This window comes from Anser cygnoides, chromosome 4, assembly GCF_040182565.1.
Source record: "Anser cygnoides isolate HZ-2024a breed goose chromosome 4, Taihu_goose_T2T_genome, whole genome shotgun sequence".
Taxonomy (NCBI): domain Eukaryota; kingdom Metazoa; phylum Chordata; class Aves; order Anseriformes; family Anatidae; genus Anser; species Anser cygnoides.
This window is the reverse complement of record NC_089876.1, coordinates 72,491,220-72,779,577: the sequence shown is the minus strand read 5'-3', so window position 1 is coordinate 72,779,577 and position 288,358 is coordinate 72,491,220. Positions and strand designations below refer to the sequence as shown.

General features: G+C 37.7%; 1 long non-coding RNA gene across 1 annotated transcript; it reads left to right on the top strand.

Annotated features, from left to right (window-relative positions):
* Nucleotides 1-66,014: 66,014 nt before the first annotated feature.
* LOC136790755 (uncharacterized) lies at nt 66,015-170,040 on the top strand. The gene is made up of 3 exons (XR_010831279.1): nt 66,015-66,357; nt 156,960-157,096; nt 169,431-170,040. It is a non-coding gene; the product is annotated as an uncharacterized lncRNA (long non-coding RNA).
* The last annotated feature ends 118,318 nt before the right edge of the window (nt 170,041-288,358 follow it).

Genomic DNA, 288,358 nt, shown 5'->3' with positions numbered 1-288,358 from the left:
AAAATCTATTTGAAAAATAAATATTGTATGTCATAGATTAAGGAAAGGTTGGATGTGGTGCTTAGGGACATGGTTTAGTGGGTGACATTGGTGGTAGGGTGGTGTTTGGACCAGATATCTTGGAGGTCTTTTCCAACCTTAATGATTCTATGATTCTTTGTATTTTCAGAATACGGAGATGTCTTTTTTCATATCAAATATAATCTTATGATTTTTTTTCCACTGCGTATGTTTCTTTAATCATTCTTGCAATCAGATGTAGTTATGTCATGTGATGGAGTCTTCATAGTATTCGTGTGCAATGACTGTATTTTCACGGTGAATAGTGAACGTGGAAAGAAAACAATGTGATTACACGATTACCAAGTTAAAGCAGAACAAAAATCAGAACAAAAAGGCAAGGAAAAGGCATAAATATTGTCCCACTTCTGGGTAAGTTTAAGTAACTATTGAGATCTACTATGAAATATGTAGCTTTCTCTGGTACAAGAGTAAAGGTGATTCACATGTTCAATATTTCAAATGTTCAACAGTGTCCTTGATTGAATTTATTATATTGTTTCTTTCATTCTTAGTTCTTTTTTAGTAATAAATGGTGTATGTTTTCCAATAATAACAGTGATAACCTCAGTGTTGAGGGGTGTGGGAATTTTTATCATCAGCTATTAAGAGAAATAAAAATACTTGCACTCAGCATGAGCTACTGTAACTGCACAGTTGTCGAGGAGTGGGGATACATTTTCCTGAAATGCTTATTTTAAGTGAGAATACTTAGGGCAAAGGAATAAATTTCTTCTCTAATTTTATGCCCTTAAGGCTTTGTGTTTGATACAGAGTTTGGAATTTGGTCCTTGAATCAAAAAAAAACCAAACAACAACAACAAAAAAACACACCACCAGAACCCCCTTGTAAATCTAGAGTTTTCACTGGGATCTTATTACTTGCATAATTTCTTTCTCTTTCATATGCTCTCATAGAACCAAAGTCTCCTTGCGACAATGGAAATACATGCTTTGATGCATGATATGAAACTACTTACAAATATTGTTCAGCCAATTACAATATAAGCCAGATGAAATGCTTTGAACGCTATTCAGCAAATTACAGTTTTTTTTATTAAATTTATGTATTTAATTTTTTTTTTTTTTGAGATGGTCCCCATGTGTGGATGGTTCCTCCATGCCAGAGTTGTGGATGGAAAGTGTACCATTTCCTGGAAGTATTGAAGTCCAGGCTGCGTGGGGCTTTGGGCAGCCTGGTCTAGTGGGAGATGTCCTTGCCCATGACAGGGAGGTTGGAATTAGATGGTCTTTAAGGTCCCTTCCAACTCAAACGATTCTGTGATTCCTTGATTCTATATTTAAATTTCCCGTGTACAGTAGATCGTTTTTCACAGATACTTTATAGAGGTAAATCACAGTGGGATGACATTTTACACACAGAACAGGGCTGCTTGGTAATAAAATTTCAGTTTTGTGTAGAAAGTTTACCTCACGTAAGGTATTTGCTATTGTGTAATTTATTTTTCATGTGAGTACATAGTACTGTTTTTTAGTACTTGTCCAAGTTACCAGTACACTGGAAAATTTTGTTAATCTAGTATTAAACTGCATAAAGTAGTGGCAACAGAGAAGTAGAGAAAGGTGGCACAAACACAAGAGAACTAAGGAAAGGAAGAACCAAATATCATGCAATATGGTTTAATTGAGCAATCTTGCATGAACAACAGCATGACTTTGAGAAAGGAGAAGCATAAATGGTAAATGCAAGGAGCTGAAACTAAGGAGGAGGATGGTAATGCTGCCAATAGTAATGTTATTGGAAGTTCTGATTGTTCGTTGCCTTTTATAAAAGGGTATTGATGAAACCAGTTGATTTCACTAAGTCATGGATTTCATTTAAAAAAAAAGAAAAAGAAATATTAGGAACTTTCTAAAGATGTGATTGTAGACATTTCTTTCTAATCTGATAAAGCAGAGAGCAGCCGTCTACTGATGGTGAATTCAAGAGAAATAAGATTATGAAACTTACAGAGAGTTGCATTACAGGAGAAGTGAAAGCTTAAGCACATGTGGAGTAGTAGCAATGTACAATGCAAACGAGTGGTGTTGGTGGATGGCACCACCACAGCACCTGAATCAAGGTTCAGGTTTCTGGACTAAGCGAACTAATTGAAACACTTTAATACTTCGAAAAAATGTGTCTTATTGCTTGAATTTGAGATATTTCCTTGTGCCTTAGACTGTTAGTCTGTTAAAGAATAATATTTAATGACTAAGCTGTTTATATTAATAAATGTGCATTGATTTAGAAATGAAGACTTTATATGAAGTATTATTCAGTATAACAATAGAGCATTCTGTCTGAAAGGATCTTTTGGCTAGGTATATGTCAGAATATAACTGCTTAATCTTCCTGTAACCACAAATTTAAATCTTCTCAGGGCCCAGCTGAGCACTCACTGGTGGAGCAATAAATTTGCTGATTTCTTCATTTTTTAATAAGCAGTGAAAGTTATTGGAAATAGAAAGTCTGAAGGGCATCCAGTGAACAAATCAATGGAAGCTTTTTCTTCTGTTATGACAGTAGGAATATTTCAATATTCTTTCTGTCTTGGTAAACCCAAATAAAGAGATGCCAAGGATTTTGTTTTAGACCTAATTTTCTAGTGTGTGCTAGTCATATGTTATTGTTTATTTCATTTATTATTCCTTTATTTAGCAGGAGGATTACTAAAACTGTAGAGCATTGGACTGTAGTGGTACCTCTCTTGGGTCTAATTTATTGCATCTTCAATATTAATAAGCAATTGATTTTGAATTTAATTCTTGATATTGATGGATACTGCACTGATTTCCTGATCAGATTTACTGAGTGTTTGTTATCAGAAGGAACTGTTGTTTCATTCCAGATGCAGAGCAGCATAAATCAACCTAGACATATGTCATTAAAGCCTCATAACTATGAGCAAATCATCTGAGTCTACAGAGACTGTTGCTGTGCACTGCAAGAGTTTGCCACCTGACACTTAACATTTTCCATCACAAATCATTTGAAAACCAGCTTTAATCAGTACATCAATATGTTTCTGGCCACCCCATTTCTTTTCATACTACATTCAGGTCAGGCTATAGGTCTGCGAAGAACAGCTTTAGTCCTGTTTCTACATCCAAATAAAAATAACATTAATTTTGTAATAAAAATGTCTTTGAAACACTGCAGATAAAGATTCGCTCTAAATCAAATGTTTATATAACACAGTTTCAAGGAATACTTCATAATTCATTTCTCTTTTTATGTGGGTACCATTTAATTTGATTAGAATATTCTCTTTTGTTATATACTTATAAATGACTAAGATATAGGTGTTTATGACTTTTTCAGGTGTGAGGGAGTTAAATTCAGATGTTCTGTGTTTTGATAAGTTCTTGAGAAAGCAGTGGCAATGCTTGAAACTTTTCTTCCCTTCTGAGGTGTATTGGGTGTTTGCTTCCAGTAGGTATGACATCTGTGAGAAGAGGCTGGGGGATGCCCACAGCCAGTTGCAGCTGGCTCTGCAATGCTCTGCACTGCAGGACACAGATCATCTAATAATCAGATCTTAAAATATTGTAATATGACTTTTTCCAGAGTCTCCTTTATGTTATCTGAAAGGCCTGCATAGATCAGTTAAAGTTGGAGTATTTTTTCCTAGTCAGTGAAGTAGTCCTTAGTTCACCCATTGTGAAACATTGAAAGAAACCTCACTATAAAATATATACTATATCAAGTTGCATATTTTCCCTTAATAATTTCTAAATGCCTAGGAGCTGAATCTGTGAATAGCTGTAACTCTGTATGGCCTGAAGTTCTGTTTCAAAATCTGTTGAAATCAATGGAAGTCATTGTATTGATCTGGACCAGATTTAGGTCAGGGTTTGAGATATTTAATTGGGGTTGTTGCATAAGAAATTTTCATAACTTCTTTATTTTTTGCTATGGCTCTCTAAATAATTTTGGTTCGACATTGTTGTACAGTTTTGTTTAACCTATGAAGTTTTATTGTAGTCTTCTTGAGTTTTTACAGAAATTTATACTCTTCATTGGAAATTGAGATTTTTAAGGTTTTTGAAAATTCTGAAATTGAGAATTTAAGGCTTTTCATATCTCAAGCCTGCTGATGTATATCTGTAAATTTTTCAATAAAAGATCAAACTCGCCATTTGTATTTTTAAAATAGTTGGGTTTCCTTTTAGATGAAATTATATCTAGATCCTGATTTTTGGCTGAATACCAAATCATCTTATACTTGTTCTTGACCTTATACTTGTTCTTGAATAAGAAATAGGAGGGGCAGAGTGTAATACTATGATATACTCTTCACTTCAGAAGTCTTTCTTAGCAAGAGAGAAATTTTTCCAGTTCTACTATTTAGTTTGTTGCAAGAGAGAGGAATACCTTGGGAGTTAACACTATGTATTACGAGCACAAGAAAAATATAATGAAGATGATGTTTGCACTTAATTTAACTAAAAAAGGGAATACATTAGTTTAAAAAAATGTTTGGAATAATTTTCTTTGAAATGAGCTAATATATTTGAGTCAAGTATTAGTTTTTCAAGGAAGTTGTAACATTTGACTAAAAGTGCGTGCTGTGCTGAAAACATGCTGAAGAATTGCTTTTGTAGGACCATAAAAAGAAAAATAATAAACTAAGCTTTTGTTATTTACTTGTGTGGGAAAGATCAAGTTGTTTGTATTTAGTTTTGGCTTTTGCATTTTCATGGTGTATGTTATGACGGGAAGAAAATATTCTAAAATAGCTTCCTGTTGAGTACATTTTTTCACCACAGTTTGTGTTTCGTACAGCAGAAGAGAAAATTAAGAGCACTGAAAAGAGCATTTTATTTCTTTGTATCAGTTCAATGTGTTTTGAGGAGTAAAGCTTACAAAAGCTCTATGATAGTTGAAGCACATCTACCTGTCCCCACCCACGTACTGTTGATGATTCCTTCGGAAAATAGAGGTACAAAATCTCTATGTAATGGCCTACAATATTGAGCAAGTTGAGAACCTTTTCCAATCTTAAAAAAATATTCATTTCCTCTTAGGGATGTTCCTACAGCATTGCAATATAGTACAATACATAAATGGTGAAGTGTATATGTCTCTGAACGGTGTGATATTTGACAATACCAAATGGGATACCTCCAGGAGGAGTTAAGGCAGGTGCATATTTTGATGGTATATGGCTTACATTGAGTATTTGTTTAAATGACTAGCATCTGTTATTTAGTAAATTAAAAGATCCAAGCGGTACTGAAAACTTTCACGTTTCTTAAATGTGCATGTATCAGCTGCTTACCCATGTGTACAAATACTTAAATCTGTATACACGGCATTCACAGTTCTATTAAATTATGCTATGGTTTTTTAACTTAGGTAGGATTTGAGGCACTGAGATGTAACATTGTCTTGCACCTTTACAATATTGAAAGATTACTTTTATGGATTTTGAAAATAATTAACCATTGTTCGATGGAATCTGAATGGTTGATGGAACTGGAAATATTTGTACTTTATACTTGCATGTCTTGAATACTATAGCCAGATTTTTTCTATTTCATTTTGATGTGTTAAGCTATAGATTCACAATGACTATGATAAAGACATTAAAAAATTATGCAATAAATAATGCAGAAGACAATTTAGCTTAATCCTGCAAAATACATGGGAAAAGTCAGAAGTAACTTTTTACTATGACAGTTCCTCAGTAATATTAATGAATGATACAGTCATTTGGAAGGCGCCTCATCTTTTTATGTCTAGTATAGATATTAGTAAAATTGCATTATATTCTGAATCAAAATGAGTTACAATTACATGACAGTCCTTATGCATTTAGATATTTGAAATTGATTTGAAAACTACAAGAGAATATGATTATATATTTTTAAAGAGCCTTCCACTGAAGAATTTCTGTTCCTTAATGAGTATTGCATATCCTAAATGTTCCAGTCAACCTACTGTTTTGCCTAGTAGAAATAGACAACCAAGTTAAAATATACTAGGCATCTAGGAACCATCAGCCACACAAAATGTGATCGTGAAGTCATTTTTTGATTATACAAACAATGAAAATGTGAGGTCATTGGTATTCAGATAAATCTAATAGATGCCACCATCTTTGTTAGCTTCCAACTCTATATATAAAGAAAAACAAACAAACAACAAACGAATAAAATGTAGAAACATATGGACCTGAGATAAAGAGGAAAAGCTTAAAAAAAAAAAAAAAAAGAGAAGGACCTTTTAAGTGATCCTTTTTTGTGTTGGTCTTCCTGGCATGTGGTGTGTTTACAGATGGTTCAAAAAGGTATACAAAGGCAGGGTGAACAGACTAAGGTTACTGCATCTTTTATTTGTGCTACAGTCACTCAGAAGCTTGTCGGATCATCTGTGTGGGCTATGTAGAGAGTACACAGTAGGCAGTACTCCATGTTGACTGTCAAAAATCATTACAGTGATCTTACTCATCAAGCTGTAGACAAATGGTGTTACGTTAGCGTTTAACCTTTATCTAAGGACTTGAAAACTTGCAAAAATGCCAGACTGAGGACATTGTGATCCTGAAGTTTTAAGACTTAATATAGAAAGTAGTAAACTCATGGCCTAATTTTGCAAAGTGTTGTTTAGCCAAATACAGGATTGGTAAATGCACCTATAAACCTTTCCTACATAATACATTAAAGTTGTCTTAGCTTCTGTAATCTCAGTCCAAGTTCCACTATAGTGAAACAAACCTATTGCTTTAAATGAAGTAGGATTTCATATGTATTTATTTATCACCTGTTTATATTATTTTATATTGGGCTTGATGTTATATTCATTTATATAACATTATATTCATTTATATATATTTCATGTTATATATAATTTTAAGAAGTTTCAAAGTTAATTCTTTTCACAAGAAATAGTGGTGGTGTGTTTTTTTTTTAAATGTGAAGTAGTCAAGTCTATTTCTGGGACGAGGGATTGTAGCCTATGTGTCCTTGTCTCCAGAGTTGGTGCTGTAACTACCAGGCTCGATTCTCTATGTGTTGCTGTGTAGGCTTTTCTGTGAGGGTTAGGAAGAATGAGGGAGAGATTGGCACAGCTGGTGTGTAGTTAATGAAGAGTAGAAGCCAATGAACCAGAAAGTACCTGCACAAACTGAGCATACCCTCCCCAAAGCTATAAATAGGCAGAGGCCAGGACAAGCAGCAGGTTTTGTCCAAGTTGAAGCTGCAAGACACTGCAGGTGGACAGTGAAGGCTGTATGTGTTATATATCTTTGTTTTCTTTCTGTTTTGTTAAAAATGTTTGAAGAAAACAAAACAAAAAACCACTACGTTAGAAAAAACACATTCCTGGCAGCATCAGTCTGGTACAGATTCTCCCATACTTTCTGTATGTGACCTCGGAAGAGCAGGAATTGCTGGGTTGCTTCTTTTGGAACACAAGATGCCTGCCTGAATGCTGTATTTGGATCGAAGACTGATTTGCACTGATAGAAAAACCAAAGCAACCATTCTGAAATTGGTGAAATGATTTGAAAAGATGGTTTCGTAATGTTCTCTGTCGGTTATTAGATGTTTGTCATGAATAAGGGAAACATTAGGATATGCTGCTTCTTTCCCTGAAGTACTTTAGGCAGAAGTATTTCTACTTGAAGTAAAACATACTGATTGATTTGCTGTGGCAGATATGTTAACCTTTTGATGCTCCTTGATAATTAGCACATAAGCAGAATTTCAAAGACCTTTTTTCTAAAAAACCAAAACACAACAAAGTCCGATGCTTTATGAGGAGTGGATGAGGGAGCAGGGTAAGTTTAGTTTTGAGAAAAGGAGGCTGAGGGGAGGCTTCATCACTTCCTACAACTACCTGAAAGCAGGTTGTAGTGAGGAGGGTGTCAGTCTTTTTGCTCAGGTGACAAGCAATAGGGTACAAGGAAATAGCTTCAAGATGTGCCAGGGTGGCTTAGATTGGATATCAGGAAAAAATTCTTCATGGAAAGGGTGGTGTTGGGCATTGGAACCGGCTGCCCAGGGAGGTGCTGGATACTGGCTGGAGACTTGAAATTTATTTATTATTATTTTATTATTATTTATAAATTATTATTTTTTTTATTATTTTATTACTTATTATGCCAAGTTTCCAAGTGTTTGCTAATAGCTGTCTGTCACGTGAAGTGGAATGCCTGATTTATCTAAATCCTTTTATTTTGATTCTCCTCAGAGAAGAAACTTCCTGCTCATCTCTGTTGTAAGGTGGATAGAGTTGGTGAAGAGTAAATTTGGTATGTCAGTTGCAGTTGATTATGGTCTTTCTTCGGAGTGATTATTTTTTGTTTCATTGGTAGCTACGTACATTAAGAAAGAGAAGCATTATTCAGGCTGTTTTTGCTGTCCAGTATGCCCGTTAGCCAAGACGCATTTTCCCTCAAATGATAAACAATTTGGAGTAACAATGGTAAAACAAACAAACGTTATAGCCTTTTAACAGCCCTTCTGTGGTCTAAGATAAGACTGAAATTACCTTGTCCAGTATTCATGATGTTCCTCCAAAAAGGAAGCATTGTAATAAGATGATGTACAAAAATAAGAAGTCAAATCTTAATGTCAGTGTTGGTCATTTAAGGGACTTGAAGTAACTATTCTGTTTTAGTAGTGAACCTTTTTCAAGTTATTTTAAAAAATCAGATAGGAATTTTGCAGTCCTGGGGAAAAAAGTCCAAAGTTGAATGCCATTATGTGAATTATTGATGGAACACTTCTTGTCTATTTCCTCAGTATTTTAGAAAGATAATTTCATGAATTTCCCCAAACTAGTTAAAAGCTTGTTTTTATTTATTTATTTTCCTGTTAAGTAAATGAAATATTACTTGTATGATAGAAATTCTGACTCTGTAAGGGAGCCAGAAAAGTGAAGACTTTTGGACACTTAAAATATGACTTTGCAGATGAGGTGGTGAATAAAGCTTTCTTCGATTCTGCTAGTTGTACTTTGATAGCTACTGCATTCATTTTGACCCAGCACAATATCTAATTAAAAGTTTTTTCAAACGACAAGTGAAGAAAAGGAAGCTTAAAAAGATGTGAATATATGAGTAAGTGTCTGACATGACACAGGATCCTTTCAGGGTTGTCTTCTGTGGAGAAGTGAGAAAGTAAATGTGAGTCTAGCAGCTTTCGTAATTAGGCCATTGTCCATCACCATGAGGATGTCCTGACAAAGGGGTGATTTCATCTCCTTTCTGACAAATGTCACTCATGTATGTGGCTCAAAAATGAAAATTAATGTATACTGTATTCAGGACCAGTGTTATTGCTTTGTTAACAAAACAAAAATTGTTGTTCTGAGACAATCAAAAAATTGTTCTGGGATAATATTAAAAAAAAAGGGAAAGAAATCCAGAATAAACAAAGCTTTCTCCAGGGTTTGTGCGTAACTCACCTGTTCACCTAGACTAAAGTGCTGGACATTAGTCCTAGGCACAGTATTGAGTCCCCATCCTTTAGTTTGGGTGGCTAATATATCACAAGCCTTTCAAAATTTTTTTCTTCTAGAACTTTAGTGAAACATGAATAGTTTTGAATTGCTAAGAATTTGAAGCCAATAACTTCCAATATGCCAGTAAAGTAATGGTAATTCTTGGCTTTATTTGTATAACAGACAGTTTCACTTAGCACAAATGAGACTGTAACTTAAGGACTTGTCTGGTTGGTAATGTGGATATGAATTATTCTTCCAGCAAATGAGAGGAGAAATTGAGAAGGCTGAAAGAGCTTTAAAGGGCTGAGTAACCCATTTTTTTCTTAGCATTTTATGTTATGTGTAACTGTGAAATTTAAGGAAGAGTCTTCTGAAACCAGTGTACCAGTGTGTCTGAGGATAGGCAAACCAACTAAAAAAAAAAAAGATTGAGAAATAAAAGCACAGGATTATTTTTTAAAATCCCTCAAACTGTTCCTCTTTGTTATACTTACTCTTTTTTTGTGTGTGATGTTTGTTTTTCACCCTGTTTTGTTGATTTCATGCTTAAAAATGCAGTCTCTGGATAACTTCCAAATGTAAGATGCACGTCAGATACTGTGCTTGACTTGCAAGACAAAAATTACTCTCCATGAAAAGTGAACTTGACTTTGCAATATATAGAATATATAACATTTGCTGGTTGCCCTTCATGTTTTTCTTTTTTTTTTAATGTAGTATTGATTAATATATTTTAAAACTTCTGTATTGTGCTTAGAGCATTTTGAGAAATATGAATTGTTGCAAACAATATAATATTTCAGGAAAAAAGAAAAAGCCATTTCAGCTGAATGCTGAATTGTTGTGCTGGAGTGCATTAAGTTTCTTATGTTCAATTGGCATTTTCTGTATTTTAATTTATGGACGTTGCCTCTTGTCTTATCTCTGGATACCAAGAAGAAAAGTCTGGCACTGTCTTTTTTACTTCCCTATATCAGATATTTATATACAATAAGATCCCTGTGAGTCTTCTCAAGAATGGGAAATGCAAGGCTCCTGTCAGCACTTTTCTCCAGCTTGTCCAGGTCCCACTGAATATGGCTGTTGGGTGTACTCTTCCTGATTTTTTTTTGTTGTCTGCAACGTTGCTGAAGGTGTGCTCTGCCCGATCTTGCATGTCATTAACAGAAGATGTTTAACAGAATTAGCCCCATATTCACCCTGTGGAAACCCATGAGTGACTGGCCTCCAGCCGGACGTTGTGACACTGGTTGCAACTGTTTGAGACTGGCTGTTCAGCCAGTTTTCAGTCTTCAGTGGCCAATCTATTCATAGATATGAAAGCATTACTTACTCTTGTGGTTTAATCCTGGCAGGCAGCTGAGCACCCACCAGCTTCTTGCTCTGTCACTTCACAGGGAATTGTGTGTGTGGTGGGGAGAGGTGCTGGGAGGGGAGGGGAAGGTGAAAGTGCAAGAACTCATGGGTTGAGATAAAGATGGTTTACTAGCTAAAGCAAAAGCTGCATGTACAAGCAAAACAAAACAAGAAATTCATTCACTATTTTCCATCAGCAGGCAGAAGTTCAGCCACTTCCAGGAAAGCAGGGCTCGTTATGCATAACAGTGTTTTTGGGAAGACAATGTCATAGCTGCAAATATCTCCTCTTCCTCCTTCCTTCTCCCCAGCTTTTATTGCTGAGTATGATGTCACGTAGTGTGGGATATCCTTTTGGCCAGTTTGGGTCAGCTGTCCTGGCTGTGTCCCCTCCCAGCTCCTTGTGGAGCTTCCTCCCAGCTTCCTTGCTGGCAGGGCACCATGAGAAGCAGAAAAGTCCTTTGCCATGCGTAAACACTGCTCTGCCACAACTAAAACAGCAGTGTGTTGTTACCACTGTTTTCATCACAAATCCAAAGCATGGCACCATGCAAGCCTCTATGAAGAAAATTAACTCTATCCCCGCCAAAACCAGGACAATGTCTTCATAACATAGAAAACGAAGTCTGCCAAGATACAGGTTCAGAAAAATCATTTAGCCAGTCCCTTACTGGAATTCATTTACTGTGAACCATCATACAGGTTTCGTGTGAAAATATTGATTCAGAAAACATAAGCTCTCACAAAGGATATATGTAGAAAATTATTGTACATGCAGAGTATTTTTTTTCCTGTAGATTTAGTAAAAATATGTAGCTTTGTGGTTGTATAATTAAAGGTAGTGCTGGCTGATAGCTGCATCATAGCATGGTGACATTATGCAGTTAGAGAAGACAGCTTTTTTTCCTTGAAGTTATAAAGAGCTTTTGTAGCTGAAGAGTCCAGGTTAAACTTATTTAAGGTGTTTGCTCCTGCCCTTTGTCCCTCACTTGAAATTGTTATTTTCTGGATCGTAGCAGCGGTTACTGTGGAAGCTGTAACATCATAAACATGGAATTAGGCCTTCATGGAGAGTAAGAGCCAATATAAATCTAAAAGGAAATACATTTGCTCATACACATTTTTTTTTTGTTATGACACAAGTACAACAGAAGGAAATAAAAAGCAAAGGCAAAAAAAAAAAGTTGTATTTAAATGGAAGTTTTAATGTCCACAGGGAACTCTGAACTGTTAGAGCTTGGTGTACAAAACTTCAAATATCAGTCCAGCTTTATTAACATTTTTACTTATAGTTATGTTGCTTTGATGTTGATTAAATTATTAATACCAGAACATAGTGCTAAAATTTTAAAAATGATGAAAGGGTAAATGCTTTATCTTTACTGAAATAATTAAATATGAAATAAGGAAGTTCATCTCATAAAATAAATGTAGCAAGAACAATTAGAATGAAATGAGGTATTCAGTTAGAAGCTATGGAATAAATAGACAAACTATATTTACCTCCATTTTGAGTAGAAGTTATACATCTTTTAAAAACAGCCAACTTACTCCAAGAAGAAAGGATGTTCCTACTGCCGGTCATTCACAGCACGCCTGTGCAGGCTAGAACAGGTGAAAGAGAGTTGGGTCCTTGTGGCTTGCCAAGACATTCCTTGAAGAATATCTTTGCAAATGGTGTGTGCATGTGTACCTTCCTGCCCTTATATACAGGTGTGTTTCAGAAAGCGTGTGAGTTGCTTCTCCATATTTGATGATTAGCACCGAGAATGAACAGACTGATACTTGTAAAAATCCTGCTAGCGATAGCCCTAAGATCTGGCATGGTTTTTAATAGACACTACTTGCAAAGTAGGAAGCTCTTGCTTCCTACCAGTATTAGCAGGTTGTTTTGACACTAGGTAAAAACATTACTGAGTCCTTGATCCTGTCATTTGCCTGTTTTTTTTTTTTTAAGCAGTATTGTTATTAGTTGTTGTTATTATTTGAGCAGTGTATATCAAAGCATAAACTAGTACTAGTGTATATGTGCAGGTTTCAGTGTGTTGGTTCATTCTAGATCCCAAGGAACATACCTTATTAGGCACAGGGGGAAGAGAGAGAGAGACCCTGACTGGTGAGGTCTGTGGATCTTCATCTCATCTGTCATGCCTTATTGTCTTCTAGGCCAGTGAGAAATGTATTTTCTGCCATTGGCTAGTTTCTAGATATAGTTCAAGATGCATCAACACCTACCCAACATTTTGTTGCTGGAGATTAACCTATGGCTGTAATTGATAATTTGTACTCTGCCTCAAGAGAGGCATTCATGAGATTCTCTCATCTCCTAGTGCTGCAGTCTGCTTCGCCACATGCCTAAAATAACTAAGAATAGAGAACCGCTCATACAAAGCCTCTAAATAATCTCCATTACCCATTCAAATCACTTCAGTGGCATCCTCCCTTAATGAGTTGTTCGTTGGCTCTCTAGAGTCATCCTTGTCTTGAAAATGGTCCTCCATGCTTTTCTTCTCAGTCTAGCCAGTTAGGTATTTGCTCAGGAGGTGGGGATTTTAGAGCAGCTCAGGGGTAAAAAGAAAACAAAGGATGGCTTAGAATTTTTAGTATTAAGAGGCAGTGAATTTTGGTTATTTGTGAATTTGGTTATATTGTGAATTTGGTTATTTTGGTTATTCGTGTATGATTTTGGTTATACTTCTTCTTTATATATATATATTTATATATATTTTTCCCTGCTTGCCAAGCTTTCCCACGAGTAAAGGGAAAAGCACCATTAGGTAATGTCCGTGCTTCCCTAGCAGCTGAAAATGTGTGGATGTACAACTGTTACAGCATTGTGTTATAACTTGGTGTTTAAGAATATATTGAGTAAATTCTGTGTTGTTTCAGATAATAATCAGATAATACTGATATAGGGATTTCCACCACCATATCTTTGAAGTCAAAAAATTGTATGAAAAAACACGTTCAGTATAGGCCTCCTCATACCATGCTGTCTAAAAGAAAGCAATCCTCTTTTCTTAGTACGACGTTTAGAGACAACTTACTTCTGAATGGCAAAAACACACCAGGTGAGTCTTTTTATTTTTATTTTGTATTTTTGTCCATATTATTTTATTTTATGACAACTGGTTTGCAGTGATGGTGGACTCATTTAGACATTGGTTTTTAGGTGGGGCTATTTCAAATTCTAGGTTTTCTGTCTTTTGATTCTGGGTTTTACTTTCTTTAATTATAGACTTAGTTTCCTGCTTATGATTGGATTGGATTTTATAGTCAAGCTTTCTGATTCATTTTTAGTGCTAATCTAGGTCTCAATTTGGTTAACAAATATAATTCAAATGCAACATTTTTTTTTCAATGAGATAAATGACTTGGAATTGCTTTTAGAATCTGGAAGCTTCGGATAAATAACAATTCTAAACCATGTCTTAGAAAAAAGTGCAAATCTGCTTACGAAAGCACTACTGATGTTTGTATCAGTTTTATGGTTAATATTTCATTACTTAATGTATTGTACTGAAATGTAACGCTTTTACTCACAAGTGTGTTGTGTGAGAAAATGTATTGTTTTAAGAAGCATCTTTGTTACGTAGGATAGTTTGAGGTGGTAAATTGATTTAATAACATTGCAACATAGAGTTAATACTGCAAAAGTATTTCAGGATATCCTAGAAGTATATCATCAAAAATGATCAGAAAAGATTTTTTTCTATAATTGCAAAATGAATCTCAAACACAACATTTCCTAAGTGTTGTATTCCTTGAATTTAGGGTGGGTCAGCCTGATTTTGGAACTTACCTCTTTTTTCTTTTCTTTTCTTTTTTTTTTTTGGATTAATTTTTAGGACATTGCAGGTTGCAACATTTTGCAGGAAATGTTGAAATAAAGCAAGTTAAATAAAAATTCCACTATGAAATCATACTTGTGATAGAGTCGGTAATGAAATAACAGAAACTTGTAAATGAATCAAAATATAAATCTAGATGGTTGTAAAAACTGTCCTTGGTTGTTCCTTTGCGCGAAGCTAACTAGACGCTTTCCATGTATGTTTTCCAAATAAGAGGATATGTCACAAATTCCTCCCTGCACTTGCTATAAATTTTTTTTTCTGTGGTTTCTCTTGAGGGGCCAAATGTTGCAGGGACATAATTGTTATGAGAAATAGTTCCTCAGAAGCAATCTGATGTATCTTGTTATACTTTTCAAACAAAGATTTTTCTGAGTGTCAGAATGTTTTATGCCTACTCAGGCCTGTTTTTAAATGAAAAGAATCAAAATGAAATAGGAAAATTTAATTCTAAAACATCAGTTAAAATACCCAAAGTTACTAACTGGCAGAGTGCATAGGTACTCAGCTTAATATTCAAAAGTTGTTGTGACAAGTGACAATGAACCAAACTTTGATTTGGTGTTTAAGATCTATGATTTGGAAATGTCTAGTAAAAAAAACCAAATATGGTTACTGAATGTGAGGTTTGACTTCTACCATTTTTGGTTCCACAGTACGTAGAAGATTGCAACATATTCTTTATTGACAGGTCTTCCCCTGTCAGTTTCTTGATACTAGCTAGAGTAAATTTAGACCAGGACAATGTGCATTTTACTTTTTATCTGCTTCTATGGGGGTATTTTATTTGGTATATTTTTTTCAGTAATTGTTTAGAAAACAGGAGCAGGCATCCTGTAGATTTCATCATGAAAAGCACTGTCTAGTAAAGAATTTTCATTTACTGTACTGAGTTTTCATTCAGAGCTTTGCAAAAGATTTTAGAGGGGGATGTTTCTTAAAAATATAAAAATTAAAAAACAAAGCAAAACCACAGAAAATCAATGTAAATTTCCAATGAATTTCCAAATGTTTATTCTGTAGTAACTATTAATAGAATGTGGCTATTTGTTAATGGGCTTATTAAAGTGTTTTTTTTTGAGGAAAAAAGTCAGCTGAAAAATAATTGTATTAATAAACCTCATATTAGGCTAGATTTATTTTCATATGTATTTTATCTTCTGTTCCATATGTGTTTTATACAGTACTGAGTACAGGGCAGATACTGAGTAGGGCTGACAGAAAATGAAGTACTGTGCTACATCAAAGTCTGTCTTTTTCACAGAGAAAAATAGTGAATCTTAATCAAAATATCATTGTTTTTCTAGGCACAGTCCTAAAATAAATTACTTTAGGTAACAAACAGAACTTACTTTTAAAACTAACTGAACATATCACATGCAGGTAGTTCTGTCCACTTTTTTTCAATGACTACAAGCAATACCTTTGATATTAAAGTCAGTGTTGTGTGAAAACTAATTATTTCTTCTCTATGCTTGTTGGATTGTAATAGTGTGCATTCAGAAACACTTGAGTTTTTAAAACTGTTCAGTTCTTTGACTGTTCCATTGTGTGTATCCTGAAGTTTTTACTAGGATTTTTGTTATGTTAATTGGTCTTTTCTTAGGGAAAACTTCTTTTGTACTAAATTATAGTCTTTTTTTAAATCACACTGGTTTCCCTCTGTTGAGTATTCTGTATTTACTCTACCAGAAAGAAAAACATTGATCTGTTCAATTTGACTCAGTGTGTTTAAAACAGATTTGAAAATACTTCCATTATTCAAATCAAGATTCACAGAATTAAATAGTATAATAGAACAAAATTAGTTTGATTCCTCTGCAAGCTTGATTCTTCCATTGTTTGTACACTAGTACAATTTGTAGAGAAAGATCTTTATCTGACATATTATTTTTTAATCCATGAATTAAAGTATTCTTGTTTATAATAGTGCTTATATATTAGGACACTTTTGTATACAACTATGAAGTTCTCTTTAACTAAAACCCACTTATAATGTTTACTGTTAGACCTTTGTATTTTTGTAGGTTTTGTGCCAGAAAAGAGAAACCAGTGAAAAATTAAGCAGTACTGAAATATTTAACAATTAGTTACTCCATAAAAACCAGTTCTAAGTGCAAAATTTTTATTAAGGGAGAATCAGTCATATACAAAAGCAGAAAGAGTAGATTATTTTATAACTCAGATTCTGACAGTTTGCGTTTTTTGACAAGAAATGAAAGTCTGTAAAAAGCTATACTGTCAATTGCAAAAAAAAAAAAAAAAGGCCCGCAGGTGTTAACAAAAGTTTTACATCTGTAATTTACACTTAACTTTAAAACTGCTAGAAATAGTGATACCCTTGCTAGTAAAATATATAAATATATATATACATATAAATTTAGCATAGTTTACAGGCTTTGGCTATGCTTGTGTGTTTGTTCTCTGCCAATGTGCTTCCTCTCCCGCTACTTTCTCCATGTTTTGAACCAGTTGGACAATTTTGTTCCAATTAAACACAAGAAAAAGTGGTAGTATAAAAACTACATTTCTATTGTGATCATGAGTGTTGGTAGCCAGGTAGAAGAGAGAGAATCCTAGTCCCTTGCTGCAGTAGAGGATACAGTGAGAGTTTACACATTAGTAAAGGAATCTGCAAGGCAGAGAGATTTTGTGAATTCTCAGCTATATGAATAGCTTCAAGAGTTTGTTTATTAGACATCAAATAATTCAACCATGTAACGTGAAGCTATAGGAAACCAAGTATCATTAATTCTGTTGCTTATGGAACAATTAATCTTTATAATGTATTGAAATAATTTGTTCATGAACTACTAAAATATGAAATTGAAGAATATAAATTATGAGAAGTGGAAGGGAAAGCTGAAGAGGAGGAAAGTTATTCAAAATCCTACTCAAATATAGAGCATATATGTAAAAATTGTTTACCTTCAAAATGTATTTATTTTTTAATTACTACTTATTCACAACTTTTTGTATAAAAAATCTTTGTTGAAAATGGATCCCAGGTTATTGGCCTGTTCTTCAAAAGCAGGAAGTCATAAATATTAAATCCCAAATTTGTGTATTTAAATACTCTCAGCATTTCCTTTTGATATCTGGTGATGGTATGCTTCAGTTTTCAGTAACACTGCACCTACTGAACAGCCCAAGCACTTATTGTTGCACTGTAGTTTAGAGTATTTCAAAACCATACTGTTTTGAGGTGAATCTCCTGATATTCCCTTGTTTCTTCACAGTAACTGTTTGGAGCACAGTATGTTATCAGAGTGCTTGAACACTTTGCATAATTTTTGGGAAAAAAAAAAAAAGAGCTGCTAGTATTCTTCATCTAATAATGGGCAATTTGTCCACAGGACTGCATTAGAACTAATTCAGAGTAAAATACCTGACGTGTATAGAGTGGATGTTGACTTCTCAGCATCAACTGTTGTGATTTGTGAATCTTTTTCTTTAGGATTGCTCTACCTGTAACTACAGACATAGCTGGGGTAGCTGATTGTCTGAGGACAAGTCAAAATCAATTAGGGCCTGAATTCTAAAGGTATTATTTACTTTCTGAGAGTACTTCTCAATGATAATGTCCCTGGTGTTGCTTATTTTTACCTACTTTTCTTTTATATTTTGAATGTTGCAAACAGAGACCCAAAATTTGTATCAAGGTATTTTTGCCTTTTAGTAGATGTGAAAACATAGAATACAAGTTTCTTTTGAGTTTATTTATGCAGTTCTCTACTTATGCAGTCCCAAAGAACCAATACTACTCTGAAACCAGTTGTGATCCTCAACTAATCTTCAAGAACAATTCAAAGCATCATTTTGGTGAATGAAAAAACATGGATATAACTCCATGTTGTTCCTCTAAAATTGGCAACATCTTATGTGTCTTTAAGCTATGCTTGGTTTGTTTAGCTTTTGAAGGACACCATATGACTAAGATGTATAAGGGAGCTCACGGAACTCATAGTTACCTCCTTGAATCTGCTCTGTTAGCTCCAGCACTATTTCTGCCCTAATGTCTCTGACCTCCTTCCTCAGTGCAATATCAGCAGACTGCTTACAGAACCAAGATCTTAAAATTTCTTTACTCTTCTTGGGGGACCTTTTGAAATAGCTGGTGTACTGTGTGGCTGTTGCTTTGTTTAATATATAAAGCTAAAACTTGAAAACAGCTGTTAAGCATTTACTTATTTCCAGATGTTACATGCACTTCACTGACTTAATTTTAAATATTTTACAGTAGCAGTACAGTTGCACCTTCTAAAAAAGAAAGTGAACATGTCTTTTTCTTGCTGTCATGCCTGAGAGCACAGGTGTTTTGTGATTGTCTTTAAGTAGTAGCTGAGCTAGCCGAAGATAGGGACAAATAGAATGTATGTGTTTGCAGTTTGCAGTTACTGGAAGCATTGAATTTGCTAAAACTGCTTTTTCTACTTATGAGCATTTTTTTTTTTCCCTTCTGCAGAAAGTAGAAAGATTTAGAGTATTTTAGAGGCTCATAGGTTTGCGGAGGACCATAAACTGATAAGTCAGTACTATCAGTCTTTGTGCGTACCTTTGATGAGTCTTAAAAGGCAGGTACTTGTTTGTGTCAGTGTAGCAACTTCTGTACATAATAAAAATCTCTGAAACATTTCTGCATCTGTAAGTAAGCATCTAGATGGGCCTGCCATTTTATCAATCATTAGGGAGTTGAGAAAGAAAATGTAGAGCACTTTTTTCTTGGAGGCTGTAAAAGTAATGGAGGATACATTTTATTGATCCACCTTCCAACAGAAGACAAAGGAAAGATAGTTTAATGGTTTTCCCAGCAGTGGATTGAAATGAGAGGAAGAAATGGCAGGTGGACAGAGGGATCAGCAGTTTTAGTTCTTGCAAGAATATTATAGGCTTCTTCTGTGACTTTGCGGACAGGCTCCATGTCTTGTTGCTTTTAACAAGCCTGGCTTTTTAGTCATAACTGTCGTAGACTTATACATAATACTATCAGAGCTGTCACTTCAGATGCTTGTTTGTTGGAAATTCTTCACTTGAATTTTGACTCAGTCCTTCCCTATTTAGTTGATAAAGTCTAATTAGGTCACAGTGTGCAATGATTACAGCTGTAGTGTGTTCGATTCTTTGTTTGTATTTTGTTTAAACTTCAGTTAAGTAGCAAATTAAGAATAAAAAGGAAAAATATCTTTACATTTGGGAAGATACTTTACTAGACCCACTTTCCCATTTCCTACGCATGAGGAAGCTTTTCTCTACCTTTTACAAATTTTGAGATTTTTGGAGCCTGTAGAGTTAAGTTTAAAAAAAAAAATAAAATAGTAGTTAAGGACTGCAATGCTAATCTTGTAAGAGTAGGCTTGAGTTGTCACCAAGGCAATATAAAAGCTATCAGTTGATGATAAAACATTTTGAAATAATGAGGCTTTTGAATATAATCATGTAATCGTGAATTCTAAGAGTCGCTGACTGATAGAGCAAAGTGCCAGCAATGTATTACAGAATGAACTAATCCAATAGGACAAATAAAGCTGAAGATTCATAATGGGATTATTACTGTAGTGTATTGTCTAACATTTATGAAGATAGTTCAGTATTCACTTAAGCTCTTTGAAGTGCATTAGAACTTCTAAAATAGCTGGAGTGACAACAATCTGCTTAAAATCTTGAATTTTCCAATATTATGGAAATGGAAAGGCAGTGTTATTTACTTATTATGTATATCTAGCACATTTCAAGCTGTGAAAGCATTGTGTTTTGTCTCTCTGGTATTTTGGAAATCAGCCCATTTTTCAGATCACAATTGTTTACTTGACTTTTAGAAAATGTTTTTGGCTAGATTCTGGGTTTTTCTTCAACTGCTTTCACTGGTTATCAGCTCAAAGAACAAAACATGTGGCTGAATCTCTTCTGAGGGAAACTGAGCAGTACTGAGAAAGGGCTACACTTGACTGTCAGTGTTGGCAGAAATTTAATTGAGCAGAGTTTCACTTACAGTGCTCCAATGTACTTCAGCTGCCATCTTCTTCCTTTTGTGTTATAGTATTGCTGAGAAGAATTTTGAGATTATTTCAAGGCAAGAACAAATATGCAAAGAAGGAAAAAAGATCCTGCACAAAACATTGTAGAAATAATAAAATCCACTTTTTTCATCATTTGGAAAATTTTAATGTCTTAGAAATATTTAGGTTGGAAGGGACCTCCTAGGATCGTCTATTCTTACCTCTGACCCAAAGCAGTTAGATCCAGTTGCACAGAGCCCTGTCAGATTCTGAAAATCTGTCCTTCTTCTGATGCAGCTGAATATACAGTTAGCCTTCAGTGCTATAAGAGTACACTCTTGATTAAAAAATACTTCAGTTTCTGGCTACCTTGCAAAATCCACTGCTGGGGAGATAGTCTTTGGTCTTAGTGAGTCATACATATGGCGTACATACTGTTATTCTTCTCTTAGGCTGGTCTTGAGTGCTATCATCCCTGGTTGACAAATGCCACAGCTGCTCTTGGAAAAATGGGAGAATGTCCTCTTGGACATTATTTGGAAGACAAAGAAAAGGGTAACGTATCAAGAAGGCTACTTCCTCTACTAACTCAGCATAGTTCTTTTTCAACACTCCTGCTCAGTGTTCATGCTACTGCTGCTTCTGCCTCTGCTCCCACCAGCAAGCAAGTCATCTCTAGACAGCTCGGTTATTTCTGGGTTGGATCACACTTAGGTCTGTCGGGTGAGATTTGCATTCGTTATACAGGACACACCTCGCTCTGTGGCCATGTCCTTAAGGGACCCCTATGCCACGTAGCATTTACTTTTAAGACTGTAAGCAACTGACACTTTCTGCTTATGTCCCAAGTCCGTAAGACAGTTGCCTCTTTAAGAGTGCAGAAAGCCTCTGCCTTATTTGTATATAGCTTCCATTTTATTAAGGATCAAATATGTGCATTTGTTGAACTATTCAAGCAAATATCTTAAATCTTACATGAAGATAGTTTCACTAAGAACTCTCACATTAATTTTAAATACTACTTGATAAACAGGATATGCTGATATAAGAAAGGACTGTAGGGAGAAATTGCAAAGAGAATGTGACAGGAGATGGAAGGAAACTAAGTGGATGCGTGTTTGCACAGGAAAATATTGCAGCAGAGGTTATAATAGGAAATGGAATGTGCATATATATGTACTTGTAACTCTTGTAAAGGAATGCAAGTGCTATAGGAAGCCATGAGGGTATATTGAGCGTATGCTTGCATAATAAAGACATTACAATTTTAAGACTTATTTAAACGGGAAATCAGACTTAAATGTCTGTTGCAATCTTGAAGTAGAATGTGAGAAAGGGGTAATATTGCAAACTCAAGAAATTCAGAATTGGCATTTTATTTAAACTAAATCGCAGACCATGTCGAGGAGGAGCTCACAGACAAGACTCAACTGTGCTCTTGGAAACTTGCAGGATATACTTCTTGCAGAAACAGGATTCAGCGAAGTTCAGACAAGCGTATCATGAAAACTAGGTTCATGTCTGCAGCAGCTATCGCATGTCTGCACAGATCATAGCTAGCTCCTAGTAGTCCTGCCATTACTCCACACTGGAAGGAGTAACTCAGTTATACAGTGGTATTATTGCAGGACTCAACAGTAGTAAAACCGGTCGAGAAGCCTTTAGTCGCAGCATGCCTGAACAGCTCTAAGACTGTATTTGTTAAATACAAAATATGACTTAAATCGAACAGGTCTGTGAGGGACCAGGTGTCGCGTAACGGCGGCGGCGCAAGGGAGGAGAAGTCGCATAATGGCAGCCACATGAGTGAGGAGGTGTCGCGTGATGGTGGCTGTGTGAGGGAGGAGGTGTCGCGTAATGGCAGCTGCCTGAAGGACTAGGTATCACGTAATTGCGGCTGTGCCGTGCCATCTCCACGCTGAAGTGAGGCTCTCGCCTTTCTGCTCCGTGCCCTCTGTCGTAGCGGCCTCCCCTCGCCCTTCTCTGCCTCTTTCATTCACTGCCTTCCCTGTGCTCCCAGGGCGGGCTAGGAGGTGTGACCTGCACAGGAGAGCTGCCATGAGGGCGAAGCCCTCTTCTCCAAAGGTAATTGGGTGACATTGGCAGTAGGGTGATGATTGGACCAGATGATCTTGAAGGTCTCTTCCAACCTTAATGATTCTGTGATTCCATGTCCTCCTTGTGATGGGGGCCCCAGAGCTGAACTCAGCACTCCAGGTGGGGTCTCATGAAAGCAGAGTAGAGGGGGAGAATCACCTCCCTTGCCCTGCTGGCCACATTTCTTTGGATGCAGCCTAGGATACGGTTGGCTTTCTGGGCTGCAAGTACACATTGCTGGCTCAAGTTGAGTTTCTTATCAACCAGTATCCCCAGGTCCTTCTCTGCAGCACTACTGTCAATCTGCTCATCGCCCAAACTTTTTTTTTTTTTATGTTCTGACTCAGGTGCATGACCTTGCACTGGGTCTTTTTGAACTTCATTGAGGTTTGCTCACACCTCTGCTAAAACTCTTAGAAATTCAGATTTTTTACCTATTCTCCTTGTCCTCAGGTATTTTTCTTTCAATATTTTCTTTTCAAAAAGTACTCTCATGTCTCTTCTGGCAGGATGGGGAAGCAACTAGTTCAGAAGATGCCTCTTGTAGTTTTCAGCTGTGGAGAACTCCCCAATTTGAGCACTTCTTATTTGGACAGTATTGAAATACTGACACCATTGAAACCAATGGCTTTTTTTTTTTTTTTTTGTAGTGGAAGCTTTAATTTCCCTATGAAGGTCTTTGCACTATCTGGTTTATGTTCGTCATTTAATAACACCTCTGTTAAGCTAAAAATGCTCTGATTATGCTTAGAATTCAGATGACGTTGGCATTTACACATCCATAGGATTCTCCTTACATTTATTCTTGTATCAGCAATTTTTTTGGAAGTTTGGTGAAGGGCTACTTGAAATTAATACTACTTGAAATTAATACTAGAACAACAGTTCTTTTCCACCAGTTTTTTTTTTTTCAGATACCTTGAATCCATTGATAAATTTGAAGGATATCGCAATTTTAAAAATTCAAACTTGCAATAACTGTTGTATTTAAATCAATAAATCAATAATAAAATAATAAAAAAAATAATAAAATAAAATAAAAAATAATAAATCAATATAAAATTAACACTGAAGAGTCAAAGCTGTATGATACAAATTTGGGAAGTAAGGTACATCTCTCTGTCTACTTAATTTTGTACAAGTAATATCTGTAGAGATAAACAGCGAAGACAACATTGATCAGTTGTTATTTATTGATGCTTTAAAATGTATTCCAGGACTATAAGCATTAAAAAGGAGGGAATTGGAAGTCGCAGTTGTTTTCCTAGTTCCTGAGCCATTTTTAATGTATCCTTATGTCTGTAATGGAAGGAATCATTTAATTTCATATTATGAATCCTGAACTGCAGAATACTTCCTACATTTGTAAATCATAGCCCTGCTTCTTATAAAAGCAGACTGCTTGTATATAAAAAGAATTATATTGTGTATTGTAGCAATCTGTACCAATTCAAGTTCAGATGGGAATACATTTACTTGTGAAAATAGTTTCCCCATGTTGTGTTTCAGTTAGTTGGGGTTAGTTTTCTTCTGCTCTGCTGTGCGTATGCAATGTTTCGGAGATGTCACAATATAGATTTAACTACATTGTGGGATTGTGATTGTGCGTGTGATTACGTGATTGTTATTTCATGCAAAATAGTCATTTTTTTGTAATAAGTAACATTGGGAATATCTTTGTTTTCAGCAGAGAAGGAAAGCTTAAAAAAAAAAAAAAGCACTTCACTGGAGAATGAAAGGAAACATTTGTGCTACTCAAATTTATTTTATAAAGCCTGGTCCCCCTTACCATTCCCCCACATCTCCCAGGACCTAAATTTAATGTCTAGTTTGATCCCAGCTGGGAGTTTTGAAAATAGCTGAGTGACTTAAAAAATGTTAGTCCTTGTTTCAAGAGTAGTAAAAATGCTGGGAATACACCTGAACTCTTAACTGCCAAAGTTCAAGTCTTGAATGTGTGCCTCAGTTCTTAAATCACTTCAACTTTTAAAAAACTTATCTGTGACAGAAGGGCATGCTTATACCCTCCAAAAAAAAAAAAAAGCCTTAAGAGAGACAATTATGAAATAACTCATTATTACAACATCCTGCAATACTGTGTCTAAGCATGGTGTGATCAGAGAGGCGACCTTGAATGTGCAGTCAAATCTTACACCTGTGCACAGCCCTGCTGAGATCAGTAGGGCCTTTTCTGGGACAGAGTTGTTCCCTGATTGGCAGCCAGAGGAACCATCTAATCCTCTTCCTCCATTTTACAAGTATTGGTTTGTACGTTGAATGTTAGCTCTTTAATTGCACTGTTTTATTTGTAATACAATTCTAACAAAAGACTGCAATTTATTTTTTTTATTCAAATTAAAAGTAATGGCGCAAAACAGCCATTAAAAGACATTATCTAGCTCCAGTGGCTTAAAAAATTAGTTTTTCTCCAATATATTGCAAGGTGATTGTGAAATATAGGTATGCAGCTTCCCATATTAACAATGGACATATGCATATGCTTACTTTTAATTTGTTTTTCTAATTCTTTTTTTCTAAACAAAGGAGAAATGCAAAACGTGTGCGTTATTAACAACTTGCCAATCAGTGTAGTTACGGTGTTTTCAGTTAAGTTAAACAGGATGTATTTGTGTCCAAAGACCGTAAAAGTCTTGCTTATATGGAAGCAATTTTACATGATTATGGTGAAGTGTTTTTTTATGTTTCCATCTCAACACTGCTTATTCAATATAATTTCCAAACGTTGGGTTTTCTGGCACCTGCATTAGAGCTATCATATTAAAAATGAATTTTCATATTCTCTCTCTCTCTCTCAATATTATATATTTTAAAGCAAATTTTAAGAAATGCTATAGAAGAGGAGATGCTCCAGTTTGTTATATTGGAGCATAAGCTTTACATATATTGTTTATCAACAGTATTTAGTATTTAATTTTTAAATCCAGAACAGTGCTTCTTTTCTAACTTTTTTGATTGTTGATTCTGATCCTTTAGAATTTTGGTGTTTTCTGAAAATACTCAAGTCCTAAAAAAATAAGTTTTAAAATATAGATCTGTAATTGCTGCAGACAGTGGCAGTTACTGTTTTATAAAAACAGAATGTGTTCAGAGAATTAAGCTATTTGACCAACACCTGAATAAGAATTAACTTTTTTTTTGTTTTTGAATGTACCATCGTAATTTATAGTATTTATGACTATGCAATTTGAAAACAGAAAAAGGGGGTGCACAGATCAAAGAGTCAGAATATGTAAGTAAAGGGATTAGGGTGACTATTGGCATCTACCTGTTAATATAGCATTATAATGTATTTTCATCCTTATTTTACATTGAAAAATACTAATCTTTCAAATAAAATAATCACTGTCTTTCATTAAGTTTTTTTCCATTTGCTTTCCCAATACTTTCCTAAAGTATTTCCATTGTTAGAAAGCACAGGACAATGATTGGTAGTGCAGAAATTGTTTTCATCCAACTCCCTTCTAATTTGTGTTAGTTGGTTATAATAGATGTAAATATAGTGAGCATTGTTGGAGGTTAGTTTATTCTAGTTTATTCTGTTGAAAATAGTCTTAGAAATCTTTATTTGTTTAGCAGCGTTATAATTGCAAGATATTGCTTATGATGTAAAGTTTGCTCTGTGCAATGTCAGCGGTGCTGTTGATCAGCAGAGTTGATCTTAATTCAGATACACCTGGATGCTTTCTCTTCAAATCCTGCTCTCATTTCATGAAAGCAAGTGCTGAATAATCAGTTGTAGGAAATCAAAACAATAAAATTAGTATGAATAAAAACTTGCAATGCTTTTTCATGGTTTCATAATTATTGAACAGATCAATTCTCAAACTCATTTAATCAGTTTGTATATGTGAAAAACAACTAACTTCTAAGTAGGATGCTGTTCAAGGGTATTTATACGTTAATAAAGGGCCACACAAACTCACTGAATATTCCCTCTATTTATAGTGACTGCTTTTATATTACTTCAGAATAAAAGCAGACAAATATTTTGACACATAAATGCAAAATGAAGTTTTAAATCAGTTGAAATAAAATCAGACTAGGTAATTGCAAAATGAGATGCCCTGCTCTTGTGTTTTCCTAAAATTTAAGAATAAATTAGGTATAAAAGAACTCTAAACAAATGGTTTAAACTGTACAATTTCAAAGGAACAAGCTTGTGGAAATTTAATGTTGAACAGTATCAGCTGTAAAAAAAAAAAAAAAGGACATACAAAATCTCAGGGAAAAAAAAAAAAGCACGCATCTTGTAAACAGCATTATTTTTAGTTCTTGGGAACCCCATGTAAAGGGTGAACTGCTTCTGTTGCTTTTGATGCCTTTCTAAATGACCGGAAGATTTGATGATTCTCAACTGGCATTGAAAATTTGATCCAGATTTCTAGCTGGCAATATGTGGTATCTGGTGAATGAACCAGACACCTTACTGACTTTAATGATCTTTGGAATGAATCCTCAGATTATAGATTAAGTGCTTTTGTTTTGTATTGGTTTGTTTGTTTTTCTTTTTTTTCCTCCCAACTCCTCTTTTCTTTCCTTCTTGTAAGTAGATGCTGGGAAGGAAGACTGAAAATAACCAGAAACACATTCACGCTTTTTATATATATTCCTTAACTATGTAAAGTCTGACAATAAGAGAAAGTAGTTTAGCTAAATGTAGTAAAGTACATATGCCAGCCTCACTAGCTAGACACCTACGTTCTTTCTATTCAAAGCATTTATTTGCACCCTTATGGGTGTATCTATACACAGCATTATTAACTGAAGAATATTTCCCAATACATGTCAAAATCTCTCTTTCTGTGCAAGCATTTATGATCTTAGTGGAGATCCTTTAGACAGTTTGCTGTAATCTGTTATTCTACGTGTTTAGTCATTTCAAAACACCTTCTGATACAGAAACAGCCAAACCAATTACTTGAACCAGAGTTTATTTTCTGTGTTATGGTGCAGATTCTCTTTTTGGTAGTTGTTTATCTTCTAGGATAACACGTACGTTGATGCTATGGCGTGAATTAGAGATAAATATGGAATACCTCAAGTCATGTAAGTGCTATGGTTGGATAACATCTTAAAGGTAGAAAACTAGCTGTCTGAACTCATTCTTCTTTGCCCTTTCCCAAAGACTTGCCCTTGTTTTAAGGAATTTGGGGAAAAATGAATCTATTGCTTATAACAATATTAAAACAGGGGAGCTAATTAATGTGGTTTCTCCTCCCTCTCAGAAGGTACCTTTGTTAGTTCATCCTAGTACTCTTTAACGAATTCATTAATTAATTGATGTCCATGTCCATTTATTGTCTTAGTTCTATTTACTGTTTGAGCTAAGACAAAACTTGATGAATGATTCAAAGTGAGATAAATCTTTCCAGATTGTCTTTGTCTAGATCTATTCTAGCAGCTACTATGTGAAGTATTGATCGTTCACATCAGAAGACTGACTAGGGACTGCTCCTACTTTCTTCCACTTTGCACTCCTCTCTCACTGTCCCTTGAAAACCAGTGAAGTGGTTGATTGTGTGTGCCTAAAACACTTCCCAGGACTGAACTAAGACACTTGCAGGATAACACAGTAACTGACAATCACTTCCAGGTCCTGCCTTTTATGCATAGACTTCGCTTTCTATCCTCTCTAACATTACTTTACCAGACCACTTGCAACCTTTTCCATTCTGAGACTACCCTGTAGTTTCTACAAATTAGGAGGGTCCTTTCATCCTCAGACTATTGTGATCTTGGGAAGGTATCTGTGTATATGATGAAGATAACATTTTCCATACTCTTGTGAAAAACTGTTACATCATTGCAGATTCTTATTGATAGAGAGGATTTTATCTGCTACTGCTAGACTAAATTGCAATTTTCCTTTATTGTAATGGCAGAACCATCAATCTTCTGCCAAGCAAGTAATTAGAGACACTTGTAAAACTTTCCTCCATTTATCAATGCAATTGTATTAACTCTGTACTGTGTTAAAATTGTTCCCTGTATAACTTTGAAACAGTGATCCACTCCATATGTTACTTTGGAAACCCTGCTTTGCTTGCTCTCTTTCTCAATGCTTGAACTACAACCACATGGATGGCAATCTTCACTAGGCTCATTACCTCCATGTGTTTCATCAGTGCATGCACAGTTTATTTTTCCATCTCTTTAAGGATGCTTTCAGGCTTATGAGAAGTCCTAATAGTATATTCCTAATTTCATGGGAAAATCAAAGCATCAGTAGTCATAATTCTTCAACTATTTCTCTTTTTAAACTCAGGAAAAAACTATCAGTTTTGTCTGAGTGGCTGCCATTCAAATGTAAAGTTGAAGTGATATGAGTGTTATAAACTATGTTTGGACATGTTTTGTCCTGGTGCTTCTAATGAAGGGCTGTCATCTGTAGTCATTCCAATAAATGGTCCAATTGGAGTTATTTATGGTGGAAGTTGTTCCAAATTATGATTAAAGTTGGAAGCTTGTGACCCTGCATAATCTTTTTTCCTAATTCTATTTCCGAGTCCCTGGTTTTAATCATCTGTTATTCAGCATCTGAATGTACGTTTAAAGCTGTACCACATTCAGTTACTCAAAAATAAGTTATTTACATTTTTTTAATTCCCTTAAGGACATATGCATGTAAAATATTACTGAATTTATATTAGACAATAATTCTCTTATGTCTGTGTCTGTGGTAGACGCATCCCCATATTTCTCCATCATATGTTATTTGTGAGTACAGGATTGGTCCATGGGGATCTCTACAGTGCGTTTGACATTTTGAAAGAAGCTCTCAATGTCAACATTTCATTTCTCTCCAGGCTTCTGGGATTTAGTGGTCTCCAGACACTTGTTATCACGTACTCCTGTGTTGAAATCCATTTACACTGATGCATGGGTAGACTAGTGTTTTGGAACTCTGTTAGTGTTTAGTTTGTTATTTTTCGGACTTCTGACAGAAAAGCATGGGAATCCACATTAAATTTTAAGTACTGAAATAGTGACAGATAAATTCATCCTTACATTATCAGATTATGTCTGGAGTTTTTTTGCATGAGAGGTTAATGAAGGATCATCTTTCCAGACTGGTTTGGACTAGCCTCATATTTGGGCCTTGTTAGGTTGTGCAATCCATTGACCAGTGCTGGGAAAAAAGGAAGAGCAGATGAGGAAAGGAAAACAAACAAACAAACAAACAAAACCAACCAACCACCACCGACAACACCCACACCAACCAAAAAAAAAAAAAAGAAAAAACAAAACAAAAAACAAAAAACCACCAACAGCAAACAACCCCATCTCTCTTCCCAGCTATAGCATCTATTTTTGTTTGTATGTTTGTTTGTAGGGATGTACTGAATTGCACTTACGTAAATTTTAGATTACTTCTTTCTAGCACTGAAAAAAATCTGTTAGAGTTATTGAGAGAGTCAAGAAGTACTTCAGCCACAGTATGTGGCTCTCAGAGTATGTCTGCAGTTTACAACTAAGCCTGTTTTATTATTCTCAGAAATTGGTTTCTCTACATACGCCATTTCCCATTCTTAAATTCTGAAAGGAACATTATCAACTCAAAGCTTGCTGGGAGTTACCGATGAGAACTAGTAGAGGGTTTGGTCTTTGAGGAAGAAATCTCAGAGATGGATTTTGAAGTACAGCTTGTTTAGATAAAAATTCCTTGATTTGCTTAAGCAAGGAGCAAAGTTTTCAACACAATGTCAATTAAAAGTAGGTGGAGATTCTGGAAAGCCATATATCTGTTCATTAGATCTCACAGGACATCCTGTGGCATAGAGCTGCCCCTGTATTTTGCCAGGTGATTATGCTTCACAACCTTTATCCAAGGGCCAAGATCTGGCCAAATTTTTGGGTTACTTTTGGATATAGTAATAAATTTGGAGGTAATCGTTAATGGGAATTTATCCTCTAGTTAAATAAACTCCTGGGAGCAGGCAATTGTTGATCTTTCTTGGTCACATACATGATTCGAGAAGTGTGTATTAGTTGTTGTTGTCCATTATTTTGGAATCTTTCTTTGTTTGCTTCACAGTAAGATGAACATTGCCCATTGCCCCTACAAAAGAAGGCAGACAAATTCAAAACTTGGGTATATTTAATAGCATGTAAAATATTTGTCAAGGGATTATATGCGTTTCAAGTCAATCTAAATCATTTTTGACAACTCTAAAATTGTATTCACTACAAGGAGAGAAAATGGTACTATAAACTCATACCATCACAGTAGAGTATGAGAAGAGATTATAGTTGTATGGTAAGTCATTTTATTTCTTTGTAAATGAAATTCACTGTACAGTATCATTTTCTGAACTGTGTTTTCCACTCAAGTTATTTTGTAAGGATTAAATTAAATTCATTCCAGGGTACATGCTTTCACAGATTGTAACAGTTCCTATTTGTTTGAAATATACCATGACTTTTTTAACAGTGTAAGAAAAAGTTCAAAAGACAGTTTTCTACCTCATTGCTTCTTTTCATAACAGTTCTCATACTTCAACGAAAGGATTTTATTGAATACAAATTGAAGTGAACCTATGTCAGAAGGGAAATATCAAAATCATATAGAGGTGCTGTGCTTTGCTCTTTGCAAGTAGGGGTAAATGTTGCACCACTGTGATTATTTAGAACTCAGGCAGAAAGTTTGTGATGTTTGAGTAATTGTTGTATTTAAAGTACTGTGAAGGTATAGTGATTTCTCTCCATAAATCTTTTCCAGTGTATGACTTTTACTTGCTTCTGAAACAGCAGACTCGAATGTGACAATCTGCTTAACCTTTCATGGGAAAACGTAGAGCTTTTGGAGGTGAAAATGTCTGACTCTCCATTCCTAGAGGTGACCAAGCCAGCATATTTGCTCTGTGTCATCACTAAAAGAAGTAAAATTAAAATATGCAGTTGTAGCCATGCAGTGATACTTATATGGCAGGTTTATGCTTCCTTCTGTTATGCAATGTATAGTTTCCAGAGATTAGCAGTACCTTTTAAATTAAAATTCAGTTTTATTTTTTTGACCTGTGAGCTAGCTTGCATTTCCAGACGGCTTAGAATGCCAATATTGTAACAACTGGTTGGTTGAAGGCACAGGTCTTGCAATGCCTGCAGAATTTTTTTCGGCAGTTTGAAGCCATCTGTTCTTGTGTAGAATACAAGGAATTTCTGAGTGAATCGTCAGTCATTCCCACACCTATCTTTCTTATCTGGAAGCTCAGAGCAGAGCTCAGAAAGTGTTTGATAAAGTACTAAAATTCACTGAAAAGCACTTTAATCTTAGTCTTTCTGGAAATATCATGATGTTTTAGAAAAAAGAATGCTTTCACAAAGCTTTTATGAAGCCAAGTAAACAGTATTTTGTATGAAAAGACAAAAGGATCCGGAAGAGTTTGTTTTATTTTCCAATGTTGTGTACTTTCAAGCAGTTTGCAAACAAGGAATAATATTGCCCTTTCTTCTGCTTTTACTTGTTGGGTACCAGGAGCACCAAACAAGTGTTGGTGCTGGGGCTGGGTTCAGTCATCGTGGAAAAGGCAGGCACATGTGCCCAGCGAGGTGGTGGCTGGTGGCTCCGGCCTTTTCCTGGGGTGGTTTAACAGTGTTAGAGTGGTGCAGCAAGTAAAACTTCTTGAGGGTCTCAGCTGTGCTGTACAGAGTTGGGCAAGCTAAATCCCAGTCATTATTATTAGCTGCTGTACTTTTCTAATATCACTATGTTTCTGTGACTGGATTCTGCTCTCCAGTGCTTTCCTTTTTGCATTACGTGCTGGGTGCATATACATTGGCTACATTTATCAGCTATTAGGTCATGGTTCTTAGCTCTGACAAATGTTTTTAAATTATGGCAGTTTTTCCATTTGCTTTTAATGTAGACTTTTTTTTTCTACTTGTCTTCTAATCCCTGCAAGATTTAGGAGAGATTAGTTTCGGGAGGAATTGTGTCACAGTCTTAAATATTTTGTTGCCATGAGTACTTTTATAATTTTATTTTTAAAAAAATGTATTGAAATCTCTGCATTTGTATGCACATGTTTTTATTCTGAATCATAGCTCTAATAGAACTAGATGTACAATGGGGAGAGATTAGAGAAAAATGTTTTTGCATCATAGAACCCAAATTCCTGTTAGAAATAAGCTTTGCCTCAGGACGGTCCCAGAAAAACTCATGTTTTAACCTGGATTGTCTTACATATAAACACCATAATATTAATGCAATGTTGACATTTCTTTAACCTTTCTTCTCCACATAATATGTATTGTAGCTTTGGTAATTGATGGAAATAATAATGGATTTTATTTAATTTTTGAGCTCTGTCCTTTCTGACTGTGTGATTTTAGTTCATTCTGAAGAATACTTTCCAGAAAATTGATGTGATTCTTTTCAGAAGAAATAGCCTAATGTTATCCAGCTTTTTGGAAGAAGTAGTTGAATTGGCTTGGATGATCACAGGCTTTCTTCATCTTTGATTCTTTGAGGATTTCTTTGCTCCTGTGAAGACTGACTTTCATCTGACAAACAACTTCCAATAAACTTCTGTAATCAATTTCACTCTTCCTACAATAGATAAATTGTAGGAAATATTACCAGGGAGTCAGCAGAGGTAGATTTTTATTATTATTATTTTTTCTTAAAGATCGCTCATTATGCAAACTTAAAGTCTTGCAGACTCTAAAATAGTGTCTGGGCAGAGCAGTGAACCGTAAAACTCACTGAGTACACAGTTTCCTCTTTTTTTTAATTTTTTTTTTTTTACAGCACTTGCCACCTGGTTTGAGAGCACATTGGTACTGCTGTAGCAGTTGTGTTTCTTCCCTTTCTCCCTTCTTCTTTTCCTTTTCCCCCTTTCCCTGTAAATATATTGAAATTTAGAACAAAAAAATCTGATTTGCACGTATATAATATTTGCAAAGTAGTTACTTCCAAACAGGTGCTCCGTGAGAGCTACAGTGTTTATCTCAGTCTGTTTTTCTTGCATCTCTTGCCCTGTATTAGATATGTTGAAAAAGCTGTTGCATCTGTGTCTTGTGAAGATTGTAGTTTCAGAATTAACTTGTTTTTCTCATATATAATTTATTTTTAAATTGATTACCTCCACTCACAAACTCCCATCTAACAGACAACTACACCAATCTCATTATTCAAGTTTTGATTTTCTGGGGCAAGTATAGTTTATCATATATAATAGATTTTCAGTCTGTTTTGACTATAGGCAAGCAACAGTTGCTGGAAACAAGCCAGCAACTTCAGTTCCAGGTCAGACTGTTGCCTCAAATTCCCTTGCCATTGGAACTCAGTATTAGTGATTTCTTTTCTCTCCATGGAATGTTTCCTTGGTCTCCTTCCGCAGTCAACCATATGTGAACCATTTGTGTTGCAATTTCGCTAGAGAATTCAAACACATTTTATAATTTTAACTGTCAAGCACTAGATATCTGTTACTTAATATATTTTGTAGTTAGTTCATGTCTTGTTTTATTTCATGTGAGTAACCAAGGAGTGCTAACTACCTGCTGCTATAAAACAGAAAGCATCTAAAAAAGAGAAGACATCTTAAAGCCCATGATGAGACCTCTTCTTTTGGACTTTTCAAGTCTATATGTGAAACTTCCTCTAATGTTTTTACCTGAGTAGTATTGTGTTTACCCACAGATTACCAGCCTTTGCTATTCACCCACGTTCTATATTTTTACTTGGAGTTTCTTGTGATTGAATTTAGTTAGAGAAATTGCACAACCTTTTGTGTCGCTACAAAATATCAGTATTGCTCTTCAGTAATTACCCAAATGATTATAATATTAATTTATCTTTAATATCTCTCTATTATTCTCTTTAAACCATACTACACATTTTTTACTTCTCTGGAAAAAAAGATGCTTTTTCAGTTATAACTTTGTTTATTTTTTTCTTTAGACAAACTTTTATTACATACTGCTGTAACTTTGTAATGCTCATCTATTTCTTCAGAAAAACATCTTTTCATCTAACATCAGGAAGCTCAGAACAGCCTCTGAGCTTTTGAAAAGCATGACTTTATATTTACAAAGGCATATTTTGAAGAAGCTTTTTCTTTGTGAAGGGAACAAAAGGCAAAATGAATTAGGAAAAATATTCTCTAAATTTACAAATGTTACGCATGGAAGACTTTTGATATATTTTCCTTTTTGTTGGTTAGCAACGCTATTTACAACAATAAGAAATAAAAAGACTATTCATCAAAAAGGTTATTTTTGCTTCTTTGCTGGAGTACTCATAACTGATTTTGTGAAATGGCAGAAAAAAAAGCACAATTTCCCTTCCATATAGAGCTCTGTTCTTTTTCTTTAACAAGATTGATGACAGATATGCTATCAGTTAAGTAATTAAAGTTTCTTTCAGAAGGGTATAGAAGCAAAATAAAGCTATGAGCATCTTAGAAAGATAATTCCATATTTAATTTGGAAATAAATTTACATCAGTGAATGGCTTCCAATCAGACAGCAATGAAATACCCCAAGAGAACTGAGCTGTTGACATACTTTTCTGAAGTATATTTTTACTGATTTTTCTTACTAAATTGGGCTAATCAAGTGGAAGGAAACTGTACGCTTAATGTAAGCGCAAGACAATGCGCTGTGTGTGTACTACTTCTAAGAAACATAGAATAAGACTTGTTGAATGTAACATATACACTTCAGTCATGAACACTGTGTTCTGCATGAAATTTGTTTGATAACTGTGCTTTTCAGATACTTAAGCTGACATTTTATTTTTGTGAAGTTATTGATTACCTTCAGAAGATGCTTGTTCCCACTTTTCTCAAAGGGAAATAAAAAAATATATCTGTGGAACATCCTATTTTCATTTGATAGAAGTAGCTTGTGATCAGCTTCTACGACATTGACCTTGACTGGGTTTGTCTACTTTTCCAAATATTTCTTTTGAAAATATTAGTAGTTTAGTGTGTATATATATTTTTTTAGAAGATGGTGATATCAGGAAATTAGTGTATATTGGGATCTAAGAACTTGTGTAAGGAATGTTTTTTTTTCTTCTCTCCAAGTCTGTTTTTATGTGTAGTAGATTTCATTTTGAAGGCCTGAGTATGAAATGCTGAGAAATACCTTTATGTTGATGGTCATTGTCAAGTCCTGATACCAGCCAGGATGTCGTTGGCCTTCTTGGCCACCTGGGCACACTGCTGGTTCATGTTCCGGCGAGCATTGACCAGCATTGACCAACACCCCCAGATTCTTTTCCTCTGCACAGCTTTAGAGCCACTCTGCCCCAAGCCTGTAGTGTTGCATGGGGAAGTGTATGTAGGATTAGTCTGTCATTTCTATGGTGTAGTTAAAATAATAATTATGCTATGATGAACACAGACTGAAGAATGCATAGGAAGAAAAAAAAAATAATACTCAGTGGGACTGCACTTCATAGGTTGAAGTAATTATCTTAAGAAAAAGTAATGTATAGAAGCAAGAATCCACATGTAAAAAACAGTGGACAGGAAGACAATTCTGTGTATGTCTTCTAGACTGTATAGTTACTTTGATCTCTAGTAAAAATATTTTATAGTTTTTACGCTTACAAAATTTGTGGGAGAGGATAGGCTTGAGTGGTGGAAGGAGAAATTAAAAGCCTTTTTGATTGTCTTGGAGTAATGAGTAACTTTCCTTAGGAGTAAGTCTGGAAACATTTGTTTCGAAACTCCAACATACATACCACTTTTTCATATTCTAAGTTCCCCATGCAAGAGATGAAACCAATGATCATTTAGATACACAAATGTGTACCTTGGGATGGAATGCGTTGTCACTCGTTATTTTCCGTAATCAGCTTCTGACCAGGAAATCTGAGTAGACCCTCATGGTTTTCTGGCTTTATTGTCATCCCATGTAATTCACTAATTCCAGAATTCTACCTGCATAAGAAACCTTAATACCTTCAATGCACTCATGTTAGAAAATTGATGTATATGTTACTGTTGTGGTTTAACCCGGCTGGCAGCTAAACACCACACAGCCGTTCGCTCACCCTCCCCCCTCCCTCTCTGGGATGGGGGAGAGAAACGGGAAAGTGAAGCCGGTGAGTTGAGATAAAGACAGTTTATTAAGACAGGAATATAAGGAATATAATAATAACAATAATAATAATAATAGTGATAATGATAATAGTATTAACAATAATAATGTGTAAGAAAACAAGTGATGCACAATGCAATTGCTCACCACCCGCTGACCGATGCCCAGCCTATTCCCGAGCAGCCGGCCCCCCCACCCCGGCCAGCCACCCCTATATATTGTTTAGCATGACGCCAGATGGTATGGAATACCCCTTTGGCCAGTTTGGGTCAGCTGTCCTGGGTCTGTCCCCTCCCAGCTCCTGCTGCACCCCCAGCCTGCTCGCTGGCAGGACAGAGCGAGAAGCCGAAAAGTCCTTGGCCTGGTGTAAACACTGCTCTGCAACAATTAAAACATCAGCATGTTATCAGCGCTCTTCTCATCCTAATCCAAAACATAGCACCCTACCAGCTACTACGAGGGAAAATTAACTCTGTCCTAACTGGAACCAGGACACAGTGATTCATTGGAAACTATTTCTAGAGCTGTCAACTGGAATTTAGACTATATTTCAGGATTTCTAACCTGTGCCACTAATTTACCATTATTAACTGTATAATATTATCATGCTTTGTATTACTTGCCTATCAAATGGGCATCTTCTGTTTTCTTTACCTCATTTTGGAGTAATCTTAGTTTTAGTTGTTTTACTATGAAGTTCTTTGTGATTCGCAAAAGAAAATGTCTCGGCAGCATTGTAAAAGGCTGCGGAGGTATATATCAATCACATCAAAATGACCACGATGAGACATTTCTTCTGTACCCTGTTATTGTTCAGGACAATTTATTGTGCTAATCTTAAATGATTTTGAATTAAGGAAGTACGCAAGTTCTGCTGTACGTATAGTTTGCAATAAGAGCAGTAGCTTTTTTTTCTTTTTTTAAGAGGAAGTTCTTTTTGGGAAAATATGTAAGGTAAAGTATTATGAATAAGCTATTCTCCAGCAGAAAGATTCAGAAAATTTAACTTGTTTAGAATTCATCTCTTAAAAAAGAAAAATAGTTTTTTTTCTGTGTGTTATGTAGCACGATACATAAATGAGATGACAGAATCACAAAATGGTTTGTGTTGGAAGGGGCCCTTAAGGATCATCCAGTTCCAACCCCGTGCCATGAGCAGGGACACCTCCCACAAGACCACTTTGCCCAAAGCCCCGTCCAACCTGGCCTTAAACAATTCCATTGATGGGGCATCCACAGCTTCTCTGGGCCACCTATTGGACTGCCTCACCACCCTCAGAGTAAAGAATTTCTTCCTAACATCTAATCTAAATCTCCCTCTTTTAGCTTAAAACCATTCCTCTTGTTCTATCACTCCACTCCCTGACAAAGAGTCCCTCCCCAGCTTTCCTGGAGACCCCCTTTAGGTACTGCAAGGCTGCTATCAGGTCTCCCTGGAGCCTTCTCTTCTCCAGGCTGAACAACCCCAACTCCCTCAGCCTTTCTTCACAGGAGAGGTGCTCCAGCCTTCTGATCATCCTCTTGGCCCTTCTCTGGAATCGCTCTAATAGCTATAATAGACATAAATTGTTATTTTTTTTAACTTTATTTAAGAAAAGAAAAAAAAAGGACTAGATTTTTGTTTTTCCATTAACCATTCACTCTAAGCAGAACTGGCATGCGGACAGCATCTTTGGACTCAGTGATTGAAACTAAGACATTTCAGGTTCAGTTAAAAGTAAATGTATATGTGGATTACTTCTTACTCCTGAAGCAAACTTGCTCTCTCTGCATATGTTTATCATCACCTGTCGTGTTATTTGTCTCCTACCACATATTGCATTGAAATGAGATATTTTTTTCCTCTTTGTCTGTAGAAACAAACCGTTCTGGAAGCAAGAATATGAGGACAATTCTTTGGGAAAGAAACATAAACCCAGTTTTTTTGTACTGAAGTCATGTTTAGTTAACTTGCATAAATAGTAGGCTTTGACTAAGTCATTTGCACAGACAAAGATTTTCACTGTAAAATGTTTGAAAGCATTTCTGTTGTGGACATTACTGATTCAACTAAAACCAGGACTTGGCTCTGCTTTGCCTTCACATAAATAATTCTGTAAGAGTTCTTAATAATATATTTTTTATTTTTATATTATTATTTTTTTTGCCTGCTCACTTGTTTCATGGTAGGTGGAGGCACGAAGTGGGTGTGGATATCAGGGCAAGAATATTAACATATGAACATTTTTTTACTCTGTTATACTCCGTGTCTCCGATTCTATGAGAATGAAGGGAAACTCCAGCATGAAGCATATTAAGTTTAGGAAAGTGTGCACTTGTTTCAAAAATTACTAGCTGAGCTGTCTCCACCTGCAAGTGTGGGCCTGGTGCTGCTCACGTTTCTGCCACAGAGCCCCTCAGAGAAGACGCAGGCTTCATCTTCTCTACTCCCTCCCAGCAGGCAGCTGCAGGCAGCTGTCAGGTCCACCCCTGAGCCTTCTCTCCTTCGTGCTGACCAAAGGAGGTCCCTCAGCCTGCCCTTGTATGCCGTGTGCCCCGGCCCTTCACTCCCTCATGTGCCCTGGGCTGGGCCCACTCCACACCCATCAGTATCTTTCCTGTCTGGGGGAGACCAGAGGGGGATCCCGGAGCCCAAGTGCAGCCGCAAAAATGACGCCAAATCAGAGAAGAAAGTGGTTTTACTGGTTGTTGTTTATTATTGTTGTTGTTGTTGTTGCAATGTATTTATTTGATTATTCTATCATTTTATTGCCCCGTCCTGGGAAGAGCTGGTAACCAAGCATCTTGAAGGGACTTTATGCTGCCCTGTACAACCTGTTACGTGGCGGTAACAGGTTGGGGGTAATGGAGGACTGCTGCCCCTCCCAAAACGTAGTTGCCACCATCTTGTGGCACAGGGATGCTAGGCATGGGTTGAGGAGGGGGATGGAGGCCAGAGCACAGGAGGGGAGGCAGAGGGCAGTCACAGTGCCCAAGGGGCAGCCTGTCTCTCTGGGAAGCAAAATGGCCCGGGAGAGACACCCCCAGGAAAGGGGCCCCCAGCCCCCCTGACCATCCTCCTCCTTCCACACGAGGGCCTCTTTCAGGCCGCAGAAGCCCCCTCCCAACACGGCCATGTTGGGCCTGGGGCGTGGCGCGCCATTACAGAGGCTTCCTGATGTCACCAGGTCCCAGAAGCCCCCTCCCAACACGGCCATGTTGGGCCTGGGGCGTGGCGCGCCATCATGGCGGCCATCACAGAACTCTCCCGATGTCACAGGGCATCTGCCCGCCCCCCTTTGTTCTGGGGCCTATAAAAGCCCCTGCGCCTGGCACACCACTAGCTGGAATCCTAGCATCTCTAGCGACATCCAACCATGGTTGGATTTAAGAGAGCATGGATTGAAAGGTGCCCACCCTTTCGTGGGACCAAAGTGAATTGGGTCACCGCACCCAAGAAGTGCAGGCGGAGGAGCGCCACCGGAGATGGAGCGGCCGTGGCGGTTGGTGTGGAGCCCATGGAGGTGGATCCACCTGCAGATGACGAAGAGCCGATGGAGGTGGATCCACCTCCAACCCATCTGATGTGGCACAACGTCATCGTGCCAGGGCTCCCACCAGCGAGACAACAACATCGTCATCGCAGAGCCGCCCGGACCGCTCCATACTCCCGGCCCTGCCTCCGCCTCCACAAATAGGGGGAAGAGGCCATCGCTTAACCAACTGGCAGGACTGCCTGCACGATGGCCTCTTCTCCCACCCCCTGTCCCCGTCTCCCCGTCCCCCCTCCCCACCTCTCCTGGAGAGGTGTCACCCCTTCTGCACAGAGTCCCGAGCGCTGGGCAAGAGCGCACTCGGCTTCCTCTGGGCTGCTGCACCGGGCGACAGGAGAAGCCCTCCGAAGGCCACGCCTGGCATGGGGTGTCTCGGTCTCAGGACGAGAAGGCTGCCAAGAGGTGCTTGAAGACGAACCTGCGCCCTGCATGACGGTGCACAGAGAACAGCAGCAGATCCCTCGAAACGGGCTCGCAGACAGCTGTTCCTCTGCAGAAGCAGAAGCCTTCAGGTCTGCCAGGAAGCAGCGCAGGAGTGCAGCGTAAAGACCCTTCAAGATGCTTGGTTTCCAGTTCTTCCCAGGACGGGGCAATAAAATGATAGAATAATCATAATAAATAAATAAATACATTGCAACAACAATAATAATAAACAACAACCAGTAAAACCACTTTCCTCTCTGATTTGGTGTCGTTTTTGCGACTGCACTTGGGCTCCAGGATCCCCCTCTGGTCTCCCCCAGACAGGGAAGATACTGATGGGTGTGGAGTGGGCCCAGCCCAGGGCACATGAGGGAGTGAAGCCGAAAAGTCCTTGGCCTGGTGTAAACACTGCTCTGCAACAATTAAAACATCAGCATGTTATCAGCGCTCTTCTCATCCTAATCCAAAACATAGCACCCTACCAGCTACTATGAGCTACTTAACTCTGTCCTAACTTGAACCAGGACAGATATCCACCCCTTATTCCATACCATTTATGTCATGCTCAGGTTACACTCTTTCCAATACATTCTAATTAATCACCATTTTCATCTATGATATATAGCAATCATGGTAGTGATGACATACAGTATTATATAATAATTAACATACTACAATTCAACTCATGGGCTATTCTCACCCAGTATCAAATCCCCTTGAGGTACACACCGGACCTCCCCATTCTTTTGCATTACCCACCAAGTGCATCCAGGTCCCTGAGCAAAAGCAATTCCACGAATGGGTTTGCCTTTTCCTGAGGCAGGAGTAGCCCAGACTGTTTTACCCAGCATGTTTCTTACGTGCACTACAGGAACTTTATCCCCTTCTACAGTGCGTAACAGGTTTGATTGGGCAGGTCCAGCTCGGTTGGCAGATCCCCTAGTATTGACTAACCAGGTGGCCTTTGCCAAATGTGTATCCCAATTTTTGAATGTCCCAGCAGCCATTGCTTTCAGTGTAGTCTTCAACAGTCCATTGTATCGTTCAACTTTTCCAGAGGCTGGTGCATGATAGGGGATGTGATACACCCACTCAATACCATGTTCTTTGGCCCAAGTGTCTATAAGGTTGTTTCGGAAATGAGTCCCGTTGTCTGACTCAATTCTCTCTGGGGTGCCATGTCGCCATAAGACTTGCTTTTCAAGGCCCAGGATAGTGTTCCGGGCGGTGGCATGGGGCACAGGATATGTTTCCAGCCATCCGGTGGTTGCTTCCACCATTGTAAGTACGTGGCGCTTGCCGTTGCGGGTTTGAGGGAGTGTGATGTAATCAATCTGCCAGGCCTCTCCATATTTATATTTCAGCCATCGTCCTCCATACCAAAGAGGTTTTGACCGTTTGGCTTGCTTGATTGCAGCACATGTTTCACAGTCATGAATAACCTGTGCTATAGTGTCCACCAGCTAAAAGAGAATGCTTTGGAGAAACTTTCTGAAAAGATCCACCAACTTGAAGAAAGATTATCTTCCCCTTCACCTGAACGAACCAGTGTCCACCAGCTAAAAGAGAATACTTTGGAGAAACTTTCTGAAAAGATCCACCAACTTGAAGAGAGATTATTTTCCTCCCCACCTGTACAAACCAGTGTCTCAGCTATTAGGGGTAAACGTTCATCTATGCAAGGAAGACAATATGGTGGGCACACACACCGCGCCACCCTGTGGTTTTACCTACGTGACCATGGAGAGGACATGAGAAAATGGGATGGAAAATCTACTGCGACCCTAGAGGCACGGGTACGTGAATTGCAAAGGAAAACAATTGGGAAAAAGGAGTTCTCTGAAAGGTTTGCTGCTCCAACTTCCAGCAGGCAGTCCTTTAAACACAGAAATGAAGATTCTGACCAGGACTAGAGGTCCTTTCTTTCAAATGTGTAGTTTTGTCCTACGAGATCTCTCAACCTCCTAGCTTTCTAAAATCCAGCTTTTTATTACTATTTTTAAACATACAAGATACATGGTCTTATACAGATTCAAAATCAAACCTTTTCTGGCATTTGTACTCTTCCTATTGTCCAAATTGTTTTTGACCTTGTATTTCCACATTGTTACCATTGTTTCTGTATTATTCTTTGCACCTTCTATCATACAGAATAAGCTTTCTCTCCATCTTATTCTTCACTTCTTCATAAATTTTATCAAAATTGCTTTTTTTTCCCCTCTTTTTCTTATTTTATTCCACTATCGTTATTTATTTAATTTTGTATCATATAAAATAACTCTGGTAAAATTTGCAAAGTTAAAAATATATTTATTTAGAGTCCTATGCTAATCAGCATGTTTTCCAAGGAAGCTGCTTTTGCCTTGAAAATTCTGTACTGCTACAGGTAGATAAGATGGTGTCTGTGAGTATCAAGCTTTTACCATGCTGTCTTCCATCCTTGCTTATACTAATAGTGATATCATTTCAAAGTCAGCACTAACAATAACATAGAAACACATTTGCATTTTCAGATCAAATAAGGACATGATTAAATGTATAGCGCTTCTTCCTATAATTCAATGACTGCTGCAGCAAGGCTCAATACTGTCTGTGGCCTGAGAAAAGCAAGATGACACTATTTCTCAGAGGAATTTAAATGTGAGATCAAAGCTAAGAAACAAAGAACAAAGGATGCATACAAGTGATTTTTATTTTCTTTTGATAGAAATAGCATTGAAGATATTGAATGCATTTAAAAGAAAAGCAAGAGTTACCAACATATGTTCTTATATTATATTGAAAGGATGAGAGCTATTGAATGAAGTAGAAAAATGTTTACATCACTTAAGATCAGAGAGATGTTTATGTGGCATTAAAAGAAGTCTGAGAAGCTTTAATTTCATAAAATGAAGAAATTAAAAAAAAAGTTCTTAAGGATACTTTTTCAGGCTTTTAAGCTTTTTTCTTTACGTAATCAATATCATATTGTGATTTCACTTAATACAAACGTAAACTGTATACACATATTTCTTCTAATTGGTAAAGAATATTTAGAATCCAGTGGGAAACATGACTCGTTTGAAAAGGTAAGATTGGCTCTTTTTGATTTCAAAGTTACCAGATAAATTCACAGATTATATTCATCAGTATTGCAAAACATGTAGTATAAACGTAAGAGTCTTATTGTTTTATTCATGTAGTCTTTAGTATGATCAATAGAAGAAAGATTTTACCAACTCCACAAAATCATTACCACCTTTGTTTCCCTAAGTGTGATTGATTTCAGGACTGGAAGGGGCCATGTGACAGTGTCACAGTCAACAGAGTTTCCATTTCAGATCCCAGCAGCTATGTTAATGTAGATCATCATCTTAAGGAAAAATTCCAGTCTGTTGATGAAGAATTTCAAGTGATTTATCTTGATTTCAACACATTATTTCAGGGTTCATTTATATTTACTGTTAAAATAATCTTATATTTAGCCCAAATGTATCTTTCTTTAATGTTCCCCCCCCCCCCCCCCCTTACTGTACTTGTATCTTTGCTTGCTAAAGTACAGTAACCCCTACTGACTTCCCCATTGAAGTAAGATACCAGAGTTAGTTCATAGTCTGTGATCATGTCATACCTTAACTCTATTTTTCATAGGTAACTTCCTTTAAGTTTGGGAATAAGACTTGTTTTTTAGGTTTTCTTTCATTTTTTCTTCTGGCTCTCCCCTGAATCTTCTGTTGAAACAATCCCTGAATTCTGGTCTTCAGAATATGACAGTGTATAGCTAGGGAATATTCCAGTGCCCAGCATTAATTAAACAGGACCTGTACCCCTTCTTCATATCTAGTGATCTTTAACCCCCAGGTTATCAAATACGACTTTTATGGGGATGTTATTTTGAGGAGGTAACCCTCATGATTATAAACACAATTCAGTTATAAGACTTTTATGAATGTCTGCAACAAAGATCTAGTTATTGTCTTGTGCCCATTTGGTCCAGACGCTTGCTGTTTGACATGAGATAAAAGTCTATCGAAGACAACAAAGGGTAATCTTTTCATTCTTTCTCAAGTCACTGTTTAAAATTTATGCTGAAAAAACAGTTCATTCTATCTCCTTCTGTTTATTATCTAACCTCTTACCATTGTTTTATAGGAAAAAATGAGGTGTGTCTTTGTTTCCTGCCAATTTTGGCCTGTTTATTTTGAAATCAAAGTGGCAGCTTAATTGTTGCCCGTTCCTATCCTCCATTTTTATTATTAATTCAATGTTCTTCCCAACCTAGGCTGAAAAGAGTAATTTTCTCTGGTAGACTTAGAATGGCAATTTCCTACTTTAAATGTTATGAAAAATAATCTTCTTTATAATATACAGATTATGGCATCTAAAAAAGCCTCTGAGAGAAGCAAAGATTCTAGAGTATTCTGAGTCTTTGAAGTTGTTACAGCAAAAACTCCTAATAGTTCTGCTGGTGTGCATGCCAGTGCATGATGTTGTTCTCCTGTCCCTCTGTAGAGAAACGGAAATTTTACAGAACATTTTTAAAAAAAAACAAAAACACAAAAACTGTTCTGTCTTTCTATGAATTCTTAAAGTTGTTTTGTAAATACTGACAGGTACGCTCTTTGTTGGGTTAAAAACTGGCTGGATGGCCGGGCCCAGAGAGTGGTGGTGAATGGAGTGAAATCCAGCTGTCAACCGGTCACCAGTGGTGTTCCCCAATGGTTGGTGTTGGGGTCCATCCTCTTTAATATCTTTTTTTTGATGACTTGGATGAGGGAATTGAGTGCACCCTCAGTAAGTTTGCAGATGACACCAAGTTAGGAGGTAATGTTGATCTGCTGGAGGTTAAGGAGGCCCTGCAGAGGGACCTGGACAGGTTGGGTTGATGGGCAGAGGCCAATAGGATGAGGTACAACATGGCTAACTGCTGGGTCCTGCCCTTTGGCCACAATAACAAATAAAAAAAATAAAAATTTAAGATTAAAACTGCACTGAATTCACCATTTTTTGTCCTAATCTTTCTTTCAACCTCTTTGTTTCTGGAAAGTTTGATATAAACCCAAAATAAGGTTTCTATGCACTTTAAGTGAGCTTTGAATGAGGTTCTGTCAGTGGTCCCATAGATACTGTACTAATTAAACTGGTGTTTCCCAGCATCCTTGCAGTTGCTTAGTTTGCAACTAGCTATGCGTCATTTAAATCTGATTCTCCACCTCCAAAGTTCAGTTTCAGATAGTCTTATAGGCCTCTGCTGTGTCTCTGTGTGTCGGTATGTGAGAATGTTCACCCTGCTGCTCTTCTCTCTGACAGTCAGCTCTCAAAATGTCATCCTCAAACGACTTTATCTACAGGCAGCTAATATGTGGCATTGTTACCTCTTTGATTTATTTTCTTTAAATTGCTCAGAGAGGTACTTGAAACGCTGCCCAGATAAACTGTTTTGTGTGTTGACATTTTTTTCTTCAGCTTCTAAAATATTTGCTCCTTTTATGTAGTCTGTCTGCTAAGGTATATCAATATAACTTTGTCAAGCTGACAGTAACGAAGACATCTTGTTAACTTGAGCAAAAGGTGCCTCATCTGGACAGGTGTTTCACATTGTAGTCAAGTTATGAAGAAAGAATTTGCAAGACTTAAGGTTTGGAACTGAGAAATAGAAAGAAATGAACATCAAAGAAATCAGTTAGTTTATTCCTCTTAGGGAGAGGTAAGATGGTGATATTTTCTTTGTTACTGGAAGAAGTGCCATAGACTAAAATGTAGGTTTCATGAGTCTTTATGAAATGATGAAAGTTAACAGTAAGAATTTATTAGAGACAGACCAAACTTTAGTTTTCATAGGAAGATATTTGCCTGGTGTAGAGAAGCAGTTTCATGATTTACGGGGCTAGACATGGAAATTGATTTTGCATTAATCGATAATAATGCCTGGAGCTAAGGTGTAAGAGAAAGACAAGAGGGAGAACAATCATGAAGTCCTGTGGAGAAAGCGGTAGAGTAAGGTGTTATTCTGAAGTCCTTTTGCAAAATTAGATCATTTTAACTCTTTTGCAAATATGACAGAGAGCCCTGAGATGCTGACTTTAATTTCATTAAAGACTATTATCGTAATCATAGTTTATTTCTCCTGAAGAATGCCTCCAAAAGCATTTGTCTTCTGTGTAATTATTTTGCAGTGCTGAATACAAGCTAGTATGTTATTTTTCCATTTTAAGGATCTATCTGATACTTCCCTTTCTATTTCTTAGAGAAAATATGGCTTTGTACTTTGAATATGGTAACGGATGGGATTATGGAGATCACACTGTAGTGTAAGATTTGCCCTTGCAGATCATTTAGCTTAGCGATGAAACTGAGCATACTGCACTATTGCTTGAAGCCTGTGGTTCAGTTCTTTTCCATCTTTTATAGCCAGTGGGTCCAGAGTTGCCTCTGTGCCCTTGAATTTAGACTTAACTTCTGTTCGTTATTAAGATACTCTTTATTTCTTTATCTTTATGAACGTGAAGTCACTGCTGTTAGGCTACCAAAGTGCTAAACAATGTCTGAGGAATGAATGTCTTCATAGTTATTTTCATCTGCTCTTTCCCACATGCCCAGTTATGAAGTTTCCCCAACATATTACTGTTTTACATGAAGCTGTCTGTCATCAAGTGGCTCTGCAGATTTATAGAATAGTTAATCTGAGAAGAAACACAGTGGGTGTGCTGTAGTGCCCTGCTTTTCATGAACAATTTAAGGGGGTTAGAGATGAATGGATAGTGCCCTGTGTTGCATAAGCTACTAAGAACTAACAAAAGGGTTGGGGAGGGGGGGCGGGGAGTGATTAAAATCTGAAATTTGCTTTTGAAATAAACTCTGAAATTTGCTTTTGAAACAAAGGTGATTATTTGACATAACCAGAATCACATGTTTAATATGGTGGCAGTCCAGAGGCTTTATATTCTGTCCCTGTAATTTCCACTCATTTTTCACAGTAGCTTTTTGTATTTCATAACCTTTGTTTAGCAAGTTTTAAGCCTACTCCCCTGTGTGGTAGGTAAATAACATATTTTATAGAAGAAAATCAGATGAGTCTTGTCAAGACAGAGCACTTCTGTGCTCCATTTACCTCCTGTTCCAAAATGGTCTTGGATAGACTTGGAAGAGTACATGATAAAATAGTCCAGCAATTAATGGAAATTGCAGTAGTTGTTTACTTTCATCGAAGTAGACAAAACTGACTTGATGCCTTTTGGTTTATGTCTAACCTACTGAGTTGCTGTACTTAGAATTGCTTAATATCTGTACTTGGTGAGTCAGCCTTCAGTAAAATTCATTGTGGCTTTATGGGATAATTTTGGGATGGGAGACTTACCCATGGGATGGGCTGGAGATGTCACATCTGCTTATGACACACAACTGCAATATAGCTATTTCTTACTTCATATAATATTGCATAGCACTTCTACATGTACAAATATGCCTTAGGAAAAAGGCTTGAGAGGATTGTTGGTCTCAGTGGAGAAGAGGCTCACAGTGTCTGTGAAAATGGATTGGACTTGTTAGACACTTGACCTTTTTTTTCCCCTCGTGAATTTTGGATTAATGTACATAATTCTCCTGCATGCATGTGCATCAGATTTGAGGATATTAACACAGTATTCACTTACCTGAATCTGAAAGTTTAAGGTGGAGTTAAATGTGTTTTTTTTTTTTTTTTAAATGGTCCTAGAAGTGATTCATTATCATTTGATTCTTGGAAACAGAAGAAATACAGAACACTGTTAGAGTAATAGTGCTTTTTTACTGTTTCCTAAATCTGCTGCTGCATTTCAGATTTCAAAGACAAAATGCTCTTTATGTAAGTATATAAAAAAGAAAAAAAAAATACAATACCTGTTGCAGAAGGATTATTTAACGTTTTTTTTTTGTTTCCTGTGTGTGTAGAGTGAATAATCGTTTTAGAAGGAAAACTAAAGAAAATGCTTGAAAACACTTGGTAAAACAGGAATGATGCATTTGGCTTGAACGTGGATTCAGACACTGAATTAATGCTAAAAAGAAACACTGTGATATACTTAAGGATAAACTATTAATGCTCTGACCTGAAGATGTTTGTTTATTTCTGCTGGTAACTTTTTTTCCTGCATAGTTGTCTTATTAGTACGTCTGGAGTGACATTAGCCTTTTGAAGAAGTTAGTAGAGGGGACACTATGGTTTCATTCTTTAATATAGTAACCTTTATTTTTTTTCTAAGGTGCTGTTCTTTAATCAACACACTAACAAGACATCTCAGTTGCCCTGTAGCAAAAGCTCTGTCACTGTTCCTTAACTAGTATTAAGTTTCATATTAGGAATTATACATGTTTAAGTGCTTGTATTTACTTTGTAAATATAGCAACAGTTTTCCATATACACGTAATAATTTACTTATTTGAAGATTTTTTTTTCTCCAGTGGATTTTATTGCTACTGCTTTTATAGCTATAATTCTTCCTCTTTGCCTGCAAGCTTTCCTTTGCTGTACTTCTGGACCTCTGTGTCCTGGGTGAATGACAACCAGGGAGAAGATCGCTGTAATGACTCTACTGAAAGGCAGATCAACTTTGCAGTGGTGTTGCTGCACGATAACAGAAAAATGGTTTGTGCAAGAACAATTTGGGAGGCATACATGTTAAAAGATGCTATTAAATGGCTTTGTCTGAAAGAATGAAGACAAATCAGCTGAACACTTTTAGTAGCAGCGATTTGGATGAAGCTGTGAAATGACAAAACCACACCGAAATTGACCCAGGTTGATACTAAATGTATATCAAGTCACTGTATGTATTTGTACGATCTTTATCTACAAATTACCAACTGGTTTAAAAAAAGAAAGTTTTTTTTAAGAGACAAATTCAAAAATAAACTATGAAATTTGGGTTAAATGCCCATGCTTTTAACAAAAACAATGACAAGAATTGCAGATAACATGAGACATTATTCTTTCTATGGGAGATAAGCAAATGTATTACTTTGCTTCATTCATCAAAGCTCAAGTAAAGGAGCTTTATTAATTAATAGGCTGCCTTTCAACTGTAACATGGAAAAAATATTGAATGTAGAAACGACAATAATCTGGATGAAAATGTGTTGGTATCAGTAGCAAGAAGGATGTTTTCAGTCAGCCTGTGTGATTGGATCTAACATGCCAATATCAAAGATGTCATCAAAGAAAGGTAATTGCATAATGGAATGGAGAAGGTCATTATTTGAAGAGATCTGGCAGGAGTACTATAATTTGAGAAAGAAATAATAGCTGTATAAGAATAATGTTTGGCCTAAGGGACTGTGTAAATACACAGAGTGAACACATGGAATAACTTTTTCTGAAGTGTTTGAGTAGACTGTCCACAAATGAAATAAATTCACAAATGTGATATGCATGCTAAACTGAAGCTTCAAAGGAAAGGAAATTGCCAGGAGCCTATCTTAGTCTTCAACTATGACTACCAATTAAAGGCACATGATGTAAGCTATACACCGCTCAGTATCAGTACATGTATCACATCAGTGCTGTCTGTGATGTAGTGACTAGGGATGCTTTTTAATTTTAAGTGAAATGATTCTATAATTCTGTTCTATAATTTAAAAAGAACATATTCAGTAGTTCTAAGTTCCATGTTATAATCATGCAGAAAACCTTCATTATTATTCTTTTGGTCTGCCTATCTAATGCTACAGATAATCTGAGTAAACACAGTCAAGGACATTTTGTAATTTTCAAAGGGATGAAGGTTTTCTGGAGTATGGATTATACACACGAAACATATTTCTATCGTTCTGGACATGCTGTGAATGTAGTTTTATGAAGGTTGTTAGTATTTTGGGTTAGTTTTTAAAAAAGATGTAGTGTTTATTTTTTTCTATCACTGCATGTTTTTTAATAGTAGAGACCCGTGGAGTGTCAATTACCTACTCGTTATGCACAGAAGTGAAGTCTTAGTTGTTTATTTTCTCTCATAAAGCAGAGTTGTCTTTCACAATTTTTAATGTTCTTCTGTTTTCATCTAGCAGACTCATTAAAATCATAGCAGTGTGACCAGATATTTTACCCTAAGGTAAAAAAAAAAAGTATTTTTACTCCTTTTCCACTACCAAAAATATGTAGAGCTTGAAAATAAAACAATCCTGTCAAAAACAAGCAAGTAAAAACAAACTGAGAAGTATTTTCATGTTCGAAGACTGTGCTTCTAGTCTGGGCTCAAATTTGAGAAAATCTGTAAGTGAGATTGAGAAAAATTGAATATGTCAGGAAGTTACTCAGTATTACTATGTTAAAGGAAACTATATAAGGGAAGGTTTTGCAGACTTGAAAATCGGCCCAGTCTGTAAATAGAACAGAAAATGTTTTATCAAAAACTTTAAAACTGAATGTGATGGTGATCATCTGTTTGCCATACCGCTCATTATTCTAAGAATACAGCAGTTTTATTTCCCTGAAAATAATGAGTTCTCACTTTCATGGGCAAAATGATCACACACGTGAGAGAACACCATACAGCAAAACTGTATCAAGCCCTGGCCTCTTTACAGAATAACAGTTAAAGATTACTTCTGTTTTTTTCATATTGCTTAAAAGTAATTGGCTATGGAATAAACTGAACTTGTTGAAATGATATTTGTTTTTCTCCTAACCCCAGTTACACATTGTACAAGTAGTTGTAGTCACTTTTGTTTCCTACCATGTTGAGACCTGTTCAGACCATTCTGACAGTGGTTTCCGATTTGTATGAAAGGACAGGGATCTGCAGCATTCCTTCCAACAAACCTCTTCAGTCTCTCACAGCTGTCCCATGTTGTACTTCTCCTTTCATTTCTCTCTTTCTTCCATTTTAATCTGTTTCACCTAACCTGAAGCTTGAAGTCTTAAATCAGAGGTGTAATAAGCTTTGTTTTAAGTTGATGGATATTTTGTGGTTCTCACAGGTACTTGCAAGTGTAAGAGACTGATTGTAGAAGAAAAAGTAGGAAGCTTGGTGGCACACAGGCCCTTCTTCAGGTCTGAGACAGGCAAGCAAATTTCAAAGCAGATTACAATGTGCAAACAATTGCTTTGGATGCAATTTTCTATGCTTCAAATCCTCTCAAATGAAAGGCAGCTGTTACCCATGGAGGGGAGAGAATGTTAATGAGAAAAAAGGATAGAAGGGATATGATGGTTATTTACTGGGGAAAAAGGAGACAGAACATGAAATTAACGTAGAAGAGAAAGATTGAGTAACATCATAAAAGCAGTCCCTGTATTGAGTCTGATATTTTGCATCCAATAGAGTTATAATTTTCAGCTTTTAGCTTCATTTTTGGAAGAAATCCTAAACTCTTGAGGATTAGGACCAAGAGATAAAAAGTAATTGGTCTATAAAAATACATGCCCATGTGCTACTGGATGTTTTTCTTTTATTGATTACCTGAGTTAGTTTATTCATGTTTGTGCAATGTGTTTTCTTAGTTACTGGATTAAGTATACTACATTTCAGGAAATGCAAGACTGAAATCCTGGAAACCTGTCTGTTCTGTTTTGGGGAGTGTTTATCATGACTTTTTCCTTTCTTGGAGTTCATGGGGAAGTGATTTAACTGTCATTGTGAAGTTAAATAATTATGTATGTCTTTCTCTTTTGTGGCTGAATGACTGATACTGAGTAATTCTGATGTTGGTTATGTTGTAGAGTTTCCACAAAGCTGGGTTTGCTCTCTGTTAATTTTGTTGAAGTAAGCATATAATTGGTTGTAAAATGGTTGTTAAATTTAGGCTGAATCTGTATCTTATAAACCCTGTTTCGGAAAAGAAGGTATATAAATAGTGTATCATACTTTTATATAACTGTGGCTTCTTAAAAATCTTTCTTAAGAAAATAATACTCATACACATGTTGGTGTATGTTTATCATATGCTTTTAGTTTGAGATCTACATTTTATCTAAGAAACAGAGCTTATGAAGTGTATTTTTAGTCCCCTGAGGTTCTTAATGAATCCCCTTCTATTAACAGCAGTGGTTCTGGGTCATCCAGTAATTTATTTATTTATTTTGTTTTGAAAAACAAACAAAAAATTGATATTTCTTTAAAATGCCAATTTATGTCACATGCTAAAATATGTAAGAGTAGTCCCAATGTATACCAATGTGATTCACAAGTAAGAGTCACCCTCCCTTCCTAGAAGGACTGACATATTCAGAACTGATTTTTTTTTTCTTCATCTTATATCCAGAGCTTAATCTTAATGTTGAAAAAGTATTTGGTATTGAGCAGCTTGTAGGTTTTAAGCAACTGGGAGGCATGACATTAGTTCCAGGCATCAACAGACCCTTTCCTTTGAAAAATACACCTTTTTAGTAGTGTTATGAATACTGTTGTTGGCAGATTTCAACAGCAGCAATAGCTGTTAAATAGCTATGGCCTTTCTAATGGTGTCACTGTATTCAAAAGGTTTTGAGGGAATATGGGATAATTTGATCAATGAAAAGGTCAAAGAAGAGGTGCATTGGGGGAAACTTTTTTTTTTTGGTATCACTTGAAAGGAAATTAACACATAATTTTAGAGATTGACTTGAGTGGTATGAGTGGTATGAAGTAAAATATGCTGTAATTGCTTTTTACTGATGTGATTTTGATTTATTAGACCATTAAGGAAATTTGCTTGTTCTCTTGTTCTTTTATTCTTTTAGTATCAGAGATACAGAAGAATCAGAGGTAGGGATAGTTCAAAATTTGACTGAAAGCAATATTGGCAAATGCCTCACTTTTGAGGTGTTACTATGAATCCATAAATTACAGGATTTGACAGTGAAACCATGTTTCTTAAAGTCCTCCTTAATCTACAGCAGCTACTGTGTTGGCTGTTCTTTGCTAGAGCTAATCTGTAATTCAGGATAAGTTGTCTGGAATTGCTAATACAGCAAGATCCAGAAGCAGCACAGTGTCAATAAAATAAATTTGTTAGAAATTCAATTTTATTTAAGAAGTGAAGGATTAAAATAATGAGAAAAAATATATGCTTAAGTAACATGATGACGTTGCTAAGTGAAGGTTTTCTTGTGGTGTTGCTTACATCAAAAACTTTTTCTAGTTTCACAGAAATAACATTGACGTTCAGATCTTCTAAGTTACAGTGTAATTAGTAATTTCAGACTAGTTTTGTAGATATCATTTCCCATAGATGAGTGGCCTGTTGCAGCTGAACAAGTGCATAGTTAGGGACTGCTGCAGTGGAAATGTTCGGATAAACCAGAGCACCACTTTTCTGGGCTGATGTTCATTAGTAATACACTTTGTGCTAATGGCTAGCTCTGACTCATTATCAATCGTTGTCACTAAGTAATCAAACAGATGGTCCTTAAAGATCATATCCCACATTAGCTGTGCGTGTACAGTCCCACAGAGCAGATGCCATGTCATCAGCACTGGAAGCTGTGGTCTGCACGGGTCTCAGTTGCTGAGGCTGAGGGGACCAGCCTCCAGCCTCTTTGATGAGGGAAGCTGAAGCCATAGGGTAACCTTTTTCTTCTCGATTTGTAATGCTCGTCCTTGTTTCATGCTCCTCCTCATGCATGAAAAATGAGAGGATTTCATCTGCTCCTGGTAGTTCATCTTATTTTTTTTTTGGATGGGGACCTTCTTCTGACTTCTCCACAAATGTTCCCTTCATGTTTGAAATCCTATATTCAGGATTTTACTCCTTGCACATGTTTTCCTATTCTCTTTTTTCCAACTACACCTTGAGTCTTCATTTGACTGTGTGCAATTACATGTTGTTTATGTGTATATTTGGTCGTATGAGAAAGTGCTCTAAAGGTTATGCTGGTTACTTGTTAGCAGTGTTACAGATTACTTACATGCTGCCACTAGTTGTTTTAGTCAGCTTAAATTGAGATTCAAGTCAAGCAAGCAACATCCTCTTCAGTTTATTTCTGTCTCTTAGGTGCAGCAAGCCTCTGCATTGGCTACAGCACACTGAGGTACTTTTGTCTTGGAATTAGGGCTCAGATGCTAGGGGGGAGAATTTTCTGCTGGATTAGGTTCCTAATTCAACTCAATAGAATTCCACAGAAACAGGATTTTATTAAAATGATGTATTTAGAGAAGGGGGTTCTGGGTAGATGATTGATAATCTGGAATAAAATAGATATTTTCATTTGTTTTTTCCAAAGATATCATAGTACAGTGTCAAACTTTCTGTGCTTATCTCCACTTAAATGTAGTTTACATGGGAACATCTTCTGGGAGGGAAAACAGTCATGGGCTGTGAGGACTAAGAAGAGCTGGTAGTTAGGATTTTGACATCTGAGCTGGCCATCAACTATTCAAAGTTCCGAATGTAGGTTTTGGGCATTAAATGATTTCCTGCTTTACTTTGTGGAATTCACTGTATATTTCAGTGGAGTTATCTAACTTTTTTATTTCAGTGAAACAAATTTTAGGCTACTGACATCTTATAGGCAGGAAAGCAGGAAGTGGTAACTTTCTTTCTTTTTCTCTCTTTTTTTTTTTAAAGGCACTGGATCCATTTTTATTTTCAGCCATGAAACAAAAAACAATTTTTCTCAGTGTTTGTCCTATTTTTTGAAGAATTTTTTTCTTAGAATAAAGAGTACAATCTTGAGTTTTTCCCAAATTCTTATGTTCATTATTTAACAAAAAATGGAATAATTTAAAATTGCTGGTAGGAATATGAGCATAAAAATTCATTATAGCATGATAATACACTTCCTTTATAAGGAAACAGTATATTTACAATTAGCAAGTTGCTCTTAAGGAAGGATAAATGCATTTTATATAACAAATAAGCATGGGAAATAATGTAGTATCATTTTTCATCTAAGTGCAGAACTCACCAATTCCCTTCTAGGCTTGAACAAATATTACATGAGTGAGGGCTCTTGTAAAATGTTATGTTTTGAAATAGATTTCATTAAGGGTTTCTAGTGATAATTTATTTCTTCCTTTATGCCTATGTTTTTTCTCATACTAATAATGGATAGCTTATTTGCATATAAATAGATTTCAGTATTTGCTGAAGCAGAGACCTAATGTGTTTCTCTTTTTTCCATGGACATTGTTAAATAAGATAGAATATTGCAGTGATCAGCAGTCATGAATTGTAATAATTTTCTTGGTCAAAACTCTTTAGAGTGCATCAACTGTGACACTTTTGTAAATACTTCAGAGTTTAGATATTAGTTATAATATCAAAAACATGAAAAATAGTTTGTTTCTACAAAGATGTTTTTCATACTATTTTGTGAATATTTACTGAGAGAAATAAAAACTGGTTGTTCCTATTCTTAATTAATATTTTGGTGTGCTTTCTTTTCATTTCTAGTCTAGTAGTTTGTGAATGTTTTTATAATGCAAACGCAACTCTGCAAATGAATATGATTTAGTTGTCTTCTGTTCCTCTGGATTATAAGGATCTCATGGTTCTAATTGCTTTTCTTTAAATCAGAGGTGAGCATTTAATAGAAGAGTTTCATGCCATCATTCTGACATACTGTAAAATAAATAAATTTGATTTATACTCCATTAAGGATATGTAAAACCAGAGGTTTCTCTTAACACAGATTTATATTAACTACGAACAATGTTTAAATAAGATTTTTTAGTTATTTGATCAGTTTGTGATCTCCAAAAAAAACCCTCACAGAACATGCAAGGCTGCGTTCCAGATTCAGATGTCTTCCAGAAAGAAGAGTGGAATAAGCTGTTTTGTACCACTTTATTACCCCAAATCCATATGTAAAAGAAATTTCTAGGCTTATAGTTCACATGCCACTAGTTATTCATTAGCTTATTCAAATACACTGCCTCCAAACTAAGTTCTAGCTGCACAGTTCTTTAAAGGACTCAAGGAGAAAGATAAACTTGGTGCGTCAACACATAAATATAGTGTTGCTTCAACACTGTCTGAGCATGCAAACGCCATAATTACATGTATATATCTACCTGATATAAGGAAAAATGAGTGTGAATGTGCTTCTGTATGTGTATGTACATGACTTAATGGTAAATGTGTGTTTAGTGGAATTTTAACATGTCTATAAGTTATTTTTACCAGCAGAGGTCACTCAGTGTAAAGTGAACAAAGGCATCATCTTCTAAGGAAGACACAAACTTCATCATGTGCTGTGAGACACGTGCTGAAAATCATTTGTCTTCAGAAGCACACAGACAGTTTAAACTTGCTTTTTTTTTTTTCATATCTTTGCTGCTGCATAAGTTGCAACATTTATGGACAATAAAATGTCAAACATTAAAACAAAACAAAACTTGTAGCCTCACTGCTGCATTGTAGCTTCACACTACTACACAAAGTAGTCGGTAAAATGTTGGACTGTAAGGTTACTTATTTTTTACTGCAGTTTATAAACCAACACAATAAATTTGTAATGTTTGTTTTATATATTACTTTACCACAAAGAGATAGCTTTCTATGGGTTTACCTACTTTCCTGAACAAAGTCTTATGCATCAGTCTCAGTTATTACTATTTTTTTAAAAGGCCTGTAAAAACTAATAGTTACCTGGAATTTATGATATTATGTACTACTTTCTCCTCTATATGATGACCCTGTAAGTGGTGTTCTCTTAACGGATTTTCTTAGTATGCATATTTAATTATATCTAACACTTTTAGTTACAAAATGTATTTTTAAAACATTTTGTTCCTACTATCAATGCTGATTTAAAGCGACTTTTGGTATGAAAAAGGATATATTCCCATGTAATTTCAATACAGTGAGTTGTGCAAGTGTAACAGAATGTGATGTGGCTTGTGGAATCTTTTTTTTTTATATATGACAATGATGACAAAAGAGAAAATGTCCATCATGCTGTCAAAGCTCAGAGACTGATAAATATCTTTGAACTGAACAGAAGTAGTTGAAAGGTGATAAAAGTAGAAGCTGATATTATAGTTACACTCGCTTTTCTAGAAAGAATTTCCTTTAAAACCACTATCAAAATCAAAATAAGAATGAAGAATCAAAGTTATAATACATTACAGTTGTCAGAAAGGAAACTTGTTAAATATGACATGTCTGTACTGGTTAATGAATGGAAAAGATGGTTCCAGTTGTCAGTCCACCCACAGAAGCTCAGCTATCATATATCTGAAGAAAATACGTAGAGATTTAGGCAACTTTGTGACTGGTTAGAGGACTGTATAAGTCATTTTGGAAGGGTTTGTCAAACTACTTGATATCAGAGTATTCTACACTACCTAGGCCAAATGAGAAAATAAATTATTTCAGTATTATTAATGCTATTTATTTTTCATTTTCTTTTATATTTGAATCCTTATGCCTGTAGTTTGGGGTCTATGTGCTTGCTTTGGGACATTCATAGAATCATAGAATGGTTTGGGTTGGAAGGGACCTTAAAGATGTGAGAAAAATCTCAATAATTTTCTTCAGACAGGACCTTCTGTGATGCTATTTTATTTGTGATTGCAATGGTGGGCATCCTGCCAATTAGGAGCGCATTATAGTAAACATATCATAACCTTTTATTCCCTACTACCCGACACCTGATCACCTCCCCTGTTTCCTCATTGTCTGAGTACTATAGGTTTACAAGCTACTCGACGTTCCTCTATACCATATATGTACATTTTTTTTTGATCAACCCTTTAATTTCTCCCTTTCCTTTTTTTTTTCTCTCTTATGTTTTGAGAACTTGTGAGAACAGTAAAACAAACATCCCACTGCTCATCCTGTTTTCTTTTTTTTTTTCCAAGCTTCTACCTTATTTTGGAACAGTGAGGCCTTCTACTGTCCACTTATCTACTTAGCATTTCTCTTTGTTATGACTTAACAACTACCTTTGAATACAGTGTTCCTAACACTACACAGAACACAGAGTCCCTCTCCAGCTTTCCTGTAGGCCCCAATTCTCCACCCTGTCTGTATTTGTACTTGGGATTGCCCTGACTCAGATGCAGGACTTGCACTTGGCCTTGTTGAAACTTCTGAGGTTCTCACAGGCATACCTTTCAAGCCTGGCCAGGTCACGCTGGATGGCATCCCATCCCTCCAGAGTGTCAACTGTGCCACACAGCTTAGTGCTCCCTCAGCAAGTTTGACAATGACACCCAATGTCACTGTTTGTGTCACTGACAAAGATATTGACAAGCACTGACCTCAATATTGACTGCTGAGGAATGCCACTCATTACTGATCCCCACCTGGATGTAGACCCGTTGATCACAACCCTTTGAGAGTGACCATCCAGCATATTCCTTACCTGCAGAGTGGCCATCCATCAACTCCGTGTCTCTCCAATTCACAGAAGTCCGCAGAATTTAACATCGCACACAACTGAGATGAAATGAATAAATAAGGTGGAGTTAAGGAATAAACCTAATAAGCTTTTATCTGTATGTATGTCTTGTGGTTTTCTACGGCTTGCATCTTTACCCAGTGTAAAGCAACTTAAGAAAGCCAAAAGAATCATCTGACCTTACAGGTACCTCCTATTTAATTTAAGCCTTTAGATTAAGTCATAAAATAGCTGAGAAAGGTTTTATTACTGGCAAGATTACTTACTTTCCCTTTTATTTGTCCTGTTACATTTTTTTGCTTGCAATTCTTGGTCACAGTTCAAAATTGCTGAAGTTGCAAGCAATCGTAAAGAATAAAATTTTAAGAATCACGTAAGTAGATACTTGTACTCCTCTGTATCTGATGAATGTATCTGATTCCAAGAAGCAAGCAGTGTAGTTCTCAAGTAATTCAGTGTGAAATTTTAGGTATCAGCCCTTTTTGAAACCAGGCAAATACAAATGTATGCATGTACATTATATAATACTTGACAGTTCAGGCACTCTAGAGAAAGGGGAAGGATAATATTCTAAGAAAACTATGGTCTAGAGACATATTCATACAGATATGATACTGCAATTACTGGTAAACTTGCATCTTTTGCCTTTTTCAGTAGATAATGCTAAGACTTCTTACATTCGTACTATAGAAACTACTCATTGAATAGTATGATAATTTCTTCATTTCTGCTCTGCGTTGGTACAACCTAACCTCGAGTACTGTGTGCATTTTGAGTACCACAACATAAGAATCACAGAATGGTTGAGGTTGGAAGGGTATTGAATATCTCCAGAGAAGGAGACTCCACAGCGTCTCTGGGCAATGTGTTCCAGTGCTCTGTCACCCTCATAGTAAAGGAGTTCCCTTTTCTTATTCAGATGGAACTTTCTGTGCTTCAGAAGGACATAAAACTACTCGAGAGCATCCAAGAGATGATGAAGGGTCTGGAGGGGAAGGCATATGAGGAGTGGCTGAGGGGCCCTTGGCCTGTTCACGCCTGAGCAGAGCAGGCCGAGGGGAGGCCTCATGGCGGCCTGCAGCTCCCTCACGGGGGGAGCGGAGGGGCAGGCGCTGAGCTCTGCTCTCTGGGGACAGCGACAGGACCCGAGGGAACGGCATGGAGCTGGGACAGGGGAGGGTCAGGCTGGGGGTTAGGGAAAGGTTCTGCACCCAGAGGGTGGTTGGGCACTGGGACAGGCTCCCCGGGACAGTGGTCATGGCACCGAGCCTCTCAGAGTTCAAGAAGCATTTGGACAACTCCCTCAGATGTACAGTCTGAGTTTTGGGTAGACCTGTGTGGATCCAGGAGTTGGACTCAGTGATCTTTTGTGGGTCCCTTTCAACTCGGGATATTCAGTGGTTCTATGACTCTATTCTACTCTACTAAATTCCTTTCTCAAGTACATTTGTTGTTGATGAGCTAATATTTATGAATCAGAAACATGCAAATATTTTATATTAAAAGTAAAAAATCCTAATTGTCCTTAATCAAATTAGCCCCATAAAATTCTTTTAATTCATATGTATGTGCTGATTAATTGTATCCAACTACAAGTTTTGAATTCCATAAACTGAAAAGTAGTGTTACATAATGCATTTACACGTTCCAGGCACTAACATTAAAACGGAAAAGTGTTTTATTTTCTTTAAAGTGTTTCCCAGAGGAGATTCAAGATCCTCTTGTGTTCTTAAGCCTCTGCCTTTGATTCCCCTACCCTTTCTCTGTCTGAACTCAGATCCATTATAATGGCACCCCAACGTGTGTTTCAGTGGTTAAGAAATCAATGAGTTTCACTGGTTTACAAAGACGGTACTGTAGTTTGGTGGATATTGCCTTTCAACTTCTGGAATCTTTCTTCCGCTGCTTGCAAAATTGTGCCATGTGGGAAGCTGATCTTGCTGCTATGTTTACAGAAAACAGGGTATGAAATCTCCTGGCTACTGCTGTTTAGAAGCCCACACCATGAAAATGTATTTTTACATCTACATTTCCCCACTATTCGTATCTGTGTACATTTAGAGCTTAATGTGCCTCTCCTATGTATTAATAGTTACAACATAACTGGAGTAACTGCAGCCCATAATATATCCACTTTCACAACCTGAAGAGAGAATAGTAAAAGATGAGCTTTGCAGCCTGGTTAGAGGATTGACAAGTCCAGGCTTCAGAAAAACACTGTTCTTTCAGCAGCTTGTACTTATTATGCCTCAGATCTTAACCTTAGGGTATTATGTCATAATCTACAAAAAGATCCATTAGATAAACTTATTAAACTTTAACCTTGAATTAAGAAAGCTTACTGGTATATTCACAAATTACAGAATTCTCATCTGTAGAACATAAAAGCTCTTTTACTGCCTTCAGCTTCATCAATAGTAGAAAATCTTATAAAAATTTAATCTTAAAGTGTGAAAAACGTAAATAATTGTTGTAAAGCCCATGTAGAAATGGAAAGATAAAACATAAACATCCATTTTCTCAGGAAAGGGGAGAGAAATACTTTCCCTACTGACTTCTTTTGCTCAGGCATTTCATAATGTCACAGAACCCGAGATTAGGACAGGGGTAGGGTCCCTCTTGTCTGTTGCATTGGCCCTGTGTCCAAGGCTTATTTTAAGAGGGACTTAGGCTGCTTTGCATATTGCTGCTCCACTGATAGGAAAGAGGGAAGGAGAGGCTGGAATAGAAGGCAACATTGGTTATTTTAAAGATAAAAAAAGATAAAAAAATTATCACACCTAATGCAGCAGGGAACTTTCTTACTGAATTACACATTGTAAAAGATATAGACCATATGTGCAGATGTAGGAACTAAGGCAACTAGTGAGGAGAGAGGCTGCTTGAGTGGAGACATTGCCACACAATATCCACCTATCTATCAATCTATCTATATATTTTTTTTTGATGGAGAAAGAGCTTTAAATGAAACAGAGCCTTCACCATCATTGCTGTATTGTATTTTTCTCCTTGTAACTACTGTGAACTCTGACTCTTTTGGTTGCTTGACTTAATCACACACAGCTGAGACAAATTAAAAACTCTTGTAGATGTAAAAGCTGCTCTGTTACAGTGACAATTTTCTTGAATGAGGAGAACATGGGTAACAGTTAACAGTCTTTTCTCTAATAGGGTGGTAGTTAAAGTAATCTTTAAATTCCCAAAGTGGATGTTTTTTCTACAACTGAGCAGCATTTGTTCAGCTATGTAGGCTCTCGTTTGAAAGGTGGGGAAAAAAAACTACGGTCAGTTGGTTTGGTGAGGAGGGTGACCTGGGAACATGAATCATAATAATTCTATTTACAGGTCCAAACTGAACTAGGAACCTGCTGTGTTATTTTCTGAACTGTTGTTCAAGGGATTCATTTCATTATTGTCCACTGATGTTTTGTTTTGAAAAAATAATCTAATAATCTATGTAGATGAAGAGATTAATATAGCCCAACTGCACCCTAACAAAATAATTTGGGTTTAAGTATTTAAAATTATTTGTCTGCCCCCCCCCCCCCCCCCCCCCCCTTTTTTTATGTCAAATTGTGGAGGAGTCTCTCTCTCTCTCATTTTTTTTTGGTAAAGATTTTGGAGTTGTTTCATATTCAACTTGCTTGAAATCTCCAGCAATTTTTCCTCTAACACTGATTTTTAATAGCTCTGGAACAATTAATGTGATTTTCTTATTATAAACAAAGGTCAGATCACACAAATCCAGCAAAGTCTGATACAAAATCTTGTGTACATGCTCCTATGCAATATTTTTCTTTGCATATTTCATGTTTTATTGAAGTGTAGATTAGTTAGTAATAAGTCATTGTTATTTTGTGTTCTTCTGTTTTTATCCAACTCCTCTCTGACAGAATTATTGGAAGAATAATAAACCTCCTGCTTCTTAGATGGAATATATTATTTCCATTATACGTACATTTTCCCATTTCTTGTTGCTACATCAGAGTTCAGGGAAAAGAAGATCAGAATATATCAGAAACTTTACAAAACTCCTATATGAAATTCCATTTTCCTCTCTATTATGTGTCCTCTAGTAAACTTTTTTATGCCTCAGCATTCATTCACGGTAGTTTTTTCTAGGTTTTATAAACTATCGCAAAAGCAACAGTAAAGTAGAGGAACAAGTGAATAATTTGTGGATGAAAAATTCTTTCCTCATTGCAAAGACAAATCTATGCTTCTAATCTAGGTTGGATTTAAAATCTTTTATTTGCAAAGAGCAATTCTCCAGACCTCTTCTAATGTGGTAGAATGCTCAGACGGAGAAGCCAGAAGCAGATTTTCATTTTAAATTACCCATTCCTCATGTTCTCTGCTGTTTTTGCCCTGTAGCATTGGTTGACATTTCATGGAGAGTGAGCTACCATATGGCTGGAAAATATAGAATTATAAGAATCACCTGCTTTTGATTTTTCCCATTATATACCAATCTGGATGCAGACATACCTTTCATAGGTATTTGATTTCTAATGAGAAGTTTTTATTCTTCATTGACCTGTGATTAAAGTGTGGCATTTCAGTAAATAAACGGAAGATACTTTCTACATAATTCAACTCGGAAGTTATGCCTGAGAGGCTATGCAGGTCTTTGACCTGTATCTTGTGAGTGGCAGCATACATAATAGAGAATATATTCTTAAACAAAAACTGCAGAGTACAGAAACATTTTAATGCTTAATGTTTTAAAGCAACTATAATGTAGGAAGACAGAAAGATAACGTCAAGCAGCTTGTCAAATGATATCTTTTTTATCACCCAATACAGACAGAGTTATCTAAAATATAATAAAGTTAAATCCAGAAAATAATTCTTTATATACATGAATATACATGCTTTGAGAAAGGTTTTTTTAATAGTAAGCTCATGACAAATGCTAAGAGCAGAAAACCTGTTAGGTATCAAACTACAGCTAAATTATTTTTGCAAGTGATTCACTACAAAATGAGTATTCATGTTCTATGAACTTAAGTAGATCTTGATCACAAGATGATGTGTATTTGTCTTTCCATTCAGATTAACCTTGGTCTAGACACAGTTCCTAGATAAATATGATTCTGATCCTGTTCTGATAGACTTAGTTGTTTGATTGAGCCCTGCATCCAGTCATTTCTTGGCCACTGTCTAGGAAAAATACACTATTTTCTATTTTTTTAAATTTTATTATTTTTTAATCACAGCATTGCCTGGGAGCAGTGATCAAGGCTCTGTTGTGCTAGTTGCTGTACAAATACACAAGATCACTGAGAACACAAATGTGATACATCTGGGCTTGGGTAAAGATAAGAGAATAAAAGGGAAAATACATTCACACTGAAAGTCCAGAGAGATACTGCAAAGTGAAAATTAGAAAAGGATGATTTCCCATCTAGTGTTCCTTATGTAGCGATCTTCCAGTTTTATGGTTAAAATTAAATTAATCGTGAAGCTGCTGTCTTCCATTAACTGCTGTGTCACTGTAAGAAAATCTACTCATGCCACAGTAAAGGCAGAAACAGTTATAAAGAAATATAGCATGAACTGTCTAGCATTTATGCTAGGCAACATAGTATTAGAGTAGGAAAGGGAGCGTATGACTCAGCTTCTATCCAGATGTACTCGTAAACAGATTGAATATTTCTCAGAAGCTGGAAGGCAACAGAGTGCATGCACTAAACCAAGTATGAGAATAGACTAGAGTAGTTCTGTTGGAAGGTACCTACAAAGATCAAGTCCAACTGCCCGACCACTTCAGGGCTAACTAAAAGTTAAAGCATATTAATGAGGGCATTGTCCAAGTGCCTCTTGATCACCAGCAGGCATGGTGGCAACAGCCACCTCTCTAGGAAGCCTGTTCCAGTGTTTGACCACCCTCTCAGTAAATAAGTTTTTCCTAATGTCCAGCCTGAACCTCCAGTGTGGTTCAGCTTTGTGTTCCTGCATGTCCTGTAATCGGTTATCAGGGAGAAGAGACCAGCACCTGCCTCACTGTTTCCTCTTCTCAGGAAGTTGCAGGGAGCAATGAGGTTGCCTCTCGGCCTCCTTTTCTCCAGACTGGATAACCCAAGTGTCCTCAGCCTTCCCTGAGGAAGAAAGACTTCCTGTGAAAATGGGTGTTGTTTAGCTTCCAGATAAGAAGAAGCTAAGGTGGTGGTGATATGCATTTTTCTTTATTTTTTTAAAGGAAAGATGAATCTATATGCAGAATCAGAAGTTTTCCCTAATGATATGATAATAATAGAAACATTTTCTTAGGTATTCAAAGCATTTTGGACAAAATAGCAATAAAATCACAAATACAAAGTAAGGAAATGTTCCTACTCCCAGCAGTGGTGCTTTCCAAAGTCACTGTAGGCACATACAGATGCTGTGCTTATTTTCATATATTCATTTTATCATACTTTCTGAGGCCTTATGTAACCTAATAAACCAGTATGATTAAGCAGGGAGAAATCTGATGAGGGTAAAATGGCAGAAATTCTCCTAGACAAGACTTGGAGGCTTCACTGATCTAAGAAAGATTAGGTGCTGTTAAAACAGTCTGTTTTTCTCAGATGTGCAATGCTGGATTATTCTATAAGGATGGAGCTGCATTTGTATTGATTACCTTTTTGTAAGTGAAGAGAAACCAGAAAGAAAAAAAAGTATTAGTTTCCAGTGTGATTCTCCAAACTCATCATGCCTGATGCCCTGTCTAGATATTGCCTGGTTGCTACTGTTTTATTATAGTCAAATTTGGTCCCGTATATGGTAGCTGATTTGTTGCTAGAAATGCAAAAGCCCCTGTGGAATGGAGACTGGGTGAGCACTTCCCACCTCATAATTCTTCTAAAACAGAGCTAAGCCATTTTGCCAAGATGGTGGAAATATGTTGGTGCTACGTCATAGTAGCCTCTTCTAGAAGATCTAAATGCATGATCTTTTGGTACTATTGCAAACATTTTTAAAAGTTCAAATATCCTACTAACTCATTTTCCCCCCAAAATATAGTAAGAAGTGTGTCTGCATACAGAATTAGATGAAGAAATGATTCAGTCTTTTTTAAAAAAAGGGTATTCATTTAATAATTTCATTCTTCCTCCTCTCTAATTTTGTAGGTCCTGGAGCATACAATTCCGTGATGAAGTCAGATTCCCACATATCTGCATTTGACTCCAAAGTGGAGTGTTTTAACGAACCAGAAGAGACCATCCCTGGCCCTGGAGCATACCAGGTATGTCAGTACTGTCATTATTAGGAATGTGTTAGGTCAGACCTTATCTGAACACAACTAGACTGATAGTTCCATCCTCCGAATTTTCCTGATACAAATGTAAGCCAACACTATGGGCTCAGTCAATATGTAGATGCAATAGCATCATACCAAGGAGTTTGTTATAAGTAATGGTTTATATAATGATGCATCCTGAAAAAAGCACATAGGATGTTATGATCTGTAGAAACCTAGGTCTTCAGTGACCTTTAAAAAAAACACCTCTGTAGCTGCAGACATTTGAAACACTTCAGAATATAAGGTTGTCTGCAGTTCTATGAAATGCTTTTAAAACATACATCTTCAGAAATATTTTATAGGTATGAAAAATACAAAATTTCTTTCAGCTAGAGATAATGGATTTTAGGATTTTTTATTTTATTTTGCAAACTTATTTATAAAATAAAATCACTTAACTTGCCTGTGCTCTATTGGAGACTTTAATTTAAAGTGTAATTAAAAATAATGAGCAGATAGGCATTTGCTTCATTTTAAATGCTGCTTCTTTTTAACCAGGCAGTATGGGAGTGAGACTTTCAGTCCCTTTGTTAGCAGATCTGTGTGAAATTTGTTTATGTTCCAGATGGCAATTTTGTTCATTTTCTTGAATGTGGAACAATTCTAGCCTTCAGTAGGGGCAGCACTAATCTGATCTTAGTTTTGTCATCTGATTTTGCTGAAGTGGTAGAATTTGGAGATGTTTAACAAACATGGAAACCAGTGTGATAAGCTGCATGTATTCGAGCAAGACTATGATATAAAATACTTTTATTTTTCTTATAAATATTATTGCGATGTATAATATATTTATAGACACAGTCAGAACTGCTGGGTCCCCATTGTGAGACGATTAGAAATACACTTCTTTCTAGCCTTTCTGACTAATGTAGTAGCTTTCACATGTGAAAATTAGACTTATATTAGGCAAATGTTCCAAGTAAATTGGTATAGTGTTTGCAGTTAATTTGAGAGTAAAAGAGGAAGCCTACTTCTTTGGGAAATTTTACTGAGTGATTTGCAAACCTAAAAACAAATGTGTAAGAACTGTTCTGGCCTTTCCATTTATTAAGTGTGTCTTCTTTTCATGTGAGATGATATAAGTGACAGAAATTTTTGGATGAGTTAATCTCAGTTGAGTTGAAATTATACCTTAATCTTAAATTTCATATAGTTTTACGTCCTATGTTCACCAGAGTATAGTAAGATTGATTCTGGTTAATACAAGATTGCAGATAATACAAAAGTCATTTATACCTTGTGTCACAGAAAGCAACATGGTTCATAAAACTCAGTATCATAATTACTATTGCTAGATCTAAATGGTGCAACATCAAACTTCTTGGAGTCCTATTTCCTTTTCAAGTATAATCATAGAATGAATCATAGAATGTCCTGAGTTGGAAGGGACCCTTAAGGATCATCAAGTCCAATGGCAATGGTCACTTATTATACTAATTTTTTTTTTTACTTGTACAGTTTATAAATTACATTTGTGGGTAAGTTTATTTTTTTAACAATAATTTACATATTAAATTGTATTTGTAGGCAAGATGATAGGTAGCACTTACATCATCTCCGTGTTGTTCTAACTCCTATTTGCTTTAACTAAGAACACTGCTATATTTGGTAGTAGAGCCTCGGAGAAAGGCTAGATGTCTTTAGGAAACTTGCTGTTTACTGTACAAGGTTACACTCAGCTTGCAAGACCTGAGAAACTTCACTGATGCACAAGAAAAATGTATGAACAAAGAATCTCTCAGGTCATACAGTGTGTATACATTTCTCAAAAAGTCCATAGGGAGTAAGAAAGAGTAAGATAACCCTTTGGGAGATATAGTTAAACTTCAGTAAGTGGAGATAAATCTAGCATTCTTTTCATCCAAATACTAAATATGAAAATTAAATGTTTATGGTAGTTTACCTTAGTGTAAACATCATCCAGAAGATGTCCGAGCAGTTTGTCCTTACAGGAGAAAGGAACAGTATGTTACCTGTTAACGTTGCTCACATTGTCCTTGCAATTCAGGCATAACTTCTCCTTTGCTGGGTTAAACCAGCAGATGATCTGAGATTCCAGTAGGCATGCCTGGCTGTCAGAGTGGGTCCAATACGTACTTTTGTATATGTCACCAATCCCCCTTGAGCTTGAAAGTCATGCTTACCTTTGTACTCTTCTCCTTTCCTGGCTCGTAAGTTGCATTGTCCTGTGTATCTGTATACTTATGATCTTGCTCAGGTATTTATTGTACAGGTGGCAGGAACAGCTGTTTAAGAAAGACGGACAGTCACAACTGTCAGAGTAAGAGCTCTCTAAGTGAGGGCATTTGTGAAGGGAAACTGGCATAACTGACTAGGAGAGACTGAGTGTTTCAGATTACTAAAAGGAAAAAACAAAAGAAAACAAAAAAACAACCACCACATTTGTTTACATGTTGCCTTAATAAGCTTCTAAGGGATGAATTGCAGGCTGAATGACTATTTGTTTCAATGGATTCCTGGCAAAACAAGCTTTTTGTCTGTTCCAGGGCTTTCTTAGTTCACAATGAATAAATGTTATTTTTCAGCTGCTTCGGAGGCTTTCTGCTAACAGAAAAACACTTTTTACTTATTTTAAAGAATAGTGGATGTGAATTGAGAATTTAATGAGAAGCTTTTTAACTCAAATCAATACTGTAGCACTGTTGACTTCAGCAAAGCTATCTTGTTTTAGGCTAACTGGATGCTTGATGTTATATTTCTGTTTTAAACTTTTCTGAGGTTATCTACACATTTGTTCTGTCATTATTTTTCTATCTAAGTGCTCATCCCCTTGCCATGTCAAAAAATTAGTGACATATACAGAATACACACAGATTCTTTGGCAAGTCTTTCATCCTAATTTGTAAATATTTTTACATTTCATTAAAAAAAAGCCTTCAAAACTCCTCATGGCAATTTAAATGAAATAGTTTGTTTCCTCCATCTAAATTACCCAGTAATTAACCTTAGTACCTTCATCTAGATTGCAAGTCTGCTGGAGTTCATCAAGATCTTCTGATCGATTTCTCTGCATTGATTGGTTAGGATCACTGACTTCAAGGATATGTAATGACATGTAATGCTGTAAACCAGACGTATTCAACATGTATGCTCTGTTCATCATTTGTTTTCTATAGTACAGACAGTTAAAAATAGCAATAACTGTAGTAATTGTAATGCAGAATTACACATATTGTAGAGTACAATATGACAGCAGAACGAAATTGTTTGTGGAGTTGCTAGCCATTACTTAGTTTTAAGTATACAGAGCCTCTTATTCAAAACTCTGCTAGAATTTAATGTACTCTAAAAGATTCATTGGTCATATAATTCTTTGAGATAACTCTGTTGGGAGAAAAAGCGTTAGAAAGAGAGAAAAACCTCATGCAAGCCACTTCTTAGTTCTGTGGCTGAAGAAGGCAAATGGAGCCTGTCATATGTGTGTAGAGCTCAGTGTAAATCTGTATCTGTCATTGCGTGGGAATATCATGGATGCGACATTGCTCATGATTAAGGTGTAAGAGGACATCAAGAATGAAACAGAATTGAAATTCCTATGTAACTTAATTTAATAATTTCCTATTCTTTCCTCTTGTAATCTTCAAACCTTACATGTAATAACTTGAAGCAGAAGAACATGTTATGTACTATGCATAAAGAAGGATATTTTTTTTTAGTTTTATCAATAACTTTAACAGTGACCTTTTCACAAGTAGAGGGTACTCTTTGACAAAGTAAGCAAATAAAGTAGATGTTCCTATCTTTGAGAAAGAGAGAGAGAAAAAGAAGGGGGGGAGGTACATGTTCAGTTGCTCATTGGAAATTTGGGAAGCATTTTTTGTTGACCCGAGGGAAGCATACCTGTAGCTTTATTATGTGCTGCATATACCATTAATATTCTTTGTGCAAATCAGAGAACTCTTAAACTTTTACAGCGGCATCCATTATGTTTACAGAGCTAACCAGCAGCAGGAATACAATCACTCTGCATATGCTCATTTTTTCAGAACAAAGAGTGCCCTCCTTTTGTTTAAATGAAAGAAATCAATGTGAGTTTTCCCCACTTTAAGGGGAGAATCGCATTGAGTAAGTTTTCAAAGACCTATGCAGGGTTGGGGAGGTGTTCTTTTATGTTCTGTTTTAATGGAAGTTCCATAGTAATTCCCTTTAATTTGATAGTGTACACAAGACTTTTATCCTCCTCTAAGAAATCCAACTATTTGTATCTTGTCCTTAATTAATGTTTGCATTTAAGTGCCACTTCTGAAAAAAAAGTGTATTTACTTAAGTGCCCATGTTTAGATTTATCAAATTGTATTTATGCACAATTTAAACAAGGCAAATGCAAAAACCCCAAACAACAAAGCAGAAGTATACTACAAATTCTCTATCCTTTATTAACTATTTTACATAATGATTGTAAAGAACGTAATTGAATATGCTTGACAAACCTGATATTAATTATTCTACTGATTACCATTGGGATAACCTTTGGCTCATAAAAATACTTCTAGAGAAGCAATAGTTGTCTTTATGAATGCATAAAATTTGATTACATGTAAGCAATTTCTAGTAATATTCAGAGGAATGGATACACTGAAATAATTGATGAGGATTTCCTTTTTGTGTTTGTTTGTTGATATGTATTGCAAAAAAAGTACAAGCATAAACATTACAGTACTCAAAATTAAGATTGGCTCATTGAAATTCTAGGATAACAGGAGAATTAATAGGGAAAGCAAACAATCAAGACACGGGTCTTTGGGGAAAAAAAAGGCATGTACCACATTGAAAATATATTTAATAATTTGAACATAGGGGGAGGAGTAAAACGTATATAATATGAAGGAAAAAATTGTTTTTTAAACAAGTATGACTCTAGGAGGAAAGCAGATTTGCAGATTTAAAAATTATATATGATGAGTCAAATGTTTGGAAGCTTTTATTTTATTTTATTTTATTTATTTTATTTTATTTTATTTATTTTTTACCTTGGTGAAGATTAGTGCCATTACACATAGCATGTTTTCAAGAAACCATCTGTGAGTGGGGTCTGGAGAAAGAGAGAAGTGGGAAACAGAGATATCTGTTGTTATAGACTTACGGTTTTAGCTGAACACATTTGAATTGATCAGTTCATGTAGGAATGAGGTAGAGACAGAGAAAAGTGAGGACTGATGGAGAACCTACCTTGGAGAGCTGAGAGGAAAGAACATCTTGCTAACTGCTGTGAAGGAGCACAGCAAAGATGCAAAGTACCTGATTGTTTGTTTCACTATAGAGAGTCTAGGAGACTGCAACCCAAATTGATACAAAAATAGTTTCTAAAACTAACTTTTTTTTGAGTTTCTATTAATTTAAAATTTACAAATAGTTTCTTTTAGAAAACTATCTGTTTCTAAAAGAAACTATTTGCAAATCGTCTATATACAATATCTATATCTAGTTTGAAACCTCTTTAATGTTTCTGTATTGAATATCCATATGAGTATAAAGTATTATCTGTTTTATGGTAGATAAATGATTCTTGAAATCATTAAAAGAAACAGAAATTTTTGAAAAGTACATACAGCCATCTTATTCTTGTGACCATGATGGGGCTTGTATCAGGAATAGTGTGGCCAGCAGGACCAGGGAGGTGATCGTCCCCCTGCACTCTGCTCTGGTGAGGCCGCACCTCGAGCGCTGTGTTCAGCTTTGGGCCCCTCGCTACAAGAAGGACATCGAGGCCCTGGAGCATGTCCAGAGCAGGGCTACGAAGCTGGTGCAGGGCCTGGAGCACAAGTCCTGTGAGGAGCGGCTGAGGGAGCTGGGGTTGTTTAGTCTGGAGAAGAGGAGGCTCAGGGGAGACCACATTGCTCTCTGCAACTGCCTGAAAGGAAGGTGTGGGGAGCTGGGGGTCAGCCTCTTCTCACAGGTAACTAGCAATAGGACAAGAGGAAACGGCCTCAAGTTGTGCCAGGGGAGGTTTAGGTTGGAAATGAGGAGAAATTTCTTCTCAGAAAGTGTGGTTATGCATTGGGTCAGGTTGCCAAGGGAGGTGGTGGAATCACTGTCCCTGGGGGTGTTTAAGAAAAGGTTGGACGTGGTATTTAGGGACAGGGTTTAGTGAGTAACATTGGTGGTTGTGGGATGGATGGAACAGATGATCTTGAAGATTTCTTCCAACCTTAATGATTCTATGATATATGTATTTCATCTATACCTGTTAAAAACACCACCACCACCAAGCCAACAAAACCCACCAAAGCCCCTAAAGATTGAGAAGTTTCAGGATGGAAGAATCTCTACATCTTGCTTGTTAAGTGGTTAATAAAATACAGGCTAGGTGGAAGCAAGTGGGTTGTGCCAACAAAATGTGGATAATGTTTCAGCCAGTAGGGATAAATGGCCATACTGGTTCAGACCAGTGGTCCATGCTGCTGAGTACCCTTTCTCTGGCAAGGATAAAATACAAAGATATCTTTGACTTAGCTTTAAAGGCATGGGGTGAGCTCCTTAGCTTTCTCTCTCTGTAACTCTGATTTGGTGTCAGAAATGGAAGTGACCTGGGAAGGGGGGAACAATGGTCTGAGGAGAATCAAGGGAAGCACTGGATAGACAGGGAAAGAAACTATATGGCATGAAAGACCCGGTTGCATAGTTATAGCATGGAGCCTGAAAGAGAGTGTCCTTACAGAACTGGAACTGCACGCTTGAAAAATATTCATATATATTATATGGGTATCAGAGTTAACTTTAGTTTTAAAAAGTGCAGGTCTCCCATGTGTTATTTTAGTATTAGTTGATCCATGTAAAAATACTTATCTGTGATATTATTTATAGTTGAATATTACTTTAAATGCTGCAGTGCTTTTAAAAAAGACTCTTTAAATAAGAATACTTAGAGGCTTTTACTCTGTTGTCTTTAGTTTCCTTGGTAACTGGACATTTTTAGTTATTTACATGTTTCTCCTGTTACTTAAGCAGGCTTTTGTATTTTTACTTTTGTATTGCAGAATAGCAAAAAAATAAGGCAATCAGCAAAAGCATCACATTAGCATTATTTTTCATTAGAAAAGAACCTTTACTTTTTTTTTGACATAATACAATAGACTTTCAGGCTGTATTTAAAACAAAACCACAAAATAAGATCTTACATAAATAAAAACTTGTTCATTTATGCAGAAGATTTTTAAATGCTTTAAATATACTTTGAGAATAAAAGGATTTTGTTTATTGCACATCATCCAACACTGAAGTACTGTTGTTTCTTTTGCACAGAACATGTATGCCTTTAACAAATACATTAGAAGTGGTATACATTAACTATGTGGTATAGAACAATAAAACACATTAAATAAATGTGGTTTATTCACTGCAACTGCAAGGATAATTCAGAGGAAATATATTGCTGGCTGTTTAACATGGAATTTATTTGGGATATCAGGGTGCAAATCATAGCTCTTACTCAAGAGACAATCTTTTTTTGTAGTCTAACAGTATAAGAAATATATCTCAAGCTACCACTGGAATATTAATACATATTGTTGGGTACCTGATTTTGCTTTTTATTTGACTTCCAATATGGCATAGTAAATCTGATCCTAGTGCTTTACTGTTCATCTTGTTGGAACCAAAAGCTATGTGGTGTATCTCTCAGTACTGTGCTGTAGATCTGCTTTAGGCTGATTCAGAAAGAGAAAAGGAAATTGATATGAAATATTTCTTCCTGCAGCACTTGGCTGAAAGTGCCAGTCTTCAGCTAAAGCTTGTATTCCTGCAGAATTACATTACAAAGTTGGTAGCTGCAGATATAAAGAAGCATAGTCTTAAAAGTTTTATTTTCTGCTCTCTTTGGTATGAAACTGTTAAAATTATACAGTATTGGAAAATGCATGCCTTCACATTAGAGCATGGCTCCTGTGATGCTGTATTGTGTACTTATTGTCACCTGCAAAGGGCAGGCTGTGAGGTCAGATTGTGCTGGAACTAATGATTATGGAGGAGTTGCACTTTGTGGACTTTAAAAAATGGCCAGCAAGTTTTAATGGCATTCAGTGCATAATCTCTACATTTTAAATAAATTCAAAATAGCATTTCCAGTCCATCATTATGCTTAATTAGATTCACAACAGACGGTTTTCCACAGCAGATAAACTCCATAATCTGGTGACATTTTAGCTTTTGTACTGTTGGGAGATTAGATTGCTCCAGTGAAGGGCTGTGATTTCCTCAATAGAAATTATATAATCAATTGATTTTGGCCTCAAATTACTTTGAATAAGGACTACAACAATGACTATATTGTGCTGTATTGAGATTTTAAAGATGTGGGGTAGTTGCGGAGACTCAGGAGAATAAGACAACTGGCAAATTACCTGCACCAGCTGAAAGTCCGTGTGTCGTGCCAGTGAGTAATATGTAATGTGATTCACTGTTATACTGGATATGCCGCGGAGGGAATAAATGAATAGACATGGTGATTGGTGCTGCCTTGTGTTATTCATGGAGCTAAAACTGCAACAATGCTTTGCTAATGTCTGCACTCCTGTTTCCCCTGTAGGAATGGATGTACTGGGTTAGATCAAAGGTTTGTAGCCCAGAATCCCTTCTCCAGTAGTTGTTAAATGCAGGTAATCTAAGGAAATGTGTAAACTTGTGACAAGTAAAGAGCAGCACTGGTATAAATGGCTCTCCTGGCATCCAATCATTTGCATCTCAAGGAGATTGGAAGTCTATTTCTATGCATTTCTTGAAGTAAAACTGAAATGAGTTTCTCTTACATGAGGTTGTCTAACCTTGCTTTAAACCTGTGTGAACTTCTTGCAACTATGACATCTAACAGCAGGGAGTTCTGCAGGTTAACAATGTTGTGTGAACAGTTTTCTTTTTTAGTCCCTTTGAAATTTGTTAGCTTTTTTTTGCCGCTATTTTTTTTTAAAGAAAAAATCCTTTATTATTAAAAAAAAATAATTGCCGCTCCCTACCTAGTCTCTGCATGCCTCTCATAATTTATAGACCTCTGTTACAGCACTGCCCCTCATATACGTATATATGTTTTTCTTTATGTAGATGAGTCCTACCACCCTACCACACTTAACTATGCTTGTTACATGCCTTTGGTCACCTTTGCTGCACTTCTGAAATTCTTCCAGTTCTGTGTCTCAGTAATTCTGAAATACAATGGACCGAAGTCTGTCCTGCTGCAGAGCGTGCTCATAAATTTAATTTAATCTTCTAGGCCATGTGGTATTGCAGTTGGCAGGATGTGCTTGGGAAGCTTTGTGGACATCTGTCTCTGTAGCACTAACCTGTTTCAGTACTAGCTTCAGAGCTGCACATGATTTTCAGAGCTGGGACTCTATCATAGCAAAACTTTCATGGATCTGCCGTCACAAAAGAAGTGGGATGACTGCTTTGCAAATCTGAGGTCTTTCCATGAGTTTGGAATGGGACATAGTGCAGTTACTGTTGATAATGTGACAAGAAAACCTTAACACCAAATTCACCTGGTTTCTAATCCACAATACAAAAGAGAAATCAGTGGGCTGGAGAAATATTTACAGAATACACTTCTTTTTTTTTTTTTTGAGATACTGAATTACCATATTTCTCACCATCTTTTCTATGGCAAAAGCACTGCTTATAACAATACACTGTTGGAATTATACTGTAACTTATAAATGGGACAAAATTAACCATAGTGTTATTATACTCCAGTCATCATTTGTTGTTTTTCATGATTAAATTGGTCTCATAACTATAACTTGTTCTGCATCATCTACTAAGAAAGCAGTAGAGTTATTAAAAAGCAATAAAAGCCCTGGTACTTTGTCCAATAGTTTAACACATTTAGTATTTTAGGTTTTAAACTATCTTAGGAGGAATTCTCAATCTTCAGTTAAAAAAAAAAAAAAAGAAAAAGAAAGAAATATTCAGTGATTAGTGATTTATGCAACATACCTAATCAAAATTTAAAACATTCCTTTGGAGAATAGGCAACTCATTTTAGATTTTTCCTGAGGTCATGATGCTTTATATAGTACATAATAAATATACCATTTTTATCATCACATAGTGTACATTTAATTTTTCCTCTTAAGTTGTAGTAAATCCTTGCTTATGTGGGGCTCTGTATTCTAAATGGAAATGATCAGTGTGCTGCATAAAAAAATTACCAGATACTGTTATATTAGTTAGTAATTACTGTAGACTTAGACATTCCTCTGTTGTGTATTGTTAAGACTACTGCTATGAACCACTGGCTCATTGTGTCTAGTCTTAATACCTCACTGTATTGAACATAAGCACTAACAGCTATTGTTGTGTGACATTTTGATAAATTTTGATAAAAAATTTTTGATTGTTGCATGAAATTAATGTTAACAATTTGGAATATTTATTGGCAGTATGTATGGGTTTTATCCAGTCTTTAGTCCATGATAACGCTTTACTTACCCATGTGTTCTGTTTTTCCTTGATAATCTCATAAAAATGATGGTGTTAAAAGCTTTTTAAAGATGCAGATAAATTGTGTCTATCGATTCTCCTTAATACATGTTTTGGTTTGGTATCCTCAGAACAGTCTAGTAGAACAAATAAAAAACCCCACACTGTCCGATTACAGAACTCATGTTGCATTGTTGCATTTTATTTTTTTTTTTGGTTAACTTGCAATTTCTGTTTTAACTCTTCTGAACCAATAAACCTAATATTTAAGTTGGATTTTACAGTCTCTAATTCTCAGGCTAATCTTATTGCCTTAAAAAAAAAAAAAAAAAAGAATGAAGAAAAAGTGGCCCATCCATTCCTCCAGTAGAACTAGAGACAGGAAGCAAAAATCTTTTATTTTCTGAATAATTTTAATACTTGCAGCCTAGTTCGATATTTCTTCTGTGACAATATTTCCTACCTATTAAAGTGAGGGCAGGAAAATAAGCAAATGAAAAGATCTTGAGAGAAAGCATTTACCTATCACTAAATCTATGCTCAAGCATAGTATAACATATGTTTGTTTAACTGAATTGATATTGCCAACTTTCTAGTGGTCTATATGGTCTTAAAAGGGTATGAAAACATGCACAGGTAAACAGACCTAGAAAAGGGCATAGGGGAATATCAGTATCAGTGGAAAGGATGCATCTGACTCTTGCTCAGGTCAATATCAAAGTTCCTATTGATTTCCAAGTGAATAATGTATTACTGTTTCCTTGGCAGGATGACTCTTCTCTTAATGGAAGTGTAAGGTCAGAGTCAGCAACCAGAGCCTCAGCAGCTGTTGCAACTCCCAAGGTTGTGTGTCTTGTCTTGTGTATAAGTAAACCTGTCCTGGAGAGAATGCTTCTTGGGCTTGCAGGGCTTTGTCAGTTGTGTTTAGTGACTGCTTTAGTGACTCTTAGGCTTCATTCTGTAAGAATCCACTGATGCTCTTTGGTTTCCAACGACAGTCAAACCTACACCTTAAACTTACGTTTTGGCATCTGATCCAATCTGATTTGACCTTTTAGGCTTTGTACAAGTCGGCTGAGTTGCAGAAGTACCTAAGAGGCCAATCTATCTGAAATGTGATTTTATTTTAGCTGGGATGGGGCATCCATTGCAGTGGGAAAAGTGTCTCTGTTGCCTGCAGAGCCAGCGTAGGTGATTGGTTTGGACTAGACATCTGATTTATTTTTGCATAGGTAAGATTAGATGAGATAATTACACTCAGCATACCTGAGTAATTCCTGAAAAGTATTATTTTCAATTTTATAAAAATTGTAAGGTACTCTTATTTTCATAAGCTGTGTGATCTCTGATATAATTAAAATTAAAATATGCATAGGCATTTATGGTACTTGCATATTAAAACACCCTAAATGTAGGGGCTGACAAATATGCTTGCCAAAACGGTAAGTTTATGGGTTTTGTATGGAATGTGTGGGTTTTGCTGGAATATGGGAAGTGCTTGCATAAAATTTTACAGTGAATAAAGCTCAGGTCACTTCAGCAGAGGTTTCCCTGAGTACAAATTCAGGACCTAAACCTAAATTCTGTACATCTGTAATCACTGTCCTTTTTTAAATGTGAAAGCTGAACAACCAGTAGCTATGTCCTTACACAGGTAAAAGGTGACCAACAGAGTCAGCAGTTTTTAAATTGCTGTCATTGATGGAAGTGCAAAGATAGAGATTCAGCATAAGCTTGAGTGAGCAGGCTGGACAGGAGAAATGTCATATCAGTTTTGAGGGTGCCCTCAGTGCTGGTGAGCTCTGTGACAGAACACTGGCCATGGCAGACTAAAATTCAGGATTTTCCTTCAAAAGCTAAACCTCTTATTTTTGAGGTAAGTGCTTAACTTTCAAGCAGTTAAATCCAGTAGGCTTGCTCTTTGTTGTTGGATACAGCCAATATTACAGCTGAAGGCTGCAAGGACTGTGAGAAATATTATGGCATTAAATTTTAGATAAAGAGCTCCAATGGATCTGAAAAAAAACGTATCTGCTTCAAAATATATTTTTACATAATACATAAGGCTCTACTGAAATAATTTCCTTGTTTAAATGGAAACATAACAACACGCTACTTGTTTACATCTTACCTTGGATATTTGACTCTTGGCAGATTAAAGCAGCTTCTAGGGTACGAACAGGGTGAACAGTGAACCTCTGGCCTTCCAGAAATGTTTAGTTTAATTGGCTGGAAGGTCCACATTCAGGTGTGACATTAACTTCCTCAATTCCAGGTCACTTCCTACGTGATGTAGTAGTTCCATACCCTATATAGAAAACTGGAATTTTAAATGATCCCTGCAGGGATTAAAATACATACAAATGCAACTACAAGACTTAATTAAAATCCTTCTTCAACTACTCATAAACACTGTTAAATTAGATTTAGACAGATGGGAGAAATTATTATTATCATTATGGGGAAAAGACACTATCATGAAAATTAACATTCTCCCTTGTCTCATCTCCATTTGTAAAACCCCATGCCAATAGAAATCCCCAAGCAAAACTTCTCTGTAATAAATAACTTGTCAGTGAGATTTTATGGGATTGCAACAACACAACAAAAATCTATTACTTAAAAATATGCACAAAGGAGAATTAAATTTCCTAAATCTTAACAAAACTTTTCATATAATTCACGTTACAATGATCACTAGAAAGGCATTCAAAAATTATGGGAAAACTTAGCAATTGAATTAATTGAAAAAGAGTATATGTGGAAGTGTTGCTCCTTTCTTAATAAAAAAAATACTAGGATCAATTATTTTGGCACAGATTTCACAGCTGACAGTGATTCTTTTCAGTGTTGGTAGCGCAAGGCAGATCTGGTTGTTGTTTTGCTTTTCTAGATTGCGAACTTCTGGTAGAATAGAAAATCTTTGTGATTGCCCTACATTTTAGACATGGACAAAGTGAAAATGGGCATAATCCTGAAAATCGGTTTACAGTCTCTGACAGCAATCAGGTGTAAAGACCCTTAAACTGAAGCAGTCACAACCTTAGAAAGAATACTGGAAAATCAAAAGGTGGGGTGGAACCTCCATTTTTACCACACTAATTTCTGTCTGTGTTGTTTCGAGGGTTGTTTGCAACAAGAGCTGTCCTGCTACTACGTGTTACTACAAGGGGAATGAGGTTGCAAAGATTTACAGATTGATTAGGGCAGTGCAAATATATTTGAAACACACACACACGCATCTACATACTTGACTAAAGTGAGTTTTAAGATGCTTTATCTTTTACTTAGAGCTTTGGATGTATTCAGTGCTTCACTGTGAATTCTGTATCATAACAAAGAAACCTGTACATGTGTGGAGAGAGGAGGTAGTAGCTTGCTGTTGTTTAGTCATTAGCTGTAGTCAAGGTGCCTTTCATGAAGAAGGGATGACAGATAGGTAACGTCCCCACTATCAGATCCACTGTCAGGGGATGTACTTGTCAGGGACAGCAGGAGACAAAGTGCATGGGGATACAGGTGCACCTTTCCTAGCACAGGAGTAAGATAAATGCACCTATTGTCACCGCTCCCCTGCCTTTCCATAGCCATTAGTATGACAATGCTATAATTGATTACCTGACATAAGACCTGCTTTGAAATTTTTCTCTTTTTGAAGCTGTCCTTTCAGCTTTTCAACAGTGTATGGCTATCTGCTGTGTCAATACATGGGTCTTTCTAGTTCAAGCCATGCTATCCTTGTAGTGGCAGAAAATTATAGGTACGTGTAACAAAAGGAGGAAATATTTATGTTTGGTAGCCATGTTAGCAGCTGTGCTTGGCAATGGTCTGTTACGGAATAATAGCGAAGGTTAGGAAGGTATTTTTCAGGGTAAGGAGAATTGTCAATATAATTTAACTCACCAATTTACTGTAGCAACATACTTTGCATGCTAAAGCTCTTTATTTTGCTTATGTGTTTTCCTCTGGATGCACTATCCAAATTGAAAAAGAAAGAGTTCTGCTTGTTCTGCTCGAGACGATTCTGCATATCATAGGTAATCACTATGCATTAACTAAATTAAGTGCACTGGACTTGAGACCAATCCATAGCAGGATGTGCACATTATGAAAAGCTCATTTTGCTTCCATTCTGATAACTTCCTGAAAAGTACTGAATCCTACAGAATTTAATTATGTTTTTAGGATTTACTTTGTAATTACTCATCAGCTTATCAGTAAAACACATCGGGGAAAATACCAAGAGAAAAACTGTAAAACATGTTGGCAGTGCCGGCAAAATATTGCCATATTTCCAATACAAACTCTTTTTGTCATTCCACAGAGTATTCTCCTACTTTGACAAGTCTTACTGGAAGCTGCATGAAAATACGTATGGCTTTTGATTTGAGACTCATTTTATTTATAGCTCTTTTTAATATGATGTTTCCATTTTAGGACAAACTGGAAAGTAAATGTTTTCTTACCTCACTTTGATAGCCACCTGTTTTATATGGAAAGATGACCATTTAAACCATGTTGAGACTTGTTTAGAGGCTTGCACTCAGCAAACCAGTATCTGAATGTATTAAGGAATTTTGTGTATTTACATTCCTGGGACATTCTCCAGCTGATATAAAGGTGGACACTGTAGATTTAGCTTTAAGACTTTTTGCTTCTGGTTTAAACTGGCTAAACAAATGAAAAAATCCTACATACAGGTAGAAGGCAGCTTTTAAAATGATTGCATACTGTATAGGCTCTAGATTCTTATCTTTTAAATCTATATTTATGATTTCATGAAAATGTTCACATGCTAAAATTACTCAAGGTTTTCAATTCTTTTCTATCCCTTCAATAATACAGAGAGGAACATATCTTTAAGAAATAGATAAATCTTTGCTGGCACAAAAACCCAGAAATAATCAATATGAGAAACAGAATGATGTAATGTTTAAATGAACTTTTACCACAACTATAATAACACTATGATAATTTCCTATTTTCAGAAATAACAAAAATCAGCTAAAGAGTTGTTATGTTAAGTCTTTTACGTTGTCTGTATTCCCAAGCATGATAGTTGATGAAATTTTCAGAGGAAGACAAAGTTCTTAATTGTGCTCTTAATGAAATTCCTAACATTGGTAATGATACTGTCTTTTTATATTTTTCCAAAGAGCTGCATGAACCCTGGTCATGGATAGCTTTGATTTATGAAAATGGTCATATTTATAGTGCTTGTTAGTCATTCAGAATTGTTTGTTTGGGCAAACTGTTAATGTCAAACTAGTATAATTTTATTGATGTAATTATTTCTTTCATTATAGCAGTGCCTGCAAGCATTGCTATAGAGTTATATTAGCATTCTGTTCTAAAACCCTTATTTCCAGGATTTATAAATTAGCAGTAAAAGTTTGCTCCAAGCTAAATCTTGATATATAAAGTGTGAAGCATGTGTACAGTTTTGGAAAAGTTTCATAGGATGCACTAAAACTCTTATTTTTAATTCTATTGTTTCTGAGAGGTGGACAGAAAGCCTGGGAGAAAGATACCAGCTCAAGTAGGTTTGTATATATAGAATAAAGAAAATGGTTTTCAATTTTGCAAGAAAGGAATATTATCTTGATAGGAATCCCTAATTTAGGCCTTTATAATATTTGTTTTTACTTGTGCGTTGAAGCAGATCATGCTAGCTGATGAGTTTACTCCTGATGGTGGTAACTCAAAAAGGTTCATGGTAGGCTTAGGGTTGTTTTCATCCATGCACTGCCATCTGAAAAGGTGGCTGTAAAGACATGAAGGTGTCCTTTCATTCAAAAGATTCAGTGTCTGCATAAAACTGCTATTGATGACTGTGGGAAGAAATACGTGTGGATAAACTCTAATGGAATGCCACGTTCTGCTGCCCTAATACACATTCTTGAGTTTCCTACAGTAAAGTAAGGAGAAAATACCCCATTGAGTTAAGTTTTGCATTTTTTTTAAAGTTAAATCCTGTTTCTGAAGCATATAACATACCTCAGGTGACATTAGTTCAGGAAACACAGTAAATGCATTTACACATTTCATTTATATGTGTAATTTTGTCGCTCATCAGATTTACACTTGATAGTATCTTTTTCCATACTGTACATTTTATTAGGAGGAAATCAATATGTTGGGGATTGCTTTGCAAAATGAAGAATTCTGCCTCATTTCTGTGTTCAGGATCCTGCTTCTGTGGCTACAACACCTGTGACGTTTCTTTTTGATCTCTCTGTGTTACTTGTGTTACTTTACTGCTCTCTGTTGATTTGGCTCATTCTGAAAAGTGATTGACAACAGCACCCTATGGCCTATATCATTGTTTCTCCATGATTTCCATAGTGAATATGCCGCACAGTATAAAAATAGGTTGGTTGCTTTTTACTTTGCTATCCCTTCAAATTATCTCCAGCATGAGAGACAAGTTGTCTTCTTTCCATCTCTGGTGCTCTTGTCAGCAATGGAAGTTCTGCAGGCCAGATTTCGCATCTGCTTTATCTCTTCTGTACTGTGGGTGAGGCACAGTACTGTCACTCATTGTCACTTGCAGCCTGACATTTTGTTCTTAACATCAGCCAAGAGCTGTGCTGACGTGGCACAGTGTGTCCAGTAACTCTGGTGGTAAATATGGTCAGCAAAGTCCAGTGTCATTCCTAATTTTGCTTCCAGTGTGATCCAACCCTTCCAATGTCTTCCAGGCATATGAGCTTGTTTGCAGGCTCATACATTTTGCTGTAAATCTTTTTAAGTTTTTGCACGACTGTGTCACAATTCCCATTATTGCCTTGTGTTATTCCCTTGTTTCTTTTGGCTTTGAACGGTGTCGAAGTGTTATAAAAAGTAAGGTTTGGGCTGCTCTGGGAAAACTCTGTAGCAGTTATCATTGTGATGCTGAGAATGGCACATGAGGTAACTGCTGATTTTTGCTTAAAAGGATAATTTTGTGTGGGTGATTCAAAATAACTGTCCTGTGACGTTTTCCTCTGCAATACTCAATTTATAAATGTCCATGGAGACTGCTAGCTGACGTATCCTAATGTTATGATGAACCTCATCTTCCCTAATAGCTTTCTGGGGATACAAGAAAGTACCAAGATCATGGTGGGTATGTGGTTGGAAACAAAAGTGGTTTAAAACTGTTTTTCCACTGCCACAGGGACTTGTTCCTGCAGTCTTCGTATTTACTGACTACTTCTGTCAGAGCTGAGGCTGGACCAGAAACACCGGTATTCCTGCTGGAACTTAAGACAATAGCGTTAATATGCATAGCAGATTGGTTAAATGGTTGCTTTGATTCCTTGCTAAAAAGGCAATAGCAACTCCTGGGAAAAAAAGATATGCATCATGTTGAGAAAGTTTCTTTTCTGTTTTGTTATTGTCTATTCTGCCTGCTGTTTGGAATGTGTAAAATGATTCTGACAAGCTTGATATGTGCCAAAACCCAGCATGCCCACTGGTGGGAAGATTATCATCACCCAGATATAATAAAAAGCTTCTAGAAAAGTGCCTCTAATGATGGGATGCCTTTCTGGCACTGACAGGGATTTCTATTTATTTTAGCAGCAGCCGCTAGCACCGCTGTAGCTAAAGGCCTGTTAGCATTTTCGTTAGAAATTCATTTCAGGACTTTATAACTCAGCTGGAAAATTTGCTTTGAACTTGAGAGCAGCGCAGAAGACTTTCATAGAGACTTTCTTATGTTTTTGGTTTGAGCAAAAGTAAGATATTTAGTCAATAATAAGCAGATGGGGAAAATGAAAACATGTTAACTACTAAGAATTCCACTCAGGCAAACATGGGAGTGTTTGATATCACCATCTCTAAACAAGAACTTGCTGAATCTGGGATGAGTGCTGCAGTGTCTTACTCCATGGAAATTATCTTCCTTAGGAGCAGCAAAAATGCACTATGAGGCACAAATATATGGCATTTGCCTACTTTTCCAGCTTTTCCACCTCAAAAGTATGACTGTGAGTTTAGCACTTAACACTTCTGATTTTTCTGTTCATAAGTAATGAACACATATTATTTGAGATCATTACCAACTACTTTGTTCTCATTGATCAAACATTTTCTCAAGTGTTTTGATTATTTTTTTCATCCTTGTACTCACTGGGAAGTAATAAACACTTGCTTTTGGAAGTCTTAATATCGCATATATAATTACTGTTATACTTTTATAAAATAATTTTTTTAAAAAATAATATTCAGATACATTTTATTATTGAAAGGAATTTAATATTTTGTTAGGAATTTAAAGTTTTCTTAATACTAAAGAAAAAAATTGTATGTGATTACTGTAATATATAGTTTATATCTGTTTGGGTATGCAAAGTAAACTCAGATATCTTAAATAATAAATACAAAACATTTGTATGTTCCAGAGAAAAATTAATTTAGATTTAATATAGGGATAAAGTCAGCAAAAATATATTCCTATGGAAGGCCTTTCTATACATAAATAGAACCCTGGCACTCTATTAAAAACAAATAAACAGAAAAGCCCAGCATCAACAACAACAATAAAAAAAACAAACAAAAGCAAACAAAAACATATATGCAATATGATGATATTTTCAGATTATGTCTAACTTGCTTCGTGAACAAATATATACAGCCTCTAACTAATATTTTAAGTTTCTTAAGCATACAAACATTTTAATATTTTTTTTCCACCAGAATATCTTGTTGTGGACTTTGGTTCACAGTATTATTGATTATTATGACAAGAATCTGTGGAATGCTTGCAGTATTTATATGATACCTACAGTGAAAACAGCCATATCAAAGTCTGGTTAGAATGGGTGAAGACCAAATATATTTATTGCTGTTGTTGATGATGTTGATAAAGGCAATTCACACGATAATGTTTAAAAAACTGTTTGTTTTTACATATACCAGATGCAATCACCTTGGTTTTATGGTGGAGATACTGAAAAGACTTCTTCATTCAGGTGTAATCAGGGTGCAGCTGGAGCTTTCTGCTGTGTTTAGCTAAGCAGCAATACTGTATGCATTTTATTCATGTCCATGGAAGAATTTCTTGATTTCTGCCAAAACTGAGTCTGGCATTCCAAACAGGTGCAAGCACGTGGCATTATCACCATGTAGAAGAGTACGTTTAAGCACTATGTGTCTTAACGTGACTCTCTACTCTCTTTTTGGGCCAGTAAGAGAATGCTCACGAATGAGTTTTTGCTTTTGTAGAAGGATAGACTGGAAATAAAATCAATAGCAGTCATTAAAAGAAAATAACCCCCCCAGCTACTTCTCAAGATGGTATTTGCTGATGCATTATCCAGGTTATTCAGTCAGTGAAAATGACAGTTACATAAAGAGGATTTTAGTAAATACCTTTCCATACGTGTTTACTGCATTAAGTGGGATTTATTTTGTGTGTGCTATTGAAAGTTGTAATAACACCAATAGCTCAAAAACCTTGTATTTAAGTAGTGCCTCTTGACAGCTTCTTGAAATGTTATCCATTAAAACCTTTTAACTGAAGGAAAAAATATTGCTATCATGTTGCCACCATCTAAGCATAGCACAAGTAATACTAAAGAAAAGGTCATTAGAAGAAGTAAAAGAACTTATGAACAATTTAAGAGAGTGTGACTCTTTAAAGTGCTGAAATTTTTTAATGTTTAAATGAACATGTTCCTCAAATTAGACAGAGGACAAGGTTAAGAAAAGGTAGATTGGTAAGTGTTTTTTCTCCCAGTTTTTAACTCTGTTCTACAGCCTATACTGAAATGCTTGGGCATTGATGGGTCCCACTGTGCCGCAAAACTCCTAAGTGAGAACACCTTTTTAAAGCGATTGGGATGTATGTCACATACATGTTGTTTCCATTAGATTTTGGAAAATGGCTACCAATTTCGACGTGTTTTTTCTGTGGAGGTATTGTGCTTTCTTACAAAAGAAAGAAATGAAGACAATATTTGGAAGAAGACACTGGAGAGTAGATTCTCTTATATGGGCATGACATGGGAATGAAAAATCCTCGTATGGATCCAGAGCTGGGAGAGTTTGCTAATGACTTTGCTGAGAGTGAGCAGGGCTCTTCTTGAATTCTTACCTTCCCCACCACTGGTCTTCAAGGAGTATATAAGTTTCATGCTTTCTGAGGAATGAGGACACTTCATGTGTTTCCGTAACAGAGCTCTCAAGGCATATTCCTGGAAGGCACACTATTCAGCTTTAATTAAAGCGTGGAGAGATTAATCAGTTTCAGGAGGAGCCAATATAACGGCGTCCATTGACCTCTTCTATAACCCAGGCCACAGAGCTTTGCAATAATTCTCATTTCCTGCTATTACTTTCTGGCTGAGGAAAATGTACATCTCAATTTGAAGTCTGTTGGTGATGAACAGTTCACGTAGATCTTCAGATGAACTGTTCTAGTTGGTCATTTTTGTCACAGTTAATTAATTTCCCATCTCATCTGTTTGGTTTATTTCTGGCCTTTAGACCTTACCATGTCTTCACCTACTCATACCAGAAATTTGGTTCCTGATAAAATACTTGCAGGCCTTGATGAAATCAGCTCTAAGACTCTTCACTTTGAAGAATGAAATTGAATTTACTAAGTTTCTGATTGAGAGATATATACTTAGTGGATTTTATTTTATTCATTTTTTTTGTGTGTGTGTGTGGTTTGCACAAAACCAAATTCAGATTCTTCATATAACCTAAAAATTTCATTTGGAATTTGAGAAATCAACAAATCCTAATGTTTGTATATTGTAAATATAATTTGTTTTCCGGACTGTCAATTACATTTTCTCTGGAGGTGTTTGTGTGTGAGGAGGAAAACAGATATAACAAAATGGTATCTGTTTTATTATTATTTTTTAAAGTTAGTCCCATCTCTTCTTTGAAACTTAGGACCTTTTAATATCATAAATGAAGACTGCAAAATGCCTTCAGACAGAAGGTGAAGAAAGACATGGAGCTCAGCTCTGAGGTGCTAAAGATGACCGGGAAGCTGGCTGTATGATCACAGCTTGATTTTTAAAGCACTTCTCAGATTAAACAAAACAAAACAGAAATCCTACCCCCCCCCAAAAAAAAAACCACACAAAAAAACAACCCAACCAACAAGCACCTCCCCCCCCCCCAAAAAAAAAAAAAAAAACACACCAAGAAACAAATTATCAAAAAAAAAGCTTGAAATTATTTGCTTCGGAATATCTATTTTCATGTTCTTTCCTCCCATTTCACTCTGATCAGACCTAATGTGGAAACTGAGACCTAGGAAAGCTTTCAAATGCAGCACATTTGTCAAAAATGTTCTGAGCAGTCCTAGTGGATGGGACACAAATACTTGAACATAAAATTAACCATACACAGCGGCTAACATCTGATAAATGCTTCTGGGAACTATAATAATCCAAAATGAATGCAATGTTTCTGTCCCTACAATAACTTCTCTCCCAGCACGTAAACTCATTTAAAAGATGGGTCCAACAGTAATTTACATTGCCTTCTTTTGAATTAGAAACATTTCTTTAGTCAGAAGGATTTTGACTGTCATTTTAAACATTGTAGAAATCCACCTTATAGCAACTTATAAATTTGACATACTGTAGGATGAAAGCCTTGGTTTGGCACTGTCTGCAGTAGTTTCTGGTCCTGAGCCTTAAAATTTTATTTGTGTCCCAGGAGATGGGTGTCTTTCTCCATGAATTCAGTAAATAAAAATTTAATTTGAAATCACAGAGATCAAACATGGTTAAATGAAATTGGCTTAGTTTTATGAAAATAACCTTCTTTTATGTTCTTACTGTGACACTTTTTTTAATTAAAAAATTGAAAAATATTTCTTCTAAAAAGCAATCAGAATTTCTATTAGCTCTTAAATTAAAAGACAAGGGTTGTTTTTACGGATAATTCCTAATGTTTTGAATAATTCAAATTTTAAAAGTACTCACAACAGTTTAACTGTAACGTCCTTTGTCAGTTTTCATAGCCACAGACATCCTACTGAAATAGTTGTGTGTATAATGGAGCAGTCAATATTCTGTACATATTTACATGTGCCATTTTATTTATCATACATATAAAAAAAATCCTCTGCTTTCCCTGTTATTACCTCCTTGACTTGTCTTCAAAGCAATTCATGCAAATAAAAAGTCTATCAAAATTTCACTTACAAAGACAAAAGCTGTTTCTTAATATGTATGTTTTAATGTGATACATTTCATTCATATGCCATCCATACATGCTAGAAGCTACTGAACTGAAGAAGCACGGTTTCAAACTCAAAAATCTGGCATGTTACAAAATACAAATAGGTGATGCATGAAAAGGAGAAAACAGAAGGCAAGAAACAGACTACTAATAATCCTGGTTGAATAACTCTGAAGGTAGCATAACTTCTAGGTATTCTTAAGGAGGAAATAACAGATTCTTTTCATATAAGACATTAGTCTTCTCCCTTAGCACAGAGTCCTTCTCTTTCCCTTTGAGCAGAATACTTGGACCTAAGAAAAGGTTTCTATGACAAAAAGTTTCTACCATATTGAATATCACAGTTAAATGAATTCAGAGAAACTTGCAACTTCAGCCCAGAACTCGAGGTAAATTGTATATTTCTTCTTTAAAACCTGCAGAGTAAGGTTTGCAAGAATTTTGTCCCTGGTAATGGCAAACAATTTTGTTGATGCTCAGAATGATAGAGTGCAATTTGTTCAGTCCTAATTTTGTTGATATGCAGGTCTAGCACTGATAAAGAGAGTGGCTTAATTTTGTCAATAGAGGAAGCACATATAAGCTTTAATAAACAAACAGACAACATCTTTTGACATGAAGAAAGGCACAATGATTATGCAGCCCTTTTTGCAGTGGAAAGGCAGTTTGGTGTTGTCTGTAATTAAGCTCAAAGTACTGGTATACCTACAGATTTCTGCTCAATCATCTTTCTGAACAGAGCTGTCATGTGAAATAGAGAGATACATGCTAGGCCTCCCTGGAATTTGAAGTTTTTTTTTTTTTTTTTCTTTTTTCCCTCTTTCCCTCACTCACTGCAGCAGAATCCGAAATAACTGATGTGAAGAGCTTTCATTATTTTACTGTTTTTGCCTTAATGGTAATTGGAGTACAGCTGTTTTGCACATGCTATGGCATTTGAATAACAAATTAACCACTTTATTGTCTCACATTCTGAGATGCTTTTTTTCAACCTTCTTTTCCTTCAACCTTCAATATTATTTCAGCTTTTTAAGGAATATAAATCATTATAAAGCTATTATCAGTTGAAAAGCATTCGTCATGAACCTACAGTACCATGTGCCATTGTATCCTATTGTGTGGTTATTTATAATATAATATAGAATTAGAATAGAATTCATCTTGGAATATATTTAATTTCATGATAGGTAATTCATAGGATTCAGAAGGTTAGTCCTTATAAATGTCAATGCTTTTTGCAGTGACAAATATCTTTGATGCTTCATTTTTCAGTGTAATATAATTGAAAATATTCACTTGGTCCACAGGATTTTCCAAATATAAAAAAAATTAAATGCTGCTAACAAAATCTGAAGAGTAACTCCAGGAAAATTTTCCCTGTTTAGTTCATCTTTGGTGTTACACGTAAGTTGTATTATGTTCTTTATACAGATGCATAAACTTCAAATCCAAATAAAGTGATCTGCTGACAATTATGTAAATGTTTAATGAAAGATTTAAGCACAAAAATCATTTTTCAGCTCTGATCAGAAATGACTTTTTTTTTTTCTCTGTAAATGAGGCCATTTCGTAGCATGTCCTCCAGTTCTTTTGAGCTGGAATTTTAAATTCTGTAGAAACTTACTGTGTGAATGTTTTAGAATGTAATGAAATTGTGCATTGTTAACCCTACCTACCATCTTTGTAGCTTTTGCTTTGTTGCATACGTTCAATCCTATTCATCTCTATGTTAATCTGTTAGTCCAGTTATGCTGGACTATTTTTTTTTTTTTTAAATAATGCAGGCTATTTGTGTTCTATTTGGTTCCTATTCTTGGTTCCTATTCTTAAAACAGAGGTATAGCATGAAAGGGTCCTTAATAGTAAATGCTCTCTTACTAAATTTCTGGTATCCATTCATCACTGATTTCTAGGACTGCTTAGTTGCTTTAAGCCTCACGGTTCTTTCCCGGTAAAAGAAAATATCTTAATGAAGCCCTTCACTTACAAAAAATAAAATAAAATTAATTATATGAGCTTGTACTTACCATTAAGCGCCAGTTGTTTCAATGTCTTTTTGGCACAGCTGTAAACAGATGCTCTCCAATGAGCTCTCTAGCTCTGCTTATGCCTTGGCTAGTTCAGTTGCCATCTGAACCTGCTGCCAGCTTAGCCCCCAGAAGATGTAGTAATACCCTATAGCAATTGCTAGCAACTGGCTGTAGGCTTTGCACTGAGGTTGCAAGGTCTAAGGACTGAGGCTTGTCAGACTTTCTCTCTCTGAACTTTTCTCGACCTCCTCACAGCTTTGCTGTCCTTGGCTTAGCTGCTGCAGCAATTTCTCTGATAGACCTGACTAATTTGTTCTAGTTTTTCAAAAATCTATGTACATTGCAACAATAGTTTCTTACAGATAGGTGCAACAAGCAATTGTTCTATGTAGAATAAGATATTTGTTATCTAACATGATGTAGTGTTGAGAAATACCGACCTGGTATCGTAGCAGAGGCCTGGAAAATGATTCACTGTAAAGGAGTGCAGGATGGGTTGTAGAGGAGTACAGGTGTGGGATAATAAGAGCTCTGAATGAGTCATTCATGGTGAATCAAAGACCTAGAACTTAGCAAAAGTGGTTTTAGGAGTAACAAAGAGAACAAATGGTATCTCACATATGTAAAAGCTAACATATATGTAAATTCAGACGTAATGTGGAACTGCAGCTCAGTGAAGAGGAAAACAGGATGTAAAACCATGTAGCAAGTATATAAAAATAACCCCAAATAGGTTCTAGACAGAGGAAGAAGCCATCAACAGGTGATGACAAGACATTGTAGCACACTTATCACTAACATCAGAATGACACCACTTGCTGTAGGCCCCCTAGGAAGGGTATGCATACTATCAGGAAAAGTAATCAAGAATTCAGAGTGTAATAATTTAAACTGTACTATTAATATTGTTATTATTATTATTACTTTGCATAGAAGCATTTTTTTCTCTTTCCCTAATAATAATTACATCTGTAGTAATAACAATGCTTTAATCAGACTCTCAAAATTTAAATACTATTGATAGATTAGATTATTATACTAATGATAAAATTCTGGTTTTATATATGACACATCCCTATAAAGAAGATTTTGAACATAATGCTCTACAGTAGTCAACATCCATTTGTATCTCAGACCTTGACTGCCTCCAGAAACCCTTAGCTTCAAAGTCTGGAGAGGCAAAACTCCACAGTGTATATCTGGCTTACAGAAGAGGTTTGATCAAAGTGAATAAATAGTCAATTCTTAGAGGAGCTTTTAAGGAGGAAAAGTTCAGCAAATATGCTTCATTATTTATTCTTCTTAGACTGTAGTCATTAACCTCCTGATGTTATTTTTGAATTTTCTTGATTATGTCAACTTGTTTGGTTTCCTTAAAGGGAACAAAAGATTTTAACAGTCCATGCTACTCACATACTTAAATTTGAATTTTACAAGCAACCACTCTGAGTGTGTTTGTTTTTCCACTAGCAGCAAGCTGTCTGCTTGAAGACAAACAGTCCTATTCTTACATTTAGATAGTAGCTTGGTCACTTAGTGAGTAAAATTTTAACATAGTTTGGTTTGTTCTTAAGTAATATTATGAAGCTGTTGGATCAGCTTGTATCTGATGTTTGTTTAAAAATGATTTATATGGAGCTTCAGCAGGTGCCTGATCATATCTTCTTACTTTGGACAGGATGGCTACTCCCAAAAGATGATTTTATTTATTTATTTTTTTTTTTTTTTTAATGTACAAGTGGATTGTAGCTGAGGCCAATGCAGTCCCTTTGTGGAAGAATCATCACTGAGTTTGCACAACTGAAGCGTACTTCTAAGTATTCCTTTTGTGGGAATGGGTTCCAGGCTTCCATTTAGAGTGTATTGATCTGTGTCAGTATGAAAGACCAAGGTTTACGAATGTGAAATCTACGGTTAGCTGAGATGATACTTAGCACCAGACAAGTGGTCTGAATTTCTCCATCTGTTTTTGCTTGAAAACTCATATTAACTATGATAAGAGCTCCTTGACCATTAAAGTTGTGGTTCGAGTAGTATACAGACTTTCCATCTAGAGACACATATTCAATCTTTTTTCTTTCTTTTTTTTTTTTAATGAAGAAAATGACTATTTTGTTAACTTTGTTCCATATTTATAGTTGGTTGGGTTTGTTGGCGCTTCTGGTATCTATGGGATAGATAGTCTGAACTTACTAGAAACTGAAATAAATAACTGTAAAAGCCACCTAGGAAAATGCATGATAGTTTGCTCTTAACATCTGTGATTCTGTTGGAGTACGATAATGAAAGCAGATACAGTATTTTCGTATGCATGCAGATCCTCACTTCTTTATATTTTCCTTCTTTTCCTGAAATTGTGACTTGAAAATAATTGAGAATTCTACAATCTAGAAAAACTTGATAGATAAGGAGATAGATTTTTTTTCCTTGTAATACTTTTCAAGAAGTTATTCTATTCTTTTGTAAATAATAACCTGTGCCTTAAAAGTGGATGACAAATGGTGCAAGTCCATGTTGTTTTGTACTAGAAGATAAAACCAAGTCACTTGCAGTACTTATCATTTTTAATTTTTGAGGTTGGAAGAAGTGGACACATTCCATTGGTTATATCTGACCAAAGCCAGAGAAGAATCAATGAGTGAAGGAGAGGTTTGTGTATCATCTGGTGAACTTAATTTCTGTTAAAGAAGAGTCTGTAACTTCTCAGTAGCATGTCAGCTTCCACATTTTGATGAAAGTGAACCATGAAATAAAAGGATAAATGAGAGGAGCATTCAATATCCGTGACATTCCCTGACAAATATTTTTTCCACCCCTATTAAAATATAGGAGAAAATGTAGAAGAAAAAAGGCAATTGACTGGCAGATTGAAAGACTTGAAAGACACAGACTCTTACCTCTTTGACACAACACTGCATTATGTACAAAGCATTCAGGAAAATATCTTTTGCTTTTGTTTTTCATTTTAGGATGCCTGGTTGAAGGCTATGTAATCTTTTGAAAGCTGACTTTCATTTGTTTGCAATGTTACTCTGCTGACTTTTCCCATGATCAGTTATATCCCAAAATATAAAAGGTCATGTAGTCAAAGGGATAATGAAATGGAAAATAACAAGAATGCCTTAAACTCTTTCCTTAGAAGGGAAATGTAAGGCACATGTTGGGTAAAAATCATGCCTGTAAGGAGGAAAACAGAGTGAGTGATAGCATTTATACAGTGTTTTCCCTTTATGTTTACTGTTTGTGGGTGAATATTAAACAATAAGATACAGATGGAACACGGATCTCAGTGTTAGTTTGTAGAAAAGTGTTGTCATGTGGAATACTTTAAATGCATTGAATTTGCAGATAGCTCTAGTTCCAGTTCATGGTAATAGGACCTTTTCAAAAAGTTCATGAGATGTATCAGCTCTTTCACTTAAGTCTGTGCCAGTGTCCTCATCCTATTTTTGTATTGTTCCATATTTCATTCATCTTTATTACAAAGCATATTCGCATGAAAATGTTTTGCAGTTTATGCTGCTTAGCCCCTCTCTGAAGAGACATGTCTGTATATCATAACAATTTCCACACCAGTAATTTGAAACATCCATAGAAAAGATATTAGATTAATTTGAGAGAGAAATCATTACAGACATATTCCTAAGAAGGTACTGTTGAATTTCTTCTCCTCCACACTTCTGCTCAAAAAAAATACTTTTCAAATTCCTGCATTTTCTACCAGAAAGTCAATGATCTGATGCTAAAACAAATTTAAAATCATGATTTGACCCAGAAAATGACTCTTCCACTTCTCAAGCTTCTAGTGAAAAAAGATTTTTTTATTTTGCCATGCTCTCTTTTCATAGATCATTTTAAGTCATAAGTCTTCCTGTTCCTTCTGCATAGTCCATGTGACGTAGTTTTTTTTTTTCTGTTAACAGTGATAATTCTACAAGCGGTTGCCCATGAAGTCTTTGCCGGTCTTACTGCTCTGTGTGTAGTAGTATAGTAGTGCTCTAAATTATGTTTCTGAAGTAAGAAAGCGAATGTGGCTTTTGTTTCAGATGGTTTGTGGCTTTTCTGCAGTTGAAAGGGATATAAGCTTCTTTTGCCAATCCAAGAACATTTCTAAAATAAAAAATAAAAAAATCTCATTTTCATAGAGATGAAAGCAAAAAAACCAAATGATATAATGTACAAAACAAGCGCCCTAACTACTGCCTTTAGAGAGACATTGAGGCCGGAAAATAAGTGCTATCTATCTGCTGAAATTCTCAATTAAAAAGAAAACATCTTTCTTGTTAATATCTGATGGTTGCTTGTGAAAAAGTCAACTATGTTGTATTTTACAAAAAGAAATTGGGGATGTTCTTACTCATGTCTGGTAATTTCTCTCAGGATTAATCATGCATTAATTTAACTACTATTTTTAATTCTTGGGTTTAAAAAAAGGCTGTCATTTTAATACAGTCTCACTTTCAGTTTTGCATAATTTTTTAGGCAGCCAGTTTCTAGACAAGGTAACGTAGTTCATCTTATAACTAAGTCTAGATGAGCTCTTTTGTTCTGTTCTGTCTGTCAGGATTAGTCTTGGAAAAAGTCATCTTTACAGTCAACATGGATTTTTGCATGGTGCTCACCTGGGAAAAGGATCCATCTCTTTTTTGGGGGTTGAAATACAACTCAAGTATTCATTACCTTAACGCGTAGATAATATGTGATTCCTGAAATATAATATTCTGGATGTTTCCATCACACACAAAAAAAGCAGGAAATATAGAATGTTCTGCCTATGGGAAAGAAAATACCTAGCCACTGTTGGGGTATATTTTATGGACAATTTTTGTTGTTGTTGTTGTTTGTTTGTTTGCTTCCTCTAAGAATCCATTTAGAGAAAGGGAAGATATTTCAAAATATCTGTGAAATAGGATATTTTGTAGGCTGGATTAGGGTTCAGAAATTTCTTAGTCACAGCTCCTTTCCTTTAATTTTTAGATCTTTCTGCTGTAAAAGATATTTCAGTATCAAAACTGTGCAAAAGTAGTACTAACGTTAAATGAAAGAAGTCTGATTACATGCATTTCAGTGCCAAACAGCCTCAAGATTTACTCCACAAGAGCTATGACAGTTTTGAAGGTGTGAGGTTGAATTAATGATTTCGGTAAAGCACTTTGAGTGCTTTATGCTGTTACACATTAGTATTTTTGAGACACAGAATGTAGTCACAGACTCATACACTTAGGGACAGCAGTTTTGCTGTGAAAATCTTGATTGCTTGCTAGAGTGACGTTCTGTCTTTAGTATGTTTATTTTCACACATTCATGCTTTTCACTGTCCTTCAGTGTAATGTGTGGATTTTCATTCAAGTATTTGCCCATATGCCCATTGCATTGCTGATGTGCATGTGCAGCTGTCTACGTGAGCTCAGACTCTCTGCCCAGCAAACTTGTGCTGAGAGATTATTAGTGCTTTCATGGGCAAAATACTTAGCTTGGTCTTGACTATCTGTTGCCTCAAAATGTAGTTTCTTACTGTCTGAATTTAGGAAACTTGCTCTTTGGAGTTTTAGTAAATGATCACTAAATACTGTTGCCATGTTGAAGTCTCTTGCCTTTCAAAACTGCCTCATGGCTTAGAGGTACCAGTGCAACTGCTTGTGTCTTGCAACCAAAGCATCCTGAACAGCTCTTAATGCCTAGATAAATCCCATATTCCTGGGTTTGCTGTATACTCATCTCCAAGAAGAAGCTCAGTTTCAAGTTTATCTCTAGGGTATGTTTATGGGGGGAAGGTTGATGTCAAAAGTCCCAGGATTATTTAAGTGGTCTTCAAAACTTCCGAGTGTACAAACACAACAGTTTTCAGAACACCAGCTTTGTACTCCAAACGTAGCTACCCACTCCTGCTTGGACAAGGTAGAGGGCAGGGCAAATTCCCCTTCCACGCTGGTGGTACTGATATCAATGACACAAGAGCCTCTCCCCTTCTCTCAGGTCTCCATTCCATGAGCCCTTATGGAGGTCTTCTGAGCTCTTGACTTGTGCTTCAGCTGGATGATGTGGCCTTCATGAAAGTTGTGTTATCCATCTGATTGATGAAAATATAGCCTTGCTGGGATAAATAGAAAATGTCAATCTTACATTCTGAAGTTGTGCTGGACACACAGCAGTTTTTGACCCTCTGTTCCTCCACAGATGTTGTAGTCCTCCCAGCTCCCAGCAAATCAATCTGTTTGAGAGTGACCAGAGAACCCAAGTTTTTCAAAGGGTTAGTAGTTCAAATAATGAGTTTACCCACCCTCTATCACTATAAAATGTCACTCCAACAAATGTTACACCACCAAACATTTTCAATCTTCGGATTTCTCTGTTCACTGAACTGAGGTGACTTGGTTTGCTACCTTACATCCCAGTACCTCAAATCACTGTAACTGAGCCACTGAATCCTTAGATTTCCCTTTCATGAGATATTATTTATGGTAGAACATTTTTTTTTGCTATTTTATTGCTAGCAGCAATAATAATATTCCATGGGTTTAGAATTTTCAAGGAGTTTGAGAGAATATAATGCAGTATTACCAGCTATGAGCTATGCTTTTGGCTCTTTTGAAAATTGTTAGTCTTACTGGACTTAGTTGTATTGGAAGTCAAAATGGGAATAAATGGATAATGTAAATTCCTAACTGCAGTCATTTTCTGCTGATACAGAAGGTGCTTATTCTCAGGATAGGATTTTTTAGGGAGGTTAGGGGAGATGTCACAAACTCTGATGTTTTTGCCATCATGCATTAAATGCCATCATGCATTAAAGATGGAAAAGCTGATAAGATTATTAACAAGAATTGAAGAACACTTGACCTGTGTTCATCCTAATGGAACTGGATCCAGGATCTACCACTGATGATAGCAGTGATGGTGTTTATTGTGTAACTACAATAGATCTTTTTATTTCTATGAAGTCTACTCAAAAAAATCAGTAAAAATTTGTAATCCTTATAGATACTGCAGCCTTCAGTGCTTTGTCCCATGTAAAGGTGCATGAAAAGAAATTTAAAGATCTTGCCTTTGTTAGATGAAGTAATGAAATAAAGCAAATGTTTCCAAAAATTTAAAAGAAAAAAATAAAAATCATTCTTAAATACATAGAAACCTGTGCCAATTTTGTATTTACCATAAGACATTCACCCATACCTCAAAGGATACCTAGATAAACAAGAACAGTTCAGTTCTCTTTCATTGGAAAAACACTACTGTTAAATAAAACTTTGAATTCACTAGAATGCTGAAAGAGGTTTCTAATCATCAGCCATCTAAAATGTTTTTCACAATGTATTCCCTTGCTTTTTAGTGTGTTTTAACTTGTAAAATAGGAACACATTGCTTTTACAGTATAGGAATTAGGTTGAATTGTTTCAAATTAAGTTTTTTTTTTTTTAATTTTATGTAAGACATTATTTATTCTTAAGGAAGAACTGTTGCAATGTATAATGCTAAAAATGAAACCTAAAATTGCTAATATAATGATTGACTATGTTGTCTTAAGTATAGTGATTGTCATTTTATAATGATTCATTCCTTTTTCTCTTTCTAGTTACTTAAAGGTAGCTTGACAGAAGTGTAAATCAAATTGTCAGTATGGAGGTTATAATTTGTTGTTCCTAAAATGTCAAGATTTATGAAAAATTATTATGGTGGTCTAACTTCAAATACGATGTATTACGTTTACTTTGTGTATTTTTAACTTTTGTATCCTATAGTGGAGTATTTCTGTAGAGTTAAAGCATAGCTCTCTTCATTTGAATTCTTATGTTTTTGAGGGGTGCAGAAAGAAGGTTTTTTGTCATTTTCTTCTTACGTTACACCATTCTACCTTTTTTCTTAGTTCTATTACTAACTGAGGGGGAAGAAGTCAAAAGATACATATTCTGCTTTTCTCACAGTGCATAGCCTTGCACTGTCAAAAATGTCACAGGTTAATGGTACAACTGAGCTCCATTTATCTTATTCTGACAGCTTGCCCAACCTCGTACATCTAGCAACATCATCCTTCCTAAAGTAGTGACATTTTTAGCCTTTGTTCTCTTCAGATGGGCCCGTTAAAAGGATTTACAGTAATTCTACAGAGAGTTTATAATACATTGTTTCTCATACGGAATTACAATGGAGAAATTTTAGGTTAATTTAGTTCTATAGAATAATTAACACAGTATTGAAAATCAAAGTCTCACATTAGAAATATAAAATTATTGGAATGGTACGGTGCCAGGGATTTTGTGAAAAATGATGGTATGTATTTTTAATTTTACAACCTTTCTATTACATTTGCTTAATTATTTATGTAAGCTAAAAAGACCAGCATGTGGTAGTGAGCAACTAATTTTATCCTCAAAAGAAGTATGATTCCTAATCAGTAGTTACTACATGACTTATAAAATGTATCCTAATATTTTTGCTGGAGTGAGTTCCATAAAACCAGGTCTGACTAAAATCTTAATATTTCATGTTTAAAAATCTGAGGTTGTTTCATTAAATGTTAAAACTGACCTATTTTGTCTTTACAGGCAATAAGCATATGAAAGCAAACTGAAAACCCTCCCAAACTTTTAATGTTTTCAGACATGCTTGATTAAATTTAATAGACTTTGGTATCATTGTTCATTTTGGATGGCAGAAGAAATTTTACTCTTGACTTAGAAGTAGCAGTAGTTGAAATCATGTAGTGTTTCAAATGCTTTTTTCTTAGTTTGGATAAGTTTGCTGTTTGATACAGCAGGATAGTTGTTTTTTATGATCTGGGTACAGTGCAGCTTTTTTGAATCCCATGGAAGACCGGTCTTTTGAGTATGCATGGGTAAGAGTTCTAGATACCTCTTTGTTTTGTGCAAGTCCATTCCCCCTTTTCTAAATTAAATTCGTCATTCATAGGTTTGAAATAGGATTAATTTCCTTCATGAAAGATCTGAAATCTCGTTAAAAGCATGTCTGATTATAATATATATATATATATATATATTTACTCTCCCCATATTTAAATAAAGCAGAATGCATAATTTTCTTTCCGGAGGAAGCAATCTTTGCAAAACTGTACTATGACAAAGTTGACAAATATAAGGATATTCCTCTCTTCATATTTACAATACCTGGACCAAGCTCTCTACAATGTCTTTCAAGTCAATCTCTTTTTATTTGAAAGTATATATCATTAGCTCATATTGGAAAGTATAACTGGTAGGTTAAGTGTTTCTCAGCCTTTCAGATAAAGGCCCCAGAATACTAAAGACTACAACTTAAGTTTATTTTTTTTCCTAGCATATAACCAATGAAGTTTTTGAAAAGATTACCAGATGACAGTACTTGGGGACTTGAAAATCATAATAGTTACCTTTTAAGAAGACATGATTTCTCTGCTAAACTGGAGGGTGGGAAAAAAAAAGAATGTGGTATACACATCAGAAGTAAGGAGACGATAGCTTCTGGCTTTCCTAGCATCTGCAAATACATCTTCTGACAAGAAAATGTTAAAATTCATAGCAGCAACATAAATATAAGCATAAATAAAACCAGTAGCATTGCTTGGCTACAGTTTATTCCCTAAAATTAACAGTGACAGATGAAGGAAGATAACACTAGTCTTCAAGGTGGTGTCATCTTTTCAATGTATTTTAAAATAATTCATGTTGTTTGATAAAAATTGAGCTACTTTTTCTTCAGTCAATTCTTGCTAATAGATTTCTAATGTAATGGAACTTATATGACAATGAGTCAAGTTGCTGCAGGTATAATGTAGCAGATTGACATATAGTAATAATCACCCAAATTATTTCATTTCAGCATTAATAGTAACTCTAAGAGATTAATAAATCAAATGAAATAGGATCTTCAGGTTGTTGCATTTTACAGAAGGGTATGTTACAAATCGTACTTCTGTACCATCCATATATTTCATAGGAAGTTATGGTGAAGATATTTTGCATATACTGAAACTCATGCTCTAAAATTTTCTTCATTCATGATTTAAATTTTTATTTTAGTATATAAAAATAATTATTTTGTATTAATTTCTGTGGATGATGAGGTCCTGTCAACTGTAGTTAATACATGGATAATCTGAGTACAGTTCATGTTCACCATGTAAGTATTAGCAGAGCACTTTTTTATAAAGTAACTAGATAAACTCAATATAAACCTTAATTTTATTAAGCAATATATGTATTTTTTTCAGTAGCTCTGGAGGATATTTTTTCCCCTTCTCAAAAGTTTTTTCTTGTTTATCCTTATCACACAGCCATCTGTCAACATAATTTTGTGAACATTTCTTTATTTTGTTTTTCTTTTAATTGCTTGAATGACATCACCTGCAACTGGCTGTCAAATTGAGTGAGTAGATTACTTCCGGACTGGGTATTTATACTCTGTCAGTGTCAAGCTGCCCTAGGTAGACTCTTATCATTTAGAATCAGAAGGAGCTTAACTATACTGCTATGCAAGTTTAACTGGCATGTAGAGTACTATAAATATTATTGATTATTTTAATGATAGATTTTCAGTCAGAAGTTGATTTAATATATGTTTAATATCTGACACAATATAAAATAACCGTGAAAATAACATTTGAGGCAATCGCATTTAAAAAGCATTTATCAGACAATGGTTAAAACTATGCAAGTATAAATATTTCCATTGTGTTGTAGATAATGATTGCAATAGTTTACTGCTTATTTTTAAAATAAAAACCTCTTTGTAATTTTAGATGATTTTGACCTCTTCGTCATTTGATGCTGGGGATGCTCTGGGGGTAAGTGCTGTGTCGAGTTCTGGGCTCCCTAGGACAAGAGAGACATGGACATATTGTAGAGAGTCCATTAATAGGCCATGATGATGATGAAGGGACTGGAGCATCTCTCCTATAAGGAGAGGCCGAGTGAGCTGGGACTGCTCAGCCTAGAGAAGAGAAGGCTCAGGGAGAATTTTACACGCAAATATCTGAAGAGAGAGTGCAAAGAGGACAGAGTCAGGCTGTTTTGACAGGTGTCCAGTGACAGGACAGTAGGTAATGGGCAGAAACTGAAACACAGGATGCTTCATTTGAACATCACAAAACACTTTTTAACTGTGTGGGTGATGGGGCACTGGCACAAGTTGCCATGAGCGGCTGTGGAGTCTCCCTCTGTGGAGATCTTCAATAGCTGCCTGGACGTGGTGCTGAGCAGCCCGCTGTAGGTGCCCCCGCTTAGCAGGGGATTGGACCAGGTGACCTCCAGAGGTCCCCTCTGACCCCAACCGTTCTGTGGTTCTAAGATTTCTTAGAGATGGAAGATGGGCTGTTTAAAATGCTGAATATGAAACCACTGGATCTGATTTTATCCTGAAACAAATAAATCTACAATAGTGAGCTATTCTAGGTTTACTTCAGTGTAACTGAGACTGGAGTGACTTGCCCACATTTGCCAAGCCAGTGGCACAGCTAAAATAAAATCAAGGTCTTCATAGCTTCCCTTGTTTTGTTTTTAAAATAAATAAATAAAATCAATAAAGGAAGTGCATGAAATACACTGTTTTCATTCTTTAACAACCTAAGTTTTCTCCAGAATGATAATAAGATTTGAATGCGAATGATTCTTTCTTATTCCCTGGAAACTTATATGTTTGGATTTCTTTTTTTTTTTTTTTTCCTATATAGCTTGAAGTCATCCCTATTTCTTCCCTTAGCTTACATTATTGTGGATTTATTCTGCCACAGAAAAGTAGTTTGAAGGGCAGAGTATCTTGGAGAAGGAATGAAGGACAGTGGGTTTGAGGTAGATCGATGGACCTTTCAGAAATGCTGCATTGACTAATTGCTCTTTGTAACAATTTTACAGAATCTAATTATTTTCTCTACATAATACATATAGTAGATAAAGAAGATTTGCAGGTAGCAAGATGCTGGCATTTCTCACTCAGTGGTAGGACCGACTATCTTAGTCATTAGAGAAGCATTACAGAAGACTGCCAAAGCTGTAGATGAGAACATCGCCATTACCGAATGCTGGAATTTAGCCAAGAAACTTGAATAAACAGTGCTATTCCTGGAAGAAAATTGATATCCAATTACTCAGAAAAATCAGATTTACTTCTCCTTCAGAACACTTCAAGTTGTTTACTTCTTTTTAGCATAGTAGACCAAGCATGTGAACACTGTATATAGAATGATCGGTTTGGTACCAACTGAGGAAGAAGATTTCTGAAATGAAGTGCCAATGAATATTATAGTTTATACTAATCTCTCATGGCTACACAAGGTCAAATTTTCAATTTTTTTTTTCTTTTTTTTTTTTCAAATAGAATTGGGTGAGTTTGTTTGCATGTGCACTAAGTCATTTGTTACAGTACTCTGCTTTTCCCTTTCTCATTTTCCTGCAGAACATACTTCTATTATTACAGAGCATAAATCTCCACAGAAATTTCCCATGTATTTTTATTTTGCAGAGTTGGGCTTTTGCTATGGTATCATGTTTTGATCATGTAAATGTAGCATTTTTACTAGTGTTTTAGCTCTCTATTAAAAGCACAGTAGTGTGCTACTTTTTACTTCATTTTATCCTGAGAAGCAGAGGGATCATATTGCACTGTGAAAGCAAAGGACACTAAATGTTTGAGCTCCATGTTTTGTTTGATATTGTGCCATTTTTAAAGTATTCCTTGAAGATATATTTCACAGGTCAATCCACCCAGACCCCTGACCATTCAAAGTGATTGATATTGTTATTGTGTCTGATCTTAATCGCCAGTAATCTGTAGTGACATAGTAATAGAAATCCCTTGTAGATATTTATACCAAAATAGTTTCTTAATGTATGCAAGTATAAATTCATATAAAGCGTAGGTGATTGGGGGAACTAATTTAACTACTGCATCTTCAAGGAAGGGTGGGAGAGAGGAGGGAAGTCGGACTGTTTTCATGGGCATGTTTGAGGAAAGTAGGTTTGCATAGAGGGAGGCTGAATCCTATCAGGACTTCTGGAGAATCCTTCCTAAACGGTATAAAATCTTGTTCAGTAGATCAGGAAGGGGTTTCCTCTGTGGAATGAATAGTAAGAATGGGAGGTGTATGACATGCAGGAGGACACAGTTATGGGTTGCAGGGAAAAAAAAAAAAGAACAAACAACTGAATCAGGCAGAGATTTCTTGGTGCAAATAAACTAACCCTGATTTTTCATTTGCTTCTTCACTTACTTCTTTTATAAAGCATTTTTAACTATGCAGTCTATTTTGGATATTGAAAGTAAATATTTTTACTTTCATCTAGTTTTATATTATGTAATTTCAGTGTACACCTCTGTCATTGGTGTATTCCTCAGACAATGAAATTAAACATTGGGCTAGTGCAATGCTGTAAGAAGGACCCAGCTCCTCAACCCATTACTCACAGGCACCTGGAAGATAAGAGAGCATGCCTAATGTTTCACAGGTCAGTTTGATTGCAGGTACTGTAGGGATTAAGTAAGGAAAAGCTAATGTTGAAGCATAAGTAGCCTGAGGAAGTGTTTGACAACTCCTGAAAGCAGTTTCAAGAAAGACAAACTCTGACAATAGTGTTGATTTTCAAAAGCTGTGTGCAGTTGCTGAACACGCTGAACATCACTACAGAGTGACTGAGCTGAGAAATTCTGGTTTGGGAAATGTGTAAGAGGTAAGTGACCTTGTCACTATTCAACATCGAGTTTCACTGTTTTTCACATCACAGTTTTTCTAAGTACTTCATCAGAAAACTTACCCAAGCTCATCTTGGGCAAGCTATAGCGTCTTAAAACAACGTTGCTGGGAACCATCACAGCATCACATTAGAGGACAGTAACACTGGCAGGAAAGGAAAGAAAAAGTGCTTTTTAGGAAAAATGGGCTGAGATTTGGGGCTGATGTAGGCATGCATGTGCTGAGAGGATAGCTAATTTGCAGCTGTCTTCTTTCTGTGGCTTTTCATTCCTCTTGGTGTGACAAGTGCATCCAGGGCTGTTAAAAGTGAACATTCACTTTGTGGGAAACAGCTGTGGCTTATGCTTAATGAGGTTGGTTTTGGTTTCCAACTCTGTATGACAGTACTAGGAATAATAACAGTTTTGTCCACTATTGTTTGCCAGTGGAATAGCCTAGCAAAACATATTTAAATTGCTATCGGCTCAATTTGCTCACTCTTCCTCTGTTTATTTGGCATAGGTGAGCAAGGAAAATAATGCTGTTGTCTTTTTAACTGATTAAGAAAATCCCTCCATGTAGGCATCTGGAGGTGGAATAGAAGTTTCTACCTAAGCATGAGCATCCAGGGGGCTGTGCACAGTCTTGCTGTGGTCATCTTTTGTGTGGGAGTGTAATGCTTAGAGAGGGCACTCACTCAGAAGCAAGTACCCACATTTCCTAGTGCCCAGGGGAGGCAAGAAGGGGATAAGGAGATGGCAGACTTCCTTAAAGCAAGGCACTGTACTGAGAGGACTGCCAGACTAACAGGATATAGATTAAGTAGGAGGGCAGGACAATGCTCCTTTTTTTTTTTTTTTTTTTTTTTTCCAGGTACCATAAAAAAATATAAGCCCATTTGAGACAGGGACAAGAATACCACTTCCTGGGCAATTTCTTTATTTCAGTGCTTTTGTATAATTTTGATCATGCCCACTACTGCTTGCCAGCACCTCTTTCTCCTCTCATCACTGTAGGCTTTTCACTGCAAAGGCATGCCTGAGGCATGTAAATGCAGGAAAAAAAGTTAGGTCTTAGTTGCGGTCTTGTCTGTGTACCTAATTTGTGTTTTTACCTTCCTATCAGTTGACTCAATGCCTTCTTCCCTTCCAATGCCCTGTGCTGATGAAGGTGAATCACATTTTTAAATGTCCACCTTCTCTTACTCATTGCACTGACAGTGCAATTGTTGAGCCTGCGTTTATGCACCTTATTCTGGACCTTCTTCTGGTCCTAAAAGTGAACCTAAGAGTGGTGGCACTTAGTGTAAATTGAATGTGATAGGAACATTAACATCAGGCAAGTTCATGTCTTTCTAACGTTGCTTGAGAGGCCATTACTGTTATTGATTATGATCAAATGTCCCTCTGCCAATGCTGAAAAATTGTTGTAATTTGCAGCTGCTGAATATATATGAGGTAAAAAATGTTGGTGGTTATTTGGTTATTCACTTAGAAAGATAGTACAGTGATTGAATGATAAGTGTTTTTTTTTTTTTTTCCTATACAAAAGTACTGAAACATAATTTCAGTTAGTGGAATCAAAGTCAGAAGTTATGATTTGTCAAGCGAATGAAGCGTAGATATAAACAAACAAGAAATTCTGTAGTAATGCCACTAGTTGAAGAGGTTTCCTGTTCTATTTGAGGTCTTTATACAGCTGTGGAAAAATCTAATTCTTCTCTAGGAATTGCGTCTTTCCATTTTTTTTTTTTTTTTAAGCATATTCCCATACTGTTGAGGTATTTTTGGAAGAAAGAAATTAAAATTTCATTCAGACTTGAAAGAGCTGATGTAATTTTAAAATCTGAAAAAGTGTCTCCTTTAGAAATATAGGTTATATAAGGACATTTTTTAGAAAGTAAAATAAATTTGGAAATCATCTAACTCACAGTGAGACAGATGGATTTTTTCATCATTTGTCTTATATACAAATAATGATTTTTATATGTGTAGGCTACAATCTCTCATGACTGAGGAATAGTTGTCACAAATTTTGATGTTCTTATTATATTGGAAATAAAACCAGCTGCTGAATGATTCAGAAGTATATTATCTTTTATTATGTGGCTCTTTCAGTATCCTCAATAAAACGAGGTAACCGTTGAGGCGGTGTATTACTACTTGAAGTCTGACCCACAGTTTTGTTTCCCCGATGATAAATATTGGTACATTCATTACAAACCTAGAAGAAACTGTTTCTTGTTAGGTTATGTGAGCATGAACAAATAAGAGAAAGTGCTTAGTGTAGTGGCTTTGGGACGGCTACGAAATGTCTCCTACACAATCTTGATTATTCTCAGATTCTAAGTTAATGAAGCTAAACATGCAGTAATTGCTTTCATAATGTGATTAATCATGGCATAGTTGGGCAATTGGTCTGTGACCCAGCAAAACTCCTAAGCACATGCTTAACTTCAAACATGTGAGTAGTTTTGAGGAAATAAATAGTAGTTTCTCTGCTAGGCACCATTTTTGCCTTGGAGCGCTTTGCTGTGTCTGGCTTCTGATAATTAAAGAAGTTAAATTCTTGAAAATGCTCTAGTCTTAATTACAAAATATGTTTTAGTCATGCATTTGACAAGTTTAATTAAAGTGGTTTTATATAAATTACATAACATTTGATTTATGTACCCAATATGCATTTATGGGCCTAGAATTTATCACAATGTCTTTTCAGAATATAAAAGTTATTGTATTTATGTTCTGTAAAAGCAATGAAGTGATAATATCCTATAATAACATTTCATTTTGCTATTAAGAGTTTGGTGAAAAGGACAGTGAAGTATTCAGGGGTTTTGGTGAAATACAGCACATCTGGAAAATAGATCAATATTTTCTGTGTATGTGATGAAAATCTAGGTATTTGGCTTGGGTTAATATCACACAGAATTAGTTCATCATTCTGCTGTAGATGTAAATGAATACTAAATCACTATTGGGAATGCAAGAGGAATCAATGTAGAGAAACTGAGTTAGCACTAAACTGTTCTGAACCAGAAAGCACTTCTTCATACCTTGTTTTTTGCCCCAACTTGAAAAATATATGTAATCGCTTTCTGTAAGAATTTATAATTATTTATAATTATTATTTTTTTTCTCCTCTCTTCTCTGGAACAGGAGTATCTCATTTGTGTGCAATCCAACAAAAAATGCAAACACAAAGATGCTGCTGTTTTAGTCTGTGAAAATACATCATGAATTTGATCTTGAGCGGTTGTTTTGTGTTTATTTGACTCCTGAAAGAAAGGTTTTTTAAGAGCCAGGACTGTAGACACAGGTAGCTGCCGTTCTGTTACCATGGAATGTGTTGGGCATCAGAGAAGTCCTTTGGAAATGCAAATCTCTGGCTCAGCAGTAACAATTATTTAAGGAGAATAATTTTCATAATGCTCAGATTTTTGGGTGGGAATTAGGATCACCATTTCTGCTCTGATATTTACTTGGATGCATAATGGACCATGACAAATTGTTCAGATTCATTCACAAAAGTAATGGCTGTGTATTTAAATTCTGATGTACCGTATAACACAGTTTAACATTTTATATATATACGCTATTTTCCTCTATCACTTAAAGGATAATAATTACTTGTTTAGTAACTGAGAAGGTTACAGAAATAGCACTAAATGAAAGAATTTACGACAATTAAGAGCTCATCTGTTCTGCTGAGGTTCAGGCCAAAGTCAGGCAGCTACTTTGTGGAGAGCAGCAGAGGTTTGTCTCATCTGGCCCTTCCAGGACTGGTAATATGCTTGGAGAATATTACCAGAATTATCACTAACTCTCCTGGGAAGATGCTGCATGCCCTTTCCAGGCAGCAATGTTGGCCTGAGAAACTGAGACACTTCCTTCACCCTGTCCTTTCAAGGCTCTTTTCCTGAGTAAATACAGAGTGGAAATCGCAGCTTGAGGAAAGCATAGCAGGGTTTCACAAAATCATGTTAAAAATCAGACTAGGGAGAGCATGTGGATTTCCTGAGCTCTCAATTGTAATCTTCGTATGATGCCATTCAGCACAAGAGGGACCAGACAGAAAGCCTGGCATACTGAGGGAGGAAGTAATGATAACAAAGTTATAGAAAAAAATTACTTGTTGAATTTAAAAATTAAGTATTAACTGAGGTAGGCAGAGATGAGGTAAAATTTTTGTATTTCAACAATTCTTTCCCCACAGCTCCTATTTGTTCTTATGCCTCAGCTGTATTTGGGCTATCATTGGAACTTGCAAGTTCTCCATCTTCTTAACCTCCAGCTGCTTATCTTATCATCACACTGCTACAACCATTCTTCATACACCAAACAATTTACTTGTTAAATATGGCAATATTATGCCTTACTGCACGTTAAATAGAACCTTCTCCCAGCTGGCTAACCTTAATTTTCTGTTATTCTCTTTGATTGTCTCCAAAATACCATTGAAAATGGAATTTTTCTATGCCTGTCATTACAACTTTGGCTCTTGCTCTTTATCACATATATACTCACCTGAGCCTTCATGGATGTGGTGCTCACCCTCACTCATTAAATCCTACCTCCTTATCTTAAAATGCCAGACCCTCAATGAGCTCTATTGGATATTCTGCTCTTGAATCTGTGTTTATTCATACAAAATAACAGAAGCAAAAACAACAGAAAATTAGAAATTAAAATGTATGTAGTGCTGTACAGTTGTAACCCATAAAGTAGGCATGAAGAAAAAAATATTCTTTCTTCTTGTTTTGCTCTCAACAATGATGTGACATTCAGAGTCCATATGCTATAAACCTGACTTTATGGCTTGTCCTCAGACTTGCAGCAGCTTAATTTATATGGAGAGAAGGACAAAGACAAAAACCAGACCTAGATAAGCAGTTAAAAACAAGGGTGGAAAGATAGCAACTCAATGAGACAAAATGGAGGAAATTTACTGAGGGGCATATTTTAATTAATTTCTGTAATGGATGAGGAGCTGACAGACATGCTTAAGTATTTGGTTGGTGTGCTTGCACTTTTTTGTACATGGAAGATGTAGACTGTAGCCTTCAGCAGATGCTGGATGTTGATGTTGGTATTTGAAGAGCCTATACAGAAAAGAACTAAAGCAAAGTAAACGTGGGACATATTCACCAGAAAGGACAAGAGTACACAATAAAGTTTTGTTGGTCTTTTGAACAAGAATATTCATGTGGTGGTTTAAGATCTGTATCATCAAAGATAATTATTTAAATCAAACAATTTCAAAAGAAAAATAACATATGAGTGTATTTATAGATCACACTGATCACATATACTTGCAATTTCATAGAAAGGATTTATCATTTCACATGTTGCTTTAATTCCAGACATGATTCTAGATAGGATCTGATACTTTCGCTATGGCTCTAATACATTTTATCTGGGATGTTTTTAGAACCAGTATAACATAAGCAGCTTTTCCATATATATCTTCTTGTATTTGGGTGGTTTATTTTCTTTGTGACTTGGACACAGTTATCATGTTTTCTACCTGGCTGAAATTATACAAAAAGTTTTTGCTACTGTTATATTACAATTATTTATATACTGTTATATTACTGTTATATTACAATCCTGCTTGTATATGGTACACAAATTTATATGCAGTTAGTGGCGGTCCTAGTTAGTTGCTATTTCTATGGACTGTATTTTGCTCCCAGACATCCCAAAAGTATGATAGCTTCACCTGAGAAATTCTCTTCTGAATTCAGTGAGAATGTATGAGTGCAAAAATATTTAATGAGTATCTATTATCATTGCTTGATCAGATAAAATCAACAATGGACACCTAATTTTCTTCTAGTGCTAGTAGGTTACGAACTAAAATCCCATAATAGATGAGTGTTTCATATATTGCAAAAGCTTTGGAAACCTGTTTGTTACATGCTGGAAGGCATTTCTTCTGTTAAGCTAAAAATGGTGATGGTTTCAATTATTTTCGCTCTTCAGTAAGGTTCAATTTAGCTATATTTGATGTTTCGATTGGAATTGAAGCTGTTTGCATACTGTGCAGAAGATGCTTCCTTTTGCACAGGAAAAATCATTGAATGCACTTTCTAGAATGATGCTATTTGTGTTACGTTTATTGTAGCTCAGTACACTGGCCTTCAGACTCCTTATTCTGTTTCAAATAGAGATGCACTTCAGTTTGCTGCTTAATTTCTGGAAAGTTAGAGGAAAAATGCAGCAAAAAATAAACATTTTTTGTCATTAACTGGATATTCCTACAGGACATTTCTAGATATAGAAGGAACACAGTTCAACATACATTTGTTTAAACTGCATGAATTTATATTAATGCTGCACATGAAAAACAGTTTTAAATATCATAGCTGGTTTCATTTGATATAGACATGACACAATGAAGAGCTGACTAAAAATGAAATTATAATAATGTGGCTTGAACTACAGAAAACCTGTTCATTTCTTAATAAAATCTACCTGTAACACAGTGAAAGAGTTTAGTTTAAACATTCAGATAAAGAGGTAATTCAGATCATACAGGCATATTTTCAGGTTAGATATCATTAGAGGAATAAGATTGTTTAAAGTACTGTATTTGGACACAGGTACTAGTAGTAGGGGAGGTACCTACTGTTGGTACAGCTTTGTAGTTTAGATACCACATAGCCAACCTCTCAAAAATTTTCAGAAGGTTCTATATATGCTTCTATAGCATTAACAGAGATGCCCTACTTAAGAATTTGACAGTACACATTTACTGTATGCCATTGGTATATAAATGTCAACACAGTAAAGCTCATATTTATCATGGAAAATCATAGAATATCCCGAGTTGGAAGGGACCCATAAGGATCATCAAAAGATACGGAAGTGTAGCTGTCTCCATTAACGTTATAATAGTCAGAATCTACCATTTGGTCTCATATTTGACAGCAGTCTTTGTGGACAGATCTTCCATTAGTATGCTCCTCTGCAGTAGTAATGATTAAAAAAGTAGGTTCTCCTTAGATTTTGACGCCCAGAACCTCTGACTGTGATTTTTAAAAGTTGGTACTGTTTTTTGCAAAAATAAGTTGTAAGTCTTCCCATGACTTTAGATTGAATACTGCCCTCCTCCAATGCATGTTATTTTTTATTATTTCATTTTTATTTTTTTGTAAACCAGTGAGATTTGAACACTGATGATGAATTTATTTCCCTGGATCTGTGCAACATGATTCTGCACTGCACTTCTATAAAGATGCTTTCTCTTCTGTGCAAAGGTCGAATGAGTGCCAATTCTGGTATCGTACTTGTCTTCTTTTTCTTCAGAAGAGTTATTTAGCCCATGTAGTTCACAAGATGTCCTAGCTTTCCCTTGCTCAACACAAATATCTGTGCCTGAGGTTTTCCAGACTGTGGTCTGAGAACTCTATCAACGGAATTTGTTAAGAGTTTTGAACCAGGGCAACCTTCTGAGAACAACATAGGAAAGGAATTTATGACACAGCAAACTTCTTAATTGAGACATCCGTCATCTTTTAGAGTCCTATTGGTTGCTTTTTACTGCAGCCATACCATTTTACACTTGGGCATGCAGTAGATGCCAGATTTTTTAATATATATTTTATATGTACCCCAAATTTCACGTATCTGCAAAGTCTGACCCTCAGGCATCTTAAAGCATTGAGACTCATAGATGGAATAGAGTGTACATGTGGGAAATATTATTTTTTTTATTAGCCATAATTACTACTTTAGTATCTTGTTAATTCTCTTTTAAAAATTGAAGTGATAAATGCGGCAATTTCTAAATGTTTAAAACCGAAGTTAAAGTGTTTAAATACATACTTTGTTAGAATTTTAAAAAGATCAGTACAAAAGCTAAGGGCCAAATTAAAAATAAAACCTCTCAGGAAAAACACAGAACATTTGCATGGTAAATTTTATCTCGAGGCTTTTTGAATAGCTTGCAGTTTTTACCTTAATTTTACTGAGCTGCTTTCCTTGCTACTTTATTTTTAAATGTGTTGGTCTGATACAATTTGTTCCAATATTCATACACAGCACTGACAATTAAAAAAAAATAATTTAGCATTTGACTCTTTTTAAGCACTACAGTTTTGAAGTTTTAATTTAATCAGAAGTTGAGTATCAGATGTATTGGACCTCTTGGATAAAACCTTTTATGATTGCCATTTTATTTCCACCTTCAGTACTTATGAGTTTAAGACAGGGAGGACCAATTAAGTACTTTGATTTTTTTCTTGTACAGTGAATATTTCATAGAAAGTTTTTAATGGGTTGCTATTGATATTACTAAGTGATGTACTCCTATGAAATTTTACCAAATGCTATTTTTCTTGTTTCTGTTCTGTATATCTATGAATGTTACCTATGATAATTTAGGATGCTGTCTGTGGTTTTCTGTTCATTGCATTTTGACATAAATCCCACGTATAGTCCCAGGTGACTTTGGTGCTTGTTTGCCACTGTTATCAGACTGCTAGAGTGCTTGTCATGTGCAATCAGTGATGTGCGTGTTATAGTTGCATACTTATGGAACTTATGTTTTTATTCCACAACTGTCTACAAGTTCTCCAAATCCCCAGATAGATTTAGCAGTTTTATAGGAGTCAAATCCCATAAAAGAGAGGAAATCTAACTGAGGAACTGTTAATCTGTCTATCCAGGAAAAAGCTGAAGTCTGCAGTATTTCTTTGTTATCTTTGTTGCCCAATGAAGCATGATTTAATAACCGTTTTTCTCTCAGTAGGTCTTGTTTTAGGAAAAAAAGAAGTTCAGTGGCCTCTATTTTCTCTTGACCTGATACACTGAATTCTGTTAGGCAATTTTGTCTTATTCTTTTCTGTACCACCCTTCCTAGAGAGTTCTGTAAATCCGTGAACTAGCAGATCCTTTTTCTTTAGCTGAGATACAGCTACATTGGTGTTTTTCAATCTTTTGACAGCCTAAAGGTCTCGAAGACTTTTATGTGGCATGGGAGAAGAAAAATAGTCATTGCTGTGTAAGTGAAAGCCATATGAATATCTGTAACCCAGTTGAAGTTTATAGTCTGAGATATCAATTAGCAATTTGTCTCCACTGCATTTGATCAATGATGACTGTTGTCATATAAAAATTACAAACACACAATTTCATAGATTCGCTTTCTGGGACTTCTACAATTAATTTATTATTTTAGTAACCAAAATCTGGTGACTGTAATGGATTGTTGTCAGCATGGTAGCCTACTACAACACATTGATTTGACCGTAATTACTGTTGGTGTATAGAGTGGACTCTGATTAAGCATTTATTTGAAGTTTTATATTTTAACATAGGTTAAACCTGACCACCATCTAATTTAACACTGCTAATGAATGAAAGCCCAGTAATTTTATGTTACAAAAGCAATAAAAAATACAAGGAAAGAGGAAAAAAACAATAATATCATAAAATGTCTAAAGCAAGAAAGTACAAGAAAGCTGTTCATTTCGGTATGTCTGTAATTTTTAAGTTCCTGAAGATATCATTTGCTGCTTGGTGATTATTGCAGCAATCGAACAGAAAACCTTTCTGGGCCTTAAGGAATGAACAGAATATTATAGTGAAGTTGACAGTCTGTATCTTAGATACAGACTGTCATTATGATTTATGTCAAAGTATAAATTATATGCACTCTGAATATCTCATATCTTGGCCTTAAAAAGTTTTGTTTTTAGTATTTTAAATAAAGAATTCTTGGCTAGTGTAAGAATAGCTACTGCAAGTGAGTTTTATAGTAATAAATTAATTTTTTAAAATTAAATGATTATTGGTCTACAGAATGAAAAGCTCTAGTACTAAAAGCTATTTTAGTATATCTCCAAAGATTGCCTTCTGGGAAAAAAAAAAAAAAGGCTTTATATATTTTGAAGCTTTTACACTTCTTATTACTGCATTTGCTGCTTTCTGAAAAGAATTATGTAAAATTATTAATTGCAAATTTTGGAACTGATTTTCCAGAAAATGAAAACATATATAATTTTTTTTTGCAGTTCAAAATATATATTAATCATTTCTCAGGAAGAATTTCTGCTTTTTAATTCTGAAAGTGTTTGATTACATACCAAATCTATTTATTGTATTGAGAATTTTGAATCCTCAGTGCTCATCAACTTTTATTTTGTTAAGTGTGTTTTTAAAGTACATTTTTGTTGAACAGCTACTGAATAAGAGGAGAGAATCCTTGGGAAACTTTCTAACTCCATAATTTTCCATGGAATAGGCCTGTAAATTAACCAGTGCTTCTGTATTTCAACCTTTTTTTTTTTTTACGAACTCGGTTTTCAATTTTTTTTTAAATATTTTTTTCCTTTTTTTTTTTTTGGCTCAATCTCATTGGCATTTTGTGTAAACATCAGACAAGTAACAAAAATGATAGTGAAATCTCCTGGTGTTGGTCTAAATGCATGTTCTAAATTTGGAAAATTTAGGCCTTGTTTCGGCACTGCTGTCTTCCGTTTGTTTTGGAAATAAACCTATGCAAAGTGAGAAGTGAGTTCCCTGGCTCGGAAGTCAAAGTGTGAGAAAAGACCACACGCAGTGTATTGTTCATGCAGATTCAGAGGAACTTAACATATTTTTCTGCTTAATTCACAGAGTATTATTTCTAGTTCTCCGGTTTATTAAGGCCTTTAACTTTTGTGAGAGCAGCATGATAATGTGCAGATTGTGTGAATTCAGGTGTAGAGTGTTTTCAATAGCCTACAAATCATGCAATGTAATTTTCTTTTTTAATTCCCAGTTCGTAATACTAAATGGTTTAGAAAATTGTATTAGGTAATTTTCTCTAGTGCATTTGATGTAAATTGCACTAATATTGTGAAGTGCTTTTGTTTAACATATTCTTTGTAAGTTAGATAAATGAAGGTTTCTGAAGGATGGAATTAGATGAAACTTGTTCATCATAACAAGATCACATTAAGTATGGTTAATTCTTTGTATTAGTGGTGCCAACCCAAGTAACTTCGCCATTCCCTGTAAGATTGTTTTTGCTTATCTATACATTGAACAAAATCTCTTCAGCCACCCAGGCATCAGCTAACGTATTCTTTTCTTGATGCTCACAAAACTGCTATCATCGGTCAGTGATGGTTTTACCATGAGCGTAATGATGGTCTTGCCCATTTTGTGGTTTTGAAAAATAGGAGGAGAACAGAGAACAAGACCATAAAGGAAAACATCTACGGGCTTTGTGAATTCTGCATTTATGATCACTGTCCACAGGCACTAGAATGGTCATGTGCTCTAAAACACAGATTGTGTCTACATTTGCCAACTATAAGTTGGGAAGAAAAAGTACTTTTCAATTTGCCAGTACCTCTTGGTACCAGGAGGACAATTAATTTGTGGCCTAAACTGGGTGCAGGCATTACCTTAATTCTTATGCTAAGCACATGTGAAAGCACAGAAGGGAAAGAAAAAATGTCTTCAAGTTAATTTAGTATCCTCTCTGGTTCCTTAACTACTCTGAGGTAATTCAGTAGAAGTTAAGCACATTGGGATCATGCATAGAAACTGAAGATACTGGTAATAATTTTGCTTTTATAACGAACTTAAAATTTGGGATTCCTGCTGTTACCAAAGCAGTGGTTCATTACAAAAAATTCTGTTATTCTTTTTGTGTGATCCTTCCAATAAAGGATTGTTGAAATTTAATGGGACTATGGAAGTGTTAGAACAAGGCAGATCGTATCATTTACAGCACTTGAAAACTCTGAAGTCCAGCACTACTTAAATTGGCAACTGCAATGACAATAACAAACAGTAAGTTTCTGATAATTTTTTTTAATCTTTCTGTAAGTAGAAGATCCAGAAAGAATGGAAGAAAAAAAAAAAAGAGAGAGAGAGAAATGAAAGCATTTTTTATAGAGCTGGTTTTGAGAAGATTAATACAAAAAATCTTTTCTAGGATTCTGTGGGGGCACATGCAGTGATGACAATTGCATTGTATGGGCTGATGTTTCAATATAATTTCAAACGTATACTTTTGCCACAGAATTATGAACTTGAGGGTAGGACCAAATAAAAGGAAATTGCTAACTTTTCTTATCATGGATCTTGTATTTTTCGTATACTGTTACCCAACAGATATATGAGCCCCACTGGATCCTACTTGCTGAAGAATATGCATTTCTTTGCTCTTAAGAATGAATCCTACTTTCTTTAGAGAAGGAGCTGCACTTTCTACTGAGAGAAGGATCTGTTTGAAAAACAGATCGGTTTTCCTGCCTTACTTCATGGTATATTGAAAAACCACATGTTTAGTCTATCTGATAATGTCACCTCAAAATTCAGCCATCCACAACTGCTACCTTCCCATGCAGCAGGGCAGTATACCAAGCTGGGAGGCATTATTCACCAGACACAGTAGGCCTGAAGAGGCCCATGGCCTCCTTCCATGAGCTTGTTGAGCAACTGAATGGCACCAATAACATAATGCTAGATCAACTGATTGACAGTTGTAATAGAGGAAATGCTCTTAAGCGGTCAGGGTAGGTATCTGAGGAAGGATGACCAACGTTTAGTGCATGGCATAGCATTTAGACTTCTGTCACTCAGCTAACCAGAGTTCTTCTTGATCCAGCCCTTGGCCACTGAAGCCGAAGTAGCTACCTGTATTCAAAATGAACATGTAACATAACCGAAAAATTCATTATTACATTTGAACAAATAAATAAAATGAACAATTAATTCAATAAATTGCCATATTTAACATTTTTTGCCCTTTTACCTAAAGATATTTTTGCATATTCTAATAAAAATGCAAATGTTTTGATTGTACAGAATAATAAACCTTGAAGAAAATGGGTCATACCAGTTATGAAACTTCACACTTTTTAATTTTGAAAATGAATGTAGTCTCCAAGCCAAGAGTTCAGAAAAACTAAACCAGAACATTATTTATTAGAAAGCAGTAGGATGTGTTGCTCATCTTAAGAGTTTTGATTTGGGTCTGCTCGTCTTCGTATTTTCAATTCATTTTAGTGCTGTAATGATAAATCATTCTTTAAGTGACTATTTTTTTTTTTGTATGACAGTGTCAGACGCACTCTCATAACAGCTAGTTGTTTTCATAACAAATAAATATATTGGCATTAAATAGGATCTAAAATAGACCTCATCTGTATTAGCTTACAGGCTGTAAGTAAGGGTCTACAACCAAATCGAGAAAGACAAGTGACTGATTAGCCTACAGAGTCTGTGAAGAATGTCCCCAAATCAGACGTGAGTCTGTTAATACACGTCAGAACATGGCTAGGTGGTGGCAACTGTGAAAGGTTCAGAGCAGCTTTTAGGGCCAGGCCTCAGGGTGTGAGGGGCAGGGAGGGGACAGCATGTGCCCTTTATCATGCCAATCCTTGCAGAAGTTTAAGTGTCACCATCTTGAAACATGTTTCTGCTGAATCGTACTATTCTGTTACTGTTTGTCCCTTTGACCTGATAGACTGGCTTCTGAGTCACGTATTGTATATTTTGGTAATGTTTTGTGTCTTTGACTTTGCTCTGAGTTAACTTTCTATCACTATAATCCTGCAGTTTATCCTTCCTCTGGCTTCTGCCACTGGAATACAGTAATTAAATCAGATCTTGTGTGTTTGTGGTAATCTTCATGTTTAGTCATTTCCTCCAAGATGATTTTTATTGTGATTCATTAACTGTATGTTAGTTCATAAATTATTCCCTCTTTATTTTGTAAAGTAAGGATGGATATATTCATAAGGGACTACAATAAAAAGAGGAGTAGTTGGATTACTGACACAGAAATAAAGAATATTCATGAGCAAGCAGAAAGTAGTCGCAGTCTTCATGAACAAGCAATTCATGTGGTGCTGCAGCACAGTCAGTAATTCATTCTGTTTCTAAATTATGGCAAGAGGTTTTCATAAACAGGCTTACAAAATATATCAATACAGATCAGTCGATTGAAGTTGAATACCAAGGAGTGGTAGGCAGTACACTTCTTTTCTGCCCGAAATATAGTTTTGACACAATCTGAAATTTGTAGAGAAGATAATTGCACAATTGAATGCACTTTTTTTTTTTTTTGAGTGGTTTGAAATTGGTTTGCATATGCCCTTTTAAAATACTATTGACGTAAAGTCCGTTCTGAGTTCCCAAAGCATTTATTGGAAGCAGCTGATGACTTATGCATGTTCTGTTTGCTTCATTAAGCTTTATTTATGTATGTTTCTGGAGACAGAATACAGGACTAGAGAGGCCATTGATGTGCTGTCTTAAGGCAATTACATTCTCCATTTTCCTTCCCATGTACTGCTTTTTAGACACACTTTCCATTTATTCAAAAGATACCTATCCTTTTGACACAAGTTATTAAGTTAATTAATTAATTTTTTTTACTGGTTTACAAACTTACACTCTTTGTTACAGCAGAACAATTTATTTATTTTTTATTTATTTTCTGGAAAATATGATTAAATTCTGAAAAGAGACTCTAATAGATCTTGACTTTCTGTGTTTAGTATCTGTAGATGATATTCAATATGAAATTTAGCCAGGTTAGTAACAAGTCTGTAACTTGTTAGTAACTTGTTAGTAACTTGTAACTTGTTAGTAACAACTCTTCTCTAACATGGGGCACCTGCTGGATTTCAGAGGTCACCCCTACAGCCCCCCCCCCCCCCCGATAATAGATATCTATGTAGATATCTACGTATCTATTTATGTATTTATTTTCTGTCCTATTAAACTGTCTTTATCTCAACCCACAAGCTTTTACTTTTTTCTCCAATTCTCTCCCCCATCCCACTGCGAGGGGCAAGGGGGAGGGTGAGCAAATGGCTGTGTGGTGCTTAGCTGCCTGCTGGGTTAAACCACAACATCTTAAATTGAAAGTGCTTTTTTTTTTTTTTTTTTTTTTTTGGTTGCCTCCCTCCCCCCCAACATTGATTATAAGCACATCTTTAGTAAGAATATTACTGTAAAAATGAATGTAGGGCATTTTCACGCAATCTATTGAATAGGTAGTTGAGGAAGCTTCAACTTGGTTACGTCCAAAGGTATCTTCTCACATCTGGAATTTCTTAATTTCACATTTAGAGATCTCATTAGTCATATCATCTACTTTGTTCATAAAGGACTACCTCCTGCATTTTTTACTTAGACAAAATTACCATTAAATTAAAGATATTTTTATCTCAGTATACGTAACAATTTTTGGCCCTAACATTTTTAGCTTAAACTAAAGTATATTTTGCTTACAAATGCAAAACCCTCTCTCTTATAAACATACAGGAGAGAACTTTACTAGTAGGTACAACAACAAACTAAAAAATGATGTGTAACAGAGAGAATGATATTTTGCTTATATTCAGGGCATTAAATTGCAACTTTGATCTTGTATTTCCATTAGTGGAAATTTGGTGGAAAATATTCTCAAGAATACTTGGGTCTCATGAAATACTACAGAATGAAAATAGTTATGATTACATGCCTTTCATACAAAGTTTTAAACTATTGCTAGTGGAAATAATGATTTTAAATGTGGCATTTTTAAAAAGCATATTTACATGAAAATTTAGAGTGGGTGAAATTTACTCTTACGAAAGAACTAACTGAAGTGTTTCAAATCACTTAAAGCTCCATTAAACGCTGTTATAGAAGTCTGAGTGGAATTATATATGAATTTTACTCACTACTATTTTACACTGGTTGATTAAGTATTGAAATACTCTGTCTAATTGTCATGTCCAATATTGAAAAAAAAAATCCTGAAGAAGATGCCTAAAAGTAATGATGACTTGACTTCCTTATTCTCTTTCTCTTAATCACAGGTAGGATAATCATAACAGACAGTGCATATGACTGTAAGAGATAGGACCACTAAAAGATTGGGTTGTTTAAAGATGGCTTGGCTGAAGTGAAAACAACTGATCTCAAAATTGCAGTCCATCATAGACTTGTTGCTTCTCCATGCCGATCTCCAGAAGGATGCAGATATATGCATACAATATTTATGTCTTTTACTCCATTTATAACAGGAGTCTTATCCTTATGTACATGCACATTAAATCTGTGATCTAATGAAATTTTGACATTTGAACAGAGTCCTAGAAAATCATCATGTCTTTAGGGGCTATTGATAAGGATTATCTATGTGGCAATCAACATATGTTAGATCTATAAAACTTCAGGTAATATTAATTTCATTTATAACTCTTAGAGATCAGTGTCTTCCAAGAGAAAGAAAACATTGTATTTCTGTCCTGAAAAAAAAAAAAAAAAAGGTAGAAAAATAATTAGTTGGGAAGATCATTTAAGTGGCTATTGTTTCCATGTGATTTTGAGGATTTCTTGAAATTACGTGAATATTTCATATTTCCCACATCTCCAATAAATTATTAACTGATATTTTTTCTATGCTTAATTATATAAAAACAATTTTTGTGACCTAGCAGACAGGGTGACATTTTGGTAACGAAAATGTAATTTACATCTGTATTGTGTTTTAGTTAGCCTTATGTTTTCTGGCTAGTGACATCAATTAATGTCTGTGCAAACAGTTGTACTTGTGTGCATGAGAAAACATGTGTGTGTATGTCTTTAGCTGCTGCAAGTTTGTTCAAGATTTTGGGTTTCATTTATATACACAGATTTTTTATTTTTTATTTTTTTATAGTAATTATCAGATTCACATGCTGTTATTTCATATTTGAAATCATGAAATCATGAATGTCTTCACTTGCACATGCTATTGCATGCTGCTTCTTAGCTTACAGGTGAACTACAAGTTATAACTAGTCCATACATCTAGATGGTCCATACATCCTTGCAACTGACTTCAAGCTGCTACTCTGTTATGTGAAATGTCAGGATTCTTAGAAGGCAGGGCTAAGTTTCTTTGGCAGTCATGTGCATGGGCATATGTAAAGCCAAAAAAGTGGATAGTCGTCAGTTTATAAGCAAGATTATTTAGTAAGCAGACTGCCAAGCCTGAATTGTTTCAGTGGTTGCCTTTACTGCAGTTTCACTGTAACTGGCCAAACAGTTCTTGGCTCCCATGACATCAGTTCAGGAGAGGATATGTCTTAGGACTGTGTAGCTTGCATTCACTGTTTTTATCCATTTGTAAAAGTTTTTGTGTACGTAGTATGATCTGAAACCTGGAAGATACATTTTTGCCAACTGTAAATAAAATTGATTTTTCTAAATGTATAGGTAGTCAATTTATTCAACTGATTCTAGAGATAATATGGTAAATCTTTAGTACCCACCTCAAGTTTGTAACTTCTCCTTCCTATATTTTTTTTTAGTATGAAAAAAAATAAATCCATTACTGTAGTTATTGTTTTAATCATAAAATTTGCATAGGACCAACAATGAATCAAATACAAGAATTAAAATAGATGCCATTGCTTTCCTTCCAGATATATAGTTAATTAAAAAAAAGGTGGGAGTATGGCAGAAAGTGTGTATATATATAACTAAGATCTCTACCATCACAAAAGATTTTATTTTTGCCAGAAAACTGAGGCACATACTCCCTTATTCTGGGGTGCTGTTGTGTTGTATTTCAGTACAATATCAGAAAGAAAGGTGTAAAGAAACACAGTTTTTTTTCACTATACCTTTAATTTGTACCAAGCACAAACTGGACCTACTGTTATGAACCTTTCTAAAGTTATTCTCATTGCTTCTTGGTGCCCCAAACTGTTTTTTGGTTGCAAAGATGCTAGCAGTGTCCTGATATGTGTCAGCTGAGAAAGGGGAAGCCTTGGAAACCCTTGCAGTCATTCTGTATCACAGCAAAGCCCATATGCACAAAGAGAACGCTGGAGAAGACTGGGATCCTCTTGTTCTTCCTGTATACTTCCAGAGTGAAAAGATGGTCTAGGAGAGTGGGAGGAAATTTCCAGTCTCTGGTGTGGATTGTTCACCTGAAGCACAGCATTATTTAATTTTCTGTTATGAATGATCTCTTGTTCATTATTACAACTGCAGTAACTGATCTGTCCTCATTACCATTTTTGCATATGAAATGAGCTCTATTTACTGGGTTTCCCTAGGCTGTTGCTTCAGTCATTCTATGTGTTTTGTTACGTACTTATGAAATCTTTATGAAAGAGGAATGAGTACTTCAGGTGTTATATGTTCATCTTGCTTCAGCAAAGAAGCTTTCCAGGGAAACTGCTTATCAGTCAAGTTTTCCGCGTTTACTTTATATACCCCCAAAATGCTGCAATATGCCCTTTCCTTCCTCTTTTTTCTTCTGGGGATTCTTTTGCTAGTAGCTCTAGGTATTCCCCATAGTCAGTACTGATTTGAAATTTATTCTTGTGAAATAAAATGTTGCTAGAAAATGAATGAAACGTCCCAAGCCAATATATAAACATTCTTTCTATTGCCCTGGCTCCAGTTTTAGATTAGCTGATGGATGGATTTGTATGTCAAAGGTTTATGTTCTGTGATGTCAGAATATATAATCTGAAAATTAAAGAACATGTTTATCTGCGTGCAGTTCATATGTCTTAGCCTTCAGAAATTGAATAGTCTAGAGCTTGACCCACATCCTGGTTGCTGTGAAGATTTATGATGTGCTATGGAAAAGAGAGGTTTATGATATAACCTTTAAAGTTACGTTAAAAAGATATTGCTATTGTTGAAAGCGAGAAGTCTAAACGTAGGTGATTGTAATAGCTCCAGAAGTGGTGCAGCTAAATCCTTCTTAAATGTGTCAAGTTAGAATTCTCTTTTTTAGTCATGCAGGGCAATTCGTCTATGAACGCTTTTTACACTAGTTTTCCTAAAGTTGATTTTAAGAACATCTGTCTCTAAGCAATATTGTTTGTTACTTTTAAATGTACGTGAAAAAGCCCACTACAGTGGCAAAGTAACTGGGGTCATCTCTTCCCTAACATTGTTTCCTTTGATCATAATCTGCAGGATGAAATGGATATGTAAATCTTTAATCTATGTTTCTGTACTTGTTTATTCTTAACTGGCATGCAGGCATTGCTTTCTGTGTTTCTAATTGAGCACTTAAGGTTTGTATGCTTCTAGTTGAGCAGTGCTTCTGCTCATTTTGATGTATTTCAGCGTTGTATAATTCAAAGGCTTATCTTTCATTTTGGCTTTGCAAAAGGAAAATAATTCAACTGAACTTTGATACAACCTAGATACTTCCAATATATTTTCTTTTCTTCTTTCTTAGTTTTAAAGCAAAACATATTAGCACAATATTTCATGGCGATATTACGTCATAGTAAATTAATATGTTTTAACATAAATCTTCCCATTAAAGGGGTCTATGTTAAGAAAGCAGTTAATTCTTCTGAGGTGTTATACTTGGCTATACATAACTTTCATTTTATATCTTAGATTTCATATCTAAAGGAAGCTATTGAGTTTTGTAAATAGTCTGATGTGATTGAGTATCATTAAGACCTCACTCAATTGTGCCTCTTAAGAAGGAAATTTAATTTTGGGTGTCCAACTTTTTTCTTGTTTTGGCCAGTTGAATGACATTTGTTCTGAAAATACATTTTCTTCCCAGAGGAGCTTTGATTTGATTTCAAAACAAAAGAGCACACGCTTTTGAATCATAGAATCATTTGGCTTGGAAAAGACCTTTAAGATCATCAAGTCCAACCATCCACCTAATACTACAAGTCCACCACTAATCTATGTCCCTAAGCACCAGATCCACACATTTCCTAAATAACTCCAGGGATGGCGACTCTGCCACCTCCCTGGTCATCCTGTTCCAATGCCACACAACCCTTCCATTGAAGGGGCCCAGAATGGAACACAGTATTCAAGGTGTAGTCATGGCAAATGATGTATAGAAATATTATTTCTATCTGTGTATTTTGTAAGTGTTTGTCATTACAACTCGATGTCATCAGAAGATTGTTTTTGGAGTATAAAAATAATTGTGAAGTTGAAAAGAGTGCTTTGCTGTTTTAGTTCTGGAGATTGGTAGGCCCAAAATTGGAATGTGTTTATGGCATTCGAATATTAATTATTTCTTGAAAGCAGCTTTGTTTATGGGACTTGTGATGGGGTTACAGGTTGGTCGTTCCACAAAAGCTGAGTGCTGAGTACAGCTCCCACCTGCAGCCGCAAGTGAGGAACAGTAATCAATACTGTATTGCTATAGTGCATTACGTTCAAGTCTCCATATTATCAGAGAGCTGAGTATACTGGGTATAGCTAGAAAGTGTTTAATTAGTAGCCAAATATCACCACATATCTTCTACTCCAAATACCTAGTTATTTAAAAGCACCCAGTTCGGGTGGGAGAAGATGCCTATCCCTCCCCCTTTATTTATATAATATGTATTTATGTGTTGATATATAGTGTTTGAATATTCTCTTGTACCTTATCTTATATGTATCATTGGTTAATTTGGCTAAACTGGCTGTTTATTCCTAACAGATTAGTATTTGTTTATGGGGTTCATTTACATTTAAACCTAAAATTTCTAGGTGTCAGAGAGGGAAGGGAAAACATTATTTTGTTTGATTATTATTTTTTTGTGTGTGTGTGTGAAAGGGCATCTAGGATTTTTATTTATTTATTTACTTATTTAACAGTATACTATTTATTAAAGCAATCTTTTCTTAGTTGCTTTTCTTCCAAATCAATGTTCAAATATTCTGGCCTTGGCAGGATAGAAGTAAATATTGCTACCACTTTGTCCTTATGACAACAATGAAAAACATGAGGCATATGAAGAAACATATATCAAGCTGACAAGCTGGAAGCTAAAACTTCTTAATAGTAACAACAGAAATACAGCTCTAGCATGCTTCTGAAATACATTAGTACCTTTTATATAATAAATCATACAAAGGCACTTCCTAGTTTTAAAATTTTTCTGTGCTATTTTAACTGTTTTTCTAGAAGAATGATAATTGTGCTATTTTACTGAAAATAACCTGTCACTAAATTCAGTATTTATGAAAAACAGATTGCAGAAAGATGTGATTGAAAATCAGCAGACTTTTAAATATTTATGAATCAGTTAAAATATCACCCATATTCTAGCTGTTCATTTCAGATTATAAAACAAACTGCAGTGATTTAAAATATCTTTGGCTAAATATAGAAATAGTTTATGGCTGTAAACAATTAACAGCCATTTTGATGTCCTTAATCAACTCTTGTTCTTTCAAAACACCAACTTATCTTTAGGTATGGTGATTTGAACATTTATGTTTTCCTAAAAGAGTTAACTATTTACCTGCTGAAAATGGTGATACTGCAAGTATCAAATATGAGTTTACGGAATGCCATTTCTTGGCCCTGCTTTTGTGGATTGTGGTGTGAAAGAAACAGTTGACTGTTACAGGTGGGTCTTAGGCAGGAAGGGAGGTGTTCAGGAGATGTTTCAACTGCATAAACCTTATGAAGAGCTTGAGACTCTTTTCAACCTTGTTACTTATAAGCAAGCAAGCAAAAAAAAAAAATCCTTCCCCTACCTTCAAATTTAGTAGTTTTTAGCAGATTTTTTAAAAAACACTATCACGTGGTTGTATACTTCTTTTTATATGTATACCAAGAGTGAGCAATCTACATTTTTTTTTGTCTGAAACTGCAATATTCCTAAGAATTGTGATTTCATTATCTTAAACATCATGTTTAAATCTTTGAAAGCTATCAGAATCCCATGGATACCTGTTTGGAGCCTTGAACCAGGAGCATACCATACTTGCTCGCTCACAGTAATCCCAGCCATCTCACAACATCACAAAGGTGTTGTCCAAGGGGTTGCTCCTGCAAAGTAATTCAGTCAACAGATAGTGAGACAATGTTATGTCAGGATACTGACGGATCCTAGCTCCAAGTAAAGGAGTTTGAAATTAAGGTGCTTGGTCTATTGAGCTAGTTTATTAAGTCATACACATGGGGGAAGAAAGAGTGTTTTTAGATGAGAAGATGAAGTTCAGCATACTTAATTTGTAATTCAGAGTAGTACTTATCTGAAGAAAAATAAACCTGATTGAGGAAAAAATAAAGTACAATGATTTGTAATGGCAAAGATCTGTTTTCCAGATAACATTCTGTGCTCTCACTAATTTACTTTAGGAGACATCTGTGATAATTTAAGAAATCTAGAAATGCATTTTTTCCTGAGTTTCACAGGTTCTAAACACAGGCTCAGGATTTATTACTACCATCTGCTGCCTTCTAAATAGCTTTGAAAATGTGCATCCTTTTCGCTAAACATTAATGAAGTTGTAACTTTTTTTTTGTGTGTGTGTAAAAGAACTGAACTGAGCAAACCTAGTACTTTTACCTTGATTCTCTTAGCTTCTTCTTACTTAAGCAGAATTGTTTGATAGTATCAGCTTTCATTTTCACATAATTTCTTTTCTCATTCATGCTTGTTTTCTTTGACAGTATACATAGCAGACATAGCAGACAATCTTTGTCTCAATGTTTTGTAGTTTCTTAATTATGCACTGTCAATGTTGAATGAATGTTTTAAGAGTGTCGGAGTATCTACACACTCTTTTGTCACCTTTCTTAACTTTGCATGTCATATTGAAGACTCCTAGTAATTACTGTAATAGTACTTCAGAGAAGTTATGTCAGCATGCACATACCATTAATGCATTAATGTGTCAAAACAGCAGTGAATGACACAGCTCTAGGCACTCTTAAAAGCTACTAATGGTAGCCCAGCTCTGAGGAATTGATTTGTAAGCAACACTAAAGCTGTAAAACTTTCGTCCTGATATATGGCTTTACAAAATCTTTTTCTATCATCCACCTTATTTTTAGTGCATGAGTAACAGCTGTTTGAGTACGGTAACAATCTGGGAGGACAAAATGCTTCGTGCTATCTATGCCAGGGTATTAGTGCCAGCAGAAAGGTAACAGAATGACAGAAAAGGGAAAAAATTCTGTTCTTAACATTGAAAACTAAAATTCCAAGTACAGCTCTGTTTCACCAGCAGGGATCCAGAGTAACTCAAAAAATGAGAGTAGTTCATCTTGATTTAAATTTTAATGAATGTGATTAGACTCTGAAGTGAACCGTATTTACATTAAGCACTTCTAACCAAAGGCCTTTAGTGAATACCATGATAAATAAGTGATAGTTAATGATGAAACAGTGAAGAAATAACAACAAAAAATACCTAGGGCAGTAGCGGGGGTGGTAGTGTTACAGACAGAGGGAAAATAGTTTTCAAATGTCTCTGGAGTTACGACATTTCTGTATAACGCCCCCTTCAGCAGCTTGGAAACCATGCCACAGCTGCCTGTTTACCACACTTTGTGTCATTCCCAGAGACTCTCCTATTGCCTAGGTTTAAGTTTCTTCCAGCCTAGCTGCTGGGCTGATTGGGCTAACTCTCTGGGAAATGTGATTTGTATGGGTAAAGGGATAGTAATTGCACAAGATTTTTAAATGCACTCTCATTTTTATTAACATAAACAATAAAAAAAAATCTCCTGAAGGAAAAGGTTCTTTTATGCCATAGATGACTCTCATATTCAGACAGAAGGATTAGCCCTGTAAATCATCCAGGTATATGGAGCTCTTGAAAAAGCTGGACCAACCTTAATTTGCCATTCTGAAAAATTTTGCTCTTTATATGATTCCCTTTTAGCCTGTGTTGTCTTAATTCAGAATTTGGTATTTTACCATCATTTAAAACTGAAGTCTCTGAAGTCAAGTGTATTCTAAGTGGTTTGCCCAGACAGGCTTTAAGATAAAATGACCCTTGTTGTTGCTGGGAGAGACAGCAGACATTTGATCCATAGAGGAAATAGATGTTGACAGGGAGACTTATTGGTAGAACAGTTTTTAACATAAGTGCACTACAATTTTACAATTTGACCCTTAATGTATACGAATGTAAGCCATCCATATATCACAGGCATCCTAAAGCAGTTAGCCCAATGATGCCACCACAGACAGGAATTTTCTAAACCTAAAATATCCACCACTTAAATCTTCAGGTCTTATTCAGGAAATTTTAAATGGGCACATTTAATAGTGGTTAAAATGTATTTTATATTAATTTATTCTTGTTACTTTATAATTATAAGTTAAGTACATTAATATTACAGAAAAAAACAAAGAACAAGACAAACGGAATGGGATTAAGTTATACTGACTTTTATGGCAGCAGTTCTCCTTCAGGGTGAGGGAGTAAGGGGTGGATCTGATTATGGACTGCAGATGTTTTTATTAGCCAGAAGACAATTAATTGACTTTAGAGGTGACAGCATCTCAGCTCCTTCAAAGCAAATGAGTAAATGCTTATACTGCACTAATAACAGCTTCGTCTTTCTTGTCCATTCTGGGAAAAAAAAATAAATAAAAAACGAGGAATTAGGGATGGTTTGCCGTTACCTGACTGGACACAGGGAAGGGGAGAGCAAGTGAGAGAGGTGGTCCCAGAGAAGGACAAAAGAACTTGCAACTGCAAAAAAGTTGAGGTATGTTATTCCTAAAAGCTAATGCATTCAGATATGGACCTTGTGATTCCTACATCTACATTTAATGTGTGTATATGAGACCATTTTTGCCTTCCTGAATACTGTGTGAGTTAAATTTTCCTGAGTTTATTTTTATCAAAAATCCATGTGCATTTATCACAAACAAGTGGGAAAATTATTTGAAGGTTTCATGTCAAATGCCAGTGCACAACTAAAATGCTGGCTGTGTTGATGTCAGTAGGAGCTGTGTTATCAACTTGAATGAAACCAGAATTTCACTTTATATATGCACACATATCTTATCTCCTTGAAGTGAGGGCTGGAAGGAAGGAAGATGAATTGCTAGAGATGAAAAATAAACAAAAAGCAGCATAAGGCAGGTGATGAGAGAGCAGGTTAGTTAAAATGGAATAAGAGGCAAAGAAATAAGAAAAAAGAAATAAGATTAGACAAAGGAAGGCTGAGAGGAGAAGAAGGAATAAAAAAGAGAATTAGAAGAGTTTTCTAATATTCATTATAGGAAGTAGAAAAGTTTAGAATCTTCAATAAAGATGGTAGCAGGTTCTTTCCTTTCAGCATTAGGATAACAGCAAAACATTGTTAGACACAGCCATTAACATGAAATTACTCTGAGGGCTCTTCCATTTAACAAAATATGCAATTTGAACTGAAATTGGGGGGATCTAGGGGAGCATTCTGAGCAGCCATCTCTTTGTGACTCCAGTAATGTTCTTCACCATGTGTTAGAGCTGGGAAATCAGGTTAGGAAGCCAAAAGTACTTCCTATTACTTTTGAGAAAAACAAAGTGCTGAGTGAAAATTGTTTAATACTTTTAAATCAGTCAAAATAAGGAGAAAGAACTAGTTTCAGAAAGCTGGAAAAGAAAATCTTTGGCCTTTGTTTTTCTTTCATTCCTCATCTGGTATTTTTATAGTAGTTGTAGTTGCCTGAGGACATAGGCAGAGAAAGATTTATAGGCCCCTTTTATTAGACTGATTAGTGTTGTTGGAAGAAAAAGAGAAACTTCTGAGGATTTTTTTTTTTTAATTAAAAAAAAGAGAGGGTAAGAACTCTTCTTAGCCTGGAAACGAGAAAAAACCTGGAGAGAGTAAGATTTTTCCCTGGTTGAAGAGGATTGGGTTAGAGGTTGATCAAGCAAGCTAAACAACCAAAAATCTATGGGCCCTATGGAATGCACCCGAGGGCGCTGAGGGAACTGGTGAGCATTATTGCTAAGCCTCTCTCTGTCATGTTCGAAAGGTCTTGGAGAACAGGAGAGGTGCCTGAGGACTGGAAGAAATCCAACATTACTCTAGTCTTCAAGAAGGTCAGGAAGGAAGACCCAGGAAAATACAGCCCAGTCAGCCTCACTTCCATCGCTGGAAAGGTGATGGAGCAGCTCGTCCTCGAGGCCATCTCTAAGCATGTGGACGAAAAGAAGGTGATTAGAAGCAGTGAACAAGGGTTCATCAAGAGGAAGTCATGTTTAACCAACCTGATAGCCTTCTACGATGAGGTGACTGGCTGGATGGTTGAGGGGAGGGCAGTGGATGTTGTCTACTTTAACTTCAGCAAGGCTTTTGACACTGTCTCCCATAACATCCTCCTGGGCAAGCTTCAGAAGTGTGGGATCCATGAGTGGACAGTGGGATGGATCGAGAACTGTCTGGATGGCAGAGCTCAGAGGGTTGTGCTCAACGGTGCCGAGTCTAGTCAGAGGCCTGTGAGTAGGGGTGTCCCCCAGGGGTCAGTACTGGGTCCAGTGCTATTCAACTTATTCATCAATGACCTAAATGAAGGGACAGAGTGCACCCTCAGCAAGATTGCGGACGACACAAAGCTTAGCAGAGTGGCTGACACATCAGAGGCCTGTGCGGCCGTTCAGAGGGACCTGGACAGGCTGGAGAGTTGGGCGGAGAGGAACCTCATGAAGTTCAATGAGGGCAAGTGCAGGGTCCTGCACCTGGGGAGGAACAACCCCAGGCACCAGTACAGGTTGGGGGCTGACCTGGGAGAGCAGCTCTGAGGAGAGGGATCTGGCAGTCATGGTGGACAACAAGTTAACCATGAGCCAGCAGTGTGCCCTTGTGTCCAAGAAGGCCAATGGGATCCCAGCCTGCATCACGAGGAGTGTGGACAGCAGGCTGAGAGAGGTGATCCTCCCCCTCTACTCAGCTCTGGTAAGGCCACACCTGGAATATTGTGTGCAGTGCTGGGCTCCCCAGTACAGGAGGAATGTAGAAATTCTAGAGAGGGTCCAGTGTAAAGCCATGAAGATGAGTAAAGGATAGCAGCATCTGTCCTTTGAAGAAAGACTAAGAGAGCTGGGCCTGTTTAGCCTAGAGAAGAGGAGATTGAGAGGAGATCTTATCAACCTCTATAAATACCTGAGGGGACAATTAAAGTGGATGGTGCCAAAACCTTCTCAGTGGTGGCTAGTGATAGGACAAGGGGTAATGGGTGTAAATTGAGCACAGGAGGTTTCGTTGCCATATGAGGAAGAACTTTACAGTTTGGGTGACAGAGCACTGGAACAGGCTGCCCAGAAAGGTTGTGGAGTCTTCTTTGGAGATATTCAAAATCTGCCTGGATGTGATCCTGTGTAACATGCTCTTGGTGACCCTGATTGAGCAGGGGAGTTGGACTAGATGATCTCTGGAGGTCCCTTCCAACCTCAACCATTCTGTGATTCTGTATCCAGAAGTTTGTCTACTTTTTTTTCTTCTTCTTCTTTTTTTTCTTTTGATCTTAAAAGCATCCATTCTGTGTTTGGAAACTTGATATCCTCTCCCACTTACCTGCTTCTTTGGTGATGTTATAATGAAAAAAACATTATTTTTAAAAAAGCTAGACATTTAATCTTTCTTACCTGTGTGATTAATCACTCTCATTTTCTGGCATCAGAACTGATTTCCATCTCAACAAAGGCTCACAATGACCAACAAAGTCCACAAACTATTTTAATGCCAAGTGGGATATTTTTGTTATTATTTCTAAGGTATTCCATAAAGGAAAGGTTGGGTACAAGTTTTGGTAATACCTGGACTTTTAAAGTAAGAATGGGCCATGAAAAGTTTGTGGAAAATAAGCTATAAGCATACTTGATTTAAAGGTGTATTGCAAAGCATAAGCTACTTTGGTAATCATCCACGCTATGTATAGCATATTACTTCAAAGGGTAAACACTGAACAACAAAACCAGAACTGTTTGTAATTCACAAGTTTAAGTGTGAGCTTTCCCGTAGGTTACATCCACCCCGTAGATTATGAATATTTCAATTATTTAATACAGCATAATAGTGTTAAGTGTTATGCCTCTCTAATGACTAATTTCACCTTTGAATCTAGGCTGCTTTTAGTTAAAATCTTAAATTTTGGAAAAAAAAACAAAAACAAAACCAAAAAAAACGTTGTGTGTTACTCTTCTAAGCATCATGGGCAAATCTTCAGTCTAAGATCTCACAAACGTTTTTTCAGTGTACCAAGACCAATATTTTTTTTTTCTTATTTATTTTTCATGCCATAAAACTTTCTCACACAGAGAAATGTCATTTCATAGAATTCACTTAAAAAATGCACCGAATGCTGTGCTAGAGCAGGAATCCACAATGGACATGTTTTAAAATGACAGAAAGAAACCTTAAATAATCTTTTGGATTTGCAAGAATGAAGTGACTGGAGTGTTCTCCTGAGAGGATTATTAGGTAATGCTAAGTGTCTTAACAGAAATGTCTCTCTTTTTTCTTGGGTCTGGAGCATTAATGATTGTCGTGTCATTAATATGGATTATCTCCTGAGATGGATGCTATAATTATCAGTATTTAGGAACTTAACACATAACATGAATCAAGCTCATTATATGAATCAAGAACATTTTGCCATCTAGAAACAATCGTTGCATATTGTAGTGCTGTGTGGTAGCTGTCCCAAAGATATTGATTACTCATAGTACTGCACTGCACTGCCTTAAATCAATGTTTATTTACTTATTTATGTGCTTTTAGCCATAATTCCTTTTTCAGCAAAAGTTAACCTATTATTACTATTCTGTCCTAGGTACAACTGATAATATTTACTGTCATAACAGGCAGATTGGTCAAATGAATGCATTTAGATATGTATAGAAGTGCATTCCTTCACAGTGGGAAATATATTTTGTTCAATACCTCTTGATACCAGAAATGGTGTAGACATTAATATGGGGATAACTACCTAGATTTTTTTTTTATACCTCATGTCATGACACAGCATAATCTGAAATGGATTTGATTTTAAACAGAAAATGGTTTAATTAATTGACACAATTGAAAAACCTCAAGCTGATTGATCCTGATTGTTATTGAAGGTCGTTTCTGTAGGACAGATTTGAGAAAGACATCAGAGTTCAAGAATCTAGATGTAAACTTTACAACCAGCTTGAAATATTGGTAATGTGATATGATTTAGAGAATTTCTCAAAATGATTAATTGATCCAAAATATGTCCCAGGACACTTCTAGCTCTTAAAGTAATTCCTGTACCTCTGACAGCGTACATTTGCCTGGTGTGAAAAGTGCACTCACATCAGCTGTCCCCAGTTCCAGGGAGCAGCATGTTACTCCTGCAATATGGTTAGCTCCGAATTCCTAGTCAGCAGCTGTCTTGGACAGGTTCCACCTGCGGGGTGCTTCCTATAAGCCAGTCAAGTTTACCATTGCTTTTTGTTGCCTTTAAGTCACCTTTATGTTGTGACTTCGCTTAGCTAATGAGTATTTTCATCTAAAGATCCGTATTGAGATGCCATTCCTTCAAATATCCTGAGCAAAGGTTTCATTGCTTATTGCCATTAGAACCAAAAGCGAATGGCAAGAAGGTACTTTGGGAAGTGCAAATCCAAGATTTGAAACTTTTATTACATTTATGCAAATTTGCTTCTGAACCATTTAAAGATTACCTTGCAAGGTTAGAGAGACCTAGAGACAGCAAATTATTTTAAATAGCTTATAATTCATGTAGATGAGGTAGGCTTTTTGCCAGAAACTTATTCTTTTTTTCTTCATCTTCCTTTTTTTTCATTCCTTTTTTCTCCTTTTTCTCTCTCTCTCTCTTTTTTTTTTTTTTTTTAACACCCTTAGGAAAATGTGCTTCTAACTTCAATCTGTTGAAGTGTGTCATTGCATAGATGCTGAATTATTAAGACAATATTATAAAAGTGCAAAAGTTGATGTAGAAAATAAACATAAACTGAGAAGACTATAAAATCTTTAATAGAGCTACTGTCGCAATCATACTTAATGGTTCTTAAATAATAGCACAAACATTACAGCACCTCTGAGTCTTCAAAAATATGCATTTCATTAAATAGGCTTTTGTAATCAGTTAGGACATAATGATTTATTCTATGCAGTTCTTATTATGAATAAAATGAATTGTAGCATGTTACTTTAGTCTTCCTTTTTCAGAAAGGCAGGTGAGGTACCAGCTACACATGATATGTAAAGAACAAATCTTTCCATTTGTTTAAATTCCATCTTAAATTTTGCTTTTTGCATCTTTGCTTAAATTCCATCCATGTACAATATATGTCACTCAGAGAAGTACTGCAACATTGTAGAAATACTGCAGTATCATAAAAGTTGTAATACAACATGAACAAGTGCTTTAAAGAAATTCAGTAACTTTAAAGCACAATCTGAGAGAATGAAGAATGAGTAGTTTAACTGTTGTGTTAAGATGCTTTAACTCATCACCCAAAATGCTTTCATACTTGTGAGAATTTTTAAGCATCTAGAATGATGACACGCCAATCTATCTTTTTAAAATCACATTTGCTATATGGCTGCTTTCTGGATTTTTTGGGAGGTAAGAAATGCTGTGTATAAAATGTAATATGATGTGCCTAATACAGAAACTAACCATCTGTTTTGTTTACTTCATATTTCTCTTACCTTCTTTTTCATACTGAGGAATGCACATTCCTCATCTGTAACTGTGTGTGTCCTTTTGCTTTCTTACAAGTGTAGAGGTGCCATGATTACCTAAAGTGCAAAGAGAATCTAAGGGGCTGTGGACAGTGGTCAAACACTGGGTTCGCCTACTTGATAGCAGCCTTGTCCTGAGTATAGAAGAAATGCTCTTGCCATAAAAGAGCTAGTATCTGAAATGTACTTGGCTTCACTGGCCAGACATTGTCTGAAAGACAGTTCATCTCTAGAGGATGCAGGATGATCCTCCTCTGGTGTATGGAATATGCTGAGCTGATCATTCTTGGTATTCATCCAGCATCTTACCTTTGCAGAAGTTTTGCCTGATCTCTGGGCATATCAGTTGGTGGAAACTCAGCACTCATGAATGTGTTCATCACATCTTTCTGACTAAAATTTCTTTGAACTGTTTTCTAAGAAAGGTATTTTCATCTTCTCAGACTTCTACTTTGGCTGACCATCACCTTTCTCTCATCCGTGGATCTTCTGCTCAATACGTATAATCACGACAAAGATTACTCTGTATTTGCAATGATAACTCTGTTTAGATTTTTGCCCATGACACTGGCTTGCCTTAGTTTTTCTATTATGCATGTTAATGAAAGGCATTTTAGAGAGAGATTTGGTGCTTTATGCTGAAGTACAGGTTGCATACTGACCTCTGTTTTGAAGAGCCCTTATAGAATATGCCTAAGTGATCCCTATTGCCCTATAATTCTTCACTGGAAAGATGGTTGTGAAAAACAATATACAAATGTGTATAAAACTGTTTAGCTATAATGAACTTCTGATACTTTTTCACATATTCTCAGATATTAGAAGACACAGCAATGACAGAATTGCCAAACCAATTTATAGAATTTGTCTCTGAAAATTTTGCCACCATTGTTTTGTTTATCAACTGGGGAGAAAATGCCTGTATTTCCAGTTAGAACACTAGATTTTCAAGTTTCCATTGAACAGAAGCACTTTATGGGAGACATTTCAGAGTTTATTATTATTTCTTTGCATTTTAGAAATCCTTAAAATTCATAGAATTTTATACAGCATAACTTCATTGGGCTTCTTTCTAAATCAAGCAATCGGTAGCACTTGATTGTTAAAGTCTGTTCCGTTTTTCTTATAATCACTCTTCTCCAAATATGAGAAAACATATCAGAGAATGAAAAAAACTTTTCCTTTTGGAATAGCCATATCTTATACCTACAAATTCTGGCAGACTGCAATGAGAAAAATAGCCATTTTTAATGAAGAGTCCTGCATTAGGACTAAAAACCACTCTACTGCATTTTGCCTTGGCTCATATTTTGCATTAATCTTTTGTACTAGTTATTTCATATTTTAAATAAAAAAGCAGGAGAATGTAAAAAGAGAGAACATAAAATGTAGTCAAGCATGGTTGAGAAAAACAGTAAAGGACTGATATGCCTAACAATTCTGGGAAATGGCATAAGGAATTTGAGATATGGAGGAGAAGAATAAGTTGAACTGCCTAACGTGCACAGGAGTGTCTGCGAACATCATTTAGAGAGGATACAATAATTTTAGCAAAGCATTTGTCTCTCTGCCCTGGACAGAATCCATACCTGAAGACTGAATAGAAGCTGTGTTAAATATTATAGATGTTTTCTATGACTGTGTGTATACAAATACAAGAAAAAATACTTAGATGTTACTATACCAAATGCAAAAGATAATTCTTTATTGACATACCCCACAAAAATCATGTTGATTTCCATATCAAATTGTAGACTCCCAGTCATGAGAGTGATCATGCGTAGATTGTTCCCTCATAAAATATCATTCCTTCTTATTTTTCCTCTTAGTAACAATTTTCTGATGGCTACATTCCTAGGCATTGGGCAAAAAACTGTCTGTATGCTCTTTTGGATACTCAATCATATAAATTCTTATTGCTGAGGACATGGCTTGCTGTTCTGAGTATTCCTTTTCATAGCTGTGACTCTAAGCTTCAGGGTAATAGAAATTATGATATCGCACCTGTGCCATTCAGTGGTTTTTTGGCTGATGGTTATGTAATCACACTTCTAAAATCTATCCCTGCTTAGGTAGTCATGACATAAAGGAATCTGTGGGCCAAATCATGTCATGTACAGCACATACGTTATCATATACTACAGGAGAGGAGAGTTTTCAGGATCCCTCAGAAATTGGTTCTTTCAGCCACCTGATTACAAAAGTAGACATCGCTTTCCATTTTCTTTTCAAGAAATCCCTCTCTACCCTTGTGAAGAAAATCTTTGAAGAAAATTTGAAGAAAATCTTGGTGAGGGATCGATTCACAGTTCTAGGTTTTAAAATAGCTGTAAGTTCTTCTGTTACATCGGAGGCACTGACATTGTTACAAGTTGCTGCTAACAGCATGCAGTTACAGGGACTGTAATTAATGTATGTTTTCTGTCAGGTGTTCAAATATGCATAGTTTGTCTTGAGAAAAACACACGTTCTCCATCTTGAAAAAGAAAGAGAGAGAGAGAGTTGCTTTGCCAGTGAAATGATATCTGAAAAACATGCTTGGTAGATATGTTACAAGCTGTTGAACCATACTCGGTGCACTGCAGGTCAGTCAGGTCACTACTACGATGTTTATGAGATGCTCAGTTAAACTTTACAGATATGTAAAATGTGTAAGTGGAAAAAAAAATATCCAACTTTATATATATAAAAGAAATTCCAAACGGAAAGGTCATTTTTCTTCTTAGGCCAGCTTCCTTTGGTGGCTCCCTGAGCCTACCATACATTTTACCTTGTAACCATGGCACTGTAATAATTCTCAAGTTGAACCTTTTCAGGGAACACAGCTTAAGTTTCAGCAGCAGCAGGAAGCATCTGACTGAAAGGCAAATCATGATCTTCTAGAGATGGGGATGCATGCTGTGTAATTCTGAGTTCAGTGTGGGTCTGGAGGGGGACAAGTGTAATAAATTCCTTCCCACAGGCAGCTTTATTTCTGTTGCCTGGAGTTACAATAGGCATTTTGTTCAACTGCTCAACTTCATTCTTTCAAATATGCACAGAACTTAATTGTTAAAATCAAATAAAAATGCTTATAATTTTTCTACTGCCCTCCTGGTAGCCCACAATGATTTTAAAACTTTGCATCATTGTCATCAAAAAAGAGATGCTACCTGATTATTATCACTGATGTTTAAAAACTGTAAAAGTGAAATACAAACAGAAAATTAAGGTGCTAATGAGCAAAAGAGGAAGGATATATTTAAAACACATCCTGATGAGTTGTAGATCCATATCTCTGCAGCTCACTCAGCCCTTAAATTGACTGTCATGCTGTGTGCCTCATGTACTGTCTGTTCAGTAAAAATTGTAAAAGGTTGACATGATGATGCTTGTGAGTTGTATTATTCTATGCACCCTGAATCTATTAATTTTGCCTATTCAAAATTTATAATATCGTAGTGTTTTTCTTTTTTTACTTTTTTAATAATACTTCAACTAGTCTTGTTCCAGAGCACTGAAAGTCAGTACAAGCATACAGAGAACCATTTGTGTACAAGAGGCAATTATTCTTTTTTACTGGGACTGTTTCAATATTGTGAGTTACAGAGCTGTGCAGACATCAGCTGCTCTTCCATGAAAATAACTCTTATATAAAATGCTGCAGGAGTGACTGACCTGAAAACATATTTCACTCTTTTGTTCTGCATGTATTAGGCTTTGATACAGCTTACATATAAATTGAAATGGTTGTTTTCAAGTAATTTATTTATGATCATATTTGTGTGCCTAACTGACAATAACACTTTGCTTGCTTGGCAGTAACAGTAACTTGCTTAAGCTCACTCCCTGTCCGGGGAGAAAAAAAGTTCTTACTAGACTTGATTTATCCATGAGCAGGGATATTGTCCTGAACTAAGGGGTCTATGCCTGGCTCATATATTGAGGTATGCTAATATTAACCATATATTAATGCTCTGAGCAATGACTTTTTGGAATCTTTTACAGCACTATGGGAGGATGTCCATGACTGTCATTTAGCCCTGTGTGACTAAGCATTTCCTAATACTGTAACTTTGAGAATATAGCCTTATTTTTTTTCTTTTTTTTTTCCTTTTTTTTTTCCATGCACACATTAGTAGTTTTTGCATGCATTAGAGTAATATTCTGTAGCACAGACATGAGAGATGTTGATAGCAAAAAGCTTGTTTCTCCAAGGGAACTGCAAAATGCTTTTGTGGTGAGTGTTTCAGTTTGCAATGAATGTTTGCAGTAAAGTGGTGTGAACTTTATTGCAGGTACAACAATAAATTTCATGTCTTTTTTTAATGTAGTATACAAAATACAGGTTTTAAAAGAGTTCATTTATTACCAAATTATCACATGAAAAAGTTTGACTTCATAATTACTGATGAGAAAGCTATTTCTGTTGTTTCTTTGTTTGTGCTGTTACTTTAATCTGTTTAGTGAGTTAAAACATTAAAATTAATAGTTTGGCATCAGTTGGAAAAACAGTGCAAGTTTCTAAAAAATAGTATCAGCACAGAAATGGATTCCTAATATTGCTTGTTGCTCTAAAGGGCAAAATAAATTTTAAAATTTTGTGGGCTTATAAGAAAACATTAGTGAGGATTCACTTCCTAGCTTTTTACTATGGTGTTAGTGTTAGTGTTTTACATAGTTTTTACTATGGTGTTAGTATGGTGTTAGACCATCAGCTATGGTCAGCAATTACTGCATGAAAAAGTTCAGTGATTTGCAAATTGTGTAGAAAACCAAGTTCTGTCCAAAGAACATGTTCGTTTATACTCTTTACATCCTATTTACACTAAAATAATGTTTATTTATGTCCAATCTGAGAGTCTGAGGTCTCCTGAATGCTAGCATATTTTTTCATGAATGTAAGCATTTTGAGATTAAGTATGGGCTGACAAAAGTCTGTGCTGAAATTTATAGGAATGAAAGGTATTTCTTTTTCAAACTGGAACATTTGCTACGACTCCATGTTGTTCTTCGGGCAGATCCCTGTGGTAGGATGTTGCCTTAAAGCACCATGTTTTCACTAGTTAAGAATTTTTTAAATGTTGTCCTTAATATGCACAGTGAGCATTTCCTGGAATGTAACCACATCATTTAAAAGCCTTATGACTTTAATTGCTTTTCCTATTTAATAATAGCTTGTTCATTTCTTTGTTTATGTAGGAAGAAAGGCAAGATGTAGACAGTATGATTTAACTGCACCACAGCAGAATTAACTTATCTGGGAATGCTGCTGGGAAATGAATTTTGCAGTGTGCGTCGTTGTTCTTTCATTGATTACTTGTGTTTATTCAGGAATTATGATGCCAGTCTTCCTTCTACTAACTTTAATCCAAGTGTTTCTGAGATCCTACAGTACCAGGGTTGTCACAGGTGAAAGGAGATTGCCTTCCTCTTGTAATAAATAGTGAAGGTCTCCATCTCTTCTTCTCAGCTTCCTTGTTACTCAAAATCCATTTCCAACTTTGGTTTATGAAAGAACTCAACTCTCATATGAAATGAAAAATTGTCATTTACCAAGATGCAAAAATTTTAATCTTGCCTTCTTTGCATTCTTATCTTGCAAACAGATTACAATCAGTTGTGAAAAGAATATTTCCACTCTGATGGTTTTGAAGTCCCAAGGGAAACTAACACAGTGCTCAGACCAAGTACAGCCCTACCATCACCAATAGATGTAGGGTAAGAGATGCTGACTTGTCGGGAAGATTATGTACAATCAAAAGGACATCTGCAATGAACTGTAGTGAGGCTCCTACCTACATTGTATGGCTTCCATGTGAGTTTAGAAAATGTCCCAGTCTCCTCTCCTGTCATTTTAAAAAAAGTGAATCTTTGAATGAGACAAAAGCATTTTCTTTTGTCAATGAGGCAAAAACATCTTCATTCGTGTAGTGTTAATTCTTTCATGGTACTTGCTGTAGAGGGTCCTGCTATTCTTTAAGTGATGATATGGTATTGTCTAAAACTTTTCATGATATGCAGTGATGTCAAAGACTGTTTTGTAATCCAGTGTATTTCAGAAGTAGCATTTAGTCATTTTATAGATGTGCAACCTGAATATCATTAAGGTTGTTCTGGATGGGGGAAATAAAGGCTCTCAGTATTTTTTGTGAAAATGTGGCACAGCTGGAATGCCAGATGAAACAATTTCAGAAACATCCTGTATGACCATTGTATCAGAGAGCTTCTTGTAGGGCATTAAATTAGAAGTATAATACTGCATGCACCACTCTTATTATTTCTCTAGTGAATCAAACAGTGTGATTTTTTTAAATTACAGTTCTGCATGTGTCTATTAGAGAAAACAAATTTAAGATGCATAACCAGACAGCTTTTGAATCAGAAACTTGTGAGCTTTATAATGCTTTTTCATTCCTGTGCAAATTTTTTTCAAAGTTTTGGTTTTGGACCATAGAATCATAGAATATCTCGGGTTGGAAGGGACCCATAAGGATCATCGAGTCCAACTCCTGGCACCACACAGGTCTACCCAAAAATTCAGACCATGTGACTAAGTGCACAGTCCAAACACTTCTTGAACTCCGACAGGCTTGGTGCCGTGACTACATCCATTGGGAGCCTGTTCCAGTGCGCGACAACCCTCTCGGTGAAGAACCTCTTCCTGATATCCAGCCTGAACCTCCCCTGTCGCAGCTTGACTCCATTCCTGCGGGTCCTATCGCTTGTCACTAAAGAGAATAGATCAGCGCCTGCCCCTCCACTCCCCCTCGTGAGGAAGCTGTAGGCCGTGATGAGGTCTCCCCTCAGCCTCCTCTTTTCCAGGCTGAACAGGCCAAGTGACCTCAGCCGCTCCTCGTACGTCTTTCCCTCTAAGCCCTTCCCCATCTTTGTAGCCCTCCTCTGGACACTCTCCAACAGTTTCATGTCCTTTTTGTACTGAGGTGCCCAGAACTGCACTCGAGGTGAGGCCGCACCAGCGCAGAGCAGAGGGACAATCACTTCCCTAGGCCGACTAGCAGTGCCATGCTTGATGCACCCAAGGGTACGGTTATCCCTCCTGGCTGCCAGGGCACACTGCTGGCTCATGTTCAGCTTGCAAATAAGATAAACCAGATAAGCGCTCTCTCTCTCTCTCTTTTTATTTTTATTTATTTATTTATTTATTTTTTCTGGATGACTTTTGCTTTGGTGAAAATGTCACTCTGAGCTTTAAGAACTATGCTTTTGGTCATAGTGTGCCTCATGTAGATTTAGGTAGTCTTTCTGATATGCAGAACCGAGGCTCTGTTTGAATTTAAAAACCAAAAATATATTACAAGGTGTGGTATTTGAAGGGTCTTAAAGAACTAGAGTCTTCATCTGTAGATATGTCACATTACCGAAGGTTCAAAGTTCTGTCTAATGGAGACTTTTAGCTAACTTGCTAACTTAACATAAGGTGAAATGCTATTCATGATTGTTGTTGTGTGAAGGCTTACTAGCCGTGAAAAATTCAGCACTCTTACCAGGGATCCCTAGCTAGCTAGCTACAGTTGTGGGTCTTCTTATAGGGTTAGATCTTTGAAAGTGCAAGGCCCAGTCTTTTGGGAACTGGCCCTGGTGGCGATTTTTGTTCTGAAGAGAGCCATCAAAGTCTCTGTACGAATTTATAACACATATGTTTCTGTCTGACTTCTTGTTTAGAAACTAGAAATCCATGACTTCCAAAACTGTAAGGTGTCTGCTGGAAAGATACTCAGTATCTCAGAAGTGTTGTTTTTTTTTTTGAAAGTAAAACTGGCAGAGTTTTGCTCTAGGGAATGCTGCTATTAGGAGATGGGGATCCCCTTCCAACCTACATGCATGTTAGGATTATGTTGCTATTTCCAAAGTCATTCTTCCGTTCTAACTGTTCCTCTGAGATGCTGGGTTTTCAGGTGGTTTTGGGTAGCTGTTTTGCACTTGGAATTTGTCCGAGTTGGGAAATGCATCTGCCTGTGGCGTGCTCTATAGGATAAGCCCGCTAGCAAAATGGCAGATGGGAGCTCATGTGAGCTTCCAGCACATGTGCAGAGGAGCAAAGCTGCTGCCTACACAGCAGGTCTCCCAAATAATAATATGATGTATCATTAATTGAAAAAGACAGGTTTCTCACTTACTGTGAGAGAAATGGATGGCTGAAATGGGTTGAGAAGCAATTTATTCTCTTGTTTATACAGGAGAAAAGGCAAGATGTGAATGAGGGTGGGAAACAGCTTTCCAAGATACTTTCCTGTGAAATCTGGTAGACTTATGAGTGAATTTCAGTTTACACTCTTTCAGGACATAATAGTATTGTTTCAGGAGAGCAGGGTATCTGTTTATTTAATTAACGCTTTTCAGTTTCTTCTTTTGATAGTCTTCTCAGGAGAATGTGCTAAGCTTGTACCTTGAAGGGGAGAATAAGGTTATTTTTTGGTTCTTGTTCTTTGAATGTGTTGTTTTTGCAGAGTCCTTCTGGTTATTTGTACCTTGAATTTTTATAATTATGCTTCCGATCCTTCCTGTCTTCTATGATATTAAAAGACAAGCTTGTCTACACATAATTTCAGAAAGTTATAACTGAGAAGCCCATTTCAATACCCTCATGGCTTCCAGCAGTGCAGCACTATGTGGTCAGTGAAGCGAGAGTGAATCTGCAAATAAAGAAACAACAGTTGTGATATAAACATCATTTATTTCCTCACATAGTTACAAAAACACAAATTTGCAGTAAAATTGCAATATGAGTGGTCAATATTGAATAGGTATTTTTGTCTTGTTTAAATGACATGCTATGTGAAAATTCAAAAGGATTAGTGCATAGGGAAGAAATTTTCCTGAAGCGATGTGTCCATTTACAAGATAAAGTGTATTGTCTAAAATAATCCAGTGGTATTTATAGGTGTCCATCTATTGAACAGAAGTGGAAAGCAGTTAGAAAAAAAATTACCTTAGCTGAGTTTGAAAACACATTGGCCTAAATTTAACTTTCCATCTGTATAAAGAGAGGCTAATGAGGAATGCACTCACCTGTACCTGTAGGTCAGATTCAGACTGCTTCTAACAGAAAAGGCAACTGCAAAGATAATAAATATTAATGTAATGCAGCCTTTGCGTGAATTGTTAAAAATTCCACTGAGGAAAATGTTTACCACAATTTAAATGTCAAACACCAAAACATATATATATATATATACACTTGTATCTGCAAAGATTGCAGACCCTAGGGCTTAAATTCAGAGAGGTTAGGGGCTGCATATTTCTTAGTTGTCAGTGGCTGTTTCTTCATTAGAGTCACTCTAAAAAGAATGTAGAATGTAAACTTGGAGGTCCAAAGAAGGGCCTTACTGTAGAGTAAAAGTTCACTGACAGTTCTAAACATTAATGTACTCAGCTTATGCTGGTTCAGGTCAGTCCAGGTCAGACAAAAGACTTCCTTGGGTATTGTCTCTTAAGAGTTGAAAGATTCATTAAAATACTGGCAATAATATTAAAACTTGAATAAAGTGCTCTTGGCGCTGTATTAGTAGTTTCATCTCTAAATTGTTTTTCATTGTTTCTCACGTTGGACTTGCAATAGATTAATGTTTAGGACTAAGTCCCCAAATTGGGGATATCATCCCAAGTGGACATCATCCACTCTGAATGTCTCATCCAATACACTTCACGTAAAGCTTCATTCAGAGACAACAAGTATGACTGCTTGTCCATGTAAACCTTTCCTACTTCCCTAAGAGTTTGTCCCAGGTTTCTCAATTATACGCAGTGTAAATACAATTTGTTGTCATTATTTTTTCTTCTAAACTCATTTCATGCAGGCAGCAACAGAGCATAATAGTTCTGCCTTACTAATACAGTTACCTCACTTGTGCCATCTGCAAAATTAATGTAGGGATACTTGCCCAGCTACCTGGAGATTACTGATTGCAAGATGCAGTATGATTTTGGATTATATTGGCTAATTTTTAAATTATTCTCAGCCATCCCATTCTCATTTTATTGCTTGCTACAATGACAGATGTAAAATAAAGCATCTAATGATGTTTTTGTTTACTAGCCTCTTTACAGTATTAGTGACCTATTATTTATTTATTTATTTATTTGCATATGCTGAATATAAGTAGATAATCACATTAAAATGGGTCCTCCACTTCTTATTTTCTATTTAGCCCAATCATAAAATCTGAAATCTTTGACTTGAGCAGTGACAGCATGCTACAGAATTCACATTTATCTTTCTGTAAATAGGATGCATTTTTGTGTTCATGTCCAATGCTAATAAACTCTACTGTATACCAAGTAGCACACAGGAGAAGGCATATAAAATTATCTTTAAATATCCCCAAACACTTGATAATCTAACCAAAAGCAGAGTTTAGCTCTTTAGTGTCATATAAAGAATTAGTCTACTTAAGTCAGAGAAAAATTGTTAGTTTTAAAGTCTATGAAGAGACTAAAATTTTGTTAAACCAAATTCACCTATAAATAGAACTTCGAATTTAGTATAAGACTAAATGTTTATTTCCAGGCTATTTTCTCTACAAGGAGAGTTAATAAAGAACGTATTTCAAAGGCTGCAGTGATACATGTAAGTCTCAGAAGCAAAAAATATGTGTTTGTGTGTGTACACAGTAACTGTATATACTGGCAATATAGTATAAGAAGTAAAGATAAAGTAATATCAAGAAGTAAGTGAGATCTGTTTCAAGATATGCTCAATGCATAAGAAATGCAGTTTGAATAAAGAAGAATTTGATTTGCACATAAATACCAGTTAACCTGTATTTTCATTTAAGTTCTAGAGAATATTCAAAATAACACCTCCATGAACTTCCATTGTGCTACGTTTTGCCTCTGAAGTTTTAAGTGAAATGTAATATGTGCTAAGCCATGGTTCTCCACAGAAGCATTGCCATTTCTAATTATTTCATATTCACAAACCCTATACTTTCTACATGGTTCCTATGCAAATCAACCAAAAAATCTCATATTAAACACAATTGCAGCTGATGAGTGATCAGCATGGACTAACACAGCCCACCCCATATTTAGCACTGTGACCAATAATGATGGTGTAAAAAGTTGCTGATAGAGCAGTTTAAAACTTACAGTCTTCCCACTGAACAAAACCCAGTCATTTGGTTCAACGTCTATACAGTATCTTACAGTACCATTCTGATTTCCTCTTGTTCAATTAATATTCCCAAATGACAACATGACTGGTTTTTGTCTGGAGATCTTTCCCAAGAAGATATCACTTTTTTTTTTTTTTTTTCTCCTTTCTTCTCCCTTTTCTCTTTCTATTATCCCTATTAGTTTTTCTGGTTTTGTTTTCCTTCTTTTGGATGACCATTCCTTCATGGCCATCAAAGTGCCGTCTTTTTGGATATAACCACTTACTTTCCCTCCTTTATTATTCTTTTATTCTAAGCCTCGTGTTTTTTCATACAGCTTTTCAGGCTCCTTCCTGAGAACAAGTAACTGTCCATGCAGACTTTTGCTGCTTTAAGATTTTTCTTTTCTGCTTGCTTACTTTCCTTCCTTTTTATGGTTCTTTCGTTAACTGTGATTATTTTTCATTCTACTTTCTGATCTCGCTTTGTGCCTCTTCCTGCCTACCTTTTTAATGGCATAATCAACGTCCTCAGAAATACACAGTGTCATCCCCTAGCTGTATTATGATTTCCGATGCTTCTCCAGGATGAGGTGCACCTCGTGACCTGGTGACAATATTTTTTTTTTTTCTTTCTCTCTCCTTTACTTCATTGTCTATATAGGGAACAGACAGTGGCCTATAAATGTGCATTAGGAGCGCAATCATTGAATAATGAACACCAAATGTCTGAAGTCATCAGTATAAAGAAACATTTGCAAATGACATTGATGCAGAAATGTGTTTTCATAAACTATTAATAGGACAATTACAAATAACAATTAGTCACAGCCTGGTGATTCACTGACAGAAAGAAGGCCTGCAGATGTTAATCATTCTTCACAAATACATTCTGCAGACCGTATTTCTGACTTGTGATTTGCAATGTTATTTTAGCTTTCTCCCAAACATGATCAATTGAAAATAAACTGGAAAGATGTCTATCTCTATCTTAGTTTAAAATCCGTATGTAATGTTATGAAAAGTTTGCAAAGTGCTTTCTTCTGCCAAAACAGTGTAAAGTGGTTTAAGAGTTAAAAAAAGAGGTCAAGAGCAAGAGTCTAAAAGTAAAAAAGAATGTAACACTTTTTTCCTCACCCTCTGAATATCTTGCATGTATAATGTGGTAGCGCCATTTGATTTACTTCATGTATTTTCCCTTTTTTTTTTTTTTTTTATCCACTTCTTTTACCTGGCCATTGAACTGCCATATTATCAAGTACTACTCTGCCCCCATGGTCTCCTGAATGTCCTGCTGTACCTCCTCAAGCTCACTCCTACCAATCCTTTTTCCATTCAAACAATTCCTCTAGTATTTAAAAAGAAGATGACAACTCAGAAGATCTATTTAATCTATTTTAAGTCTAGTTGTTCTCCTTTTCCTCTTTCCTTGAAGTCTAATTTTGAAGCTATATTTTCTGTTTAGTCCATCATAATTCAATCCAATATACGATGCCTTTGTGATGAAAAATATGTATAATACCTGAGGAGCAGAGGTAGATACTTGAAACGCTTATACACATTATAAGTCAACTTTGCAAGCCTGAGAACTCCTAACGTACATGTGTATTGGCACATATAATTCTTATATACCTTGTTTGTTGAAGCACTTGTGGGAATAAATAATACACTTAGAAGTAACATTCTGCAAAACTGAGCCCTTATTACTTTCATACATGATAAATACATCATTAACTCTGTATTATTTTAATGTCTATAATCCTGTTATAGTACACAGTCAGGAAATAATCTCAGTAGTTAATGAAGATCTTAGTTAAGTAGTTGATTACAGGATGTGAAACTTACAAACATGGAAGAATTTACACACAGCTCAGAGACATATTAAAATAAACTATATTGTGAGACTAGTAACGTTTGCAAAGTCCATAGGTATAGTGTTTTATAGTAAAAATGCATGTTGAGTGATGGAGGCAAACGATATCTGCTAACAGGGATAAAAGAGCTGTGTGGAATTACAAACAATATTTATTTCTATTAATATGCAGAAAAAAGATGTAAATATATAGTAAGTTTGTATGGTACCCTGAATTATATTTTTGCATTAAAAATTTGCTAATTCAGTGGCTGTATTCTTTGCAATATCGTCTTTTCCTGTTTTTTCTGTGTTTCTTTCAATTCAATGAGATAATCAAAATCTCCACCCAGTCTTTTGTCAAAGGGACAGTATAAAATGTTGGAGGATCATCAGTATCTCGTCAGGGGCTACAGAGAAAGAGAACAGGGAGTGTCAAGGGCAGTTGTCAGTACTATCAGCAGTATTACTTTGCTGTCAGTAATGGGTAGAAGAACAGCCGTGTTTTTTGTTGTATTTTGTAATAAAAATGAAAGTGCATAAAGATGAAATTGTGATTACAGGCAGCCACTTGAAAGTAAAGAAATAAAAGCAGTAAAGCTGCTTGCTAGTAACAAGGCTTGAAAATGGCAAAATGGTGATAGTTAAAGCAGGGAGTTGTCTTTAAAGGAAAGATTATTAAGGAAGGTACCTTAAATAAATTCAAAGAACTCAGAGATTGCTGTATGTTTATGTATCTGAGAAATACTAGGAAAATGCCGTTGTCATCTGTCCAGAAAAAAAATAATGTTTTTAACAGGAGTCTGAGAAACTTTATCTTTTCCTCATATTCCTGAGATCTTTTTCCTCTCTTATCTGTGGAGATTTGAAAGATATATATATATATATTTTCATTTAATGCAAACATTCTGCTTTATTATGAATTCACTTTATCACAAGCATTTTGCCTGCAAAATAATTTTTATATAGCAGTAAATAACAAATTCTTTCAATGCATTATTGTGCAACTGGGTTTAATTTCTTCAGATAATTATTACTTTTAATAAAATCAGTGATGGTGGCTAAGGAGCACAACCTGACACAAATGCATGGTGATTTACCATTGAATGCTGTTTGGTTTTGTGTGTCTGTAGTAGCTGATCCTCTGTAAAATGTAAGAATGGAGCTAGATGTTCAAAAGATGGGATAGATCAGAGGACTGGTAATGTAATCCCCATCTTTTCACCTGCAGGTCACTGGTTCATATTTGTCTCAGGCTGGTAGTGACTAAAATTCAATACCGTCTAATGGCTGGTCAGTGGTCTATGTAAAATGAGTTGCTGAGCTTAGTCGAGGTACTACTGGGAAGGTGTTCATATCACAAAAACACCATAACTGGCACTTTTTCTGATTGATAACCCTTGTAATGGGGCCAAGCACCCAATTGTCACAGGGATGAGGCTTTGTTCCTAGCATGCTCTGAAGGTTCATTGCTTCTTTTTAATAGCAGAAGTACTTCCATTTTCAAGCAAATAAGAAGTCCCTGTATGTAATGGTTTAGTATTGTGTGTATGGCTTCTATTGTTTATGCCAACTTCTTCAAATCTTTTCGCACATCTTGTAGCTCACGCTGGTATAGGTTTTGGGTAGTTACTGTTGTTTTTGTGATATCTTCATCCTTCTGTTACTCTGATGGCCCGGCCTCATCTTCTCCATACCTAGTCTTAACAGGAGTTTCTCTGCATTATAAACGATCTGACTCTCTAAACCATTTTTTTCATCTTGCTTATGGGTGCAACTGACACTGGTACAGTTTGTTTCCCTGGCAGCCAAAGTGTTCCTCTAGACCTGGAAGTTTGAAGATGGTTACAGTCACCAAGCTCAGATACAACCACACATTAGTCTGGTGCAACTGATTTTTGTGTTCCTTGCACTAGCTGTTCCTTCACCTCTCCTCTTCAGATACAAGGACATGCATCTCTTTCACGCTCCTTCATTAGTAAACAAACCAGGATAGATTAAAGCCTCTTTCTTCAAGTCAGTAAGATACCTTCCTTTGGCTTCAGTGAAAATTCAGACCCTAACAACTGAAGTTTCTTCTGTATGGTGTTTCTTCTGTATAGGATAATTTCACTTCCCTTTTGAAGACTTACAAGGATGTAGTAACCAAAGCAAAGGCATAAAACAGTACCTGAGGCTTAGGCTACTTTTGAGCCTGCAGCAGACTATAGGTATGATATCATCATTTCAGACAAATATGATCTACGTAATGTGAAGTGTTCCGTCATGCTTACCAAAGGCCAGAAAAGGGGACCTTCATTTTAAGACTGTATGGAAAAGAAAGCAACAACAACAACAACAACAAAAAGTAAGAGAAGGAAATTTTCCTTCACCTAAATTTTATTATTTTGCAATTCCGTTAGGTGTACACAAGGAATTATGCACCCCCCCCCCCCCAAAAAAAAAAAAAAAGACATTGTGGCATAGAGGTATAATTTCAGTTCACACCAGAAGACATTCTTCTCACTGAAGTACAGTTAAACCCCACAAAATAAAAAAAAAATGCCAAAAAGTAATGTACTTACAATTTAGTTTTACATATTGGCATTATTTACTTGTCTGGTCTTGAATTCAGGGCTTGATCTATCTGGGGGGGAACATGTAATGCCATGCAAGGTTGCTTGGTGGTATGACTGACAAAATAACTTTAAAATTTTGAACTGTTTGTATAGAAGCAAAATACAGAAGAGTACACTATCCCCAAGGGAAACGTAGAAACTACCTGTTGCTTCTCAGGTTTAAAGTTTTCCCTTAAAAGGTGTAAACATCTGTTAAGGTGTAAGAAAAGATGTAATCAGCTGTCTGAGTACAATTCTCATGTATGCATGAACACTTTCCTCTCCAATTTCCAACTTGGAGTGCAAAATTTTTCATCACACTCTTAGATCAGGGTTCTGATTCTAGCAATGGTTCCTGGTGCAAATTTCCAGAGAAGAGAGAAGCAAACCAGTCCTGTCTGCTTTGAATGAGACGGAGATAGCAAACAAATGTAAATGAAGAAAATAAACCTGTAAGAATGTTTTCGAATAATTGTAATTGTCCAAAAGCTTTAAGTTGGTTGAATCCTTGAAAGTTAATTAACGTAAACGCAGGTTGCGTCACTGAATTTGAAGTAGTAAGATAGACTTGCACCATTGCAGAGCCTCAGTCACAGTTTAAATTGGCACTGCCTCTAACTTCACAAGAATGAAAGAGAAAAGCATATCTTTCTACCGTGTCAGCTACTGGCAGACTTAGAAAAAAAAAAAAAAGTTGTTAAAATTAAAAAGTAATGTTTTTTTAGGACTATTCACCAAATATGTAATATTTAGTAGTAACCAGACTACAAATGAAAGGGAAGATGAAACAGTAGAAGGTACTTGCATGGCCTTAATGTACATGGTAATTGACAACAACCACAATCTGCAATGATTTATAAGTGCCTTACACCATTCACCCTTGAGACAGAAAAATGGGATTCTCATATTATTTAAGGGGAGTGCAATCCCTCTCAACATATGAGAGTCTGAGGTACACTACTGAGTACTGAAAATCTTAAGACTAGGCAGCACCGAACTCTGAGAAGGGAGGATGAGTCTCTTTGGATCTTCACGTAACAGAAAGGAAACTCAGATTTTAGCCCTAAGTAACTATTTTTAGAGACAGGCCAGGAAATGGTTCTTTTTAACCCAAGGTCCATTTCAGCATCTTCAAAGCTAAAGAAATGGTTGCCTGCTCTGTTGAATCGTGTTCCAGGCAGAAAAACTCATGTTCCTATTAACATAAAGAGCTTAATGTCTTGCTTCTGTCCTAAAGATGAGTTTTGGATTCAAACGTACCCCCTCCAAGATGAACAACTACCTTTACTTTGTGGGGCTCATATTCTGCATAAGAGATTTGTAACTTCAAACTTCATCATGTCTCCTCTCAATGAAGGGAGGAGGTTGCAGATGTATAAAAGGGCAAGAAAACTTCCAAAAATACATTACATTGCCATAAAACTACCGTATTCCTGCCAGTGCAAAAACTCCTTTGCAAACCACCACAGATTAGACATTAGGGCTAAAAAGCGTGGAGAGCATTGTTTAACATTTGTCTGCATGCTTCCAACTTTATGAGCCAGTCAAGCTGAGATGACAGCTTGAGATCCCAGCTGTGGGTTAGGATATGCTGTGCACCATAGGACTTCCTCCCCATAAGACGTCTTGTTTAGGAATTACGTCCTCTGTGGCGACCTGACTTTTAAAGTTCCTTCAAAATATTCCTAGCGTTATGTGTTAAATCACACGGCCTTAATCCAGAACTTTTTCAGCCACTGTTGTTGACTAGAAATTCTTTTTAACCATAAATAGTCAAGCCAAAGATCTGGGACAGATCTGGGACCCATCTGTTATTATTTTGAATACTTCAATATGAGAGAGAAATACAAACAAAATACAGTACTCACAGCATGTAGCCTTTAAGGAAATTCATTAGGGAGACAGGGAGGATGCCTAGGGCCTAATCCTGCAGTACTTTGCCACTCCATATTTTCCAGGTCCTCAGGTCCTTTGTGCTCCTATACAGTCCTGCAATGACTAAGTCAGGGCTTTCTGTATTTTTTTTTTTAAACCTGCAATTTTCTGACAAAATATACAGTAACCTTCTCTCCCGTTTTGTCAGGTTTTCTCCTGTTTTCTTCAGAAACATTTACCATTTTGAGTGTTCTCCTAAAGCTTCTTCTGTGGGAGCTCTCTACTATTGCCTCCCCTTCACAACTGTAAAAGTGGTACTGTACGTACACGCAGAGGCATACCCACGGTAGGGGAAGAGCTGACAAGCTATATGGTGACAGCAAGGCAGCATGCTGGCGTGCTCTCAGATCTCACCTCAGTACACAGGTGCATCTGGATATTGTAGGACCACATGAGGCTTTAAGGATACTGCAAAAGCCACAGGTTGTCTTTTGACATGGAAATTCCGCGCTGCTTTTCTCTTATCTATGTAGGATATCGCTGGCTATATTTTGCTTTCTCTTCTCATGGGGAAAGTTGCCATGAGAACAGCACCTATCTAGAAGGTGGGATACAGGGTTTGTGAGTCACATTTTTGGTTAAGTGAATGAACGTTCACCCAATTATCTGCTAAGGAAAGGTCTTGTCTGTCAGTCTGAAGTATTGGCAGTTTCCAGAATGCTTTAACGTTATATTCTAACCTAAATAGCATGGTCGCTTTAAAGTTGTTGCTTTTCACATGCTCTCTATTTTTTTTTCTTATGTGAATGATCATAGCAATAAGTAAATATGAGGAATTAAAAAATTTAACAAAATATGAACCATAAATGCAATGTTATTTTTTCATTTGAAAGTACTATTTCATGAAATGCTACATTTTCTTTTCTTTTTTTTTTCCCCCTCTAACTTCCCTTTTTTTAAAAAAATTGTCATTCTTCCCTATCACACATTCTAATTTCTAGGTGTTCCTATCTGCCTGGAAGTTTCCCAAGGAACTACAAAATCAAGATTATTGTAGATTTTTGTATTGTTTATCCCAACTTCTGATCGAGCTGCTGTGTTCATAACATGGTACTTTTATGTTTGTACATCCACAGCTAAGCCCATTGCTTAAGGACGCTGTCTTCAAGAGAACATTTAATATTGGTTTACAGAATCCTACTGTCTCTCAGATGAAGAGTACTTTTGCAAAAATGAGGCAATTTGTCATGATCCCCTCTGTGTCTATTTAGGAGATATATGATGGCAGGTATTACTAGATTGCTAAAGCCTTAAACATTTTAAAAATGTATTATTGTATTTTCTAGCATATTCCCCCAAGTAGAAATTTACTGATTTTTTTTGTCTGACTTAGCAGTGAGTGCCTTTATTCTGCATGGTGGAGAAACCAGTAATGTACTCATGACTTTCCACCTGTGCATTTATATCTGCACTCAGAAGGAATGATACTTGTTTAAATACATTTTAAAATTAATTTCAGACCAGAATCCTTCTCACTTAGCTAAATCAAATAATATATATATATATATTTTTTCTGTGCATGTATGTTGGAGGAACTGAAAAGTTCCATACAAATGAAATGTAGATGGCAGGCTTCTCCAAAGGCTTTTTTTTTATTATTATTTTTTCTTTCTTTTTTTTTTTTCTCTCAGAAACAGGGCAATGAACTCTTGGTGTTGTGTTCCGTTACTGTGGAAACAATTATGATTATGAAGTCTATGTTCTGAATTTATTAGAAAAGCAGACAAAAGCTGAAATTCAAGAAGCATTTAATTTAAACAGGCTAAAATAACATTAAAGAATGTTTAGAAAACTGGCTTAACCACTGAAACCTCATTATTTACCTCCAACCACAACAACCAGTACTGCAGAGATAATTAATTTTTGTCTCAGGTTCCTGTTAGAAAATGTTGACTTTAACACTTGCTCCCCAGGTAATGAACTTTTTTCCTAATAGAAGCTGTTGAGCAGCATACCATTAGGTCTCTTAAACTGCAGTAGACTGAAATATATCTTACTTCTGCCCTATTAGAATTCTGTGAGAAGGAAGTTTCAACTCCATTTTCCCTTCCCTTCCCTTCCCTTCCCTTCCCTTCCCTTCCCTTCCCTTCCCTTCCCTTCCCTTCCCTTCCCTTCCCTTCCCTTCCCTTCATGAAAGTACAAAATTCTGATCACGTACCGAAGAATCACAAGGAAATACAGTGAGCACCTGAGTTTTGTGAAAGGCTATAAATGGGGTGTGAATAGGAAAAGGCAAATATGAGTTTAACATTGTGAATAAATCCATAGTGATTGATTAGCTTTTAATCTTTAAAGCTACACCAAAGACTGCATTTTAAATCTCTTCTCTGAATAATCGTATCAAAGTTCCTTTGGCCATGGTAGTTCTGAGAACTGCTCACTGCAGAACATACCACTCAGGTTAACCTCTTTGCCTTGGGGGCCACCGTATGCATTCTGCTAATTTTAGGCTGGCTAGTAATTGCAAGTGTATGCCAAGCATAATACACGTAGATTTTGATATGGTTCATTAGTTACCTACAGTAGCTAGATAAATCTCTTGGATGTAATTTGACCCCAAAGAATTTTCTTTATAATGAGCTAGAGAGGATTTGAAAACACTTCCTTAATTCGGGTTAAGAAAAGTTACATTTGATGAAACATATTTTTCTTTTTCTACTTCATATAGGATTTATCCAGCATTAGTACATAACTGACAGAGAAAAGCTGAAAACTCCTTCCAAAGGAGAAATTCCTTTCATGGTTATCTTCCCCAGCTGCTCACAATAACTGTTCTTATAGCCTCCTGATAAAGGAAAACTGCTCTTGCAAGAGTTTTACTGTGCTCTATGCTTTTTTGTTTTTATTAGATGTCCGTTCTTATTACTGGTATAGTACTCCTCTATTTTCACAGCATAAGCAAATACAAGTTTTAGAATGTTCCCTAATTCTTTTCTAATTAACCCGGAAATGTTGTGACTTTGTAAGAGCCAACAGAACTGAAAAGAGGCAAAACTGCCTGTTTACCTTGAAAATACACAAAAGATGGGAAAACCAGTATCATTCCTGGGTGATCCCCAGCACTCACAGATTCCCTGGAGGGGAGTCACATCTTGGAGAGCAGGCTGAGGTACCAACTTCTCCATATCTGGTTCTTTTCTGAGATTTGTTCAGCCACTGACCTGCCCACCTTACACTGGAACTATGCTGATAAAAATATTAATGAGTAGATTTTACTCTACAGAATGATGGGATCCACCATTACTTCAGTGAACCAAGAGAACCATGTGTTCTGCTTCCCCACTTTCCCAAGGAGAGCCCCCAGCCAACCAAGGGAGCCCTGTTGTAGGAAGCAGAAGCTAATTATCATGGTGGAAGGTGGTCCTTGCCATTAAAAATGGATTAATCCCAGATAACAAATATAATCAAGGGGAAGGGAATGGTATCTCCAGAAGAGAATTGAGGTTGCGATCCTCCTAAGCTGGGCAAGCAGAATAAGCCCAGACAAAGGGAAGAATAGTGGACTCATTAGTTATTGTTTATTTCTTTGTATTTCTTAAAGAGAGTAGGAAGTAGAAATAGTAGAAGATGACGGATTGTGATGGTGGGTAATGACATGAACAGCCCTTAGTATTGTCACATGGCAAGTAATGGCCTGCTATTTTTTCCAGCTTTACTGCCAGTGTAGTTTTCCTTGTGTTTTATAAAATACTAAGTTTAAAATATGTCATTGTGTACCATATAAAAATGGAATGAGGCTTCAGATGGCTTTTCATTTGTACAATCCTCCAGATATAGTGGCTGCTCAAATATTGAAATTTAAATAATTAAAAACCAAGCAAACAAACAAAATAAACCATAGCAATTTGGAAATCCATGCAATCTCTTTTCAGGATTTGTTATCTCACAAATTTTTGTCCTGGAAACAATTCAAAATGGTATCAGTGGAATAAGAAAATTCTCAGACTGCCAAACCTATATGACATTTATCTCTAAATCTGAAGTTTTGTACAATATAATGTCTTTAAAGTATCACTGGCCCTGAGTCAAGCCATCCTTTCTCATGTTGCCTTTTGGCATTAAAGCAAGCTCCAGATGTCATGTGTGAAGAATTTTCTTTGAATATTTTATGCAGAAAATACTAAAAGCTGTACCTCTGAACGCTACTTTTTTCCTCCCATATTGTAAGAACATGGAAGTAAACATAGCAAATATTTAGACCAAAACCACTATCCAATAATTCAGACCCTCTACTGTACTTTTCTTTTAAATGGGTAACAACTGGAAAAAGTAATTGAGAATATTTTTCATGAAATACACTGAGAGGATGACCTAGATAATGTAGCTTAACAAGTTTTCTCCATCTTTATAGTCACTGGTAACATTCCTCAGAGGTGCTGGAGGCATTAGGATAACATCTGAAAGCAAGAGAAAAAAAAACCAACTAACCATCTAACCATGAAAAGAGCACAGAGTCTTCTGGAATGAGACACACCCACAAGATAGATGGTAAGTGCTTAAATATAATACATAAATGATTGCTCACTGTCTTTTATATTGATATTTGATCAGTGGGATAGAGCAAAGTGAAACATGAAACCTTTAATAAATAAGAAATTTTGAAAATAGAAAATATGTTTGTTAATTCTGAGTAATAATGTTGAGTGAAGATGTAAAACTGATTTTATGTGGGTGCTGAAGAGATGTAAATTGCTGGTCTTAGCAAAACATCAAAAGCTAACTACCAATTAAAAAGCATTCTGCAATATATCATTGCAGTGCTCAGCAATAAAGTGTCTTAAGTTCACTGTAGTCATTGATAACTCCTTTTTAATCACAACCTAATAAAGTCAGTGCTTAGCTATGAGAGCTCTTCCTATCACAGAGCCATTCTCAGCAATCATAGCTCTGCAAAATTCATAGTGCAGAATGATTCAAGAACCCCTTGCCTTTAACCAGGATACTCAAAATGGGGACAAATCTCTGCAGTCATGGAAACATGTTTTGAAACCTTTTTGAAAGTGGAGCATTGATGAAAAACATTTTTCTTTTGTCTCTAGAAAAAAAAAAAATCCATAAAATCAGTGCTCTGTTTGAAAGATAGATAAATAACACCCAGCATAGCACAGTCATCATAGTCTATTGGTTATCTGTAGGGTGAAAAATGTTCTAATCAGGCAGTGGTTTAGAATAACTTATTTTGTGTTTGTCCTGCTTCTCTTATCTGGAACATGTTTCTTTGAAGTGCTGAGTATACCTTACACTAGTATAACGAAGCCAACCAAAAAGGTAACGACACACAAGTTTCTTAGGAGAGCAGCTTATGTTGGTGTTAATGATAGGATCTAGTGTTGTGATGATGGAAGAGAAAACATTTTTGTCCTAAAATCTGTACTGAGACTTAAGGGACTGGTATGATCTCCACATTTATTTTAATAACAGTTGGTATCATTATATAAAATATTGGAAAAATGAACTGTCATGTGCAAATAATAACTAATTGTAAAATTTAAATATCTCAGCTATATTTTTCCTTTTTTATTTCCAGACAAGTATGCAAACTAGCAATACTCAAAACAAACTGTTGGTATATTTCTTATCAGTAAGATTTTCCCTTTGCCATGGGGACTTATTTGAAAATTCAAATTGGAACAGTGCAGGAGCTATGTTCCAACGGAACAGGTCAAAACCCCCAAACTTTACATATGCAATTGCCCATTTGATTGCACATTTGTCTTGTGGCTGAAGTGATAAAGAGGATGTGTGAGCATTGGTGGTATATGTTGGTGGTAGTAAAAGAAGACAACAGTCTTGAGATGTTTTCATATGTGCATGACAGAGGCAGCCAAACTATCCCTAGAAATTACAGTATTCAATAGCCAACAACAATCTCACCATTCCCCGGTTACAGAACTGAGTATGTACTTCCCAATTTAAGGCGATATTTAGGGTGGACTGGTCTTTACCCATTATCCTAGAGAGTTGTCACAGAGCAAGACATACAACAAAGCGCTCAGCAGCTAAGTGACCTTACAGCCCTTCTCATGGTAAATCAAGGTTTGATTTTCTTTGCTGAATGGGCATGTGGTGTCTCTGTGCCTTCTCCCCGCAGTTTTAAGTTTGTGGGGGGAGGTATCTGCAAGTCACAGTTGTACATAGGAACAAGACAGTGCATACAAAGCATATTATAAGCAAAGCTTTGAATTTAACGTGTAGGTTGAGAGCTGGAACCCATGGTGCCTCAGCAGATGCAGCTCTTTCCAATTAAGTTTTATAAGGAAGTGCAACTTCTTACATCATTAAAAGATTCTAAAGCATTTCTCATTCCGTGGTGGTTCACTGGATTCTGTGTTTTGAACGGTTGCTATCCTTTCAGTTCCTCAATTCCTCTGTGGTTGCCTTTTTTTTTTTTCCTCACTCCCTCTTCGGTGCTTCAAGTACACAGTTGGGTTTCTACAACAAATGTGAAAAATTCTAAACTTCTTTCTATTAAATCACAGCTACCAAATAATTAATCTTAGGATTTTTCAGGTAGTCCAAGAGAAGAAGAGGGATTCTTGTTCATTTTGTATTTTTCTTTGTCTGGTCTTAACAGAGTAGAATCTTTTTTTTTTTTTTTTAAAAAAAAAAGTTTTAAAATTAAGATCAAGTACAAGCTAAGGATAATGTGCACTAATATCACAGAAAAATTGCAAGAGTATAATACGATAATAATTATTCTTATTAACTAATAATCTTATGATAATCATTAAAATCATGGTCTGTGGAATCTGGAGAGATCTATATTCTCCTGTATTTGGAAGGCACTGAAGAGAGTGGTGTGCGGCACTGCTTTTATGGCCCTTGATAGGCATTGGCACAGTGTGGAGAAGTTAAAATATTTTAGGGAAACCAGCTCTGACTAGTACATGTGATGATGCTATGGTCATAATTGTACCCACCTGTAGCTCTTACAAATTCCTTTAAAAAAACACATTAGTCATTGTTACAAATTTGAAAGATTCATCTTCTGGAGGGACAAAAACCGGTCAGACCATTTCTGAGAGGTTTTCAGTCTGACCAGGACAAAGCCTGCCCTTCAGGCTTTTTTTGTACCACGGTGGCCCCGTAAATTTGGGGCAGTGACTCGATCTGTGGGTAATGGGGACTCAAGAGCCCAAAGCACAATGCCGTGCAGTCCTGAAGGTGGTGCACCCCTGAGGCCTGGGCAGGTCTCACCAGCTGCGATGAGTACGTGGCTGCTCTCAGAGGTTCATTCCCCAACGCGCCGTGCAGGTACAGGCTAACCCCATGTTGTACCTGCATGGCAGTGACCGTCAGGACTGGAGGTGTTGGTGTTGGATTTGGATTTCACTTTTAACTTGTTAAAAAAAAAAAAAGAAAGAAAAAGAAAAAGACAAAAGGTTGGAGTGAACAGTTGCAGTAGACATCCTAACTTTCCAGCAGCCACAGCACTTGGGTTGAACCTCAGTGCTCAAAGATTTTCAAGGGCGTTTTCTGAACCTTCGATTGTTAAAACTTGGCCAGTCCACAGAAGCAAGCATTACAGCTCAGATTTTTGTTCCGACTTTTCTGCTCTTAGTGACAAAAGAGCTGGGGGACTGTTTTAAAGGTAATCCCTGAGCACTTATCATTGGCCTTCAGACAGCACAGACTGTTGCTGAGCAAGCAGCCAGCTACAATGTGTAAAACATATTCATTAGAAGTACTGACAGGCTGCAGTTTAGCTCTGACCTCGTGATTAACAGTAGAAAGGAAGGGGTTTGTGTGTGGGGTGAATTTTTAATCTCCACCCAGAAGCTGAGTGAGTAAATCCTGTTAGAAAGAAAAGGATCTGAACACGTGTTTCACACCACATTTCACACCAAATTGTGTCTAGAGATTTTGTTTTAAGTTTGAAATGCCTTAGATAGCACTTTGGAAGGATCTAGGTTTATTGGGAATTAATAATTCAAATCCTTCCCTCCTATATTTAACTTCCCTTACCACTGAATTTCAAAAAGATCATAGTGAAATGCCATGTCACCAGTTGTGGGCGCAAAGGCAGTCTCTACAGGTGCCGTATATTTCGAACCTAATAAAGGAGGTGTTTTCTTCTGAGATATTTTTTATTTTCAGTGGAGAAAAGTGAAGACAAAGCAGAAAACTTCTGCCATTGGAAAGTCAATAAAAAATCTGAGCAATTCAGGATGCCGATGTCTTTGTCCCAAGTTGTGACTTTCAGTTTGTTCAAGAGTGTTTTAATTCTGTAGCTAGGACCAAAAGGCTGAATCCCAACACACATTAAGCTGAGAGATAAAGATACAGATTTTTCATCGAAAGAGCATCTTTATTGTCTGTAATCCATCAAAGAAATAATTTAGAGATTGTTTAAGGTCCTCTGAAAATCTGGAATTTAGCAGGAAATACAAGGAGCCTTTGGAAAGTTTCTTTGCTGAAATTGTGTTGAGAAACCATTTTTTTTAATGTATTTATTTATTCTTTTTAATTAAATATATTATTGTAAACAACCAGAGCATGCAGTTTGAGCACAACTGTTCTTACACCTAAGGAGTAAGAATTTGCAACCTTTGCCTAATGCACTAAAGATGTAACTACATGAGAGATGCTGCTTGAATTCCCAGAGGCTTCCACAGACAATATATTTCAGATGTTTCCATAGGTCTGAGGTAGCCAGAGCTCAGCTCTCTCAAGTTGCCATTGCTGGGGGCAATGCTCTCAGTGAAGTCCAGCCACTAGTAAATAAATCTCTTACATCTACATCTTTTCCGGCTTTTTCTCCAAGAGTACAATTAGTAACAGTAGTAGTTTAAATACTAGGAAATCTGTTGCATAGTTACCTTATGGCCTTTATTTTGAACAGTTAATTGTGGAATGTGGGGTTTTTCTCATTTTGCTTTTTTCCCCCTTTATGTAGCAAAATGTTGTTATAATGAGTTTAATTAAGCGAAAATGGATGTTGGCTTACAATGTTACAAAAGGTTGCTATGCACCAATAAATCATAATTAAATGTATTTAGTGTAATAGTAGGAGTCATTTACAGTCAAGTTGCTCGTAACAAATGTTAATTGTTGCCTTAAATGACAACCCCTTCCAATTATAAAGAAAACAAACCCAAAGCCCAGTTTTGCTAACCAACAGGATGTTTACATTACAAAGAATATCAGTGTTTTATTCATGAGCAGTTGTTCAAAATGGTAAAATGGTACTATCCAGGGTGCCTACAAAGGTTTGAATGTGCCTTATTTTGCTGAAAAACGGTTGCTGATTTTTTCAGTGAAGTATTGTTACGGTTAGGGCAGGGATATCTCATGTGATGTAGAGAAGATGCCACAGGGAAAGTTTCATTGCTTAATTGTATAGGATAAAGCACTTCATGTCGGAGTATGGACTACGTGAACTCTTTTCATTATGAGGTGAGAAATAAGACTTTTAGGGCTCAAATGTGTAACTTGGCAGCATGCAGTGAACACATGCATTGAAGACAATGGGATTATTCAGAGGACTAAGTACCCACACTGTTGCAGCTTTGATAAGCTGTATTATAAAAAACAGCCAACAATTTGTGGGTATACAGTTTGAGAGACAGTCTGTGCTTACACACGTGCTTTTAAATAATGTTCTTTTAAACATCAAAATGTTTACACAGAAGAGCTGTCCATTCCGTCTGTAGGTGTGAGGAAGACTTACGGAGGAGAATGTACTTTTCTATGTGTTTGGAGAACATGTACCATACACAGGGGCGTTGCTATAGTAAGTGCAAAGAAAGACAATAACCCCTGCATACCCAGCTTTCACTATTCTGTGAAAGATACTATGCCACAGCTCCTTTCCCCTCTCCATCACCCCAATGTGCACGCATGCTTTTCTGAAGCATGAAGGACTGGTCATTAGAGCCAAGAAGAAGGACACAATTCTACATTCACTGCAGTCGGTCAGAACACTGTCAGCATCTCCTGTGGCATTGATTTAAGCTTAGACTTTGGGGATCTGTGTTAACAGAGGAGAGGTGCTGCATGTGCAAGCATCGCAGGGAAGAGATAAAGAAAAGAGGACAGTTCAGTATTGTAACATTTGGATTTGAGTCCTATCTATACACAAGGTACAAGAAAGCTTCAGTGTGGAACAGTGTGTTGTCATTATACCAAATATGTAAAATTAGAATTGTTTTATTTATTTCTTTGTTTGTTGGTCTCAGTTCTTCCAGTCTTCACAATAAACAATTCTGGGAGAGAGGGATTAGAAGCAGCTGCAGGCCTCTATGTGATCTGAAGGGCACAGTAGGAGTATAAGGAATTTAAATATCATTCATTTTCTTTTCCTTTGCTCCTCTTCCCCCCTCCTTCCCCATGCCATTCTGCATGGGAAACAATCAGTCATTCAGAGCCACAGACAATGACCCCCTACCTTTCCCAGCCCGTATCTAAAAATCCTTTGGCAAAGCAGGCCTGGACTCCAGCTAGCTCAGCCCTGCTGGAAGTCACATTCTGCACTGTAGGACACTGGGGTTCATGAATCACGAGCCTCCACTGTACACCAAGTACCTTCAATCAGTTGTCAGAAACACTGGCTGACCACTGCTTGAGCACTCTATATACTTACACTTTTGTTTTAATGCCTTTTCAGTTTTCACAATGAGCCTGTGGAACCTCGCTGGAATTGAGTTCCTTTCTGATTAAAATTACTTTTCTTTAAAGCCAGATTTGCAGCAGGGATGCCAGCCTGAAGGGCCCAGTATGGCAAGGATACACTTCTGATGACTGATATAACTTCACTTCCTTGATGATTATCCCAAATAAATCTTGTTGGTATTTTCAGCCATGATGCAGATGCCCTTTACATCCATATAAATCTTCAGGTCAAGGAGAAAATTAGCCAAGTCTAGGCATTGATCTTGTGAGGTAAATTGTACCTAGGCAGCAGGGGCTCCATTGATAAACAATGAAGCAATGCAGATAACTTACCAGCTTACTTTTAATCAATGCAGCTTCTCACAATGTATTATCCCAGCAATGGGTCTAAATCACTGTGCACTATAAGAGTTGTTTTCAAAACCTTTTAATCTAATTGGAAAATCTTCCTTTCTACTGGTAATAAACACTCACTAAACTGTCTCCACCTAATTGAGCTGTAGTAATTTATGTGAGCTCCCCACTGTTTTTTCTCCCTTTAATCAGACAGACTGCTTTATGTCTTTAACTAATGAAACCTAAGACTGCGCCAAGTAGATCTGATCAAATGTCACTACTAAATAAATCTTCATTAGCACTGACTTGTCCTGCATCTTCCCCATGTCCCACTTCATCATTAGCTCAGAGCAACATCATCATAGGAAGGTGATGGCCACTACTTTATTTACATATATAATCAAGCAGTAGTCATCAATGTCACACCAAATAAGAACATGGAAAGGTGATGTATCAGAACTTTGTGTCAGGGTTTAATAATAACTGCACTGATGCTCTTTTCCTAGAAAGATCTCAGTACCCTAGCCATCTTAGAAATGCCACCAGCTGCCATGTACATTCATGGAAATTTTTCCTTCTTGTACTAACAATTCAGATCAGTTCTTCCCCTTGTATAAATAATTATTCCTCCACACCTAATAGAGTTACTCAAGCTGTCTTGGGTATCAGGAGCTGTGTCAATGATCTGAATGTATGACCTAGCTCAAACCATTGGTTGGTATTGTTGGATACTAACCTAAGCAGCAATTGTTGTTACTAAGTAGAATAGTAAAAAGTGGCATTCTGGTGTCTGCACAGGTAGACGAAGAGATAATCATCCAAGGTAGGATGATATTTATCATCCTTTTACCCCTAAAGTTATGGGAGAAAGAAAGGCAAACCGCTCCTCCATGAGGCAAAACAAAGCAAAAACTTGATGGTGCAAAAAATATTTATTTCAACAAATGAGAGGTGAACATTAAATGTTGTAACAGAATTAGTGGCAGGCAATGGTATCTGAGAATCTAAAGATGCCTATAGGTGCTAAGTAAAATTACAAAAATGTGGAAAAAAACATTTTCTGGATTTTCTTCATTGACATATGTGACTTCTTCACACATTAAAAATGAGAATTGCCAAAGAATATGCTCAGAATACCAGTTGTAAGTATTTCAGTATGTTCTCACCATTAATGCTGCTTATAAAGTTTATTCTGTACTGTCTTTCACTGGAAAGTCAGTGGGAATAAATACTTCAGAAAAATCTTTATGTGGCTCTTCAAACATTTAGTAAGTGGTAAAAGACAAAAAAAAAGAAAAAGAAAAAAAATGGGAATGTGAATACTGGTATACATTCATATCCCATGTGGAAATGGGATGAGAGCTGAATGATGAGTTGTGAAATGTGCATTGAAATGGAATTGAGGGGGCAGAGGCTGTGATGACAAAGACTTAAAGTTGGTGAACAAGAAGAAGGCAAGAAGCAGATCATGGTGGCTAGTGATATGGCCAGATAGGTTGAAAAAGAGGATAATTTTGGTAATGGAGTTTGTCAGAGGTCTGGTGTCTGGCAGGTAATGAAGACAGGACAAAGATGTTGGCAGACGTGCATCCACCCACACATAGTTTTGCATGTTGTTAACATGTTAATTTGAGGAGTAAATAGAGCCACATCTGATATAGCTTGGTGTATTCCTTGAGAAATCATTTTGCAGAGTGCACACACTGGATGGAATTGCACCTGATAAACTCTGCAAATATTTTCTGTCTACAGCAGTTATCGGTAATAGCTAACCTAACTTTCTATACGTGAGCATGTCTGAGCAAGTCATGTGTCTGACTGTCTTTCATAAACAACGTGTGTGAGTGCCCTTCTGAGAAGACCTCTAGTCCCTTCTGCAATCAAAATCTTTCACAACATTTTTCAGCGTATCAACATATCAAGTGCATGGAGTGACAGCACTTGAGTGGAGGTGTGAAAAGAGGAGACAGGACAAGGATGCATAAACCAATACTTTCATACCATGAGATGGACAGTGAAGAAAAATCTTAGGTTTGAGAGAGAGTGTTCATTTAGGCCTTTGTTTGCTATTTGTAATTTTTGTAATTATTCATCAAGGGATAACATTTCCCAAAGTTAATATTAGACTCTGGAATGTGTTTAAAAATCATTGTTTGTGCTTCCATCCTTGACAGATGGAAAATATATAAAATAAAGCTAAGTTATAGTTAACTTTGAAGAACGGTTGGAGCCTGGCCAGAATTTTGTTTTTCAAAGGGAAGATTTTAGCTAGAGATAGCTCTGTTCACTTGAATTCCCAAGGGTTTTATATTGTGTAGCTCTAATCCAGAAGATAAAAGGAAAATTCACAGGAGATGATTCATATTATAGAAGTTATTTAGGTCCTGTTTTTCTTTAATCATGATAAATAATATTGGTTCTGTTGTACAAAAATACTCTGCAGATAGAACATTGTTTAAACGGTGAAGATAAAAGTACATTTGCTAAGTACACTTGGAAAGGCAGGAACAGGTGGAGATTTAGAAAGAGACATACCTGTTATCCTGTGGTTAATATCGTTCCTTTGTTATACTGAATACAACACCTACATCTATCAAGTATATTCCAGAAGGTCTTGACATCTGTTAGGCATATTCCAAAAGGGCATGGTTTTAACGTGGAAATCATTTTGCCCTGAAATGGATACAGTGACTTGGGTTATTGAAAGCACTGATGACTAAGGTTATATTTGGACCAAGTGTGCTGCATCTCATAATAGCTAGTGTTTTGTGTTGGCAAGAAAGGATTACAGTGGATCCTCTAATCAGTGCTGAGTAAGGATAGGTTTCTGTTCTGTCAAGGCAAAATAAAATAAAATAAAACTACTTTCAGAAGTTCATGAAGACAGCTGAGCTGTTCTGTAGCAACAGCAGAAGTCCTAAAGATTTGGAAGGCTCCATGACCAGAAAATGTTACATATATACATACTGTGTGTATGTATGTAAGAGAGAGGATATGTAATTTCATGTCGTGACTCATGTTATAGCCTTGTGTTACACCTATTCCACTGTAAGAAGGGAAATTACCTTGCCTTCAGATACTTGCTATACACATATGACAGTTGAAAAAAATTGTATATGTAGTTTCCGAGAAACAGACATCACAGAATTCTGTTCATACATAATTCATCTTTCTTGGCTATTATCTGATTTTTAAAGATGGCATCCAGCATATCCAGTAAAAAATGCATAAGATACATTTGGGCTAATTGCTTGCCAGTCTCGGTTTTAACTTGTTTTCTTTTTTTCTGGTTTAGCCTACTGGATGTGAAAAAGATGCTCTGATCAACTCAAGTGTGCATGCAAACAGAATCAGCAGAATAGAGAATGCTTTACAGCTTATGCTGTGCAACTCGAAACCTGGAATCTGTAAGTCAAAGGTGCTGTTTTATTTCTTTTTCAATGAGGGACCAGAGAAAAGGATGAACTACGTCATGATCAAAACCCATTTTTCTACTGTTGCTCCTTAATATACTATTCTATGTAATATAAATGCTATAATAAATCATACTTTTTGTTTGTTCCATGTCTTGGGGTCAATGTGCAGCACACTCTGCAGAATTGGCTTTTATATTTTGTTTCAGTGAAAGCCTGTGAATATGCTCCAGCCACCTTATCAGACAGTTTGTTCTGCTCAGCTAAGCAAGCCATGCAAGTGTGCCTTAACTAAATTATCTGCTGCAAGTCTGTATTGGTGTCATTCCTGTAAAGGCTCCTCCATCTGCTTTGTTTCATTCCCTTTCTTGTGTCTTTTATCCTACTCCTTGGTCATTAAAAGTAGATGAAAACAAATATAATCATGAGATCAAATTTTGTAGAGTTTATTCCAGCAAACATCTCTGATAGAAATGTCAAAGCACTTCCAATTCAAAGAGCAGGGCTTCCTCACCTAAAGTGAAATTATTAAAACAAGCAGCATTCTTTGCCTTCAAGTATTAGGATTACTAATTTTAGAGACACACCTCTGTCAGCTCTTCTCCCTAGTTTTAAAGAACTGTACAAGAGAAGTTACCAAAGCTCTGGTTTTGATAAAGAAAAATTGTAACAAGTAGATCACTTCATTAATAGGACTTATTTAAAACTCAGCTGCTAGGAATATACTGTGAGTAGGTCTGTTGGAAGGAAGAGCTGAACAGTGAGACTGGGAAGACTGGAAAGAAGGAGAGACCAGTTCTTTAAAAATAATTATACAGCTACATAAAGTTATTTAATTCTTTTATTTCTTTTGATTATCTGAACCACCCTAAGAATACATTGCTAAACAGTCTTTGGGGCAGAGTATGAGAAGGGATTCCCAGATGGCCTGTGAGACTAACAGCATGAAGAGCTATAACTGAGCAGTCATCAGGCAGTCCTCTTGGAGAGCAGAGTTTAGCAAGAAGTATTCTGGCAAGTATGAGAGAACACTTCTCTTTGATAAGGCATATCATCAAGCCAACGAAATAAAGATAGTTGGGTGAAAATTTGCAGGACATTTTTGTTTTGCAGTGGACCCAAAAATGTTATCTTGTCTTAAAAGTGAAGAAAATTTACATCTTTAATCTCTCTCGGAAATATTTTTCTTTCCAAACGCAACTTCTAGTCAGACTTCAGATAAAAAGTCATTTTGTGTTTATTACTTAACTACTGCTATGCTGGTCTGTTTTGCAAAATCAGAGAGAAAATTCAAAATTTCTCATATGTGCGAGCTTCCATGAACAATGTTTGCTTTGTCATATGATGAAAAGAGAAACTAACTGTTAAAGTTGGATCCAGGTTTGACCTGACTTGGAAGACATCCGTCAAACAATCAGTGCAATGGTTTGGTTCAATACAGAGACAGACATCTGTTGTCAACATCTAAAGCATTGTTGTTTTTTTTGTTTGTTTGTTTGTTTTGTTTTTAATTATTATTATTATTCTGTGTGTGTTGCAGGAAGGGATTTCAGATCTACTTGGAGTATGATAAAAACACAATAATAAGTAATTTCTTTAACAGATTTTTTGTTTTGTTTTGTTTTGTTTTATGGTACAATTAGTGACCTTGGAAAGGTTTGGAAGTTACTCTGATTTCAGATATCAAAGTCTAAAGAGATTTCATAATCTTTGCCTAAATAAACTGAATATCTTGATTCCACAAAATTTTCTGTTTGATTAGGCTTGTCAGAATATTCTTGGCAATTCTTTTTCATAATTGGATCGAACATAGGATTAGCAGTTTTCCTTCTACACTGTTTTATGATTTCTGATTTTATTACTTAATCCAGTCTGCTCAAATCAATGGGTTCATTCCCATTCAGGATAATGAGTTTTGGTCTGGAGTTCTCATGAATAATGAAATCTCCATTTCATTTATATTTTAAGGAGTTTTTTTTTTTCCCCTATTTTTTTCAGTTAAAAGTTTCAACAGAAACACTAATACTTTGGGTGAAGGTTTGTACTATTTTCTGATGCTGTGCTCTATACTTACTCTCTTATCCCTAGCTACTAAACTTCAACCGGGGCAGTCTTGTCATAGCCAGTTTTGTATTTGTTAATACTATGGAAAGGGTATATCTCTTTTCACTTTGCTTTCCCCAATAAAGTGTGTATTATGCCCTAAACAATGCCATTAAGCTCTAAGCAGAAAATACAACTAATTGTTTCTGGTTCACACAAATGTAATTACAAAGGGTAATAGGACATCTCCTTGCATAATCTAGTTCTGAATCAATAAACTGGAAAAAATATTTACCATACCAATTTACACTTAAAGTTATAAATACTGTTATAAATACTGTTTGACATTCTTTTTTTTTTACAGTTTCAAGGCTGTTTAATTATTTGTTTATAATGTACTTTTCTTCCTTATTACACAGTACTTATACACTTCTGTTAAAGAAGGCAAGCAAGCCCTTTTGGAATTAATAAGCATTAGCAATATCTCACGGTGGGAGAAAGAAGCCCAGCTGTCAACTTTTCAGTGGGATATCTACAGTTCAGAGCACATCAGTCCACAGTCAGTGCGCATTTTCTAAAGAAATTTCATCTGCATAGGTAAATATGAAATCAATATTTAAATATTTAGTGAAAGATTGAATAGAAGATTGAGTGATGGTATGATTGACAGGTGTAAAAGCATTTTCATTGTGAAAATTATTGGTGTTACAGGGATCTTCCATCTGCCGGAGAAAAGTCATAATAAACTGGAAATTACAGGTGAACTAGTCTGATTGAAAAGCAGCACTGATCTGTCGCAGTGAGCAGCACAAACTATGAAAGGGGTGGCTACTAGACCACCTAAATGAGGCATGCTCTGCCTTTGGTTCTTCAGATGAAAGCTTGAGGTGCAATAAATTTCACACACCTTTCCACGTATAAATCTTAAACATCCTCACTTGAGTTAATTTCCTAGGCTCCTTTTACAGTCAATGGAGAGAAACAGATACTTTCAGCCAGTGATTCACCTTACAGATTATCCTTGAATGAGATGAGCCATGCCTTAGATGTGCCTCTCCAAGTATCTAAATCTGGTTGAGACGAATCTTGCCCAAATGGCTTCTCTGAAATATGATTCAGACAGGCTTGGGCAACTGGAGTCAGAGCTGGGCTGGTGAACAAACTTTCCAGCCTGAGTGACCCTTCATGGTTGCTTGTGAAGAAAGACCATTGGGCCTGCATGCCCTTAAACTCTGTGAAGTGCCAGAATTTGACATCATACACCCAAAAATGCTCCCTTAGCTTTTTATAAAGTACATAAGAAAATCACTGTATGTCTTTTTATCTCCAACTTAATTGAGACACGTCCAGATTTACCATACTCATAGATGTTGATGTCATCTGTATATATGTATAATTATGAAGAAAGAAACTTAATACCAAAGAAAGTAAAATTATGTGTATTATAATGATTATAGAAGAGAACATAAATATAAAATTGAGAAAATTTACTATGTAAGTGGAAGGCTTCAATTTTTATGTTCCCACATTATATATCATTACAATTCTATCCAGCTGTTCATTCCTTGAAACTTGGTTAAAGTGCTATATTTAAAGATTTATGGACTAGTTTCCTTACAAGTATAGTATATAATTATCTGTGACTTACAGGCAGAATATGACAAAACAGAATCACTGTCACTGGTGCCTTGGAAATAAAAGGTCACACTATATTTATATTTGCTTGAGTTTATGGTGTCCTGAACATACGAATTTGATAAAATATAGTGCAATAATATTTTTTGAAATTCACAGAATACTCTGGAACTAAATGTCACTGATCAGCTATTCTTTGGGAATCACAAGAATTCATAGCTAGCTATATATATATTTTTTTCTCTGAGTTCCTGTGTGCCTATTTTGTGTCAGTTCTTGTGGATACCTAGGTCTCATAAAAGGATAGATTCATATCATTATTTACAACCTTTAAAAGTAAACTAGAAATGTTTTTTTTCTTTAATTTAATTTTATTTTGTCTTTTCCAACATAAAATAAAGCTGACTTGTAAAATATACGGAGCAAAGATGATGTTTCAGTTCAATAAATTTGCACAACTCTTAGCACAGTGGATCTTGCTCCATAACTCAGATTAGTAAATAGACAGCACTGGAAATGTGCAATAGTAATTGATAGCAAACTAATAGCAAACCTCATTCATACTGAGCAGCAGCACCATCAAGGAGCCAGAGCCACATCCACAACACCTATGTTTAAGCTGATGCACTCAGTGATCAGGCTCTGATGTTCTTAACAGTGAGAGAGAGAGGGCCAGTGGAGGACCAGTTGGGGCTTCAGGAGCCAGAAACTTCGAATCCCTACGTAACACTCAGATAGCTTTTATTTGGGCATTTTTCATCATGTATGACAACACGAAAGAAGGAGCATATACACACTTTATGAGTACGCGACTCTCATTTACTAGTACACGCAGTGATGGATGGGACAAGATTGTGAGTGGACTGCACATTAATGTGTTCACCACCACCAAGTGCACTCTTCTTATGAGCTGCTGATGGCCAGGCTGCTGGCAGTCAGATGTAAGGGCTGGTCCTCTCATATGTTGAGTTACTTACTGCCTTCTGACTCTTTTTCCTTAGGTTTTCATATCTTTTCTGTTGGTAGCTTTCTCTTGAGTTACTATTGCAACCAACACATGGTCTCTTAATTACACACTAGTGCAACAGCAACAGCTCAACACCACCTTATTTCAGTAAAGCACGGTTATACAGCGGATCTTAACAAAAATGGGCCCTAGGTATGCAGGAGCTGAGCAGATCAAGATTGAATGAGCCACAGGTTGCAGCTAGTGTTGAAGAAGAGGCCCATAATGCAGAAAATATGTAGTCTGCCAGATAAGGAAACCTGCTTTGGGGACCTCTGAATATTTTGGATTTGGTTCACTGGTCTTTTCTGGCCAAACTCCCAAACAGAAAACCAGGTCATGCTGGCCATGCTTTTGCACTGTACATCCAGCCTTTTGAAATGTTGAAAAATGTTCAGCTGGTCAGCTTTTATCTTGAATTTAATTCATGCCATGGAATATATCCAGACTGTTCTCATTCCCCTACTCCTTTCTTCCCCCACCTCCAGTGTCAAGATACCCTCACGTCACTTACCGATTCCCAGCTTATGCATTAGGGCCTGAAAAACTGAACTGTAGTTGGAGAGATAAAAATAGCAATCCCCTGTCATTTACCAGCTTGGCAGGCCTCCCAGCCAGCCCTGCACAGATTGCTCTTCCTGCCTTTGCTCTGAGTGTATCGCACGCAGCAGCGGCATCAGGGCACACTTGGCATGGCTTTGCTTGGCTACTACGAAGAAATGCTTTTACTGATGGTGTGTGACGTGAATCAGAATCACACCATCTAACATAAGGACTGGTGTGGCTGGCCACCATTTCAATGACTCTCTGCTCTAATCATCCCATCCACATCCTTTCTTGTCACTCTACAATGGTTTCTTGTACTTTAATGTCAGAGGCTGGGTCAGCAAATCCCAGTCATGGATTCACACCTTTTCCAGGAATATGTGGGCACATTTCCTTGTTTTGTTCTCTTAGAAGTAACACCACTGACACTTCTGTGCCAAATCTGCCAAGGTAGCGACTTATGTTTGCCAGGGGCTATGATCACCTGTGATGCTGAAGACCAGAGTGACAAAATGGTGACAGGTCATTTAAATATAGGATATTTTTTGTCTAGCTGGAGATAGAACAATAATTTTCTTCATTCTCATGCGGAGTTTCATGCGGAGCTGTGTATGGACCTGCAAGAGATCAAAGTACATGACCATATTCTACAGCCCAAGGGGTGAAAAGAACGAAAAAGGACTACAGAGATGAGCAAAATGAATGTGCCAGGAGTACGAAGAGGCACAGACAAATGAAGACGTGTGGAGGAAACCCAGGTGCTATCAGCTGCACTGCTGAAGCTGAATGCTGGGGTTCTCTTCATGAGAGAGGGTTGGCAGAAGATAATGCATGTGAAAAGAAAGAGTGCAAGTGATCAGAAGAGATCAGCAGTATCTTCCACCTCCTCAAATGTCATGCATTTATCCTCCAGTATTCATTTTACATCATTTTTCAATCTCCTAGAGAGCACACCATATCATACAGCCTTCACAATGATCTTGGCTTACATCTGCTTTCTTTGTTATTTTGGACATGAGCATAGACTTGTCTGTTATCCTTTCTTTTTTTTTTTTTTTTTTCTCCTCCATTTGCTTTTGTAGGGAAACAAACAAAAAAACCAACAAACAAACAAAAAAAGGATCATTCTGCCAGGAGAGAGGGGATTGAGCTGTCAGGTCATATGTGCAACCTGACGAAAGTACTTGTTGAAAGACGTGCACAGTAAAGGCTTCAGCTGAACAGACAGTGCCACAGTAGCTTTGCGGGCATCCAGCGGAGATTCATCACAGTGGAGTCACCTGCAGCAGAATTGCTACCTCAGGCTCTGGGGGTGGCAGCTGCTGTGCTGAGCCTTCCTGCTTTCAGCCATCTACTTTTTCCTCCACCTTGTTTTCATAAATGCTGGGCAAGGTGCACAGGACTCACCAGTATACTGGTAAGGAGGAAGTGATCAGTCTCAGGCCCAGCAGCAGGGTTCCTGTGTTTTCTCCTATCTGGAGATCTATATCTATGATCTATATCTATACCTATGACCACTGCTGTTGCAACCTTGAAATGCCCTCTCTTGGCACTTCTCCCTGCTACCAGTCTTTACTGTTGTCAAAGGCGTCGCAGCTGAGTGAAGCATGAGCCTAAGCCTTAACATCTTTTCTATCAGAGAGGAAAACTGGCAATAGCACCAGCTGCATAGAGCTAGAGCTCCTTCACTGCTTTTTAGAAGGTTATTCCACTCTTCTGGAAACAACAGGAAACAAGTTTTCCACTTTGGGAACTGTATGCAGCTGCACTCTTGCTTGTGGGACCACTGCCAGGCTCCAGCCTGTGCTGATACTTAGTGCAGTTTGCCTGCAAAAAATCATACAGGAGGTAGGTACACACACACACGTGCACACACAGTGCAAAGACAGACAGCCCTTGCAGTACCAATAGACAAATAGCATCCAAATGGTGTTGTAGCATTTTTTTTTCTGATTTTTTTTTTTTTCCAAGCCTGTTGCTGACCATAGAAAGCTCTTCCATGGATATTGCTGTCAAGGAGCTGCTCTAATTATCCCCCCTGCACCGAAGCCAACTCACAACATTGTGCTGGGTAAGTGGATGGTGAGATGCAATGCAGTATGGCATGTGACATAAACAGCATGTCTTATGCAACGTGTAACTTCACAGAAATGTGATTACTTGATCTGGCCAGATCTGAGTTTGATTCATAACCAAAAAGTAATCCAGCATCATTCACATCCTGTAGTAATGATAATGGAGTGACCAAAAAAATGCGTAATACTGTTTTCTTTTCCCTTTTCTGTCAAATTTATGAAATACCTCTTATTACCTCACAAGAACTTAATGAACTTTTAACCCTTAATTACAGTAAATTATGGTCATTCAGCCGAAGTAAGAAAGCCACTTTGCTTTTCTGCATCTGATTTAATCCATTTTAAGGCACAGCATTTTAAAGCATAGCATTGACTAGACTTATGAGTGATCTCTTCATGTAAGGCCGCTTTCAAAGGTGCTTATAGAAAAAGCAAAGTGCTGTTATCATTCCTTGCAATTATTGTATTTTAAGTGGAGGATCTCAGGAACTGTGTGTGCTATCACAGATACGTACGTGAAAGCATGATTACTTAATGCATACTGCCACAGAGGGATTCCTCCCATTATTGCAGAATATGCAGACGGTGCGAGTGAAGTGAAAGAATGACTCTGACACAGAAAAGGAATGGGCATAGCTTGGGCAGTAAGCCTCAATTCTTGAAAATAATTGTCAGCTGGGTTGATTTTTTTTGTCTTTGGTGAAAAATGGCTTCAGCGTCTTGGCCTGTTTCCTAAAACCATTCAGCAGGCATCCTGGGAAGTGCCTCTTTAATCCAGATCTTTTCTTCTCATCTGTAGACTGCCTCGGGATAAGTCTCAGTTGGTCATCCATTTGGGGGCCCTCGGTAAAAGTGTTCAGTGTAGGGAGGTTTTGTGCAAGACAGATGGCTCTTATTACAGATCTTTGCATTACAAATAGAGGGTAACCGAACACACGACAGGGGGTCTTGCTCTCACTTTCTCATTCCAGGCAGGTGTCCTTCATATGGAGGTGGGCTCTCGGGCTCTTCCCACAGCCAAAAGCATGGAAAAGTTACAGGAAACGTGCACTGCCCTTTTGGGGTAACTGCGATACAGTCTGACCCATCGTTTTAGTCAGGAGCTCAGGACAGTAGCTTGTTTCTAAGCAAAGAAAACTGCTAAGAGGAGAAAAACTTCATGCCCGTCCTTCCATCCTGAGTTTGATCAATTCTCAGCAGTAATTTATGCAGGAGAGCAGTTATTATCTATACTTCAGCTTCTCTAATGAAGAGAGAGGCTTTATAACAATATGCTGCATTTTTGGGCAATTGTATTTTATCCCAATTCCATGGAGAGGGTTTTACGAGGAGGTTAAGTGGAGTGCTGTTTAGCACACACCATTTCTATGCAGCTGCTGTACTTACTAAACAATTAATCATCTTTTATACAGTCCACTTTTATCCATTTTGTTGCATTTCCTTTTTTTTTTTTCTTTTTTTTCTTTTTTTACTGCTGGATGTTCAATTAAAGTTAAAGAGACAAGTTTCAGGTTTGGTGCCAATGCGCCGTGGTTCAGCTCATGCCTGTGGCTCTGCAGCATAAAATGTAGCTAAAATCCTCAGAATCAATACATCTCTCAGATAACATGGCTTTCCAGATTTTAATCTATTTGGACAGAGTCTCAGTGTCTCTCTGTCTCTTCTTGCTGGTACTTATTGCAACACATTTAGCCCCAGCCGAAGGGAAATCTGCTCACCATTTGTGGCTGATGCTTGGTTATAAAACATAATGGAAGAGGGCTAGGAGGCATAATGATAAAGATCAGATTGGGATTTTGACCTACTTGCTGCCCTCTGCTTGGACAAAGTGTGTAGAATGATGTGAGAAGCAAACACAGAGTAAAGGCTGTTGCCAGGTGTGTTCTCTTTTTATTGCTTGGGTGATGCACTGGGAGATACCATATATTATTACTGTGTATTCAATATATGGAGATACATTAAAGTCTGTTTTTGTTGCTGTGAACTTTTTTTGCTGCTCATTTGGATGCATGTTCAAACCAGGTTACCAGCTGTGGCACTTAAAAAATTCAAGAATTTCAGATCTGAATTGAAATGTTACAAGTTAGTCCTGTCTATATCTGGAAATCTTGCCTTCATCAGAGGGTGTCAAGTTTTCTTCTTAAACCCTAGGCAATATATGCAACAATGTAAGCTTTAGAAAGTCATTCTCTTATTTTTCCTGATCCCTAATTACTTCAACCTGCAGTTAAATGTCAGTCTCTCTAATTATCTGGTTACTCCTCTCCTGAGTCCAATATAGCCTGCAGGTGTGCATGGTAATGTGGTTTGCAGGTCTGACTGACCTAGTGCACCTTTCATTTATTAGGCTGGCCTTTTGCAAAGTTGGTGAAACCTCTTGTGTTTTCAAGATACTATTATTAATTTGAACTCTATCAGACAAGACTAGATCTGAAACTTTAGCAGACTTTAGGGAATTGTAAGTGAGAATAGGGCTGGGGAATCTTATCTAGACTTAAGACAGTGTGTCCAATTAAGTAGGTAAATCTTAGGGTTTGGGGCTTATCCCCCTCCCCAGCATTTGGGCAAGCTTTTTCTGAATGCTTTATTTTAATTGATTCTGTGGAAGTCAAAAAAGAGAGCCTCCTGCTTTGTTATTCCTGTTGTGGCAATGCACTATGCCTGTAAGTACTCTTTTGGTATTTGGCTTTTATTCTATGTTCTTTTAGAGTTTTCTTTTACTTAAAGCTTGCTGTTAAACTAACATCTCTATGCTGTGCTTATTTCAATACCTCTTTGTAATAAATGCAATAACTACATTTAAATCATCTAAGATGATGTTAAAATTGCATCATGTCCAAAAATGAGCTAAAGCCTGCTTGGCTTATGTTTGAGGTACAGTTCTTGATAATTAAATGTATAAAAACAGATGTGATGTTTCTAGATGTCTCTCCAGTTTTATATTTGGACTGTGCGTTGTTTGGGGAGCTCTTATTATGTGTAAAAAGAGGTATGCTGTGAAGACCCGATAGTTGATATGCTCTGTGTGCTAACAGTTGTTAGCTTGCACTTGCTGAGCAGGAGCTGTGGTAAATGACCCCAGGTTGGGCCTGTTGAAATGTTCAAGGATTCAAAAGTGCTGAGTTAAACTTGAAAGGATTGGAAAATATCTGTGCACTTCCTAATTTTGACCAGAAGAGGAAGTGGAAGTACCATCATGAGAAATACCGTTTCTGTAATAGTTTTCAGCTGGCTGAAAGTACAGTACAGCATGTTGTATGGTTCTAGAAATTTAGTCAAGTTTTGTGTAGGAAGGTTTTCTAAGCCTCCAAAGCATGGATAATTTCTTATATACCATTTACAATAATACACAGATCCAAACTGAAAGAGGAAAGGAAACCGCAAAACACGATAATTAATAGAGATCATGAAAGCTAATATTTTTTTGTCATCTGCAAAGTTCTTTGTATGAGCCAAAACACTTGCCTGATCAATTCAGTTGAGTATGCTTGACACTTAATAATCTAATTTAAGCAATCAGTGAATCAGGTGTCCAGTTCTTAGTGAATGTCTACATGATCTTTTGATCCCTATAGGGACTTCTGAAATTCCCAGTCCTAATGAGATAATTAGTGTCTAAGATATTACTCTTCCAGGCTGTCAGAAAGTGCTTTGATCCTGTACAAAATACTATACTCCTCAGATTTTTAAATAAAACTGTTTATTTTCATCACAATTTTGTCATAAAAATATTATTTTTTTCAAACTGAAAGAAGTGGTACCCCCAACCAGTTTTATAGACAACATTGCAACAAACTGAGATTTTTTTGTTTTCCCTTGTGTATCTTGTTTTAGTCTCCAGCCCAGTTTTCTGATCAGCCCGACTAATTTTTTGGAAAGCAAGCAAACGTGGGAAAACTGCGTGCAAAAAATCAGGGTCTGTCTGAATATTAGTATATCTTGTCTAATACTGATAATGTATCATGCAGTAGTGTAATACTAGGAATTACAGAGTAGGTCTGAAGCTCAGGGCAGATATGTTTTATAAGTGGTGAATCCCATATGACAAGGGGGTAACCATTTCACTTTAAGCATATTTGCTGCATTTGAAATGAATAGCTACTTACTTAGAGAAAGGAATAATACATTATTTATTCTCCAACATGATACTACTGCCCGGGCAATGAAAACCTCCAACCAAATTGACAGGGGGAGCTGGAATAGTGGGGTGGGCACAAGTTAAGAGCGTCATTTTCATTACAAATTCAGACAGTAAGATAACACCTTCCCAAAGAGAAAAGCTGCTGAGAACCCCTGGCCTTTATTAATGGGCCTCATGAGTCAATCTGCAGCAGTGATGTATCACGCTCATTTAGGGAAATGATGTACTGTGAAAATGCATTATTTTAAAGAGCAAGAGAGTGGATTGAAACAAGTATACACCATAAGGAAGCTCAAATCTCTCATGATGTATGCTGATTTTTGGGTGGTCCCCATTTGCACGGCTGTTTAAGCAAGCACTCTAAATGGAAATGCACTTGACATTTTTGTGACTAGCTGTAATCAAACAGCATTAGAATTCAGCTGATCTCACAGAAGATGATTAAACAAATTTCTTGTTCATTCCCAGTTCTTTTTAATGGGAAAATGGAGAGAGAAGACATGTTGATGAAAATGATCCCAGATGGAAAATGGTGTCTTAAAATAAGCTTAGTGAGGAATGTCAATTTTTCCCACCACTCTCTCCTCTCCCAATGCAAGAATCCAATCGCTATGTTATGTGAATAAACCCAGGAACCAGCATTCACCTGTGATTGTCCTGCATGTTTACAGAATAAATATTCAGTGAAAAGCCTTGGGATTTAGCCGCACACTGGCAGTGTGCTGGGTGCTAGACGAAGGGAAAATTATCACTGTTTTTTAGAGTGACTGTATTTGCACTTTATATAGTAAGCATAATTTACAGCTATCTACTAATTGGTTAGCAAAGCTGCTTGCTCTCTTGGTCCATAATATTTAAAGCACTGTGTACCTTTCAGCAGCTACAGAACTTGTTATTGCAGTGTCTGAGTAACTTCTATAAGGAATTCAGTAACTGCTATAAAACACCAACTGGACTTCATGGTCCCTGTGGACTTTCTAAAGGTTAAAAATCCTGGCCTTGGGCTACAGCAGCGTGTGGGTTTCTTGAGCAGTACTCTGGGAGATATGTTTATTTTTCTGGGCATTCATTTACTTCAGTGAGTGTTTGTTGCTGTTAATACCAGTGGGATCCCAGAGAGAGAATGTCATTGCTGTTATGCCAGGAAAGCAGTGTGACAGAAGGAAGTTTTGCAGAATTTTTCTAAAGACAGAGCCAATGTGCAACAAGTCTCCTCTGGGGCTGTAGCATCCCTGTGTCTGGAAGCACCTGGCTCCCTGCTCCACTGCTACTGGGGCTGTGTGATCTACCTGACCCTGAGGACAACAACTTGGCAAGCCATGGGGCAAAATTCAGTCTTTGGCATGGTAGAGACTGACCTTCTAATTGTCATGACGTCTGTGGCCAAGCCTTATTTACGAGCTGGTTGATGGCTGTGAGCTGTGTACCCGTGTGTGTTTGAGGGGCTGGAGGGAGGTTTGACATGCTCTAAGACATCAAACACCAGAGAAGCTGCACCGTGGGTGATGGAAACTATGCTGTTGAATTAGCTCTGGATGGAAACAGATGAGGGCACAGTAACGAGGAACAGATGCACATTTCTTTTATTTAGCAGAAATAACCCCCATGCTTTGCATACCAGCAGTGGCCTTTAGAGCAAGGACTGGGAAAGGAGGTTGGGATGTGAGCTGCCTGCAGCACCTAACAGAAGCTGGGCATGTGGGAGAGCTGGAGGCTGCCAGGTCCCCGATGAAGCACATTGAGAGCCCCCAGGGACCATAAATAGGGGAGGTATGGGGCTTGGACCCGGGGTAGCAGGGACTGTTGGGGTTTGGGGGCGGTGGCTGAAGCAGTCCTCTCATGCCCAGTGACTTAGGGCAGGGTTCAGGCTGTGCCCTGCCCAGGGAGGGGGCTTTCCCAGCCCATCTGGGAGCTGTGGGCTCACTGTGGTTGAGGAGAGCATGGCCAGTCTCCATGGTTTGCACAGGTTTCACTGGTCTGGGTCATTATAGCTGGAAAGGGCTGTGGTCTCTGGCAGGAGTGTGGTATGGGATGGGGCTTCTCTTTGTGGGGGCAGAAGAGAGAAAACGCCAGGCGTGGGGGGCTTTCAGCCAAATGGGGTAGCAAGGCATGGGCTCCCTGCACCCTGGAGGTGCCGTGGTGGGGAGCCTGGTTTTGCCCCACTGGGGCAGTAAGAGGGTGGTGGTGCTCACTGGTCTGGTCTGTGGGGGACAGGAGAGCCTCTGGCTGTGCTGCGTGCAGGCCTGGGGCCCCCAGCACAAGAAGGATGTGGAGCTCTTGGAACAGGCCCAGAGGAAGGCCTCTAAGATGATCAGAGGGCTGGAGCACCTCTCCTATGCAGAAAGGTTGAGGGAACGGGGCTTGTTTAGCTTGGAGAAGAAAAGGCTCCGGGGAGACCTCATTGTGGCCTTCCAGTACTTGAAGTGAGCGTATAAACAGGAGGGGGAACACCAGTTTACATGTCTTGATAGTGATAGGACAAGGGGGAATGGTTTTAAACTAAGACAGGGGAAATTCAGGTTAGATATTAGGAGAAAGTTTTTCACTTGGAGGGTGGTGAGGCACTGGAATAGGTTGCCCAGAGAGGTTGTGGATGCCTCATCCCTGGAGGCATTCAAGGCCAGGCTGGATGCAGCTCTGGGCAGCCTGCTCTAGTGGTTGGCAACCCTGCCCAGTGCAGGGGGGTTGAAACTAGATGATCTTTAAGGTCCTTTTCAACCCAGGCCATTCTATGATTCATCTATGTTGCTGTGCTTCTCTTAGGAATGAGTAGGCCTGAAATAAGGCCTGTCTCTGGCTGAGTGCAGAAGTCAGTTACTCATAAAGAAAATCTGAGGGTGAGAAATTGGCCTGTTGCCTGCACTGTCCAGAGCACGGCCTTCACAGGCATTCAGAAGATACTGGAGGTGACCACAGCCTTCCACCCCAGAAGGCTCTCACAAAAAAAGGAGGGCTTTGAGATCTACTCTGTGGCAAGTGTGGTGCCGCAGGTCCTCAATACATTGCACAGCCACACCTGTGTGTTTTCCAGTGCTGTGACTGACAGAGATCAGGGGTTTAGGGGGTGACTTCACCTGTGGAGTCAGTTTCAGTGCTTGCAGTGAGGAGGAAAGAGTTTTGGGAGGGCAGCTCTTTGTGTAGCAACAACCAGGAAAGACTGCTTCTCATAGAAGTAAAGAAATTATTTGTCAGCTGGTCAGAGATCTCAGCCCTGGGCTCATAAGGTTTACTTCTACACAGCTCTGAGAGACACAAGCAGTTTCCTGTCATGAAAACCATCTGTCTTGCCTTTGGGGTCTCTGTTCCCAGAGATGGGGTCTCTGCTCCCACCGGCCTGGAGTCAGCTTCCCCCTTCATCAGGTGCCCGCAGGTGAAGTGTTTGTGTCAGGTTTGAACTGAAAGCTGATAGGGAGGAGCCAGAGACTCTCAAAGAGCAAGCTCTTGCTTCTGTACGTGCTGGGCTGTCCCAGTTCAGAGAGAGAACATGCCTTCATCCTTGAAGGCATGTCACCCTCTGTCAGCTTCCCTTCGTGTTTTGCTGGGGGTGCCACTCGCTGTTCCTGTGCCAAACAAACTTGTGATATCCTGAAGGACTGAGTGAAAGCTATTTATTCCTGCAAAAACATCAGATGCAGCTGTACTTATCTGGAAAATATTGATAGAATAATCTTCAAAAGTTTTGTTCATTTGTTTGTTTTTAAATGCCACTAGTCCTGCATATTGCTCCCATTATCAACACTGGTAATTTTATCAAATACTGTTGTTCAGTTGCCATCTTCAATTGCTGAACTCCCAGCTGATTCTATTGGAGCTGTTGTAGTTTGTAACAGTTTTCTCTAGTATTTAGGAAAATACTGTGTGCTTTAAAAAAAAAAAAAATATTTTTATTCTCTTGTTGCTGTTCTTTAAAGATAAAGGAGCATCTTATGGTAAATTATGAAATGTCTGTTATTCACCTCAGCTCCCAGAACAGCTCCAGAAATGTCACTGTATTCTCTCAGGATGGATATGCTGTAGCAGTAATAGCTTGCATTTATATAACACTTGTCATCCCAGAAATTTTAAGCACTTAGCAAACTTTCACTAATTTTATATATTCATGTGTAGGGATTATGCTGCAAGATTCTTGTTAAAAGTTCTGCTGAAATCCGTTGAGTGTCTCCGAACTGCAACAGTTGAATCTGATTACAGTTTTGGGGACCCTGGTATCCAAATGTGTACAGCTCCCCTGTGAAACAAGTACTGAATATCTTTTCACTCTTCTTTTGCAGTTGGGGAAACCAAGTTGCATCAAGTTCAAGGAACAGGTCTCCATTTGCACAGTGTCTGTAGCAGAACCAGGACCAGAATTTTTGATCTTTGACTGTTGCTCTAGATGCTCAGCTACTTTGTACTCTGTGCTTTGTTTGGGTAAGGCATTTAGAAAAACATGCACTTACTTAATCTGATCTCTGTATTTTGCCTGTGTTCAAAGGATAAGATTCTAGTGTCTTCTTGTCTACAATCCCGATAGAATGACAGGCTGCACAGGTCTCCTTGGCTTCGTTAGGACTGAATGAATGTCAGTGAAGGCAGACAGTGGTCCTCCCTGATTATTAGTAAACATGTTACATTCCCAAAAGACTAGGAGGAGTCCATCAGGCAATTACATGGTTGGGCAAGTTTGTGAATCCAATGTTATGCACCCAGAAGAAAACAGTTCTTCCATTGGAGCTGTTCTAATCCAGAATGTGATTAGACAGTGTGGGCTCTGTAATAATGAAAACAGATCTGGTGGAAAAAGCTTGCACTGTATGCAATACTGGTTCTGAATACTCTGACCTGGTTTTGGGTAGGAAACAGCTGCTAAGGGAGGTTAACATGGAAGAAGACGTGTATGTGTTAGTATGTCTTATCTCTTCCTCTGATAGAAGACTAGATATAATTTTCATGTTATTAGAGCACAGGTAAGTATTTTTATATTGAGTATCATTGTTTCCCAGTTGCTTTTTTTTAATTGCATTTTAGCTAATATTTGAAGAAATTAAATATTTTGCAAGTGTCAACTGATTCTTTTCTCCTTGGTTAATGTTGTCCTATTGCCACCCTGAGAAAAGCTAAGGAAGCTTTGTCTTTTTTCCCTCCTTCTACATCTTTTTATACCTGCTGCATATGAGTATTATCTATTCCACTTCTCTCTTTGTTACAAAATTATTTTTTCTAAAGATTTTTTTTTCTGAAACAACTTTCTTGTGCAAAAAGTGCCACTTGATATAAAATCTAACATAGAACAACTTTTCTCAGTAATGAGAAAACTTATGGTGGAGAACTTTATGCTAAATGCTGTAGCATGCAATGTCTTTTTTTAACCTTTGAGTATCTTTGCTGTATGTGATGTATGTATGCTTATTCTACCTTTTGAGTATCTTTGTTTGTAATCTCAGTGAAGAAACATGATAAAGTAGTGTGCACATCTTCACCAGTATTTGAACTTCTGGCCTGTTATGGTTTACTCTTTCTCTTCCTTTGGTGTGGTTTTATGCAGAAGAATCCAGTAAGTTTTACCAATGACCCTATTGTTCCAAGATAGGTGGTTGTCCCTCTGAAACTAGTGCCATTACTACAGTACCATACATGTCCTCCACTTTTGAGGCTCAGTGTATGCATTATTATTAGAAGACTTGAGTTGCTTTGGCAACTTAAAAGTTTCTTTATTGAGAAAGGGATAAGATCCCTATAACATGAGGTACCACAGTACAATAACGTGCATCTGAAATGCCTTTTTTCCCCAAAGGGAATGGCTCTTCTGTGCAGATGTGCAAATTTTGTCCTCTTTTGGACTAGAAACTACTTAAGTAGGAAGTGCAGCTTTATTTAAATGTGGAGCAAAGCTCCAGTTAAGGCACTTCAGTGAACTCCTCTGCGTTGCTTTTTACTGAGTGTCAACTGAGAACAGCTACAACAGTAATGAACTGTTTTGGGTTGATTTCCCTGGCCTCTTTTCTCAAAGCATATTGCAGCATTTTCCATTTCAGTAGTCCTAGTAACCTTGCTCCAGTGCTTCATAGAAGAGGCAACTGCAATTTTTTTCAGCAAGGGTTCTTGAACTTTCATGACACCAAGCAGAGTTTTGAGCAATGTCAGTTTAATGATGATAAAAGTGAAAGAAAAATATGCAGCTCTTGAGGTTTCCTTTTAGGAGAGAAGGATGTACCTGGCCACATGCTGGAAGGGGGGGGTAAGAGACAGATAAAACAGTCTTCAAAATTCATGTTTTACACTTGCACATAGTTGACAAGCCTGGCAATGTTTGGGATTCCTCCTGGATAGGTAGCTGTGCTACACTATGCGCTTTCATATAATGCATTGGCAAATGCATGAGTTCATTAGTTTCAATATAGAAATTCCCTGACTATATGAGGTCATTGTGAAGGATAAAATGCATGCACCACATAACCAGAGTGGATTGGAAATCTCAGGGATCCATCCAGTTGTTTAATTCGCCAATGTTTTAAGGAAGCTGGTGGTATGAAAGTAGTTGTAACCTGGAAGAATGGCTGTGAAACCTCTTTCCTTTCTTTCAGGTGGAAGGAGACTTGCCTGAAACCTGGCACGGATCTCTACTGATTAGAAGCTGCTACTCTGACAGTTATTTAATGGTTCAGAAGCAAGGAGCTGGTGGGAAAAACTCTGCCATTTGGTACAGAAGAAGGTTTGTTCCTCCATTAGTTAAGGATTTTGGTAAGTAATAATATAGAAGTTTGTTCTGCTACTGACTGTGTGGCACCTATTATTTAGGAAAGTGAGGGTGCTGGACATCCAGCTTTTCTTTCTGAAATGCTTCCTTATGGTGCAATTTCTTTCCATTAAAAAAAAAAAAGGTCATTGCACGGAGTGTCAGGATGAATGTTATTACCTCCTCTGTAAAGAGGATCAGCATGAGCAGCAGCAGGTTGTGTTAGCAAGGCCGTAAGTCTGCTGGGAAGCAACTTCACTGGTGCCATCTCACTCCACTGAAGGACCCCAAATAGGGACTTTTTGCAGAAGTGTTGAACTTGCAAAAAAGTTTTCCAGATTGTTAGTGTTTGCCAACAAATCTGTCTTGTTTTTGTAATTTAGTAACAGCTGCTGTCTTCATTATCACTTCTCTTATTGCAGGCCTTTATCTGAGTGATACTGCATAACAATTTGCTCTACAGCTCTCAAAAATATCTGTGTAAAACAGAGCTCTGAATGCTAGTGGTTCGTGTCAAATTTAAAACAGAAATAGCACTTTTAATTAAAGCAGACTTGCAACAATTGCAGTACATACTAAATATCTACTAAAGGCATATTTTCTGTTCAGGATAAATCACTGTTCTGTTGCCAGTGCTTGAAATATCCTGATAGAGGGTGCTGGTGCTTTATTTTAACATCTGAAAATGGGTCAGCTTCACTTGCCTTTGTTTTTAAATCTCACCGGGTTTTTTGTGTTGATAGTAAACCCTTAGGAAAAAGCTAGGTTTTTGCCCTTGTTTTGTAATGAAGTATGTTAGGATCAAGTCCTGCAAAAACTTATTTAAAAAATAATGTTTGATGGGTTGCTCTTTTTAGGGAGCAAAGTTACAAGTCAGTGTTTCTGTTAGGAAATGAAATGGTATTAAATGTCATGGTTTGTGACTGGGAGGCATCAGGAAACGAAGGAAGAAGCAGAGACGTAGAACATGAAAGGACGCTGGTCTTAATATACTTGGCCTCTGTTTTGGGAAGGCATAAAGGAAGAACAGAATAGCCCTGTGGAAATGCCTAGCTTTTTTTTATTATTATTTTGTGGGGAAAGATGGAAGTGAAAATCACTTCCCTGCTGGCTGTTTTTTTGGTCTGTTTCTTTTCTATTACACTCTCCAGGTAGAATTTATTTCAGCTACATGGTTCTGTATGGAGAGATCATGAATGCAGTGGTCACTGAGGTGGCCCAATCTGTTAGGAGAATAAGGCCTGTTTTTTTTTCCTGAGCTTAGCCAAATGCTGAATTTAGTAGTAAGATCACGATCCCTTCTCATCCTATTTCTTCTCTATTGCCAGTTTCCTTTGATCTTTTCCTATGGTAACACAACACCAGAGATCCTATGTCCTTTTACTGCAAAAGTAGTGAAGATTTGATGATAGACCTGTAGGTGGCTATTGTGACCACAGTCACATCAGTAAGACTAGAGGTTACATAAAGACGAAGCTTTCTTGAGCCTGGCTTAGGTCTGTGGGTTGAACTCCCACAGGAGCTAGGACCAACACAAACCAAAGCACCTTCTGTGCTGTGTGAAAAGTGCACGTGTTTGACCTTGTCCCTCCTAACAAAATATATAGCAGTCTGTCTAATAAAACAAAACACTTCACTGCACATTGTTCTACCCCTGGGGAGGGAACGAGGACACCAACACGTGACAGATGTTAGTCATGTCACTTCATGCACTACTGGAAAGCATTTGAGTATTGCAGTGACGAACGCGCATATAAGAACCTGAGTAGAAGAGAATGGAACAGTAGACTGACTGGTGTCTTCCATTCCCATTATCCCTGGGCCTGATATATAGATAGCTCATGAAAATATGTTCTTGAGGAAAGGCACAAACCATCTACAAACAACCTGATGAAAACACTTTCCATTCCACTTCCAGAACTGAATGTTTGCTTGCCACTGTCCCTGCTGCAGTGAGTTGTGGCATAGATGGATCCACTGGGAAGTGTGATTATGGGGGTACTGCATCTCCTATCAACTTGTATCATCTCGCTGATGTGCCCCACCGGGATGCATGTGAGGCTAGTTCATTTTCACACCTGGAGAACAGTATTAAGACTTGGGACTTTGAGTGTAGGAGTGCAAAGGCTTCTACCTCTTTGCAAGTTCCTCTGCTGCTGAAGAGGATTTTTCATTAGCTGCCAGTGGCACTGTCTTGTGTCTTTGTTGTAAAAGATTAGGGAGTGTGGTGATTTTACTCAGCTGGGCAGCTGAGCTCCACAGCAACTGCTCTCTCACTCCCCCTCCTCAAAGGGAAATGGTGAGAAAATGTGATAAAAAGGGCTCAAGGGTTGAGATAAGGACAGGGAGATTGCTCAACAATTATAGTGACGGGCAAAACAGACTCAGAGTAGGGAGTTTAATGAAATTTATTACCTATTGCTAACAAGTTAGAGCAGTGAGAAACAAAATGACAAACTAAAAACACCTTCCATCTTCTCCTCCCCCAAGAGGCACAGGGGAAGAGGGAAGGGAGGCTGTAGTCAGTCCCTAACACTTTGTCTCCGCTGCTCCTTCGTGGTCCCTCTTTGCCCCTGCTCCACGCGGGGTCCCTCCCACGGGATGCCGTCCTTCCCAAACTGAGCCTGCGGGGGCTGCCCACAGGCTGCTGCTCTTCAAGAACTGCTCCCACATGGCTCCGTACCACAGGGTCCATCCCCCAGGAGCAAACTGCTCCAGCACGGGTCCCCCACGGGCGGCAGCTCCCCCCAGACCCCTGCTCCTGCGTGGGCTCCTCTCCACGGGCTGCAGCTCCGGCCCGGGGCCTGCTCCTGCGGGGGCTCTCCATGGGCCGCAGCCTCCTTCAGGCCACATCCACCTGCTCCACCGGGGGCTCCTCCACGGCCTGCAGCGTGGAGATCTGCTCCGTGTGGGACCCATGGGCTGCAGGGGGACAGCCTGCTCCACCAGGGGCCTCTCCACAGGCTGCAGGGGAGCTGCTGCTGCGTGCCTGGAGCACCTCCTGCCCTCCTGCTGCACTCACCTTGGGGGCTGCAGGGCTGCTTCTCATTCCTCGCTTTCCAAGCTGCTGTTGCCCAGCAGTTTTTTTTTTTTTTTTCCCCTTTCTTAAAAGTGCTGTCCCAGAGGTGCAAACATCTCATATTGGCTTGGCTCTGGCCAGTGGCGGGTCCCTTTGGAGGCAGCAGAAACCATCCCTTATCTAACATAGGGCAGCTTCTGGATTTTTCTCACAGAGACCTGCCCTGCAGCCCCGTTACCAAAACCTTGCCACATAAACCCAATACATGGAGGAAAAAAAACCCAAACATATAAGTAGTTATGATTGCTTATGCCACATGGCAACATATACTTAGCTTCCTTTCGCCTCCTTAATCTTCAGCATTGCTTTGAAAGCTGTAATACTGAAGCTAGTGACAGGTGAATAATGTATCTGTTTGTGTTGCAGTGCCAGTGTGAAAGTAAAATTTACTGTATTTTTCTAAAAGTGAAAACTTCAAGAAAAGTAGTTTCACAGTAATCTGAAATGTTTTGCTTGTCCCTTAATTGGTGGTTGTTTCCTGTTCAGCTCAACAAGGAGCTACAAAACACTGCAACATTTTATACTGTAGGTCAGCTTTTTCTCCTCTGCAATCAGACGATCAGTTACTTCTCTACTATCTGTAATGTCAAAGATCTGGAATGGATACTTTGGCTTATCACTGTTGGTTGGGCAGTTCTGAAGGGAACTCAATTTCCTCTGCCAAATGGAGTGGTGCGAAGTAATAACGGGCTTTGGATACAAAGACTAGTTCTGTGATAATTCATAATTTGTATCAGCTTTTATAAATAGTCCTGAACTGAAAAATCTGTGTGAGCTTGGTGCCTGCTTTGATAGTGTATTTTCTCATGTTTGATACTCCTGTAGAAGTGTTTTGGATAGGGATGCCACCTTTAATTGTGTGGATTTCATTGTGCTCCTGTTACCACATTTTTGGTTATCTTTCAGACAGCCTTAGAATCACAGAATCATAGAATGGCTTGGGTTGGAAGGGACCTTACAGGTCTTCTAATTCCAGCTCCCCTGTCATGGGTGGGTTGGAACTAGGTGCTACCCCCAATAGACCACATTGCCCAAAGCCCCATCCAGCCTGGCCTTGAGCACCTCCAGGGAGGGGGCATCCACAGCTTCTCGGGGCAACATGTTCCAGTGCCTCATCACCCCGAGTGAATAATTCCCTCCTATTACCTAATCTAAATCTTCTCTCTTTTAGTTTAAAACCATCCCCCCTTTCTCTGTCATTACCTGAAAGTAAGCGCCCCCCCCCCCCCCATTTCATTACCAAGAAGTTGTATTCCATCGTTGTTTTTTTTTAACCCCCCTTTAAGTACTGAAAGTCTGCAATGAGGTCTCCCTGGAGCCTTTTCTTCTTCAGGCTGAACATCCCCAGCCCTCTCAGTCTTTCTTCATAGGAGAGGTGCTCCAGCCCTCTGATCACCTTTGTGTCCCTCCTCTGGACCTGCTTTAACAGCTCCATATCCTCCTTGTGCTGGGGGCCCCAGCCCTGGACGCAGCACTCCAGGTGGGGCCTCACAAGGGCAGGGCAGAGGAGGACAATCCCCTCCCTCCACCTGCTGCCCACCCCTCTGTTGGTGCAGCCCAGGATGCAGCTGGCCTTCTGGGCTGCAGGCACCCACTGCTGGCTCGTGTCGAGCTTTTTGTCCATCAGAACCCCCAGGTCCTTCTCTGCAGGGCTGCTCTCAGTGAGTTCTTCTCCCAGTCTGTCCTCATGTCTGGGATTGCCCCGACCCAGGCACAGTATGTTGCACTTGGACTTGTTGAACCACATTAGGTTCACATGGACCCACTTTTCTAGCTTGTCCAGATCCCTTTGGATGTTGTTTCTTCGTTCTTTGTTATCAACTGCACCACTCAGCTTGGTGCCATCTGCAGACTTGCTGAGGGTGCACTCAATGCCATTGTCTATGCTGTTGATAATGATATTAAACAGTTCTGGTCCCAAGACAGATCCTGAGGGACACCACTTGTCACTGGCCTCCACATTGACCACTGCTCTCTGGGTGCAACCTTCAAGCCAATTCCTTATCCACTGAATAGTCCAGCCTTCAAATCCATCTCTTTCCCATCTGGAGATCAGGATGTCACATGGGACAGTGTCAAAGGCCTTGCAGAAATCTGGGTAGATGACATGGGTTAGTTTTCCCTTGTCAACTGATGCAGTCACTCCATCATAGAAGGCCACCAGATTGGTCAGGCATGATTTGCCCTTGCTGAAGCCATGCTGGCTGTCTCAGATCACCTCTTTATCTTGCATGTGCCTTGACGTTGCTTCCAGGAGAGGTGAGGCTCATCAGTCTGTAGTTCTCCCGGTCCTCCTTTCTACCCTTTTTAAAAACGGGGGTGACTGCTGTGTAGGTTTTCCAGTAGATATGCAGGTGGTTGAACCCCTCCCCCATCAGTGCCTGTGGGTGCCATGCTTCTTGTGGTTGAAGAAGGAGGGCCTTGTCAACAGGCTCCCCTTGATCAGACAGCCTGTAGTAGGCGCCAACCACAAGGTGCCCTTTGTCATTCTGGTCATTAACTTTTACCCACAAGCTCTCAGCCTGCCCATGGCTGTTTCTCACAGGCATCCCTTTGCAATCTTTCCATTCCCTAATGTAGAGAGCAACACCCCTGCTCCTCCTTCCCTGCCTATCTCTTCTGAAAAGTTTGTAGTCCTCGATTCCAGTGGCCCAGTTGTGTGATTCGTCCCACCACGTGTCCATGACAGTAATCAGGTCATATTTGTCTAATTGCACCAAGGTTTCCAACTCCTGCTCGTTTCCCATGCTGCGTATATTGGTGTAGAAGAACTTCAGCTGGGCTATTGGCTACATCACCTTTTTAGAGGAGCCTTCCTTAATTCCTTTGGGACAATTCACAGGCATTTCCCTGTTCCTTCCTAAGCTGTTGTTGTTCCCTTTTTCTTTTCTGTCACTCAGAGGTACATATCAATCCTCCACTGAATCTAGTTTAAAACTCTGCTAATAAGCCCAGACAGCTTGCTGCCTAGAATGCTCTCGCCCCACCTGGTCAGGTGCACCCCATCTGGTGTCAGCGTGCACGGTCTCTCAAAAGTGCGTTCAAGACTGTAGAATCCAAAACCCTGAGTATGGCGCCAGCTAGCCGTTCGCTTCACCTGTTCATTCCTTCTTGGATCCCAGTCTTCGACTGGGAGGACAGAGGAGAACGTTACCTGAACTCCTTATCCCTTCAACATCTTTCTGAGGGATAAAAAGTCCTTTTTTGGTATTTTGGAGTCTCCTTGTTGCAGCCTCATTTTTCCCTATGTGAAAGAGTAGGAATGGGTGATAGCCATATGGCCCCACCAAGTTTGGTAGTCTCTTTGTGACCTTGTGAACGTGGGCCCTGGGTAGGCAGCCTTCTACTTAGCTTCTACTCTGTTTAATGCAATAGTCTGTTTAGATCTGTTTAATGCAGTATTCTGCCTGTATTTTTAATAGATATTTCTAAAAGAAAGAGATTATGCTAGTCTCCACCCTGCTCCAAAAGAAAAATCTTTCTCGTAAATGAACATCTCTTGCAGCTGCTGATTAAAGACAGCTACAGCCTGGACTGAAAAAAATCCTGAAATTAGAAGGATACATCACAGTTTTAGAGAGACTTAAATAGTACAGCAAGCTATAGAAACCATAGGCATAAGCTTAACAAAGGAAATCAGTAATTGTGTATATTCTTTAGTATATCTTAATAGGATATGGAACCTCACAATATCTAAAACACTCAGCTGTGTAGAATTCAGATGCTTTCCCAAGCGCTGCACAAAACACTCGAATAGAAACCATTTTTGGACCATCAAGTACAATTTTTCTCCCTCCCCCTTCAAAACAAACAAAAAACAAGAACACACCACCACCACCAAAAACAAACAAACAAAAAAAGCAAAAACACCAAAAAAAACACAAAAAAAAACAACAAAAAAAAACAACCTAACCCCCTGCCCCCCCAAAAAAACAAAAAGCAAACAAAAAAAAACCCCCACAAAATTACCAAAACCATGTTTTGGCGGCAATGCTTACTGGTTTGGAAAACAGAAATTTTGTTCATGGACTTGGAGTGACTCTCATCTCTTCATATTTTTAGTGTCCCCGAAAGTTCATTTCAGCACAAGAGTAGGGAGGGTATTTTATCTGAATCCTTTCATAACTTTCCAGGATGTGCTTTCATATGTGCTTTTCATATGTGCATTCACATTCATTGCACATTCATTCATGTGCATATATTTTCATATGTGCATTCATATGTGCTTTTTAAGATTTACTGCTAAGATTATAATGTGACAGCTGCCTCTCCAAAATTGTGATGAGGGCATGGGGTGTCAGGAAGCCAACAGAAACTCACCATGCAAACTTGGAAACTGGAGGAAATTCTTCTACACAGGCACAAGCTGTCTAAAAAATGGAAGTGAAACTCTTCCGATGCCAAACTTTCTTGCCAATACAAGAAGAAGGGACAGAGATTAGCTGCTGTTCTTCATATAGGTTTTGGATGCAGGAAAGGATGTGGATTAATATCTTGGAAAGACTCATTAACATATGAAATAGATGAAAATGAAATAAAAATATTTTTTCCTTTCTGCTAGTGGCACCTGGCTTGGATTCAGCCAACCGGACAAAGAGGAAACAGACCTCACATCTTGACCTTCCTCCTGCACCCAGGTACTGATCAACAGTCTGCAACTGTAATATTGTTGACATTTTTGATGCAAATGCTTGTATGTTTGTCTTGGGAATTAAGAGATCAGAATTATGTTCCTTCACAGAAACCTTGTGGAAAAGCAGTCTGGTGCTTTGTTGGATAGCTCTAGGATATCTGGAAATATTGCGGCCCCATCACTGCAGTCCAAAGACTGTCATCAGTGGAGCCAACAGAAGGGATCACATTCCCTTAGGTGCTGGTATGCTTCAGCCACAATATTTATTTGTGGCTGGAGCAAGAGGATTCACTGTTGTTGGACTGGAGTCTTTGTTGTGGTGAGCACTGCCAGATACACTAAGCACTTTAAATATCTGAGCAGATGCATCCTGGAAGCTCTGCCACTGGTGTCAGTTGGGAATCCTATTCCTTACCTTACAAAATCCAGACTTAATTTATTTACTGTCTCCGAGACTCAGCTGCCAGGTTACTGCATTTCTAAAGATTTGGTCTTTTCCCTTCATCAGTTTAACTTCATGATAATGCCATTTCACAAAACACTGATACAGTTTTGCCTTCGCTTTCCTCCTGCTTGTCTCTCTGTCAAACACCCTCACTCTTTCATTTTGAGTCTCTCTTCTGTCTCAGCTTTTTCTTCATTCTTGCTTTGTCCTGTCTCATTAGGTATCCCTCAACCTTTGCACTTTTCAGACCATCATTACTCACTTCAAAGACATTACTGAGTCCTGAGAAATGGGTAGTAGAGGGAATTTTATAAAGAAGGGGGAAATAGGACCTTTGGCTGGTTGTCTGCTTTTTTTATTAACAAATACCCTTTGGTAATGAAGACTTCAAGGGGGCTTCATTAGGGTTTAAGAAGAGAACAGCATGAAAGTTAATTACCTGGAGTCAAGAATCTGTATTTTCCCTTCAGCAGTCCAGTGCTATGCTTTAAAGGCAATCAATGGAGAGTTGTCTGGCAAACATTCAATCTTTCCTTGAAATGTTCAGTGTAATTAGAGCCTCTCCTGTCTGTCATGAAGACAAATTGTTTGTGGACCATTAGCAGTTGAGTACTGTACTATGCCTTCAACTTTTATCATAATTATAATACCAATATTCAAGGAAATATCCCAAACTGAGAAATGGAAACTTATTACTAAGCTAATTGCTTGGTAATGAATTGCTGCTGCTCATGGAGAAACATTCTATTTTTTCCCCTTCATTTTCTTTAGGGCCATCAGTATTTGCAATGCAAATATAAACCAACTTAGAAGCTTTCTGTAAAAAGAATGGTTGTGGCTAATTTTTTTTGTTTTTGTTTTTAACTGGGGCATGTATTGCTGTGGAAGAGAAAGGGGGGGAAAAATAAAACAAAAAAAAATCCTACAATGACAACATTGAAAAAGGAAATCTAACCCTGTCCAAAATTTAGTGATTAGAGAGAAACAAAGATCTCATTAGTCTCACAGAAGTTACAATCAGCTGCTTATTGGAAAATGATATTTTTTTCTCTGATATTTCGTTGATACTTTAAAGTCATAATGACTTTGTGTGCTGCTCTTGTCAACTAACTGTAAGTAATAACGTGATCATTATGACGTGAGGACATACCAAAGTCTCTGTCCAGCAAGAATGCTAGCAAATGTGCGTATGTGTGTGGGATGAAGATCTGGTGGAAGAGTTGATTTGGGTTTAGGGAGCAGTAATAAATGCTTAATCATTTCTGGAGAGTCTCAGTGGTGATAATCCTTGTCACTGCAAGCCTTTGAAAAAAGATGAAGAAGTTTAACTCAAACAGCCAGTTAATCATATTGAATAGAAAAATAAGTGGATGAATGAGTCAGTTCTGTTTGCTTTGTCACCTTCAAAGCAGCCACTATTTTATAACATTGTCATTAGTTTTTGTGAGTGTGTGGAGTTACAAGAATGGTTTTAATATATGAGGCTGACCAGGCTCGGAGTCATCTGTAGATGAAGTTCTTAATTGTCTGTAAAGCATTTGGAGAGTAAGAGAAAAAGAAAGCATATCAGTAGGCCCAGTTGACCAGGAAGTTTTGGGTGAGTTGTCAAATGTGCAAAATGCAATTCAGCTGCCTTCCTCCAAGAGCAGGGGAAAAAAATCGTATTAAAAAGTTGTAGGTTTCAGTGAGGCTGCAGTTATTTATCCCACGTGAGGGTCTAACCTAGAACATCCAGCTGCATTGTGATATATCATTGTAGAAGGCATTTAAAAGGGAATAAGAAGTAGGGATGTCTTCCTGTTTAGTACATCAGATCAAGCAGACCAGGACATAGGACTTTTTGAAATGCACACCGTAGCTTGTGTTTTATCTTCTATAGTGCTGTCTTGTGTGCTACATCTCTTACTGATGGTGTGCAATACCTACTGGAATGGAACAGCGTGTACTGGTTCCCTACCTTAAAGAAAAAAAGGTGTGTGATTCTGTGTTTCTGCTAAGGAGCTGATCAGCATCACGTTTCTTATCATAATATGCACACTAATAATTAGACTTGTATTTAGTTTTGGAGAAAAAACAAAACACTGTTACATCTCTGTAACAGTGGCTCTTTTAAGTTCAGAATAAGCGTGTGACCCACTTCACTGTTCCCTTAACTGGACTGATTTATATCCTGTACGTTATATCTTCTGTGCCAGGTAGTGTTCTGAGCAAGCATGTTGAAGCTCTGTTGTATTGACATGTGGCCTTTCAATTCATTCCCTAGTTACAGCAACGTCCCTTTTTATGCAGCTTTCTACCTAAATCTGCTTTGCTCCTTTTCTTACCCTGCTGTGTGTCCTGTTGCAGTACGCTGTCCCTGGCTTCTCTCTGGTTGTTTCCCTTCATGTGCAGTGTTCTTTGGTGAAAACATCTTTTGTTTTCTTCCATGCTGTATTTTTTTTTCCCCAATTCTTTTCTATTATACTCTCCAGGGTTTTGCTTGCTTGTTTTCCTTTTCTGTCTGGCCAGCCTATATTGACTTTCTTGGACATTAAAGATGCTTAAAAGTGGTTTGCAAAATATATTCAGAACTCTTAATTTCCTAAATGATGTTGGCGGCTTTCTTTTCTGTACTCAGACAATTCCTATCCCCTGTGGAGTCTGAAAGCTTGGACTGCATGGTTTTTCTTTTTTTTTTCCTTTTTTTTTTTTTGTATGCTGTGACTTGTAAACTGATGAGATGTTAACGCAGAGCAATCCATGCATGAGGAAAATCCATGCAAAGCCTTGACAAATCCCTGTGCAAGGTGTACGCAAAGTAGTTGCCACTGCTTGGAGGCACTGCATAAGACCTGTGGTAGGAGACTGAACACTGCCTAGACTCTGGTCAGGGTCTTTAGTCAGATCTGTTTATTTTTGAACACGTGTTGATAGCTAAGAGGTTGTGTGTGCTTTCACATCCTAACCTGACTCAGGGTAGGATTTCTGTTGTGGGGACATGGTCCCAAGGTCTGTTTTAGCTTTCTGGGCCACCTCAATGAACCTGATTGAGAAGGCACAAGGCAGAAACGGTGTCTTAATCAAGAAGAGAGAGAAATGGTGTTAGAACTGGCAGTAGAGCACAGTAACCCCTTGCTTGCAGCAATACAGCTAGCCTGCCAAGACCGCTGCTTCTCACACTGTTGACTTGTCCTCTGCTGTGTCTTGATGTTATGGCAGTCGATGTAATTCAAGGCAGCCTACTAGTATCTGGAGTGTGAATTTTAAAGTAGCTGTTGAGACAGCATCCAGCAAATAGGCCGCAGGAAAACATGGGGACTCACAGATCCAAGTTGTGTGCATCCTAATTAGGAAGGACTAGGAATAATTCTGTATTTTAAGGAAAAAATAGGAGATTAAGATTATACCCTTCATAGGAAAGTAACCTGACAAATTTTCCAGAGAAGAGCTGGCATGGTTGCCCTTGGTATAATATGAAACCCCCACACCAGAGGGTGGGTTTGGATTTACAAAGGCTTTCTCCGTATGGTGGAGGAACATGCCAGAGTATTGCTGCTAGAATACACGTATGCTGTATGTCTTGCCTAGATCACTGAGGGGCGTCAGACAAACAGACCTCCTTGAGAGCAAAACCACAGTTTGTATGTGTGGTGCTCTCTTCCCATTCTGGCTAGTAGCTAGTGTGGGCAAGAGCATTGCTCTGGGTCATACAAGCCAAATAAGCATGTAAGCATGTTTTGCAGGAGGAAAACAATAGCAAGCTGACATAAATATCTTGGGTGCTTCAAACTGATTTTGTGAACAGTCTGGCTGATTTTTTTTTTTTTTTTTAGATACTGATACAATGAAAGGGTATAGGTATTGTCCCTATTTGTTTTCAAAGGTCAGTCTTTTTATGAGTAATATATAGCCACTTAGCTCTTCTTCATATTCTGCTATATTCTGTGTATTTTAATTATCTGAGGTGCTTTCTCAGTCTTTGCCTTTGAAAATAAATTGTAGCATTGAACGACGCATGATCTGTGCAGGACTTCAGCCATAGCTTGTGCCCAGATTCTGCTCTGCATGTATCTGTAGTTGTAATTCAGTGTGTTCTGGGTTGCTTGTTAGCCTGCCTTTTTGGACAATTGCCACACATTGATATAGAATAGGAAAGCTCAGACTGACCTGCCCTGATACTTTCCTTGTGCCGAGGAAAAGGGTATGTATAAAATGATTTCTGCAGTTCCAAGCAGGAGCTAGCACTTGTGCCAGTCATGTATCACTGCACACTTTTTTTTTTGAGTGCCTGCTTGACAAATGTCCTCCAAGAGCACTGATGCTCTTTCTAAGCCACAGCCATGTCTTATAAAAATGTTGGAGCCCTCAATACCTTGTTCAATAGCAAACCTTTGAGAGGTTTATCAAATAATGTGGATAACTCTAGTCATGAGACCAATGTAAAATATCAGTACCACAAATCGTTTGAAAAGACAGTGATTATGACAAAAAATAAGTTGTACTTGAAATACCACAGTAATATCTGATGATATTTAATGACAGTGGCAATAAACAAATGAATAGTAAGGGACTGATGTATACTCTAAGTTCTTCCCATTACATGTTTGTTCTCATCTAAATAAATTTATAAGGATTTTTAAAGAAATATTTTCTCTAACTAACATCTGCTGTGCTGTTCTGCTGGGAGTTAATGAAAAGGCAATTGAAGTCCTTTGCAGAGTGATGACCACAAAGCACAAGTGAATACTCCAAGTGTGATGGTATTTGTCCTACAGACTGAAGCAAGCAGCACCAGGTGTAGAAGAGCTGAGCTACATGGAAAGCAAAGGGGTCTGAAGGAAGAGAGTGGGTTGTTCAGAAACGAACCCCTAGTTTGTTACCTTACTTGGGGAAAGAGATTTTTCAAAAGTGTCCAAGGAATTGCTTTTATGTTAACTATGATGGATGCTTGTGTCTAAAACCTAATGATTGCTCGAGTCCTTTGTACCTCTCTACCCCTAACTGTCAAAAAATAGTAGGCTTGGGAGGTTTCATAAACACCACCAGAGCGGCAGAGTGACTGACGTTCTTGTAGCAGTTTTGCTCGTGATTACTGTGCTGTATGTGCCTCGTCTCCAGTGTGTCCAACTTGTCCACCCGTTTTCTGTCGTGCACCCCTATAGCTGAACGCTGGTGTAGTTTTGAAGTACAAAAAGCATCTGTCAATTTTGAAACTTGTGGACTGGGTTAGATATCCAAGTCCTCTTTCCAAAATTGTCATTGCCATTAAATCATTTTCAGACTTCTACAGGACAGATTTACCTGCATGAAGAATCTGTAGGCATTGGCAGTAAAGATAACAGGTGAATTGGCTTGGCCAAAATTAGCCAGATCTTGTTTGTATATGTTAGAGGTGGATTATCAATGCCAAGTCTAGACAACCTAGGATAGACTTTGTTAAATGATTTGACATGGAACAGAGTTTGGACCATCAGTTTCAACTCATCGTTTATATTGTCCTTGTCATCATGTTATTCAGAGGCTTGCTGTAGGGGTGTATCTTAAAAATCTGTCCTGTTTTCTGTTAAACAGGACTTTCAGGATATTATTGGCATTTAATTTGGAGTTTTCCTTGATAAGGTTACCTCTGGTGAGAAGTGCCTTGCTGTTGAAACCCAAAGATCAGGAAAGAGCCTATCGATTCTGAAGCAAACATTGATATGCAAACAGCTGTGATTTTTTTGGTGTGGGAGTTAAATGCTTAACTCTGTCAACACTACCTTTGTAGGGACAGATCTTGTTTCATGTGAGGTTAGGAGAACCGGCTGGAATTGTGAACAGTGATTCAACTCAAAAATGCAGCAATGAATAGATTTGCACCCCCTATTAAAGCTGATTGAATGATTTTCCTCCTTATCTGCACCTCATTTGCTGATACAGATGTTTCTTCTGTATAACTTCCTGCACTATGTGACTGGAAATTCTTTGGGAAAAACTTTGTGAACCAGCGTGTCTGTCTAGCTTCAGTTAATGATTATTCATGTTTCTAAACCTGGTGCTTTTGACTTCGTTTTCTATGTTGTGCTCTGAGGGCCTGAAGAGGAATACCTAAGAGACATAATTAAAATGTTTAGCTAGAGTACGTCTTGGTTGAGATTGACTAGCCTTTTGGATGTAATACTGTAAATAAAGAACAGTACCTTTTGCACGCTCTCTTCTCCCTCCCTCTCTCGCTCCTCTCCCATCAGCAAGGAAAAGTTTCCAGCCTGAAGTATCCCTTGTGGTGCCTTTGTAAGCAGCATCTTAAAGGTTATTCCAAGAGCCTGGCTAAATGTTACTGTCTCTTTAGGGAGAGTGACAAAATACCCGCTAATGTGGAGCTAAAATCTTTTAAACCTTTTAAATCTGGTAAACCTTCTGATAATAAGTAAGAAATACTTTGCCTCTAATATTTCATTTTATGCTTTAAAGTGCACCTGCTCACCTGTGCTCTACAAGGAAAATTAAACATTAACAGCTTCTCATTAGTATTATAAGCCTTTTGGGAATATCAAGTTTCAGGAAAAAATATTTGTCAGTCTGTGGATGAATTTTCAAACTCACAGCGGGTGAATAGCTTAGGAGAATGTTATAAGAGTGCTCTCCTTTGGCTTGTTGGTTTGAATCAGGAGTAGCTGAAATTTTGTAATCTTAAACTGATAGCTAAAGTTTACAAATCAAAATTTAGAAACTTAGAGTTGTAGAAACAAGTCTGTAATGGCAGGCAGCATTGATAGCCTTGACTGGAGGGGCGCTGACCTGCATCACCTGGGCGGGTATTTTCCTAAGGGCAGGTTGGAAGATTGGGGAATTGAGGCCACCTGAGCCGATCACCTTTCCCAAGAAGGCAGGGTTTCAGCCCTGGAGGGGCTGACTTGGTGCGTACCTCAGGGTGAGCAGTTGTCTTGTTTTTGCTGGGACATGTAAGACCGGAGCCTGTGAGGAGGCTGTAGATGTTGCGTTATGAATCCTGCAGCTAGTTGCACTTCTCTTGCAATGTTTTAAATTTATGTAGGGTTTTCGAGGAATGTAAGCATGTGTTGTGCTCTTGCATGTCCTTTCAGATTAGAGTTGCTTTGAGTGGTGTTAACTCCTAAAAAAAACTCTTTCCTAATGGCTTTTGTTTCTGGCTAATTGGGTGAATTTCATTTACAACATGTTGTAGCTAAATATAGTACAAGCACAGCAGTGAGGGTGTAAGTACTAGCGTTAGGTGTTTCTGGTTATGAAAGTCTGCTGATGTTCAGGCATTTATGTGCCTAAATGCCATCACGTGTGTTTTAGTTCAACATGATTATAAAATTGCATCTCTAGCAATGGAAACAAGGTTTAAAAAGCAGGCCCAAATGCTAAAATTAAAATGCTTATCTTAAAATTGATTTTTCAATATGTCTGTGGTTAATCTTTGCAATTTCGTTGCCACAGTGGGGAAAATTATCCCATGACTTTCTGCTTGCATACCAGGAGATTTCTGGATTTCTAAACGATGAATTGAGTCATTTATGTCTTTGTTAGGAGCTCCCCCCCAATGGCACACAAACTAGATTATCAAGGCTAAGAAACTAGATCCAGGAATGCATTTGGTTAGAGATTTTGATAAATCTCTTGCGTTTATGCATGTCTATATACATATACACCTTGGTGAATGTGTATGGATACATGCTCTGAAATTTTGTCAATCTAGATAATCAGTGTAATTAGCTGAGACTCTTGAACAGCCGCATCAGATGATTTCCCTTCAGAGACAAACAGCGTTTATCTGTAGAGCCTCATTTCTCATCTTTTCTCACGAGTAAGATATAATTTAGGGGAAAGTAACGGAATTTTTGGGAATATCAGTTCATGGATCTAGATGATGAGAAGAGGCTGCCCTGTGAATGGAATATTTAGAGCGCAAATGGATGGGACTTTCAGGAGACCTTGAATGTGTCACTGACATTCCTACGTTCTTGTAGGCCCTTTTGAGAGTCCAGACTACAACTGCTGCTCAGGGGCAAAGCTGAGCCTGTGTCTCTCACTGGTAGGTCACAATTAGTGACTGTGTCAGGAGATTAACCATGTCAGATTTTCTGTCTCTGAGTAAAAACCTCAGGAGCCCTGAGTTGCTCCTCTGAGGATTGTTTGATTGGTATCAATGTCTATTTGCTCTCTGAAGGTCAGCAGAGCACTTCTATCTTACTTCCCTCTGTCCTTTCCCAGTCAGGGACTCTCTCCCCTCACTGTGCTTCTAAAAGGGTGTTTTTAGGAAATAATTCTGTATGTTACCAATAAGACTATGAACATAAAAGCTGAGATAACGTACAAGGGGGTACCTGAACATACTGGTATCTTCATTCGCCCTTCAACTCAGAGTAGCCAAATTCCGCCTTCTTTCTATTTCAGAAAAAATGAAGAGTTTCCTCCTCATATGGAAAAATTACTGTGTGGAAAAATAACTGCAGAGTGTAGCAGATATAATCTAATAGCTGCAGTATGAGAACGATCTTTGGGATCTTTTGTGACACAACTACCTTGTATTGAATAGGTACCATAGGTAATTAGTGGCACCATTGGGTAGGTGTGACATCAGCTGACCCTCGGAAAGGAGGAGAATATTCAGTGCTTTAATATCACAGCCATTGTCCCTTCATATGCTGACTAATTTTTATAGAGAGAGCCTGGCAGAGTTTGCTGTGGCCTTGTGTTTTTTTAGTCAGTTGTCTCCACTCGTATGCATGTAATTCTGTCAGAGCATGCCTGGCATGCACAAATTAGTTTTCTGATGTGAAAAGCATATTTTGCCAACACTCCACAAGAAGGAGTCAGTTATATGTGAGCCCATTTGTTTGAAAATAAGAGATGGACAGAAAAAAAATATATATATATAAAATTGTGCCATCCATATTTGTATGCTGTCCTCAGAATCAGGTCTGGATTTTTCACCATATGGAAGATCTTACCTTCAAATTGAATTGAACTGAAATGCAGTAAAAATGTAAATGAAAACTCCATTACAGGCTATGGGAAGCACGAAGCGAAGCCTGCTAAGCAAGCTGAATTTCAAAAGCTAATTGCCAAATTCATCTCTGACACAAGTTTTCCAAATCCACCTAAGATTTCTCATACATGTTACAGTGGTAAAGCAACTTGTTTTAAACAAAGCTGAGCTGTGTTAGATTTGCAGGTTTTAACATGAGAGTAAAACAGCTGAGGTTATTTTTCCCATCTTTAATCAAGTCTTTATTTTTTTGACTGCATCTCTATATTTGTCTCTACCCACTTTTCTCCTGCTAGTATTTTAGAGATGGTTGAAAGCACAAAAGGAAAATTATTTGTTGTAGGCTTCGAAATACTGTGCATGTTTTCACAGCAAATATATTACTATTAAGTTTACAATGGCTATTTTTTATCTAGGAATTTTCTGTATTGATCTTTGAAGAGCCTATCACATGTAGAAGTATTTTTATGTTTGTTTTGCTTTATATTGTTTTTGTATTGATTTAAAAATACATCTCACACAAAAAATTTCTTTATATTCTGATTTTTTTTCCTTGGCTATACACATTTGATATCTGCACTTGATCAAAATACTGTACAGAACTCTAGATAAAAAGGTTTGTGTGAAATATTTTAGTTAAGTAAAAAGCTACAAAAGACTTGGCCAAATCTGGGATAGAAATATTTTTTCTAATTGACTTTTGGGGGGTTGTCCTTGCATCATTATATCTCTTAGAAGTTTCTCTGGTATTTTGGAGGCTAAGCAGTGATTATGGGACTTTGCTGAACCTCATCAGAGTTCCACTTCTTTTTTTCCCCCCTCTGGGTAACTTATCAATTATCAGCTATTTGATTTGATATTTTTCTTTCTGATGCTTGCATTGCAGTAGCATAACATTTTCCAATTTTATGAAAAGCAACAGAATCTGAACCATACCAAGATGACTTTTTAAAACAACATTGAGGGGGCTGTGTGTGGGGGGAGTTGAAATAAAAAGATAATAAGGACATTTTTAGTCAAAGGAAATATTATTTGTTTACATTCCCATATCTCCAAGTTAGTTTGATGGTTCATTCCAAAACACAGCTATTGCAATAGCATGTACTGCATTCTAGTGTTCAGAAGTGGAGCGATTTCTCTGGTCATTTTAGTGAGCTGGCAACACTTCCCTCTGAGGCAGAAAGCTTTCACTACCTCAACTGCAGATCAAGTCATCTTTGTCCAGATCTCTGAGCTAGATTTATGTGGAATTTCATCATAGGTATTTGAGTGCCTGTTACTTCAAAGGAGTTTTTGGTGTCCAAGAACTGTCTTTCAGTCAAGAGAGTTTTTTTCTCCCTTTTTTTCCTCCTTAAAAATTCCACAATTTAATTTTTATTAAATTCAAAATAACGTTCTAATTTGCCAGTAGTCCTGAGCCTGTCAACAGACAGTAATCCTTCCCCAGTTAGGTTTCATGGGGATGTGATGAGAGCTTGTGGTCAGGTAAATGAGTTAAAATGTCTGGTAAAGGTCAGGGCCATACAGAACCCAAGGGAGTATTACTTATGGCTCCAAAGCTATTTAAATACCATGGTTTAGCTTGGCCTTCACAGAAGGTCATCAGAAGGAAAGTTTGCTTGCTAGGTTATTTATTTATTTATTTTATTTTTAAAAAAGGTAGAAAGGCTCAAGGTGCTAAAGTAAATGAGGTGGTGAACCTATATCTTTATGCTGGTGCAGAAAGTGGAGTTTTGGTGTAGAAATACATTGGAGTCAGGATGACTTTGCAAATCTGGTATTGGAAATTATGTTGGAGCTGCTGTAAAAAGAGGGGGGTAATAGGTGCAATTTGGGGTAAATAAGCTAATCACAATCACTCTCAGTCTAATGACTGGTTCTGATGCATGAAGCCTTACTCTTATCCCCCTTAGCAGTCATTGTAAAAACAGCATAAAAAAATTATGTTTAGAAGTTTGATTTCAGGCCTGCCACTGTGTTTCATCTCAGTTTGAAAAACCTGTGCTGAAGGCTGTGCATTACTTTCAGTCTTGTACAGCATCCCGAAGTGTCCCTTCTTAGCAGTAAGCATGGCAAGGAGAATAATACTCTGATGGTAGCATATCACATTCCCCCCCATTTTAGAACAGGAATGGTAAACAACTGGTAATAGTGTGCACTACTCCTCTTCCTATATAAAACACATTTAAAAGGTAAAAGGGATGTAGATCTTAGAGGAGATGTGGTTAATGACAACAACTTGTGTTTTAAATTTATTAACTGTCTAAAATTTTTAAAATCAGAAGTCACATTACTTTTTCTATTAAAGTTGTTCCAAACTCAGAAGGAAACAGACGTGGTGGGGGTGGGAAAAAACTGTAGTTTAAAACAAATTACTTTGCATGTGGAAGAAATCAGATTTTTGCTTTTCATTGACTTTTTTTTTTTTTAAATTCTACTACAAGCTCTTCCATGGAGTTCATGGAGTTGCCTATGTGAGACTCCATAAATTAATTACTGTTTTTAATATATATTTAATTTGATGCTTACAAAAAATCATAGAATCATGGAATATCCTGAGTTAGAAGGGACCCACAAGGATCATCGAGTCCAACTCCTGGCTCCACACAGTACCACCCCAAAATCAGACTGTGCATCTGCAAGCATTGTCCCAAATACTCCTTGAAATCCGGCAGGCTCCGGTGCCATGACCACTGCCCTGGGGAGCCTGTCCCAGTGCCCGACCACCCTCTGGGTGCAGAACCTTTCCCTAACACCCATCCTGACCCTCCCCTGTCCCAGCTCCATGCCATCCCCTCGGGTCCTGTCGCTGTCCCCAGAGAGCAGAGCTCAGCGCCTGCCCCTCCGCTCCCCTCGTGAGGGAGCTGCAGGCCGCCATGAGGCCTCCCCTCAGCCTGCTCTGCTCTGGGAGGAACAAACCAAGGGACCTCAGCTGCTTCTCATGCATCTTGCCCTCTAGGCCCTTCACCGTCTTCATGGCCCTCCCTTAAACACTCTCTGATAGTTTTATGTCCTTTTTATACTGTGGTGCCCAAAACTGCACACAGTACTCAAAGTGAGGCCGCACCAGGGCAGAGCGGGTCAAAGACTTCCCTCAACCAGTTAGCAATACCGTGCTTGATGCACCCTCAGAACATCTTCTGGTCCTACATCCCAGTCATTTATGAAAACATTAAAGAGAACTGGCCCTTGTGGGCCTTTATGCTAGTCACTGTTTTCCTGTTGTTGCAGAACTTGAACACTGAACGCAGATAAACATCCAATTTCTCTTCCAAGTGCCTTTGGAAGATTAAATACACTGTAATGTCAGGAGGAAAGAAGGGTTAGCACTGTGTCAAAATATATGAAAAAAAACCAAAACATTAAAAATGCTTCAAAGGGTCACTTGCATGTAATCTGAATGATACTGATACAGCCTTGGATATGTATGTTCAGTATGTTCAACTCTGTCAACTTGTCTGGGAACCAGGGAAGTTCTCTGTGCTAGAAACACAGCACAACCAGAACACCGCTGTATTCTAAGTATTTCTTCTGCTTCTTAATGTTACCTACTTCTTGTTGCTATCCCCCAGCAAGGATAAAATTGTCTCTAAATAAATGGTATCTTGAACTTCTTAGCTAATTTCCTAGTATCTTTTGCTCAGGGTGGTGTTTGCTGTACCAAAAAAAAAAAAAAAAAAAAGGCTATTTCCTTCTCTCTAGCAAGAGGATGAGCCTCTGTTTTTGAGCAATTGGTCAGAGACTGTTACGTTAACAACCACCCACTCTTCCTCAGTGGATGAGGTGCACTCTGGGGATGGAGTGAAAGGTAGGAGTTGTCTCTGATGACAGGTCTATTGTGCAGTGTTTTTGGCAGAATATAGATAAGGAAGGTAAGTTGGTTAAAAGTCCTGTTTGTTTACAATGTTCAAGGGCCCTTCTATGGGTCAAGCTCACAGGAGATTGTAGTGCCTGTCTGGACAGGCTTACACAGGTGACAATATAGACCTGTGGTATCTACATGGTAGTCCTGGTATGAAACCTACCTTCTGTGCATTACTGCTTATACTGGAAGAAGGGAAGGATAGCTGGAAAAGATGATGGAAAAAAAACATTCTTCCTTTTATCCTTCCTATCTGTTCTTCCTAATCTTTTTGGATAACTAGCATAGATTAATGACAGATGATAATATGTTTAATTAGTTTTTACTGTTTCCACTTGCTTTTTACTTAAACTTGATCTATCCCAGACATAAAAGTAATGATTTGGATGGTTTTATAATAGTAGTTTTTTAAAGATTTTGACTTCTTTTTAGCTGCTTATTTATCTATTTTTTAATCTTTTCTAGACAGACAAAGCAATAAGCTGATGGAAAATGTTTTGGTTCCTTGTATTTTGATTCAAGGGTTTTATATTTCATATTGTTTTATGTTATTTTAATGTATGCACACACATACGCTTACATACATTAAAGTTGCGGGAGTTGGCATTTTGAAATAGAGAGTCATGTCCAAATTTAAATAACAGTGAATTGGTTCTATAATTAGGAAATATGACCAACTGGGGATGGGTGAATCCATGTTTAAAGGGGCACACTGGAATTCAATGTGATTTTTTTCTTTTTTTTAACTACATTTTTAACTACATACATGAATTTAGATATGAAGTACCTTTTTATAATCACAGAAACTTTCTCCTCATTTTTCCTCTGGGTAAGAATAACATTCAGTAACTGCTTGGCATCGTATTTTTCAGGAGATTTTTACCTCCAGAAAATGCTTTATTAACTAGAGTTCAGCTGCTTTTTGCTTTTGTTGCTGTTGACAAAAGGCATGTTTAAGCATGTTAAATTGGCTTAATGCAGTGGACAGAAACGATGGCTAAGAGTAGCAGAACTTGCTGCCAACACATATTTCTTCTTTGTACCATTTATAAGGAATAGTTAATCTGACCTCAAAGAAAAGAAACATATGCTCTACCAGATAAGGTGCTAGAGATGAATGAATCTGTCTGCTATGGAGCATTTGTTGGTATAAGAGAGAGAATAAAAAAAAAAATTAAAAAAAAGGAGCATGAGGGAAGGAAGTCTTAGACAGCCAAGTTCCAGAAGGGAAGAAGTGAAGTAAATCTGGGAAGTGACAGAAATGAAAGGAGAGAAGGGGGGATTAATGAGAGGGATGGTAAAGAGGCAGCTCTGCTGGCAGTCAGCACTCTCTCTATGGCTTTGCTTCTTATTTTGCCCTCGGTTGTGGCTCTGGATTGTGGTTTGTGTAGTGTGGGTCTTTGAATGAATTGGGCTACTTGAAAAGTAGTGCTACATTAGGGGCGTAGTTTGGCAGTTGCCTAGCACTGATAGACCATGCCATCAATAGGATCTGCTAGTCTCAGTAGTACTTACAGGTGCATACACATTTTTTGAATGAATTATTAATTTTCATTTCAGTCTGGTGCTAAATACACAGAAAAACTGAAAAATTATCTGGCTGGCTAGAAGCTTGAGATAAGTGTAGGTTTTTACAGAGGAGGAAATTAAAAATAAGAGAGGCATAAACAGAAAAGAAAGAGGAGAAAATGAATCTGAAACACAAATCTGTGTGGCTGTGTAGAGGCAGCATTTCATATCCAGGCTGCTGGCTTCAGTCTCCTTCAGAGGCAGCAGTAAAGATAAAGGAGTAAGATGACAGTGTTGATGGACCTGATATGTGGACACTGAAACCTGATCTGAATTTCAGTTTCTTTAGAGCAAACTGCCTCTAATCACTGTCCTTTATTTTTGATATGTGTCTTCCATCCTACAATGGATTAGGGAAAGTGGTGATATTTGGACATTATATGCACGACCAAGGTTTTTCCTTCTGCCTCTACATTTTAACTATTTTCCCTGCTTTTATTATGAGCAGGTCACTGTCAGCATACAGTATTTTCAATTCATTCTCTTCTGACTGGATATGGAAATTACAGGGTATGTTTTTCCTTCAAATGGAAAGGAAGTATTGGTTACTAATAGCTTGTGAATGTGAATTTCGGAATATTTTTAAAGTTCCAGCTACTTACTGAGTTTAGTAATCAGTTTAATACATTTATGGTTAAAAAAAATAACTTGAATGAAGGGCTGAAGCTCAATGTACCACCTTGCATCTGTGTTTATTTTAAACTTCAGCTGAATATTTGTAGCTTCATCATGTCTTTCAGCTTCTGAGTGAAAGCTGTGGCCTCACATGATCACTGTCACCTTTGTAAGAGATGTGAACGTGACAGTGTGTGTAAGTGACTTGCTCCATGTCACAGCGCATGATGCTGTCACTAGCAATGGCAGTCTCCCTGCCTTGCTGAGGGCTACCCTCTTCCCTGTGGCAGGAGGGACTTCTGATGCACTGTGAAGGGGCTGTGTGGGAGTCTCTACTCTCCATCACGTAGAGGGTACAACCCTTGGCTCTTTGCACCTCTTCTGGCAATTGTGGATTTTGTTCTGGAAGTCCTTGATGCAGTCTGTAAGGTACTGGCCTGTTTCAAATCTGCACTGCTCCTTCATTTTCCTGTCCCCCTCCCCAGTAATTCTGCTAATATGTAGTACCTTTTGGAGCTAACATTTCATCCCTTCCACAAATACAAAAGGCAAGAAATCAGCAAACTAAATGTAAACGTGAATTTAATTTCAAAGTAGAGTGCAGGTCAGAACTGCTGTTCAGATGGTTAAACTTTTAAGTACTTCACTAGTTTTTTGTCTAAGTAGAAAGAGAGCTGGGTACCTTCCAGCAAGCGGCGTCAAGACCTAGATCTTAAAGTGAACTGAATGTCTTCTGGATAGGAGTCTGTTAGTGAAAGGGAGGGAGCTACATTTTCACTGAAACAGGGAGCTCTCTAGCCCACCCTTGCTGTCTGTGAGTCATCCACAAATTACAGTGTGATATTAACAAAAAATAAAAAATAAATTAAAGGAAAAGAGCAACAAGGCAATAAAAAGAATGTGTTGACATCAGCAATGAGCAGTCCTCTTGGGTTCCTCCCTGAGGAGGGTGCAGCCTGAGGCTGAGCTAGAATTAAATGTTTTAGTGTTTAATAGATTTTCTTTCCTTGTTTTCTATTGGAAATGCTACCATGGCACGTAGTTGGCAGCTGTGACCAGCCTATAGTTAAACAAATTGACATTTAAGGAGAAGAAAAATTGCCCTGGAAGACAGACACAGTCAGACTTGCTGACGGGCAGATGTCAGCATAAACCTCTTGCTCAATGATTGGCATCAGCAGGGAAAGTGCCCAAAGCCAACTGATAAGTGAGGAGGACTTGATCGCAATGCCTGCCTGCCAGGATGGGGTTGCCCGGTGAGGACAATTCAGTTGACTGCATGTTTCAACACTGTTTACGGAGGAAAAAAGAAGAGAGATATGCTGATTTTAGCATCTAACTTTCATCTATTTTGATACAAAAATAAAATGATAATGAATGCTCACAATTCAAGCATTAGAAAATCAGGAAACTCACATTGAAGAATGGTACTTGATAGGATAAGAATTTCCAGAATATGTAATGGCACCCAAACTGTATTTATTCCAAATTCAATTTAGCATTTAGCTAAAGCAGTAACAACAAAATACAGCACGCAATGTGCCAGAATTTCAGGCTGATCTTACTTAACTGAAAGCTTTTGTATTGGTGATTATTGGCAGGCACAATGCTTGTTAAATTGCAAATATATGTACCATATTGTGTCTGCAGATGATTACTCTGGCATCCCAATGTGACCGCATTTTCTGTGTCAGAAAGCTGCTTGTTCAAAATCAGGAAGTGAATTTAGTAAAATCTGGGTCAATATGTAAAATGTAGCTTAACTAACACTGGAGTGGAAACTGATGTGAATAATCCACTATTTTATATATATATATATATATATATATACACATATTTTTTTTTTTTTCAGTTGTGTGGTTGTGCAGTGTTGCAGCTCTGCAAGCGTCCAGGTATTTTTTGTTGTTGCTATTTGGAAGAAAACAGGATTTGGGGATAGATATAAAAATGAAAAAAAAAAAAAGAAAAAGCAGTAAGTTGTTCTAAATTGCCTTGGCGGTGCTAAATGAATGTCCTTGTGCCTTTGTTTCGCTAAAGTTGTCTATACAGCTATCCTAGATACATTAAATCACGACTGAGGTGCAAACTGTGCACTAGTGTCAGAGATGACTTTGGCTGAGATGCCATTAGGGGAGCCTTCTGTGACTCAGAAGAAGTCTAGTCACAGGGTCAGACTGCAGGAGGAGACCTTTCACAAGGTAAATCCTCTTGCCTCGTACAGCTTCTTCACAAGCATGCAGTGAAGAAGCAGTGGGGTTGTCTCCAACAGTGGGAATGCTGCCTCCCAAATGTCTCTGTAGTCCCCAAGCCAATATATACTGCAGAAACGTGTGAGTGTGTGCTTATTCATCATTATGCATAGTCTTGAATTAAAATGATCTTATTGTTTTCAAGGGAGAGATAAGCAAATGTTTCTTCCTCTGCTTTCTCACCTCAAAAAATGAGAACACATCTGATGCAGTAAGAGTGGTGTGAACATGTGTTAGACCAGTCCACAGGGACACGAATCTTCCCTTTGTGGAAAGGCTCAGTTTGCTTGCACAGCTTTTCAGCGGGGATGAAAGACAGAAAGGTGAATCCGTGACTTCTAAAACTGCACACAGACCTTTCTGTATTGCTTTGTGCTTTTTTCCCGTATGGAAGGTCTGCTTAAACCTCCAGGACACCTTCAGTAGACTGTTTGCTCACTGATTTGTCCCCAGTTAGTTTTCCTTTTTCTGCTCTTTATTTTTTATTTTTGTTTTTGCAGGCAACATAAACTTTCTCAAAAACAAAGCAACCTCCCTAAACATGTATTCCTCATAAGTTGCCCTTTTCTGAAGCCTTTTTTCTTTTCTTTTTCCTTTTTTTTTTTTCCACATCTCAGTTTCCCAGCTGGCAGGCCTGGCACAGTGACATGGTGTGTCAGGTTGCATCAGTCACATTGTTCTCCGTGACATCCCAGCTCAGAAGGAGATGTGACTGATGAGAGGTGATGGTGTCACATCACAACTGAGGCCTCAGCTGGAGAAGTCTGAGCAATTCTCTCGACCTTCATTAAAAGGGACGTAGGATGGAGAAGCAGAGCACTGCCTCACATCTCTCCCTTGCTCTCCAGTCCCTTTCACGCCACATGTTTAGCTAACTGTGTCGCCCATGTTACCCTGGGTCAGGAGCTGTTGCAGCTGAAGAGGTTTTGGAGACATGTAGCAAGTTGCTCTGTGATGTCTGTATCGAAGGCACAGATTTACCTGAGGGGAGGCATAGTTGCTCTGAGTCTGATGAACATCATCGCTGTGCTCTCAACATTGTCCTAACTAATTACAGCCATCACATTGCGACCTATTCCTTGCGATCAGGGAAATGAATTAAAAGCCTCACAAGGTTCCCTCAAGTGCTGTCAGGGAGCTGAAGTACAGGTCCACAGCTCACAGCTAAATGGCGACAAGCAGCTCCAGCTTGTTCCTGTGTACAGGGAGCAGAGGTAAACGTGTGCAGAGCTGGAAATGTGAAAGTATGAAACAATGATAGCCCTTGTTAACCTTCCAGTTGTATCTAAAACAAATAGCTGAGATTCCCTCCCTGTCTGCAATATCTCTGCATTTGCCTGCAGCAGCTACAGGAAATACTCTCCCTGCTGTATGTCACAGGTACATTTTCTATAAAAGGGAGTCAGCAGTGCTCTGAGCAGTGTTAGGCAGGATGAGTTTCACCAGCTGGTCACTGAGCCCACCACTTAAAGTTTTGAGTACCTCCATACCACTTTTTTCAGATGAGCGCTTGCTTTCCAAACTACGTTTTTTCAGTTGCTTTTCTGACTAACAGCAGCACAACACTCAGGTGAGTTACCCACATGGAAAAAAATATATTCTGTGAACCATCTAATAGAGCCATGGATTATTATTATTATTATTATTATTATTATTTTCTGGTATATCACTGATAAATAAAACAATTGTGAAAGTGAGGAGGTAGCATAGTATTTGTTACCACTAGGAGAATCTGGATGAATCATATTTTTCTTCTATTCCTGAATCATGACCCCTGCCTGAAAAGTCTCCTCACCTTCAACTCCAAACACAGCATTAAACGTGAACTTGGCTTGGTATCTGTTTTTCCTTCTGCTCTTTTCAGCTCCTGTATTTCTGCCCACAAAATAAAATACTTCAAATTTTCTGCCTCTTCCTTTGTTTTGATGCTATTTTTGGAACATGGTTTTGGTTTTCGTGTTTGTATTTTTCAGTCTAATTTTTTTTCCTTTTCTCCCATACTTAGATTTTAGCTTCTTGTAATTATTTTTTCCTTTCCTTTGACCATTTCATTCTTCCCTTATTTCATTGCTACCTTTTTCTGCTTCCAACTCTGAAGCTAGTCTTCTTTTCTCTGCTGCCCTGTATTTACATAAAAATATGGAATGTAAAATACAGAATTTAGAAGGGCCCTCTGGAGTTTAACTGGTGCTGTCCCCCATACTGAAAGGCACTCTAGATTACTCTGAAACATTATTTTATTCTTTTGTTTCTTCTTATGTATACGTGCATTTGTGAGCCTGGGGTATAGACAGGAGTAGTTTGTGGTCTTGATATTTTGACTGTCTTCAGCCTCCCTCCGTCTCTGACCTGGTGACTCTTTAGACCAGTGTGGCCTCCCACCAATTCCCTTTCTGTCATTTCACCCAAAATTTCTTCCAGTCCTGCAGTGGCTTTTCCAGGTATTTGGTCCTTATTCCCACACAGGAACACTGAAGCAAGCTCAGGAAGTGCTGAACTAGTGAGAAAGCTGACGTAGCCTGAATCCCAGGTCTTTCTGTTGTTGTTGTAGTTATTGTTTATTAATAATAACCCCTCCTACAGCATTCTCTAGTTAGGGTTTATCTATCCTCCGGAATGAGTAGAGGTATCCTTTTTTTGCCCATGTTTCCTGAAAAACTCCACATCTCTGAAAAGAAAGTCTGTCTTTGCTTCTGCATTCTTGCTGGCTGCTGAGACACATTCCCTTAAGAAAATACTCCTGGGAGTTGATGCGTCTCTGTGACACACACTGGGCTGACTAAACTACCACGAGGATGGATTTATTGAATTACCCTGTCAAACTATTGCAGCAGGCTCAGCTGACAAAGACTTTATAGCTCAGAAGCTCTTGTAAACAGTATTTGCTGTGATGAGCGGTGTTGGTTTGATATTTTGTCTAGGACTAACCCTGGGACGTGCCACGAGTTGGCAGGTTTTCTGTAGGCATCTGCCTCGTGTTACGAGGTGTGCTGTGCTTGTGTGGTCAAGCAAGCTGAACAGCGTTTGTTCTTTCAGGAAACAGAGGGAAAGGTTTATAAGTTGTCCAAGGCTGCTCTTTCCTCATCTACCTAAGGGCTGCTTCTCATTTTTCCCAGGACACTGACAGTCTCTTTTCCTGCTTTTCTATATCCACGTGTCTTTGTAAGCCTATGTTACAGATTCTGGCAGGCTCCCCTGCTGAGAACCGGACTATCTTTGGCCTCTTTTCCGGGAAGTGACCGCCGAGGAGGGGGCACTCCTGGGCCTGCCGGGGAGGAGGTCTGGTAGGGCTGTGCAGTGGGTTGGAGAGCAAGGGTCCGCATGCAGGATATCAGTCTCTTTCTCCAGTCTGCAGCTTCTGTTTTCTGCTTGGCTGCACTCACCGCCTTCCTACTGCCCCTCGGGGAATTGCCCTCTTATTACCACAATTACAATCTGTACACATTTCATTAAACTAATATCGCTTCGCGCAGGCTTTCTCCACCGAAGTGCACAGCTGGAGGCCCATTTCTTTTCCTCAGCTTAAACACTTTGACAGGTTAAGAAAGCTATTATGGCTGAATAACAGGTGTTGCAAAACAATGTGCATTTGATGTTTAAATGAGAGAGCTTCTTTATTGACTGCCTTTATTGCAGCTAAGACTCTCCTTTTTCAAGATGACTGGATTTTTATTGGTTTTACTGCTTTTTAAAGTGTATTCTGTTGTTTCAGAATAGGTCCGGAGTGACTCTCTGCAGTTATTTGTTATTCTGATGTCTTTTTTATTTGCGCTTTTTTGCCTTCTTATCCAGGTGAAGGGTACCGGTGCTAAATAGAAGGATTTTATTTTGTCTCTGCCTCACGCCAGTACTAAGCACTTCTTGTTCCTGGGCAGCTCCCGGTGGAGCTATAAGCCATTCTGCTCCATTACTTTGTCTTTGCTTATTATTTCTAACCAGACTTGATTCACTTCCCATCTATCTGTACAGCAAGTGATGTTTATATATTTAGAGTTTCTCGCTGGGTTTTAGAATGGTTTGCAGAGATTTTTGGAACATTGCAGGAGACTTGGGCATATGCTGTTTGCTCACTTCCAGTGGAAAGTCCGTGCCCAGATCCATCACATTTGTTTGGGAATCTCTGCGTTCATATGTAGTCTGTGGTGCAATGCAATGTGATTAATATAGTGTGTTCACAGATGATCTAATAAGTAGCATGGCCTTGTGAAAGGAGTCTGTGAGGATTAGGAATTCAATGTAATGTGGCAATTAAACACAACCAATATATTATAACTAGAAAAAATACAAACAAGATAAAAGAGGAAAAGTTTGATTTCAAAAATCAGTCACCCTAAGAAAAATAAATTCATTCCTGAGTATTTTTTTTTTGGTGTTGCCTCCCCCACATTTTTTTTTTCCTGGCACTAAAGTTGAATTTTAGTAAATGCTTTTCACAGGCAGCAAGGCATTTTCTCTCCCACTCCTACAAGCAGTTTTAAGAATGACCTGTAAGGAAGATAATATAACTGTATAGTAGTAGAGCAAGGACAGTGTGGTTATGGCCTCATATTTCTTTCTTGTCCTGCTACTTATTTTGACTTCAAAGTTTGCAAAAGAGAAAATTAATAATGTGACATTTAAGCAGCCAGAAGTTTGGAGGGGCCAAAACCTTATGCTGGAAAGGAGAAGAATCTGTTCAAGCCAGCTTTGTTCCTATGAAGTCTTTTCCCTGCCTCTAATTCCCACTGGGATTTAGGCACCGGCACCAGGTCTGGCTCTGTGTGTTAGGCTGAGCTAGTCAGCTCCAGCACACCGAGGAGGGAGCGAGAGCAGCCCACTCGTTTGGAGGAACTGGGTGCAGTACTGGGGAAATCTCGCAGGAGGTCTAGCTAGCTGGCCTTATTACACCAATTTTTCTTACATGACTGATGTGAATGCCATTTGAATTATGTGCAACACCGAGCTGCAAGGAGAAGGAAAATTGACCTTATACTGAGCATGTAGATGGAGAAAAAGGTGGGAAAGCAGCTAGCTGTCACCACCACCATATATTTTGCACAGTAGGCCTCAATAAATTACTTTTGTGAACCTCTAGAAAATTACCTGTAATAGGGGAATTAGCTGTTTCTCACTATTATGTCCACATTGGGTATGTTTAAATTTCTGACAATACTGAGAAAAGTGAAATGCTAATTAGTACATATTTTTTCTATAAATGACTCTATCTGCAACTAGGAAAGTCTGTCAGGAAGTTGTAAAGAGAGGGATGTATTGTTTCTTTTGTTGCCTCTTTTTGCTCCCAAGTTTCACAAGTCAGTTCTTGAATGCTAATTGTGTCAGATTGCCATCCTGCATGTTCAAACCTTTGTCTCAGTGCATGTGCAGTTTTCTAACATGCAACGTAGTCTTTATAATGTACAATTAATGAAAACGAGATTTTTTAAAAATCTAATGGGATAATGCTTTATTTGGAGTATATTCTATGAACACACTGGAGCTTATCTGAATTCATAATGATGTGAGCATCTCAGTTGCATGTTTTCTTTTCTCCCTGCTATTGAATAAAACCAAATTGACCTTTTCCTCTGAGGTATAGTCATATGTTTGCAAATTCTTGCTTTCTGAAAATAATAATATGCAAAAAAACCCCTCTCATTTACTATTGGTGGATGAACCACCATTACTGAGCCCATTTATTCCATCTGTGAAAGGGCAGAAGCTAGGATAAAGTGACCATCAGGAGACTTGATAAGTTTTCAGCTACTCCTTCCTCTCTCAGCCCATCTCGACAGTGCCACGTGATTTCAGACAAGCGGGGGTGATGCTCAGGCCAGGCATCCAGAGCAGAGGAGGGGCTCGCTCTGTGTATAAGGCTTTTCAAGGGAAGTATGTCTGAATTCACTTGGGAAGGAGAGTTGGGTGGGGATGAGACAGTGAGACTGGAGGTGGTGGAGGGGCAGTAATATATGGGCAACAGCGAAGGTTGTGTGAGATTGTATTACAGACTGCAAAGAACGAGCAAGGAGGGTGTGGAGTGTCCAGAAGTTAGGAGGCAGGCTCTGGCTGTTGAAAAAAGCAAAGAAATAGTTGTTAATTCAATAATTCCTAATATAGAAGACAATATGGGGGAGTAAGAGGAGAAAAGGATATGTCAGTATATAAAAGGGATGAAGGACAGACAAAGGGAGAGACCAAATCAAATGAAGGCAATAAATTAAGCAAGGTATGTTGTTATTCAGCTTTCATTTCATTCCAGCTATCTGGAAGGAGCAGCTTGTAGTAGAAGATACTCTAAATATAAGTACTTGGAGATAGAGTAGAAAAAGATCCAAGTATCTCCTAGGTGTAGGGGCTTTGGAAAGAGTTAACAACAGGAAGGGAAAGAAATGGTAATTCCAAAGTTAGCTGCTTCAAATTTGTTTCTTTGTTTTTAAAAATTTATGCTGCTTTTTCTTCACCTTCCCCTCCGCCCCTCCTTCCCCCCATCTTCACTTTGGTTTGTGCCATGGGTCTTGCAGATCTCTTGACCACTAGGGTTTCCTTTCTTGAAAACAACTCCCAACTCGGATTACAGCTGTCTGCCCTCTGACTTGTATCTCCAGTGTCTTCGGGGAGGTCTGGAAATCCCTTTTCTTGTTGACTCACTTCTCAGTGTAACGGAGCCTTATGTTCATGATTACCTCTCTGCTGTTTACATTTCATACACTTATTCCCTTTGTTAACCCTCCTTTTCTCTGACCCTGTCATTCCTATGTACCTTGTCAGGTGTCTTATTGGCATTTGCTGTCTGCTCTGAGAAAATGAGTTGCAAACAGCTGATGGGGACCTGCACTTCTGCTGCTTTAAAGCACTTGTTCCACGGGTCAGCTGCAGTGACCCACAGGTACTTGCCCAGTTTTTCAGTTTGATTTGTTTGTTCATTTTATATTGGAGAGAGCAACCACAGTGAATTTTGGAGATCTAGAAGCAGGGTGCTTGTCTCGTGGCTGACAGAATAATGCAGGTGTATGGGCAAGTGGGTTCAGGCTCTGAGCATTTGCGTGGGCAGGGAGTGGATGCAATGAAGTGGAAAAGATTTCTGTGCTGGATGAAAAAGGTTGCCAGAATTTCCCTTACTTGCACCACTGGCAACACAAGGATATTTGTGGGTACAGGCAGATTTAAAACCCAGGTGCCATGCTGAGGGGCTGAGGTTGTGTTTGTGAGCTTAGAAGAATAGACAGCATATAGCCAAATAGGGAATCTTGTGTCCAGGACATGTAAACAGTAAGGAAGAGTAACCATTGCATGAGGACGTCCTAACTCTGAACTCCTGTATCCTGGTGTAAATAAAGTGCAGAGCTGATGTATAGGAAAGAAGAATCAGGCCTTGAGCTCACAGAGCTGAGAGGATTCATCAATAGGATTTTTGTTTCAGCACCCAGCAATGTCTGCCACCAGAAGTATGTTTTTTTGTTTGTTTGTTTTAATCATTAAAATGCTATCCAAAACCAGGGTTTGTTGACAGCCTCAGCTGGTACCGTGTAGGATTTAAATGTCTTGGGATCCTTCATAATCATTCCAGTCAGGGCTTGTGGAAAAAAAAATGTCACTCATAAAAAGAAACTCCTACGGGCCTTCAACCTTAATAAGCTTGTGTATGGAATTATAAATTCATAAACATCATAAAATTATAATGGAAAATCAGTAAAAGTGCTACTTAAATCTGTTTTCAACTTGCTTGCAATATTCTTTCTGAGAGAGACAGGGAGAGCAGCACGATTCTGTGGGGCTTTGCTAGGCATGTAGATCACCTGTATGTCTGTAGGCAAGGTTAGGGTAACATGAGAAATAAGGAGGTAAAGACTGAGAAGTTTGGTAAAGGGCTTATTTATTCTTTACTCTCTGATTTCGAACAGAATTCAGTAGTAACTCAAAGCTGTTAATGTTTGATACCTGATGTGAAATGAGGTGGTGGATTCAGTTCAGTGTCTGATTGACCAACGTAAATACAAAATGCAGATGGACTGAGGGGGTGCAAAGGCTTGTAGGCATCTCCTCTGGGTCACGCGTGGCTGTGTATGTATGCATGTCTTGTACAAGCAGATAATGCTTGAGCTGGTCAAAGGAGAAAGCGCTCCTCAAAAAGGAAAACTGAAGGTGTTTGGTTTTGTTCAGACAGATGTATATAACTTTTATATCCGTCTCTCGGGAACAGAGAAATACTCAAAGTTTAGTAGTGGATGTAACAGGAATACGTAAGTTGCACGGAGCCACGTGCAGAAGTTTAAAATCACTTCTTAAACAGTGGAAGGGGAAGAGATGTGGAAGAAATGTATTTCACAAATAAGGCTGCATCATCTTTAGTGGTGAATGAAATGTCTACGTATCATGATCTGACATCTTTAGGTTAAATTTCTAAATTTAGAAAATAGACATGCAGTTGTTTCTTACCATTAATATAAAGGTATGCACAGGCATGCACGTGTAGAGATGAGCAAAATTCAGCGTTAGTTTTTTTTTGGAAATGATCTCAGGTATATCGCTTTTTTTTGCTTCAGGTGAGTCTTACAGCTCAGAAGCTGTAATGGAAGATCCTCTTGGAGTGCAGATAGCTTATGCAAGTTCAGAAAATTCCTGCTAAAGAGCCTTTAAATTAAACTTAAACATGCTGGGAAAAGAACAATGCCCAGAACAGTAGTCACCAACTTTCATCATCATCTTTTGTGAATCACCATCCTAGCAATGCATAGTCATTCATTCCAATTCGTTATTGTCTTTTGCCCTGTCTAGTTTCAGGTGCGTTATCCTGCTTGTTAAGGATCCTTCTCAGTTAAAAGAGAAGCAGCAGCGTTCCCTGCTGTTAGAACTCCAGGGAAAAAAAAATAAAATATTTTAAGCTTCAGGTAATAGTTCTGAAGAAATTCTAAAGAATGGAAATTCTTTAAATTGTCTAAAATGTTCCCTGGGATAGAATTCCGTATTTTGACTGTAGATGATTGTCAGGAGGAAATAAAAGTACTTTGCTAGTCACCTGCTTTTTCTAACGCTATTTGACATTTATGAAAGGACAAATGAGCTTTGTGGTGAAAGTACTGAACTGTACTTTGGTTATAAGTTCCTGGCTGTCCCACAAACTTACAGTATGCCTTTATACATCTCTTTATCTCTGCCTGCTTCTGTTCTCATGCTGTAAAGTGGAGAAAATGTTACTTGTATGACACTTGCATATCTCTTCTGAGCTACAAGCTTTGAAGACAAGTGTTTTCTTTCAGTTTGGTGTTGCAGCGCACTGGAGACTAGAGAGAAGTGGGATTTTTGGAACTGAAAGAATAATTAAATATCTTCTTAGATTTGTGTATCTAAACAGACCCATAACATCTTCTGAACATGACTGAAGGCAAAGATGTGCTCCTTTCCTGATGTGCACCCATTAGAGCAATCTGCAGTTTTAATATAAATTGAAAAAAAAAAGTCTATACGTTAAATGATATGGGAAGCTTCAAGCTCTGTGCCTTTTATTGTTGTGAGATTGAAAACCTCTGATGGTAAATTATGCATGATAGATTTGTCAGGAAATTAAAGCAGTGAATAGTGGACATCAAAGTGCTATCAGAAGAATCTCCTGTCCAGTGGGAACATTGGCACTAGAGAAACGATACCTGTGATAAAATATAATTTTAATTGGGCTGTGTCATGAGGGCTGACCAGATGCCAATAAAAAAGCCTAGGAAAAAAATTAATATGAAAGGAAGGCAATGTAATGACTGTATCTATATATCTTCTCATTTCTCTAAACTAGCTGACAGTTTTTAATCTCTTTAAAATGCCTTTTGCTCTAGATTTTCTATATTTATAGGATTCAAAATTGCAGTATCTCCTGTGATCGCTACAGGGTGCTCTGGTGAGGACTAGGTAAAGTTAGGATTGAGAAGAAGTGCTGTGCTCCTGTTGGTGAGGGTGAGGGTTTGGAAAGGGGCTGCAATAGGATTTCTCCTTGAGGAGTCTCCTGTTAAACCCCCAGCATAGTAGCTAGCTTTGCAAAAGGAGTTGCAAAACTTCAGTGTAAAATCATGAATTAAAATTTGTGTGGAAGTCACAGTCTTAAAAAAGTGAAGCAACCACCCCTTACCTTGCAGATAAGGAAACTGAGGTATAAGCATGTGCACCCACCTGCCTCAGCTGTTTGTTCAGACCTGCCTGCAGAAGGCCCAGGTCTGAGTCCAACACCTCAATGGCCTGGGAGCTAAGCCCACCCTCATCTTGTAGGAAGGTTCAGTGAAAAATGTTTTCATAGCTTCAGCTCTTGTTTCCGTTCTCCTGCAGCACCCACAAACCACTTCCACCCTGCCTCTCTACTGTAGCTGTTAAGCCTACTCACAGATGACACCCAGCGTTCAGCTGATGCTCTCCTGGTGTCAAAGCTGGATCCAGAGGAGATATTCTTCTGTCATTTGTGGGCATGCATTGGTTTTAATACACATTGGTTGGTCAGGAACTACACACACACACACAAATACATTTATATATATATATATATATATATATTTAGCTTTCACACAATGTAAATATTAACTTCAGCAAAAATCTGTATCTGTGGAGTACTGTTTGAGAATATAATAACTTCATACACTCCATCCTGCAAGGCGATGCAGCTTATACCCAGTCCACCAAAATTTGTACGTCTGCTGATTCGAAGGCTTTGCTCTTTGTTACCTTAGGCCAGGATCAAGTTTTGTGTTTGTGAATTGAGCATAACTGCTTAAAGGAGCCGTGCTTTATCAGTCATTCTGTCTGAGTGACATCTGCCAGTTCTGGGGAGCATACCTGGTTCAGTTTTGGTCTAGGAGAATGAACGTGTACGTTATTGTACTGAGAACTTAGTGAACTAAAATATTTTTTTAAAAAATTGTGTGTTCTGGAACACCAGAATATGAATTATAGGCTGTAATATGGTATATAGAAAGTTTCCAGCATTAGTGTTTGGGGTTTTCTTTTTCTTCTTTTCCCAACATAAAATATGTGTAATTTTGGTAGTTGCAATATTTTTAATTGATGTGTTTATTTTGTTTTGAGCTTCGACATTAAGCAAACATAACTTGAGGCGCTTAAAACATCATACTGCAATCCGGAGTAATTGGAACAAGGAAAGCCAAACAACAGCAATAATAATAAAACTTAAATTATTGATGGAAACTCATAAAAAAACTCTTCAGATACACTTCTATGTTGATTAACACGAGAAACTTTTTAAAGCGATATCAGAAGTACCTTTGAGAAGGTGACCCTAGGGCTTGAGAATCTGTCATCTACAGGGTCACCTTCCTCATTCAGGAGTGCTGCAATAAGTCAGTACTGAAGAAAAGGAGGAACAAATGAAAAGCATAGTTTCAGAGTCTGGCGCCACAGAGAGAGGAAGCAGGAGGTGCGGGACTCTTCTGCCTTGTATTCTGGTAAAAAGGACCCTTTTCTATAAAGAACATCTCCTTTCTCATTAAACTCCTAGCTGCGTGGGAGCATCTTCTGGCTCCTGGCAAGCTTCCTGCAGTGAGGGTGTCATCACCTCTCAGAGGACTTCCGTCTTTCACTCCAACTCTGTATGTATGTATAAATATGTGTCTCTATATATACATGTATATATTTGGACTAGATAATCTATTATGTCAGTAGGATTAGATGATCTTTGGAGGTCCCTTCCAACCGAACTATTCCATTTTCAAGCTGCAAAAGAGGCCCTTCGCCCTTACGTTAGTTTTTCTATGCCAGCCTCTAATCTCTGAGATTTCTGATATGCGCTGTCAATACTGTGCTATTAGCCATTCTTGTTTCTAGTTTTTACCTGTATGGTTTATTGTGCAGGGGTAACTTCCTGAACACAGATGCTGTTGACTTTTCTGTCACAGTGACAAAGGGGTAGGGTTGATTGGGAGGTCTGATCTTTTCAAAGATTCAGGGGAAAAAAACAAATAGGGCACTCTCACTTCAGTGGAAGTCTGGAGAGGATGGAAAAGTTTGTGGTGTTCCTATGCTCGCTTGTAGATTCAGGTTTCAGGTATGGATGTGGTGCTGTGGACAAGTGCCGAAGACTTGGCTCTGAGTTTCTGAGTTTCTACGCTTCCACTTAATTCAAATACTTGCAAATCTCTTGAGCTTTATTTCAAAAAGCTGCTTAAGAACAAAACAAAAAGCCTCTCACTAAATATAAAATACTGTAAAAAGCATCCTTAGAGTCATTTGATGCAAGGGAAAAAAACAAAAGAGTTGCAAGGTGGGGTTTGTTCCCTGTGGAACTGGAGCGAGAACTGTGGAGGGTGCAAAGGCTGAGCATGACCAACTCCGGCATTTCTGCCAGGAGCCCTCCACCAGAGCAATTATTGTAAAGTGATTGTTTCACTCGGACCAGATACCACGGAGTGAACACGGGTCCCTTGTTGGTGCCACATTCAATTAAAAAGACGCAGACGGGCACGGAGGGGAGCCTAGTGGTGCCCCATCCGATCTCATCACTCCATAGAGAGATGCCTCAGGGGCTGACGCACGGCCTGGCCCCAACGTGCTGCCTGTCCCGGGTGGCTCTGTGCCCTGTCCCCATCCCTGTGCCAGGGCGGCGTATGGCATCGCGGCGAGGGGTGGCTGCGGCGGGGCTGGCAGCTGGCCGGAGTGCGGGGGGCGGTTGGGGTAGCGGTGAGGTATGACCGCCGCCACGGGCTTGCAGATGTCGTTTTCCACGCTACCGGTTACAGCATGTGACAGACACCCAACGCTGTTGCACAGCCGGGCACAGATTTAGGAACGGGCGCAACAGCCCAGAGACTTGTCTAAAATTGGTTCCTCTGCAGAAAAACTTGTGTTGTAGGATGGCACAAGTGAGTGCATGCACGGAACGAACCCTCAAACCTTCCTGCTAATCCTTACTCATTTCTTGCCCTTTTTTTTTTTTTTTCCCCCTGCCAATTACATCGCACTTGTTCAAAAGTTGTCTCAGACAGTGGTCGTGTGAGCCAAGATGCCTCCTGCTGTTGCATGCAGTGGGCTAGCACTGATGAGCTCAGATCTTGCATGAGCTTATTGTTTCAGAGCAGGATAGAAAATGTGAAAGTGACTGGTTAATGTCGCATTAGGTCGGGGGGAATTATAATTTAGCTGGGATGAATGGGATACTTAGTTTAGAAATTATTTTCTTTGTCAGCAAATTGAAATTCAGGACAGAATTATAAACATAAACAACTCTTAAAAAAAAAAAAGCTTGTGATCAGGAGTGAATGGATAGGACAAGAATCTAATAGTGAACATTGATCCTAAATATGACTCTGATACTAACAAGTTTCTAAGCTTCTAAGCTTTTAAGAGTTAAAAATTGGGTTGAAATGTGAATTTTTGCCTTTACCTCTGGTCTTTGGGATGACTGGAATGAGTGCCTTGACATTCATTGCTGGTACATGCCAGATTTGTCAAAATCAGTTCTGGAAAATCTTGATCTGCAAGGTTTCTCTTTAATACCATTCAAAAAAAAAATCAAAAAATAAAATAAAACAAAATGCTGCAAAACAGGAAAAAGATAAATACTGCTGGCTTTCACCTTCCTAATTTAACAGAAAGAACAGAGGCATTTCCATGGATAGAGAGATGCTTTTGTTTTTTTTTCCTTTTTTTCTTCCTCCCAAAACTAGTGCATTCAAATGGTATCTGTGGTCACTGCAGGGAGGTAATATGAACATACTGTGTTTTATTTCTAGAGCTGTCAACTGGAATTTAGACTATATTTCAGGATTTCTAACCTGTGCCACTAATTTACCATTATAAACTGTATAATATTATCATGCTTTGTATTGCCTATCAAATGGGCATCTTCTGTTTTCTTTACCTCATTTTGGAGGTATTTAATAATATACTTTTTATTTTTTTATTATTTTTCTTGCCTGCTCACTTGTTTCATGGTAGGTAGAGGCACGAAGTGGGTGTGGATATCAGGGCAAGAATATTAACATATGAACGGTTTTTTACTCTGTTATACTCTGTGTCTCCGATTCTATGAGAATGAAGGGAAACTCCAGTATGAAGCATATTAAGTTTAGGAAAGTGTGCACTTGTTTCAAAAATTACTAGCTGGGCTGTCTCCACCTGCAAGTGTGGGCCTGGTGCTGCTCACGTTTCTGCCACAGAGCCCCTCAGAGAAGACGCAGGCTTCATCTTCTCTACTCCCTCCCAGCAGGCAGCTGCAGGCAGCTGTCAGGTCCACCCCTGAGCCTTCTCTCCTTCGTGCTGACCAAAGGAGGTCCCTCAGCCTGCCCTTGTATGCCGTGTGCCCCGGCCCCTCACTCCCTCATGTGCCCTGGGCTGGGCCCACTCCACACCCATCAGTATCTTCCCTGTCTGGGGGAGACCAGAGGGGCATCCCGGAGCCCAAGTGCAGTCGCAAAATGACACCAAATCAGAGAGGAAAGTGGTTTTACTGGTTGTTGTTTATTATTATTGTTGTTGCAATGTATTTATTTATTTATTATGATTATTCTATCATTTTATTGCCCCGTCCTGGGAAGAACTGGAAACCAAGCATCTTGAAGGGTCTTTACGCTGCACTCCTGCGCTGCTTCCTGGCAGGCCTGAAGGCTTCTGCTTCTGCAGAGGAACAGCTCTCTGCGTGCCCGTTTCGAGGGATCTGCTGCTGTTCTCTGTGCACCGCCATGCAGGGCGTGGGTTCGTCTTCAAGCACCTCTTGGCAGCCTTCTCGTCCTGAGACCGAGACAGCCCACGCCAGGCGTGGCCTTCGGAGGGCTTCTCCTGTCGCCCGGTGCAGCAGCCCAGAGGAAGCCGAGTGCGCTCTTGCCCAGCGCTTGGGACTCCGTGCAGAAGGGGCGACACCTCTCTGGGAGAGGTGGGGAGGGGGGACGGGGAGACGGGGACAGGGGGTGGGAGAAGAGGCCATCGTGCAGGCAATCCTGCGTGATGGTTAAGGGATGGCCTCTTCCCCCTATTTGTGGAGGCGGAGGCAGGGCCGGGAGTATGGAGCGGTCCGGGCGGCTCTGCGATGACGATGTTGTTGTCTCGCTGGTGGGAGCCCTGGCACGATGACGTGCCACATCAGATGGGTTGGAGGTGGATCCACCTCCATTGGCTCTTCGTCATCTGCAGGTGGATCCACCTCCATGGGCTCCACACCAACCGCCACGGCCGCTCCATCTCCGGTGGCGCTCCTCCGCCTGCACTTCTTGGGTGCGGTGACCCGATTAACTTTGGTCCCACGAAAGGGTGGGCACCTTTCAATCCATGCTCTCTTAAATCCAACCATGGTTGGATGTCGCTAGAGATGCTAGGATTCCAGCTAGTGGTGTGCCAGGCGCAGGGGCTTTTATAGGCCCCAGAACAAAGGGGGGCGGGCAGATGCCCTGTGACATCGGGAGAATTCCGTGATGGCCGCCATGATGGCGCGCCACGCCCCAGGCCCAACATGGCCGTGTTGGGAGGGGGCTTCTGCGGCCTGAAAGAGGCCCTCGTGTGGAAGGAGGAGGATGGTCAGGGGGGCTGGGGTCCCCTTTCCTGGGGTGTCTCTCCCAGGCCATTTTGCTTCCCAGAGAGACAGGCTGCCCCTTGGGCACTGTGACTGCCCTCTGCCTCCCCTCCTGTGCTCTGGCCTCCATCCCCCTCCTCAAGCCATGCCTAGCATCCCTGTGCCACAAGATGGTGGCAACTATGTTTTGGGAGGGGCAGCAGTCCTCCATTAACCCCCAACCTGTTACCGCCACGTAACAGGTTGTACAGTGCAGCATAAAGTCCCTTCAAGATGCTTGGTTACCAGCTCTTCCCAGGACGGGGCAATAAAATGATAGAATAATCAAATAAATACATTGCAACAACAACAACAATAATAATAACCAACAACCAGTAAAACCACTTTCCTCTCTGATTTGGTGTCATTTTTGCGGCTGCACTTGGGCTCCGGGATCCCCCTCTGGTCTCCCCCAGACAGGAAAGATACTGATGGGTGTGGAGTGGGCCCAGCCCAGGGCACATGAGGGAGTGAGGGGCCGGGGCACCCGGCATACAAGGGCAGGCTGAGGGACCTCCTTTGGTCAGCACGAAGGAGAGAAGGCTCAGGGGTGGACCTGACAGCTGCCTGCAGCTGCCTGCTGGGAGGGAGTAGAGAAGATGAAGCCTGCGTCTTCTCTGAGGGGCTCTGTGGCAGAAACGTGAGCAGCACCAGGCCCACACTTGCAGGTGGAGACAGCCCAGCTAGTAATTTTTGAAACAAGTGCACACTTTCCTAAACTTAATATGCTTCATACTGGAGTTTCCCTTCATTCTCATAGAATCGGAGACACAGAGTATAACAGAGTAAAAAACCGTTCATATGTTAATATTCTTGCCCTGATATCCACACCCACTTCGTGCCTCTACCTACCATGAAACAAGTGAACAGGCAAAAAAAATAATAATAAAAATAAAAAATATATTATTAAGAACTCTTACAGAATTATTTATATGAAGGCAAAGCAGAGCCAAGTCCTGGTTTTAGTTGAATCAGTAATGTCCACAACAGAAATGCTTTCAAACATTTTACAGTGAAAATCTTTGTCTGTGCAAATGACTTAGTCAAAGCCTACTATTTATGCAAGTTAACTAAACATGACTTCAGTACAAAAAAAACTGGGTTTATGTTTCTTTCCCAAAGAATTGTCCTCATATTCTTGCTTCCAGAACGGTTTGTTTCTACAGACAAAGAGGAAAAAAATATCTCATTTCAATGCAATATGTGGTAGGAGATAAATAACACGACAGGTGATGATAAACATATGCAGAGAGAGCAAGTTTGCTTCAGGAGTAAGAAGTAATCCACATATACATTTACTTTTAACTGAACCTGAAATGTCTTAGTTTCAATCACTGAGTCCAAAGATGCTGTCCGCATGCCAGTTCTGCTTAGAGTGAATGGTTAATGGAAAAACAAAAATCTAGTCCTTTTTTTTTCTTTTCTTAAATAAAGTTAAAAAAAAAAAATAACAATTTATGTCTATTATAGCTATTAGAGCGATTCCAGAGAAGGGCCAAGAGGATGATCAGAAGGCTGGAGCACCTCTCCTGTGAAGAAAGGCTGAGGGAGTTGGGGTTGTTCAGCCTGGAGAAGAGAAGGCTCCAGGGAGACCTGATAGCAGCCTTGCAGTACCTAAAGGGGGTCTCCAGGAAAGCCGGGGAGGGACTCTTTGTCAGGGAGTGGAGTGATAGAACAAGAGGAATGGTTTTAAGCTAAAAGAGGGGAGATTTAGAGTAGATATTAGGAAGAAATTCTTTACTCTGAGGGTGGTGAGGCAGTCCAACAGGTGGCCCAGAGAAGCTGTGGATGCCCCATCAATGGAATTGTTTAAGGCCAGGCTGGACGGGGCTTTGGGCAAAGTGGTCTTGTGGGAGGTGTCCCTGCTCATGGCACGGGGTTGGAACTGGATGATCCTTAAGGGCCCCTTCCAACACAAACCATTTTGCGATTCTGTCATCTCATTTATGTATGGTGCTATATAACACACAGAAAAAAACTATTTTTCTTTTTCAAGAGATGAATTCTAAACAAGTTAAATTTTCTGAATCTTTCTGCTGGAGAATAGCTTATTCATAATACTTTACCTTACATATTTTCCCAAAAAGAACTTCCTCTTAAAAAAAAAAGTTACTGCTCTTATTGCAAACTATACGTACAGCAGAACTTGCGTACTTCCTTAATTCAAAATCATTTAAGATTAGCACAATAAATTGTCCTGAACAATACCAGGGTACAGAAGAATTGTCTCATCGTGGTCATTTTTGATGTGATTGATATATACCTCCGCAGCCTTTTACAATGCTGCCGAGACATTTTCTTTTGCGAATCACAAAGAACTTCACAGTAAAACAACTAAAACTAAGATTACTCCAAAATGAGGTAAAGAAAACAGAAGATGCCCATTTGATAGGCAAGTAATACAAAGCATGATAATATTATACAGTTTATAAGGGTAAATTAGTGGCACAGGTTAGAAATCCTGAAATATAGTCTAAATTCCAGTTGACAGCTCTAGAAATAGTTTCTGCCACAGAGCCCCTCAGAGAAGACGCAGGCTTCATCTTCTCTACTCCCTCCCAGCAGGCAGCTGCAGGCAGCTGTCAGGTCCACCCCTGAGCCTTCTCTCCTTCGTGCTGACCAAAGGAGGTCCCTCAGCCTGCCCTTGTATGCCGTGTGCCCCGGCCCCTCACTCCCTCATGTGCCCTGGGCTGGGCCCCCTCCACACCCATCAGTATCTTTCCTGTCTGGGGGAGACCAGAGGGGGATCCCGGAGCCCAAGTGCAGCCGCAAAAATGACGCCAAATCAGAGAAGAAAGTGGTTTTACTGGTTGTTGTTTATTATTATTGTTGTTGTTGTTGCAACGTATTTATTTGATTATTCTATCATTTTATTGCCCCGTCCTGGGAAGAGCTGGTAACCAAGCATCTTGAAGGGACTTTATGCTGCACTGTACAACCTGTTACGTGGCGGTAACAGGTTGGGGGTAATGGAGGACTGCTGCCCCTCCCAAAACATAGTTGCCACCATCTTGTGGCACAGGGATGCTAGGCATGGCTTGAGGAGGGGGATGGAGGCCAGAGCACAGGAGGGGAGGCAGAGGGCAGTCACAGTGCCCAAGGGGCAGCCTGTCTCTCTGGGAAGCAAAATGGCCCGGGAGAGACACCCCCAGGAAAGGGGACCCCAGCCCCCCTGACCATCCTCCTTCCACACGAGGGCCTCTTTCAGGCCGCAGAAGCCCCCTCCCAACACGGCCATGTTGGGCCTGGGGCGTGGCGCGCCATTACAGAGGCTTCCTGATGTCACCAGGTCCCAGAAGCCCCCTCCCAACACGGCCATGTTGGGCCTGGGGCGTGGCGCGCCATCATGGCGGCCATCACGGAATTCTCCCGATGTCACAGGGCATCTGCCCGCCCCCCTTTGTTCTGGGGCCTATAAAAGCCCCTGCGCCTGGCACACCACTAGCTGGAATCCTAGCATCTCTAGCGACATCCAACCATGGTTGGATTTAAGAGAGCATGGATTGAAAGGTGCCCACCCTTTCGTGGGACCAAAGTTAATCGGGTCACCGCACCCAAGAAGTGCAGGCGGAGGAGCGCCACCGGAGATGGAGCGGCCGTGGCGGTTGGTGTGGAGCCCATGGAGGTGGATCCACCTGCAGATGACGAAGAGCCAATGGAGGTGGATCCACCTCCAACCCATCTGATGTGGCACAACGTCATCGTGCCAGGGCTCCCACCAGCGAGACAACAACATCGTCATCGCAGAGCCGCCCGGACCGCTCCATACTCCCGGCCCTGCCTCCGCCTCCACAAATAGGGGGAAGAGGCCATCCCTTAACCATCACGCAGGATTGCCTGCACGATGGCCTCTTCTCCCACCCCCTGTCCCCGTCTCCCCGTCCCCCCTCCCCACCTCTCCCAGAGAGGTGTCGCCCCTTCTGCACGGAGTCCCGAGTGCTGGGCAAGAGCGCACTCGGCTTCCTCTGGGCTGCTGCACCGGGCGACAGGAGAAGCCCTCCGAAGGCCACGCCTGGCGTGGGGTGTCTCGGTCTGAGGACGAGAAGGCTGCCAAGAGGTGCTTGAAGACGAACCCGCGCCCTGCATGGCGGTGCACAGAGAACAGCAGCAGATCCCTCGAAACGGGCACGCAGACAGCTGTTCCTCTGCAGAAGCAGAAGCCTTCAGGCCTGCCAGGAAGCAGCGCAGGAGTGCAGCGTAAAGACCCTTCAAGATGCTTGGTTTCCAGTTCTTCCCAGGACGGGGCAATAAAATGATAGAATAATCATAATAAATAAATAAATACATTGCAACAACAATAATAATAAACAACAACCAGTAAAACCACTTTCCTCTCTGATTTGGTGTCATTTTGCGACTGCACTTGGGCTCCGGGATGCCCCTCTGGTCTCCCCCAGACAGGGAAGATACTGATGGGTGTGGAGTGGGCCCAGCCCAGGGCACATGAGGGAGTGAGGGGCCGGGGCACACGGCATACAAGGGCAGGCTGAGGGACCTCCTTTGGTCAGCACGAAGGAGAGAAGGCTCAGGGGTGGACCTGACAGCTGCCTGCAGCTGCCTGCTGGGAGGGAGTAGAGAAGATGAAGCCTGCGTCTTCTCTGAGGGGCTCTGTGGCAGAAACGTGAGCAGCACCAGGCCCACACTTGCAGGTGGAGACAGCCCAGCTAGTAATTTTTGAAACAAGTGCACACTTTCCTAAACTTAATATGCTTCATACTGGAGTTTCCTTTCATTCTCATAGAATCGGAGACACAGAGTATAACAGAGTAAAAAACCGTTCATATGTTAATATTCTTGCCCTGATATCCACACCCACTTCGTGCCTCTACCTACCATGAAACAAGTGAGCAGGCAAGAAAAATAATAAAAAAATAAAAAGTATATTATTAAATACCTCCAAAATGAGGTAAAGAAAACAGAAGATGCCCATTTGATAGGCAATACAAAGCATGATAATATTATACAGTTTATAATGGTAAATTAGTGGCACAGGTTAGAAATCCTGAAATATAGTCTAAATTCCAGTTGACAGCTCTAGAAATAAAACACAGTATGTTCATATTACCTCCCTGCAGTGACCACAGATACCATTTGAATGCACTAGTTTTGGGAGGAAGAAAAAAGGGGTGGACCTGACAGCTGCCTGCAGCTGCCTGCTGGGAGGGAGTAGAGAAGATGAAGCCTGCGTCTTCTCTGAGGGGCTCTGTGGCAGAAACGTGAGCAGCACCAGGCCCACACTTGCAGATGGAGACAGCCCAGCTAGCAAAAAGGAAAAATTTTCCCCGCAACAACGTTCAGACAGAACGAGTGTCCAGAAAGGCTGCGGAGTCTCTGTCCTGGGGTGTAGCTGACTTTTACTGCACAAGGCTGGGCGTTTGTATCCTGGACTCACAAAATGGTTTGGGTTGGAAGGCACCTTAAATACCATCCAGTTCCAACCCCGTGCCAGAAGCAGGGACACCTTCCACTAGACCACTTTGCCCAAAGCCCCATCCAACCTGTCCTTAAACACTTCCAGGAATGGGACATTGCTGTAGCTTAACCTGGCAGGCAGCTAAGCTCCACTCAGCTGTTTGTTCTCCCTTCTACCCCCCTCTCCTCCCGTATAGCTCTAGAGCTGAAAAGTCCTTCGATTATTGTAGTCGCTGTTCTGCAATGCTTAAAACATCAGCTTGTTTTCAATATTATTCTCATCCTAAATCCAAAACACTGCACCATACCACCTACTATGAGGAAAATCAATTCTATCCTAGTTGAAACCGGGACAGTATCCACCCCTTATTCCACACCATTTATGTCATGCTCTAGTCCCACACTTTCCAATGAATCATTGCTTTTCATATGTGTTTGTAATATGTCCACTGAGTGTGTTTAGTCTGTGACTGACTTTGGGTTCCATCTGTCACTCTGGTCTTTCAGGGCAGATGAGATGGTCTGTGGTGTTGGATCGTCACATGCTGAAGCCATTTCTGATTCCATCACACCGCTGTGCTTGTCCAGTTCTATCAAAATTCATTTGTTATTTTCTATGTTACTGTTACTGTGATACCATGAATAGGACATATAGCAATCAAAGTAGTAATGACATACAGTAATTAACATAATACAGTTCAAATCATGGCATATTCTTACCCCTTATTAAATGCTCTTGAGGTACAAATCGGACTTCCCCATTATTCTTCATTACCTACCAAGTGCACCCAGGTCCCTGAGCAAAAGCAATCCCACAGATGAGTTTGCCTTTCCCTGAGGCAGGAATAGCCCAGACTACCTTCCCCAGCAGGTTCTTTATGAGCAGCACTACAGGGACTTTATCCCCTTCTACAGTACGTAAGAGGTTTGATTGGGCAGGTCCAGCTCAGTTGGCAGATCCCCCAGTGCTGACTAACCAGGTGGCTTTTGCTAAGCATGTATCCCAAAGTTTGAATGTGCCAGAACACATTGCTATCAGTGTAGCCTTTAATAGCCTGTTATAATATTCAATTTTCCCAGAGACTCATGCATAATAAGGGGTGTGATATACCCACTCAATACCATGCTCTTTGGCCCAGGTGTCTATGAGGCTCTTTGTTTGCTTGGTTTGGTTATGGTTTAAATAGACTGACTCATGATCAAGAAGTCTGACATTCAGCATCCAGGTTCCACCTCCACAGAAGCAACCTCTTCGTGAAGTTACTAATTTCAACTAGTGTTGAGCGTCGATTTAGATTAGACATAAGAAAGACTTTCTTTACTCTGAGGGTGGTGAGGCAGTCAAACAGGTTGCCCAGAGAAGCTGTGGATGCCCCATCCCCAGAAATGTTCTAGGCCAGGCTGGATGGGACGTTGGGCAATGCGTTCTAGTGGAAGGTGTCCCAGCTCATGTTGGGGGGGTTGGAACTAGATGATCCTTAAGGGTCCTTTCCAACTCCAATCATTCTGTGATTCAAGTAAGTGATGATGATACAGGACAGCACATAGTGTAAATGTTTTTGTGGAGTTTATGATGTTTGTTAAATAGGAAAATCCTTTATAGCATTATACTTCTCACATTGTATCATTCAAAATAATCAAAAAGACTTTTCATACTGCATCCTTTGCTAGTGATCATGCATTCCTGATGTATAATTGAAAGCATAAATCACTTTAAGGACATATATTGCATTATGTTGTGGGTGGAAGTCCTGAGTCTCACAATCTGTTGTAATCACTGCTGTGTTATGACTGCTGTGCATACTTCTCTGAGGAGAGAAACCTCATCCTGGGGTAAAGCAAGTACAAACGTAATAAATAAATAAATTTGCAAAGGGAGTGTCCCCAAAGCTCAACACGTTCATTTAGTGATTCTATATTGGGTATGTGCACACTTCATATATATTAAATGGTGGTGCTTATTTCTATAATTAGCTGTCTATAATGGCTTCTTCAACAATATCTGCTGAAATAATGCAACAGCGCAAAACCAAATCCTAGAATGAACTGTCCTTGTCTTGCAGGCTGTTGGTCCTGAAGCTTCCTGGCTTACTCTTTCCTGTTGGTATAATTGTGTAGTCTCGGAGAAAAGCAGAGGTGGCGAAAGTGAATTACAGGGACAAAAAGGCAAAGCTTGAGGGATACTGAACTCTTGCAACTCCCTGCAAAATCTGTCACACCTTCCCCAATGTTTAAAACACATCGTTTTACAGCATTAGGCACCAAATGTGGATATGTTACTGCTATCTATAGTGAGAACTCGATGGCTTCACAGTATGATAGGCACAACAGCACAGACTCCACCGCCTGTATCCCTCTGTAAAGAAATCTCCTGTACTGGTCAGCAGTCAAACCAAGAACAAAGGAGAGGCTTCCAGAAGTAGTGGAGAAGTAATAAAAGGCCCTAAATAATAGGAATATAATAGGAATGACATCTTTTGTGTCTCTCTGGGAGATGCTGAAATGCCAGTTCTGCACTTTTAGTGTTCACATGAAGCATTGAAGGCAAACTCAACATCAATTTTGCGTCCATTCTTTACAAACTCACATACTTCTCTCCACCTCTCTACTTGTCATTCATTCATCCACATAGACACGGTTTCCCCCATGCCCACCTTCCCCATTTACACTTTCCTGTGTTCATGCAGTGCTCCATTTTAAGACATCACACAACTAATAAGAACAGTATAAAAGAGAATATGCAGAGCAGAATCATTTTATGATATCCCAGACTACTTCAATATGTATGCTCTAGATGAATTTTTCATGTATTTTCAGTTTTCTTTCCAACTGTCGGGATAGGATATATGCGTGGATATATCCCTGGCTGCTGATGCACGTGCTGTAGCTGGGGAATGGTAGATAAGGAGTTCTGGTTAATAATCAGGATTGATGTCTTCAAGTAGAGAGAACGTAAGTGCAAAAGAGAGCTAGATACTCTTTTTCTAGCTTAGACAGATACGTACATGACAGTAAAACGCACAGTCTATATTGCAACAATAACTTCAGTCTATCCCTGAAATGCTGAGGAGGTTTTCACACCCATTTTACATCTGTTAAAACTGAGGAAAATAAATTTACAGTGGTGTTTCCTTTATTTGAGTGGATGAAGGTCAAATAATAGCTCCCTCACAAAGTAAGAATACATTATGTCATGTGAAAATGCTGTGTAGTAGTCAGACTGGGTGTACTATGGAGAATTTTCATTTTTTTTCCTGGATAAAACAGTTGTTTAAAAACTGTGAACACAGTAAAACTTGACAGTACATGATGGTAAAATTGTATACATCAAAAGGGGAGTGTATGCAGAGTAGATTATCTACTGCAATAGACATTACTACAATAGATTGAAAAATGGAGAATTGATCTATCATAGTTTCATGTCAAGGAATCAGAAGTAATCTGTTTTGCATCGACCTGAGTAGTGTAGATTTCATTTACTTGGATGTTTCATGAAATAGAGTAATAGTAGGAGAATTTGACCCTGACTATCTTGTCGTAGGCAATGCGACATTCCAGGCACAAACTGAGTACTTTCAGCTGCTGCGTGATAACTTGTAGTCATTCAGCCTCTGTAGTCCAACACTGTGATATGCATCTCTGCAGTAATGTAGTGGTTCATACCTCTGAGCAAAACACACTGGGAAGTGAAATGAGTACTGAAGTACCAAAGGCAAATTACCATGAGCTCAGCAAATACAATATATATATATCTAGTCATGAAATAAACATTCAAGAATTAGCAGAAATGATCAATATGGATGACCAGGGAAATGCAGGAGAAAATCAAGGCCAGGAGAAATGCAGCAAAGACATCTATAATTTATTTATTTTTAAATGTTTTGCCAAGAAAATCCCTCTGAGAGCTAACATCTCATTTCCAATAAATCCCTTAGGATAAATCACAAGTGTTAGCTCTGGAAGAGAAGGTATAGAAGGCAAAAGAAAAAAGGTACAGAAATGATCAGGAAAGCTGAGATTGAAAATGAAAGGAAAATTACACAGGACGTGAATATGAATAATAAATGATTATACAAATGTAAAGTGTAAGGAGTAAGAGGTTGATGAGAGAGACTGCAGGCCCTGTGGGGGAATACTGAAAGGAAACTTATGACAGATGATGTAGATATTTCTATGAAACAGAATGACTTCTTTAAATCAATGTTCACTAGGCAGATTGGCAGGGAGGTTTGGAGGAGAGGAGAATGAATCAGGAACATGATTTTAAGTGGCTTGGTGAGTAGTTGTGAAGACAAGTTCTTCCACACAGCTTTAAACTTTCAACTAGTAGCAAGTGATGAAAACAGAGGAAGTTGTAAAACTTCGTGAAAAATTTTGGCTTTTTCTTGCTTCTAGATAGAGTAGTTGAGAACAAAATGCTAGGTCTAAGAATGTCTTTAACTCAGGTGGATCTAAAATCCTGAGGTATGATGTGGGGGTGGAGAGCAGGGTACAGGTACTATAACCTGGATTCAAATGAAGAAGTTAGGTTAAGATTTTTATTATTACAGCAGTGCTTCCCAGGACGTAGCTGAACATCACTCATTGATGGGAAGGAGAGAATAACTGTGTTTTTTTTTTTTTTTTCATTACCTTTTTTTTTTAAAAAAAAATTATTTTAACTCTCTCTGCTTCCACATGGCCTTTGCTTGTTGTTTCATCCTCTTCCTTTTCCCTTTAATTAAATTATCCATATCTCAACCCGTGAGCCTTTTTCCTTCTATCATAATTTCTTCTCCTCCTCTTGTTTTGAGGAGGGGGAGTGAGAGAGTAGTTGTAGTACAGTTTAGCTGCCCAGCAGGGTGAAACCATACAACAGAAGCCTAGAATTATACATGTTTTGCTATTGATCATAGAGGATGGAAAAGACCTCTGTGAATCTTGTGCAAATGTCAGCTGGGTCTTAAGATTTTAAAGAAGAGTCAAAAATTGGTGAAATTGTAAAATGCAGAGTTTTCCTAGGTGTGGCAGAAGCATATAGCTTATGTAGTGCCCTTGCATACATGGAGATGAAGTTAGATACTTAAAATTAAATACCTAATTTGGTCTTTTCAGCAATGAAGTTGGCTAAATTTCAGATGTATATTCCACTAGTACAAGATGCAGAAGTTAGTTAGACCTGCTGGTTGTACTACCTGAAAGTAAATGAAGCCACACTATTTAAATGCCTTAATATGGGTGCAGAAGTCACATTCTAGTTGGACAGTAAAAATATATTGGTCTAGTTATTTAAAGCACAAGACAAAATATCTGGTGCTGGTGGGATTTGCTTTTTATTATCTTTTCCTGTTGCTAGTAGTTCCTAGGGTTGATTAGAGCGCAAGTGTTTCATTTTCTGAAACATTTTGAAATGTAAAAGTGTAGAATGTTTCTATATCAAAATAATTCAGTTTTCTCTGAAGGAAAGTACTCTATATGTGACGGAGCACTGGCACAGGTTGACCAGAGAGGTTGTGGAATCTCCCTCCTTGGAGATCTTCAGAAGTCATCTGGATGTGTTCCTGGGCAACCTGTTGTAGGTGGCCCTGCTTGAGCAGGTGAATTGGACCAGATGACCTCCAGAGGTCCCTTCCAACCTCTGCCATTCTGTGATTCTGTGAAAAATTGAGTGGTAGATATGGTTGATTGTATATTTTCAGGTTATTTCAGATGTTCTGTTGCAGGCAGAACAATTTAAAATTCAACTTTATTTTCCCTTATGTATACAAAAATTTAATGAAAATTCATTTTATTTTTTTTTCTTGGTAAAATAATTTTACGGTACTTGGTATCTGCACATTTCCTATTTTCCTTCTTGTTCCATTCTTGTTTTTCACATAAAATTTTAACTTGTCTTGATTTTTATGAAGTATTTTAACTTTGATGTTATAACAGATTTCTGTAGAATGTGGTGTAGTCAAAATATATCCAGCTGTTGCTCGCAGATTTCTTTTTAATCCCTAAAGCTTTGACCATCTCACATTGACAGGCTGCCAACTCTGTGTAGAATTTGACTCTTGAAAACCTTCATTTCTTGGGAGATAGATTGCCTAGGCAGGTAATTTAACTGCCAACTCGGTGATCATAATGATGACCCACTGAGAAAAACAGATTGATTATCTGCTAATTTAAGACAAATAAGATTTTAGCTCTGCTGGTGATATCTGATATCAGAGCTTAAAGAAAGGCTGTTTTTTTTTTTTCCCGTTTTTTTTAGGAAACACGTGTGTGTGTCTATGTGTAGGTGTAAGAAAAAGTTCCTCTAGTTGCTCTAGTCTTAATCAGTTATCAGCTGAATGTGAACTCACTGTGTTGTAACACTTACAGCTAGCAAAGGATTAAAGGATAAATGAGAAAACTGCATATGTGCACATGTAACCTTTGAATTAGGAAAGATTTGAGGCACTAATTAAAATAAAGTTGGGGAAAAGCTGGACAGATACACACTGGTCAAGAGGTCGCTGTGGGTTAATGAAAGGGAGGTCATGCTTCACACACCCAATTAATGTCTCTGAGAAGGAGAGATGGTCAATGAGACTTGACAGGGGTAAAGAAAAAGATATAATGTATTATGACTCCAGGAAGGCTTTGTGACACAGTACCACCCAAAAGGCAAGTCCATTTCATTAGTCAGTCTGGGACTGATGGTGGAATTAGTCACTGGATACAAAAGGGCTTGGGAGCTTGGATCGCAGTGAGCAGCAAACTGCTGTTCACTGGTTAACAAGAGATGATGAATGAACAACTGCAGAATTGGTGTCCAGACTGGGTCAGCTTGCAGTACAAGAGAATGAGCTTTAAGCAGAGCAGACAATGAAGCATTAATAGTTGTAGTAAACAATAATCTCAGCCCAGACAATTCTCATCCATGAGTTAAAGGGCCCTGAGTAAATTACAGTCTAATTAAAAAGTAGTTTATTTTGTTAACATAATGAATGATAAGCTAATGGAAATTGTGTGTGTGTGTGTGTTTGTTTTAAAAAGAGAGAAATAAAGGCATTTTCTTTAAACAATTTCAGGCTGCAAGTTATATAGGATCCAAAAGCTGTGTTAGAAGATAACATTGTAGATGGAATATTAGAAGTGTTCAGCCCCAATAATCATGGCTCTTAATGGTTTTGTACATTAAAATAGTAAAAGCAGATTTAAAAGGTTACACAGCGCTTGGACTGTTATGCTTCAGGAAATACTCAAGAACTGCAGAACCTGAAGTGTGAAACTGGGTTGTTGCTTTGTTGCTTTTTTTTCTTTTTTCTTTTTTCTTTTTTCTTTTTTCTTTTTATATTAACTTAGGGAGGCACAGCAATTATGCTTGTCCTTTGCGTGTGATATGCAGCTCTTGGGAAGGCCGGAGGTGGTTGTGTCCACCTGGATTAGTGCAGAAGCCTTCCTTGGAGGATAAGAGAGGATATTGAAGAATACGGTGCAACTTAGTATTCCTCTAAAAGATGAAGTGGATTGTCAGTCAAAATGCATTGGGAAATCTGTGTGAACTCAGGCTTGCCCCTTCCGCTGCACACAGGACACTTGTGTTCATTCTCTTGCTGGCTTTCTTCATCAGTACTGTAATTTTGTGCAGAAACTACATCCTGGATAGACAGCACACCCACAACTTCTGCTCTGTAAACACTGCCCTGTTGTGATATTGTGGGTACACTACTAGTAATATGTGCAAATTGGTTGTGAGGTTTTTCTAAGTATTCACAGCTGATTTATCTCTGCTCCTCCTTGGAAGACAATGGTGAAATATTACCTTTGACTTCAATGGGAGAAAAGGAGTCAGTGCTGCATGCTTCTGAAAATTGCCTTTTCTCTTGCCTTTGGCCACATATATATATGCAAAAGTCTGTTGATTGATTTCAGTGAGAGTTATGCATAAGCAATCAAGGGCAAAATTGGCTACCAAGCCTATAAAAGTAAGGCAGACCTTGGGGGAAAAGTAGAAACCTCAGTTCCTCTGTAAGTCTTTTATTAAAAACACCAATACATACAGCTTCCAAAGAGGTTAATTACTACTGAGAACGAGATGTATACAAGGTAGTATCTCTGTACTTTGTCCATACTGCTGTGAAGGCTGCGTCCCTAAATGAAGCCCTCCAGCCTACCAAAAGTTTGCCTTTCATTTTCACACGGTAAAAATGTATTCTAGTGAATCATGCTTAGCTTGGCTGGAGGGTGGGCACGTTATTATTGATCTTTGGATAGCCAGAGATGTGTGTTTTGAGGCTTTGAAAAGTGCTTAAGATGATTATCTGTTCTACTGTGGAGTAAGTTGCCCTACAGAGTGACCTCTCAGTTTGAGTAGCTCGCTATTCTGTCTTAATTGACTTGAGCTCTGGAGATTTAAGGAAATAAAATAAAACAAAACATTATTCTTAGAAAACATATCGGGCCTTGCGTGGTTTGGATGCCGAATTTCCAGATGTAGCAAAGTCCAGCAAGAGCCTGTTACCAGCAGGCGTCTCACAGTGAAAGCAAAGTTTGAAGCATTTTAATTGAATCCTACAGAGATCGGCAGGCTTCTGTTTCTCAGTTCAGTGAAGACATCTTGTTTCTTAAGTGATATTTTTCCTTTCTGTAATCAAGTAATTATTAGGCTAGCTGCTCCCTCTCTCACTCTCCTTTTCCCCCTTGCTTCTGAGTGGCTGTATTTTCTCATTCAGATCCATGCTGGTGGTATAGCAGTGATGACTGCTGCATGCCAGGCTTGAATAACTGCAGGCACTAGAGTCCTGATTTCCTTCTGTGCTGGCTGTTTCTCCCATCTGTGCCTCCTCGCCTTGTGCTTGCAGCTAGCTCCCTAGCAAGACCTAAAATGTGACCCAAGCCCTGAATATTCACCTTTGCCTCCGTTTTGGGGAGCAAGTGTTTCATGCTTAAAACACTCAGGACAACACAAATTAGTACAAAAGTACATTATAATTAGTACATTAGAGCAAAATTGTGGGCATTATTTGTCTGTTGAATTGGACTATCAGAGATAGAGGTTTTTATTCAAGATCTGAATCGTGCATAAAGCATCTGGAAATATTACTTGAGGTCTTGATTAATATGAGGCAAGGACCAAATGGTGTTAGAACTGTTGTATCATGACCAATATATGCAAGCACCCAAACCTGTTGATAACTATTCAGAAATCGGTCTGATCACAAGACTACAACAATGGGCTTCTTGTTTTTCTAAAATACCCCACTACCAGCTGGACTACAGAATTTTGCACGATGTCAGGGATTGTTTTGCATAAGCAACACTTATATATTTGTTTATTTATTTATTTATTTATTTTCCCCAGAGGAATAGATTTATAATAAAGTCTGTTTTGTTTGTAGCATTATTGGGGGTGAAAAACATTTGCATTCCATATTTCAGAACCAGATTCTCATTCCCAGTTGCACTACCGTATGTCAAAAAAGACTTCTGCCTCCTGTGGTGCTGATGTGGTTGTAAACTGCTGTAAATAATAATAATAATAAAAACAAACATACAAAAGCCCCTCAGTACTCAGAACTCGAGTATCTTTTGCTTTAGGTGCATTTTAGGTACACTGCATTAAGTGATGAAAACTAATAAATTTACAATACCTTATAAAACTTTACAAATATTAACATAAAGAATCTTAGATAGATATTTTCCATTACATAATAATGATTTTAAAATGAATTAGGAAAGAGGAAAATTACTCCAAATAAATACTTCTAGTTCTGGTTGTTTTGTGTTGCTTTGTGGAAAATTCAGAAATATCTGTATATTTCAGAGCTTTTAAAGTAAATTCTCCCCTGTATTGAGGAGGAAAGGTGTCAGCAAATTAGTTAAGTATCTAACCCATTAGGTCTTAAAATGTTATAGTGAATGAGATCAAAGGGAGATAGTGAGGATTTAGGTAATTTTTTCTAGCGATCTTTTGACCTCAGTACAAATTTATGCAAGATGGGAATAGCAAATCTTGGTCACTTTAGATTTGATGAAGAACATCGGACACTTGGACCTTACTAGAAGTTGGAATCTTAAAGCTTGTTCAAACTGATGGTCACCATCATGGCTTTTGTTAAAGGAAGTTTCATACTATTAGAATTTGTCTAAAAGTTGTCATACAGTTGTGGCATAATTAAAGTTTGTAAATGTTGGAGGTCTGATTATATGTGACGTCTCATATATCTGGCCTAAATCTTCCGTGCTGGTGCTTTTTTTAGGGCCTTTTGAAAATTTTCAATGTTTTGCACTTATTCTTAAAGAAGACTAGAATTTGGACAAGGCATGGAAGTACAAGTAACACAGTTAAAGCATATTTTACTTCATTTAAAATAATGTGCTAGAGTTAATAAAGCTGATAAATTAACGGTTGATTTTTGCTGACTACGCTACCTGTCATCAGGGATATTGCTGGAGTTATAAATGGAAATTGCTAATTATAACTTCTATTTGCTTTTGTAATTTACCTTTTGCTACAGATATGTATTTTTTTCTTTTTTTTTTCTTTTTTCTTTTTTCCTTGTTTTCTTTTTCCCACAATATTCAGTCTGTTCTTGGTCTTTAATCACTGTTTGTGAGATAAGGATTTAATTTGGGGTACAAAGGAATTTCTTTCCCTGAGCTTTCAAAAAATCTTCTTTTACCAACACTAAGGTCAGTGTTTAGGTAGGAAAAGGTTCCTACAGATGTGTTTGGGTTTTATGGAAATGAAAAGGAACATTTGTTGGTGTTTGGGGGCATTTCTAAAACTGGGGGCATTTTTAAGATTCTTCAGAAAGTGATTATTAAGTTTCTTCAGTCTTGATCAATGTTTAAATCTAGCTGGCTAAAGGTTAAACTGTTTACATGCCCTTTTCATATATTTTTTTCATACTCACCAAAACCCCAAGTACATCCCAAGTTTCTTCTCAAGACATTTTTCACCTGTGTTTTATGAACAAAAGTGGTTGTGACCAAGAGATTATGAAGTTTCAGGAGGTTGGGTGTTCATGTGGACAGTAAGAACAATAACTACACATCAGGCTAATGGAAATGCCGGATAAGATGTAAAACGTTGTGTCTAATGCTTAAGCTGGTTTAGAGATAAGGATATATGCATATGTTGGCTGACATAAGCCATCTACTGAGATACCTGACCTGACATGGTCTGCCTTTGCTTTGAACATCATCAGTGTCAAAGCCAGATGGACCAGATCATAGGTCCTTGCCCACAACAGTGCACTAAGGCGCACTATTGCTGAGAGAAGTACGTATTTCATGTTTCGGATCAGTCTGACTCTCCAGAGTAAAAGAAGCCTCCAGAAGAGGAATGCCTATAATAAATGCTCTCAATATTGTCAAGAATGCGTTGCTAAATGGCATCCCATACACCGCAAAAAAGCCTTTCCATCAGCACTTCAAATGCTCTGAAGCCTGACCTGGACAGTGGTTAGTAGTATATTTTCTGCCACTGTTTAGAGTACAACAGTAATGTAGCTATGGCTTGCAGTCCTCTCAGTAGTAAGGGTATCACAGGAGTCATGACAGTGGGGTTGGAGTGGTCAAAGCGTGTTGGCAAAGATCAGACTTTGTCAATGAAAGCTCACTAACATAGTGGAAATCTGTCAGGTCCTTTTTTTTTTTTTTTTTTTTCCTTGCAACTGACTTGTCACATCAATGTATGTGTGCTAGGAACCTCCTGCAAATAACTCAGTCCTAATTCTTCCATGTGGCGCTCCCTCAGATTGCTTTCCTTGGCCTGATTACAGGGAAGAAATCACATTTGCATCTGAAGAGTGTCATCATCTTTGTTGTTTTTTCTTTTCCCCTCTCTTATATCCTTTGCATAAACATCCTTCTGTGCCATTGGTTATTAGAAACAAAACCCATCTTGTTCCGGTCGTTTTGTTGGTTTTTTTTTTTTTTTTTTGATTTTCTGTGCATATTCCAGCCTGTGTTTGCATTCTCATTTTTTCCTATTCAGAAGCAGTCTCTGCTTACTGTACATATGCTGCGAAACAAAAGATGACAAAGTGGTTTATATATCAGTGTGATTTATAGATAAAGACTTAAACGATAACATGATAAAGCAGACAAAACCTGGAAAAAAAACGTGGCAGATGAGATGCATTAAATGAAAGAGTGGCTATAAACAGCTCGGATGACATGTGTGTGTACCAGCGTTGTCATCAGCATGCATGAATTTCAGTGGGGAGGCTGCTATAATAAGATGTGTGAAAGCTGATGACTTAAGGAAAGATTATTATTTTTTTTCCAACGGAGGAGACATTTGCCAGGAGTCTGTGAAGTAAATTCTATGTAGCAAATCACAAGAATTTGTTTCTTTTCATGTCTGTATGATACAAGCAGGAACATGACAAGAAGCCCCCCTCCTCATCCTTAAGCAGGCAGTCTTTGTTTGGTGCTCGATGTTACGGGTGTGAGACTGAAGTTCAGTGAGAGACCTTGTTTGTTTGTTCTCTGCTTCCACTTCTCTTTGACGCTGTGAAGCCACTGATCAAGGCAAGCACCTCCGCCTCCCCCCATCAGACATGAAGACACAATGTCTTTTCTTATTAAGCAGCGGAGGAGGCTCATGTAGCTATTTTCCCTCTGCGATCTCTTTACTCCTTTGTGATTTGTTGCCTCTGGAAATTAGGAGAGCAGTGAGTCTCAACTGATGGGGTTGGAAAGGAGGTTAGCAAAACCTGTCATTGCTCAGTTCAGGTATTGGAAGGCTGCTGCCATATCCCCCCAAAGATTTCTCTTCTCCAGCCTGGATAAGCCTGCTTTCCTCATTGGGCAGGTGCTCTGTCCTCTGGACCATATTGCTGAACACGTTCCAGTTGTGAATAAGATCATTACCTTCTGGAAACACGGTGAAGATCTCCACAACATGGAGTGTTCCCCTGTGTGCAGCCAGGTGGGCTGACTGCACTAATCTGAGCCCAGATGGTCATCATCCAAGCAAGGCCACACCTGTATATATTTTCGGAAATGGCAAACGCTCCATTTTCAGCAAAATCTTTTCAAGCACTAACTGAGTATTGTTTTTCCTGCACCTCTGGTAAACAAATATCACTTCTAAGGTCCTAAACCATGTGTCTAAAACCAGCAAATTACAGGAAGTCCTCCGCTTATCAGGCAACCTCAAGGACAAGATTTATTAATGCTGTCTAACCACCCAAGGAGGAAATGGCTTATGATCTGATAGAAATTGCTGAGAAATTGCAAAAACACTTGTGTGGTAAGAAAGCTTCCCTTTCATCTGCCTATATTTTCACTACAGCTGTGATAGTATAGTATTTTTACTTTTGTTGTTTGTTTGCTTTTGTGTGTCTGTCTGTCAGGTATTTGTCACAAATGTGATTGGAGTCATATTGTGCTGTGCTGGATATTACTGCGTAGTATAAGAAAGTCCTTGATCTAAACTGCTTCGTTTAAGATACAAGGCAAACACATCATGGGTAAAAAGGAAATGGAAACGAGAGTAAATTATCTGTTGAGAAATACTGGTTTTAGTCAGTCCCCTGCCCTCTCCCCTTGCAGGGAGACCACTGATAGAAAAATGGAGGAATGCTGAAGGGAATGCCTTCATTGGGAGCTTTGGGCCCAGCAAGTCAGAAGAAGCTGAGAAGTTGTCTCCCTTCATCTCTGAAATAAACATACACTGGAAATGGGAGCAGTGGCACTGATGGCAACTCTTGTACTGGAGTTTGAAGGGGTAGTATTTGAAGGGACTAGAATATTTGATTTTTAAAGGGAAGAGTAAACATCAAAAATCTTTCTTTTTATGTTCTACATTTTTTGGCAGAGAGAGGGAATTTAATTGCATCTCCTGTACCCTATTCTTTGGTAGCTCTCCTTTAATGACACATCGTTGTCTTTGCGTTTCTCAGAATAACCACAAAAAAAAAAAGAAACTTCTTTTATTTGAAAATATCTTTTCATTATCTGTTATTTCATACAGAATGCTATTTAAAAGCAGTTGGAAAATATGACTATGGAATATATTAAGAAAAGAGGCAGTAAAAGTAAAAGTGTCATTCAGCATTTTTAAGGAGATAATATACCATTCCTTTTTCCGTTTCTTTTGTTCTGTGAAGCACACTAATCATCACTAATCATCCTAGCCAGAGTGAAGAACTGTCTTCTAGTTTTCCTATGATCTTTTTTTTTTTTTTTTTCAGTTTGCAAGTGCTCTGAAGACAAGTGCTCAAGCAGTGACAAGCACTATTTCTTAAATATGAGCACTCAGGACTGTTGGCTCACAAATTAACAGAAATTCAAACATAAACTTGCACAATTCCACCCCCAGCAGCAGCCACCAGCAAAAATAGAAGCTTTGGGCAGAATCACAACAGCTCTGTCCGGTGCGACAAAATGAAAAGTCACTGGCGTCAAGCTTCTTTAATCTCATTCTTCCTTCTGCAGACTTCTATGGGTGTCCTCTGACCACGGGGATCAGAGGATAATTCAAGCTGGGAGGGACCTTGAGAGATCTCTAGTCCAACCTCTAGTCCTGCTCAAAGCAGGGTCAACTGGCGGGTCAGGCCAGGTTGCTTAGAGCTTTATCCTCTTGGGTTTTGAAAACCTGTGAAGGTGGGGACAGCACAGCCTGCCTGGGCAACCTGTGCCACTGCTCAGATGGAGAAAAGATTTTTCTTTTCAACTAGTCCAAACCTCCTTATGCTCAATTTACATTCTGGTGCCCAGTGTGACAAACCTTAGTGTGGCAAGAATCAGTTTTAGTGGCAGGGAGGCTGGGAATGAATTAACCTGCCGTGTGCTTCATTTTCCTTCCTTTGGTCCTCCATGCAATGCTCTCATCATCTATGAGATGGAGCTGTGTGCGTGTAATGTTCTCACCTGTCTTAGTTAAAAAGTTAAAAAAAAAGAAAATAAAAAATTACTGATAAAAAGCAGGAAAAGCATGAGCTTTAGCTTGAGGTTTTGAAGTTGATTCCCTGCTTATAGCTACAGTGAATGAAGTGGGATTATTCAGTAAGGTAATTCTGCTGCCCGAGGGACAGGAAGGAAGAGGAGGACAGGAAAGTGGGAAATGTGTAGCACTCTGCTCTCCTGCTTTATTTGCAAAAGAAAGTCAGAGGAATGCTAATTAGTGTTGAGGGTTATTACACATTGCGTGTCAGAGATACATTTTCTGTACTTTGCATATACGTTCTGTAGTTAAAACATGCAAAGAAAAACATCGCTCTAATGTCCCTTCTCTTGCAGAATGATGATGGCAAACTTTAGCAGCTGTCAGGCAGAGTGGTGCAAAGCAATGACAACCTCATCTTAAGGGAAACTCTGTGGATTTCCGTGTGTCACTTGTTAAGCAATCAATTGGAGTTATATTTCGCAAGGATGAGGATTTGGGGAGTGCAATATTTTGCCATCAGCATGGTGTAATTTTTCAACATAGCCAGAATAAAAATGGAATAGTAAAGTAGAGAAAGGAAGAAAAAAATCTGTTTCTTTCAGTTGTTTTTGGAGAAAATGATTTGAAGTATTTTAACATTTTTGTTTCAAGCCTGCCTGGCTTTTGAATCTCAGTGTTGGAAGATACTTTTGCAGCATATTGCTGCTTCTCTTGCTCTATTGGTTTGAAAATGACCATTTCAATAAGGCAAAAAGGTGGACTTATATCAGCATAAGTAATCTGTAATAATACAGGCATACATCTTTATTTGCATTTTTATATTACAAATATGTGTTTAATGGAATACTGTGAGATTATTATTAACTCTCCAGCTTTACAGATAGTTATGAAATATGCTTAAGACTCTGTTTAATTTCCCATGCTGTGACGACTTGTCCAGTGAAATCGGCAAAGCTAATGCTAGCAAGCAGAATTAGGCATGTGTCGAAGCCTTTTCAGGACTGGAGCCTGTAAGCAAAAAGTGTGGCATGCCCAGCTCCAATATCACGAGTGAGCCCTGGAGTCTGATACTGGGTCTTTGTATTGAACCTCAGACTCCTAACAGATTATTGGACTGTTTTTTCTTTTTTCTTTTTTTTTTTTTCCCCAGCTAGGCTGTCCAGCTGTCCCTGTTTCTGGCAGCACAAGCTGTTGGAGCTGTCTTGTGGGCTCCCACTGGCTGGAAATGGAGTTAGGCAACTTTGAAAGACAAACTCTTGGGAAAAGAAGAGGAGGAGAGTGGATGCTTATAGACAATCCAGGAAATATCCCTTGAAAAAAAAAAAAAAAAAAAAAGAGGGCTATATGGATAAACAAAGACAGGTTTTATTTCAGCTTAAAGAAACCCTTTTTTTTTTTTTTTTTTTTCTCCCCCAAAATGTGAAATACTCACTTTTCTGAGTATCTCTGTGTTAGTTACCCAAAGTAAAAATGAATAATGATTAATCACATTCATCTTCTACAAAGTCTTTGGTGCATCCTGGAGATTTTACAAATGTGGACTAGCAAGTTTTGCTGTAAGGAGGAAATTTTTGGCTAGAGTTTTTGTTTTCCAACTCACTGATTGTGTAGAGGCAGAGTTAGTGAACAGATAGCCTTCCTAAAAAGTTTTGTAGTAGAGACATATATATGTATTTTTTTTTTCACATAGCCAAAATTTCTGCATTTAGGGTAATGTCTAATGTATTTATTGCTAATGTCTGGAATGCTTCTGTAGAAAAGCAGTGCTGCTTTATGTCTGCGTGTTCATTAAAGCACGCACTAATATGGTAGGTAGAATAAGCTCCTTGGTTGTTGAGCTTTAGGATGCTTCTTTGTGTCCTAGTTTTTTCATGTGGAGGATCAAGTCCCGTGTCATTGTGTCTTGGAAATTGACAGACAGAAATGCTGTGCTTATGTGAAAGGTTTACAACATGTGAAAAATGTAAATTATAATTTTCTAATTTTGATTTTTCATTGGCATTATTGTTTCGGGTTGCCTTATGCAAGATAAAATTGCATCTTTTTGTCTATTTAAATTAACTTGACCTTGCCATATTTTGCTGGCCTTGACCATCCAGCTGGGATGTTGCATAACCATCCAGCTGCGCAGCTTACTTCTGATGCCAGCATCACACCAGTCAAGAGATAATAGTACAGAAGCGTGAGTTAGAACAAGTCAGTATGTTCCTCTGTTTGCATGACACTGGACAAAGTCTATTAAAAGATAAAATCACTTCAGATATTGGTTCTACAGTAAAGTGGAAAAAATATGAAGAAGGTTGGTCAACTAACTGCAATTTTTACAGGCCACATTACAGAAGATTTTACAAAATTAATCTGGTGCTCAGCTGTACGGTGGAAGAAAAATTTTTGCAAGTGAGGTAATTGGGAGGGGTGAAGACGTCAAGAACATGGGGAAAGAGCCATAGAAGGGATATTCTACATCAGCTTTCCATGACTTCTGGAAGGTGGAGATCAGTTAGCATCCTTATTCCAAACAGCTGAGGACACCTTGTGAAGGGCCTTTTAGTACCTTCTAAGTCAATTACTGTTTGTGGTAAATGATAGCCTTATCTCGTTCTCTGGTTAACATGTAGTAACGAGACACATATTCCCTCTTGAATGCATCTTCTGGATGCATCATAGTATGGTTATTTTTTTTTTTTTCGATAGTTTAGTTTGTAGTGGGATTCATATCTATAAGTTTATTTCATTTGGAAGTCTCTTTAATAGGAAGATGCTTGGCTGCTTTGTAGTTCCTTTTTTATTTATTTTTTATTTATTTTTATTTTTTTGGCCACTGTTCAGCCTTTGTTGCTTGTGCTTCCCAGATGTACTTATTCTGTTTTCTTCTCTACATGATTCAAAATATTTTAAAAGTCTTGGCCAATTCTTAAATGTAGGATTGGTTCTGTCTTGTTTTCTCTTGCTAAAGTCTCGTTCAAGACTTGGAAGTGAGAATGAAATGAATAAAATATCTGTGACAAGGAAACTGAAAAATCTGAATCTAAAACTGTTGTGTTTGTATTAATGGGCTACATTATGATGTATTTGCCCTTTAATCTGTTGCATGAAATAGATATAACATTATTTTTCCATTCCTGCTTGCTCTTCAACAGACTCTCCTTCTGCTTTCTGGAGATTAAAGAGGCATGATGCCTTTGGACATGTTTGGGTTTTTCATTAGCTGAAACAAACAGTAATATTAATTTTTTCCCTTTTTGTATGACAAAGTAGATATGGCAGTAGTTGTGGTAGCAGGTCTATGTTTAACAAAAAATAAAGTCAAAAAGGGAATAGCACTAGTCAAAAGTGTAATGAAAACATAGTTGTGTTAGTTTGTTACCTTAAAAGCTTGATACTAACAAGAGTGGGCTGATGAAGCATCTCTGTCAGTTATTCAAGGTTATTCCCTCCCATCTGAAGAACAAGAAGTGAATTGTACAGGAAAGTAGGAGCACTGTTTATTTTTCTGTGACGCTTATGACAGAATAAGCATTTCTTTTGGAAATGGTAAACAGTAAACTTAACTTTTCATCCAAGAAGAGAAAGCCAAGTTCCATTTCTGTTTTTGGTAACAGCCAAATATTGTGTATTAAAAGCAAAAATGTCTAAAACAGTTGAAATGTTGCCTCTCATTTTTCTAATAAGAAAAATTAAGAAGCAAAACAGGCATTTACTGAGAACATTTGATTTATCAGTCTCATGAAGGGAGAAGTGTTTCTGAAGACATTTATTAAGCAGTTCAAGTAAGTTTGGATAAGGATGTGTAAAGCAGCTGAGAGAAACTGGAAGCCCTAAGGGCAGTCAGTTCCTGAATCTCCCTTGAAAACTTAGACTCAAACTTTTTGTAGTTGATGTTATGCTTGTGATTTCTACCGGGATTTGATTAAGAGGTGCTAGTGAAACAATAACATATGCTGCTCCTCATTACAATTCCCACCCAATGTTGCAGATCTAAGGAGCAGTGATTTGTCTGCAGGAAACTAATGTTTGGTGAGACTGCTGGTAGGGGTACAGGAGGAGGAGAGTAAGAGCATTTTCAACTGGGAGAACCCAAACATTTTGGAGTGCTCTGTCAAATAGTACTTTTGCTTCCACCTGATCTTACTGACTGGTCTTGGCTTAAAAATCTGACACGACTGTAAGGCAGGGCATAGGGCCAATTTCCCATGCTGGTCATGAAGAGTATAATCCAAAGTATACCTTCTGAATTTCTGATGGCAATATGTATTTCTACTGGCAGAGGAAGGAACTTGTTTCAGAATGATCTGTTCTGATATGTAAAGACATCCTTTTAGATATAAATGATTGCATCTTTGAAGCCCTTTAATAAAAGGAGTGGGGTGTTTATTTAAATTTCGGTGGGTCTGAACCCTGAATCGTTTGGACTGTAAGATGCACAACCTGTTAGCTGCCCACTGTGATTTTTACAGGACTTTCAGTCCTTGCTTCCCTCCGTGTATTCTTCTTGGTTAATACGGTTTTGTTGAGAAAGAAAATCAATCTGTTATTTTAGTGTTTTCCATAGAGGATTTATCCAGTATTGTATACAGCACACAATACAGTCTATGGAAAAAGAATTAAATTACAGTAGTTCTTGTTTCCTAGGCACTGTTACATCTCCCAAATAAATGAATAATATGGAAGAGCAGAGTCTCGCTAATCTGCACTCAAGGGAGAATCTGCAGATTTGATTAGTGAGGTTAGAAGGCTGCCCACCTGTGGATAGTGTCGTGGTGGGAGGGAGCAGAGAATTTTTCAACTCAGAATCTTTCTTCTGTTGCAAAATGCCCGTTTCTCAGTGTTGTGGGGTTGAAATCTTTTTCCTATCTGCTCCCCCAAAGAAAAACTAACCCTGTTCCCAGTTCCATACCAGTGGCTGGATGAGGATGAGGGTGGGTTCAGAAAGACTGAGCTTGCCCTGCAGGGGAAAGGGTGGCTCTCCTGGAAACGTGGCAGCGCAGTGCATCATGCAGCGCAGCTCAGTGCCTGTCTTTGGGGTGGGTTTGCAGGAGCTCAGTTTGTCTATGCTGGAGGCTTCTGTCTGTGTGTGGCATTCCCTGTTCTTCTCTATCAGCATGTGCTAGCCAGCTGAGTAATGCAGCGTTGCTGAGGCAAAAGCAGTGGTCTCATCTAACATTAGTGCCTGCAACCATCAAACCATGTATTTGTGCCTCGAGAATTAAGCACAGTGGGGCTTTGTCAGTATTAATTAGAATTACTGCTTAGGTTTTCCACCTGCGATAGTAGTACTTGACTCTACCGTGTTCAACTGCTGGGTGAAATACTGAGCGTTGTTATCAGGCTTGATTTTAATGCACTTTCCAAACTGTCAGCATTTAGAAAGGTGATAGGCAGAGAAAAATGGTAGGTGTTGGTAAGGGATTACTCAGATTATCTATAGGAGGAATGAAATGATGATTTTGTATCAAGTCATTGCCAAAAACATCACTCCCCTTCTCACCCATCCAGTAGAAGCAGACTTTGTCTTTTCAGAAACAGGAAAACATGAATCTTCCATCCTGGGGGAAAAACGATCCTGCAGGCAGCTAGACCAGCTGCATACTGCTAATTTTGGGTTTTGTTAATGATTATGAAATGTAACAAAGACAACAAAGAGAAAATAGCTTTTTGAGTTATAAAAGGATCGTTTTTTTTCTTACAATGTACTTACATACTTGTATACTTGCAGCTGCAATCTGTTTTGCAAAATTAGCATATAGTTTACAAGAAACAAAACAGCATGCTTGGATACTGTAATGCTGAGAAGCAGAAAATTGCATATAAAAGATGTACCTAGGAAAGATTTTTATTAGCAGTAGCATTTGAAGAGCTTTATCCACTGAATAAAATTGCAGTTTAGATAAACTGAGGTCAAGTAGCTGGTGTGCTGTGGCCTCTGTCTGTTCCTATGAGCTGTTTCCTCTCGCTCCGTCACCTCTCTGTTATAACTTGTGTGGCCTCTGCTCTTACATTCGCTTTGTAAACTCCTTGGGACAAGCACCACATTTTCTATGTGTCTGTAACACAGCTTGTAGGGAGTGCTGGTCCAGGGTTATCATAGTTTTTTATCTGTAATTTATAATTTGTTATCATTGTTGAATTATGACAGTTGTATTGTGCTTTCCTCCTCTCTGTAGAAAAACAGGTAAAACTTCTAGGCTAAAATACTTTTAAAATTAAATTTAATATATGTTTTCAAGTTAAGTTGTTAGAAATAGTCTTACTGTGTACTGTCTATAACTACAGAAGAATGAGTGATAGTTTATTCTAAATCACAGACCTCGCAAAACAGCAAATTCCAAATGATTAATGGGAGCTTCACACAATGACATTGCAGTGGTAAGCGCAGGAAAGAAAAAAAAAAAGAAAAACAAACAAACAGAAAACCACACTTTTGTCTGGACCCTGTGAGCTCAGGTTTTCCAGAACTTCTCTTCAAAAGTAAAGTATCCGGTAGAACAAACTGTGAGGGACTTCAGACAGTCCACAGACATGACCATGAGGCTGCTTGTAGCCCTGGAACTTTGGGAGGAGCATCCTATGGTTTGTCCCAAAATGATCAGCAGTGCCTATCTGGTTTTAGGAGTAAGATTCATTAGGATAAAATTAGCACAAATAATTTATGTGGGGAGAATGGATCACATACTCTGCTATTTATAATAATAATTATTATTACCAATTTAGCAAGATGTTGGTGTTTCCAATTGTGCTTTCAATCCAGCCAAGACAGAGTACAGTAATTAACCTCTTGTGTTTCTGTTACAAATTGTGTATGTGTCCCCGTTTCCTTAGTACACTAAAACAACTTATTAGGGAAGATAAGATTTTTAGCAGCCTGACCTCTTTACTTCTTGGCCTCTGTTTCTCATTTACATACTCTGCATTTCTCAGGTACAAATGCATCTGCATGCATTATGGCTGCATCACAGCCAAAAATAGTTCTAATTTCTTGGTTTATACAAAAAAGTAGAAGCATTTCCATTCCACTGGGGAGAGAGATGTTAGCTTGACTCAGGCATACATTGAATTTGCAGTTGCAAAGTAAGGAAGAAAATTTGTTCCAACCCAGTGTTTTGTGGGCATGGGTAAAAACTGAGTAGAAATCTTATTTAAATTGAACTATAATATTTTATTGCTCCAGGAATTTCTACTCTTTAATCCAGCCTTGGATGATACATATATATATATATATTTGAAATAAAAGCTTTTACAGTCAGATTTGTGGTTTATCTACATCAATTTGGCTTAACCATTTGAAAAACAATCCTTTAAAATAACCATGTAATTAGACTTTTACAACTACGGGTGCTAGTGATTATCAGCGAATGGCATTGACTTTCAATAGGCCATCCATTCGAATAATTGTTTTCAAAGGAAATTAAGTGTTTAAACACTCTAAAAGGATTTATGTTTTATACTTAAAGGATATTCTCCAGCTTGTTAGAGTTATCACAGGTGAAAAGTAAAGCAGAATGAACACAGAAATTAGGATAGCCCAAACGTGTGTAGGCACTCTGGAGTACTCCCTCTGGTATTACATTGGTGCAGTTACTTGGTGCCTCTTAACCTTTGTTTTGCAAGAAGCTGTGTATTTTAAAGCTGTCAGTCCTGGATATTCAGGAGAAATACGGAAGAGCACTGGAAGCCAGTCCCTGCTTTGAATAAATGGAAAAGTGAGTAGTTTCACCAGATGAGCAAATGTGGACCGAAGCCTTACCCTACAAGCTCAGTTGAACCAGGCAGCCCAAGCTCATCATGTTACCGCTAAATTCAGAAGATGTTTCTACAGGACAAGGTGTTGGGAGGGAGATGGCTACTTGCAGCTGCGTGACCACCTGGGGTGACTCTCAGACAGAAAGGAAGCCTGCAGGGGGTCTGTCTGTAAACATGCGTTTTTACCTTGGCAAGAAAGTAAAGACGCGCTGCCCTGCTGCCTAGTAGCATTGCTGTATTTGATAAAGATGATCCCAAACAGAAAATGGAGAGGCACAGCCGGGCTTGGGCTGATAGTGAGAGCTGAGCAATGATAATGTTTTCTAACATGAGTGGTGCTCGTTCGGAGCACCTAGGGGCTGCTAGGGGGAGGCTGAGCTCAGCTCTGAGCATTTCAGCAAACCACTCTTTCTGCCCTTACTGCTTTATCTCCTCTCTTGAGAGTTTAAACTTGTTTGTTCCTCCTTTTGGCACTCCAGCAATTTCTTCCACAGTCACTGGGAGCTCCTCGAGTTTTCCTGTCCCCTTTTGTCACAGCTCTGCACGCAGGCTGGCATTTGGCTGCTCTACATGCTATTCGGCGGGCTGTGGTGTAACAGATAGAAAAGCTAGCAAGCACTGAACTTTTTGAACTAGCAGACTCCATAAAATATTCTGCACAGACACATCTAAAAATATTATTTTGAAATTGAAGTGAAAATTTTTTTTGAAGTTATCAACCATTTATAGAGTGTAGATAGCTTAAATAGCCAAATAAAAATTTGTTGTGACTATAAACAGATTTAATAAAAATGAGCCTCTTAAGCCAGGAGTGTAATGTAAGCCATCCCATTCCTGTGAACTCATTTAGTTTTCATGAATAGCAATTTTACAGTGAAAAAAACCATTCATGAAAGATCTCTCAGTTGCTGTAGAGCCAGGAGCTGGAAGGGAGGCAAATACTTCTTTAATGTTTTAAGAAAGAGCTAAGGAAGAATTGTTAAAACATGAAACATAATTCTCAGAGCTCAGTGGTATAGATAGTGTAGAAATTAATTTTTAAAGGGGCAATCAGTCATTTAGACAAATATGAAGACTGAGCCAGCATATTTCCACAAAGACTGATTATTTCCTGACAAATCTGGCTCAGGAAAGACTTCCAAAAATTGTAGGCGTAATGCAGAGAATACACAGTTTTAATCTGTGTAGATCTGGGAAAATACATTTAATGCAGTGCTGTGTTCTGGACAGGGTTATTCGTTAATCATGTATGAAATTTGTTGTTTTTAAGGACCAAAAATCTCACTGCGTGATTGAAATTGCAGCTGTTGGGGTGCGCTTGCCTGGAAGAAATGGGTCACCCGCTGCAGACTGCATTTGGTTATGCGGGGAAATCCAGCAGACCAAGAAGTGGTCTGAAGGGAAAGTGGCCAGGCAACGTCACAGAATGATGTAAAAGGCACCTGACTGAGCCTGTGTGCACTGAAGAGCGGTCCGATGGATAAAAAACGATGTGATTGCCCCTGAGGGTCAAGAGAAAGGAGTCCTGGCTGTTGTGCTGCTTTGGAAACTTGTTGGAAGTGATGCCTGGGCCTTAATTGCCCCTGGGGAGTTGTGTGTGCCATGAGGGCAGAAGTGTCCTGCCCTCACTGATGGAAACAATCCTAGGATGTGCCAGATCAGAGCCTAGCATCTGAAGAAAGCTGCCTGCTTATTTCCCTGGTTAAGCATGTGCATGGACTGGTAACTGTGTGTGTGTACCAACCTATGGATCCATGAGAAGGTTTTCTGGTCTTTAGTCTGTCCTGACAAAAGGCATCTTAAACCTTAGCTCATGACAGCTAACTTTATGTGCTCCGTGTCAACAAACAATGTCAAGATAAGCTGCTAAATCCAGACAGACATGAATAGATTAACTATGAATAGATAAACTTGTCATTAGCTTTAAATCAGTCAGGTATGTGACATGTCAGGTAAGACCTGTGGCATCGGCCTAAAAATAGACATCAGTGCACATATATGCAAATATAATGAGGAGATTTTCCAGACACCACCACCATATCGAGAGGACAATTGCCAGCTGTGGAGCAGCATTGTGATTATGGCGTGACCAAGACTAAAAGGTCAGGGGTACATTAATATGTATGAATACAGCTCAAAGCCAAAAGGAATACATATCCTCTTATACAAAAGCCTCCATTTCTCCATCTTTACATCCCGAATTCTGTCTGCTGCTCCCCATATTTGAGGCAACAAAACTAATATGGTAAACAGCTGCTTTTCTCTCTCTCTTTAAAACATATGTATATGTATTTCCTACACTTTTTTTTTTTTTTTTTTTAACAGCTTTGCTTGTGGTAAAAGAATGGGGCTCAACTTTTCTTCATTGGGAGGAAAAAACTTGTACTTGCATTGCAAGTACAACACAGAAAAGGGCAGGTGTAACTTATCATCACCTGAGCTCTACCAAATTTCATACATCTATGTCACTACAGGACACAGCCAGATGATATTTTTGGGAGTTAGTGTCACTCTTCCTCATCAGCTGGCAACCCCCCAGCTATTTTTGAGGCGTACAAGCAAATTCTGATGTTAGCTGTCATTTGTCCTCAACTTAGCTTGCGTTTCCATGTTGTCTGCAGCTTTTATTTTCTTCTGACATCTTCTCCCACAGCAGTGTTTCTGTAGCATGCTCTTTGTATTTTCTCTTGCTGCATGTAGTGCCTGTCATTAATGTGAACATAAACACTGAGGCTCTTAATGATGGCTTTGAGCTGTAACTATTTAATAATAAAAAGCTGTATGTGTTATTAGTGCTCTTACAGTGTGGAGTTGGGAATGGCATAGATCAGAGGAGAACATCTTTCCACTGAAGATGTATTCCCAGAGAAGGCATCTGATAACAACCAGTCATGTCCCGTGACTCTTGATAACTGTACCAGCCTGAGGATTTGGCATTCACAGAATTAAAGCAGGGTCAACATTTTGGAAGCTTTAGCTACCACATTGGTAGAAATAGCTAAGATTGCCATTGCATTAATAATAATAATAATAATATTATTATTATTATTACTATTATTTATTTTTATTTTTATTTTTATTATTTTATTTTAAACTGGCATATGATGCAAAACCAAATTCATTATGAGTTATTTATGCTAAGGCTGGCAGTTGGTGTTTTGTTAAGCATAAGTTTCTATTTGGTCCATACCATTACCAGAAGGAAGCTGCAGTCTCTTTTATGCAAATCTGCAGTGTGAGATTTAGTTAATGTTATCTTGTAAAGATCTACTTTTGTAGTGTCTTATGAAATTACGATTCAAGCTTTTATATTGATGGATTAATTTCTCATTGTCTTCCATAGAGTGGGAAAAATCCCTTCTTTTTACAGCTCATTCATTCTTACATTTCCTTCGGTGTCATACCCCACTCTATTAACTCAAAGGCTCCTTTTATTTTATATGCCTTTAAAAAGCAGCAGGCTTCTCTCTTAATCAGTGTTGTCTAGGTTCATCGCTGGAGGGCCTAGGTCATTAGTAATAAAGGTCATTACTTGATGTTTCTAACACAGAGAGACTTTCAGATGATCCCTCCCTCCCTCATTTAATCTCCCAGTGGCTAGAAACAGGTCTGGCCTCCTGTTATTAAAGTTATTCTTTTTTTTTTTTTTTTTTTTTAAAGAACAAACTGGTGAACTCCTGAAAACAAAAGGTCTGTAATTGTAGTGGTATGCGCACAATAGATGTGAACGTGTGACAGAGCACATGAGACCTGAAAGCAGGGACATGGGGGAAGAGAGGCAGACGTTTGCTATCACATTCACCCCAGGTTCCTCCAAGGGGCTGAATCAAATGCTGAAGGAAAATCCCACGGAGCCCCGAGGCTGCCATGTCATGCCTGCCCTCATTACCTTACTTCTTAGCTTCGTCTGATTCCTAGCATCCTAATTGAAAAGACACTTTGTAGTAAAAAGATGTGTTTGAATCACTTTGAAAGCCAAGCTCCTCTGGTATTTTTCCCAGCAAATGTTTCTCTTGGATCTTTGAGCTTATTAAACAAAACGATCTTCTGAAGCTTCGTGGAGAGCAGGCGTAACTCTGCTGCCCCCAAATAAGGGCAAAAATAGCAAATTGTAAATGCAGTGTTTTGTCCAGGGTTTTAATCAGCTTGGCTTCTGAATGTTAACTTGTTTCTCACATTTTCCTTCCCCTTCTTCTTTCATCTTCTGTCATCATCATGTCTGTCTCCACGATTAAACAAATGACATATATTTAGTGGAGTTTTTTTACTTTTTTATTTTATTTTATTTTTAAAGTGAGAATGTTTTTTTTCTCTTAAAAAAAAGTTGTTTTGTTTGTACAGAAATGTAAATGCTCTCTTGGAGTGGGAGAAAGTATTTATAGTAGATCTGGATAAAGCCCTATTCTTGCAATTTTCATTCGATAAGAGCGAGATGGGAGAAGAGTGCAAATTTAATTCCACTTCTTTATCCTCATCCCACTGCTGCTTCTGTTTTGCAGTGCTCAGAGAAGTGTGTGGCTGTTGTTCAGTGGTGAACTGTAGATTTTCTCCTGAAGTATGTGCCATCTGAGGCTTTGCTGGGAGTTATTAAAATACTTTTGAGGGGGCTTTGGGAGAGGGGGCAAGTTAAATGCATGTAACGTGAGACAGGGGTCACATTTAAGGGGCAAAGGGTGACCTAAGGCAAGCACTAATAACTCCTGAAGTCTACATTCATTAAATTTTTGGATAAAATTTAAATTTATTTGGCCACCTGTGTCACTGCTGGGTATGCTCCAGCTTTTCAAATAGCTTCCCTTGTCGAGAGGAGCACAGTGAAAGAGGAACTTTGCGTAAGCTGATCCCAAGCCCTCCCACCTCGTACTTCATCCCCCCTTTCCTTGATGCAGGACTTCACCCAACAGCCTGTAGCATTTTGCTCCCAGCTGTAACAGCAGAGCTTGTCCTGCAATTCCACATCTACACTTATATTTTTTTCCTTTTTCTTTTTTTTTTTTTTTAAAAAAAAGAAAAATGCTAACAGAGCAAAGCTTATTGGAAAAATAACAAAAAGAATTGTCAAGCAGACACGTGAAAGGAAGATAAATGTCGATTCTAATGACTTCCAAGAAAATAAATGTTTTGTCGATTTAAAGCCACCTTGCTTCTCCCAGAGCTAGCTTTTAAAGTATTGCTTCATAAATGCAATTCCTGGACACACACGCAGTTTCTGGAGATCAATGATAAATCATAAACAGTTGCATTTTGAAGAAAGCTTTCTTTCTTTATTAAGAAACGTAGTGGTATATACGATTGCTCTGTTATGCTTCGTACATTCAGAAGCCGGCCCTTAATAAGACTTGGTAGTGATGTTTGCCACATGTATACTTAGGGACCTCAAGAAAGCTTATAAATGCCGCTCTGTGGGTTGGTGTCCTCATTGTGCAGATGGGTCACTTGTGGCAGAGAGATAATAAATGACCTTCTCTGCTTCGTATGACAATTCTGTTTGCCAATTTGCAGGTCTTTGTTCATTCCAGGTTTCAGAATTTCATTTAATCATTCACACGCCTATTTTGGAGACAGGCAAAGTTAAGTGCTCAGTGAAAGGTGAGTCTTGGAAAACTCTCTATCAGTCCAGCAGAAAGTGTGCTATTTTGAAATGGTCTGATTCGCTTGGTGTACAACTATTCTGTGCTGACTTGCATCAAGAGGAGCAAAGCAAACTAAATTAAGTGCTTCTTAGGGGGATCACCTTTTTACATGCCCGAACCTGATATGGGATATTAGCCATTCTCACTGAGAATTGCAGAGGATATTAATTTTAAGAGGTACATTTCTGAAGACTCTTCTAAACAAAGCAAGATGTCAGTTTTATTTCTCCCAAAACACAGAGGTGCTCATGCATCGCAGTGTTACTCTGCTCTGTGGCATGTAATTTCACTGAGTGGAATCACATTGGGTAGAAATAGCCCCATGATATTCATTTTCTAAATATAGTAATTTGTAGAATTAGTAGAATTTGAATGATTTGTTATTGGCTAATATTACCTCTTCCTTGTCTGTGCAGTTAGATATTGTCTTGTTTTATGGAATGACTTCTTTTTTATACTTGGTTTCATTAATATGTAATTAATTTAAAGTAAAATGTAAACTTATGTGGATATTAAAATACATGGTTATCATCTGCATGTGTCTGCATACCACCAAGCTGAGGAAGTGAATAGAATATCAATACGGAAGGCACATTTAATAAGCAAGAACCCAGCATTTATTTGTAAAAATAACTATAGCAAAATAATCCCAATTTTATTGTAAAATTATGAATTAATGTGCATTTCTTCCAGAAATAAAAAACTCTGATGTGTATTGAAAGTAGAAGTATTTCTAACTATACATGGTTTAGTGACTCATTAGATGCATTTTTTAAAAAAATATTTTTTTAGTCCTGATTAAAACCCAGCTGTCTTTAAAAATCCCATGCAAATCTAGGTCTGTTAGAAGAAAAAGAAATCACTCAAGCAGAGTGTAAGCTGCTGCTCTCAGGTGAATCTGTAGGTGTAATAAAATGAAATTAAGAGGAGGAAGCTGAAGAGGCTACAATTATCGTTCACTGTGAGAGAAAGTTTCCTTTGCCTGGCACAGCCCCTGCACAGGGCCCAATGAGATTTCCCCAGCCTAGCTGATGCATTTTATGAAACCGAAGCACGCTGTACAAGGGGGGAAGAATCCTGCACCAGGACGATGACTGAACTCTAATTTATTTATTTATTTATTTATTTATTTATTTATTTATTTATTTATTTATTTAAGATTGCATCATGCTTACAGAAAGGTAATCAAGTCAAAAACAACGGGGAGCTTGTTGTAAGCGGTACCTGGAAAGATTGGTATTTAGAATAATGCAGGAAGTATTTTCTGTGGGTGTAAAATTGGCTGCCCAGGCAAAGCTTTTAACGAGCATTAGTGCCTGTTAAATCATATAATCATTTACCTCCAGTGGCTTAGGTCAATCTGTATCCTTCCACAAAAAGATAAAAGCCAATTGATGCATTTTAGGCTGTAGCACTGGTGAGAATGGGTTGCGGGCGTGTTGTTTTTGAGCAAGCCCTTGTTTTTATTTATTTATTTATTTATTTATTTATTACCTCTGAAATGCACTGGTTGGTGTTGTGATACCTCGTTATAGCAGGCTGCTGCAGAACAGTTTCTGTCATTTGCTTAGAAACTTGTGGGGTTTCTTCTGATGCAGCTTTTGATTTTTCTGGCTGAAAAGGACAACAAATATAACAAACGTGCCCAAATCACACTTACATTGCCCAGCTAGTGAGTTGAAAGTTACCCCTAACTGCTGCATTCATTTTCATGAGGCTAGTTGCATTCAACTGAAGTTTTATATGTTGCAGGCAAGATAGAGTTTCTTGACCTAAGAATATATTTAAGGATTTAGCCCTGCACCATTTTCCTGGCTGATAACTGCTTGCTAGATGCCTATCAGATCAGAAAAACATGCTGGTGTTTTCTATTATAGACCATTATCAACATAACCATAGCACTACCTTGCAGCTTAGCAAGCAGGCACCGTAATGCAGGCTCTATAAGATCATTTGGGACATCTAATTCATACCGAATTGAAAAAAAGAAAAAAAAAAAAAAAGGGAGAGAGGGAAGGGGGAGGTGTATCAGAGTTGATTCTTCGTGTAACCAGTTGGTAGTAACCTAGGATCTTGTAGTATGTGATCTTTTGTGATTGACCAGAGACTAAAACAGATTTTCACTGGAACTTGCATTTATCCAAATATATACACTACCAGTATTGCTACCAGCTACTGAGCAGGGTTAAAATGAACATGAGGATTTAGAACTGGACTCATCATGTAATCCAGCTGGAGTTTTGGGTAGGCTTTAGGCCCTGATCCAAAACTCTCTGTTCATACTTGCAGACTTCGATTCACATCTGTTAATAGGGGAGCAACAAATGTAAATTGTCATTCTGGTCTCAAAAACAGAATAGTGAAATGTTTTTTTCTTTTTTTTTTTTTTTTTCCCTCCCCTCACCTTTTTCCTCCCCTCATTTCCTGCACTTAAAGTTTTGCCCTTATTAGATTATGGGTCTATTATATGGCTGTTCTACCATTAACCTGCACTGGCTCTCTTTGGAGCTAATGAGTGGGGAGGACTTAGAAAGAGAAGTGAAGCAATGAAGATCACATTAATGAAATCCATCTCCAGAGCTGTTACAAGCTTCAAACAGAATGGGAATAAATCGGGGCTCAGGACTCTGGTGTGTAAGAAGCTGTAAAAATGTGATATTTCTGTTTTCTTTAGGAGGTACCATTAAATTCTTAATTGCACTGCCTGAAAGTGCAGTTTAGTAGAAATTATGCTGCTGTGGTGACAGTAGGGATAGCCTACATATTTTTTCACAAACTCTTACTGTGCCACCTTGTCTTGCCTTTGTTTCTTCTAAGCCATGTGTCCTTTGCTAGGCTTTCAACAAATGCAGGGAAAATGCTTATTTTTGCTCCATCGCTAACAGGGAAACAGGCTTCAGGACATAAACTAAAGATATAGCTTAGATTCTTATTTAGGTCAATAAGGGGGGGTGAGGTGGGGTCTTTTCTTTGTGAAGGAAAGACCAAAACTTTTAAGTCAATTTCTAAGGCCCTTTGAATCTGTTGAAGCTATGCAGGGTGTAGAGGGGAGCAAGATTCTTGGGATATCACTGGGGATATCTCATGAGCCCAAGTGTTGCTAACAGCAGGTTGCTGCTGAGCAGGGTTTGGTGAGCCACGGTTTCAAACACAAGTCCTTACAGGGCTATTTGGGCTAAATGGATCAAAGTGTCACTGTTGGACCTACTACTACTGTCCACTTCAGTACTCTGCTAAATAACTGTATGTAGATTTAAGTGGAGAACAGATTGGTTACAAAGCAGGAAGTTAACAAAGATAAGTTATCCTCAATATGTCTTTTGAAAACATTTTACTTACAATCTCATTCTACCCCCCAGTTAAAAAAAAAATAAAAATAATAAATTGCTAGCAGAACGTGGAAGCCAGCTCAGTGTTAGATACTTTGGAAAACAAAATCATGTGTTCGTTGAAGATTCAACAAGTACCTAATGAATTCACTCCAAGTAGGTTTTGTTGCTGGTTTTCATCTCTTTATTTTTTTATTTTTTCCCCACTTAAAGGATTTAGGGCTAGGTTACTGGTAGATTTGAGATTATGTTGTGGTTGCTTGCTGTCTCAGTAGCAGCCAACCCAAGATTTGTACTCTGATCAGGTGAACTGTGAACTTTCTTTTGGTCCACTTGTTATTTCCAAATTACCTGTCTTGCTCTTTTAAAGGTTTCCTTTCAGTACATCTATCTAAAGGAGCAGTAGTATAGGGCTTAATAACAGTATTTTCTCCAAACATTTTGGAGCGGATGCAGAAAATCAGTTCACACAGTCATCAGGTCCAAGAATTGTATTTGATATCAGTGAAAAATACAACTGAAAACAAGGGTTTGTCCACTTCAGATTTCTGGAGAAATTACAAATGATGTTATGTATATCCAGACTCGAATAAGGATCTGATATTAATATACAGCCCAGGTTCCATTAGAAGACCAAGATTGCCCTTTACGTAGGAATTAACTGGAGGTTTTCACACAACTGAGCTGGATATTCCTTTCACATTTAAATACTGCGGTATTTTCCTGGAGGATCTATCAAATGTTTAACTACAACATTTGTCACGCACTGTTTCTTTAGGATGGCACTTGTTTTTTTGACTGAGTCTGTTCTACCGTCAGCAGGGCCAGTCATGATACTAGGGTCTTTAGCTGGGAAAGACATTAGCAGAAACCATAATTGGCATCTCTTTAAAAGAGCATTCAGATTTCCTGAAATGAACCTTTGGTAAAATTTGAATTAATATGTCAGAGTGACATCAAGTAGAGTGGCAGATATGAGCCATACTGTGTTTGTTACTTTTGATTTTTGGCAGAGAGAGGGAAGGCTACGGAAAGGAGTTGTTTGTTAGGTTATTCAATCAACCGGTTTCAGTGACTCCAGGAGAGTTTTGAATGGCAGCCAGCACTCTGGAAATTATTATTATTATTAGTCCAACATTGGTTACTTCTGAAGCGAATGCTATCATGCTCCTATTCAATAACATATGCGCTGTTTTATTTCAAATCACCACTACTTGAGAACATAATCTATGATTCTATGTTTTTGCTTCAAGAATAAAGCCTGCATATGGATACAACAGTTATTTAATACTATAAATGTTTGTGTATCTCTGTGCTGGGCAAAATGGCTTTCCACATAAAAATGACAGATTTTTTATCTGATATTAAAAAAGCAAATCTGGTATAGAAAACAGTGTATGTCTAGACAAACCCAAGACAGCTTCTCTGTAGTTTAAGGTGACAATATTTCTGCATGTTCTGTAACAAGTTTTCTTTGTGATTTCAGGGGTATAAAAGGAGAGGATGGAGGAACAGAAAGTCATTCTAGGATGTTGAGGCAGAGACCAAGATAGCTTTCTTGAATGTGTCCAGCTTGGCTTTAGCTACCTGTAGAAGTGGATGACACCTCCCAGGGTTCATGTGCGGCCCTGCCAAGCTGGCATTTTGGCATGAGGACTATGAGTGCCATAACAGATATAGAAGGGAATGGTAGGAGGAGGCTTGCAAACAACAGAGGAAAAAGAAAGGGAAACAAATTTAAAATTATAAAAAGAAATCAAACAGTTAAAGGGAAGTGTTATTTTGGAATGTCTACTGATTTTACCTAATGTCTAGTAGGGACTTTCCATGGAAAACGTGTAGCAAAGCCTTGGTATTCAGTGAATGCGATGATAGGAAATATAAAGCAGTAGATATATAGAGCTCAACTGCTAAACGTTATAGTAACTTGCATTAGTAAAATACGTAGATGAATAGGTAAGGAATAGAGATGATATGGCAATCTGAAGGTAAAAAGTAAAATTCAAAGTCAGAATGAAGGGTGCTTTATGTTAAACGCCTATAAAGGGTATGAAATGCAGGATAGTTGGCAGCTGAATAATGTAATAGAGCAGGGATTACTGAGATATCATACATTTCAGAGTCATAAATATGTCTGAGATATGCTTAAAGTACCTTTTACAACATTTGTCTGCATTTTTTTTTCCTGATGAAACATTTTTCCTTTTGAAGGGGTGAAAACATTCATGAAAAAGTTTCATTTCCCTCCAGAATATAACTTTACAGGTACACAAATCCTCTGTTGTTTCTAGGTATATATATATTTTTCCTTCTCCTATTTGAATTTCAAACTTAAAGGGAATAGGGAAAAAAAAAAAAACAAAAAAAAAAACCGGTGCAAATGTTTTATTTGCTCAAAATCCTCCAGAGAAAAATAAGAGTTAAAATAAATTTTACTTTGGTTCAGAAGTTTTGTTTTGGTTTCAAATTTGTACTATTTTTTCCCCAATTTTCCTTTGAGTAATTCTTTTCAGGTTCGTTGTCTAGGAAAATGAAATTATCATAACAATTTTTTCTTTTTCTCTTACTGGATATAATATGTCTGACACACACAAAAAAATAGTAGTGCTCTTGGAGGAAAAAAAGAAAAAAAGAGGTAATGAACAATTATATAATTAATTAAAAATGTAGGCAGTAACAAAAAAGAATATCGGAAGTCAGGAAGATCAAGATTTATATATAAATATTTGCATATGTGGTAATAAAAGGTACTAGATTTTGGATGCTAAGCATTCGGCTGTGCTTCTGGATTCAGTTACATTTTCCAATTGTTAAAGGAATTATAACTTATGCTGTGGTATTGCACAGAAGCAAAAGTCCTGGATCACGGTCAGACTGCTAGGTGAAATTGGGTAGAAAATTAAAAGATGGTTCAAGCTCTTCTCTCAATCAGTTCTTTTTTTTTTTCTCTTTTTTTTTCTCTTTTTTTTTTTCTTATGTTTTTCTTCTTTTTTTTTTTATTAATAGATTTTGGTGATTTTATAAGAGTCAGAAATGTAGCGTGGTGATTTCTGGGATGAGTTCACTAGAAATAAAGCCACATGGACAGACTGCTGCATCTTTGTAGCCTTCGACTGAGTTAGAAGAACTCTGCACTGGTGTAAGCAATTGCAGGGTCTGGCTTTTACAGTTAGGACTAAAAATTCCTGGTTTTGGTGTTAATCTATTTATGTATGAATATTTAAAAGTTCTTAGAGCGTTAAAAAAGGAGATCTTTTTCTTTTTCTTTTTTCTTTTTTTTTTTTTTAGGACAATTAAACTGCAGAAATTTTCAAAGGAGATAGATAGCATTCTGAAGTTGGATTTGGGTACAAATCTATTTTTAAAATTTCTGAGCTATGAGGCTGCAGTAAGAGGCAAACACTGAGTATATGGAGGTGTTGTAATAAGAACAGGGAGCGAAGTGACCATGTAGTCTTTAAAGAACAAATGTATGCTCTAATTTTTCGGTGCCCCCAGTGCTCTGCTTTCATTCAGCATCGCAAAGAGTTTCTCTTAATGCAAACACTGGTTCCAGAGTTATAGAAGCAAGGGGGTTAGCAGACAGCCTCATTGACCTGAGGAAATAAAAATAAGCAATAGCAGTAATCACTGAAAAACAGCAGGAATGTAAGCTATGGCAGTGGTGGCTGATCTGTGAACTGTTTACAGAGGTTAGTAAAAATGTAATAAAAAGATGTGAAAAGTATTTGTAAGTATTTATAAGTGGCAACAGCTTTTCCAAAGAAAGAACACGGCACAAAGGCAGTCTCTGCTTCTAGGCGATGATAAGTGAATGGGGGATGAGGATTAGCAGCAGCCGAGAAGCAGCCAAACAGCCGATAGAGGGTTTGTCCTTACGGAGACAGTGTCAGTGACCCAACAAAACCTGTGGGAATAAAGCAGGAGAGAACAAGCTTCTCCCTCTGGCTTGTCCACCCAGGAGCACGTGGCAGCTCAGAGGGAAGAGCAGCAGCTATTACCACAGCTGTGCTGCTACCCAAAGCTCTTGGTTCCTCACTGCTACCTGTGCTCGCATCTACCAGCATAAGGCTGACAAAGACTTCGTCTGGTTTTCAGGTTAATATTTTTACTAATGGTGATGGATAATTATAGGCATCTCTAAATGACGCATGTCTCTAAATGTGTTTTTTCCATTCCTGTCCATACTAAGGTGCCTGAAACACTCAAACACCTCACCTCCTCCTGTTTGAAGAGCTAGCTTGAAGCAGGCTCTCATCCAGAAGCCCTGTTTGACACGAGTTGGCTCAGTTTTTGGAGCTGTCTCAATGTCACCTGTGGGGACTCTTTTCTGTACCCACAGGTTGATAGCAGACCTATCACCCCCAATTCAGCATCTTTTCCTCTCATCTTTGGAAGATTCCCAGTCCTCTCCCCCACTATTTCTTGAAAGGCTAAAGAAAGAGAAGAGTCTCAGTGTTTGGTAATAAAGCACGTGTTATATGCTTCTCTTCATTCCTTTCAGCAGCAGTTCAAGGACTTGAGGTAGCAAAGACGGATAGGTACAGTATAAACAAAGATGACAGGCAAGGAGAAAGCATCAGTTAAAAATGGCTGTGGGGTTTTTCATAACGTTTGTCACTAGATGTAAGAAACTTCATGTAATTTATTAGCTTCCTTCTTCCCTTTTTTTGTTTCCCTTCTGAGGAAAAGCCTGTGATCTGATTGTTTTCAGAAGCTGTTGCTATTGGAAAGGATGCTAAGAACTCCCGTGGGCTGCATTCTCATAGCAAGGAAGTCACGTGTGTCAGGTGGAAGTCTGACCCAAAAAAAGAAAGGGTTATTTCATTTTCTGAAGCTTAAGAAATATACATTTCCAGTAGAAGGTGACAAATTCCAAACGAAATAAACGAGTTACCCCTGGCAGTCGTGCAGTTCACCTTGGATGCATGCGTGCACTCCATTTCAGCTGCCATCCCTCCTCCCTCCCTCTCCCCAGCCTTCCTTTGTTGTTGACTTCAGGCCTAGTGTTCACCAGGCTTGTTCCCTTTCAAGGACACCACAACACAATAAAGACACAGGGCAAAGTTTCCACACGGTACAAATTTTTATCTGGCTTCACAGAAAGAGCAAAGCTCATGAGAAATGCATGGAAATAATTGTTAAACTCAAAAAAAGCTGATCTTACTAATTTACCGGGCCTGACATGTCTGAACGTTGGAGGGGAAACAATCATACAAATCAGATTTTCTGCCAGCAGCACGTTGCTTTGCCAACTGTGGTACCCAGGTGCAGGTGCCTCTTTCCAAACTCCTGACCATTAGAGGCTGAATTACCAGGGTGGTGAGGGAGACAGTCTGCAGGCGCTGGAATTACAGCTGCAATAGTGACAAAGCTGTCCTGCCAGCCACTGGAGGAACTGCCTGGGCACTTCCAGGAAAGGAAACCTTTTCCAGTGATCTCCTTCAAAGTTTCTCCTTTTTTTGGATTCTCCTTTTTTTTTTTTTTTTTCCCTCAGGTATGGAGGCAGTAGATACGCTTGAAAGAATTGTAAGGGAAAATAAAAAACAGTGGGAAAAAAAAAAACACAAAGAGAAAGAGGCTTTAGTTTTAACTGCATTTCATTCCTCTGGTTATTTTATTTATCTAATTACCTTATTATTCAAGAGATGTCAGACTCCAAGATGAAAATCCTGGAGAGAAAAAGGATGCACAACCATGCTCATGTCTTCCAGCTGGCCTGTACCTCATGTCTCTCTAATTTTGTTTCTTTAAGAAAATAGGCTTTGTTAAAAAAAAGAAAAAAAAAAAAGACAACAAAAATATTGGATTGCCTTCACCAATTGAATTTCTCATCATTGACTTCATATTTTGATAGGCAATGCTTCAGATGGAGGACGATGTGGATGGCACTGGATTTCGTGGCAGAAGGAAAGAGTGCAGGAGATTACTCCCCAGTTCACTTGATTTTTACCTGATGATTTACAAGGTATGTAAATGAGGAGACAGCCACAGAAGGTACCTTTAATGGCATCTTAATGCATCATGGAATTTACGACAGGGCATGAATAGCTTGTGCACTCAACTGTTGGAAGCAGATGCTGCCATAATTCTACTTAATACTTAAAAGCAAAATAAAGCATATTGTTTTTTTTTTTGTAGAAATGTTTATGAAACATTAATAAGAATAACGTGTACCATTCAGTGCTGGACATATACTGTGAAATCCTCTCTTATAAATATTGATGAGGGTGACATTTGGGTTCACCGGATAAATTGATTTAAAGTAGCACTTCTGAGATTCTCCGTCATTTCTTCCCCTTTTAGTCATATTGGGATCCTTAAAAGAGAGGTAGAATAGCAAGGATTCTGTATCAAACATATCTAACATAAAAGCATCTTTCAGTTAGGGAAAGACTTACAGTTGATCGGGTAGTAGAACAGGATGTTTAGTAGTTTGAAACAAGGACTTTTCACTCATATTTCACTACTGGTACAAAAAGCATTAGTGAACTTCATTAAATCTGATGTCATGCATATAAATATATATATTTTGGATTATATATATAAAGATAAGTATATATGTAAAGTTATATATAAAGATACAAATAAAACCTTGTTTTGTGATGTTTTTTATTTTCCATATAAACTCTTGCAAAATATGCACTTTTCTACAGGTAATTGAAGTGTTCAAATTACTTAACTATTATAATTTTTTTTTTCTTCAAGGAATGTTGTATATTTGCAAAAGAAGCCTTTGTCCACTTTTCTGTATAAATTTGATTTACTGATTGCAAAGATTATAGTCTTTCTTTCTCTTCTAAGTAGAATGACAAGACTTTCCATCATGCTATTTTCATTAGGGTGACAGCCTTTCAATCCACACATCTCTGACATTTTTGACAATGGTACTTGGCTGCCAACAAAATATTTTGCTACCTTTTTCTGGTTAAAATTGGAGATTCAAGCTGTGCAATTTTTTGTTTTCCTTTTCCTCCCCCTGACTTTCTCTTTTGGCAGCTTAAAATCTGTCTTAATTGCTAATTATCCTTTACTATTTGTAGTCTATTATTTCATAATATCCTGAAATGCACAGAAAAATGTTAAGGTTTTGATAGGTTTCGTTGCTGTATCTTTTATTTCATATAAAGAATTAACTCCTGGAAAAACTATACACTAAATCTTAAACTTCTTGAAGAACATTGCAAGTGGTTCAGTGAAATTGGATGTAGCAGAAGGTATGCTATTTATGAGCTTCAAACGAACCACAATAAAATATCTGAGCTTGAATGAGCACCTTAGTACAAAGCCTGTGGGAAACATCTCTGGAGATGCTTAAAGCACTTGGGCAAGGTGAAATGTCTACCAGAGCTTGTAGCACAGCAACCTGCCAGGATCTGTTCTAAACATTGTAAATCGTGATAATTTTAACTGTTTGAAAAATGGGCTTTTCTCTCCTTGGAAAGGTATGAATTTCTGGTGAAAAATCAAACTGTCATTTTTTGGTATAAATTTTTAATATTTGTATTTGGGATCACTGTTGTGATATCTCGGAGGAGTCATACTTCAGTGGTTCATGTGTCCATCTATATTGCTTATGTACTCCCAGCCAATTTACATATTCCAGAAGGCATCACAGCCTTTCCTTCAAGCATCTAGCACCTATTGAAGAATGAAGGTATGGGGTAATTTATCTCTAACTGCTGTGAAATGCTCTAGTGACATGTCTAAATCAAAAGAGTTTTATTTCCCAGATATTGTTTTGATGGAAAAATGTGAAAAGCAGACACTTAAATTTAGTTGAACTGACAGTTTCCTGTCAAATGATTTTGTGGAAAAGCACATAGGTGCCACTGGCTCTTGCAACATCCCTGCTGAGCTGCTAGTTAGAGAGGGGGAGGCTCAAATGGCATTTCTTGTGCTAATAAATAAGAAATTTGTGTGGAGCATTAACCCAGGAAGGGAAGGAAGCCCAGGTTGTTCCTTTCAGGGTGGAGTTGGAGCTATGAACATGCAGAGTTCTTGTCTGCTTAATTCAGTGGGAACACGACTGTTAAGAGTTATAACTTACTAATACGATGTGTAAGTTCTCTTGCTTTAAATGTAGTTTCATTAGGGGAATCTACACAGTGTTGGCAAAAATTAATACTGACTCAATGATACTATGTAACAAAGTTATATTTCAGAAAGAGCTGACTGTTGCACATTTAATCCAGCAATATTTCTGAAAGAGAATGAAATTTCTAGCTTAGTGCATTGTAAAGTTTCTAAAAGTTAAAATGAGGTACATTTCAAATACGTGGGAAGGAAACTAAATAAAAAAGCAGCTGAGTCATAGTTTGTACACTTGGAGAAGTATGTAAATATTAGTTTGTATACTGTTTCCTATGATTTGATATTAAATAATTTGTTTGCTAATAGGAGTGTGGAAGTGCCATAAATACAAATAATGTCATGTTAGTTGCAAAAAAAGTATATAAGAGAAGATATGATTTAGCAAGGGATTTGAGAGGTTCAGCAAAGTGACCTAGTGTATTTTCCATCCTTGATTTGTAACAATCTTATTTTCTAATTTCATGAAGCTTGGCTCTGATATGAAGTGCTTTTGAATCATTTGTTTTCTCCCAACTAAATCTCACTGAAGTGTTTTCTTTTATTATTCTTTTTTTCCTTTTTTTTCCCTTCTTCTATTTGTCTTTTCTCTCTCTCTGTCTCCTTTTATTTTTATTTTTATTTTTATTTTTATTTTTATTTTTATTTTTATTTTTATTTTTATTTTTATTTTTATTTTTATTTTTATTTTTATTTTTATTTTTATATTTTTATTTTTATTTTTATTTTTATATTTTTATTTTTATTTTTATTTTTATATTTTTATTTTTATTTTTATTTTTTTCTTCTTTTTCTTATGGTGGGAGCCAGAGAAGATGGACAAAACAATGTGGATAGTTAGTGTACTGTAATTGTAATAATGTGAGAGCTCGATTAAATTTAATTAAACAGGTTTAATGACAAAAATGTTAATGCTGTATTGGTTTATTATTAAGTTCAAGCCTTAATGTGATTATTTTTACTAATTAATTCAAGGCTGCTACAAGCCTTCAGTCTGCAAATTATCTTGATTACAGAAGACCCCTGAAAATGAAGAATATCTATGAACATTTGTGGTCCTTGCATTGAGTTTCAATAGAGTGCTTGTAACCAGGATTTGACTCATTCCCACAAAAAGGGTTTGAATGATCCAGCAAGGAGAAGCAAAGAATTGTATAAGCCCTGTCTGGATGGCACACTCTTTATACTCTGTGTGTGTGTGTGTAATAAGAGAAATTCAATTACTTGGCAACACAGTGAGTTTACCATTCGACAGAGTCCAAAACAAAGAAGCTCAAAATTATAAGAAAGGGATAATAAAGCCCAAAGCAAAATTCACTCTCAAATAATTATTGTTCTCATTAACTCTTATTGAGTTCTGCAAATGGTATTAACACGCTGATATGGTAATGCTGTGAATATATTCCATTAGCAGGATATACCTGCTAAGAAAATTAACATGTTCTTGCTTCTAGGTAGACTGTCATAATTCCTGTTACTTTCCGGTTAATTTTTTTAAGAAAAAAGAAAAAGTAAAAATAAAGAAAAAAAGTACAGTTAAATATTAAATAATTATTTTATACATAAAGGATCCATAAGGATCCATAATTATTTAGAGAGGTCCAAACTCTTTCTGTAGCACTGTGGGTTCCTTGTTTCTATTTTGCATGCTTGGTTAAAGGGTTTACTCGCCTCTGGTGAAGGGCAGGCTGCATTTCTTATTTCCAGAGACATTTGGAAATTGAAGCTTCATATTTGCTGAGAGTCCCAAGAGGCACTGCATGAGAGAGGTGTTCAGAGTGCTCTATCACACTCCTCGCAGCATTTTCACACGGGCTGCCCAAGGACCAGAGCAGGAGGGTAGCACTGAGCCAGAAAGCCAGGAGCTGGGTGAGGTACTGCAGCGTTTGCTGTCCTAGTGTACAGACTGTCCTATCAGTAGAAATGTGGGCAAAATGCAGCAGGAATGGGGAGCTGCCCCCATCCTTGTTGTCTCTGCGTTGGGATTATTTCTGGCTCCCCAATGTCTGTGCACTTTTGTCTCATAAATGTTAGTAAAGTAAATCTCACACCTCTGACAGCATTGTTGATGTGCTAGCACCGGATTTTTTTCTTTTACTATTTTACCTGTTAACCTTTTTTGTTGTAGGTGCACATTACAGAGGTGGCTATCAACTAATTCAGACAGATTCTCTATTCATGGTAGATGTACTGATTTGCACTGATTTATTTGAAAACTCATAATTAAAGCCTTGTACTGAGGTATTAAACATTATTTTTTAAGTGTTTGTATTAGTTTAGACTGCATTTGTGTCTGATGCCATCAAAAGCCTAAATTCTTCACAGAAAGAAAACAAATAGTAAAGGCCGGTTTCTTTTTTTAGATAAGTATCTAAGCATTTGGAAGTTTATCTAATATTAATCTAGGTTTAGGGAACCTTTTCCTGATCAAAAAGTATACCTTTCAAATAGTTCTGGAAGCCAGAAAATACACGCTTCAGTGTTACTGAGACATCCTCCTCTACTCCCAACCGTTTGAGTTCGTAAATGGACTACAGGTTGCCTCTTGCCCTCCATGCAGTATAATCTCCTAATGTGTTAGAGCTACAAAATTGGGTAAGAAATCTTCCTAGAACAGGCTGGAAGCTTTTTATACGTCTGAAGCTTTCCTGTTTCTGATCAGATAAAGAAAGTCAATGAGGCAACAACCCCTGAGGTAAAATAATACAGCTTTGACTTTCAGAGCTACGCTTAATACTGTAGCATTTAGATCTCAGAAGATTCTGGTATTACAGCATTTCTGTAGTCCTAACTCAAACCAGAAGGTTGTGCACTTGCCTGTAGACGTACACTAACAGATCACTTGAGACAGGGAAATAGTTCGACCCTTCTTATGCCTTCAGGAGAAAAAAAAAATCATCTGATTCCTGTAGACCTTGTTTTGGGCAAGATCTCACCCAGTTATTTATCAGATTTAATTTGGCTTTTTAACAATAAAAGTTGACTGAAAAAAGGTTGCTACCACATTTCTGGCAGATTTCTGGGGGCCTTGCAGAATCTGTAAGAGAGCACTTTTTATTGTAATTATTTTGGATTTAAGTGATATTGGCCACTATTTTCAAGCTTAGGCAACAGAACTTTGGATCAGCTTGGTCTTTTGGTTGAAATGAGATTAATACTTTTTTTCTTGATATTGCTGTCATACTTTCATACTTGTTTTGTATGAGAGTTATGCTGTTTGTAAATAACCCAGTGAATATGATTTAGTATACTGAAATTTCTGCTGGTTTTCCGCTCTCATCACTACTTTCTCTAATTGATGGACAAAATGAATCAACTTGTCTAGTTGTATGGATTTCTTTCTAAATTCTCTGAAGATTTGTGCATACTGTGAATAGAATTTGGCAACATTTTTCAGGTCTATGGTATTCAAGCAAGATGTACATTGTACTCTGAAGTTAGAGAATACTTTCAAAAAGAAAGAAAAAAACGAGAAAAGGTGCTTTTCTCCCTTGAATTTTATTTTGCAGCACCAAAGTGAGTGCCAGGACATCCTCTTTCAGCTATTCCAAGTGAGATCCAAATGCCTGGGACATTGAGTGAATTCAAACTTCCAAGGGCTATGAATTTTAGTGCAAATGTGAATTATATGTAATGGAGTTGGTTCCAAGGGAGCAGTAAAAATCACTCTTATGACAAAAAAGCTACTGTTGGTCTGTCTTTGACTACAACTTCAGTAGCAGACTACAGGCTACTAGGTTCAGTCAAATAGCGATCTTATGTCTGGAAATGCAAGAGCACATTCTCAGCTTGAGGCAAGAGGTTTTACCAGTTCACTTCCCATTAGGAGGAGTTGGATAGCTAAACCAAAAGCACCTCCAGTTTGAATATACCCCTGAAAATCATTTATGAATATTGAAAACATCTCAAAATTTTCATATGCCTTTCCCCAGTCAGTTCATGTTTCCATTTGTAACATCACACATGGAAGTGGGAAGTTGGCTACGCCATTTGTAAAGGCACAGGTAGATTACAGATGTTCAGCTTTGATCTTTCTTTAGATACATGCTCAGAATATAAAAAATATCTTTGGCAGATAAAAGGAAGAGCCAGCACATGAAATTTTAATCCAAGAGGGACCTATGAGATCATCTGGTTAGATTATCTGCATGATACATTCCAGAAAAACTCATGTAGTAACTTGGACATTCGGAACACTTTTGCAATGAAGACTAAAAGTGATGTTAGAAACAATGCAGATTTGACTGCATCAAGTGAAATGCACATGATACATGCTTAATTTCAAAGAACTTAAAACCAAAAAGGGAACCTTAGGCTATGTGTATTGATTTGAGTGATTATATATAGCCAGTTAGTTTTTCTTGAAGCTTCTGTGAGTGCCAGAAAAGTATATATTTTTATTTTTTTATGTTTTATTTTATTGTCTTCCAGAAAGTTTTCAGGTCAATCATTTCTTATTAAAAACCTGTGCATAATTTCCAGTAAAGTATTGGGATAGGGTAGGAATGGGAGTGATTTAGTCTTTTTGTTTGAAGCTGTTCCACTGTGTTCAATGTAATTGGAGGTTATGAGGCCAAAGAATAATATCTACAATCTACTGGATAAGTCTGTAACCACTGAGGTTTGAGGCAAAAAGACTTTTATTCTCATCATTGTTCTAAAATCTGAGTGTTTTATTTTATTATTTATTTTATTTTATTTTATTTTATTTTATTTTATTTTATTTTATTATTTTCTGTCCCATGCCACATAAAAGTATGTAACAACAGTCTGAGAAGAGACTGGAATTGGAGAGTCTCCAGATTCAAGGTTTATTTCAGGCTGCATAGCCCTATTCAGTCTTGCTCTCACTGTCTTAAAACTTGATTTTATTTACATATATAAAATATGTATTTCATAAAGAGTTGAACAGTTTCAGGAAGGAGAGGTGAGTCTGTCCTGTCCAACCTCCTGGGAAATGTGAACTATGCACTGGGGAGGCTGCAATTTTTCTTGCACCTGGAGAGTTTTAATTTCAAAAATGTAGATGTTTATGGATTGTACAGGCTTAGATGATCAGTGACCAGGGAATTTGAGAAGCAGTTTTGGAATTAGGGCAACACAATGGGAATTCGGTTGGATTTAGGCAACCATCTCCTTAATGTAGCTGTAGGGTCTCTGTGGATAAGGTTATGTAACTATGGGTGGAGAATTTAAGTGCAAAATTCCTGCAATTCTTAGTAATAAGAGAGAGGAGGGAAAACGGCATGTGCTTCAGTGCATACCTGTGATAACTAAGAGGTTTTGAAAGAACTCTGAGGCCTATTTAAGATTATCTACTGTCACAATTTATACCTGCAAACTGAATTATTATATGTACATATATAGTGAGATTTCTTTTTATGCATTTTTGTGTAGTTGCTTGATATGAACACATAAATCTGTGTGGGATGCATGAGCAGGTACAGAAGCAATTCCAAGCCAGTACAAGGAAATTGTTTTTCCTAAAAATTGACCCCCAAATGTTTCAATTTTAATGCAGTGAGGACCTAATTCAAACTTATGCCTGTCAATGGGGAGATTCTCATTGGTTTAAATGGACTTTTAATGAGACTTCCAAACGCCTGGGGAAAAAATGCTTTAATTTGGTAAAGAAAATTCAGCATCAAGGACTCACTTAACCAGAGGAGTTTTATCTTCACTCAGACTCATTACATTGTTCTGTCATTAATAATCACAGTGCAAAGTAATTGAATTTGTAATGGTATTACATGGGCCTGTGTCTAGTCCATTGTGCAAGATTTTTTTCTTTTGGCTTGATTTGGTTCCCATCACAAGACACAGCGAGCAGTTTTATTGTGCTATTTGTCAAACAGTGATGAATTGCTATTACTTAGCAGGTGAACTGTGCCATACTGAAAATGAATGTGGGGAGGAGCAAGTGCAGATCTCAAATTACCTGCTCTATTATGTAAATTGCAGGTAGTTGGTGGTGAGTGTCCTACAAAATGGATGGGTTGGCTAAAATCATGCCAGTGCTGCTTTGTAATGCATGCCAAGAAGAATCACGCATAAAACTGGAAGCTGTAAGTTTCCAGGTGTGCTTACAATACTTGCTTTCTCTTAAATGGAATAAGTATATTTGATTGAAAATATCAGAGTTTAAAGAATTCTCTCCTAGCTTCAGTTTTGTAGAGAGGAGTAGAAAATATATTGTTCTCTCAGCTTGTTATTTTTATTCTCATTAGCCAACTGCAAACTTTGATTCCATGTTGTATAAGCAATCTGAATTAATTTCACACTAGGCAGGATTTAAACCAAACAGTGCTCTAAAACTGTGTATATTAAATACCTATATAAATATGTGTGTTTATTATTGAAGTGGTGACCTTTTGAAACATTGTGAAGAAGCTCTGAAAACATTATATAAGATTTTATGTAGGTAGGAAAATAGCAGTCTCTTTAAGAGCCATCTACTTTGTCTCTTTTACTACTATTTCTTCTATGACTGCTAAAACTGTATTTGCTTTTATTTACTTAAAAGTTGATTTACTGGATAGCTTCATATGATGTGCATCTCACTGTATTGTGGGCCTCAAGAGGCTTTGACAGCCTGGAGGTCTTATTTCAACTTGTTTCAGATGGGCACTTGTAATATGAGATATTCAATCCTAAATAGTAGATAGCAGCAGTGAGTAGCTTCCATCTCAATTTAAGAAATAATGAAAGCTCTAGGAAATTAGAGACCAAAAGTTGCTAAAAGCAGAACGTTAGTACATGGCTAGTGAAACTGGCAACTTATTCTAGCTGCTTGAATTTATAAACCCCTTGAGTTTTATAATTTGTATTTATATTTTTCCAGACCAGTAATTAAATTTCTGAGACTTTATATGCATAAAGCCAATAAAATTATCACACAGAGCATATTTAAAGGCCTTTCAAGCTATCCATTATTATGGTGAGTAAGCTCGTGCCACAGTAAATGGGCACTGATGATGAACTGTGGTTGTCCAGCAGCTATGAAGAGCAGACTGAATTTATGCTGGAGGCAAACCTGAGGAAGCATCAGCACCTGCCTGTGGAAGATCCCTACTTTACACTGTGCAAGCTATAACTCAAATAATTGCCATTAGGGAGACACTTCACCACAAAGCCTGCAGTACTATTCAAATGCATTTGTAAACCAGTGCAGCTCTGCTGTTTTTTTTTAACCAGTGTAAATTGAAATAACTTCAGCATAAAACACATAAGCCTTCTTGATTTACAATGAATACAATATATAATGGAAGAAGATGGTATTTCCAATAGATAAATTTAGTAGGGAAACATAATAGTAAAAATAATTCAGATAGTTTGTTGCTGGTTAATCCATGGATGCAGGACGACGAGTGTTAGAGCTTGCTGATTGTTCACTGGCATGTTTTGGATAGTCAAGTGGTCAATAAACAGAGTTGTCTAATTTGGATTCTGCACAAAGTACCAGAGACAACACCAAATGATCTGTTCACTTGGAGCAGAGAACACTGGATGCAAATACTGGTCTTTTTCTCGTTTTCTCGTTTTCTATCATATTGCTGAGTGTCTCACTGTAAATGAAGAAATATTGCTAAAAACATTTGGAGACTTCTTCAGTCAGAGTTTTCTACAAAAGTGAAATTGAGTACCAAAGGAAAAAATGGGCAATGGTATTTTCCTCATGAAATTATTTTTATCTGGGGAATGTCTGTGAGGAATCTTTTATCTGTTTCAGAGCAGAATTTAATCATTTCAACTGAAAAAAAAAAGTAATAGTAAATATGAAGTAGTAGGATATGTCATGAGTTTTCTTTCAAGCAATTATGAGCCAGCCCACAGAGCAATAACATTATTATGAACTTCTGCAAAACTTTCTTTCTCGGGTTCTCAGTCAGGGGAATATACGCAGTGAAAATGGGCTTCCATAGGTCTCACTGCCAGAACAGGAGGGGGCCATCTGTATTACGCCAGAGAGTGATGGAAGCTGACTCGGTTCAATTGACTTTTATAATAGAAAAACCTAACCAGGTTAGAAAAGCAGGCATCTGGCTGGGAACTGAAGTTTTATATGGGGAGAGGAGAGCTTGAAACAATGAGCTTTCTACTTGTAGGTCATGCCATAGTTCTTGATCGCTAGGTGACTTGCTGCATTTTGGCAGTCTGTTGTGAGGGGTTTTACAATCCTGGATGAAATAACTCTATTATAGATGATCTTTGGTCTGTCAATGAGTTCTTTTTATAATAAAGGTGACTAAAGAAAAGGTTGAAGGGAAAAAAAAGCTTCTGCGGTCAGCTGAGATACTCTCTTGTATATAACAGCACTTACTGAAAGGAACAGTGAAACAGTGACATTAATCTAAAATCTTATTGCTCAATTTAAAGATCAAGAAATCTTGATAGGGATTCATATTCTTCCTTGAAAATATACAGTGTATCAGCACCTGTTGCAGGTAGTGAAGAAATAATGTTCAGGCATTCTTCCTCCCAAAAGCATTTTTCTTCCTCCCAAAAAGCTAATTACAGACCTTGGTGTGACGATAATAGTAAGTAGAGTCACAATATTTGGATGAAAAAAAATGTGTGTGCTAACTTGGGTTCAGAATTTTAAAAAATGGGTCCTGAGAAGAAAGGAAAAAAGAAACTGTTGGTCTGTGGACAGTCACTAATGCTGGCATGTTGTGGAGGTGATAATATACTTTGCAGGCAGTACTTACCTTCAGTTTTCTCAATAAGCTCTGATACATTCATATTACCAGGTAAATCCTGCTTAGGCTTGCAACTGCTTTAAAAAAAATCCCTTTTTCAGTCATCTTCTGCCAGCTGGGATGGAATTTGATCCTTTTTTTTCATCCAGAGACCTCACTTTCTGCTTGTTTTTTTAAGAACTCAGTTGCAGTGCTTGTAAATTTTTGTAGGTACAGTGAGAGTTACTTTCTCACATGAGCGCAGACGAAGGTAGCTTCACGGACTTTGTTGCTACTCCTGATTTATATCTTATTAATGGGCAGCAGCATCTTGGACAGAGATTTCTATCTTTGCTCTCCTTGCAGAAATATTCCCTGTTTGTGTCACCTCTACAAGGAGAGAGCTAAGAGCACTTGGGATGCTTGAGCAGGGCTGTAACTGCTTTGAAGTGCACCTTTTTGATTGAGGTAACTTCCCAAGCATCTTTAAAAGATGTGACAACGTAGCCCAGGGAAGTGGTAGTACTTATGGCAGCATATTTCTGCACTTGTTAATAGAGAAAGAAAATACTGCTGTTTTTCTTTGGTCTGAAAGGTATTTCATTTTTTTTTGGAGGGGTCCTACTCTAACACCTTAGAAAGGGCAGAAATAGATTTTGGGGGGGCTCGAAGCACAGCCTGTGCTGATCCCCCTGCCCTGCTTTTCAGGTGGTGCTCAAACCCAGGGGAGGATAGAGGAAAATGCTTTCCACTGTGCGCAGTCCCCCTGCCAGCAGTGCTGGGGGATCCTGCAGGCAGGCGAACATCTTTGAGGTCCTGTGATGGTGACAGCCACAGTGTTTGAACTGTGAAATTGGGAAGGGTAAGAGCTGGAGACGCAGCACCAGTATAAGGAATTGCAGAGTAGATACGCTAACCTCCTCTGGAAGGAAAGAGTTCATTCACATTAAAATAAAAAAAAAAAAGTTGCTATATACTTCATCAGTGTTGGAGGTACATTTTGACCGTGTCCTACAAAAAAAAACCTTAAGCGAATGTGAAGTCTGAGCACCAGAAGCATCTGAAACAAGCAGGAGAATTTGAGATGCTAAAAAGCAATGAGGAGGAAAAAAGCTGGTCCAGCTACTGCCAGATTGTGTTTCATTATTAATGCACCGATTCTATATTGTCTACTCTGAGCATGATGTGCCAAATTGAAATAGTTGTGTAAGCATAGCCAGCTGCTGTACAGGCCTGCAGTTTGTTGGATGACTCTGCTTAAGTTTAAGAAGCTGATACTAAAGGGAGAAAAGTGGGGAATTTGCATGATATGTATAGTATTGTGTCTTAGTGTCCAAAGGTTTATCTAAGGAAGAATAATCTCATTATGTTTTCTTTGATTTGTCTCAGCTCGGAGATTGAGATTTTGATGACAAATTTTCAGTTTTAGTTTTTGTTCTCTGCTCAAGTGTGTGTGTTTGGGGAAGCTTTTTTTCTTTTCCCCCCATTTTTCCAGATTTTGGAAAACAAATTTGTTTATGCTAGGAAAAAAAAACCACAACAAAACAAACCCAACAGCTTTGCTTAGAATTGGCTAGCCCTTTTCATGGTGCTGCAGCAAACGCGTGATGAGGGGTTGTGTCCTTTGTTTCAAAAGCCCCTCGTTCACTGTGAAGGAAGGAAAGATAAACAACCAAAACTTGTAGAAAAAGGAAGGCAGCATTATTGCTGATTCACAACACCCAGGGCAGCATTGAGAGATGAGGGATCTCTGCAGACGCCAGTAAAGAAACTGCTTGCCAAGTGATGTTGGCTCATTTTTGTGTTCAGGCTGCTGAGCACAGGTGCCCCTGGAAAGGTGCATGGTGTCCTCTGTTTGACCCTCCTTTGATATTAGAGAGATCTGCTTGTTTTCCCTTTAACTGTAAACTGCTGCTTGCAGTGAAAAGCCAAAAAAAAAAAAAAAAAAGTTTTAAAGAAGTTAATTAGAAAAGAAAAAGCAAAGCAAAGCTGAATGGAACCCAATTTAATTTCTTCAGCTCTTTGGTTTATTTTGAGCTCCTAAAAAATCCTCCTTCCTTTCAGGATGAGTCCACACAGTATTATTTTCTTCCTGTTGGTAGTGTAGGAGGAAGGAATATTTCTTTTTAATAGGACAATCTGTCCTTGCTGGAAAGGAAGATTAAAAACATACCGGTATATGAATGAGTGAAGAGGAAAAAAATCAGATGATAAAATAGCAGATTTTCCTATTTTTTCTTTCTTTATCTTTTTTTTTTTTTCTTCTTTTTCCCCCTGAAACTGTTTACTTACTTCAGCTTTAAAGAGTGCAGCATCTTGACAGCCAGGAACTAATTTGCAATTTTTCCTCTGAATTCTAATTTCAAATGATATTTTTTTTTTGTCTGACCCACCTCTTCTGATGAAATGAAGTGAATCCCGAACTGACAAATTTTACTATGTGCAGCCATTAGAGCTCCTCTCTGATTTCATGGATCTGGGACAAAATGGCAAACAATGGCATAAAATAAATATACCGGTATTTAGCAGAATGCTCCATGTCACGGACTATGAGTAAAGCTTTGTTGGTTTCTGACCCAGGATATTAACTCCTAGTTGGAGTGATGGATTTCCTGCAAATTCACAACCTGTAAATGCTAAGAAGTTGACAGAAGTTGAAGTTAAGGATATGTAGGCCAAAAACGATAGGCTTGGATTATGCTATTTTTCTTCTGAAAGAAAACATTAAATAGAAAGACCAACACTGTTCTTCCTATCTTGCGGTTAAGATTACATGAACATCTTATTGCAATTTGTTCCCTTCAATACTCTTTGGTATATTCAATTAGTTAAATACTGTATTGTTATTAACATTGTTCCCCACCCCCCCCCCCCCTTTTTTTAAATGAATATATACATTTTACAAAGTCTGATTTTATTTTATTTTGCTTAGAAGCAGATGGTAGATAAAAATAAATCCATCCCTACATACCACTGCATGAAAGTAATTGCACTTTGTATGGCTTTGCACCTTGCAGGTATTACTTAGTGTTTTGTCACTGAAATATGGACAAGAGCTCAGCTAAATTTTTGTTGTCACATTTTTTTGCTTTGTGAATGTCTGTGGAAGCATATCACTGGTTAATGAGTATAGTAACACAGCGTTAGTTAAGAAATCCATTCTTTCTCCTGGCTGCACAGACGACTTTCATAGTGATACATGGAGAAGTGATATATCACTTTCCCAGTGATGTATGGAGAACTGTTCGGTCTTGGTGTGCTCTAGTTTTGTCTGTGTTGGTCTCTGGCCATTTTCTATAAATGTGACAAAAAGTGGGAGACAGAAGCCCTGAGTCAGAGGCTTCTGACAGACTTGGGCTTGCAATAAAAACAGAGAAGAAAGATAGAAATGTCATTCCCATTTCTGAATATTTTAGAGGTTTAGTTTTCATTCCACTATGGGATGTATAAAACAAACAAACAAACAAACAAAAAAATACAACAACAACAGCAACAACAAAACAGATGAAAAAAAAATCAAACAAAACCAGAAACTATTACAAAAGAAACAAAAAGGTATCATTCCCCACACAATTCTGAAGTAGTATTTCATATAGTCAGTAAGACTTTATGAAAATATATATTGAAATATTATAACACTTGAATGAAAAGCCATATGGTTGTCAGAAAATGAGAAGTATTTCTGGTACCTCTGTTGCTGCTATATCTTGTCTTGCCTGGTCAGCTTTTGGAGGCAGCGATACCTCTGTGAAGCAAACTGAGAACACAGGATTGTCATTTCATATGAGTATTTTCTTGGAGGGTAGTCCTCCCTGGTGGAGGTCATTAGCAGAGATCCTCTTCCTGTTACACTGTTTTGTCTAATCCTGCATAGCTCATGCCTGGTTTATGAACTACCATATGAAGGTTTACAAGGTAGCTTGCCTAGTTGTGAATGGCTTGAATGCTACTCATATAAGTGGATTCTCTTTTGAATAACTAGGAACTCCTCCTTCCAAGCGATTTTAATTTAATCTGTATTTTGGAATTAAAAAAAAAAATCCAATTCTTGTAGGAAATCGAGTGCTAAATTTGAAATGTGATTTTAAAATTCAGAGTACTGTGGCCGGACTGACCACGTTATTTTTTTATTATTTTTCCCCCAGCAACTTGCTCAGGAAGTACACTTATGTCTGCCATATTTTGTATACGCAAATCAGCTTCTGGATGACTGTACATACAAGTGGGCTTTTCCTCACATTACAAATCTCTGGGTAACACAACTGCGTGGTGTCCATGTGAGTGGAAGGTAGAAGCTGCGCTCAGCTTAAATTGTACCTGCGTGTGCACTGGGGTGGGGGTAAGAACAAGAGGAGGCAGCAGTATTACATCTGTCTTGACCTGCCCCTTTGTACCACTTTCTGTTTGCGCTTAACCTTGGATCTGAGCTGTTTGAACACTTGACAACTGATGTGTTTTAGGATGACGTTTGAAGAAGTCGTGGACCTCTGTTATCATTCTACCTTCCTCTTGCTCACCATAAATACAAATTGCCCCAGGACATCCATTAGCTTTGATGTAAAGTGGTGGAGTTTGATCTTGTAGAATTTTATTTGTGTTTTTATGTATATCGTTGAAAGGCAAAGAGAAAGGAGGTTCAGAACCAGGTAAATAGTGGTCCTGCGTGGTGGCCCGACCACCAGTTCGGCAGCATGAAACACAGTGTTTCCTAGGGAGCTTTTAGTACAGTTACACCTTCTTGTCAATTTGGGGACCTGAGCAGTTGTACTTAAGATTTTACCCCTTTGAGCAGAAATTTGTCTTTTGGCTTCACACTAACTGTTTTGGTGATAGGTAGGTATGTGGGATATTGCTGTCAGCAGGGAGCATGCGTTCAGCTAGCTTTCAATTGGACCTCTCCATGTGTAAAGATTCATTAATGTTTATTCCCCTCGGATATCATTCTCCAGCAGTTTAACACTACCCAGAATGGTTTTCTTCCCCTGTGCCATGCTTCCTGGGATTCCTACACAGTGCTGCGCTGCTTCAGTTCTTTTATAGGCTCTTTACAGCATGCCCCAGTTCTGGATGCATGGGTTTGCATCTCATCAACCTTCCTTAATAGCTGCTCATATTTGTTACCCAGTCCAGTTGCAGTGGGCATCGGATGGGTTTTTTGTTGCTTTTTCCAGCGGGACAGTGCTTGTTGAGAGGGCAGGCTAACAGACCTGCTGAAACGCATCTGCTTTTGGGTCCAGATGACTTCTCAGCAGGCCAGCCACTGGGGGTGTGCCAGGCAGTGAGTAGCAAAGAATAGTCTGCTACCATTTTGTTTTGACGTTGTTTGAGTCTCTAGTGTGCTCATCACTCACTGCACACACGCGTGGTGTTGTGCTTGTGCTGTTAATACAGCAGAAATAGCCACTTGGAGATCCGCTGAAGTGCAACCACTTCTGCTGGCAGTCCCCTACATTTGCCTTTAAATTACAGTCTTCCTGCTGTGATTTACTTGCTGCCATCAGACTTTTACACAAAGGCTGGTACAAAGTAAGATTTTTGGATGTGACCCAGTGGAATTACTCTGGAATGAAAGTAGTGTTTGTGAGACTTAATCACTGACTTGTAAGACACCTTTTAAGATGGTATGCTCCAGTGGTCCCAGGTCTGAACTCAGCTTTTTGGTGTTAAACTGCAATCACTTTATTGAAATTAATAGAGTCGTTCTGGATTTCCGGTAGTATCACTGGGACCAAGTTCTTCACTTGATTCAGCATTATGATTCATGAATATTTATTTTAATATGAGATCAAAGTCTGTTCTTCATATCCTTATAAAAAGGTTGAGAAACCTACTGATGGGTGTTTAATCTGTACCTTTTAGTTAGGCTCTGGCAAAAGACAGAAGAATTTATTTGTCCAAAAATGTGCAAATCTTTTTCCTTCAGGTTGTAATCTTACAGTCTGTAGGAGTCTGTCCACATTGGTAGGAGCTCTGTCATTTCTCTTAGCAAGAGGAGAGGGGAGGAGAGGGGAGGAGAGGAGAGAGGAGAGAGAGAAGAGAGGAGAGGAGAGGAGAGGAGAGGAGAGGAGAGGAGAGGAGAGGAGAGGAGAGGAGAGGAGAGGAGAAAATGCAATCCGTCTAGTTTATTTTAACAAGAAGTGTCATTATCAAGATAAAATTGACATGTAACCAAGAAGAGCTTTACCATCCTGTACAGCTCAAGGGCTGTTCACAACATTATTTCTAAATGATTATTTTGTCTTACAATGCCTTACAGGAGTGAATGTCGTTCTTTGAAAACACCGAAGTAGCTCAAAAGTAGGCTTCTGTTCTGAAAAATGAAAATATAGAATACAACTGCTTCTGGTCTTGACAAACTTGATTTTTAAACTGAAGAAAAGAAGAATCCCAAAGATATTTGATTACCGGTAACTTGAAAGAAAAAAGTGAGGAAAAACAAAAAATAACTCCATAGGGTAGGGAAGCAGGGGAGAGAGGGCCACCAACCCCCCAGATCTAATTTATATAAAATAGATGCAAATAGGTACATACTGAACACAGATATTAAGAATAATTAAATGTACAAATGGCCATCTGCCTCAGTTTTGGAAGCAGAGAAATATTCAATGATATTTTGTGTGCGGATAAAAAAAATGCTCTACAATAAGAGAACTTGTTTTATCAAGAGATAATACTACAAAATGAGAGAACATTTCAGCATTATCAATGCAACTAACGTACCCTTTGTGTACTTTAGGACTAAAACTGTCAAGTGTGAAAGTAGAGACTTATTACAACAAGCTTTCCTGGTGTTTATTGTAGCACAATGCTTCTATATCAATATGAAAAATTTATTGTATAAAAAAGCTTCTTAAAACATTAAGAATGCCATGTATATGGATATCACATGGAAAGGTTTGGTGTCTTTTGAAAGGAGTATCCGCATTTTAATAACTAGAAGATATACTACTGTTTGTGGAATCTAGATTAAGAGAGGAAGGGTGCAGAAATTACTTATGAGAAAAAAATAAGATTGTTACTTCCACCTGATAGAGTTATGATGTAGCTAGTTTCTAATAGTTTAAGTAATTTTTTACAGAATTTTGAAATTAGGAATTCAAGAAAACAGATATCTCAGGTTTGTTAAAGTACCATTTTTTGTTGTTGTTCATTTAGGGAGCTATGCTTGTAAGATGGTGGAGTTTATATGTATTTGTTTCTAAGTGCAAGTTTTTTCCTCCTAGTTTCTAAGTAACGTTTGAAATACTTTATTGCTAGAACCAATGAATAGCTTAAAAAATATTCAGAAGCAATCACTCACAGCTTTCTACGTTAAGTATTAGGATTTCAGGGTGATTAGATGATGATAATAATGATTGAATTTCACCTAGATTTGCAGATGACTGCTGCAGAAAACACAAATTTAAGAAAGGCAAAGTGAAAAATTTTGGCCATTTTGGAATAAAATATCTAAGATTTTTCAAAATTACTTTTCAAGTGCCAAAATGTAATTTCAAAAAATTTAATAGCCCAAATATGAAGCTAAATAGTCTTGAACTGAAAAAAGTATATAACTGAAATCCATATAAAAGAAGTGTGTTTCTTCTTGGAAAAAAAAAATCCATCCTTTTTAATTTTAGCTTCTTGTTCACATCGTTCATTTTACAACTCCTTTTTTATTCCTTTTTGCTAATATCCAAAGCTATTTTTTTTCATTCAAATTAATGTCTTTAAAAAAATGATTCTTTGAGCAAATATTAGCAGCAGGCATCTGACATCCACAAGATATATAGGTCACTGTCTAATTCTCAGTCCTAGAAAGTTTGTTAAATTTAATAAGTAAATACATAGTAGTAGTAGTTTGAGAGGCCAGAAAAGTAATAGTTATTCAGCTGAAACCAGTTAGTAGGTGAAAAAGGAGAGTATATCACCATTATCACCATTATAATGAAAATCAAAAAATATCCCACTTTATTATATCAATTGTACCTTTCTGAGAACAGAATCCCTGACAACATGCCCTAGGACATAGTCTGGTCAGTGACCGGGAGAGACACGTGTGCTGTGAAGTCTGCACAATGCAGTTTGCAGCCTGGCATTCCTGTTATTTGTCTCCTAATACATCTAAGAAATGGTAATAATGTCCAATACTATAGCTGCACATCAGTAAATCGTAATTGTTTTAGTTTTTATGATTTGTCTGTCAGAAAATATTGCCGGGAAGTCTGAATGATCTCTAATTTATAAGTGAACTTCTATTAAGTAAAGAGTTTAGGGGCATGTGTCAGCTGATATACAGCAGTGGAGTGGCAATACCTTACTGTTTTTAATGCCAAAGGAGCTATTAGCCATAAAACTCTCTGTGTGTTTTGGAAGTTGTGGCACATGCACATCTATGGCAGCGTCTCCCTCCAGCACAGGTTCCTCATAGGTGACAGGCACTGCTAAAATCCTGCGATATCATTTAAATAATCATGTAAAATATTCTCAGCCTGAAATGTAAAATAAGCTATACTACAGTTATTTTACTTTGTGTAAAAAACATTTCCAGGTGCACTGCATTTAGGAGTGGTAAGGTCTTGCTA